This window comes from Lepeophtheirus salmonis, chromosome 8, assembly GCF_016086655.4.
Source record: "Lepeophtheirus salmonis chromosome 8, UVic_Lsal_1.4, whole genome shotgun sequence".
Classification (NCBI taxonomy): Eukaryota; Metazoa; Arthropoda; class Copepoda; order Siphonostomatoida; family Caligidae; genus Lepeophtheirus; species Lepeophtheirus salmonis.
Window position 1 is genome coordinate 11,198,364 of NC_052138.2, and position 288,358 is coordinate 11,486,721.

Below are 288,358 nucleotides of genomic sequence, written 5' to 3' on the forward strand. Positions count from 1 at the left end.
TTATGTTATTTAATCGCTTCTTATTTTTTTTTTTTTTTTTTTACAATAGGTACATTTTCGTGTCCAGATAAGTTTCAAAGGACTTGTACCTGTTCATGAAATTGTATTGTTCCTAATCATCTTCAATTTTAGTGGGCCCTGAAAATGTTGCCCTTCAAAGGGTACAATTGTAAACCACACAACTTATCATTTTTACTCCACAAATTTTGCATATAATAAGAGCCAAAGGATTATATATGTATTTATTTTTTTTTAAAATATTTCAAAAATCCATATTTTTTCACAGAAAATACAATTTTTTGAAAAAAAAATTTCAAAATTAAACTTTTGGAATAAAATTAGAAAAACGATTCTTCAAAATATTAATTTTTTTGGAAAAATTGTCAAAATTCCTCAGCTATTCACAAAAAAAAAAAAATCAGAAATACAGTATCAAAAATAACTATTTTCCAAAATGATTTAAAAAATCCAGAGCTTTTTACAAAAAGTATCAAACATTATTTTAAAGTATTGAATTTTTTGGAAAAAAATTCAAAAATCGATAGGTATTCATAAAAAAAAGAAAAATTGGAAAAAAAAAATCAATATTAAATTTTTTGCTCTTTTGCATAATTAGCCCGAATAACGAAAAAAATTATATTAAAGGGAGGGCTACAGAAAATAGTTTTTAAATGAATACAACAACACTGTCTTACTCGTTAAAGTATTGAAAATATCTTCATCCTTCTTCAAGATAAAATCTCAAAGATTAATGGTCCCTACAGGATAAACACTTCATCAACGAGGGAGTATTTATACATATTCAAACAATAAATACTCATCCGTACATCTGTTCATTGTTTTCTCAGTCTTGAAATAAGTTTTATGTTCAGGTAATATTATTAATTCGTTTTAGTTTATTTATAATACGCAATTTCAATATATTTATCAAGGACACAAGAAAAGCACTTGTCCGTCATTCATATAAAAAATCAAATTGTACAATAATTTAAATTATAATAACTCGATTGATTAGTTTGAAATGGATCAAACATTGTATTTGCTTTTGAGTTGAATTTGAAAATGCAAAATAGATTTGAAAATGTTTCTTTTTGAAATCGATTCATGTTTGTTCCAATCAGAAAATGGATGAAATTATTACAGAGGCTAATAACTATTAAAAGAATAAATCAAGAAAGTGTAAAAATATTGTATTTCACTGGAAAAAATTATTAACTTTAAATATTAAAAAAATATCCATTTCAAAAACACAGTCATTTAAAACAAAAGTGAGAAAGTAGAGTGAAACCAATCAAATTAAAGGAGATGCATGTAAACATGTAAGATACATACTGTTTGGGGCCCAAAGTGATTGGTTTCAGACTATGCTAGGACCAAGGAGGGATTAATAAATAAAGTTTTTTTTAATAATGGAATAAAATATTTTATAGATCTCCACTTCCCATGCGATTAAAGTGTCAATGAACAAAAGTTGTTATACTATATACTGTTATAAGGCCTTTATGCGCTTAACATAATGGTCTTTTTATAATAGACCACATTTTGCGTGCAAAGAATTTTCCCTCTTCATGAAATTGTATTAATCCTCATTAGGGTGGGCCCTTTTGAAACTGTAAAACCACTTTTTTGGAAATTGATAAATAAGAAGTGATAAAAAGTTGATACGTATTATTGAAAAACAGTGTGCAAAATGTCAGGTCTGAAAAATAATTTATTTTTGCTGACGACACTCGATTGAAATTTCCTATGTTTTAATTTTGCTTAAATGCTGACTTTTATTATATAAAGAAATATTTAATAAATAAAGATAAGTATTATTTTTATGGGTTATTGCTAATTATATTCATAAATAAATTCTTACAAAATAGCATTTATATGAGTAACGAATATAATCGATAAGAATAAAGATTTTAAGCCCAAATTTATCCAAAAATAAACATTTTTCAGACTTTATATAGTAATACCCATATATTTGTCTTCACGAATAGCATTTTTATTACTGAATGGAAGCTGCCAACTCTATTGGCAAAAAAATGATTGGTTAGCCTACAGAATTACATAGCTATGTTCTTGAAGAGGAATATGGAAAGATGAAACCTCTAGAAATGTTGACGTCAAAACAATCCTAAAACGGTAAATGAAAGGAGCAAAGACAAACTCAAAGTTTGTTAAACATTCAGATAATTTGCCCAGACTAATTTTTTTGAAGGGAAACAGTCAAGCACCAAGATCTAAAGTTGGACAATATGATTCCAAATATATTCGGACACCCGAAAATATTCAAGTTGATTTAGACAAAACAAAACACCCCCTTGATTTTCTAAAACCTTACAGACAAAATCTGCAACGAAATTGTTGAGGAGACTAAAAACATGATTATGATAAATAATGACAAGAATTATGCTTTTTCTGAAGATGTAAATATGATCAGGGCTAGTCATTCCTGCACTTATTCGAGTGGCTTTATGACTGCCTCTTAAAAATAAAATTAAAAGAGAGAGGACTTGGATAGGGTCCAGATGTGGCAATTGAAATGGTCGAGAAAACTTGATCTAAAATCAGGCCACAGGATAGTTTGCGATCATATTTTTACTTCGCTGGATCTAATAGATTAGTCAGGATCTAAAGGATTAGGGATAGTCGGAACATTGAGAAAAGCTAGGCTCAATAATCTGAATCTGCCAACTAAAATTGAATTAAATAAGATGACCAAAGGAGACATGAAATCCGTGTATATTGACAATTATTTATGTGTTAGTGATTGTTTGGATTCTGGATCTGTCCCATTTGGATCAAATTATTTGTATTCGTGGACCATTGGTTTAGCAAGCCATTACAAAAAAGAGCATTGAAAGGAGCTGTCACGCCATTTCCTAATTCCTTTATCGTTTACAATGAAAATATGGGCAGTGTTGACTTGCTCGATAACTCTGTTGTCAATTCTAGGATTCCCTTGAGAACTTGAGGTATTGGGCGTTTTACAATTGGATTCTAAACGTACAAATGGTACAGGCGTGGTGCTTTTCGAGACAAGTTAGAGAAGATAAGGAGTCGTGTCTCATTGTTGGAATTGCTTCATGGACATAAGAGCCCACGAAATTCCATAAATACATCTATGTATCATGATGCAGTAACTTCTTTAATTTATCAAGAATGAGGGCATTACGTTATTTACGTACCTAAAACAAAAAATATTGCAAAGAAATAGAAAATATGTAAAAAAGATCTTTTTTTCGATGGAAGAGGTTTGTTGTAAGACTTCAGGCTCAATGCTTTTTGGCATATCACACACAAAAAAAAAAATAATAGATGTAATTTATAAATTATCAATTGGAATATATTTAGTAATTCCCAGTTTATTACAATATTTGTAGAAGAATAAGAATATGTGGTTCATAAGAATGTATTTCCTTATAAAATAAAAAGTAATATTTTTGGCCTAATTTTGTTATTATTCCTTCGCGTACGATTTATTTCATGTTTGAATGAAAATCAAGAAAAATATACCATATTTATCTACAGTCCTTATTCCAGTGCATACTTTTAAGTACGCGGACAGTATGTTTACATCAGGGGATAAGGTTGAAATTTCCTTTTTATTATCCATATTTATATAAAAAATATAAATTATCAAAGTATTAACACTGAAATTCAAATGTAAGGGTTCGATGGAAGTAATGGGTTAAAAGTATTTTTTATTACTTGCAAAACAGTGTCCGGTAAAATGATTTTGGTAATAAGGTTGCACACAAATACGTTAGGGTAATATCCTTGTTTAAATTACCATTGTCAGACACAAACGTTGTGGGTAATATCATCGTGAAGCAATATCATCGTAAGTAATATTATTGTGAGTAATTTAATTCAAAGATAATATGATCATGTGCAATTTGTTGTAATTTATATTATATTCGGCAATAAAACTATTGAATGGCGAGGAAGTATGCAAGGTTAGAATCCCTCTCATTTGATATAATACACCCTTGCTCACGGGTGGTGTAGAGATTAACTGTTGGATCCCGAGGCAGGTTAAAGTTATCGGCCTCCTCTTCCTTGGACATCAAGGAACCCTTTTAACTTCCCAAAATATACCTAGGCCCTCAGGTTGTACAGGTGAAGTGCTGGACCCCAATGCAGGTTTCGGTCTTAATCCTTTTTTATACAGGCTCGGTTTTTGAAACAGGCACTTAAAGGCGACAAAGAGCGTCGCTACGAGGCTCGGTAGGGGGGTCAGGAAGATGGGGATTGATGATTTCTTTTAGTAAACACATACATAGTACACATGTTTTGTATAAAGGCCTTAGTATAGTAAAGTTTGGGGAATCCTGGCTTAAAAAATAATAATGTTGTCATTTATAGGGCATCGACAAGCTCAGTAGCAGACCTGAATCCATAATCTACTCAATCTCTTCCCTCTTTTATTTACAACGTATAGTGCCTAAAACCACTTTTCTAGGTCCATAAATGCCCTTAGCTGTTAGGAACTCAGATACAACTGTATCACCATGGCGGTTTAAAAAAAATGCAGCAATTACACAAAAAAAAACTCAGAAAATTGACTTATTGATTAAGCTATTTTATTTTTTTTATTATATACTGTATATCTTTATATATTCTATATAGGAACAAAAGCACAAGAATTGAGACCGATGACCAATATATTGCAGTCTCGCTTCGACTTTTTCGGTTCCGGTTCTAGTGTTCCAAGATCTGGAATCGATTGAAAAGCTAGACTGGTAAAGGCACAACATTGTTATTATTTTATTATTCTTGAAGAAAGACCGTAGTGAGTAGCAACGTGTGAGTTTGCTTATAATAAACGTAGGGTAACACCAACTATTTGTTGGATTATTCTCTTCTATATTAGTCCGGCTTTTATCTATAAATTTTGGTTATTTTGATAGAATAATTATGCAAAACTTTGTTATTAAAGGAAAATTTGTTGGTTCGTCGACACCTAATAAGCGCCAATGTCATGTATATCTATATTTAAGTACTTCCTATCATGGATCAACGATATTACTAATACGAAATAATATTATAATAATGACAAGTAACACATTATAGAGATGAGTTTGTATGTTTATTGCGTCTTTAACATTTCGATGACTAAAGTAACATTTTTACAGTTTTTATCAAAAAAAAAAAAAGTTTAAAAATACATTATTTATTTTATAAATTCCGTATCAGTGATAATCATATTGCGTAGTAATTTTTTTATCATTTCGCAATACGCGTAGTAAATCGAAAAAAAAAGAATAAAAACGTTCCTTCAGTGACTTTTTGATCTCGAATGAAGAAGAGCGTTAGAGTTAATATCCAAACAAGTGTATTCCTAACTGCGTACTTAAAATATATAATATATAACCTGCAAGTCAATTGAGTGGAGTTCACTAGTAATCATCTACTCGAAGAAATTCCATGGTCTAAGAAAAAATACTCATTGAGATTGAATACGTGGCTTTTCAAGTAATCTTTTAAAAGGAAATGAATCTAGCTTATTGATTGATATTTGTGTACTCATTAAAATTGTGTCACCTTTAGTTGATTATGGATCATATAACACGCACAATTGATGGAAAGAGGCCTTCAATTCTACAACTCCTCTGTATAAATTATGCAATTATCATTGGTATTGAACGATTTCATCATTAATAAGTGGATTAGGTTGTAGAATGTATTTTTTATTCTTCATTTGAGTTACTCAAGTTTTATTTTTTAAAAGGGAAATTGTGAACCTAGAATTTAAAAATATTGAGAGGTGAGAATATTTTTAATGCATTAATCAAATGAATATTGTTTTTGTTTTTTTTATATCTCCCATAACTCGAGTTTGAGATCGACTCCTTTGGAAGAACTTTAAACAAGGCGTGTAGAAATCAATACAGAAATCAAATATAATCCAACAAACGAAGTACAATTTTTCTGGAATAAAAATAAATGATCTTCAGGTGTGGAGAACTTGAAAAGATACTTCTAGAATCTGCTTAATATGTTTATACCTACCTGGAACTTACAATATTAACTAATAGAGTTGAAAAACTGTGTACAATGGACATGTTTAAAGAAAAGGAACCTAAAATCCCCCTGTTAATTTGAATAAAGTATTTGAGGAGATGAATAATAATACTCATGACTAATGATGAAAATCTGGTGAAGATTCGGCATGTTATAAAAAGTAATCGAAAATCAACATGGTGACCGTAATAATTTGAAGATTGTTTTGGAGAAGTGAAAGAATAATGCTCATGACGTCACAGTGGATCAGCTGGGAGGAAGAATAAAAGGCTATAAACAAGGACAGTTGCTAGAAGGACTCCAATGTGGATCCCCAATTCTAATTTGAGTCCAACAAGGAATTTCTATCAGGTTTTGTATATAATTGAATCTATTTAGGAAGGGATGTTGACTACTCAGAAATGAAGTAATAATGACAACTACTAAGGAAAAGAAAATTCATTCATCAGACTACCAATTCTAATAAAACGGGCCAGCTATAAAAATCAAGTATCTAATAAACTTATTTTAGGATTTTAAGTTCTAGGTTTTTAAGGAATGGTTGTAAATCATAAGCATTTTCGGTAGGTAAAAAAAGAAACCAAAAACTAACGTGGTCACCCTGATGATTTGAAGAATGTTTGAGTGGAGAGCAGATTTCTTTCATGACGTTTCATTAAATTGGCTGCAAGCAGCTATTTGACGATGGAAATAAACTCAAGTCCTACTCCGTATCAAGCAAGTACATGGGCAGACATTACCCCATTTGTGATCATCGATTCTACTCTGAGACCAACAGGGACTTGCACTTTTTATCTTTCCAACAAATCATCATTGTTACTCTCACGCATTTCTGAGCACAGACACTCGTGGTTACTCTTTATACTTTAGATATTTTTTACTCAAGAATGAAAAAATCATGATAATGGCTTATAGAATAAAATAAAACCCTTTTTAGGTTGTCAACAACAACAAAAAAGCTCGCACGCTAAAAATGCTTAGGATTTACAACTATAGGAATGGATTATGTACTTTTTATTTCTGTTTATTTATTAATTTGTAACTACTAAATTTTAAAAATTATAATAAATTACATTTTTAATTTTTCATGAAGTAGAATAAAAACATTACTATCCATAAGTTGTTTAGCTTGAACTTTAGAGCAATTTACAAGGGCTACCCCACATTGTGAGAATTCGAAATTACCATATTTAGACTAGCCTAAAGATTTAAACCAAGTAGAGAGACGCAAACCTTAGCTTGAAGAGATACAGTTGTTGTTATTTTTAATAGTTTTTCACAAGATGTTGTTTTTTCTATGACGTCACTCAGTGATTTATCTTACCTTTTCAACATTTGAACGATCAATCTGCTTTAAGCCTTTTCTAAAAAAAAATATTTTTCTAAATTTTTTTCAAAGAAAAAAATAATTTTACTCTCAAATATTATACTCTTCGAAAAAAAATAATAAAATTTTATAGTAAAAAGGCAAAATTCTTTAATTTAGGGGGCAAGGACTACAGACACTCCAGCCCATCTCCTGCGGACGCCTTTGATTTAGGCTAGCTTAAAACTTTAACCCAAATAGCGATTTATATTTCTATATTGATTCCTACACGCCTTGTATAAAGTTCTTCCAAATCCGATCTCAAACTCGAGTTATGGGAGATATGAAAAAAACAAAAAAATGACTATTTATTTGATTAATGCATTGGAAGTATTCTCACCTCTCAATAACTTTAAATTTTAGGTTCACAATTTCCCCGTTAAAAAATAAAACTTAAGTAACTAAAATGAAGAATAAAAAATACATTCTACAACCTAATCCACTTATTAATGGTGAAATCGTTCAATACCAATGATAATTACATAATTTATACAGAGGAGTAGTATAATTGAATACCTCTTTCCATCAATCGTGCGTGTTACATGATCCATAATCAACTAAAGGTAACACAATTTTAGAAATATGAGTACACAGATATCAATCAATAAGCAAGATTCATTTCCTTTTAAAAGATTACTTGAAAAGCCACGTATTCAATCTCAATGAGTATTTTTTCTTAGTAGATGATTACCTTTGAAGTCTACCACTCAATCGACTAACGGTTTATATATTATATATTCAAATCATATTATTATAGGACTTTTAAGACAAGACAGGTGGAGATCCCTTTTATGTTATATGAGAACTTTGTTGAAATACATTCGGTCTATTTAGTAATTCTACGTGGCGTGTTCCTTCATTTTTGACCCCGACGTGATTTTAAATCCGGGGATGGAATTTTCTATTTTTAAATTTAACTTTCTATAAATATCTATCAATTTTTGAAAAAAATTTCTAAAAAATTTAATTTTTCAAAAAAAATTCCAAAAAAACTATATATTTCAGAAGAAAAAATTAATTTTAAAAGTTTAAAAATATCAAATTTGAAGATTGCGCTCTTTCTGTAATTTTTACCGGAAAATAATTTTGAATTTACAAAAGCTGTCATCATTATCATTTTATTCTTAAAGAGAGAGAACAATATGTATAAAATAATCGCTAGTGCGTGAAAGACTAAGAGTAACAGAGGATTGGGGTGTCTTTATCTCATGGGTCCTTGCAGCTAACTTAATCAAACTTCATGACATCTAAGCTACTCTCCTTTCAAAAATTCTCAAAATTGTAAGGGTTACACCTAGACCTGTACAAATTTTAACTTTTTTTTCAAACCTTTTAATATTTAACATTTTCCCTTCCTTCAATGTCTATAGAAACTAAATATACAAGTCATTTAGATTTAGGACCGCCGTTATGCCTGCCGTATGGGCCTTAAAAATGTATTGTTGGTGACTCTAAAAAAAGGCGAGAAACCCGTTATTATTTGTATTCTTTTGACTATAGCTTCGTTCGTAATGGCTTATCGTAAAACATTAATATGGGTATCAAATCAAAACCAACTTATTTGACTTAATTTGAATCGCTCTAGTGACAACGTTATTTTTAGGTCGTATTTTTTTTTACATAGTGGTGTTTCATATTATTTGAATCTCTGGTTATTAACCTCTCCACTCTCAAAAACGGAGTCTGGTCCAAGGTGACTATATAAGGTGTGTCGATAAGATATTTTTTTGCTTTTGTTGTACTTTACTCTTATTCTTATCCTAGTTTTCACAAAAGAGACAATCAATTCCTTAGGCCAACTAGGATCAATTTCTACAAGATGATCAGACAGCCTTTTAAAAACGTCTGCTCTTTTGTCAATCCCGTCATTATGAATACTGTGAAACTCTTGGAATTCATATTCTAATCGTTGGCAAAATTTCATTGATTCCTCCAAAGGAATGGTAAGGCATCCCCGAGAAACAAGGATAGTCCAAAAACTATATGTTTGCTCGTAGGTTTCTGTTTCACTTGTTTTCTGTCAAAGATGTGGATATAAAGATTTGAATTTGTTTTGCAATATCCGGCAATATAGGCAAGACTCTGATCTGAGGAATCACTTTGAATTCTGGAAGCTTTAAAACATTATTGCTGGAGCATTTCATTTCTATTGACGTCTTTGTGAAAGCCAAAAGTCTCTGAATTTTCATAATGTTCCGAAACTTCCTAACATTCAATTCGATCTAATATTTCTTCATATGATTCATTAGGCTGATTAATTGCACACACAGAGAAGTTAGAGATTTTGTTACAATTTGGACATTATCTCTCAGAGCTGTTTTATCATTTCCCTTAGTTTCTTCCTCAGCTGCTAGGTTTCTCAGCATTAAGTTATGATTTTAAACAAACATGATAACTTTTAATTGTCTAAGTGTCTCAACCGGAGACAGGTGCTCATCACTTCCTCTGAGGGCACGAATTCGAGAGAAAATATTCTTAAGACAGTCTTTATTTTAATATTTCTTCCACCAAAACCTTTATTTTATTTCCTAAGTCGATCTCAATCAAATTTAATTTCAGCAGCAATGCATTTATTCCCTGGAATATTGGACGATGAGAATACACCCTTTTTCAATTTTTAGAGTTCTGCTTGGAGATTTCCTTTAAAACCCTCAGGAGAAAAGTGTCGTTCACAAATTCGTGCATTTTTTATATTGACTTTGTCCGACTTTTTACACTTAGAAGACATAAGTCCCTGGAATCTAAAATCTTGCATTGGGAAACAAAAATTGTGGACATCTCATGGATTTGCACAAATACAACCATTATCTCTAGAAGGAGACATAATTCTTGGAATAATATGAGTTAACACTGAACACTTGTCAGTAACACTGAACTTGCCTCCATTGTGACGTCAATAAAAAGTGTCAGCTAACGACAACCAGACTGCGTTGCAAGTTTCTTTTCGATAAACCTTATATATAATCACCTAGGTACGTCCGATCTGTAAACAAAAAACTAATAAGATGCTATAAAATTTATTAAAATCTTCATCCTAATATTGAAAGTATTTCTCATTTAAAAGGTTTTGTAGATAAGTTTTGTCTTATTTTGTTGCAATTTTTAGATCTAATCTTTTTTTTAATTCTGGAAAAATCATATTACTAAAAATATTCATATAATATCATAATTTGTAAAAATGAGAAAGTTTCATAAAAATATTATATTCATGTTCATTCATTAAAGCGGGTGTGATAGCACATCACTTTATTTCATATCCCTATTAGTTCTGAGTTCTCAGCAATGTCAACATTAGAGGTTTCAGATTGTCTTTTTAATTTGATTGATACTCACATTGCTAATTTGTTAAAGATCTTTTTTTTAAATTAAAAAAGTGGATATTTTTATTATACTATATATATATTATTTTTTTTTTTTTGAGGTTCTTCGTTCATTGATTTAACGATTAAATCTTTTATTATTGTCGATGGGTCATTATCATCGAATTTTTTATTAAAATGTATAATTTAATAAAATAATCCCCTTTAAAAATCAATGTAATGATTCACATGAATAACTATCGGCATTAACGACTTTTGAAGTAGTTCAATCATTTGTAACTTCTCAAATATATAAGTGTCATAAAATTATAAAGTTAGTTATTTCGTGACTAAGAATCACTGATAAGAGATAACTAACATTTTAGCATGTCGAGTCTACAGTCATCAAGTTTAAGAATACCTCCATGATGAATATACCTATATATTCGATTCCATTATATGGTTGACCGTAATTTTCATTATTAAGATATTTTAATATTTTTCAACAATGTCGTATTTTACAATGGGAACAAAATTTTACATCATCCAGATTCCGCATGGGTAGACCGAATTTTCCTGCTCATACAAGATGAAGAGGACTAATAAATTACTAGTAAAATAAATTACTGTTCGTTTTTTTATTTTTAGTCAGCTGTCGAGATGAAAAAATAGGATCACTCATCATGAAGTGTTTTCCTAATTAAAATTTTTATATATTCTTTAAACGGAAATAACTCCAGATTAAATTATGCTAGTGCTATAATTGGTATCACATGATCTTCCATTTTTTAATAATTTCAAATTATTCCAGTTAGTTTAGATCGGTAATTGGAACCATCTCTAAGACCATTTATGAAAGGTTACATCGATCGTAACCATTTTACTTCATAAATTAAAATAAATGGAAATATTGACATGTAAGAGTTGAAATACGGGTTCAAATTGTACAACACGGCCTAATACAGATGTAAAAATTTCCTTTGAAAAACTGTAGCACAGAGTTAGAATTTTTTTATTCTAAACTATACATATTAAAAAAAGATCTACTCTACTAATGATAAAACCATAATTTGACTGTAAATCAATCTCAGGTACCGTTTATGAAATATTAATATTATGAAGTAAAATGGTTACTCCGGGGGAGTTGTGAGGCCTATAGGGGTCATATTGAAAATTAATATGCTATTACAATCTATGCTATTAAATAAAACCAAAAAGTTCGTCATAATGCAATTGTTCGGGATCTGGAGGATGTCAAAATCACTCATTAAGTAATATATTAATTAAGTTATTTATGAGTCCACAAGCTTATATTTAGAGTCGTTAATTATTTATTTATCATTATAACACTACTATTTTATTTAATTAAACATTCATAATAATTATCCACGTGCAGAATTGATGCATTTGAAGTTGAAATTAATTCACCCAAATGCTACAAAATATTAAATGACATAAAGAAACTAAATGAAGACATATTTCAAGATTAAGTAGTTTCAGCTAAATTACTAAATAATTCTTTATATTTGACTATAATCGTGGTAAGTTAACACAAAAACAATCTTACACATCCTTCGAGAAAATTAGCAAAATCTCCAATTCTTTTTTTTTTACGGCTCATGTTTTCATAGGCATATTTCGATCGATTATAGTTATTATATTGAAATTTATGAGATGAGTTTAAAATATACAAGAGTTTAAGTATAGTTTAGAACCTTCATTTGATTATTGAGACTAATTATGTAAATTTTTGATACTTTAAATACAATTTGTGGCGTCTACAAACGGGTAATAAGAATTTTTTTATATAAATAGACGATAATTGCCGAAGAATACAACTGTGAACCAGAATCAATTTTTGAATAAAAATTATTCCCTCTTGCTTTTGTGTTGATTGGACACATGTTTCCATGATCGGGATCATTATAAGTATATAAATCAAATAAAGGTTCTAAACTATAGTTAAGATGCTTAGATATCTTAACTATGTGCAGCTGTCGCAGGCGCTCAGAGTTCTTTGTTAAACAAAGTACGCTACAATATAAAAGTTATAATTTATCAATGCACGATTATAATTTATAATTATAAATTACTAGCACTAACCCCGCTTTCTTAAAGATAGCCAATGAAAAAATTAATAAGATTTTATTTATATTTAGCTTATTTATGTTAAAATTCTAAATTATTTTCTGGTGCATTTTCGAATCGACAATCCATACCTCAAAAAAACTTTGAGACACTGAGTCGATCTTGTTTTATGAAAAAAAAATCAACTTATTAGCAAAAAATCAAACTTGCCCTCCAGACCCGGGAAAATAGTTTGATCAGAAATAAACATAGCCTTACAAACGTAACTCAAAGTTATAAACAACTTTTATTGTCTAAAGTCTGTCTCTGTTTTTGAAATAAATGCGTTTTTATGATTATTTTTCTAAGTGGGGCGTACATCACACCCACATAAATTATTTTAATACTATGTAGATAAATTATAATAGAGCAATTTACTAACATCAAAAATTTCATGATCATTCAAGGAGACGCCAATTTGGGAGCTCAAAGTTGATATTTTTAATACAAAAATGGAAAAATTTACCTTCAATAAAAATACTACTTGATGCAAATGATAAACTCTGATGTTTGAATTAAATCAAAATATTATGTAACCGAAAATTCATAAAAAATGACTAGATTTATTAACTATTTTTATCGAATAGGGACCAGAGAAGTAGGGAAATTAGAGAAAAATGTCATATGTTTTCCATTGTTATAGGCAATTTGTATCTGGAACACGGAAATAAGACTTTCGATGTAATAACATTTATATTAATCAAAAAAAGGTTTTTAATTGTTATAAAACTAGGTTTTTAGGGCCCCAAAATGAACATCATAAAAATTGTAAAGTCACATGAAAATGCTTTACAAGTTATAAGTTAATAATTAATAAATGAGAAAATAATATGCACGTTGATATACAGGTTTGGTGGTTATAATATAAAAGACATTCCGTGAAAATTTTACAATGCGTGTTTTGCTACTATATATATATATTAAATGACGTCACTTCCTCCTCACGCTACAAATAGTAACTAAACTGTGTAGCCATTTTCCTAATGAAATTGTATTTCTTTGATTATGATGAGAACAAACCTTGCTCGATTGATGGATGGGAGCAAAATTATCAAACTCAACAGGGCTGATCCAAGAATACATTTCATTTGATTTCCCATCCTAAAAAGATAAGATTTAATCAATTTATTATTATTTTTTTAGGTTCAAAACCCTACCCAATCTCCACTTTGTTCCTGACGACGAAGAGTCTTTTCTAAGGTATTTTGAGTTTTTTGTGTATTCACTATTTTAATATCTTAATTTGATGAAATTTGTAAATCCAACGCTGAATTAAGTTGATGTTAACTTATAAATCGAGCTTTTTGACACTGAAAATTTCATTATTTTATTCACAACTCAAACTTTTTTTCTCCAAATATTAATGTATGACTATTTTATTCGTAGATATTATGGATTTGCTTATCATCTCTCAATCTGGATCCCAAGTCTAAGAACTTAACCTATAGGAGGTGTGTATATTATTTCTTAATGGATTTGTTCAATTTTAAATATATCTGATGAGTGCATAGTTCATCTGAATAGATTTGTATCTACATATATTTGATGACAAAGCAATCCAAAATAGTCTTTCGCTCCTATCTGAATTATCTTTTCATTATTTTGATTTCAGATTTGTCAATTTTATAAACTAATTCTTGAATATTTTGTTTTTAGGCTTTAAAATTGAATTCAAAACATTCTAAATGGAATTTTCTGGTCTTGATTAGTGAGGTGAAGATAATAATTTACAATTTCCTTGGTGAGTTATAATCATACAAATGATGACAAAATTGGAATTACCATTTGATCTTTATTGAAAACAAACCCAAGGCTGCTTTTATTGAATATGTTTGCAACATGTTCACTATTCGTTGATACATTCACAGCTTGCTTCTCGCTATTGGTGAGTATTTTAATGTGTAAATAATTAAATCATATTATATGATGAGAAACAAATCTTTGCTTGATTTATGGATGAGAGCAAAATTGTCAAACTCAACAGGCCTGAAATTAATAACAACTTTATTAGTTTTCCCTTTTTTAATGATTTTTACTGATTAGGGTTATTAATTTGCTATTGCAGGTTTGACGAAAGGAAACTGACAAATAGAAGTTCTTATTTTTTCAATTATCTCATATCTATGCTACAACATAACCATTAGCACAACTAGATCATTTACTATTGGTAAGGATTTTTTAGCTAATATAGTTAAGATATTTTGTATGATGAGAAAAATCTTGCTTGATTTATGGATGAGAGCAAATTTGTCAAACTCAACAGGCCTGATATCTGCCATAAACCTTACAGAAGTTGTCTTATTAAGGATTTGTACTAATTAAGACTATTAATTTCTATTTCAGGCTAGATGATGGGAAACTCTACAAAAGAATTTCAAGATTTGGTACTTTTTATAGATATTATATTTTGAAATCAAAACGTTAAAAATTATTTTATAAATGAAATAAATAATATGAAATATAAATAAATTTTCTTTATTCTGCGTCTCATGATTGAATTAATATTTTATCGAAGAACTTATTTTTCTATTGCGCTTAAAGTCTTATGGTACAACTTACAACTTAGTTAACGGTGTTGAGGGATGCGAGTTTCACGGCGTCTTGTATTCTTTAAAAATGCTAATTCTGCAGTTACGAGTCGTTGTTGATCATTTCATTGGCTTGAACAATGGTAAAACTTTCCTTAACATCAAGGAATATATTGGAACCAATTCATGTCTAAATGGAACGCACAAACTGAAGGACTTTAACCCTACTGTCTTCGAAAACTTGATCCCTCCATTGCCTAGGTTAATTATTTATATGACTGTAAAGTGTATTTAAGATATATTATGTTGTCATCCAATCTTTCTTCCCTAATGGACATAAAAATTAACTCTTACAGTGGAAAGATTAAGATATTTATCTTCAACTATCCTAATTTTCTCGTTTCTAACAGATAAAAAAGAAAATCGTCTAATTTTAGCCATTTTTAGGAATTTTAAGTACATTTATGTATTTATTTCTCAATGGTTTGATTTAATTCAAATATCAATGTTCACAAATTATATCAAATCGTATTTGATACAAATGTAAGTCTTTTTTTATTCTATAAGCCCTTCGATGAAGTTTAAGAAAGATTTATTTGAAATTTGTTCATTTTCTATAGTAATAATATCAACTTTGAGCCAGTCTTCGAATAGGCTAAGGCACTGCTTGAGCCTCCAAAAATGATTTATGACGTCAGATAAAAGAGAAAAACATAACGAAAGCTCTAGGTTTCAGTTTCACTTTGATGTGTCCGTCTACCACTGCTCATGAGTCATGAGTAGTAGTTACTATATTTGGGTTATTAATTGTGTATAGAAGGATTTAAATAGGATTCAAAATATTGAAGATTGGCTATAATATCGGTGCGTTTAGCTATTGTGAGATTGTTGAAGTGTATCGAAATAAGAAGTGTATTATTTTTATGACGTAATTGTCAGTTGATTTTTGGAGGGAATTTCTTCATTACTAAATCAGCTAGGTAAGTGCCAGTGGCTGGGGATTTTTTCCTCATATTTTGAATGGTGGACCTAATTTAACAATTTTTTAAATGATTGAAATTCTAATTTGTTGTTTCGTCTTTATACTATTTTCTAATAATAATTATAATTTTATTGAATTAAATGTCTAATGGAATAATGTCAAGAAATTGAAACTAATGTTAATGTATAAAAGATGTCATGACAATGTGATTCTTGATTCTTCTGATATGATTTATTAATAGATCATATTCTTTCATTGATATATAATCTTCCGATAATCACTATGTATTCTATTCTTCTTGTTTTCCGTATTTAATGCTAACTTCATTGCTACTCTTTATGAATATTAATCATACTTAAATAATCGTGTTCTTCCTGTTCCTAAGGCTAAATTTAAAAAAAATATTTTTTTTTTGTTATAGATTAAACTTTTGGATTATTAAAATTTAAATAATAATAGATCAATAGGGATATAAATGGATGCATTTCTTAAAACTGGCAAGATAGGAGTATCCAAGGATACTTCTGCCCCAAAAGCATCCAAGGTCTCAAAAGGCCCAGCTCCATGGGTTGAAAAATACAGACCTAAAACAGTAGATGATGTTGCCTACCAGGATGAGGTTATATTAGTCCTTAAGAAGTCATTACAGGGAGCGGATCTTCCCAATCTTTTATTTTATGGACCCCCAGGTACCGGCAAAACATCAACCATACTAGCAGCTTGTCGTGAATTGTTCGGAGATGCATACAAGGATCGTATTCTAGAGTTAAATGCTTCCGATGAACGAGGAATATCAGTTGTCAGACATAAAATAAAGAATTTTGCTCGACTAACGGCCGGAGGAACTCTTCCAAATGGGAAGTCCTGTCCTCCTTTTAAAGTTATCATTCTGGACGAAGCGGATTCGATGACAAAGGATGCACAGTCTGCTCTTCGTAGAACTATGGAAAAGGAAGGAAAGTCCACAAAGTTTTGTCTTATTTGTAATTATGTTTCACGAATAATTGAGCCTCTAACATCTCGTTGTGCCAAATTCCGTTTTAAGCCCCTCGAAAAAAGCATTCTTGCTAAGCGTTTGAAGTTTATAGCTGAAAAGGAAATGCTTAATATTAAGGACACCAAGGCTATTGATGCATTTATACAGACTTCAGAGGGTGATCTTCGTCGCGCTATTACCTCCCTTCAATCATGCAGTCGATTTTCAGCTGGTAAACCCATCACAGAGGAAATTATATTGGAAACTGCGGGTGTTATACCCGATGAATGGATTTCATTACTTAAAAAGGCATGTGTTTCTAATTCATATGAAAAAATCGAATCATTTGTTGATGATCTCATAGCTGAAGGTTATTCTGCCTATCAATTATTCATTCAAATTCATGAATGGGTAATGTCCTCCGAAGATCATGACTTTAAGGATTTAGGAAAGGCTAAAATAGCTGAGGCACTTGCTGTGAATGAACATAGACTCTTGGAAGGATCGAATGAATATCTTCAAATAATGGATCTATGTTGTGTGATTATGAAAGAGATGAATAAGTGATGTTTTTATATTGATACGATTTGGTGTATGTAAAGCTCATGTCATGAGGCTTAACAACTCAATCCCATGGAAATTTTAAAGTATTAATGTAGCTTTAATTAAAAAATATATTATGTAGGTTCAACTATTGTTTTTTTTGTTTTTTAGTTAGGTATGTAGATCTTTCAAGGACCTATTATATTTATATATCATGTTATTTATTATCTTCGTCAATTGAAATGCATTTTAGATGGGAGATGCACGTTAGGGCGGGTTATTTTTTAACTTTTTTGAATTTATATGACGGAAGAGTTGTCATGCGGTAAGAAAAAACCTATGCAAATTTGTATTGTACTACGATGAAATCTTTAGATTTCATATCTTTGAGCAACAAAGGCGGAAATTATGTATTTTATCAATTAATATTAAAGTATAACATTGTTTGTTATTTTGCATAAAACAATTTTGATAGACATTTTTTAATCTATATATCACATATTAATGAAGTTATTTTCTAAAGTCACCATGTGGAGCTAAAAGAAATAATAGGGTAACGAAATTTAAAACATTTATTTTGATCCTGCCTATCCGAAAAAGGAAAAAAAAGTTATGCTTGCTATAAGAAGTTCATCCAGATTTATCTATCGATTTTCTCCAAAGGTGACTTCACAAAAAATAACTTTATAAATATTTGATTTTTTTCTTACCACATGACAACTCTTCCGCACTAGCTGTGATCGAAATTCAAAAGAAGTTGGAAGACAAACCACCCTAAATTTATATTCTAGTAAAAAGTAACATCAACAAATTAATGTAGGTGATGTTAATGAGTAACGCAGTATGTTTGCATAATATATCAAATCATATAGATCTTGTCTTAAATTGTAAATGGATGGAGTTGGTGAGATGTGACATCTCTTATTGGATTTGTTAAAAAAAGGAACAACCAAACACTTATACTTACAAATACTTATACATGATATGTAATAAATGCTTGATTACATTTCTAATGAGATTGTTGAAGTGTCTATCTCACTAGCATTATACACGCATGCATAAACTCCCTTCCGGGATAATTCAGTTCACTTGCAATTTAGTTATTTCGCAGACACTTTTTGCGATAAATAGGAGCTTGTAGTTCGTGGAGTGGTGAATATTATAAAACAACCCATATTCTCATTTAAGATAATGTGGTATATAAATTGCAAGTTGTATAAGCAGGTTGTACAAGTTAAAATCCATATGTAGAAGAAAACTGGGGACAGTTGCAACACTTTGTTTATGGCTCAATTATTCCGAGGTGGTTTGACTAAGACTCGACAAATTTAAACAAAGTATACTTAAATATGTTTGCTATTGTGATGGGAATCCATTTAACTGTTATACTAGTAAATAGTTTTCCCACAAATTGCATTTGAATACAAGACGTCAAATGTTGCAACTGTCCCAGTAGATAGGGACGGTTGCAAGAGTTAAAAAACATCGAATTTGAGCAAGGTTGTGCCTGCTTCATCTTCTGCAGTTTTATCGGTCCCAGTTCTTTAATTTCAACGGTCTCGGTTCAGCTTTATTGGTCTCGATTATTTGTTATACAGGCTGAGCTTGCTAACATTCTCTTAAAACAAGAGGATTTGCAAGAAAATTCGGTCCCAGGAATTGATATAAGATACAAATAGGGCCACAGCTACCTTAAACATATAGTGCCTCAAGTTACAGCAGGGGCCCCGAAAACTAAGGTTGCTTAAGAAAATGGTATTTTTCAAAAGGGGTGCAGGAAGATGGAGAAGTAAGTATTGATTTCAGTCTACACATACATGGTACACATTTTTGTATTAAGGGGACTCAGCTAAAAATGTATTAGTGTTGAGGGGGCCTTGGCATAGTAAAGTTTGGGAAAACCCTGGCTTAAGAAATATTATAATTATCATATTATAGGGCCCAGCAAGCTTAGTAGCGGACCTGGATCCATAATCTACCCACCACTTCCCTCTTTATTTACACCGTCTGCTTCCTAAAACCACTTTTCCAGACCCATAAGAAGCTCTTAACTATTTGGAACTCAGATACAACTGCATCACCCTGGCGACATAAAAACATCATTGGAAAATGCTACAATTGCACAAAAAACTCAGAACATTGAATTATTGTTTTAAGCTAATTTATTTTTTATTACATTTATTGTATTTTCTCTATATAGGATCAAAAGCGTAATAACCGAGACCGATAAGCAATATATTGCAGTCTCGGTTCGACTTTGTCGTTTACAGATATAGCAGTTTCAGAACCGAAAACACTAGACCGATATGGACACAATATTGAGTTTGAGTTAGAAATGAAAAAAAATAGACTAAATAATATTTATTGAGGAATCAGTATTTAGACTATTCATGATGTTGAATGATTAACTTTCAATATATATCGTTCTAGATTAAGATATAATAAGACTTATATTATAGATTGCTGATTGGTATTATGAATTGGATACATTTAATCACAAAAAACTCTGTCTGAAGAAATATTCTGGATGTGCAGTGTGATTGTATAAAATAATAAAGTAAAATAGCGGTACTTATTGCAGCTGTCCCTTTGTACTGAGTGTTAATAATACCTCAAATTTATCCTTACCAGGGGTGTCCGGAAATCAGAGATTTTGGGGGGCATGTTTTTTTTTTGTTTCTTTTAATTTCAAAAATTTATGGCTATTCATAAAAAATTTCAAATATTAAATTTATTCAAAAAAGAATTCAAAATTCACAGCTATGTGCAAAAAATTGAATTTCTTGCAAAAAAATTTCAAAATGAAATTCATATATTAAATTTTTACAAAAAAAAAAAATGTACAGCTATTCACAAAAAAAAATGGATAGCTATCGACAAAGAATTATTTTTTTGCTCTTTTGCATAATTTGCCCGAAGGAAAAAAAATTTGACCCCCAATTTCACGTAAATTTTTTTCATTCTTATCAAAAAAAAGTTCTAGTAGAAAGCAAAAGTTTCTTAATTGAGGGAGGTGGGGGTTACAGACATTCTAGCCCTCCCCTTGCAGACGCCTCCTGCTCACTGATTGCATTTTGAATTTTTATCAAACAAATCAACTGATAGCAAATGAAACAATATTTCAAATGATATCTGCTACAGGAAAAACAATTGCAAACTAATATTGTTACTCAAAATATTACTTGAACCCCTCAAAAACACTAAAATTACTGATTTATCATGTATTTTATATTTACAAGTAATATAATTAACATGAACATTTGAACTTTATAATGTACCATAGAATACTCATAATTAATTAATTAATCATTTTCATGGAAAAGTCCATCATCACAAGTTTGCTCACTTTTGGGCGTATGACCAAGCTTTTATATTATATGATATTGAGATTTTTTTTTTAAAGTTGCAACGTCCGAAATAAGGTGACACTCTTGGAATCAATTTTCAAAACATGCCTGCAGGATTATATTTTTTTTGGGGTAGGGCTTGGTTTTTTTTTTTTTAAATTCAATTACTCTCAAAAAATTAAATTTATTTCCAAAAAAATTAAAATAATAAGTTTTGTGGGAAAAAAATTCAAAAACCCATAGCAATTCTCAAAAATTATTTGGATTATTGAATTTTTTTTCCAAAAAAATTAATAGTTGAAGTTTAATATTAATTTTTCGAAAAAAAATTTCAAAAATCCCAAATTCAAAAATTTAAAATATTAAATTTTTTCGAAAAATAAATTCAAAAATCCACAGCTCTTCACCAAATATTAAGTTCTTGGAAAAAAATTTTAAAAATCCAAAGCTATTCTCAAAAAATTATTTTTTTTCATTGCTGTGGATTTTTGGATTTTTTTTTCGAAAAAATTTAATATTTTAAATTTTTGAATAGCTTGGGATTTTGGAAATTTTTTTCCAAAAAATTAATATTAAACTTCAACTTTTAATTTTTTGGAAAAAAAAATTCAATAATCCATAGCTGTTCGCAGAAAATTAAATTTTTAGAGAAAAAAAATTCAGAAGTCAAATTTTTCGGAGAAAAATTTCAAAAATCCATAGCTATTCACAGAAAATTAAATTTTTTTGAAAAATTAAATTTTCTTGTAAAAAAAATCCCTGCGGACGTCCCTGTAGTTAATGGTACTTTAGGACTATCAATTCCGAGGTTGGGAATTTTTTAGCCAACTTGCCACTTGGATTATTGCAACGTTTGACAACGGTCAAATATTGTTAGTATCCCCGGAGCCAAGGTACTTTAATGCACTTATTGCTATTAGATTTAATCGATGATTGACAGATTTATTTGTGTTGTGTTGAATTTTGGCTAGTCTATATCAAACCAGCTCTGGGCAGTTGAGTCCAAAAACAAAATGGGTAGCAACTCTTCTCGGTCTTCGTTAATTATAATCACCTTAATAATTAATACATGGTGGTATAAGATCATTATCAGCGTTTGCTCCTTCAATTCATTTATTCTATAATAATTATATGCAATGTTTTATTATAATATATTTCAAGGACCACCAAATACCCCAATTTTTTTTTAGTAGCATTATTTATCGGTCTATTAATGGGGAGTTATCCATTGTCACTCCAACCAGCCCCCACTTACAAACCCGTGATTACAGCACAGTTTTTGTCGATTCATCGGAGTGATTGGATAAAATATATATTATAGTTTATTTGGATCCGTATGTATGTAGTGAGTTAACACAAAAACAATATAGAAAAAAGATCCAGAAATGGAGAAAATATGTGTTATTAACTTTTTTATATCAAAACATATCCACACACCACCCCAATATTCATTTGACATATTTCGATTAATTAGAGTATTTTTAGTTCAAATTTCTGTGATGAGTAGAGATACTAAAGAAGAACGTTAACTATTTGTAGTTTAGAGCCTTTATTTGATTTATGAGATATAATTTGGCCCCTTCGAAAAAATATAATAACTATATATTGTGTGACGGTTCATTTTTACTACTTCAAGGGCTGGTTGCACCGTTTTTACTTAAATTGAATTTTTGAACCTATGACGTCACTAACTTTACATAGTCTTAAAACTAGTGATGGTCGGGACGATTAAAAAAAATATAATGCCGAGTCTAGTAAAATATTTGCTATTCTAATTATACAGCTGATTTTCACATTATTTATAACATTGCTAACCATCTTTAGACTATTTTACATCTTATCATGTTTTACTTACCTATAACAATTATTGGTTTAAGGATAATATATACATAGCCAACTTTACATTTACAAAACTTATTACACTCAAATAACAATTGCTGTATCGACAGCATGTGTTTAGAACACGTCTGTTCATGTTCTGTTTGTGTTCAATATGTTTTTTTTTCTCAGTTTTCGAGTATTTTTTTATCATCAAATCTTTATTATGATATTTTTTTAATTTATAAGAACGAAATCATAAATTCACATGACTGTTTTCTCTATCTTGACGAAAATACTAGATTGTAGTGTCTTAAAGGTGTAAGTGTATACTCCAAACTCTAAGTATTGCGCTTGGCTGGTTTATTCGTGAATTATCGTGCGTCGAGTATGGAGGTCTGGAAGGGAGAAATTCGACATATTTTACATTTTTATTACCTGAAAGGGGAAAATGCGTCGAAAGCGAGCAACAAAATTTCCAATGTATATGGGAACGATGCTCTTTCGGTTTGTGTTGCACGACAGTATTCGAGTAATTCCGTTCCCCTCGATTCTACTCTACTGTGAAGAAGTCGATCGTTTGAAGCTGGCGACAGAAACAGAGGACATCATCAAGATAACACCAGAGCGTAAAAATATTTGATGGCGCGCCAGAAGCTCTGGAAGCTCAGATGGGAAGTTCTTATTCATCCACTCTACAGTTTGGACCTGACACTAAGTCTCTACCACCTGTTCCTGCCTATGGTCAACGCGATTGAGGGTACAAATTTGGCTTCAATAGAAGACTGTTAAAATTAATTATTTTATTCTTTTTGCCTATAGGGACAAGGGCTTCTATGAAAAGGGCATTATGAAGTTGAATTCTCGTTGGAAACAAGTATTCGTGAAATTCGTGAAACAGAAAGGGGCATACTTAGCTTAAATCGGAGGATTGTAACACTTCTTATAGAGCATTGAATACGAAAAATACGAAATTACTTTTTCCCCAACCTATTACTATTTTTTAACTTTTTTTTCTTACATAACTAAGAAAATTAATAAATAATACCATATAAGAATCAGGATAGGAGAATCGGAAATGACACCTTATTTTTCGGATGGCGATTCTAGAAAAAGCACACGATTCCCAATTAATCATCCCATCACTATTTAAAACTAAGCTCGGCTTAAATTTAAGTCGAATTACCGGGGCTATTTTGCAACACCTCCAAAGAATTAATGATAATAATTTATTCATAGAAATTGACAATAATATAAATGTATTCCAGATTCAATTGTGGAAAAATCGTTCTAGTTTGCTTTTGTCTGTAGGAGATCCATTGTTGCTGTAATATCATCATTCTATTTTGGCCCTTTATGCATAAAGTAAGAAACCTGAGCTATATTTAGTTCAATTCTTTTTTAAAAGTATAAAAATCAGGAATTAATTAGAACAAGAATCCAGGTCTATAAGATTCACTCAATAAACCAAACAAATTTCTTTGTTAAGGGCAAATCTATTCCACCTATTAAATCGATTTTTTCCAATGCATAAAGTAAAGCACAAAAGGTCATTGTAGTTGAATTGCCTCGTAGGCTGAGATACTTCAATTGGATTACACATATTCATCTTGAAAGACTGTTGATTTTTTTTCGGGGGGGATCCCTGCGTGAATTGTTTCTATGGTATTTTCATACTATTATTTTATTTTAGTTATTTTAAAAAAGAAATATGTTCAACAACTGAGAACCTTGAACTTTAGCTATATTTTTACTACCCTTCTTTTTATTTTTTGACAATAATTGTATTATCAAATACTTAAGCGTCTATTTTTAGAAAGAAATGTATTTTATTATTTGATTATAGTTCTTTTGTATAGAGGAGTGGTTCTTAAACTTTTTACCTTCGCTAACCAGTTTCAGAATCTAAATAAAGTTAGTCTTTCCCAGATTTTTTTATCATAAATTTTGATGGTATTAGGTGGCGTTTTATTTGCCCTAAATTAAGAATCACTATTAAAGAGTGTTTATGTTACGTTAGGATTGTTGATGTTGGTCATTTTGGGTGTGCCAACTACCAACTTTTATTAGAATGAAAGCCATTTCTTCATTAAGATATAGGAAAATGGTAAATTACTACTACCCATGTATCTGGATGTCATAATGGGACAAAAAAAAAAAGAATTTAAACCTTTACGGTCTGTCCAAGATCTATATCTATAGTTTAATCATATAACGTGTGGAAACTTGAAACTTACACACTTTTGTTATAGTGATTTGAGAGGTTCTGTATGAGGAAATTAGAACTGTCTGTAATTGTATGGGTAGGCATGTATCTCAAGCTGCTCTTTTGATTTTTTTTAAACGGAGGATAAATGTCATTGCAGCGAGATTCAAGGCTTAGGGCATCAACTCTTATTCGTGAGGGCCACACTCTTCAGAGGTGGCCAGGCTGCCAGGAATGGCTCTTAAGACCATCTACAGTGTTAAGAAGAGGCTAGATCACAACGAAACCATAGAGAGGAAGAAGGGCTCCGGAAAAAGCCGATCATTGGCATCCAACGGCATTGTGCACCCCTGATCTTGTTCTGGAGTGTTACAAGCTAACTACAGCCATGTACATCTACGTTTTTAACGACAATCTGGGTCCAGACAAATTTCCCGACGGCAACGTCGTATTTCAGAAAGATGGGGGCCCCGCTCACACTGGGAAAATTACTCAGGCGTTTTTACCTAGAAGAGAATGTGGTGACCAAAAAGTCCGGATGTTAATTCCCTCGACTACTTTCCTAGCTGCACATATGGAGTAGGGCCTGTAGCATCCGTCACTCGAATGTTGAATCCATGTAGGACTCTGTTGACGAGGAGTGGGCAGCCATGGGCCCAAATGTCATTTGCAATACTATCAACTCTTTTCGCCAGAGACTTGTTGCCGCTATCTGTGAGCCCAATGGCGACCGAATAGACTTAATCAGTTTGACATTGGCTATGTATTAGAAAAAGATTACTAAATATTTTTGTTCAATGTATAATTTAAGAATGGTGGGTTATTTTCTTTTTTCTTTCCAAATGTGTAAGTTTTAAGTATCCACCCAGTGTAAGAATTTGATATATGTATAAAAAATATGTTATTCTCTTATTTACATAGAGTAGCCATTAAATTAACTATTACAATTGCAAGGATAACATATTTTTCGCAAATTACCCTACTTTTATCTTCCCTAATTTATACAAAACAAAATTAATGTTAGCAATATACACATATGATAGGGATTCCCAACAGAGTAGAGTGGGGTCTTACGGTTGTATTTATTTTTCGTATTATAACTCTTGACTTTCAAAAGTGATTAAATGTTCATTTACTCATTTAAATGTTGCCCATAGTATAAGTTTGATCAAATTGATTTTAAATATATAAAGGAAAAAATCAATCAAATTAAAGTTCCTGAAACTCAAAGAAAAAAATTAGGCAAAACTTTTAGTATTGACTCATTCAATACAGGATTTTTTTAATTTAAATTATGTGACCTAAAAAATCACTTTTTCTTATGGGGGTCAAACGTTGCTAATGTAGATAAAATAATTCATATTTAAAAATTGACAGTGGTCCTATATTCAAAAATGTACATAAAAGTTTAAATTTATGAATTTAAGTATTAAAATGATGGAAGGAGTCTTTAGACGATCGAAAAAAAAACTATATTTTTTTGAAAAGGTTATCAACTTTTTTAGTTCTGCACAAATAACAAGTGTGCTACACGCATTTGACAGTGAACATGACTTTTCTTTCATTGAAATTTTCAGTATTTAGTTTCATTAAAAAATAATGTTGTTTAGATAGAATTGATAGCTATAACCTGAAATGCGAACAATGATAGATTAAACGTTTAAGTTCACCTCATTTCTTGGAACAAGACTTTAAATGCAAAAATTACATCCGTGATACAGTTTGGAAATTTTAATGCGGATAGTGCTTTAGGGGGAGTTGATTTCATAAAAATGTTATTATAATAATTATCAATCTGTAAATTTCTTTGTTCATTTCACGGTACTAGAACAAATAATCTATTAATTTAAGGCAAATACAATATTAATATATATGAAAATGTAATTTTCAAACTTGAAATACGATAATACACATCTCAAAACGAATTTAGTCAGAATGAATTGGAACCACCTGTCCGTTCGGACAGCATTTACACTGCATTAACCTGTCCAACAGGACAATTTGTCTGCTCCAAACGGTCAAACAAGTGTTAGTGCAAAGACCTGTAATATAAAAAAAAGAGGTCTATCTTACTCACATAGAGTGTGCTCTAAAACAATTTTCAGCATGTGCCATTTTTTTTAAGCAACTATTTTAAACAACAAGCAACAGACTGTCACACCACCTTATGGATAATATATATTTTTTAGTTTGATTATGGCCTATTACCAACAATTATTGAACAAAAATGCCATAGTTGGGAAGAATTGGCCAAATACGAAGTGATTTTGGACCTTTTTTCCGTCTATTTTCCGGAGGAAAGGCACAATAAATCAAAGTACTTTGCATAATATGTTAGTCATTCTCTTAGAGTTTAAAGTAGGAATATTTTTTCCTTCTCAGCAAACAAAGTTTAAGGTCTGATTAAAAATTATATAATATTAATGACTGAACGTGAGATATCAATGTTACAAATTACAATGGATTTAACTTGGTATGTATGTATATGAGGATATAGGTATTGTTAAGTAATGGGATTTGACATTTAATGGATTCAATTGAATGTCTTGAATGGGGAATGATTTAAGAGAAGGTTTTGATAGTACGTACATATGTGTGGCCAATTTATATTTAAAATACTCGTTCATATATTTTATTGTCAATGGACAATGATTTGTATAATTATTATATAACAAGGTTTTTACTACTTTTAAAAGGAAATGTCAATTGTGTAAGTAAAAGATGCCTTTTTTATAGAAAGAATGAAAAAGTATTGAGGGGGGAGGATTGTTCCAAAGTGACGTCTTGAATTACCACCAAATGAAATTAAGCTTAAGATGATTTAACGTTTAGTGGATTTGAGGAACTACGGAAAGGAATCCCTCATTAGGACATTATATTATTATGTAGTACCCGGAAATAAGAGAACATTCGGATGTTTTGCTTTAAGCGTAACGAAACTTATCTATCACAGCGTTATCTCGCTTTGCTAATACTAATTTATATTGTATTTGTGATCTGCTGTCTATTTTTTGATTTATTAATTTCCTCTTTGTCTGTGTTCGGAACTTTGATTGGAAGAATTAGAATGAAATCTTGTTAAGTTGTGAACTATTCAAAGTGAATAATAAGTCAATAGTTAGGAAGAATTGTTTAATTATTTACTTCTTTTGGCCCTTACTTCTGTTTCTTTTGGGAGTAAAGGTTACAAGGGTCAAAAAGGTGACGCTGTAAATTGTGTAGCATTGAGATGTTTGTAATGAAAAAACGATCTTTAAAAATAAGAAAAGGAAAAGAGATTGTTGCGAGTGCTCTTTCTTCTTTTTCCTCCTTATTTATCTAATAGATGAAGATAGGATGTGTGTAAAGAAAAAAATAAGTATAGGGATAAGAAAAAGAAAAAACGGTTGAGCGTGTTTTTAAATAAGTCGCTGATGTGTTAACATCTCTCTCTAAAAGAAAAAAAAATATGACTTATCTTGGGTGTAAATTTGTTTTTCAAATGTATGATAAATTAAATATTTCTAAATTTAAATATAATTATAATATTTTCCCTGCACTAATGCTATTTTAAATGTAGAAGGTTCTCCGCTTTATAGCAGTAATTCGTTGTCTCCCTCAAATCATATTACATACAGGTGATATTAACAAGAGTCTTAATTGAGGTGTACCGTATGTCTGACTTTTGCCTTCTCCTCGCACTCTTAAACATGTCTCATCTCAACTAATAAGTCGTTATGGTGTTAACTTATTACTCTAAAGTAAGCATTCTTACCTATCTTTGGTGTAAATAGTTTTAAAAACGTATAATAGGATAAATATTTATTAATTTACTTATCAGTATAATAAGTACTTATAATAGCAAATATTATCAAGTGTCTTAATTCAGGTGCATCAAATATCTTGCTCCCACCTTCTCCTTGTGCTCATTTTTCTTACAAAAAATGTCAACTATATCCATATAAATATTTAAGTCATAGATTATACAAGAGAAGGATAGGAACAACATTAAGTATTTTGCTGCGTGCTATACATTAGTCGTCATAGCATTACCTTCTTTTTTTTAATAGTCTTAACATAATTTATACATCCTCTCTTGCATGTAATATGAATTGATGAGGTAAAATATTTTGTTTGTATGAGCTGTTTGATTTTCAAAATAAAAAAAGGATTTTTGTGAGGATACCAGATCGTTGTATTGCTACGGAATGTAAAACAAGCCATCCGAGTTATGGAAGAAATGTAGAAATTATTAGCTTCACATAAGTACCTATCGAATCTTAAAGATAAATGAATAAAGTTCTTAAAAAGTTAAGACGATTAGAATTCAAATAACAAAAAAACCTCTAATCCTAAATTCCTTAAAATTTGAAATTATTTGATTCTCCTACTACTCAGCAATGGAGGTGAAAGACTGAATAAATATTAGATCAAAGAAAAATGTAAAGTTGATCTTAGTTTGCGTAACAAAGCAAACATTATTGTATTTATAAATTTTTTTTAAAAGAAAGAAAAATCACGTTCGTCAAAGTAACAATCGAAAAAACTTTGATAAGAAAGGTTATACTATAGATCAAAATAACATATCAAAGTTGAATCGTACATATTAAATATTTCTTAATATTTGAAATATAAGTCTAATATTGTTGATTAAAATCTTTTGTACTAATGTTTTTTCCACCGCTTTTTTAATATCATTTCTATTGGTTTATTTGTTACAAATCATTATCGATCTCATTCCTCAAAAAGTGTTCTGACTATCGAAATTTCGAAAAAAGTTATGTGACTTATTTAGTGCACGTAGCTATATTTGTTACGACGACCAATGTGTTTTTTTATTTTTGCGGTTCCCTCCCTTATTAGTGTATCCCATAATTGAGATATACCAGGTGTAAATTGAATTTTGACAAAAAATTTTGATTGTTTTTTTAGAGGTATGATGAAACCCCATTCAAAAGTTCCTTAGCTGATAATAATTATTCTTTGGTTATTGTTCTATATTTACAAAAAAATATATTGATATGCTTCGTACCAATGAAAAAGTGTGCAAGACATTAATGGAATTCAACGTATACTAGTCAACTACCTACCAAATAAACCAACGTTATATCAGGGAAGAGGTCTTGGTAATGTCTGTATTGCTAAAATAACTCATAAATACATTAGATGAAAATGTTTTATATTGGCCAATGCCTCAATTCCCCTTGATTACAGCAGAGAAATGCCCAAAAATTGAGTTATAACATATTTAATCAGATTGGTTTGTCACTTCAAAGCTACTTAAAGTACGTTAATGAGGCCAATTGCCTTCATATTGAAGAAAATATTAGTTTAAGGTTCTTTGTACTATAATATCTCATAATATGGAAACGTCTATTCATAAATACTTAATATATTAGTACCCCAAATGTTTCGTTAATCAAAAGTGTGTCTGAATTAAATTGACACCCGGTAGATTAGTACGAATTGATTATAATAATTCAAAGTTCAATTGAACGAATTTATAATTACAAATTGCAAAAAATGTAACTGTTTAGGGAGCAACTCTCTACAACAGGTGGCAAATAAATTATATAGGTACCTTATTGATCTTATCTAACCCTCATAGAAGAGTAAGGGCTTTTATTTCTTGTAGGGGTTAAATATTAGGGATTGCATGAACTTCTATTCTTAAAAAAATAGTTCAGGCAAGGTAAAGACTTAGACTCATGCCGTATGACTCAAAATCGAGTTTTTGATTAGATGACTAGAGACTCAAGTTGAACTTTAATATCAGTGCCTTGAATCTTGAACTAAATTTGGTAAGACTTTTTTTGGAAAAGTAATTCAAGCTATACAATCTCTGTATCAAATATTTATGAAATTATTTTATTTTATTAGTTGCAAGTTTGTGAACTACTTACTCCAAAAATATTCAATCATAATATAGGTATTAATCATTACAAATTATTAAGCACCAATTGAGTATCAAGTAAGTATTTTTGACCAAGTATCCACACTATATTATCTTATATAGGAGAATTCTTTAATAAAAAGTCCACAAGTCATTTTAAATTCCTAAGATTTTTGGTTCAATTTTTAATCAACTATTTAATCCTTGTATTTAGAGTCCCGATGACGTCATCCGTAATGCTAGTAAATTTTTAGTGAGAATCGAAAATCTTTGATGACCAACATTGAATTTTCTACCATTATCCCTCATGACATATTTAACTTTTTCTTGGCCTTGCAGAATTTGAGGTAAATAAGGTGAATTAATGAAGGTTGTATTATTAGTAAAGCTGACATTTTTGTCAGGAAAAAAAGGGCGATGAGAAGACAAAAGTGAGACATATGGTACTATTCAATTAAGACTCTTTTTAAATATCAGCTGCCTGTTATATGATTTTGGAGGAAGAAAAGGAATTACATACTGCAATACAGAGGAGAGAACCTTCTACATTTGAAATATAATTTATGCCGGGAAAATATTATAGTTATATATAAATTAATTTTATTATGTATTTTTATAACAATTTACACCAAATTTATAACTTCAGAGTGATAAGTTAATGCCACAATGACCTATTAAGTAATGAACAAAAAGAAAAAAACTTCAAAAATCCGCTTTTGTTCACGAAAAGTTACATTTTTGGAAAAAAAATATATATTTTCAATTTAAAATTAAAAAAAAAAAAAATTAAAAAATTACATTTTTTAGAGATTTTTTTCAGAACTTATACAAATTCATACTTTATAACGGAAAGTCAGCCATTTTAATTCACTATCAACCTTTTTTTTATAGCAGACCTATCATAAGTTTGTATGACATATACTCTAAAAGAACTTTAAATATGAGTTGTTGATGCTTTAGGGATACCATTACCTTACTGCGTTTGAGTATTGGTGTTTATGAACCTCGAATATAGAAAATTGTTCAAAAAGGAGGTAATTGTTCAACATTGAGCTTCTTTATACCTATAATAATAATCTTCATTTCTATACAAAGGCCTTTTATTCTCATGGATGATTGACCTTTTTATATATAGATAATAAATATATTTGTGTTAAATAACATGGATTTGAACACATTATACTCATGATTACACGGTATTAGATCTTATATATTTGACACCAATAGAATCTTGAACAAAAATCAAGGATTTAAGATTTATATACAAATTAATTTTTTAGTATATATTTCATAGGAATACATCTGTCAAATATATGCTTATCAGTCAATTTTTTTAGGATGAGTTAAGTTATTCAATAATTTCAGCCTTAATTTAGACATTACTTTTGATTGATGATACTTAATTTCAGCCCAATATATTGGCTCTTTTCAAAATATAAACTATCAATTTTTATTTTTTCATTGTGACGATAGTTTTTTGTCATAATAAATGCAACTGATGGGACATCCAAGGGGTTAATCTGAATAATTAGTGGGTATATAATTATTCGTCAAGGAATACAAATGTAATCAATTCTCAATTTGGATAACATTAATTATATATTGTTTTATGTTGACGGGACAACTATGTAATATTATCGACTAATAGTGTTGCAATAGGGTATGACTTTTTTATGATATTAGTTTGTAAACAAATAAGCATAAAGTGGCGTTTCTTATAAAATATAGGCATATTACTCACATAGAGGGCCCTGTGAAAAATTCATCTTACGTTCCCAGTCTACAGACTACCATCCAAATAATATATTTTCCTAGTTTGTTAATTAGATATGTACAATTAATATTGCAAAGTTTGTCTGTCTGTATGAATATATGAAAAACAATCAGGGAGTGCACTACATATAGTGCACCCTGATGCATTTCATATACAGTTTTGATCTAAGCAATGTAGCCGTATTAATGCAATATTCCCAGCGTGTGCAGATAGTATAGAACACGTATGCAGGGTGTAATATATATAGTTCTCCCTGATGTAAATCATATAAATATTTTTGATATAAAAAATAATAATTTAGTCGTATTAGTGGAATATTGCAGGCGTGTGCATGTATACAAAGAGCACTGTTTCTGTATTGGTCTCTTATGTATAGCATAATTCATATGCATGAACAGAATATGTTAAGATTTGATTAAACTATAAACCCTCTTTGTTAAAATGAATTTTGTTTGTTTTTGTAAGTGAGTGCTCTAAAAACTAAAGTACTCATCTGTCATCCCCACATATTAAATTTGTTTTCTAAACCTCTTATTATTATTCTTTCATTCTTGAGGAGAGAACAAATATTAATTGATTTGAGTTTTGCGTAGTTACTTATCAGCGTCCTTATGAATAACGACGAGTAACACTTTCTTAGGGAGTTATCTTTTATGTTATTAAAGTAAAATTTGTACTGTGACGGACGACTAATTGCAATACCTAGTACTAACACTAAACGTATATATATAATTATTGACATTTTTGTTTCGATGCTACAAAAAAACCCATTCCGGATTACTTTTGTGGTGACGGTCCAAATATGTAATATTTGAGAGGTAAAGTTAGTTCTTAATGCCTATACATTGCCAATTGTTATTCATGAAGTCACTCTATTGTCTCTTCTGCTTTTATTTTTTTTTATATGCCACTTAGAAAAAGAATGAAAATATAATGCCAATTATATGATAAACATTAATTCTTTACTTTGTTATGTCGTCATGAAATATGAACATTAAGAATACAAAACAAAAGTCCAGAGAGCAGAAACGTCCTTTCCTTACTAACAAGTCGAAGAATCTTCATAATATTTTCATTTTTTTTTTTACATAATAACATAAGTATGTTGAAATCCGATGTATATATGTACTATTATGAAAATGAAAAGAAAAATGAAAGACATAGGAGTATGTAATCATTGCCCAATACCCAGTCAAGCCGCTGGCATTAATTTATCCTCATTTTAATGTACAAGTTTTACATATTAATGTAAGGATATAGATATTGTCTGAATTGTTGGTAGGAGCTAAGACTTTAAAACAAAGTGGCGAAACGCGCCTGTTAGCTTGGGTTGATTCCTGATCGTAATTTATTAATGTTTGATCCTTAATTATATGGTCCAGTCCATTCTCAGGAATGGTTCTATCAGTCCTTGGGATCGGTTCTTTGATATTTTTATGAAGAGTTTACTGATTTATTGACCCAAATCAGATATACTCGTATATCAATAACATTGCACAAGTCTGGAAAAAATATTCATTTTTTCATTATAATGCAATATAAAACGAACATATTATATTTTTACTTGATTTATATTATTTATTCTATTGTATACCAGAGTCAATGACGTCACAAGGGATAGATTTACCTTCTTTAACACCAACGAGTTGAACTGGACTGGACCACCGTCATATATAAGGACCGACTCAACACTACATTGTTATTAAAATAAGGGTAAATCGTAGGGCAAACACATCAGATTTATTAAGTAGCTCTTTCTTTTCATAGTGACGTCATTGGGGGTATTTGTTTATGTTAACTTAATACATTCAAAGTAAAAAGATATAGTGATTTAATTTTTTTTTTTCAATTGATTCCCTATTTATTAACGCAGTAATTAGGGGGTTTCAATTATTCTCCATGGTTATCTCCCGGTATATGGGGTACCAATGACGTCATCCGATATGCAAGAAAATTTTCAGTGAGAACTGAAAATCTTGGTAGACTAATCTATGTATAATATGATAGTATTTTCTGTCATTTTCCCTCATGGCGTATGCAACTTTTTCTTCACTTTGTAGAATTAAACTTGTTAACTCAGCTGAAAGGCATTTTTAAAACAGTTTACAACAAACATGTCCATACAATAATGCATTCTTACCAGAGAGAAGTGAACACCACGACGGCCGATTAAGTAATGAACAGAAAAGAAGAAAGAACATTAGCAACAGCCGTTTTTCTTTGTCCAATTTTTAAAGGTAGTTTTTTTCAATACAAACATACTGACTCAAATAATTATTAGTTATGAAGTAATATTTAAGTATATATGTTTTTATATCGAATATTTTTATTATAATTGAACATGTAAAATTAGTACGTAGTTAAATGAAAAGTTAGTTATTAGATTTTTAATTAATTATGTATTATCAAAGCCTAAGTGAGCACCGCTATAATTTTTAAAGATGGCAAGAATAGACGGTATGAGATAATCTAGAATCTTTTTTCAATGCTTTATCTGGGACTCTCGGTTGACAAGTTTGCTTCTCAAGTAGCTAACTACTTTAAAAAGACTCAGACAACAGTTTCCCTGGAGACACCACCATCTTCTTTTTTGTGGAGATACCGTTGTATGATAAATCTTTCGAATTCGAAATCTAAACGAATATTTCCAACTGAAATACGATTTTCTTATATTTTTATGTACTAAATTGACATATGATTTCAAAATTTTACGTAAGCAAGAGTTCAAAAACTTGAGAAACCTTTATACAAGCTCAAGCTAATTATCAGGCTGAAATAAATCGTAAATAAACGTCGCCTCACACAGTGGTTCCCAAACTTGTTGTTCCTTAGGCACACCAAAAGACAAATAAAATTTTTGTGACACAGCCTTTTTAATTAAACCAATCATTTGAATTATCATAGACTATTACAAATAATGTATGGTTGTCACAAATCGTATGGCACACTTGCACTTGCAATATATTTAATTTAATTGCATTTATAAAAAGTTGTCAGACACATCCAACTGAGCGAAATAATGAGCGCCCCTCATTTTTAATTGAGCGGGAACACGCTCAGAATTTCTTGTATGAACGAACGCTGATTGTATTATAAATAGTTTAACTCAAATTTTAAATATACAACATATATCTCTTATGGGATATTTTAGAAAGTGAGTCATATTATCTTTTAGGACAAGGTCTGTTCAGAAAAAGTAAAAACCACACTTGGGTTTAAGCTTTACTAGGAGCATGGGGTTGTAAATTGTAAAAAATTCAGTATATAATAAAAAAAGAAACCAAAAATTAAAAGAAAAGTATTTGAGAGTAGAGCAGCTTAGCTGTCAAATATTTCATTAGATTAGCAGCTAGTTTCTATGTGATAAAGAAAATAAACAAAAATATCACCCCAATCCAAGCAATTATACACTGAGTTATACGTATTTAGGCGGGTTTACAAGACGACGTGAGAGGGACAAGAGTTTAAGAATTTGCGCACGTAGACAAAGTGAAAACGGAACTCCTTTTTCTATTTATTTCCCGCAAACTTAAGGTTTTGGCTAACCTTTCAGCTGTTGTTACAAGACTTCTTGATGAGCTTGAAAATCTCCTTGGAGAAAGAAAATGACCAATCTAGAAGATAAAAATATTCATATCTAGTTATTTGTATTTATTCAAATATTCAATAGAATATTTGAATTAATATACCAATGTGAGAAGAAAGTTAAAACGATCCTTTGATATCCCAAGATACTGAAAATGAAGCTCCGGATCTGAAACTTTTATTTCTTCTAGAAAATAATGATTTTTTTTTTTTTTGCAAACAAGAAGATAGTAGTTTCAAGACACAAATTAATGTGACTATGGTTTTTACGCACGCTAATGAAACTGCTGACGATTGATGATGATTTACGACGCAGTGCCTCTTCTTGGGTCGTATTGTAAACCCACCTTAACTATCCAAAAAATCATCAGTGGTACTCTCCTTCATTCATCAGCACATAGACTCGTGGTTACTTTTTATACTTAGATATTTTCTCCTCAAGAAAGAAATAATAATGATAACAGGTTTATAAAATAAAATAAAACACTTTTTAGGTTGTTAACAACAAAATTCACACTCTAAAAATGCTTAGGATTTACATCCCAGTTAACTCATACTAAATATTCCTCATTATTTTGAAAATTCTAACGAATCAGTGAGGAAGAAGTACTAAAGAGCGATTTCACTGGTGTTATAGCAGGGGCGTCCGCAGGATTTATGTATATATTTTTGTAGGGGGGAGGGCTTAGTTTTGGGATTTTTTTTTAGAAAAAAATTCAATATCAAATATTAAATTTTCTAAATTTTTTCTAAAAATCCTTAGCTAGTTACAAAAGATTAAATAAAAAAAATCAATATTAAAATTTTTTTTTAAATCTTTAGCTATTCTCAAAAAATTAAATTTTTGAAAAAATTTCGAAAATTCAATTTCAAATATTAATTTTTTGTGGAAAAAAATTCAAAAATCCTTAGTTTTTACAAAAATAAAATTTTTGGCAAACAATTTCGAAAACTCATAGCTATTCACAAAAAAAAAAAAAAATCTGGGAAAAAAATCAAAAATTCACAGCTTTTAACAAAAAATTTCAAAAATTCCATTCAAGTATCAAACTTTTTGGAAATTTTTATCAAAAATCCACAGTTGTTTACAAATAAATTATTTTTTTAGGAAAGAATTTCAAATATTACATTTAAAAAAAAAAAAAAAAAAAAAAAATTTTTAAATATTATATTTTAAAAACAAAAAATTCAAATATTTGTAGATATTCACAAAGAAATTAAATTTGATGGTTGGTATTGTACTTATGTATCGGAATCGGACAATCGGCCTTTTTGAAGTATCTTAATCGGTTATTGTAATCGGCTGAATACTGCAGATTCCACCGATATTTATGCATAATTATTTATATGGATAATATGAATTATTTGAGCTCATTTTTGGAGATAAATTTACGTCTACACATCCATACAATAGCTAGACTAGAAGACGTCACTCAGAAAAAAAAAAAGAGTAGGTATGTCTAAGGTCTATGTATAAGGATGATACATATTTGTAGTTTTGTAGGTACAGTAAATTTACTTGAAAGTAACCATATAAAATAAACCCATTTTTAGTACTCCATACATTTTTAATGTATTAAAAGTATGAAACGGTAGGATTTGTTAAGACCAGTTTACTCTGAAACCATTAAGTAACTTTTTCACTAAATATTTCTTTTTTTGGTCGCGGAAAACTTCCTTGGATGGAAATTGCCAGTTAGGAGAATTGCCGTTATTTTGTTCAAACTTTATGATAAGTAATAACACATTATAAATTAGCTTAATGTTATTTATGACAAATGTATATACATATTGTCATAAATAATATTAAGCGAATTTATAATGTATTATTTTTCATCATGAAGTTTGACAAAATACATTTTTCCTAGTTCCTTCTTTTTGGTAGGTTTCTTGAATAATATTGTTTATAACAGAACTGAAGTCGAGTCCATATTTTCTTAGTCAAGTTAGAAGTATCAGTATTCGTCCCGGATTCATTGAAAAGGCACGAGTCCGGACTTGAGTACTGGTTTATATATATTTCAATTCGTAGGGCAAACATATAAAACTCAATTAGGAACTGGATACAGTTCAAGACCATTTGATCTCATGTAAGCCGAATCAGTAAAATAATAGAAAATAGTCTTTTTTTTTTTAAAGAAGTGAAGCAGTTGAATTTAGATAAGAGGCCAAGGGGGTGAGGAAACTTACTTTAAATATCGAACAAACTGCCTAATATATTATGGCCACCCAGAAATTAATTGACTCCTGAGCAAGAAGAGTAATTAATTTTTTTAAATCAAATTTTATGTATTTTTTCCCTGTCTGTAATTAATAAAATGGAAAAAAGTGGACAATTTTTTATTTGTTTATGAAGTGCCTTAATACATAATAAGAAATCGGTATCGGAACCAAAATTGGCTGAAAATTTGGTAGTGGTTCATTCCTACTTGATGCCAATGATAAACACTGATATTATCATTAAATTAAAGTAATAAGTACTAAAAATCTGTATCATATGCCTAGAATTGTACATTTTTTTTTCTTTTTAGATCGATTGGGACCTAGATAAGTAGGATAGTTAGAGTAAAATATTTTACTCTTTTCATTTTTAATTGATGCCTGCAATACGGAAATAATTGTGTATAACGATGTAATAATATCTGTAATTCATATTAGGGTCTGATATTTACTAAAACTAAGGAATAGAGTAATACATTTTTGATAGAAAGTAGGGTTTAAGTCCTATTATTTCTTGGTTCCCTTTTCAAATCAAATAGTTCATTACCATTATGGAAAAAGAGTATTTATTTTATAAAAAATGGCTTGTTTAGTGCTTAAAAATGGCGGACATTAGTGTTGGGATTCGGTCTAGATATCCTAAACCGGTCTGATACCGTTATATTTTTGTCAGACCGAATTAGTTAGGTCCAACAAAAAGCTCGGTCTGGACCGGTCAAAGGAAAAATTTGGTCAAGTTAATTCCCAAAAAAGATTGGTATAGACCGATTTCAAATATAAATTGTTTATAACATGACATCATATGTTTTTTTATTAATTTTGATCCCGCAGTCTTGTATATATATACAGTATGTGTTCTAGAACTTATCGTGTACTTCTGAGATAGAAAAGAAAAATGGTTTCTCATAATATTTGAGACCGAAAAAAATTGGTCCATGAATTGAAACCGAAAAAAATCGGTCCATAAAGTGAGTACGAATCAAAATCAGTTTCTACAAAGCTGACCGAAAAAAGAATTGGTCTAAAAAAATCACCTAAAAACGAACCGAAAAAAAAATGTTCGGTGCTGGACCGAGTCTCTACACTAACGGACATCAACAATGCTGACTTCACAAAAAAACACTCTTTAGTGATATTTGTTAGTAGATATGCCATCTCTCAATGTAACATATTTTTATATGACATTATCGCAGGCAATATTACACACACACACAATTTAGAAAATATTCAAGGCTCTAAATATTACGTATGTTGGTCAGATAATGATAAACATAAGCTCCAAAACCCATGAATAGAGTGAATTGATTTTTGAAATGTTTTTTTCTTTGGAACATTGTGTTGAACATAGGCTACCTTTTTCTACACTAAGTACCAATGCGTCCTAAAAGCGCCATTAAATAATTTTTTTTCTCAACTTTGCCACATTTGTAAAAAAACAATTTTAAAAAGCGTGGGAGAAGATAATTTTTGAAAATATTTTTTTTGGATACATTTTTTCGATTAACTTTTTTTTTTGGGAATAAATTTATTGATTATTGTAGCAATATTCAAATAATGCTTGAATATTGCTATTTTTCCTCCAATATTTTTATTGGTTTGAGCCACCTTTTGAGGAGGACAAAACAACAATAAATCATTCTCTTTAAAGTTGTATTCTAATATTCATTTTTTCAATTTTCCAATTGGTTTGCCAATTTTAAGAAAATACATTTTAAAGGCAATATTCTTAAAAAATATAACTTAGCTTAATTTTATTCATTTATTTATCAAAAAATAATAATTTAAACAATAGTCGACATATCTTTTGATAAATTTTGGGGTGTTTCAATCAAAACAAAAAAGTGTTGCAACTGTTCCCAATCTCTCCATTAATTATTAATTTAAAACTATTTTTCAAAATATTATTATAGATACAAAATTTTCATCGCTAAGTGAATTTAATCTATTGGCATAAAATCCATTATGAATTAATTGACCGTGGGGGAGGACAATAGAGGGCGTCCGCAGGATAATATTTGGGGTGTAGGAGGGATTAAAAAAAAAAATCCGAAAAATTAGAGGTTCATAAAAAAATTTCAAAAATTAAATTTGAAATATTAATTTTTTGGAAAAAAATCAAAAATCCCAAGGTATTCAAAAATTTCAGATTCTTACGAAAAAAAATTCAAAATCCACTGCAATTCATAATAAATTCCAAAAATTAAATTTCAAAGCCCCTCCAGCCTATCCCCGGCGGACGTTCCTTCAATAACTGCTCCTCTACCCTTTTGTCTCCTACGCTTATGCGTAAAAATATAAGTAAAATCAATTTTTGTGAAATTGTTTATGCATTTTTGTCAAAATTACCCATTTGTAAGTGCAAATCAATGACGACATGAATGGTGGACTAAGAGCTAGGTGGAATCCATGGCTTAATTGCCAATAATGATATTGTTTCCCATTAAAAAAAATCAACCAACGGATCATACGAAGAAAATGACGGCCTGTATTTATTCTATAGATAAATACATGCGTACTACCTCATATGTTGTAATCTTAAAAGCGTACGCTTTTTTTCCGTTTCATATGTATCGTGTTTCGTGTACATATAATTGTTTTTACTTGCTCGAGAGAATATTTTTTCATGATTGACGAAAAGGAATCAGTTGTGTTTGATTAGATATGAGGTGTAGTTGATGCCTTGAAATCGATTTTTTTTATGAAGATTTTAATTCTTTTAAATAATCATGTAGGCTGCTCCTGAGTGCTCCGTGTTGTGTACTCTTTCCCCCTTGGCAATCTTTCCAATTTCCGTCATGGATTGGATGTGCCAATGGATTAAATTCACTTATCAATTAAGAATTTTCTATATATCATAAACTTTTGAAAGGTAAGACATTTTGAAAAATTAGTTTAATTTAGTGGTGAGATGGGGACAGTTGCAACACTTTTTGTTTTGATTAAATTACCTAGAGTTATTTGATTCAGACACGCATTAGTTTATCACAACATACCCATATATATTTGCTATTGTTTAAATCTATTTAGAGACTATATCAAGCAGTAGTTCTTCCAGAAAAGACATATAAATACTACCTGTCAAATGTTGAAGCTGTCCTCATAGCCAAGGTTCGAATTTGAGGTAAGTTTTAATAAATTAGGCTAAATAATATTTTTTCATGAAGGTATAGTTATATAATTTAAATTTAAAATGTTGGATTAGTTATTAACTTTCAATATTTTTCTATAACATTTAAATAATTGGATCTGTATTATAGATCGGAAAAAGAATTCTCTCTCACTAGAGTTGTCCGGAAGATTATATATATATATATTTTTTTTTTTCTTGGGGGGGGCTGGACTTTTTTTTGAAAATAAATACTAGAAATAAATTTCTTAAAGGAAAAAATTGGAAAAATTAAATTTTTGAAAAAAAAAATCATCAAATATTATATTTATTTTGATATGAAATTTTTAGAGTAAAACTTCAAAATCCATAGCTATGAAAAAACTCAATACTTTGTTCACAAGCAATTCTATTTTTTGGAAAAAATTTCAACAATTCAACTTTAAAAACTTTTTGAATTTCTTGGAAAATAAATTCAAAAATCCATAGTTGTTCAGAAAAAATATAAAATATTACATTTTCGGAGAAAAATTTGAAAAATTCATAGCTATTCATAGAAAATTAAATTAAACTTTTTGGAAAAAAAAAAATCAAACATTAAATTTTCTATTAAAAAAGCCAAAAAACCTTATTTTGGAGGGGTCTACAATCCCTGCAGCTCACGTCCTTAGGACACCCCTGCTCACAAATCTCTGACTAACAAACATGTTCACTCTGAAGTGTAAATAAATATATGAAATAATAATAAAAATTCTCAATCGGTGAAAATTGCAATCCTTTTTGCAACTGATGGTTTCCAACTGAGTGTTGTAAATTACTTCTAATTTCTCCTCAATGAATGAGTGTGATTTTTGATAAAATTACCTCAACTCATACCAAAATTATCAATAAATTAAACAGAAAAAAAGTGAAAAACTGACTACGTTATTATAAAAATAGTGATCCTCAAATAATTAACTTTACAATTATTTACATTAACATATATTATATAATTGCAATATAAATTATGTTGCTCTAGTTTTTTGATGTTCAACAAAAGACTGTCCACATATATGAACTATGGCTACCTACAAATTTATTAAACTCTAACCATAAAGGGTGAAATATTCTTATTTACAGCAATTATTATGTTTCAATTTCTTCATACGACATCCAATGACGTAATGAACACTCATTAAATTTTATGTAATATTTTAATGTAATGTTTTTTCTGAAAGTAATATTTCACGTCATAAATTACTAATGAATGTTTTCACTATGATAAATAAAATAATCTCAAACGCAGATTATATAATTATTTAGTATCCTTAGAGTGACTTTGGCCATAGTACTGATTAGTAGTACCACTAATGAACGATGATATTTATAATAATTCATTACGTAGAGATCTTTAATGGAAGGGAAAAAAATCAAAATTAATAAGTGGCAAGTCACTGTTTGTGGCTCAAAAGGATCCTATTTTTTTGAGTTACTGACTACATACATTTGGAAAAGGGACTTTTTAAATATATATTGAGTACAAAGCTCTTGTACAGAGTTTCTTAAAGTGGATTCTGGGACACACTGGGTGCTCACTGACCGCGTCAGAGATGTTGCTAAAAAGTACATATTTTGACATCTAATTGAAAAGAAATTTAATATATCTGACGTTTCATATGGAAGTAAATTTGAATGAAGACATAAATCCTTTTAAAAAATATGAAAATATACAATTTAAAATTCACTTTAAATAAACAAATATGTAAAATGAAGAGTAAAAATCTGTCTCAAAAACACATTGTCAATAAAATTTCATGTTTACAGCCTGTTGAGGTCAGCGCGACTGCAGCGCCCAGCATATTGTAGTATTATTTAATGTCAAAATACATTTGATTCCACAAAGAGCAAGGAACAAGCCATAATCATCATGGATCGTTTTCTAAAAAGAAAAGTCCCACCTGAACTGAATATGATTGAATTTGAAATGGAGCTTCAGCCTATTTTACGCGAGGCTTTTGTCCACTTCCTCTGAGTCAGAACCAAAGGTCGCCAGGGTAGATACTAGTAAGCCTTAAAGAGAACATATAGTGAAAATTACTCTATACCCCCCCATTAGGTTAATATTAATGAGATGCATTTATTAAATCTTGAAAAAGAATATGTTATCATTAAGACATCCGTTCTTGTACGAGAATAAAAGTAAAATTATATAATGTTTTGTCTCTATTATATACATGCTATTTGCATTTAGGCTATGCAGTGTCATTTTTAATCATAATTACACTGGAGTGCCTTGATACACTTTTGAAAAGTGCCCTGAATGACAAAGTTTGATAAAAGCTGATCATCGATTTGAGATAATTTTTAAGTAAGAAATAAATCGTTGATCTAGATAAAAATAAATCTATTCTCACAACATTTTTATGTTTACTTTATAAATGGACTTATAAATGGTAATTGTTTGTTAAACAAAGGTTTGTGATACTAAGTTCTACTATTTATATGTTTTAAAATTAAGAATTTTAGAAAAATTACCTCCTGCTCCCCATACATTGTTTTCCATTTGGAAAATAGTAAAAAGATGGGCACCTTTTATCTATGTACGCTCATAAACTCTGAAAAAGATGGAGAGATGATGAAATCATTTATTATTTGAGTAGTCACCCTAGGCAAAATATTAAATCTACATACGAATGTCTTTGGTTGATAATCAACCTTTGCATTCATACATAGCCCTGTAAATAGTGAGGTAGATCTATTATACACAAAATGATGTCTGAATGATGATAATATACAGAAAGTATTCAGGGGCGTCCACAAGGGGTGAGCTGGAGGGGTTTACACCCCTTCCAGCCAAAATTAAGTAATTTTAGCTTTTTACTATAAAATTTAATTTAATTTTTCTATTTTTTTTCACAAAAAATTAATTTTCTGTGAAAAGTAATGATTTTTTGAAATTTTTTCTCCAAAAAAAAATTTAATGCTTTGTGAACAGCTGTGGATTTATGATTTTTTTTTCCAAAAAAATCAAATATTTTTTTATACAGCCGTTGTTTTTTCCCTAAAAATGGAGTTTTTTGTGTAAAGATATAGATTTTCGTAATTTTTCTTGAAAAAATTTAATACTTTGTGAACAACTATGGATTTATGATTTTTTTTTTCAAAAAATTAAGTATTTTTTTGAACAGCTGTTGTTTTTTGAATTTTTTTTACAATATTAAAATTTAAAAAAATATTAATTTTTCAATTTTTTTTCAAAAAAAATCCAAATCCTCCCTTCCCCCCACTAAAAAAATATATAAAATCTTTTCGACGCCCCTGGCTTACAAAAACCAGAATGCAGTAATGAAGATGTTAATTACTCTACTAATTAAACACTACCTTACAAAGTTTCTAACGGTATATAACATATTTAAGGATTCAACTATTAGAAAAATAAATTAATTATGTAAAAAAATAAATAATATTAAAACTTGCATACAGAAGATGTGTATTTATTCTATCTAGAATTAGAATTCTCCTTTAATTATGATTACTCACTTTCTTCTTATAGAATCATAACTACATAATTACTATTGTATATCTATATAATCATTAACAATGAAACTATGTACGTATATTTATATACATAATATTTCCCTTCATTGTGACAAATTATCAACAAAATAGTCATATTTAAACGTCACAACAGCTGCGAAATGAACCTCTTGAAAGTCCTATATGTGGATACATAAAAATGGTATTTGTATTTTGTTTTTTTGCCAGATTTAAAATACGTCGTTTACATTTTTGTATTAGCAACCTTTTCTCCAAAAAGAAACAGTGAAAAAACACAAAATCTGTTGGTATCTGAAACAAAATTATCAAGGGGCCGATGATCTCTTCACACTTATAGAGAATATTAAAAAATTGCAAGACTACGTTGTCATCAATACATGACGTCATTCAAAAACTACTCTCACTTTTGAATGATTGGTTTCGGCGTTCCACTGATGAGTGTGAGCGCAGGAAACATACAATTGATGATTACGTATGACGTAATTGTAAGAATTTCTCGCTGAAATTTATGGACAGATCATGAAGTCACAAAAACTATTTTTATAGCACGTTTTCATGTGATGTCACAAATTGGATGTCGTCCGTTTTGGGGCCTACACAACCTAGTTATTAATCTCTTAAAATCACTGATCTAATAATTTTTTGTCAAGGAAAATTCAATTTTTCAATAATACTAAAGAAAAAAGTGAACTATTGGATGTCAAAATGGGATCAAAAAATAGAAGGACTTAAACCTTACTGTCTATAAAAATATATACTTCATACGCCTTGCTTGATTATATCAACTGTAGAATTGATTCAAAATGTGTTATTACATCGTTACACAATCTTATTTCCATATTGTAGATAAAAATTTACTTTTAGAATAAGATATTTATTTAATCATCCTTCTCTTCTTGTACTAACTGATAAAAAAAAGTACAAATCTTGCAATTTTAAAAAATTAAGTTTTTTCGAATTTTTTTTTCAAAAAACAACAATTTTTAGGGATTTTTTAGAACATATCACTTTGATTTAATTCAAATATTAGTAGTTAACATTTCCCTCAAGTAGTATTTAATTCAATTCTAAAGCCATTTGATGGAGTTTTATCAAGGTTGATTGGAAGTTTATTCATTTTATGTAGTAAAAATATCAAATATGAGCCGCCGAGATGGAGTTATCTTTAATCATGATGCAATTTACGAGTTTAGTGAAAATACTCTATTATTAATTATTTTTTGTGGAGAAAAATTCAAAATGAAGATCCTGGGCTGACTCTTCCGTATAACAAAAAGTATGAGAGATTCAATATTTTGAAATAATGTGTAAAATAATAATTGAATTGGAACAAAGACGATAAAAAAATAGGAATCTGCTACAAATGATGGTCCCTTTTGCTAAAAATAAAACTCTTCAAGGACAGCGTCTGCCTTATCCATGGATCCAAAAGCAGACATTATTAAGTATAGTTCAAAATATATGTACATAATATACTATGTATAAATAAATATATATGCTTGTAGAAACCCGTTTCCAACCTTCGCAAAGTTTAACTCTGATTTTATATTATAGCATTCTATCTAGTTATGTATTTAAATATATGTATTGAAGGGAAAACGAAATAAAAATGGCGTATTTTTAAATTATATAAATTCTTTAGAGCATGGAATATCTTCGTACAAGGTACATAACTGCCCTGTCAACACAAAAGCAAAATAGATTGATTTTTCTCTGAATTGAGTATAACTAGCATTTATTGCATAATTATTCAAAGAATAATTATTGTCCATTTCTAGCGAAAAATGATTCTGATTCATCCCTTGAAGGCGTAGCAAATTGGATTTACAGATTCAAAAGTTCATTGTCACAATTGCAAAAATAGAAGTTGATAAAAATAATATCTGAAAGGGACAATTGATTCAAAATGTGTTATTATATCGTTACACAATCTTATTTCCATATAGTAGATAAAAATTTAATTTTAGAATAAGATATTTATTTTATCATCCTTCTCTTCTTGGACTAATTGATAAAAAAAGTACAAATCTAGCAATTTTAAAAAATTTAGTTTTTTTCGGAAAAAAACTTCAAAAAACAACAGCTGTTCAAAAAAATATTTTCAAGCAATTGCTTAGCTTGAACGGTATTTTTTCCCATCAGTAGTAAAATTACTACTGTGTAAGCAGTGTAAAATTAAAATACAAAATCGTTTTTGATCTATTGTTTTAAAAATAACAAAAGTGGCCTCACACTAAGCACAATAAATCACAAACTAATGAACAGATTGTCATGAAATTCTGTTGACTGTCTTTTGAAGGTTGGTACCAACTGAAAATGAGGTGAATTAAAAAAGTGAGGCCCCGGACTCTTCAGCTCATATGTTATAATGTGGACAACAAGTGTTTTTTAGGCTTCATATAGGCTATACCTCATTCAAATTCAGTATTTGAAAGTTTCATAACATATCAGAAACATCCACAATACCATGGATAATATCTGATTTAATTTATCTCATATTACCCCATTCAGACATTTCATATATTTTATTATCTTAGTAAAAAAGGGTTCATCATAGAATCTAATACTAAATACTACATAATTTTCCACGTTGTATTCTATGCTTCACAACAAATTTAATCCACTAATAGAGTGCAGTTAAAAAATGATAGAAAAAAAGGTAAAAATAGTCAATCTTCTTCACATAGGTGGTGCAATTAGCTTGAATGAAATAGGGCTGAAAGATGATGTCATTTACTCTCATATGTCAAAACAAAGTGAACCTAGAATGCATGTTAAAGTGTATATTAGGATGTTTCCTATTACCCATGGGCCATATTGCCCCTATACATATACCAAAACCAAAGTTGTATTAAAAAATATGTTATTACATTGTGTGGACAATAAAGTAACTTTTATATTTGCAAAGATATGTTTTTTCTCAATTTTTTTCGTCCTCAATCCATGTTGAATAAAATTAATTGCTCAAATCAAGGCATTTCCTAGCAATTTTCAGTATCTAAGTATTTGATTTCATTTAAATTTTTTGCCTTTCATTGGCATCAAGTACTATTCAATATAGATATTAATTACTTTTTATAACTATTTTATAAATTTTTCTCAATATTTATTGGAACATTCTTCATTATAATTAATATAAATATCGGCTATGAACATCAAAATGGTGGCACCTTCAATTATGATGTGATTTGTGACGTCAGTAAACACATATACATATATACATGATGTGTACAAGTGACGATTTTGTACAAGTTTAATCTTGTATAAGCAAATTGCTCAAGTTGCATAAATAAATGAGATATATGAAGGGTTATTAGTACTTGGGTTGAGGATTATACAATCATTGAATACTCCATGGATTATTGATATATCAATAGTTATTATATAACAGATTAATGCTGTGATGTTTAACTGTTTTAATACAAATTACTAAAGTAGAAGTATTCTGTGTTACATTATAAAGTTAAAATCCTTTCAGTTATAGTACTCACAAATACATAATAATCATGTAATTTTAATAGATCAAAATTAATGATAGTAAGAAATAGTCATTGTTAATTAGAATGACCAATGTTGCCATTAAATAATGCATTCTGAGACTAAGAAATTGCAACCTTTGCATACATCGCAACTTTTATTTAACATATTAGGTAGGGGAAAACGTAATTTCGTACACCCTTTTTTTACTAAGTATATCTTGTTCATTATTGGTCACAGCGGATCATATGATAAAGTGTTGTGAAGGTGTAAGTGTATGCTACAAATGTTTTTCAGAAATCACTGCGCTTGGCCAGTTTAGTCGTAAATTATCGAGCGTCAAGTAAGAAGGTCTCAAAGGAAGAAATTCGCCATTTCTACTATCTAATAGTAGTAATAGATGTAACTGTCGATGACAAATGGATCACTTACGTCAATGTCAAGTAACAGAGCTCGTTGTCTAAAGCCAAAAAAACCTCCCAGACAGTCGTCAGCCAGGATTGACAGGAAGGTATTGCTGTGTGTTTGGTGGGACTGTAAGGAAATAATCTAATATGTGCTGCTCCCCTAAGGCCAAATGCTCAATTCTGCCTTCTACTTTGAGCAACTTTACGGTTTGAAGCTGGAGAGTCGAACAGAAGCGGCCAACATTGATGACTAGGAGATAACAAGACAACTCGCACACATCTTTGATGACGTGTCATAAGCTCCGAGAGTTGGAGGTTCTTATATATTCATGAGAAGGGCATTATCAAGTTAAATTCTCGTTCGGAACAAGTTATTGAACTGAATAGGGGTATACTTGGCTTAAATCGGATGATTGGTGGCACTTCTTATGAAGCATTGAAATATAGCGAAAAATACGAAGTTATTTTTTCTCCAACCTAATATATGTACATATATGTATAAATATTTTATGAAAGTGAGCTACCCCTACAAGTACTTATTTGTTGTTTTAGATTAAACCAATAAGAAAACAAAGTAAGTTTGTACATATTTGGTAGTTTAATGCGTAGATCACTTGAACTACTTGTTTTTTCTTATTTTAATTGGCGTGGGTGCATCCACCCTACCTACTGTTTTCTCCTCACTCTCTCCTTCATTTTGAATAAATTGACAAGTTAGTTTACATATGTGAGTATATATTCCTTGGATTACGAGCAATACGTTAAGAGATAATAATTAATATTTAGGTATATAGAGAGATATTGGTGGCAATTGCAACACTTTTTGCGTTTGGCTCCTTTTCTTCGACATGTTTTGACTTACACTTAGACTGGACAATACTTAAATACGGGGTCCATCAATATAAAAACAATATTGGACAAAAATCAAGAAAAAGTGAAATTCCCAATTTATAATTTTACTTCATAAATATATGCATAGAGCCCAATATTTCATAGAGATGATATAGTCAATTATAGGATCTTTATTTAATATTTGTGAGGATTCTTAAAGATACTTAACAATTTTAGCTATAGCTTCAGGGTCCTCCGCAGGGGGTAGACTGGAGGAACCCCCCTCCCCAAATTAAGAAATTTTTTTCCAAAAATTTAAAAAATTGAAAGTTAAGTTAATTTTTCAAAAAGAAATTCAAAAAAATTTAATTTTTTCAATTTTTTTCCAAAGAATTTAATTTTTTTAATTTTTTTCCAAATAGTATAACTTTTTCTGAACAGCTGTGGAATTTTGAATTTTTTGAAAATATCTATGGATTTTTTGAAATTTTTTGTGAAAAAATTTTAATCTTGAAATTTTTTGTGAAAAAATTTTATATTTGAAATTTAATTTTTAAATTGAAAAAAAAAGTTTAATATTTTGTGAACAGCTGTGAGTTTTGCAATTTTTTTAAGAATAACTATAGATTTTTGAAATTTTTCCAAAAAATTAATTCTGTTTGAATAATTCTGGATTTTTGATTTTTTTTTTTTAAAAAATGTAATTTTTGGAGAATAACTATGGATTTTAAAAATTTTTTTCCAAAAATTTAATTCTTTGTGAATAAATTTGTATTTTGATATTAAAATAAGAAAATTCATTTTTCAAATTTAAAAAAAAAATTTAATTATTCAAATTGTTTTGCACAAAATTTCAAAAATTAAACCAAAATTTAATCCTACAGACGCCCCTGAGTTTATAACCTTTATTTGAGTTAAAAGGATTACATTGGCCTTAATATACCCTTTCAGCCATAAAATATGCCAATTTTTCATTGTTTTAATATGACAATCAATTTTACCTACCATAAGTGGAATTTGCGGTGCCTCCAAACGTTTAATAATAATTATTTGCAAATAAGAATCTACGATTATCCTTCAAAGAATACAATTGTAATCCACACTTATTTTTGAAAAAAAAATCATTCTAGCTTACTTTTGTGTTGACAAGCAACATATGCCTGCTATTGTGTCAATCCATTTAAATGTTATATGAGTTTTATAATAGTTTGTTCCATCTAAAACTACCGAGTTTGAGTTAGAAATTAAGAAAACTTCACTAACTAATATTTTTTAAATAACTAGGCCTTTCAATTATGATTAACTTTAATTTTATTATAATAGCGGATCGAGATTTATATAGATAAATTACCCTTGACAAACCTCTTCAGGGTCCTAGCCATAAAAATAGACAAGGTTATTTAGATTGACCATGTTTTTATTGCAAAAAAAGATGATATGTGTCTTGGTTTTGTTTCTTTTTTTTTTATTTAAATTCAATTTTCTTTTTTAGATTATGTTTTACACTGTTTTTAAAGCATAAAAAAAGGTCATTTCTTACATTTGTCTTCGGACAGCGTGTAAAAAGAGGAAATATGTCCGAGGATAAAATAACTGTTGGTCATTTTAAGGTGGGGGGAGGCAAAACTTGAAGTAAAGTTTAATTACAATTTTATCTCCGTTATTTCTAACAACGAGGTTTCATTACGCAACCAAACAACAGCTGAAATAAAAAAAATGAAGGAGTTTGGTTTTTATCCCAGATCTCTAATTGTAAAAATGTCGAAACAACAATAAAAAAAGGCAACATGCGTGTTATATATTCCGCACGCACCGGTGTCAGTGCCGATAAGGCTGCAAAGACTGTCGGCATCTCCATCTGGACTGTCTACAGTATCAAGATGTACATTACAGCTTATCCAGCCAAGAAAAAGAAAAATTGCTACAAGAATATGGGGGACTTCTGGTCTCCTCGATATGGTCCTCCTCTAGCCCTCACCTCCACCCCCTTGACTTTACAGTTCGGGATGTCTTAGAGAAGAATGTATTCCATACCTCTCATACAAATTATTATTATGCCATGGAGACATCCTTTTTTTTGTCAAAAGCAGTCAATCTGTTCGCTGGAGTGCCGAGGCTGTCATTGCTTGTGAAGGAGGAGATATTGAATAAAAAATATAGCTAAATATAGTATTTAAACATAACACGAATTGGTTATTGGTTGTCTTTTAATGAAAGTCACGTTTTTCGTAATTTAGTTACGACACTGTAAGTTTTGGGTTTTCACTCTGTATTTAAAAAAATGTGCGAACTTTGGATTGTTCGCTGAAATCTTTTCCTCCCCTAAAATATCACTCGTGGAGTATGCAATTTTTTCCCTATCTTAAAATTAACCTTGTTACTTCAATTAAAATGTGAATTTATGGAGGTGTTGTGGCTATTCATAGCATCTTCAGCACTCTTAGTCATCAAAAAGTATTTTCGTATTTGGGGAGAAAAAAATCACATGGTCATCGTTTATGAATTAAATTTTTCTACCTATAACAATTCATTAATAGGTTTGAATAAAAATTGAATTTTGTCAATTTTTTTAATTATAAGCTATGAAACAAGTGGAGGTCATTTTTTTGTACGTGCGATATTTCAGACTTGTCAGGCGTAGTTTGCTCACTCCTGATCTAATAGCTTTAGAAATGAGAAGTAGAAAGACTAAACACCCGTTGGGTTCTAGATTAAATTTGATATTAAATGAATATCTTGGCTGGAAAAGTGTATAGTTTGACAAAAGAAAGTTGATTGTTTAATATATATTTTACAATAATTATTGTCTGATATTTGTATTCGTGTGGCAATGAATTTTGTTAAGAAAAAAAAAAAAAAAAAAAACACACACACACATAAATTCTTCCTTACTCGTGGACATAAAAAAACCAATGTTTCATTCATTCATTTTTTTTCTATGTCGAAATAATGTGTATCTTCATATATTTATACTTATCCTAGGCAATTTAATGGATCTGATAACAAAGTAGATATGTGGTGAGTTAACACGGAAAACAATCTAGAACAAAAATAAAGAAAAAAGAAGAAAGGTTTTTATATCTGATACAGGGTGCAGTAAAATACAGTTGTAGTTCGAAAAGGCGTTAAAACAAGTTTTAAAAATAAGAAAAATGTTCGTTTTATTTCAATTTGTTATTGAACATTCAATGTTTTGTTTTATATACTTTTGAAAATCATATCAGATAGGTGAATTACCCAATTGTCCATGCACCCAAGTTCCGTATTTTAAAACACGGTGATTTTTTTTTTTATTTGTATTTCTCTTTCATTAAATTTTCGTTGAAAGGATTTAAAAGTACAATTTCTGTATCCGAAAGGATTTTTGGCAATATTTATTGTCGATGGGAAACGCACGTTCCTCGTGACTCCAAAGCCTGATAGTGACACACTGTATTTACAAGAAAACTTTAAAATATGTTCTATAGAAGGAAATCACGCTCACTCCGCACCTCCTTCTATCCCCTGAATTATGTTGCTGCACTCTGTATAAATACAATGGATCTAATATTTCCTATATATATTTCGGATATTTATAGGTTTTTTATTACAAATTTACGATTTGAGTTGAGATACTATCCGAGAAGAATATTCACGATAGTGTAGAAACTTTATTCGATGAATGAAACTTAATTTGGTACCGATTATAATTCACTTTTCAGTAGCAAGGCTAATCAGTTGTATTTATCAGCTCATCTTTTTTTTTTTTTTTTTTTTTTTTTTGAAGTTGGCAACCTGTAGAGCAAATTTTCTTTTCCTAAGTTCCTATCATTATAATATTATTCCTGAGGAGTGAATTTCCTTTTCTACTATGTACGTGATTTAAGATATCTCTGATGGATAAAAATCTGGATTGAACATTTGCATGTACACATAAATGTTCAGAGAGTCATCCTGAGCATTTGGTACTTAGTTATAATTCAAAGTCCTTGTTGGACTCAGAGTATAAATGAGGATTGACGTCGGAGTAATTATCGTATATGTTCTTTTTTATTTCCTTCTCCCCCTCGACACAGCTGTTATTAAAAAAAAAAAAAAACTATTTAATGAGATAAAATGGATCCCTTAGATATATATCATTGAAACATTGGCCTTTACATCGCTAATATAAGTAGTGATGTAAATCGCGTGTATCTTGTAGCTTACCCGGTTTTTGGAATTGGTTAGAATGAATTTTCTTTACCTTAGCTGTTGTCATTATTGTTTAACTCATTTAACACTTCAGTAGTCAACTTGGTTTCCTACTAAATTTGATTATATTCAAAACCTGATTGAACATGTGTGTGATCATACAAGACGGCGAGTAAAATTGAAAATTTGTTACAGAGTTATAATTGTAAATCCTGGTTGGACTCTGAGAAGAATTAAATAGCGATATCGGAGTAATTCTTGCCTACGTCCTTGTTTATTTTCTTCTCCCTCTCTTCTCTTACCATAGCTGATTGTAGCTGATCTCCTCCAAAACATTCCTTAAACTGTCAGGGTTGCCATGTTGATTTTTTGTTTCACTCGTGGTTATACTTTATTTAATTAAATGGTCTCTATTCAAGAATGAATGAATAATTAAAACAGTTTAGAAAAAAAAAAAAAAACATTGTTCAGGTTGCCAACAACAAAAAACTCGCACCGCCAAAAAATGCTAAGATTTACAACCCTAGGTATCAACCAAACATGTAATTATAGTTGTGTATTTATCACAAAGGACGAGTCTTACACGTCAAAGGGATACTTTATGTTATGATAAGTTTCATGGGTAAATTTAATTAATATTTTTTGAAAGGTCTTTAAACGTACTGGTTTTTTTTTATATATCTTTGAGCACTTTTAAGTGTTCTTTCTTTAATTTTCTTTTTTGATCAAAACAGAAGAAATACTCGTATGTAGGTACGACTCAAAATCCCTGGGATCAAGGATACTCATTTCCTTGCATAGTACACACATTATACTTTACAACCATATGTCCATAAATGGACATGTTTATGGTAGTTGTACATACTTACTTGAATAATAAAACTCTATATTTACCATTTTGGAAACCAATTGGGCTGTAACATAAATGGAGCATGTGAGTATCGATTAGGATTTGTTGGGTCTACTTAAATTCTCTGTGAACATTCATAAGTATACTTACTCGTAGAGTTTATATTATGTTATGTATGCCTCAATAGCTTTGTGTAATAAGCTCGTTCATACAAAATTGTAGGGTTGGAGGCTATAATACAGTCAAATCGCCAAGAAAGTAACTCATTCCAGAAAAATGTTATTCTTGTACAGGGGGTCTGGTATTAGCTATGCAAGATCCAATGCGAAACGGATTGCATGGGCCCGAATATCAATCTGCGTAGGGATAATATAAAAAAACGGAGGACAGGGCCGATTTTAGTGCGAGTGAAGTTTGAAGCAATGCATCATGGTTGGGACTTTTTTCTTTCTTTCCTTTTGAAAATTTGAAATTTTTTTTTAGACTGACATTTTCTCATTTTATTCGGATGCTTTACACCAGACCTTCATAGGACTAAATATTCCAAGAGTTTGGGAAAAATATGTAATTGCCGTGATGTGCTTCCATCAATTGATTTTAGCTTTGAAAATATCATCTTTGGTTTCGTTTTCTCAAAGTCTTGTCTTCGTTCCCAAGACTAAGACCAAAATAACTAATTTAAGCTATCCTTTTGTTATGAATAAAACAAGTTACTTTTCTCATGGTATTGATCCCTCAAAGTCTTTTTAATCAACGTCTTGGTATCGGATAAGATGTTCTTGATCCAGGATTTGTACCCATTCACACTTTTTCTGTTCATCCTTTCTTTCCTAGATTTTGGTGCTGTTTTGTTAATTTGTTCACTTTTTAAATAAAATAAGAATCACGTAATCTTTTTTTGGGTAAGTTTACTTGCCTATAAAAAACGTCAGGGGATACAATGTTTAATTTATCTATGTGTTAGTAGTACTTTAAAAAAGGAGTAAAAAGCGAATATGGACATTATTAAAACCTACGCGTTGTCCCATTTATACATGTAGTCAATTAATACCTCATAATTCAATTATTATTTTGGTATAGTTATCGATATTTTTGGAAATGGGGACATCTGGACACAATAATTGAAAGGGGATTATAGATCCTTCCATATCCAGGTGACAAAGACATGTAATTCGTGTACATAATTGGAAAATTACTAATATGGCATGTTTTTATTTCAAATCCAAATTAATTAACTGAGTACATAGAGTCCTTTTTTGCTTTTTGCAAGAGTTATATGTACATAATCATGACCCTGTTATCTGCCATGAGGAAAGAAGCCTTTTTCATGTGACTTGCTACACTTCTTAACTAGTGTGTGTAGGCAAATACATAAATTATAATGAGTCTAGGTATTTTATTACTACAATCTTTTTAATATTTGATGGAGTTTTTGACAAAAAATAATTACAATTATTTGATAAAAAGCTATTATTCCTATACAATTTTTTGGTTTTTGAATCTGACATTTCCAATGTACATTGTACATACATCAATACAACTTTTTTGTTGTTTTAGTTCAAAGGAATATTTTCTAGACCGATTTGGATTGATATTTCAACCAACATCACGGTCTTATACTGTGGATCAAAATTTAATCCTTTGAAATGTTGCACTGTTTTTTTTTTTTTTGTCCCCACTGTAGGGACCGATTTTCCCTCCAACGTTCCCAATTATACAAGTTGAACACTTATAAAGCACTTTAAAATTCATATGCTGTCATTTTGTTGTTGTTCACAATATGGAAACACACATTAAGTTATGAACAAAAGTTATACGCATATCAAACATTTTAAACTTAGTATGACCGATTCGGAAAATCGGTCATTGTAACCTTTTTTTTTAAAGTTTCCATTATGGAAACACACATTACGCTATCAAGAAATCATCTATAAAATCGATATGGACCAATTTTGTTTCCAGGACCGATCTAAACCAAGTTTTTATACAGACCGAACAGGTCAAACTTCTTTAATAACGGAATTAGTTCGGTACCAACAAAAGTTATAACGATCTCAGACTGACCTGTAATTTCCTTACCGAAATCCAAGACTGGAATGTATATAATCCAACAATACTTACCCAAATCTGGCTCTTCATAGGATAAAATATTACGATTTTTACCATATTTACGATTATTTTATCACAAGGAGTTAAAGGACTGTTTAGAAAAATTTAGTACTACTTATAGTATTAATACGTTTTGATTACTGTTTTTTTAAATTCAAATGATTGAGTTTGGTTTTTTTTAGTTTTTCTTTTATTTGAAGTTGAATGAAAATCGACTTGACCCAAAATAAACATATCATGAAAGTATAAAAAAAGTACCGTATGCTTCGGACTGGATGAAAAAAAGAGAACATATCCATGGAATATAGAAGAATAAGTCACCAGTGGTGACAGAACCATAGTGGTCGAGGGGCCATTGTCCCAACTTTTTTAGAGTAAATATAATAGTTATATAATTAAATTGCATGTTGTAAGACTCTGACATCACCATTATATAATTTGGCCCCTCCCGTCTGGAAATAAACTCCAGTGCCGTTATGTGCCACCCTATTACGGGTACTTACAAAGTATTGGTGTAGAGTTGTATAAAAATATGACGTGCCGGCATGTTAAAAAAAAATAAACCAAAAATTAACTTGGTAATTTGGACAATTTGAATAATTTTTTGAAGGAGAGCAGCTAAGCTGTCAAGAGGTTTCATTTGATTAGGAACGAGCAGCAGTAAGATGAAGGAAATAAACAAAATCCCACTCCGTATCTTGAATGAACATTGGCAGGAATTACCCCTTCTACGATCCTCAATTCTACTCTGATTCCAATAGGGACTTACATTTATTACTCCTCAATAAATCCTCAGAGTTACTCTCCGTCATTCATGAGGAAACACACTATGAATTACTTTATTCTTAGTTGTTCTCTCTTCAATAAAAAATCATAGTGATAATGGCTTTGTAAAATGATAAAAAAGGACTGTTCAGATTTGGACTATAAAAACTATATTAACTTTATATAGTTTTGTTTATATTGGTGCAAATCATATTGTGTAAAGCGGTGGTTCTCAAATGAGGGTACGCGTACCCCTTGGGGTACTTGGAGGCACTCATGGGGTAGTTGAGAATTTTGAAAGAATATTTTTAAAGAGGTACATAACTAAGGGGTGTCTGTAGGGGTGGGCCTGAGGGGCTGTAGCCCCCACCAAAAAAAAAATCTATGTTTTTTACCAGAATTTTTTTTTTCAAAGAATTTAATATTTGAAATTTAATTTAATTTTCTGTGAATACCTTTGGACATTTAAATTTTTAGGATAAAAATTTAATATTTGAAAGTTTTTAGGAGAAAAATTTAATATCTAAAGTTTTTAGGAGAAAAATTTAAAATTAAATTTTTTTGTGAACAGCTGTGATTTAGAATTGTTTTTGCAAAAAAACTTAATTTTTGAGAATAAATAAAAAATTTTGAATTTTTTTTGTTAACAGCTAAGAATTGTTGATTTTTTTTTTTGTTAACAGCTAAGGATTTTTGATTTTATTTTATAAAAATTAATATTTTGAATTGAGCTTTTTCCTAAAAATTTTAATTTTTGGATATCTTTAAAAAAAAATCCAAAACCAAGCCCCCTCCGAAATATTATCCTGCGGATACCCCTATCACTGAAGCTAAAAATGGTGTGTGCCTGTAAGGAGGTACTTGGGTTAAATGAATATTTTACAAGTGGTACATCACTAAAAAAAAATTGAGAATCCCTGGTATTAAGTACCATCTTCGAGGTTACTATTTTTTTAATTATCCTTTATGAAATATTATTTACTAATTGATGTAATTGTTTTTTTAGGAAATAGTAAATAACTATTTGCAAGTGAAATTAATTATGATACCTATGTTAAATATTCGTGAAATAAGGTTTTCCTGTGTGTATGGCGGTGAAAAAGATTAATAAAGTATGAACATGATTATAAGAAACATAATTGAGATTTAATTTTATGCAAATATTCATGTTTATTTGTATAATAAAAGTACTTACATTGTCATCCAGATAAAAAAATATTTGTATGGTAGATTTATGCATATAAATTGCAAATTAAAAGTATGTTCGCAATCCAGGATGATGCTTTAAAGTTTCAACAAACCAGGAAACAAAGTTAGGAAATGATAGTATTTTATTCTTTTCTTTACTTAATTTAATGAATGGCAACATTTAGTTACATAAATAATTTTAGATTTTTGGACATCGTACTGAACATTGGCTATATTTTTCCTAAACCAAGTGCTAGGGCATCTTTGTGGCTACCTAACCTTACGATTCATTACTCAACTTTGGCACTTTTGTAAAATCTTATTTAACACAAAATTGTTGACCAATATGTTTAGGCTCTTGCCTGAATTTGAGGTGTTTATCATTAGACTTTAATAAGTAATTTTTTAAGCTTTTTTGATAACGATTCAAAGCAGAATAGAGGAAAATAAAAGAGTTCTCTTGTAAAATAAAAGTACTAACATATATGTTGGGGATCTACATAGTAGTTTAATAGATAGGTTACAACAGGAGATTCAACAATAAGGACAAAGCTTTAATTCAAACCGAATATACCGAATATATAAAAAGGTGGGAAATATGATAAGTTGCAAAAACTCCCAGAGGGGAAAATGTACATTCAGTAACATATCCATAAATGGATTCCTCATTTGATTGATGTTAACAAAATTATAAACTATTAAATTTTCTATAAGCCTTGAACTGGACATTGTTTTTAACACCTTGTAGAAGAAATTCAAAACTTCTTCCCGTTCACCAATACAATATTTTTGCAATGATTATTGACATTTATTTTTTGATATTTTAACTATCCATAATACACTAGGTGTGTGATTCCATTGCCAGGTATGAGATTACTCCATAAAAAGTTGTTGTGAGTGGCCTCGAGACACAGTCGAAGAAATGCTTTGATCAAATACAATACATACAATGTCATGTGATTGATGCCTCCTCCCTGTGTGTCTGTATATAAAAGGGCAATTCTCAAATTTAAAAGAACCTAGAGCTATAAAAATATATCATTTTTGACTGCTCCAAGAAATAAGAGTAGCCAAGTAATTAATCGTCAAAAATTAAAACTGAAATAGTTTGTAAAACCTTGATAAAATTCCACGAAAAAAAGGAAAATTATTATTAATTAAATTTTGTCAAGCGTGGATGGATATGAAATTATGTACTGAATTACTTTGTATACATATTACACCAAATACCTATATCTACGTACCTATATATCACGTAATCCCTCATTTTTATTTTGAATCTATCAATTAACAATTGTTTTATGATTTTTACCGCGAATGTAAGCCACAATTTTTATACATATTATGACAACGTATTTTTTTATTTCTACTATTCATGTTCTTATAGGAATTAATTCACCGGAATAATAAAATAATTTAACTTAATAATATTATCTTTGCATTTCCACAAATAAATAAATTATATACTATAAAGTATAAAGATGTATCACGCTCTATATATTTTATATTACTCTACCTTGTTACTACATATGACGTCATCATCAATTGTTGCTCTCATTATTCATGGAATAAGTAGACTGACCCCAATTATATATAAGAATATAACATATAAATAGATTACACAAGAGAAAGATTTAAACAAGTGAACCTATTTTTTTGAAGGGCTATACATTAGTTTTGCTCTTTATATTGATTTAACATTTTTTAAACTTTTTCAAAATGCCAGATCATTTTATTACATGGGATTTAAAGTGAGTAATCTGGGTTATGAAAAACGGAGAATATGTTATGTTCTCATAAGTTCCCATCCAATGTAAAGGAGAGACACATTGATAAGACTCTCAAAAAATACCAAGACACCTGTAATGCTGAATTCCTTAAAATATGCTGTACAAGTCTACATCAGATATTATATATAGTTTTTTATATGTGTTAGCAATTTCTATGAAAAAAATTGGACAAGCGAAACCTCTGCAAATTATTTATAAATTATGAAAGCAATCAATCTTTATCTGATGCTGACACTACTCAGAGAATGGAGGTAGACGACTTATATGTTGAGTACAAGCTGCAACTTGTATAAGTAAATTGTACAAGTTTCAATTTCTTTGTCTCTAAGTCCAGTACTTAATTAGAAAATGGATCATTCTAATGACCAACTGGGTTAATTGATACTATCATTTCATTTTAATGTATTAAAATTACATGGTCATTATGAAATGACACCATTGATCTATCGATCATCTGTGGAACATTGAGTTAGTGCATTATCCTAATCCCAAGTACTGTAAATCCTTATATTTAAATTATTAATCTCATTTTTTGGTTGTAAGCTGTACAATTTATTTATATATGTATACATATGATATAAATAAAATGTTAATAGTGTCCCTAGCTTCTTCAACAAAGCAAAAATCATTGCTTGGAAAATCCTCTCTGTATTCAGTAAAAATTACAAAAAAGATTGATCATGTTTGTCAATGTAATAGGTGGAAAAATTTTGTTAAGAGAGATTGCACTACTGATCAAAGAAACATATCAAAACTGAATGGTAAATTATGAATATTTTTTTAGTACCGGGTGTATATCAGCAACTAGTTGTACTAGGGTATGTCAATAAAAAAATAACTATTATGAAGTCTTGGATATCGTAATCATCGAGTTAGCCCCTTTGGCAGTAATGATTACTTCTAGATGGGCACAGAAGGCTTTGCACCCATTGAAGATGAAGTCCTCAGACAAGCTATCCCGGTGTTGGTTGACAGTGTCCTTGGGGTTGTTGATATTTAGCTGACGTATGGTACAGGCCTTGGAATTAACATACACCCAATGGGTTGTCATGTGGTGAGTAGGGGGGGCACATTTTCTTTGGCCAGAAAGGCAAGTTGTCCTCCAACCACATCTGGGCCTTTGTGCACCTGTGTGCAGGTGCACCATCCTGCTGGAACACCACGTTCATATTCGAGTTCATTTGGAGATCCTCAACTGTTTGACAATCTCCGTTGATTTCTTGCCAGTGTCCAAAAGTGCGGGACCGAAATTTTTTGGGCATGTGCAGATAGCATTTTCTTGGCTTCTAAGACACTAAGGAAGATATAGTTGTTTTTTTAGTGTTTGACTTGAACAATTTTACTGCATTCACAAAAAATTTGATTTATGTAGCAAAAACGAAGTGTAAAGATTTTTCCGTCGCACCCGATATATTAAAGATAAGTCTAACATTATTTATGTAATAAAATCTTTTATTTATGTTTTTTCCCAGTTTTTTTAGTGATTTGTATTTGTTATAAATCATTCTTCACCTTAAAGTTATCCAAATTTATAAAATAAAATAAATATGTTTTATCCCTTAATTATGTATCTCATCACTATAAATCTACGAGTCACTTCAATACCATGTTGTATCTCGCAAGCAGAAACGGCTCAAAATAAGTTGGTAGTTACGCAATTATTCCCAACTATATGTTTTTCAATTTTTTTCTTTCCCTTTTGACAGTTGAGGTTGTAAGTGGATAAAAAAACTTGACGTAAGAACTTGAACAATATTTATCAATTTTTTATTTTGTTTATCTTTTTACAAAATACTTATAGAATTATATTTGTTACTTTGCAAGGTTTTTAGTGTTTTTTGTAATTTTATATAGCAAACATGTATTGGAATTATTCGCAACTCACTGATTTGTCCTTTTCACTACATAGAATCTATTTACTCCTCTCTATTATGAAAATTTAGAAAGGTTAAAAGTAATTTCTTTACCATTTTCTTATGAGTAATGTTGTTGTAGAACACATAATTAGCTGTTGATTCCTAAAAAAAATGCATTGGATACATTGTAAATTATCTTCCTCGAGCCCCCACTCTGAGACAATCCCGCGGAGGAGCACTGCGATCTTAACCCTCTTCTGGTACTCTGTGCTAATGGCAGCAACTAGGACAATATTTTGGTTAGCAATCGACAGCTAATTATGAGTTCGACAACATTACTCTTTGGAACATTGTAAAAAAAAATTACTCTTTACCTCTTCAAATTTGCATAAAGAGATGAGTAAATAATTAACAGTTGGCCCGTTATATAATATATATATATCCTTTAGGACTATACTTTTAAAAGGCGTTTCATTTTGCAGGAGAACCGCTGCCTTTTTAAAACGAAATTATGACAAATTTTCCTCCCATAAATCAAAATTCCCAATGATGTCTCATTTTATCAGCCTGACTTGATGTCATTTAGCACTTTGCTGACTAAAAGTTTGAAATGCATATATTATGTTTACCATGTTCCTTACTATATAATATAATATTTGGACCTTTTGTTATTTTTTAATTGATTAATGGCCCGTGATGACAAATGAATAGCAGATGTTGTTACTATGGATATCAAAATTCATTCTCATTATCACATTTGGCAAAGTCAACTCATAGCAAAAAAAAAAAAATATATCTTCCGTGTTCCTTTTGCTTTTAACTTATTATTTATTTTGGTTGTATTGACAGCTTGAGTACAAGTTGTAACTAGTATAGACAAATTGTAGGTACAAGCTCTTACACAAAATATGGGGGAAATAATTTTAAATTCTGAATATGAATATATATTACCAATTATAATGGTACAATGTACCTAAATAGCATCTTGACATTCGTAAATTTTGTTGATGAGTATTAGATTGAGTGATTTTGATCCTGCTTGTCTTTTGGTGTAGCCATATATGATAGATATTGACAATTATTCAATCTATTTGTTTTATGTTATTGTCTTGTTGAATACTGTATAAATGACAGTCATGTATAGAGTTTATATATCAAGTTCGACTATTGTTTGTACCTACAATATGCATACATACTTTCATGAGCTGTCATAAGTATATAGGATTGTTCTCTTTAAATCAAGAAGATGATCATTTTTTCAACTAATGAGTGAATAATCACTTTTAAGCTTTTGTTATTATTTTTCTTATTTTAAAGTTGCCTTAATCTATCTTCATTGTCAGAAAAAAAGGGGGATTATCTCAGTTGCATTTAATTATTACTCCTTGTTACGTAGATACAATACTTATGAGTATTGGGGATCTTTTAATAGCTTCAGAATTCATTAATTATCTCTTCTTAATTACAGATTAAAATCTATTGTTTTTTCAAGGATACAATGTTCTTTATAGTTGAGGTCTTCAATAGGGTTTATAGATAAATAAACAACAAAGAATACTAAATCAAGATAAGCTGCTCTTCTTAAAAAACATTCTTCAAAATATCAGACTTAACTCGTTAATTTTTTTTTTTTTTTTTTTTTTTTACATACTATTCAACTTTATACAAGGTAATATTTTATTTTCCCTCATTGAATGAATTTGAATAAAAACTAACGCGGAAGAACTTTACTGCACGTAAAGTGCTGTGTGCCTTTCTTCATTACTCCATTATTAGTATTGCCTCTTGTTAAAAGATGTAATAATTAATTAAGAATAAATAGGGCTACTATGTAAAGCTGTTTTCAAGTAAGAAACGAATAGGTACCTAAGCTGTACCTAAATAGGTACAGCTTTAAAAATTATCAGGGACGTCCGAAAAATTATATTGGGGGGTGCTTGGGTTTGGATTTTTTTTGTAAAAAAAAATCCAAAAAATTAAAATTTTCTTGCAAAAAATTGAAAAAATAAATCTTTGAAAAAAATTTCAAATATGAAATTAAAAAAAAAAAAAAATTGAAAAAATCCACAGATGAACTGAAAAAAATTAAATTTTTTGAAAAAAAAATCAAATAATAAATTTTTGAGATATAAATTTTAAAAAATTCATAGCTATTCACAAAAACTTAAATTTTTCGGAAACCTGAAAAATTAAATTAAATTTCAAATTTTTTGAAAAAAATTAAAATATTTAATTTTATGGAAAAAATTTCAAATATACAATTTTTTAGTAAACTTTATTTTTGTGGGGGAGAGGCACCCCAGATTATACATTATTGCTGAAGTTATGAACATATGTGACCCGTCAATACAAAAAATTTAGTAATTTTTACTTTTTACTAGAAGATTAAATTTATTGAAATTTTTTCAATAAATTAAATATTTCAATTTTTTTTTTTCAAAAAATTTATTCGATATTTAGTATAATTTTTCAAGTTTTTTTACCAAAAAATTTAATTTCCAAAACAAAAACAAGCAAGAAGGATTTTTCACAATGTGTTGTATTCCTCAACAAATAACTATCTTACATTATTTTGATGAAATTTTTGGAAACACAGTTCGTAAATTGCACTTAAAGTAACAAAAATTATTAATCATTAGAATGGAATAATTAGAAATGAATATATTTTATCAGTGCTGTGTCGGATGCAGGGTAGAGTTTGGGTGTATTTCCTATATCTCACAACTAATTGAATGAAACTTAATGACAGCTAAGCTCTTCTTCCCCACAAATATTCTTCAAACAGTTATAGTTACCATTCTAATTTTGTTGTTTTTTTACATACCCAAAATGCCTACTATTTACAATCCTACTATTGCACACCTATAGGTAGAAAATCCCCAACTTCGAATGATACTCTTAATCATTTTATGCGATTCACTGTAAGCATATTTTATCTCATTTCACCATCAAAATGGATTTAAAGGCCGTGTCATTGACGACCTTGAGACATCAACTAGGGTCATACGTGCGAAATTAATAATAGTACTATTATTTATGATCATTGCTGTCCGTGAGGGTACTTTAACATATTATGACCTCTAAGAGGTCATGTCAAGGTCATATTTTCCTATTATTATTTGTTTTTCAACTATATGTGTTCTTACATACTATTTACATATTATGTAGTTAGATAAATATATGGAACTCCTTTATTTTATATTTACTTAAATAGAAGGGCATAAACTCCTATGCCCACATAGGTTGGTAAGTCAATGCCTTTTTTTAGTGTTGTGTTGATTAATTTGGAAAGGATTGGGAAAAAGTGAATGATAAAGCAGCTATTTACTCACTGGCAATGTGAAAATATTTACTGGATACATTGTACAATGTATATAAAAGAGTTTTCACTGACGTAATAAATTGCGTCATAATTGAAAAAAGATGCCATTTTAGAAGCTCATAATTATTGATATTTTTATTACATAAAATGAATACATTCATTTCTTAATGAAACTTCATGAAAATTCCATATGAAATGTCTAAATTTGTACAACTTTTTTTGATCGATTAGGGACAAAAAAAATAAGATGGGCTGTGTCAGTCCTTATTTATTAGGTCCAGTCTAGTCTTGGGACCAGTCCTTAATACCGTTAGTCCTTCTAGTCGAACTAGAACTGCTTAAAAAAAGAAGAATTTAAGTTGATTAACGTCATCAAGAACCGAACTTATGGCTTTCAGAAAAAGGCCATAAAGTATTTTCTACAAAAAATTTGATATATCAATTTTTTTCCCAAAAAATTAAAAATTTTTTGTCAACGCTTTGTTTTTTGAAATTTTTAACAAATAACGTAATTTTTTGAGAATTTTTGACTTTTTTTTCCCCAAATAGTTTAATTTTTGAAAATAACTATGAATGAACTATTTTATTGGAAAAAACTTTAATATTTGAATTTTTTTTTTAAATAAAAAAAAGAGGAAAATAATTTTTTAAATTTTTTTACGAAAAGCTTTTATTTTTTATTAAAAAAAAAAATCAGAACCCCATTCCCCCTCCCCATAGTATAATCTAGTGGACGCCCCAGGCTAGTCTTACAAATATTTATGATACCTAAGCTACTATTTTCCAAAAATTCGTAAAATGGACAGTTTTACCATGTTGATTTTCAGTTTCTTTCATTTTACATACCAGTAGAGTCATATTTTCTATGACTCTACTAATACTTGATTCTTAAAATAAATAAAAAGGAAAATATTAACTATTTTAGTATTAAAAATCAGGCTTGACTTTAATATTAAAGGAATTATTATGGAGTTTGAAGCAAATATTTTAGGACTATACCTTATAATGAGTTAATAATAATAAGTGATGGGACGATAAATCAGAATCGGAGTATTGGGTGTTTTTTCTGAAATCGACATTGGCATGGGGAAAAATTTAATTGTTTGAGAATAGTCAATGGTTTTTATTTTTTTGTAAAAAGTTGTTGATTTTTGGAATATTTTTGAATATCAAATTGTATATAGAAATTTTTTTCAATCATTTTAATATTATGTAAAATTGATCTTGTAATTTTTTTTGAAAAAAATTTATATTGGCAATTTTATTTTTCCAAAAAAAGAAGTTAATTTTTTTATTTTTTTTCAAAAAATAAAAATATATATGAGAGCCAAAAAATGTATTTTTTAACTATTATTTAAAATATTAAAGTATCGGTATTGTGAATTTTTACTGTAATTGCATCGGAATTGGCATCGGGATTTTTTTGGAATAGTTTCATCATTTCTTTCATAAATATAACTTTAAAAAAACCCACTTATAAATCATTATTTATGTACTGGCTACGAAATTCATATTAGTTCATACTAGGGTTGCTATTGTGAATCATAAATCATTCTTTTTCAAAAGAAGGGAGGGTAATTTCCCCCCTAATGAGGGTACCTTGGTCAATCCCTTCCCCCTATCCATAATTATCCCTTCTCCCTATCCATAATTATCCCTTCCTTTCTCCTATATTACTATTATTATAAGAAGGTACTATAAGATATAGCGTGTCTCTTTACTTTTATAAATACCACAATTCATTTTAACAAACAATAATTTCAATTAATTTGAAACATGAGTTCATCCAACTTGTCTTACTGTTTTTTATTTTTTTGAAAAAAAAAAAAATCCCATTACTTAAAAGAGGTATGTCTCTAAACTTAATGACCGGATCTCTTTATTACATACACACACCGAACGGAACCATGTACATTTTAAAATCTTGGAATGAGTGAAGCAACTTCCGTAATATATTTTTCCTCCTTAATTTACTAAATTATAAGTTATAAACGTGACTTTTGATATCCGTCATATTTTATTGAGTATGGATGATGTAATACTGTAAAGTCTATTTACTTTCTGCTTGCTCCATTTATTATCCTTTTACCTGATACCTTTCCCTAAAGACAACTCATTTATATTTATTCATTAATAGTCGATTAGTCTCATGATCCTAAGATTGATGACGAAATGATGTATCTATTTTTCGAAATGGAACATATTGTTCCATTTCATTTGTGGGTGAGATCTGACCTGTGGAAGTGCAAGGATAATATTGCATGGAAATAAAACTATATATTCCCCCTTCTTTTTTTTTTTTTGACCAACAGAGGGCTAAAATACGGGAGGAGGTACCTGCATAACACAGTTTCAAACAGTGCGGATTTCGAATTATTCTGACTCACTCTATAGTGTTGTATATTCTACTAATATTGCGTTTTAAAAAAAAAATATAAATATTAAGTTAAAAAATAATTTTTGTAGTTGTTGTTGAATTTGTTCTCAATAGGCCTATATATTCATATAATAGAACTGTATAATGTGAATGGGACCTAGTGTCCCGGAAGTATTTGATTAGATAATTTATTCACTTAAAATACACATTATAAATTTAAATTAAAAGTAATGCTTAAATCATCCAACAATACGTCTACTAATATTGGATGGTGTATTGGAGCACAATTTAAAAAAAAACTATAAGGAAATAAAAAGAAAGTTCAATGCACAAATTTCAACACTCTACTTCTTGATGTATATATTCAAGCAGTTCCATATTCTCATTAAAAGTTATTTATTTCTTTTCCATCCCTTGAGGTAGTTCCTTTTTGTTGACTGTATTTTTAACATCGAGGCTTCTAATTCGAATTGTTCTGGGTGACTTAACGCCGTTGAAACAGGCCAATCACCCTTTGCGATTCTGCAGTTTCATTTCTTATATAATATCTCCTCTACTCTGTTAATTAATTGCCGCACGGACGGACATAAGAAGAAGAGGTGTTCTGAATTTTTGATTGCCTAGGGACAGAAAGTGGAGAATTTATTCCCCACTCCTGATTTATTAGTTAGACTAAAAACTTTTGGTTATTACTTATTATACAAACTTGCAATTAAAAACGTTGCTGAAATAAATATTGCTTAAGTACCAATGATTTAAATTTTACAGTGTTGAAATGACCGGATAAAAAATCAAATAAATGCCAGATCAATATTAAATTTTACAAGATTCTTATCTAATATAGATTTTTTGAAATAATTTATGATGAATAAAATGTTTTTCTTGTTCTAAACATTCTAAAAAGGAAACTTTAAAAAATAATTTCTTGTACTTTACGGCTTTTAGTGCTAAAAATGCCCCGTACAAAGCGAATTTCATATATCACGGATTTTTCTTGTTCCCAAAAGCCGCCAATAGTTGGTTAATGAATGTCTTAATCGATCATATGAGTATTCCATGGTTTAGGTCAAGGATGTAGTCAACTAGTAGACCGTCGGCTGCATTGCGGTCCACCTAATATATAGGTGCGCTTTGTAATTCTTAAAAGAATTATAATGGTTTCTGACCCCTCTAGGATATCCAGACTGAACCACAACACTACAAAGTAATGATAATATACATGTTAAAGAAGAGATTGCGTGACTTATGATAGAAAAGTGTTCAAAGTAGAAAGATTAATAGAAAAAACAAAACTATAAATTGTAATGGATAACCTTGAGGAGAAATTAATTAATTTTCTGTCAATTATTATATTTGTTTATGAAGAATTAAAAAAAAGCAAAAAAAAAAAAAAAACTAGGAGTGGGTCAGGCCCTATTCCTAGCCCCCTCTCAATAATAATCAATAATATAGTTTGTTTTTATAAAGTTTATGAGTGGTTGGATAAAAATAATAATAATATAATCGACTGACCTTTTCATGGTCCTGTGAAAAAAATATATATTCTAAAAAAAATGAAGGATTCCATTGATTGGCCAGATGGCCAAAAATGCCTTCACAATTTATTATACATACAAGGAAGGACAGGTGTGTGTTTGCAAGTCTTTGTTTTTTGCAAAAGAAACTTGTTTCCACTAATTTAAAAAAAAAGAACATGTATACCGTAGGTCTCGTTTATTGTTTTGCAACAATTCTAACCAATGAAATGTCAATAGTTCCTGATTCCAATGATGTTTTTTTTCTTCTTTTTCTTGTATATTACATAATGAAATGCGAAATTACTTTCACATGAAATAGTTTTTTCAATATTAGTTATTTTTTTGCAAATAATTGTGGAAGTGAATGCAAATTGCATCATGAAAGATTCCTCTTTACTGCAGATACCTATGACGCATACCATGGCATTCATGGAGTCTAAAAAATGCAACAATTTATTTGTTTAGAGCAGTGGTTTTCAAACTTTTTGCGTAGAAAATATCCTTGTACCCCCTAAAGAGACTCGAATATTGAATATTTTAAAAGTGTAAAAAAAATATAAGTGCGCTTTGTTCATCTTTTGACTCGTATCATTTCTAAGTATGGGATTTGTGTAGAGAAAACTAACAGTTGTATTCTCCTTGTGTTCTACATAATAATTTTATTGTGTAATGACCATCAGCACTTTGTTACCACAATAATATCGTTATATCGAATAACATTATATTAGGGTATGATTTTTAATTAAATTAGACCTTAGAATGATATAATTTTTGTATGTGATCTAGCTCCTTTTATTATCCTGCCCAAATATTTAGTGGGAATCAAAAAAAGAGTTTCATTCTAAGGTTCTAAAAATTTGTTTGCTGTGGCTTCCAAGATTTTACCAACATTAACAATTCCGACGTCATATGAAAACGTTATATATATATATATATAAACTCTACACGGTCATAGAGATTCAAACCAATATATAGAGATTTACTACGCAGTTGTTGCTATCTTTCCATTAACTTCCATTTTTCCTTAATTAAAAGTGTAGAACTTTCAATCTAAAAATAATATTATGCTTGATGTATATATAGATATATAAAATTAAAACGTAGTTTGATATACATCTTGTATAAAAAAAGTTAAGAGAGCAGAAAGATTTGAAACATTTATACGTTAGTACTATGTTGTATATAATAAGGAAATAAGACAAAAATAAGTGGATATTTAAATTGTCATAAATGTACAATATATATAAAATAGGAATTCGGGGAAATTGTGTTAGTTCATTATAAAATCACGGATCCGTAACTGAGTTTTCTTCATGAAAATAACGGAATTGTCTACAAATTAATATTTTGTAGATATGTAAAAAGCCTTTTCTTTCTCAAGAATATCTCTAGATAATCAACTTCACTTTTACGTCGTTACCTTTATTGTATCTCGCAACCTCTTTTCTGAAAATAAATAGGGGGAAATGGCTCGAATTCAGATGTTTAGTTAGTAGTATTTGTTGGATATACTGGCTCTGCAGTGGTGCCAGGATACTGACACTTTAAGTACTGTACTATACTACATTTGTATATGAACTGGTACTTATAGAGCCATAAGGTTATACAAATATTGGTTTGCCAATGACGTAATCCCCTCTCCTCAAACACAATTCTCCGACATAAAAAAGGGTAGGAATGAAATTGTTGGTTCTAGGAAGATTTCACGCATGAATTTTTCCCTTCGGAATATTGTCATCCAAAAATTGTCATTTACAGAATGTTGCCCGTAGTTAAACTTAATATGTAGTGATTCATTTACCAATTTGTCCCATTTACAGATGAGACTGACCCATTTAAGGATCCTTAGATATTATTCCCATATGAAAAAAAACCATTGACCAATGAACATAGAAGCTACTATTATAAAAAAAGAAAGTGTAGGCATATTGGAAGGCCCCTTTATGGTTCTTGAATCGGCGGTGGTGGTTTTTAATCTGCTTTGAGGCCCTATGTTTATACTGCACGATGCCTGGTAATTTTGCTTTAAACTATTTTCCCTCAGGACATTTAAATAAAAATATGCCATATTTATTACTATTAAATGCATTAAATGTTTCTTTTTACTGTTGGAATCATGATAGAATTATGCTTGTTCGTCAATCCATAAGTCCTTTCTAGTATTAATAGTCCATCATGTCTAATGATAATTACTAACAGTGAAGTGATTAGAAACTCGTCTATTCGAATCTTTGCCGTGTTCATTTATTTTTGTTTTTCTTATTATACTAAATTTATTAACTATTTTGTCTCTGGTTCGAATTCATTAAATATTGACATTTGTTTGAGGCATTTATTGAAATTTTGGGGGATGATTCTATCATTTTTTCAACAGAAAACAACAATTTAGTGCGTTTTGTAGTAATACACATTACATATTTTGATTAAAAAAATGACATGTAAATCTCATTCATTTATATATCAAGGCGACGACTCCTTGAGGCAAATGACTTTAAGGTAAAATGTCCTAAAGCGAAATGGATTAAGCAAAATGTTCTTAGACAAAATTAACTAGCTCCATGCTGCGCAACCCGTTGACTTGGAGAATAAACGGTTCGTTAGTGGGCTATTAAAAGTAATGTTGGTAGATTTTAATCTGTATTGATGTACCACGGTTAATTTGCAAAACGACTGGGAAAACCAAACTGGGAAATTAGACTGGTTATTTTATTTTGTAATTTTTTTTTTAATTAAGGCTCGTAAACACTTATATTATATAATATAAAATATGTAGGTAGACGAATTGAGTTATAAGTAACATAAATAAACATTTTAGTTTAAAATTATTCCCCTCCCGAAGAACCCTTCAGTATGTGCTAATACATAGCATTAAAAAAATTCGGACAATTAATAAAACATTGTCAATTAAAAATAAAATATTACGAGTAAAATGAGCATAAATAATAAAACATTGAAAAAAAAAAAAAAGAAGAAGGAAAAAAATCGAGTCAGGATTCTAAGATTCACATTCAAAATAATTGCTTCCCAAAAGTTTCATATGATTTAATATTTCCCTACAAGGTGTTGTAATATTTTGCTGACATTTTCGGGTAGTATCGTACCAAATCTGCTCCATATTGCCATCCATAACTCGACACATTTGGAATTCTCAAAGAGAAGGCCGAGTATCGCGCAGCAGCAGATACAATAATTATTCGGAATTCAGCCTCCAGTGTTTGATAGATGAATTTAACTATTAATGGAAACTTAGATGAGTCTGACCCTTCTGTAGATTGGACAAATTGGTACAAAAATCACTATAAATATACAATAATTGCAGGCCATTATTAAACATTTTCCAGAAGGTTCCAGAATTTTCCTACTGATAGCAAGTTACATATTTCCTTTACTACAAATAAAAATATGTAGATGAACAGATCGGTGGATAATTACAGGCAATTTTCTGTAGATGGCAGATTTCAGAAGGCCATTTTTACAAAGTTCAATACTCTGTGCACAGAAGTTGCCATAGAATAGGTTGGGTGAAAAGTATTTCGTATTTTCGCTTTATTTCATTGCTATATAAGAAGTGTTAGATCATCCAAATTAAGCCAAGTATGTCCCATTCTGTTCGATAGATTTTTCCCAACGAGAATCCAACTTCATAATGCCATTCTCGTAGAAGCCCTTGTCTCTATTGGCAAAAAACTTGCAGAACATATTTTCATTGACCTCTATTGATGGCAAATTTGTAGCCATAGACAAGAACAGGTGGTATTCACTTGGTACCAGGTCCAAGCAGTAGGGTGGATGTATAAGAACTTCCCATCCGAGCTCCCGTAGCTTCTGGAGTATCGTCAAAGATTTGTCCGGCCTGGCGTCGTCTTGATGATATCTTGTTGTCTCCTATTCACCATTACTGACCCCTTCTCTCCGATTGCCATCTTCAAACGTTCGAGTTGTTCACAATAGAAGACATACTTGAGCAAAAAGAAAAATCGCTCGAACCACTGTTGTACAACACCAACCCAAAAGGTATCGGCCCCGTATACATTCCATTACAATCTTCAAAATGTCAAATTGTTCACAGTAGAGAGCATAATTAAGCGTTTGACCAATTGTAATCAGCTCGTATTAGATTATTCCCTGCCAATCCTACCAAACACAGAGCAACACCTTCTTGGCAATCAATCCTGGCTTAGTCACGGCCTGGGGTGCTTAGCTGGCTTTTTACTAAGATCTAAGTTACTTGACATTGAAAAAGTTAGCCATTTCTCATAAATTTTTTTCGTTTGAGACCTTCATACTTGACACACGATAATTCTGAATGACTGAATTGACCAAGCCCAATGCTATACAAAAAACATTTGTAGTATACACTCACACCTTTACCACACTTTATTTTATGATCCAATGTAACCAATAATGAACAACATATACTTAGTTAGAAGAAGGGCGGGAAATACGAAATTACTTTTCTCCTAACGTAGTATATAAACATTCTGAGTTAACCATAACTCCCCACGCCTAATAAAACACAGAGCATGTATCACATTTTAGGTATCTTATAGTTTCATTAGAAAAATTATCGAAATACTGATCCATTTTGACACCGGAAGGGTTAAAATAATACTGATATAGTGACAACACAAGTTTTTGGTCAATTATTCCCAACTATAATGGAATTAATATTCAAAAACTTTTTCAAAGTGTTCACAGCTTAACACGAGCTAATTTGAATTCAATCAATCAACGTTCTATGGAAAAGAAGTAGATAAATCTACAGCTAACGTATTTTGTTGTAATTACAGCTTTCATGTTATCCTCATTTGTCGATATTTTAATTAACAAGTCTTTTCTATCTGGGTCTTGTATGAATTAACTTTATTTATTTAAATCTTGTTTTGGACCTTCACGAATAAATAATCATTTTATTTTTCTTATTTTGGTATAAACCTGACTTGTATCACATTTCATTTCTTCAAGACATGAAAAGTAAAATATACTATAATAAAGAAAAAAAAAAACCCATTCACGCCCGAAAACACTTCACCCTTGAAGTTGAGTAGAAACTCAATGCAGAATTATCCTATATATATAGTACATACATTAAACCATCCGTGACTAAAACCTTGAAACCGACGCCCAAAATTGTACAATGTACATATTATGTATATACATATAAGTTATGTCCATGGAGAAACATTTGATAGATTTTTTTTCTAAATGAACATTGTTTCTGACACATTTGACTTTGATTTAAGGCATGGTTTTTTCTTTGTGTGTGAAAGCGTATACATCAAAGTAGAGATTAGATTCATTGTCTGCGAGTTGGGCTTCTATCTATATCATCGGGTGAATTTGAGTAGGTCTTCAGGGCATGATCGGGCAATCAGATCTCGATGGTTATTAAAATTAGCCACTAGCCAACAGGGTAAGTCATTTTTTTTTATTAGACGTGTGAAAAATTGACTAGTCCAGAATACCACAGAATATAAACTACCTATGTACTTGCTATAAATACAGAGATATTTGATTGGATTTGATTCAAAGGGAACCCCCTATACAATAACGTTTTTTCCAATCAGAAAGAAGGACAAAAAACCATTTACGGAATATGATCATTTGATCGGTTGATTCTGGAATTGAAATTGGGTTCCCGTCTTAGAAATGTTAGTTCTTTTTTGAAAAAAAACATTCCGAAATACACAGGAAACGAAATCTTAAGACATTTCTCTTTAAAAAAAAGTGTTTATGTAGAAATCACACTGAATATTTGTTTTTATAGGATATTCTACGTATAAGACGTTGACATTATACCCGCCTCATGATTTGAATCCTACAGGCTGGAGTGTCTATCGAGCCTTGGTTATATATTTTTTTCAAATATAAGCTGATGTACGTAACGAATATAAAGGTTGTAGACTTGTTCACAATTCTGTTTTATTAATCCAAGTTAAGTTTGGGGTATTTCAACTAAATTCTAAATTGATTAGTGGGTCTGTCTACTTGGAGTTGTTTAATGATCTATTTAAGTCCTAATATAATTGTAATCCCCAGCTCTGATTATCCCATCATCGATAATATTTATACAACAATATCATTTTATTAAGATGGCGCTATTTGAAATAAGTACAATTATATATTTAGTATGCGTGTGAGTCACAAGCTGTCTCAAGCCGAGTTGTTCAATTCAAAATCGTTTCACTTAAAGACTACAGTTTCATTTTAAAGAGACTTATGTGCGAATCGAGTCCGAGTCGAATGTACGCGTCCCAACTATAACTAGAATTAAATCAATCTCAAGGAGCTTATTTGTCATAGTACACATTTAAAGATGCATCAGTTTGTGTAGCAATGGTCTTGAGTAAGGTTAGGGCTTAAGGATTTCTAACTCATATTCGTGCTTGATATTTTGAAACCGATCCAAACTCTCTATATCAAAATATAAAGTAGAGTTATATCGCTTATCATCTAGGATCGTGCTTTAGTTCAGTTTAGTCTAGTCCTACATTAAATTCCTTAAAAAAAGAAGTACAGTCGATCACTCATTATGCCATTCAGAGTGTTTTTTCCCTTTTTAATCACCTTCAGTATTGTTTTTACTAATATTTATTAGAATAAATAATATAATGTTTAATGTATTATAATGAAAACATATAAATATTTTTTGCAAAACAAATGCAAAGTTCTTAATTCATAATAAATTATATATATTCTTTGCCTTAATCCGCCCTAATGCTCCATCTATAGACATATTGGGAACAATTTAAAGACCGAAAGTTGTAACTATGGACAGGGTGCCACTTCACATACACAAAAATATACGTTGTACTTTTTGTCAGCGGTTAATTTTTCATCTCATTTTCTCTTTATTAGTGTTTTGAACGTAGATTATTGAATTTGAATTAGCTCAAGTCTTTAGCTGTGATAAATAACCAATAATTATACAATAGTAATTACATAGTTGGGAAGAATTGGCCAACTACCAACTGATTTTGAGCCTTTTTGTACCCTGTTTCCTGTAGGAAGAGGGGTTGCGAGATAAAATAAAGACAACTTCGTGAAGACTGTGCCTAAAACTCGGCTAGACTAAATAAATTTGGAAGGACCAATCTCTACATGTAGAGTACATTGTTTTTTATGCATCTTGTGGCACTTAGCACACCATTACGAAGGCTGGGGAATGCTAATTATGTAAATAATTTGCATTCACATAATTTGTGCTAATTACCTTGTTTTTTTCTTGTTCTTTTTTTTTTTTAAATACCTTTTGTTCTTCATTTTCTATTTTTTTAAAGCTAACATTTTTTTTAAACATAAATTCGTGATTACTTATCCAACATAATAAATTATGAGACGTCTTGTTACAAAAAAAAAAGAAAAAAAAAAAATAAGGAACACCTTCCCTCGGATCCTAAGAAACAAAAAAGTGAAAACGTGAAATAATTCTATAAATATAATTCAAATGTATTCACGAATTTTTAATTATGTTTTCATTCAAATCAAGGACTTTACTTTGGAAATCATGGTTTTGATGATGAGGTAGGATATAGGTATGTAGAAGAGTGGAGCCTTGAAATATATTAATGTAGATATTTTCAAAGGAAAATTAAAGATATAACCCTTCATAATACAAATAAATTAAAAAATAACGATGTGAGGATAGAGAAACAATAACATTGTCAAAACCAATAAATATTTGTACAACTTACAAGGTTCTGATGGATTCAACAAGCATGAACTAGTGATGAGGGTCGATTGATTTTTTTCTGTTTCAGTATTAAGTGATTTTTTCTAAACCGATTTGGACCGATATTTCGGTCCAGACCCCGATTTCATACGATAGATCGAAGTTTAATCGTTTTCAAATAGTATACGGATTTTTCTCAGTCTTTATATGTAGAACTATTTGTTTCAGTCTCAATCTACAGAGTGATGACTCAAAGTTTGCAGTAGCTTGACTAAATTATGGAAAATGTGATTTTTATGGAATCCAGAAAAGAGAACTCAAAACCAATTTGTGATATGTTTGGATACTATATATAGCTATATTTTTTATTCAATAAGATTGATAGCAATAACAGCCTCGACACGGCGGCAAATCTACTTTCAAATGGGCGGAACGTCCGTTCACACTGGCAAAATTATTTTGGTATTTTTAGCATTTTTGACCCAAATGTTGCAAGGCTTCCTTTTTCAACAACATAACTAATGTTAAATGTATTAATAAAAATACATGGCAGTATATTATTTTTTTCTCTAATTGCATTTAAATTTTGCAACTGTCCCCGTACTCAGAAACGGTTGCAACATTCAATAAATTGTGTTTGAGTTAGAAATTATATTTAAATAATATTTTTTAAATGAATAAATAACTAGACCTTTCAAAGTGTTGAGTTATTAATAGCCAATCCTAATTAACTAGCAGATTAAGATTTATATTATAGATCATTGATAAGTAATATGAATTGGTGAGATTCACTCGAACAGAACATTTCAGGAACCTGCCCTACCTAATAAGCTTGCTTGATGCAGAGTGTAATTATATAAAATAATAAAGAAGAATCAAAAGTACGATAAAAACTATTTGGTACCAAGTGTTACAAATTACAATCTCAAACATATCTTCAATTGAGTAAATTTTAATAAAATGATGTCAACTGATTGCAAGATAATAAATCATTTAAGGTACAGCAAAAACAATAAAAATAAAAATATTGGTCCTCCAAAAAAATTATTTTAAGTCTCAAAAACAGTTACTAGTAAATATCTAGAATAAAAAATGGATAAAAATTATTTAATTTATTTTACAATAATCTGCAATATATTATACAATTGTAAAATCAATTTTGTGGCTATAGCTTTGTTGATATTGAGGGATTAAAAATTTAAAAAAATACAAATCTGTTCGAATCAAAAAAATTATGAAAAAAAAAATTTAAATATTAAACATTTTGGAGAAAATTTATCAAAAATTCATAGCTATTAAGAGAAAATTACATTTTTTGAAAAATTAAATTTCAATTTATAATTTTTTTGAAAAAAATTCAAATATATAATTTTTTGGAAAAAAATTTCAAATATTAATTTTTTTAAAAATCCATAGCTATTCAACAGAAATTTAAATTTTTTGGAAACAAAATTTGAAAAATTAAATTAAATTTCAAAAATTAAATTAAATAGAAAAAAGCCAAAATTCCTTTATTTTTTTTTAGGGGGGGGGGGGCTTTTTTCCACATCAAAATGACTTTTTTTTAATGACTATTTAAAAAAAAAAGCAAATTAATTCTTAAATTGTTTTTTTGGGGGAGTCTAATTTTTTTTCCATAGTAGTGATTTTTTAAATTTCTCCATTTTAATGGACACAGGGGCACAACCTCCCCCCCTGTGGAAACCCCGGACATATTTATGCATTTGTGTATATATTTCAAGGATTAATATACATACTAATTGGTGATTAGTAAGTGGAATGTACATTCAAGCTAATGTATTATATTGCCTTGAATTAAACACACAAGAATATGAACAATGTTGTAGAATTATAAATAAAACAAGTCGTTCAATCATAGTGATCCATTAGACTGATGAATTATGGATAATCGATATATTATTTCGTTGTTGTTTCAATGAACATCCATATGGAGCAAAATGATTTTGACATTACTTACTACATACTTCCTTCTTCAGTATTCTACATACATGCATAAGGTTGAAAATAATATGACCTACCGGTTTGTTAAAAGAATATACCGAAAATTAACCTAGTCACACTGACAATTTGAAGAATATTTGGGTGGAGAGTAGCTTAGCTGTCATAATTTTTTATTAAATAAGCTGCGAGCAGCTATGAAATAAAAGAAATAAACGCAAATCAGGCGCGTGCGGAGGATTGTTGTTTTTTTTTCAAAAAAACTATCCAAAAATAAAGAAAAATATTTACAATATAAAATTTTTTTGAAAAAAATTTGATAGATAAAATTTTTTTTGAAAAAATTTCAAAAAACAAATTTAATATATTAATTTTTTTTCAAAAATTCATATCTATTTGAAAAAAATTTCAAAAATTAAGTCTCTAACAATAATTATTTTGTAAAGAATTTCCAAAATTCACATTTATTCGCAAAAAATAAATTTTTCTGAAAAAAATTTCAAATATTAAATTTTTCGGGAAAAAATTTCAAAAATTAAATTTCAAATATTACATATTTTGAAAAAAAAAATATGAAATAGTAAACTTTTTATTAAAAAGCAAAAAATACTTAATTTTGGGAGGCTTATAGTCCACCCTGCCCCTGCAAGTCCCACTCCGTAATAATCCATAAAGTAGACAGGAATTGCTTTGTGGTTGATCTTTAATTCTACTCCGAGTACAACAAGGACTTACTCTTTTAACTCCGCAACAAACCCTCAGCTTTGCACTCTATTATTCATGAGCACACCCAGTAATAATCACTTGGTACTTGGATGTTCTCTATTCAAAAATCATATATTCGAATCAATAGGATATGGTCATCAATTACTACATCCTTCTCCAGCATCTTAGGCTGGTAAATTTTTAGGGTATGTGTTTGTTGTTGTTGTTGGCAATCTTAACAGTGATTTTTTTTCTTCAATTTTTAAAGCTGTTATCCTCATGTTTTCATTCTTCAGGAGAGAACATTTAAGTATAGAGTGGAACTACGAGCTACATTCCTCATTGTTACACTGAGGAGGTGAAACTCCTTGATGGACTCTAAGTAGAATACATAATCGACAAGGGAGCAATTCCTTGCTTGATACGGAAGGGGAATTGTGTTTATTTCTTTCATCTCACAACTGGTCCCAGCTAATGTTATGAAACGTCATGACAGCTAAGCTGCTATCCTCCCAAACATTGTTCAAATTGTCAGCGTTAACATGTTAATTTTCGGATTTTTCTTTTTTACACACCAAAAATTCTCACGATTTTCAACACCATACAATCTTATATATACATTGTGGTATTTTAATTTCGCTCATTGAATGAATTTGAACAAAAACGAACCCGGAAGAACTTTACTCTACTGACATTGCTTTGTGCCTTTCCTCATTACTCCATTATTAGTATTTCTTCTTCTTGTTAAAAGATGTAATAATTAATTATTAATAAATTGGCCTACCATGTAAAGCTGTTTTCAAGTTAGAAACGAAAATGGAGAATTACTCTTGTATATTGAATATATAAATAGGTACATACTTCAATAATTATAAAGAATGGTTGGAGTTTTGTACATATGTGACCTGTTAACACAAAAGCAAGCATTAAAAACTTTTCCAAAGGTGTTGTATTCCTTAATAATTAACTATCCTCACTTATTTTTATGATTTCTCTGGAGGTGCCGTCTTAAATTGCACTTAAAGTAGCAAAAATTCATTGCCACAATGAAAGAATTATAAACTGATATATTTATGTATTTGAAAAGGGCTATATTTGATTTTCATAAATCAAATGGAGGTTCTTAACAATAGTTAACATCTTTGGGTATCTCAACTTATCCAAGAAATTGGAATACAAAACCTATAATTGGGCGAAATATGTTTAATAAATATTAGGTTGTATTAATATGCGTATAATGAAGAATTTTTTTATTTTTAAATTATTGATTTCTATAATTTAAGATGTAGTAAAAAGGTAGCCATTTTTTTCTACATTAATCTTTTTCTCTTTGGCAATCAATACTGTGCTTACATGACGGTTGGACTTGACGATTTCCATTATTTAGTCCAAATTTTTGACAATTGGCATTCCAGACCGTGGTGAATCTTTGACATCAAAATTATCGGAACAGAATCTACGAAACCAAAATACCTTGTAATTGTCTGTTACAGTATGAGAAACATAAACAATATTTACACTTTTAGCTGCCTGGCTTGCGTTTTACCCCTTATAAAAGAAAAACTGTAAAAAAATGGGTGTTTGTGATGTAAAGATACCTGTCGCTCTGGAAGGCCAATCATCGAAAATGTGGATAAAATAACGGAATTAATCGAGCCCGACTGTTATAAATAAACATTGTAGTTAAAGTTATACACTTTTGGAATATACCTTTTACATTTGACGTATCAACTTTCTTTAAGCAATATTTTAATAAGTGCATTATTTCAAGAAAAATAAACTATCACTAAGACTTTGACTGATGATCACCGTTCGTCTTAATAGACTTTGGCAATGTCCTTCAAATGATTTTTGATGAACTGAATGGATCCGTTTGGCCAGTATTTTTTTTATCTTGATTTTTGTTCAATATGTTTTTTTTTTTGTTAACGCACGTCATATTTATATAGTTCGGTGTTGGAATTTAAAATGATTATCAAGGTTATTGGATTATATTTCGACTATGTTTGTATATTCGAATAGAATTTGCGATAAATCCGTTGATTCTTAAAGGTATTTTGTTAAATACATATGATTAATCCATTTCTTCTCAGGATCTCTAAAAAACATGCGGAAACTCCTTTGTGCAACGTGTGACAAAATTGTTTTTTGTTTGTTAAAGTGGCGTATTGAGTCATAAAATATATTGTATTTTGGGATTACATGAACGAGTTTTAGATGTGATATTAATGTGCTGTCATGTGCATAAGCGTAGGATATGGGAATTTTTGAGAGGGACAACATCAATTTTGTCTGAACATTAGTTACTAATTTAATTCAAAATTTGGAACTATGATTTTTTTAATTTTAAAATTTATTAACTTAATGTTTTTTTTTATTATGTAAAAGCTATTTCTTTGGAAAAACTTTTTTTAAATTACGTTTCTGTAATTTTTTTATTTGAATATATTCATTTCATTTTTAATTTTGAAAATATAAATAAATATTCGATTGCCGAATATTTTTTGGTTTGCCTTTTTGAATTTAAGTCCATGGTAGGATCCCGGGTGAATTAGGAATCAAGTTCATTAATTATTAATTGAAACCCAAGGACCATGTTTTAGTCAATGTATCCCCCCCTCTAGGTTGTGGCGGAAGTTGCTGCAGACGATTTGAATGTACTCAGCACTCATGGAGGACAAGACCTTGTTGAAGGAGGTCTTCAGGGCGCGGGTGCTGCTGTGGCGTCTCCTGTAGGTTTTGAACTCCATGTGCATCTAGATGGAATAGTCGATAATTATTTTTTTTTTTTTTTTTTTGTGTATAATATATAAACCAAATAAAGAATTATACAAAAAAAATAATAACCAAAATTTTATAGTATCAAAATATGTCATATACGTACCACATCGAGGGTAAAAACATACTGAACCACGGTACAATTTCGTACCGTACCAGCCAACCGTAGTGCCAATGTACTGGAGGACCACGGACTAATTAATGAAATATCCGTGTGTTTTTTTTTTCAAACTCGGTTTTAATTCATATTAAACATATATTTCTTATTAATATTTTATCAACATAGAGCTGTTGTACTCAAGTCTGGGCTCGATCTCCGAACAAGGTGGACTTGAATACAGCTCTCTCAATTATTGAGTGTTTAGTCAGTTTGACAATTTTCTATAAAGTATAGTAAAATGCTCCTTAACGAAAGATAAATACATGAGTACCTTAGTGGATTTTCTATTCTGTTATATTCCATATGGACTCCGTGATAAGTTGAATAGGTGTAACATATGTCGTGGATACATACATATGTATATTCCCAAAAAAATCCCAAAAGGTCACAAAAGAAATTTACATTATTCCAACAGAAAATAAGAAAGTTGATTAAATCCCCATTCATCTCAACGTTTTCAAAAGAGCCTTAAATATCATGTACATGAAAACATGTGCACAAAGAGTCCAAAAAGGTCTCAAAAATCCTTTTATGTACTTTTTTATACACATCATGGGTGATTAATGAGTTACAAATCTTCATCCTTTTAAATGTACATAAATGATTTTTTATATCACACAAAAGATTTTCGTAATGATGTTCAAACTCTTGGCTACAGAATGCTTGATTACCTCATCGACTGTTTTTATAGGATATTATGTTCTTAAATTAATGTCCTATGGAAATACCATGTTATACTCTTCATAAACCCTTCATCAAATAATATGTTGGTATATGTTATGTAAAGTTGCGACTTGTATAAACAAATTATTCAATTTGCAAACAAAAAATGAGACGAATAATTTTAAATAAAGGATTTACAGTACTTGGGATGAAGATAATACAATAATTGAAACTTCCATGGATGAACAATATATTAATGGTGTAATTTTTGGCAATTTTATAACAAATTAACTGATCCCTCCTCATATACTATAATTAGTGCTGGATCGTTCTAAAAAAACTGGATTCTTCTGAGCCTGGTCATTATAAAATTTGTCAGTCAAAAGTCTTATCGGTATTTTATGACAACTACACTATCCAAAACGACTTAATTGCAGACTACATCACTTTAGATGGGGAAGTTTCTTCATAACCCCTTTCAAAGAGACAAGATACCTGAAGTTTAAAGTAGTGAGTGTTTGGCTCGAACTCATTATTATACATTCTAGCTATAATTCACTATTTTCTATGGTTTTATATAATCTTCAATCCTAGTTCAGTGGGAAGTAAATAAAAAGATAGCTGTTACTGAAGGACCAACTAATCGGTCCTTCGGACCGGTGAAAAGGATCGAACCGATAAAAATAATAATGAAAGGGGGGAGTCAAAGGACCGATTCAACACAAATAGTAATTAATATAATTGTGATGCTATTGTTTATCTCATATAATTTTATCTCTTATTCCTAATTTTGAATTACGCCCGGTTAAAACTCAATTTTCTGTTTGAATACCCTTTTGACTTAGTCCTTGAAATAATACATAGTCGACATCGTCTTTTTATTACTTAATTAGTATGATACTTTAGAGATAAAGAGCAGTTGTTGTGATTGACTTACTACCATATGGTTTTGAGTCCTTTTTATCCTTCTCTCGATGAAGAATGGTTCCTGGATAGAATACAATTAAGGACGTGCTAACATCAAAAATATTCGTAAATGGGTAAAAATCATTATCAAGGACCATTCCTAAACAAAATTATATATATATTGTCTTACACGACATAATAATAATTTAGTGTGAAAGTAAGGGTCCAGATGTCATGTTGCATGTACAAAAGAGGTGTCAGATGGCTCTGATAAAGTATACCTTAAGTAGCCTACTCCAATAATAATGACTGAAAAAGAAGGAGATGATTTAAATAGAATAGAGTGGTCGTACATTTTATTTAATCAAATACTTGTTATTTAGCTACTGATGGAAGGATGAAGTTTCTCTCTTTGATAAAATGTCAGCATGGTTGGTTATATTGGTCGTCTTGGGAACCTAAACAACCATATTTTTTAGGCATAAAACCCTTTATGCATCCAGGTGAAGGAAAATGGTGAATTACTACTATTTTATATCTTTGGAATTCAAAATGGATTGATAAATAAAAGGACATAAAGTTTACTTCTATCAAATAAGATTCTCTCATATGCCTAGTTTTGTTATATATCAAAGGAGAATTGTATATGTTTTAAAAATATGTAATAATACATTACATTCTCATTAACCTGGCGTTGATCAGTGACTCCGAACTACAACTCCACTAGGTCATCAAGAAATGTCTTTTTTAAAAGAAAAATTATAAAGAAATGTTACATATACTAAATCCTATTTCCAAATATTCAGGCAAAATTAGTTGCACCCCCATTAAAAAAATATATATGCCTAGGAGCTCTGTAGTAATAAAAGGTTGTGAAACACTAGGGTACACAATAAAGTGAATAATATATTTGCAAGAAAAATAAATTTTTCTCTAATTGTCCTACTACTTTTTGCTACCTAGATACTTGATTTAATTCTCATGCACAGTTTTTTTTTTTTTTTTTTATCAAAGAGTTTTTTAAATCATGTTTTTATGGGTTTTTTTAAATCTTGAAAGTCATTTGAAGATTTTTCTTTAATATTAATTTGAAAATTTTCTCATTTTATTGAATAAATATATTAAGTCTAGGCCCCAAGATGACATCATTTCAGCTTATGATGTAATCTATGACACAAGTAAAAACGCATAAGATTGCAGTTTTATTCTTCAATGAGTATTCGTACATTTTTGTTGGATAAGAAGTACACAAATCCATTAAATTAGGTACAATAATTGGTGACAAATAGTTTAGTATGAGCGTAGTAATGTTACATATATTATGGGTAATAAAATAATGATGAATATACTACAAATGATGAGTAAGCGCCGATGGGCAAATATGAGTTTTTATCTGATGGAACTTATCATCAATTACGTCATGGTACTTATTTCATTAAGTAAATCGGAGCATTTATGTTTCACCGTATTATATAAGAAATGAGAAAAACTAAAATAAATAACAGACACTGCGGGAAGGCCCGCAGTGTCTGTAATTCAAACACCAAGGTTCTCAAAGCTACTATAATCCAGCACTGGGACTCCATGACAGAGGACTACATCCACAGCGGGAGCCTAGCCTTCCACCAACGCCTGGAACACATCATTGCTGCTAAGGGTGGCTACATTAATGATTAAGAGAGTTCTATCACACATCTATTTATAATATTCATTTTGTTGAAATTATATTTGTTAATTAATAAATTACTTGTTGAATTTTAATATTCAAAGTGTTCAAATATTAAAGGACCACCCAGTCAATGGGATCTGCGTTTGGGACTATAGGAAACATTTTATAGTATAATATTTTGTCAAAAACAGCTTACTTTACGAGCAATAATTGTCAAATTGTAATAAAATTATAAATTATTTAGAGGACTTTTAAGAATTCTTATTTTTTACAACATCCTACCTATATGTATAAAATATGTTATAAGTTATACGCATTCATGTATGCCTATTTAAAATATGCACATGGTCGGTCATAGTAATTAAAACCTGCATACCTCTACCTATGCAGTCTAGCTCATTAGTTAATTCAATATTATAGATTTTAAAAGGAGCTCCTACATATGTACACATTAAGTCCTGACTTTTTTGAAACTAATTTAGAAGACATTATACCGGGTGTTACATTATTAGTATCTTCCGATTTAGGCCTTATGAAGGCTAGTCACAGGATTGTTGTGAAAGATGCTGTAAAATATTTATAACATTAACTATGATATCAATTTTGATCTTATGAATAATATATTTCCGTCAATATCCGGGTCACTATTCAATCATCATTGGCATGCATGATTTGGAATTAATAAGGCCCCTTGCATATTTTGAATGATCTGTAGATTCATGGATGTACAATTGATTGGTTTGTTTGTGAACTTTTTTGATTTTGGATTACGGGTGGTGTGGAAAAGTTGCCTTGGCGTATGAAAATAATCATTATAAAATTTCATTGTTCTACGATTTCATTTACAGATCTGGTACATTCTGTTCAAAGTTTTTAAAATTGGTATTTTTTTCCTTATTTTTTGATATACCCACATACCGGAATTATAAAAACAAAACAGCTAATAGATAATAATAAAGTCTACAAATAATATTTTATTGATTTTTTCCTTAATACCAAGCACCTGTTTTAATGCATTCCAATGAATAATTTAAGGGCTAATACATTCAAAAGTTGATTTCATCAAATTGATGCGTGAAATTCCAATAGCATGAAAGAAAAATATATTATTTTGATAAATATCTTGTAAATGACTTGCACTTAATATTTACTAAATTTCATATATCGATAAGTTTTTATCCTTGCACATGCCTTTTTGACAGAATTTTTAAGATAGCTGAAGCTGCTTAGGTACTTTTGGCATGTCTCGTAATCCACGTACACCTAGATAAAAATGCTCAATGTATTACATAAGATATTTTCTCATTGAAAGTTATAATTATTTTGTCTATAAGCTAGACTTTCTAAGCTTTGTTGGTCATCTCCAACTTTCAGGCCTTGGACACAGTCAGTGACCAGGGGCGTCCGCAGGCAGTGGGATTGTTGGGCTGAAGCTCCCAAAATTAAGGAATTTTTGCTCTTTACTGGATTTTTTTCGTCGTTTGAGTAAATTATGCAGCCGAGCAAACAATGTAATGTTTGAAATTTTCTTGGAAAAATTTTTATATTGAAATTTTTTTTATAAAATTTATTATTTTCATATAATTTTAATTTTCTGTGAATAGTTACAAATTTGGAATTTTTTTCCTTCAATTTAATATTTCAAGTGTAACTTTTTATTTTTTTTTCCGAAAATTAAAATTTTTGGATTTAAAGAAGAAAAAAATCCAAAAACCAAGCCCCTCCCCCCCAAATATAATCCTGCGGACCCCTTTGGTGGCTGAGTGAAACTTTGCGACCTATAAAAATGCATTACAAAGAGGGAGGAAGGACCCCTTGTCGACCCTTGCTTAATGGACTTAATTTTTCGAGGAAGTAGGAATCGCTCAGAAATCTTCTTTTAGATGCAGTACTGGCTAGAGGTGAGCATCAATTTCAATTCTTTTTTCGTAATGCTAAAAACATGTCTTAATAAAATCAAATAGCTTTGAGTGTGTACAGTTCTACTAGTTTGTCTTTGTAAATATTTAAAAAGTATACGAGAAACAGCTTACAATTTAATGACAAATAATGATGAGAATATATGTATGCAACGCCCAATATACCTATGACATGAAATCTTTGTATACTTTATGAACATAGATATGTCAGTCCTTATGGGGCTAGGCACATGCATACAGACATAAGTGTAGTACGTAAAAGGAGTTTAACATAGACAAGTATCTACATAAAGGCCTATTCATCTCATCAGAGATAAGAGTGTGTTTTTTACTATTTATTTTAACTCTTCCTTATTCGGTCAAAATTAACTATGTGTCATATATCAAACATACTTAGTTCTTTTATTCCTCTTTAGCTTTTATTACAACAACTTGTAGCCACAAGATGAAAAAAATAAAGATCTATCCTTTTTTGATCTTAGAACAACAGGATATCAGAATCATTTTGACCACTTAATACAATCTCCTTTTTGGGTTACTAGCAAAAGCCTCGAAATAAAATATTCTTAATTTTATAATTACTGAGACTCAGTCCGAGATCGTGTTTTCTTTTCGGTTCGGTTTTGGGTATACTGCCAGTTTGGTCGAAATCTGAGACTGTGGACCAAAATTTAAACCTTTTTCCAATCCTGCATTACATGTGTGAGTTGTACAGTTGCGAATCATCTTGTGTAAAATGGATAAATTTGCCCATGCGTCGTACTTTTTCGCTCTATCTCGAAATTGGAGGAGAAGTTATGAATTCCTCTCTTGTGGATAATTCAGGGGTAGAGGGCCTCGGAGTCGATCCGTAGACTTAAAGATATGGTCTGATGAGGTCATATCAAATCGTTGAAAAAGTCTAAGTTTCTTACATAGTGATGAGATCTTCTCTGGCCTGATCCTTCAGTACACAGATCGACTCCAAGTACTTCCCCTCTAACTCCAATAATATATTTTTCACGTTGCATCAATGAATCTTCTATTACTTTATTATTAAAAGGTTGGGATCATTGAATTTCAACTTTCCGAAAAAGCTGTCTCCAATTTTGAGACAGAAAGAGAAAGTATGACACTTATACTGCGAACCCAACACTTTCAGCTTTATATGACGTCATTGTGCAGGTTTTCACAGCTTGGGAACATACAAGATGTCGAGTACAATTCATCTATAAAAAATTGGTGTGACTTAATTTTTCTATGAGACCGGTTCAGACCAAACTTTTTAAATAACCAAATTAGTTAAAAACCAAGACTAGTAGTAAGGTAATATCCATACCTCTAAGAACACCTAATTTGGGATCAAAATTGACCAAGACTTAGTAAGAAATGATCCTTTTATTTTTTTACAATAGGGAATTTTAAATTCAGTTGCTTTAATCTTGCAGTCTTGACAACGACTTTAACGGGCCAAGAACCAAGATTGATCTCTATAAATATGCACATTGCATACCACTAATGATTACGAGCCAGTATCCCTTCATAATTGTAATCCCATACATTAAGTGTTCATTAGCTAATAAAAAAAACATATTATTTTTATCTCCTTGCACGCAATACCTATTTTCTTAGTTCATACTTAGCTGGAAATAATCTGCAAATTACCTTCAAAGTATACATAATACATCATAAATTATTTGACCTTAAGCAGGGGTATACCTATGCACAATATACATACTCGTAGCATAAGATCAGAGGATGAGTCATTTGACTAGCATTAAAATTTTATAGTTAAGTTGACTTTTTGATTGCATTCGTATCAATACATGTGTATAAGTACTTCAAATATTATGTGGTGGACATACAAACTCGTGGTTACACTTTATACTTATTTGTTCTCTCTTCGAAAATGAAAGAATTATGATAACAGTTTTAGAAAATGTATATGAAAAAAAACCGATGTTCAGGTTGACAACAACAAACAAACCTGCAGGCTACAAAATCCTTAGCATTTTCCGCCCTAAATCTCTTTGTATGAGAGAATAAATGCCATGCAGAGGATAAAGTTTCGTAGTTCATCGAAAGATTATAAATTGTAAATTGATTGAAAAAAATGGCCCCTACTCTATCTTTTTTTGCTTGCATATTTCGAAACCAAGTGTATTTTTGTGAGATGTCAGCTTGTTTACATCCCTATAAATGTTTATTATAATAGATTCGATAAAATAAGACTTATGTCAATATATAGATAAGAAATATTCACTCACCAAAACCTATTTAGATACCTATTCTGGTCAAAACCATGCTTGATGTGATTTGTAAATATATGAAAAGAATATAGAAGAATAAATAATGCAAGGAAATTTAAAACACCTGTTGCAACTGTCGCCTTTCTACTAAGCTTTACAATAATATATCTAATTTCTCCTCCTAGGTTGAGGATTGAATTTCGATAAAATTATATCAACGGATCGCCAAATAATTACTAATTCAAACAATATAATTTACAGCAAATTAATAAAACACTCACATAATTGTTACATAAATATTGTTTCCCCAAATTTCTATTATCTTTTAGAAATACTTCACATTTTATTATGCTATTGTAATGTAAATTTTGTGGCCATCACTTTTTTGTTGTTCGAGAAAAAGGCCTGTTGTAGCCGTCCAATTATTATAACTGACAGTACATATATAAAACTCTGCCCCCCACCCTAACTTAACCAATTTTTTGTTCTCAATCTATGAACTGATTTAATCCTCTATCCTAATTTATAAGTTACAGAAATATAATTTATGTACCACATTCAACTTCGTAATACGTTTATGTATAGATGTTCACAATTTTGAACTATACATGAGGCCATTAACAATTCGTCTATAATATTGTTAATGACTAACTTTTATATGAGAGCGATTCACAGCAAAAAAATTTAAAGGACTGAATGTGTTCGGTCCACTAAAAATCAAAACGGTCTAGGATTTGTGGACTGAAAAACAACACTATTGATTTTTTTAAGATACAGCCTAGACAATATTACATTGACCATGGGCAGTCCTTTATAAGAATTGACTATATTCATATCCCCCAAAAAATTAATTCAGCTCTACCTAATATTAAGACATAAATAGGATGTCTTAAAACATATCTTAACATATGTTTATATAATAAAGACAATCCTTTTTAAATTGAGCGCTATGACCTATCGACCTCTACCTTAAAGCCCTTGGTAAATAGATGAAAAAATATTTTTTATTCTTTTCCAAAACACAGGCATTGTTTTCAAGGCTAGTTATAACATCTTTTTTTCTTTCTTATTTTTTGTTGAGGCAATCATCATCATCTTCAAGATATTTATTACTTGATTTTTATGTTTGTACCTAAGCTGCATTAAAAGCAAGCAGCCTTGCAAAAATGAGGATTAGAAAGATGAAGAAGATGAAAATGATAAAGAATTTTTCTTTATTTATGCCTCTCACGAAAGGAACATAATTTTGGGGCAAAAAAGAATAAATAATTAAATGATGTACTTCTTATCAAAAAGCACGCCTCCTTTACTTGATCTTCTACATAATACAAACCTTTTTGGGTATATAAAGCAAAATTTTGTCCTATTTAGGTTGTTGGGTTATTGTGAAATAAGTATAATTTTCGTGTGTCAACAACACACAAGCAATCTTGAACAAAAATCAAAATATAAACACCTCATGCGCATATTTTGGTTAATGACAGACTTTATGCTCCATTTTCTGAGATGAATGGATAATATATATCCAGGGTTGTTAATTATTGTGTAATATAAGACTACTCAACAGTTAGATATAATGTTTTGACGAGGGATAAGCAAAATGTACAGAAAAATGAAAGTTTATCTTTTAGAAAAGGAAAAAAATATTGATGCTATTGTGTTGTTGTTTTTTTCCTGTACCTGCCTTCTCCTTGTACTCTTCGAAATGCTCATTTCTACCTATGGTTGACTCCACGGAACGTTTATGAAAGTGGAGCGCAAAAAAACTCCTTTCTGTTGCTCTATGATAACCTTAAACTATCAGCAAGTGGAGGTGCTATGCCCCTGTTGTGTAAATCCTGTATGCGCAACGATGCAGTTAGACATTGTTCAAATGTATGCATAAGTTAGGACTAGCTGCTCTAGGGTCCACTTTAGATTGATTAACTTTTTGTATCAAGAACATGTTTTTTATGGCGGACCTAATTTCTACTACGCATTTACTGTCTATTATATCTCAAGCCGATTCTAATTATCAAAGTCTACATTTGATTTGTGAGACTAAATTTGCCTCCATCAAATGGCTTTAAAAATATAGAAATTCTTAACACCTGTATTGAAAACTACTTGATTCCAATAAGAAAATCAGTAATATTTAAATTAAATCAAATGTTTAGTTACTAAAAACCCCTTTTAAATGCTTAGATTGTTATAACTAATTTTCTTGTGGATGGATTAGGGATGAGGAAAGGAGGATATTTGAAGAAATTTATCATAATCTTGCATAATTATAATAGTTACACATTATTAGACAATAATGTGTAACTATAAAATGACAAATTTTTAATATATCTGATATAATTCTACCTCTAAAAACGCAAGACGTTTGAGAGATAAACTTTTCATGGACAGTAAATTTGTACGTCCAATTATGACATCCCAATACACGGCAGTGGTGGACCATTTTCCTTCATATGAATGAATATCAGTACTAAAAACCTATCAAGTTTTGTCCTCGATGCCGTCAATCAAAACCTTATTTCTCCTTATTATATCAGTTCTAGTACTGAGTGTGTGAAATACCGACAGTCTAAGGACCGTTCCTTAGACTTGACTGGTTCGAATAAATAAGGACTGGCACAGCACTAATTGTGGTTAATAAATATCATATTTTCTCATTTTGAACTTGCCAAATTAACAAATTATAATTAATATTTTTTGAATTAATTTATATTTTGTTCAATCAACCATGTGCAATACATACATTATGTTGGAGTTATTGAGGCCTAATGGCCCTGAGAATGAATTAAACATATGGATCAAATGTATGTTTCTTCATTTTGTAATGCATAATTTACTATAATTGATGAATGATTGTGAAATGTACACATATTGTGTGTATAATTAGGCTTTTTGGTTAGAGGAGCAATAAGAAAAAGATATGCATAAATGGTTGTTTAGAAGGCATTAAAATCGTGCTTTTGCATAATAAGAGCCCATTAGCGTAACGTGGAAAGTACGAGTACTTAGAATCAAAATGAAGGAATTTCCTCTCTTAATTTTTTAATATTGAAACCTCATTATGCTATCACAACAACGACGACGAAAAGGAGTTATTTTTGTGATGACACATCCTCAAAGTAAAGGGTTATTAATCAATAATTCCCAGTAATTTATCAATCACTAACGAACTGACTCCAAGACTCCTTCAACGTCTACGAGTCAACCTTTTAAGACGCTTGTTTAGAGTACATGTTAGTACTTTGCAAATCAACAAGTACCAAGCATCTAGTGGCAGGGGTAGCTGGAGTGACAGCTCACAAATGTAGGCATGGGTGTTCATTGAATATTTTTTTGGAAGGGTGCTAACATGCTGTTGATTTTTTTGATGACTTTAAAGTTTATCTGTATATATGTTTGAATGATAAACTGTCACTTTATATAATTCTTCCTCATGTACATATATCATATACACCTTTTGGATCTAATAAATGACAATGTAATCATATTTATGAAATATCGCAGGCGTTTTGCATGTAGCATCAATCGTGTGTTGGGCTCTAGATACTAAAGTACTCCTTGGCTCATTAGTCATATTACTTTCTTCTTCTCAAGCTATAATCCTTATTATTTTAGTCTTGAAGAGAGAACATCCATGTATTGAGTAACTATGCTTGAGTGTACTGAAGAAAACTGTGTGTTTTGGAGAAGTAAGGATTTCTTTGGTAGTTTTATTCTATATTTTTAGGCAAAGTTTGTCTGTTCGAGAACGCCTAATAACTCCGGGCAATCCCAGGTACTTCCGCTAGTATATATATATAGGCATACATTTTGGCAGCTGCTGTCTTTTATTACAATTTTTGCTGACATTGCATCAAATTTTCCGATGATATCCCATCAAATATATTTTTATTAGCATTTCCTTGGGTACGGGTGAACCCCTCAGACCTTTCTGTTGAAACGTTCCTAAGTGTAGTCAAAGAAAGATGGAGAGACAGGTTGAACGAAAGACCCGGGAATGAAGACGAAACACTATTAGTAGGGTAGCGACTTTTGTTGAGGAAAATGAGCACACCCGCAATTTCTATCTGATTCTTCTGTTTTATTAAACTTCAATAAATTTCTATCATTTTAAGAAATTATTAAATTTTTTGGAAAAACGTTTCAAAAATCCTTATCTACTAACAAAACATTAACTTTTTGGAAAGAAATTGAAAAATCCACTGCTGTTCACAAAAATATTAATATTATTTTTTTAAATTGACAGCTATTCAAAAAAATTTCTACGTTAATAATTTCAAATATTAAAATTTTTGCTCCGCACCATAGTTTGCTCGAATGACCTTAAAAAATTTTAATCAACTTTCGTGATTTTTTTTTTCATCCTGATCCTGTAAAAACAAAAATTCCTTAATTGGGGGAGGGGGGTTGCTTACAGCTCCTCCAGCCCACCTCCTGTTGACGCCTCTCTATTAAATGACTACCTTCAAGGCAATTCTTATAATGGACCGATAATTATTTTCATTTGTTCGTATATTCTTATGGCTTAAAAAGGAAATACGATTATTTTTTTATTTTTAAATCCTATTATTTAGAGACATCCAAGAAGGTGCTAATAAGATTTAATGAAATAATATGTAGTAATTTATTTCTTCAAATACAATGAAGGCTTACATATAACGACTTTTCAAATTTTTATTTCCATTTATGAGCAAGATACGTATTTTTAATCGGTTCTTGACGTAATTACAGATTCTTTCAACACAAGATAATCAAGTACATAATATATTTATATATAGGTTACCTAGAACAAAATCATTAATGCATCATAATAAAAATAATGACCCATTGCAGTTGTGTGTTTAAAGATGAAGCGAAGGGTGTTTGCAGGGGGTGAGATGGAGGGGTTGCAGCACCCTACCCCCAAAAAAGGAATTCTTCATTTTTACTATATAATTAAATGATTGAGTTTTTTTTTCAGGAAATTAATATTTTAAATTTAATTTTTCTCTAAAAATTTAATATTTGAAATTTTTTATTCTAAAAATTGCATATTTGAAATTTATTTGTTTTGCAAAAAACTTAATATTTTGTGAATAGCTGTGAATTTTGGAAGATTATTAAACAAAAAAATTGAATTTTTGAGAGTAACTTTTGAATTTTTTTTCCAAAAAATTTAATAATTTAATTTGAATTTTTTGAAATTACTATTTGAGTTTGAATTTTGGAAATTAATGGTTGAATTTTTAAAGTTAATATTTAAATTTAAACTTTTGAAATATTTTGAAAACAAATTCTCCAAAAAGAAATATAATATAGGTTCGAAATCTGATGGTAGTCAATTAATCCACCCAACTATGTATTCATTATTTGATACTAATTTTGGAATTGTACACAAGATTTAATTTGTGTTGAACCAATCAACGTTAAAAAAACTAGTAATGTGAAAAGATGAAGATTTTTGTTGTTGGGCTTATTTTTTGACAAAATATTTTAAAGTTTTCGATAGAATGTTAAAAATAATTGAATCCCCTTTTTTTTATTATAATTATGGAAACAAAAATGAACCTTAGTATAGTCTGTGGAAAATTAAGTTCTACTCGATCTGATTTTTGGACCAGGAAATAAGGGAAAAGGAAGAAAATACTATTTTACTAATGTTTATCTCTTTATGTTCTTGGGATCTAAGCTAGTCATGTTATACCTGATAATCCTATCAACTTGAAAAAAAAAAAAAAAAAAAAAATTCAAGTTCCTCCTTTCCCACAATATAAATTACTCCTTTAAATTAGTCCATTTACAAAGGAGTGAAGAAAAAAATATGATTCGGTTCGTGAGACAGAAAATGTGTTATTCAATCTTCTACGAGGGAGCTTTATACAAAGATAAAAGCGCAAATCACCTTAATTACTCAGCAACTAGCCATTATAACTCTATCATATATAGAAGAAATTTTTACTGACGTCACAACATGAAAACCGTCATGTATGTAGCTATAAGCTAAGTGGCAAATAGCCCTTATCAGTTGGACTAGATTCCTTGTCAACGTGAAATCGCATTTCCTTTCTCCTCAAGATGTCGATTTTTATTATACCACTACAAATGGCCTTACTTTGTCGTTTTCCCTCGTCATGTATGCATTGTTTTCTTTTAATTGCAGAATTAATTTTTATTTTATTTATTAATTGCAGAATTAATTAAATATTTTTAAATGTTCCCTTAATTAGTTAGATGGAGTTGCACCAATTAAGTATAAGTAAACAATATAATATTACATTTACTCGATTTGACCTAGGAATCTTCTTTGATGTCCAAACATATAATGTATATTTCATTCTCAAGGAGTGACCGTGAATCGAAACTACCTATTTGAGCACTTGTTAATTCAATGAAAGAGTGGATTCATAGAGGTTGAGTAATTAGTTATATTCAGCACCTATAGCGGAAAAAACAGTCGTCATGCAGCCAACTATATCTGGACTAATATTGATCATACAGTCTTTGTTTTTGCTACTTGATTTATAGGCTTGGCTAAGACTATATTAAAATCTATGTTTTCTTATACAAATTTATATTAACAAAGCAAAGTTTGTCTGTATGTAGATATGAATTTCTAAATGTATGTCAAACAGTCACATGATGTTATATCATATGTATACCAATACACTTAATAAAATCTTGCAGGCGTTTAGTTCAACTCACATTCAAAAAGAAAAAAAAGAAAGTACTTTATATAAAGTAAAAAAATAATAATATGACTTTAAATGAGGTTTAGTAATGAGCTTAAGTACTACTCTCTAGGTCATCAAACCGTATTAATTTTTTTTTCTCAAGCTGTTATTATTACGTCTTAGTATTAGATGAGTATATACGTGTGAGTTTGCTCATAAAAAACAGAAAGAACGCTAAGGATTTGTTCGGGAATTATCTTCTATATTATTAAAGCAAAATTTGCATGTTTGTCGAGGCATAATAACTCCGGACAATGCTACCATTGGAATAGAATCAGTATCTCAATTTTCCCAGTATCTATCATATAATATATAATCCCTGAATTTCCTGTGATCCTGAAATTTAAAAATTGATTTCCTGGGATTTGGCTGAAGGACAACAATTTTCTGGGCAATGAGAATAAATCCTACTCTTACTTCCAACGTCAACTTTTAATGACATCTACATACTATATAAATTATGTACAAACTTTCTCCTGTAGATACCTAATTGATCTTATTTTATTTTTGATTGAAATTCAATTTGTTGATGTCTCTGTAATATGATTACATATACAACTGACAGACTAATTTATTTTTACTTGTAGATATCTCATTATATTATCAAGAATGGATGTTTGATATTGATGATTAAATATATATATTAAGGGAATGGTCTTATATTTTTGATTTATCAAGGATGATCATATGTATACAGATACTTTTGGTACATGTATAGCAATAACAGAATGACGAAGTAGTTAAAATTCCTATTATTTATATAGATTTAAGAAGTTATATTCTCCACTAATCATTATATTTATGAAATGCCTTTTTATTTTATTCTAAAATTGTATTATATATTCTTACTATAGTATAATTTCCCTTCAACGACTTTGATTGAAATATCTCTTCACATAAACTACCTATTGATTGGAGTAGGATTTTGCTCTTGAAATTCTAGAACAATCTATAATTTACTAGTTCTGTCTGGACCAGTCTTGTAGTAAAATTCGATCTACACACAAAAAAAAAAAATATATATATATGTATACCCTGTCCACACGACATGATTTTCTAATCGATACTGTATTTCTTTTATTCGGATTTAAAATGTTTGTGCTACATATAAGGAAGTAATTTGCTTCATCCCACCCGGTAAAGAAAATTGATGAATGATGTATCTAATGGAAATTTTATTGTTTGAGAAGGAAAAATGAGCGCATTCGGCGTGTACAAATTAACTTCCCTTAATTTGTTCAAATTGTTTATATTGTACAAGTTATAACTTGTAAAAGTGGTGCCCGGTACTTTTGGATTAAAATATTTGGCCTGAGGATATTCTTTTTTAAAATTGATTTTGCCTTTAAGGGGTTTCGCTTTAAAATATAAATAAATGAGGTTAATAACTTCGTGATTGTTTAATTTTGATAAAATATTGTTTTGGGGGCAACATGGCACCAGTTTCGTGGATATTTTGTCTTTTCCTCAAAAAACTTTTCACACAACGATACCTTTATTTTATCACGCAAACTTATTACGAAAAGAAACAAAAAAAAAGCCAAAAATCAGTTGGTAGTTGGCCAATTATTCCTAACTATGAAATTATTATTCAATCATTGTTGAGAAGTGTTCACAGATTAACAAGAGATCATTATAATTAGACAAATCAACGTTCAGAACATTGATTAAGGGGGAAAATAGAAGTATTCGACTGCTGACAAAAAAATACACCGTATATTTTTGTGTTAGTGAAGTAACGCTGGGTTCATTGTTGAAAGTCTTAATCGGTCTATCAGTTTTTTTTATGAAGACAAAAAAATATTATGTATGAGCAATTTTTTTTGAGAGAAGTAACTTCATCCTTATTTTACTCAGTCCACAGTTCTAGACCATTGTCTGTACCATGTTTCCGTCCAGATTGGTCTAGACCGATTAAGATCGACTTGGAAAAACATTCATTCTAACCCTAACATTAATCTACATTCATATTATGATGATTGTATTTGAAGTTTACTAAGTTATTAGAAAGTACTTGAAATTTATATTAAATATATCTTACAAGATAATGAAATTTCTGACCTAATTGAGCTCATCTGCTCACCATTGGATTTTCAGAAACGAACAAATCCAAATTCGTACAAAAAATCTTTGCAAGAGATCCAAGAATCTCACAAAATTATCGTATTTAATTGATATCAGCATTGATGAATTAGGGGTGAGATCGTTTTTTTTTATTCGGTTTTAATGGACTTTTTCTAGACTTTTCTCCCTTATTCAATTATTATACAAGTTAAACTAATATGAAACCCTTTTAAGTTCATATGATAACATTGTACCAAAGTTCACAATTTGGAAACACACTTCCGATCTCTAATGAATTTCTTTAAATAACTGAATTAGTTGGATCGAAAAAAAGTTATTATAGCCTCAGATCAGTCTATGATTTCCGGACCGAACCTCAACACTAGTTGGTAAATCCGAATATATAAGAACATTAATTAAACGGCCTTATGCTCTTACTTCCTTCATACTTTGTTATTTTATTCTCACCGAAATGAAAAAAGTTCGGAGTTCGGTATTGCAGGATATTTTCTATTTTACATCTATTAATTTTAACAAGAAAAGAACCTTCAATAAAATCTCCTTCATGGACCAATTTGAATTCGAAAATCTTGTTAATATAAAAACAAATGATTTTTCCATGTTTTCCCTTATAAATTATCGAGTTGCCTCGGATTTTTATCAAATTAAGTATGGTAGATGAGATATACATCTATTAACAATATTATAACAACATTCCTCTAATTTGTTTTAAACGATGAGTATTTTAGTCTTAAAGATGTACCAAGTAAATACATAAATATAATCATTTCGTACTGCATATTATACGTATACATTTTTATTAGTTTCTTTATTTTTAATGCTCAAATATCGTTTTTTGATACCAAGTTTCCAATATATTATTATTAATATATAAAAAGCCTCTATCTTGATTTAAAAATTTCAAATCAAAAAACCTCCATAAAGTACCTTTTTTTTTGGACATTGAAGGATATTTTCTTGTTTAGATAAATAAAAGGCAAAAAAAAAAAAAAAAATCTTGCAATACCCAATTCTGAACTTTTGTCATTTCGGTACAGTCTAATATATATATATATATTTAGAGATACCTAATTTACTTAATAATTACTAACTGTAAAATTATAATTGTTAATAGTCTAATTATATTACTGTATTTTATATATATATATATAAAAGCAGAAGCGAGAAGTCCGGAGTCCTCAACCTTCTTCATTGTTTATATATATATAAATTGAGTTTCAAAATTATATATATAATACGTATATGCCATTCTTATCTAATTTAATTGTGCTTTAAATACAATTGGAAGAAGTTTCTTCCTAATGAGGGATTACAACCCATATGCTATCATATAACTTTTAAATAGCACAACTAAAATAACTACCTATTTTAATAGTCTCATTGCATGCAGCATATTAAAGAGATATATCTCTCATACACTTTCCTTCGTTTCCTGAATCATGTGTAGCTTAAACGAATCATCCCATGCTCCATTACGGATTTTCCCATTCTCAAAAGAATAGAATCTATCTACTTGTATTGGAGTTGTGTCAATATTTTGTGTTTGGTGGAGTTCAAGTTTTTGAAAAATTATATATGATACATCATGGAGTTATTTTTCCTCTTTAATATAATAATAAATTAGGATGTTGCTGTCCCAAAATGTTGAATTCCAGTTTGGTCGCGTCCAAATTGAACTTAAAAGTTGATCGCACATAACAATCTTTGCTAAAGGGCGTCTTTATCTTTCAATTTTCACTTTTTTTTAAAGAATTTATAAATACTTTGCTAGGTCTAAATAAAGAATTATAGCAAACTACATATTACCTTACAAGTAAAATATTATTAGTAATACAAAAAATAATTCAATATGGCAAAAGCAAACTAAAAAAAATAAATCTATATAGTGGCATAACAGTATGTAGCTTGTTACTTAAACTAATTGCTTTAAAACAGCGTCCTCTATGTGAGTAATATAAACAAATATTTTATATTAGGTAATATTATCATTCAGGGAGTTGTATTATTTTGCTGCAAGAGGGCAACACTGACTGTTGTTTTGTTACTAATAAAAGTAAACAACGCTCATACTCCATTGGTAAACTGAGTTACTTTACTATAATATCAGTGAAAATGATGCATTGTAGAGGGCGCTTTAAAATTTGGGCTTTTTCAAGGACCAATAGGAAGAAAGGGACTGAACTGGAGAGGACCGTTATGTAGGTCCCATACAACCCTAAACTTTACTCTTCTTTTAACTGGAAAGGAGTGTATCTAGTTTTTACGAGGGCTGTGGAGTCGGAGGTTTTATTTGGGACTCCGAATACGACTCCGGCTCAATTTATTCGAATTATTCGACTCTGACTCCAACTATTTGATTTCGATTTGAACTCCAACTTTCGGGAAATATCTGACTCCGATTCCAACTCCGACTTTTTTGAAATTAATTGACTCCAATTCCAACTCCGACTTTTTGAAAATATCTGACTCCGAAATAAATTTTATTTAACTAAGAGGCTATAAATGATTTAGAATATGCAATTTTCCTTATGTGTGTACAAAGTGTATATGACATCTAAAATGGTGAATAAAATCTGTTTTTTTCTTTTTGAAACTTTCTTTCGCCCTTCAACCTCCAACTATTTAGAATTATGCAACTCCACTGTGATTCCAAATATGTAAAATTCTACGACTTCGACTCCATTCAACTCTGACTCAGAGCAAAAATATGCTACTCCAACTCCATTTGACTCTGACTCATGGTATAAATTTGCGACTCTAACGAACCGACTCCACATCCCTAGTTTTTACTGTCCCTTTGAGTGATAATAGTATAAATTTGACGAATTGCCATTACTGTAATGTTTCCATTTGTTTTGATTATATAGTAGGAAAAAATAATTTGTGGAAGTTCGAGGGATTTTTGGTTTTATGAACAGTTTTTTTGAGTTCGAGTAATACTACAATCCAACACAAATATCTACCATTCAATCCGGAAGTTGCTCTTGAATAATATATATATGTACATTATATTACGAGTACATCTTTCTAAAGGGTTATTAAATAATAGTATATAACTTATTTGTAATGGTTAGGCTATGATAGATATGATATTATTATAGGCTTAGTATCTCTCTTGTTCCTTTTTCAAAACCATGGATAGCATGCTCACTATCCATTTTTGTTAAATGATTATAATTAAGAAACGGCTACAAGGATTTCATAAATAATTTGATGATAGTATGTTTGTATAGGTACATAGTCGCCGCCTATCAGTAAAGCAACTCTAGTGGTTAACATTTATATCTTTGCTGACTTTGTTTTTACTCGTCGCTAGAAAAGTGATGTGTCAACTCGAACACTTAGTCACTCGAATAGAATTGACTCAAATGATGAGACAATTTTCAAGTTCAAATAAAACCGAGTCGATTTCATATTTTTATTGAGTGAACTTGATTTTTATCATTAAATCTCATCAAATGATGTTTTGAGTTTCTGGAGTTATCTTTAAATGATTTTTATTCCATCCTAATTGAACATATATTTATTGGCTCAAATGAGATGTTATAGATGTGTCTCAAGGAGTTATGACATCTTGAATGTAGGAGGAGGGCCATATGGAGGTGGGTCAGAACAGAGCCATATTGTTGCTACAGAAGTTTAGGTTTTTCTGGTTTCTAGGTTTTTTACACGTGTTGCCTTTTTTGCTGTTGCTCCGACATCTTTACACTTAAAGACATGGGATAAAACAATTGTTCATTTTGATTTCAGCTGTCGTTTTTTATGTAATAAAATACGGTAATTAAAAATAAAGGGGAAAAAATATAATTAGCTGCTACAGCAATTTTTGGATCCCCGGACTATATTCGAATTTATTTAAAGAAAAAAGGATGTCTTTCTCTAAAAATGGGTCATTTATTTTCTAAAAAAGGGAATAATGAAAATATTTTTAAAAAGGCAAAACTATTCATCAAAATTGGAATAAATCCCCTCTGCAATTAGAAAAATAAGTCAAAATGGAGCCAAGAAATAAGGGAACTTAAGTCTTACTGCCTATCAAAAGTATACCCCTCTTTTCCCTATTTTTATTATATTTCTATATTTTAGATAAAAAATAATAATTACAATGAAATAATAAAATATTTTTCTCTAATTATCCTACTTTTATCGTCTCTTTTGGATTAAAAAAGTTGCACAAATTTAGACAATTCATAAGGATTTTCAGAACATACTACCCTGATGTAATCCAAAAAGCACTGTTTATCATTGAAATTGAGTAATATTTAATGTAAGTTTCAAGTCTTTTTTTTTGATATTTTATTCATAAAACCATTTGATGGAATTTCATCCAGACTTTTTGGAAATTTTACATTTTATGTAATAAAAATATCAACTATAAGCCCCCAAGATAGCGTTTACTTCAATTATGATGCTATTTATGCTATGAGTGAAAAAGCTCTATATGAGATCTAGAAATTGTAACCTGTACACAAGTTACATATATTATGATATTATTATTGATGAATTAATTATTTTTAAAAATTTATGTGATATTTATTCTAGCTATTAAGTACTTTAATTCAGTATTGTTCATCGATTCGATTTTATCGGCCTTCATTTACAAACTATTTCATATTAATGATCATTTTATATACTTTACAATCCCTTTTTCTATAACTATCTTTTTATTCTTTGTTGTAGGTAAGAGATTAAGTCTTTATATGTGTGTAGTGTCCGAATCTACCCAATGGATATCAACATGTTTCCTGAACTCCCATTAAAAAGATCCCTCTTTTGTAGTTCTGATTACAATCGAATAAGAAAATAATATTTTCTATTGGATAGGCCTTGACTTTCAATCTATTTATTGCGAACATTTGCAAAACATAACATGGAATGAAGTTCAGATAAAGAGTATTATTTAATTGATGCACGATTGAATTCATGGTGTTAATTTTTTTTGCATTTTCGTTTATACTACATTTATTTGCGTATATATCTAACTACATGAAATATTAATGAGAAATCTACCTATGCAATATTTTACAAAAGAGGTTAACATAGATGACACCCTCTCCAAGGGCAAAGGGGGGATAAGGAGTGTATTTTTTTAGAGATCCAAATCTTAATTTACTTCACGAATCTTCATTAGAATATGGTAAACATCAATTATGTTTCGTATACGTTGCATATAAGTAAACTAAGAATGGATTATATCTGATCATTCATAACAACTTCTTTGGATTTATTTGATGTAATCAATGATGTCAACAAAGGTCAAATATGATGTCAATACCTTGATTAATGCTACACTTACGTTCTTACTTACATATGTTATCATTTAGTTAGTCCAATTTACTTCCTTCTCTTCAAGATAATTACATACTATGATTATTTTCGTGAAAAATGAAAGGATATATATCTTATTTTGAAATAAAAAATTGCTTAATATTAGATTCGGGAAAAATGAGAAGTTAGTCGGAAAATTTGGAACAAATAGTCATATCTCCGCAATAAGAAAAATATTAGGACTGGCCCTGACCCTGTATTTCAAATCCGGAATAAGTTAAAACCTCAATATCTTGCCAACACTGAATTCTATGTTTATAACTCTGTGCTTATCAGATTCAGTTGACAAAACTGTTTCTGAAAGAATACAAAATCCTTGATATATCTTCCGAATACAAACACTGTGCAGCCATTTTTGTGTGCCTCCGTGCTGGGCATACTCCCAAACACGCAAATAACTCTATAGATAATGATGCCAGAAAACAATAATTGATGTTAACCATATTGGTGTCATGATAAAATTTTCTATTTTGCGGGTTGTCCAAATCACGTGGTTGAATTCGGATTTATTATCGAAAAACCCACATTTTTAAAATCTTTACGTTTTGGGCTATGGAAATGTGGCCTCTTAGCTCACCGAATCCAAATACTGTGTACTACATACACTGTGTGTGATGTCTAGGAGAGAAAGTCCAACATACGTGCACATAATACCTTGTAGGCTTCCATTCTCGAGCCAATGGGCAAAACAGACAAGGAGTTCGTCATCGAGGCATGTGTCAGGTTTAGGGCCAGGTTGGAGGCTGTGGTTGAAGCTGGAGGGGGTTGGTTAAGTGATTGACTTCACTCTGGACTCCTACATGTTAGAGTAAAAGATTTGTACATTTTTGATTTATTTTTGGGAAACAAATTGTAAGATACATTATCCGCAAATTTTCCGGATTTAAAATCCCCACCCTGAACAAGGTGGGGCAGTAAAACGTGGACTGTTCATTAATGTTAATTTTCTCATAAATATAGTAAGATTTAATAATTATTTTTGACATTCTGCTTCAGTTATTCTCTGCACATAAACAAATTATAATTAATATTTCGTCATCTCGTCATCATGAGTAAGCAAAAGCCAAAAGGCAACGTATCCTAGACGTTAAATTTGAGGTGGCGAAGATTGTGGAAATTGTCAAGTGCTCAAGGAGCCTGGTTTTCAAGTTGGGCAAGATGAAGAATGATTTAGAAGACCTCTCCAGGAGAGCAGTAAATTTATACAGGGATCCAGAATTACTTTCTAGCATGTAGAAGAAGAAATGAGGACCTCACCAAATCGATGAATCGTCTCGACAATAACTTCTCTGTGGCAGCTAGGACCAACAAGAGACCTGTGAAGAGACAACTTGGAATTTTTCTCATTCCCAAGGACCCCACACCACCTTATGAGAGAGGTCATGAAGGCCAAGGGGCTTGAGAGTCCACGTTTTGCTAATCAACACTGTATATTTGAATAAGTGGGTTTTGTTTTTTTCATTATTAGCTTACATACTCGCTTAGAATTTCCATCATTAAATTTCAAAAGGAAATTACATAAATATCTAAATAAATTACGACATAATATTATGTACATTGAATTTGTAAATATTTATTGTATTTGTATTAACAAAGCAGTTCCATAAATTAACAGTATAACACGTGTATGTGTGTGTCAATCACGATTTCTAATGACTTCCTAAAGGTTATTAGGGCACGGAAAATAAAGTAGTTGTAAATAATATGTTAAATATGTTTAATTTGACAGCTCTTAGTTGTTTTTAAAATATATCTACATCTGTAAATATATGCTTTAAAGTACATACTAAGTATTTCAGACCTCTGTGGCTTAAGTATCAACAAATCTTCTAAGCTAAACAGCCAAATTATGTAAGAGGGAGAGGAGGTACATGATACGTGGGCAAGTTAACACACTCTAATTTTCTAAGGAATTTCGACTAATTTGGCTACAACATTTTCGTGGAATAACAGGTTATTAGTTTTACTTTAACTTCGGTTTTTGAGGGTAGCGAGTCCGAGTACATCCAATACTCATCTGTGACTAATTTTCTGAATTTACAATCTCGGAGTAATAATAGGTGTACTAAAAAGAGATTCATTTATTTTTTCATTAATGTTAATCTCTTTGGCACTCAAAAAAGTGTTTATATGACGGTCAGACTCAACGATTTAGATTATTTTATCCACGACAATTGGCCTTGCAGCTTTGACATCAAAATAACCTGAACGGAATCGACGAAACCAACATAACATGTGATTGGATCTTACAATATCAGGAGCATGATCACTATTCAGATTTTCAGTCTCTCAGCTAGCGTATTTTCTCTTTGCTGGTGTCCATCTTTGAGGAGCGCTCAAACAGTACTGAGTCAAGCAATCACAAAACTGTCTAAAAAGTTTTTTAGTACGCATTTTCTTGTTTCTAACACTATCCAGCGTAAACTGATTACACTCATATAACGCGAGATACACATAAAAAAATCTATGTATTAGTAAAATAATTGATTTCAGTTTACAATACCTAATATTTTTGATGTTCATTAATTTTCTTTTTCTGAAACTAAAGTTTTAAAGGATCCTGTACTTTTTTATTTCTATGAGATAGGAATATTAGTGGTTCATTTCAGAATTGAATGGTATAAATATTAGGGTTTTAAGTCATTGAGTAGCCAAGGTCCAAGTTAACACGTTGCCAGTGGAGTAATCTATATAGCAGGATCCGTTGCAACACTTTTTGCTTATGTCTCAATTACTTGGAGCTTGTTCGACTAAGACACTCTAAAATTTGAAACAAAATATTTAAATCTATTTAGAGATTAAAGCATTAAGGAATTTTTTTCAAACATTGCATCAGGATGTCCATTTTCAAATGATGAAATTGTCCTAGTAACGTCGGACGGCATCAGCAGACAAACAGAAATAATTTTACTTATAAATTTTATCTAAATAGTAAATACCTAGACCTTTGAAGCTGTTGAATTATTTGTATTCAATCTATAATAAAACCAATTGCTTAGAATCGATAAATTAACTATTGAATACCTCCTTAAGGATCTGTTTTTAGCAAAAAACGTGTTTGATCTGAAGGGTAAATATATAAAATAATTTACATTTATTATGCAATGATAATCCTCATTTTGTGGGTATAGCTATTTCAATGTATATATAAATGGATTTGTTGCAACTGTTTCCGGCCTCCCCTACGAAAAATTCTTTAGATTATTAGCAAATTACTTGTATTGTGCAGATAAATTATATATTTTACCACAACATCCTGTTGATTACATATGTCCTTCAGGACTTAAATTTTTCCTCCTTCTATGATTTCAATTTGAAATGACCTCCTAACTTAAATGTTCTATTTAAATAACTGACTCCTCGTGGATGAACAACTGTCGAAATGATTTATGTACATAATATGTGTATGACGGTTTATATGTAGGTATAAAAGATATATTATTAACTTTAGGTAACTGTTACACCCACGATGGTTTTAAGACGTATAACCTTCAATACATGAACAATTTCTCTAATGTTTGAATCATGTCATTCAAATTCCAAAAATAGAAATGCATCTAATCAAGAGATGAAAGTTATATTTATACATCAATCAATGTGCTTAAAGGTGAACATATATGGATGTCAATTACAGCCAAGAAGAAACAAATCTTCTACAGCAATTATATAGCTGACTTCTGCCCTACCTTCATTTGGGCTTACTCCAGGCCTGACCTCAACTCCCTTGACTTCGCAGTTTGGGTTAACTTGGTAGAAGATTGTCTACTACAACTCTCATATAAATATTGATTCACACCAACCTGCCATAATGACAGGGTGGTACGCCATGGACATGGCCTTCATCGTCAAGATCTGCAAATCGGGTTGCCAGTGTATTGTGGCTGATTTGGATTGTAAAGGAGAACAATATTGATTAAAAAATATAGCTAAATATAGTATTTAAACATATTATAAAGTGGGTTTGATTTGTCTTTTCTGGATTCCATAAAATTCATGTTTCTTGTAATCTAGCCAGGCTATTCCAAATTTAGGTTCCACACTCTGTATGCGATTTTTTATGGCTCTTTTGTAGTGCTGGTGGTGGTTTTTAACCTGTTTCGAGGTTCCAGGGTTATCCTACAAAAAATTCAGAGTACTTCAGATGCAATCTGGGAAACTAGGAGTGTAATTTTATTGCCCCTCTGCAGACGGGAGAACTATCAACGGATCCTTAAATGGGTAAGTCCTATTTGTAGATGAACCACTCCCTTTAAAGTATAATTGCTGGTTTCTGCTGATGGCAATATTCCTACTTGAATCTTTTTTTTAGACAAGATATTTCAAGTTCACAATTTTGCTTCACTAATGATGTCCAATCACCCTAATAATTTTAATTATGCAAAAGGCATTCCTAATAAAATGATTTTTTTCTATTTGGCTAATTTTTATATTGTTTAAATTAACTTTGCATTCGTTGTTTCTGTACTTTTTATTTCATGGCCATGCATGAGGAGTGGAAATGGATACTTTTGTATTAAATAATTACGATGATTAAGCAGAAATCAATGACCTTAATTATGTATAAAAATACGTTTTTTTAAACGTACATTTACATGTTTCCATGTAATTTTATAAAATATTGAAAAAATGTATAAGCTGATATTTTTTACATGAAAAAAAAAGTCTTGTTAATTTAATGATTTAACCTTGTGAAGGACTATATTTATGTTTTATTAGAGGGTATCATGAACACAAAGCTGTCTCAAAAGTTGCCTTTTAGAAAAATAAGACTTATAAGAGAGTAGACTTGTCTGAAACTTCCTGCTTAACTCTCCGTGTTTGGCCGGCATGTTTTCCATATAAAGTAATTTTTTTAAGTGTTAAAAGGGGGTTTAATTATCGCTAATGCACCTTTAAGATCAACGACCTCAATTCTAAAGTGCAATAAGATTCGATCCTCTGAAAATTTGCTAACAAAACTGATTATGAGTTAAAAATCAAATTAAGAAAAAGAATAATTTTAATTAATATTAGTGCTTAAGTCATATTAATCCCTAAGATTGAGGTGGAATAAGTATGGATGTGATTTTTGTAGAGAAAACAACATATTTTACATTTTAAAAAAATGACGGTTTGTGCATGAATTTTTTTTAGTTTCTTAATAGACCGCCGTGATGATAATTTCTCCCTCTGAAGTAAGCATTTTTGCCTATCTTTAGTGTAAATTGTTTTAAAATTGAACAATAAAATAAAAATATATATATGGTATTTAGTGTGGGGAAAAAGTAATTTCGTATTTCTGCTCTTTTCTTAACTAAGTATATTTTGTTCATTATTCGTCACATCTTATCATACAACAATGTGTTGTAAAGATGTGAGTGTCTACTACAAACGCTGAAAACGACAGTATTGCGCTTGACCGTTTTTGTAGTAAACTATCGTGCGTTAATTGTGTAGGCCTCAAAAGAAGAAATTCGTCATATTTTACATTTTTACTACCTGAAGGGAAAAACGTGTCGAAAGTGACAAAGAAAATTTACAATACTCTTACAGTTAGTCTTGTACAGCAGTGGTTGGAGCGATTTCGTTCTGGTGTAGTGGAGGTGCATGATGTGCCACGCAATGGGAGGCTGTCGCCGCAAATTTCGATAAAATGATTGAATATATCGACACAAATTGTGATGTTAGCAGTCGTAGCATCAGCCAGGAGCGGATTATTGATCATAAAACCGTTTGGAACCACTTACAGAAGAATACAAAAAGAAATTCGATATTTGAGTGTCACAGGAGCTGATACAAAAAAAATAATTATACAACGAATTTCCACCTGCAAATCAATGCTGAATCGAAACAAAGTCTATCCATTTCTGAAGAAGATTGTCAATACGTAAATGCCAAGCGACAGAAATCGTAGTTGAAAGCCAACAAAGTGGGTCAGACCTTGTCCAATCCAGGATTGACTTCCTGTATTATGTTGCTGTGTGTTTGGTAGAATTAGCAGGGAATAATCTACTATGAGCTGCTCCCCTTTTCCCTGTCCATTCTGCCTGCTACTGTGTACAACTCGACCGTTTGAAGATAGTCCTTGGATTTTTTCCTAAATATGTCGCTGGTTTATTATGGCCAATATACCAAATATACTTTAAGGTCATTGAAGATATCTTACAAAAAATATTTATATTTTAATTATAATTCAATATAATACGTACAGATTTTATTTTTACTTAGAAAATCACCCTCAATGACGTCATAAGGAATCGATTTACCTACGTTAAGGACTGACAAGTGTGACTAGACTGAATGGGACAAGGCCAGTATAGACTTGACCGTGGTCCTTGGCCCTATATAAAGACCAAATTAACACTATCCTGCACAATAGCTATTTTAAATGTAAAAGGTTCGGGTAGCCTGTACAAGTTTGCCCGCACATCATACTTGCTCTTTCAAAATTAGAGACACAAACAGTGGAACCCTCTTATTAAATTATCCCAACCTTTCAATAAATAACAAATGCCTGCGGTAGGTCAAGCGTAGAGAAACAAAGAAAATATTGACAGAGGAAAAGGGGAAGGATCTCAACTTTTTCGAGTTATTCGGTGAATTAGCACTTTGAAGGTCACGAAAGTAGATGAAAGATCTCATTGTGTAGAATAAATTGTAAGTTTGGCTCTTATGGAGTATTCAGAGGAGGGAGTGAGTTCTCTTGGAGTCCATCCATTCACTGAGGGATGAAAAGTCTTAATTTAGTAGTTCCATAAATCTATCTCCTCTCTTTCTCTACAAAAATTTCAACCCTAATCCTTTTCAGTAGGTGTTGTTTATAAATGTTTTGCTAAACAATGGATTGTTGATTTTTCCCTCAAAGATTAGTTTGTTTTTTTGACATGAATGTCAAATTGTCTTTTGTAAATTAAATGTACTTTTTTAATTGGGTAAAAAAGTTTTACATCATTCAGCAAAATCAACAGGGATAAATAAGGGGTCCCGTTTTTTAAAAAGCAAATTCTGAGACCCATGATTTCTCGAAATTTTATTTTCATAATACAACTTAATATATATATTTAGTCATACAAAGGTATTGTGTTTTAACTAATAGTTTTATTTTTATTATATTATGACTTGTACCTATAATTAATTTTTTCAAACTGATGTTTTTTTAATTAATATTTTTTCCTTTCAATTATTATATTTTAATTCATTTTGAAAGTTCAAATGGAGGATCAAGATGTAGCCTTCGGGAGTGTGCATACTATACATTTATTGACGTCACAGATTGCATGATACACCGAAGCAACGCCATATTGGTTGCAGGGATTTAATTGTTTATTAAATAACCTTTTAACAAAAAAGCCTAACAATGTATAGTTTTGATGCGAATAAAATAAAGTTATATTTGAATTAAATCAACTGAAAATCCCTATGAAATGTCTAGATTGTTGCTTTTTTTATTTGTTTTTTATAAGTAAAAGTTTAACTGAACTAAAGCGAATAGAACCGATTTTAACTTCCATATTTAGCACAGAATTGTTGAACAGGTATGGCACAAATTGCTGACCAATAATGATCGGATCCACTATTAAAATAAAAATATTTAGGCATTAGAGACATGATAAATCCTTCACTTCAACTTCTAACCTTAAATAATACAAGAAATAACCTTCAATATTTGTACTTTTGCCTAATACTACCTGAAATAATATCTGATCTTTTAAAAAGGACTTTGTGATTAACTTTACACTGATAACATTGACTGATATTCTAGTTATAGCTCATTAGATTAAAATCCTTTTCTGAACCAATCATATTTGTAGATTCATTTCAAATACAGTACTAATACCAAATGAGTAATCAGTATCTCTATTTTGCTGACTGATTTATGTATGTGAAGATTATTATATCCATATTTAATTAGATCATTTGAAGGTGTATTGCCTGATCTTAGAGGGGTTCATTTGTACATTTTTGTTTGTTAGAATTAAAAAAGAAAAAAAGAATTAGAAGCTACCATAAAGGAGGAGGTTGTGTAATTATTTAATTAGAAATTCCACAACCGGCCTTCAGATAATTATAATAATATCTTATTTACTATTTTCTTATAAGGTAAGATATAGAAAAAAAGGGGCTTCACGTGTAATTATATACATAAGATGTACACTGTACAATGCATGAATATATTTGTAGATATATATATTTTAATTATATTAAATATAATATGTTAATTTTAATCTTCCAATTAAGAGTTAATTCTTTTTTCTCCTTTTAAATAACCACTTTATTTTTTATTATGGAGTGAAAATGAGATATATTAAAGAAGAAAAACAAGTTTATGTCATGAACAAAGTTATGGTTGAGGCTATAACTTATAACCTTGGGCTAACTTCATCAATAATTAATGAAAACAGATTATGTTCCTAAAAGTTCCACTAATCCAAAAAGCCATTTCAAACCAAGGAATACTCTATAAATAGAATCCGCACTCTTTTTACCTTTTTTTTTTGACCAACCTAAGGCTATTTTTTAAATTTTTAGTATTAAGCGTTTGCAATTTTCTCTGGTTTCATCCCATCCCTCTACAAACTGGTTTTAATAGTAACACACACCAATTGTGTGTTAGTCCGCTAGGAATGTCACTCTACCACGTAAGTTGCTCATTATTCTTCCTCACGACATCAGGAACAAAAACGTTGTGCACTTTTTTGTATTTTGTGCAATTTAAATGGTAAAATGGACAAGGTGTTTTTGGCTAAAGCGGCCAGTTGCGCTACTCAATTCATCAAAAAATTCAGAAAGCGAGTCGAGCAGGATTGTGAGAAATCCCTGATGATGATTTCCCGGAAGCATTGTGACCCGGAAGCGGTCAAAATTGTCCAAAGTTCTACTTTGTTGAGAAAAATAAACAAAAATATTGTGTATAATCGTGGCCAATGGATGAACACGGTCACTGAGAGCATCGAAGTCTCCAAGAAATCTTAAGTGTTACTCTTTGTTTTTAATTAGCACACTCAAACATAACTACTCAGTAATTATGCTAATTTTTCTCTCATCAAGAATGAAAGAATTAGAATAGTTTGAGAAAACAAAACTAATATGATGGGATAATTAATTAGACTTCTGTCTCTTAATTACTCACTAACAAAATTTCTACATGAACAGTCATCAAATATATTCATAAAATATACATTCGACAACGTGTCTGTTCGGCAAAATTACATTCGGCAAAGTGTCCTAGAACTGCTTTACTGAAGTAATATAAAAAATATTGGCATAAATTGTAAAAACAATGTACCTTGTAAAAAATTGTTCATATATTTGTTTTGTAAAGAATTCACTCCTGGTTGGGTAAATAATATTAATACACACTTCCTCAACAACTTGTTTTGAAGCTTTAATCCGTCCCATTGTTATGTTGATGGATAGCTGTTGTTGAATACATTATGAGTTACATTGCGCCTTGCCTCCATGGACAAGCTTTTAATCAAACTCTGTTCCTCAAATCCATTTTTGTAATCTTATAATATTATTTTCTTTATGTGTGTGCCAGCCTAAATATGTTTGTATGTTGAGACTCCTTGGATATGTCTAATGGTCCTTATCCATGAAGATCCTTGAAAAAAGTTTAAAAATACCTACTTGTATTTGTTTGAACACATAATATGTTTTTCTACATCGAATGATGTAAATATTTATTTTCCCTTGTTACCACAATCATCCCTCTTGCCATGAGACGGCCCATCAAGATCATGCTTATCACGATTTGTGTTCCTATAGTTTCAAGAATGTAATGTTGTAGGAAGGATACTGCAACCAGTTAAATTAATCACCACTCTGGTTTACAAGTGAGTAGAGATGTTTCAATATCACCAAAAAATGAAAACGAATCATTATTGAATAATAATAACACTATGCATCCAAATTCAGTTATTGGAACACCAAATTAAAGGTCCTAATAAAAAATAAGAATATTCCAGTAGTCGAAAGATAAAATATTTATTAAGTTATCAACAAAACAGCTCCTACAAAAACCAAGCAAAATGAAGGGTCTTATTTGTAAGCAAATATTTTTTACTAGTTGTTATATTATCTTCAACTCTCCTCTACGTTTATAGTAATTTCATTTCAAAATATGGCTCGGAATCAGAATTATAGCCAAAAAAAGTGATTTTAAACAAAGGCTTTAAAGGCCAACCCTACAACAAATGAAAATTTGAATGGTCATTTCCGTGTTTTATAATTTAAATAACAATAGTAAATCTGGATTAAGCCGGCGGGTGAAAATGTTGTTGTATATTGTAATTAGTCTATTCAAATAATTTTACAAAGTAGTTAAACTTGCGACTTAGAATCAACCAATAAAATGCACCTTTACTAATTTGGAGTACGATCACATTTAGGACATTTAGCCTTCCTCTTGCTATCTTTGTACAAAAGAACATGGTGCCAAACATTTGATCTCATGCCTCCTTGTGATTTGTCTCATTGATCTATGTCTAAACTATCTACTATTAAATCTCTACACCATACCTATAATCACTGTTCGATGGTCATTAAAATTAGGCACTGGACTAGTCAACTTTTTTTTGCTAGCCCTGTGAAAAATTTACTACCCAGAATACCATCAAAAATAAAGTACATATGTACTTGCTGCATATGCGAAGATATTTGATTAGTTTAAGGGAAACTGTTTTGTTCATGATCAGAAACAAGGTCATAAAGCATCTTACGGAATATGTTAAATATATTGGTTGGTTCTGGAATTGAAATTGTCTTCTACGCTTAGAAATGTCAGCTTCGGTAAATAAAATAAAAAAAACATTTCCAAAAAACTCAGGAAGTGAAATAGCGCAAAATTTGTCTTTTGAAAATATATTTTACTTAAAAATCATAATATTTGTTTACAATGCCTATTCGACGTATGAGACTTTAAAATAAGGTAATACTCATGATTTGAACCCAAAATAGTTTGTGTTTATACGGTATTTAAGGCACGGTATGTTGAGCCAAATAGGCTATATACAGGGCGCCCTTCAGTAGCAATCTGGTTTATACTACCCACGGGCCTGGGGGGTCTGCAGGATTCTATACATAGAATTATTTTTTTTGGCTTGGTTTTTGAAATTTTTTTGGAAAAAAAAATCCAAAACTTACAACTTTTTGGAAAAAAATTTCAAATATTAAATTTTGTTCCAAACAATAAATTCAAATGATTAAATCTTATTCCAAAAAATGAATTCAAATTTCTCAAATTTTTTCAAAAAAAATTCCAAAAATCTACAACTATTCACAAAACTTCAACTTTTTGGAAAACAAAATCAAAATCTATAGCTATTCTTAAGAAATTAAATTTTTTGTAAAAAAAATTAAAAAATTCAAAGCTTTTCGCACTCAAGTAAATTTTTGGAAATTCTTTTAAAAATCCACAGCTGTTCACAAAAATTTAATTTATTGAAAAAGTTTCCAAATCCACATTTGTTTACAAAAACTAGCATTTTTTGGAAAAAAAACTTCAAAAATCCCCAACAGATCTCAAAAGTTAATTTTTTTTTTAAAGAAATTTCAATAATTACATTTTGAATATAAAATTTTGGAAAAAAAAATTCTCCATATTGTTTAATTAGGATTTTTTTTAATCCATAGTTATTCACAGAAAATTAAATTGGTTGGGGAAAAAAATGAAAAATAAAGTTATATATCAAATATTAAATTTTCTATAAGAAGGCAAAATTTCTTGATTTGGGGATGGTGCTACAGCCATCCAGCCTAACCCCTGCATGTTTTTTCAAGCTTTGTCTATGATGCACATGAAAGAATAACCGTTATTGATACAGAACATAAGATAATCTAAATGTATTGTATTACTTGTCTGTTTACGTACAAATGACCTCATCACAAGCAACAAAAAGATTGTAAATAAAATAGATGTGGATGTCTTATAAATTTTATAAGACTTATCTGTACAAAACCAAAGTAAGATTATTACTTTTACTATTTCACTCAATCTTATATTCTAGATTATACGAAATATTAAATTCTATATACGTGGATTGAATAAATTAAATTTTAAAAGACCAAACTTTGACTATTTTTTATACGTTTAATATATTATCTAAATGCACCCACTAAAATGAATCACCACTTTTTATAAGGAAGATCAAAATAAATATACAGTTGAATACTGCCTAATGGATTTGAATGCAAATTAATTCCTTATGCTTATATGTAGATATTCAATTTATGACAATAATTGAACATTGTATGAAGAATAAATGTCTAATGGGATGGATATTCATTCATTGCCATGTATTTTTGCGTCGGCTGTCCATCTTCCTAATTTAGCTACCTTTCCTTTTTATGATGTTTGATCTCATGAAATTTATGTAGCCTGCACTGAACATTCCTATATAGTACTTACTTTAATTAAGAATAAACTCTTTTTGACAAATTGTTTTTCATATTAGAACCTATGTATACGCACATAAATAAGTATATAAAACACTCTATTACTAAACTTAAACCTTTTGTATACTACAGTACGAATAAAAATCTTGAACAAATCCACCTAGCTTCCTTCTTTTAGGATTCAATCACTTCAGCCTACTGAAAGCAGTTTGATAATGTACTTCTTCACATCTAATACTAATTACTTAGTGGGAAGTTGAAGAGAAAAGGCTTGAAACTGGATTTGAATATCATATATTTATCCTCAAAGATGTAAAGATATCCACAAAAACCAGTCAGAAATTTAGTCAAAACTTTAAAAAAGGCCCAAAATCAGTTAGAAGTTAGTCAATTCTTCCCAACTTGTGAATTAAGTATTGGAAATTCTTCACAGCTTCTTAACAACGGTTTTTTTTAAAGTCATGCAATAAAATTTTAGAACACAGATAAGAAGGGGATGTAGAAAAATTAACACCTGACAAGTAAATATAGTATAAATTTGATAATTATAATTAATCAATGTCCTGCTATGCAATAATAATTTCATTATAATATTATATTTAAAAATCTTGCCCAGATACCTACGAGCAGCACAGTGGTAGGTGGTCGAGCAAATATTTGTTACAACACTCCGAAGAATTGTTTGTTAGAAAAAATGGGATATTAGTCGGAAAATTTGATGAAATGTAAACAAAATATACTATATTTTGTGGAAAAAAATAGTCAAAAATTATTTTATAAAAAAGTCATTCAAAAATATTTCTTCCATTAAAAGGGTCAAGAAGTTTGTTATTACTTTTCTTTCAATTTGTATTAGGGCCATGAGAGCCCACGCCTTCATGCTTTCAATGTTCATCTGACGGATGCTACAGCTCTTGATGTCAAGCCAGAAAAACAAGTCGAGGAGATTGACATCCGGACAATAAACAATGGTCAACCACTTTTTTTCCATCAACAACATGGCGTAATCTCGCAATCATCACTTTGAATTTTCTTGACATACATCTGTTGAATTTTTGTTTCTTTTCCCCGTATCAGTGTTCTGAAATTTGATTGGTTGAATTTGAATACGCTCTTCTTAAGATGTTGTGAACAATTCCGAACGATGAATGATTGAATAATGATTCCATTGATGAAAATAATTATTTAAGTAATAATCGATTTGCACCTGTTTTTCTGTTTAATTTTAAATGAAAGGTTGAGAGATACAAATAAATGTATAAACATGATAAATCATTAAAATACAAAACTGGATAGATATTATTTTCTCCTTCAGAATCATGGGTTGATTGTTATTTTATCTGCCTGACCACCGTGGAAAAACGTCATGAATTGAAAATGCACATATTATTATTATTATTATGAAGAAAGAGTTTTTGACAGGACCTCCATGTTGGTTGATTTGTTTGTTTGTTTTTTCAATGTTTTATCTCAATGTACGCATCATATTGTATTCTTGATTGTTATTGATCCTTGTTACGTTTCTAGTTTGTACGTAGCACGTCTCATATTTCATCTAACCGTCGATAAAGAAGTAAGATGTTAAGGTTATAGACAGACCTATACAATATACACATTGTGCATGGGCAATGTGTGAAGATTGAATTACAAAGCAAGTGCATGACGTCAAATCCTTGAGGATTAAAGTAAGGGATCATTATTATGTATAGAGAAAATGAATGATTATTATCACGTAATTTAAGAATTGAAGCTCTATTATACATACTTCATTTAAGCACAGTCCTATGTAAAAGAAAAACCAAAAACATATCAACTATAAAAAATTGTTTTTTTACTCCTCTAAATCAGTTTTTATCCCACATCTCTAAGAAAAGTTGACAAAAATTATTCAATTTTTGTGACAATAATCTGCATTATATTATACAATTGTAATGTAAATTTTGCAGGCTTATAGATTGAGTAGAGAATGAATACCATTAATGTTTTCCGTTTATTTTTGAGCTCCTGAACGGAAAACATCTTTGAACTTCATTAATTTAGTCGTTTAATTTATCTCTATGATGGATTTTTTCCCAAATATATCCTTTATCCTAGCAGCAAAGCTAATACCAAATGGCGAAATTTTCAATTTGTCTTTCATAAAAAAAAGTTTATTTGCTCAAATTCCCTTCCAAAAAAATATTATTCCTAAAATTTGCGTCTCTTATAAAAAAAGTTATTTTTCAAATTTGGCATGCACAAACATAAAAAAAAATCCATCAAAATTTACTAAAAAAGCCCGAAGAAAAATCCAAGGCTTTGCTGGCACAAATTTTTGTAATTTTAATTAAGAAGTTTCATAACTCAAACAAACGACAGCAGAAACCAAAACAAACAAGTTTTATTTGCATCCCATGTCTCAGATAAGTGTAAAAATATCCGAGCAACAACAAGAACGCAACCCGTGTGCGATCTTCTCTGCTCCGATGTAATTGCCGAGAATTGCAAAGGCCTCTTGACATCTCGATCCGGACTTCTTACGACATCTAGAAGTCCATTACAGCCAAGAAGAATCAAAACTTCTGTAGGAACAATATAGCTGGCTTCCACCTTCCCTCCATGCCCCATCTCATGCACTGGCCTCAACCTCTTTGCAGTTTGAGGCTTCTTAGAGAAGAATGTGATTTAAAAAAAAAATAGAATTTCCTTCTATTCCTTTTAGATCAAACTTCTAATACCCAATATCCTTTATTAGTGAGGATAGGTGAAGGACCTCTCGTCCAAATTTGGAGCTTCGAGCTGCCATAATAACAGCATGCCCCACTATGGACACGACCTTCATCGTTAAGAGCTGTCAATCTCTTCATTTGCGTATCTAGGCTGTATTTGCTTGTGAAATAGGATATATTGATTCAAATATATAGCTAAAGATAGTATTTAAACATATTCCAAATTGTTTTGAGTAAATCTTTTCTTTGTTATATAAAAATCCCATTTTTCATTTTGTAGTCATGATACTGCAAGTTTTGAGTCCACATTCTGTACTAATTATTAATATCTTACACTTAATTGACTGATCATGAGAAGGTGAAGCTTACCTTGAGTTCCTTTAATGTCTTCCTATTGTCACCATCTTTAAAGTTACTTACCCATAAATTATAATTTTATTACCTAATAACAATGGTTATTAATTATTATTATTTTAACTCATGTGCATAGTCATTAAAAGAATGAATTCAAGGGTGAGATTCGTCATCATCAATCATTTGAAAAAGATAAACACTGTCTTTAAAAAAAACAAAAAAAAACCCACTGCATTGAAAAGAGACAAACGTTTTTGTTATCTTCATATTCTTGTAGAACCAACATAGGTAGAGAATTAATTCTAAATACTAATTGTAAATTTACACAACGATGCAGACTTTTTAATAATCAAAATAATAGTTTGTGCATTGAATCAAGTCGTAATTAGAAAGAAATTGCTTAATTCAATCATTTATTATTATTGAAACACTTTGAGGGGTATACATTTTGCTAACTGAATCCAGTTTAATATGAATTTGAATGTTAAAACTGACACCGTGAAAAGTGTTTACATTGACGTCACATATTACATCATAAACCAAAATGACATCATTTTGAAGGTATAGAGTTTATATATTATTATATAGAGTATTTTCGAGCTTATACAAAACTACTCGAGGATTTAAGAGCTATTGTACTCATTACTCTCTTAAATAATCTCTATTCTCTGGAATAATCGTTACTCGCTTGTATACTCGTTACCCGTTTGATTACTCGTTTGAATACTTGTTACTCGTTTGAATGCTCATTACTCTCGTGGGTATGGAATTCATAATTTTTGCCTGACTGATAATTTTGGGGTAATAAAGACAAAAAATCATTGATTTAAAGGGACGACAGTCCCTCCAGTCTACCCCCTGCATACGTCCCTGACACTACCTAACACTTTTTGTACGCTAACAAATTCTTCAGTCAAAAAATCATATTTTATATAGGATTATTGAAAATTTGTCACTTAAAAATTATTTTTCCTTGCTCTAATGAGTAATAATGAGATTCAAATTCATAACCGGCTCGAATGAAGAAGTTTTTTTCATGTTGTGGACACGAGACTTTTTGAATCTGAATAAACAAATAGGTTTTGAGGAATTATATACTTTAATAATCTCAAAAAATAAAAAGCGGAGAACATTATGTTTGACGAGTTACGAGTAAATTCTCGCATTTTAGACACAAAAGCCCAGTTTTTCCTGTCTTTTTTTGTTTACCTCATAAAGCTCGAGTAGCAATTCAAGAGTTTTGCTCGTGATACATCACTATTTATTATGTAAAATGAACAGATTTCCAATTCTAGAATATACTTTATCAAATGACATTAAAAGTAATAAAAAATGACATCTACATTGATTACTACATGGTCCTAAAGAAAAACTTTGGCATTTGAATTAAATCAAATATCTAACAAATACTAAAAATCCCCATGAAATGGTTAGATTGTTACTATGATCATGTCTATGATGGATTGGAGTTCATGCCAAGTAGAATAATTGGAGGTAAATATCTTGCAAATGTACTAGTAATTAAATCCGATTCCAATTACTGTATTTGAACAAATTGTATCTATTTAGAATTCTTGCATCACATCCAATCTCATAGCACCAATTTTAGCTCTTAATAATTTTTTTTGTGTCTGAAAAACTTACAAATCTGCTCAAGTTTTTGTATTTGACCATTTGTAAATGTTTCAGAGTTACATGGACTCTACTGACGCACGAGTTGACTTTTAGCCAACAGACTGGTCTATGTATTTCACAATTATATCTTATTTTAAGTTTTTTCGGCAGAACTATGTTGAAAAAGCGTTTTTAATATTATGTAAATAAAAATGTATAATCTGAGGCTTCCCCACGGGGTGTGTTGTAGGTATGACACTCCATATGGCGTATTTGAGTAGGAAAAGATCGGATTTCGCTCAGAATTTTTTGTTTAACTAGGTAGTGTTTTCAAAAATTTAAAATGAGGGCCCTTTGAATAAATACAATTTTTCCAGTAATAGGACTTTTTTAGAAGCAGATAGATGTATAACTTTTCTAAAAATCAGTCATCGTACTAAATATTGACAAAGCCAGTCAAAAGGGAACCCAAAATTGAACAATACCTTATGAAAAATCGTCATTCTATTCAAAATTAACTAAATTATATATCCATTTCTTTTGGAAAAATTGAAAGGGTCTAATCATATTTTTTTATAAATGTCACCCCATATCAAAGTCGGGAAAAAAAGAAATCTCTGTCGGAAAATAGTCCACCTTAAAAAAAAAGAAAGGCAAATTCTAGCACCTACCCTGTGTATAATGATATAATCACATTTTTTAATACCTATTAGGGTCAGATATATGTATAATTAGTGATGAAATCGTGTGTATTTTGGGTATGTTCAAAATCAACAGGGTAACCCTGGCAATTAATAACTTTTTGGAGGAGAGAAACTACAATCAGCTGTGGCAAGGGAGGAGGGGAGAAGGAAATAAATAAGGACATTGGCAATAATTATTCTAAACCTGATCATCTGATCAACTCTGAGTCCAACATGTACTTGCAGTTATAACTCTGCAACAGATCATCAAGATTACTCAACGACTTTTATGAGCAGGCACGAGTTTTGAAAATAATTGAATGTAGTAGGAAAGAAAGTTCAATAATAATGACAACAGCTAAGGAAAAGAAAATTCGTTATTCAAATTACGAATTCGAAAACAACTGGACAACTAAAAGTACAGACAATTTTCATCACTATTCATTTCCTTTTCCGTGGATTAAAATATGTATTTAATGAGAAAACACGAATTTTGAATGTCAGGTTTTGAAAATAATAGAAAAGGAAGTTCACTACTAAAGAATTAAAAAATAATGACAAATGCTTCAGATTACTAAAACACCGAATCAAATGGAAAAATATAGACGATTTACATCAGCATGCATTATACAACTAGATGTTTTAGAGATATATTTTTGGTAGACAGTAAAGGTTTAAGTCCTATTATAGGTCAGTCTCATTTTGACACACAAATACACGACAATAGTTTACAATTTTCTTTAATCTTAATTTTTTTTTTAATGTTAAAGTTGTTTATTTCGTCACTTTGGTGGTTGCATTTTTGTGTTGTTTTTCTTTTTTTTGCAATCTGCATCAAACATTAAATGTTGGAATTTTATCTTGTGAAATTATCATAATTTTATGTATAATGTGTGTGTATTTCTTTTTTTATTGTTAATAATTGAGGGGGGGAGGAAGCCCAGTTAATATATATGTAAAGTTTCGTTGTTTAGGCCCCCAAGATGGCTGACATCAATAATGCTGACATAAAAAGGAAACGCTTTACATGTAAAGAGAATATATTTATGTAATAATATGTTTTTAGTAGTCTTGACCTATTTGTCTATTTTATTTAACTAATATTTCCTTAAAAGTGAAGTTATTTCCATTTCCAAAATAATGGAGACATGACTCAATCAGTGTCATTTTTAAGTGAAAATGGATTAATATTTTGAAATTAAATAATCTTTCAATCTTTTTTGGTCTTTCTCCAAGTTTACTAATAAATTTTAAAAGTCAATCTTTAAATTGAAAAAAAAAGTGAATGTACGCCTCCGGAAAATCCCGGGTTAAAAATGATCATGAGTCTTTCTGTTTTTATTTCGTATTTTACGTGCTGAAAATGATTTAAATATACTATAGTTAAAAAAATAAATAATGGAAAGGTTGTGTGAGCCAATGGTATAAAATGTTCCGTAAAGTATGTAAGTTTGTTGGTTCAAATTAAATAATTGATATATATGTCTCATTGATTACGAAAGGGTGGATATGCTATCAAGTAACCGATTTCCACTTATGTATCTATAATAAGAAACTATTTGGAATACATACAATATATATTATGTGCGTATAAACTGAAACTGCTGTTGTTTTTTGGTTATTGATCCCTTTCTGAGTACTTTAAAGATAATGATTTGTGTAGTTAATTATATATTACTTAACATTTGGATAGTCACTAGATACCCAACCTCGTTAATATAGCCTTGCAAATGAATAATAAATAATTATTCCATTAAATAACAATTGTTAAAGAGAAGAATTAATTTTAGTTAAAAAGTGACGAATCATGGACGTGCATACAATGACTTATTGCACTGTTCATTGAAGACCCTCATTTTTTATTTATGTAGTTAATCATAGAGCTGTGGAAAAACGAAAGATTTCGTAGGAAAATTTCATTGTTTGGTGGTAAAACTTGAAAGAGTGCTCAAAAGCACTTATCAATTGTAATTCAATTTGGTCAAAAATTTTATATAATATAATTTCCTTCTATTCCTTTCAGATCTAACTCCTAATCTCATTTCTCATTTTTTGAGGAAGTATCCATATCATAGTTACTGTACTATCAGTTACTTCGTAGTTAATCATATTTTGCTTGTATTGGAGAAGAACGTTTCTTGATTAATCTTTTTTAGTGATAGATTCCTTTAAGTTAAGTAATTCGTGTTTCAACAAAACGATAAAAAGATAAAGTAGATATAATAGAGAGATTGGGTTATTTTAAAAGTGAAAAGCTTATTCAGATTCTAAGTAATCCATGGACCATGAGTTAATATACTGTATAAAAATTTGTATATGTAATTATTTTTCGTTAAAAAGGGTTGGTAACACTTATATAAATATTTATATCTATGTATTTATTTAATATTAATATTATATAAACAGTATTGTTCAATGATAAGTAATCAATGTACCGAAATGAAGAGGAAAAGATCAAATACGTGAACATTAACGTATGGTCGTGTTTCTATATAATGTAGAAAAATGATGATAAAGGCAATCAAATCAAAAGAAGGCTTTTGTGCATGATTAAATATATCAGAAAAAATAAATTGTTGTAACCAAAATATATTGATATTTGATTAATAACATTCTGTTATTCTAGAAGAGCAGGTATACTTGTTTGGAACAATGCTACTTTTCAAACAAAAAGAAACAAACAAATGCCAAGAAACAGTGAGTAGTTATCCTATTCATCTCAACTATTGTTAAAAATTGTTCACAGCTTAATAAGAGCTAATTCTAATTAAAACAATTAATGTTCAGAACACTGATGAAACGAAAAAAGAAAAAAAGGAAAAAAAAATCAACAGATGACAACAAAATACAATGTAAATTTTGGTGTTAGTTAGGTAACATTGTAAAAGAAGTGAAGGTAATATAGATGTCGCTTTTATTTAAAGAATTGTGGTTTGTGCTGTCATCTGACGAATAAGTCTTGAACTATTTACTATTCCACAGAGCAAATTAAAAACGTTTAATCGGTCAATATTCTACCTACTCACAATGCAGTATTTGAAGTTTGACCGATTAAATGCCTCATAAATTGTGCATTTTATTAATAGAGATTAATCTTACTATTTTATTATTTTATATAGAACTGCATTCTGCAGTTGTATATTTAATGTCTGACAAGAGATTTCGTAGGAGGTGGTTCTTAGAGGATGATTGTTTGAGACGAATAAATATTTGCTGCATATTAATTCATCTATATCTGTAAATTATAATTAAAAAAAGAATGGATTTCTACATGGAACCTTGATAAAATGAATTTCCCCAACTTTTTACTTGCATTCATTATTCCCTTTCAATAAGATGAACCATCTACCAGTGCTACATTAAAATCTGAATACTTTGAATTTTAAACTTCAACAACATGTAATTCCAACCAAATTAATATTATAAATAGAAGTGTTGTTAGAGCTCTCTTAATCATTAATGTACCTTCCCTTAGCGATAATGATGGCTTTCAGGTGGGGGTGGAAGGGCTTGCAACCACAGGAGATGTAGTCCTCTATCATGGCGTCCGAGTGTGGGCTGACAGTGACTTTCAGGATCTCGGTGATTGGATGACGGTCAACGAAGGCCTTCCCCTCGACATGCACCCAAAAGGTGTAGTCTAGGAATCAGGGCTGTAGGGGGCAAAAGTATCAAAAATAGTTCAAAAGAACTCCAAAGGCTAATTCAAAACAGTCTTGCTACGGAGGAGATGGGTTTCTTTCATTCCTGGTGTCAAAAGTGGCCTCCCCACCCTCGCAAGGCTCTTTCCATTCACTTTTTTGATAGCTCTCTGAAGAGTCTGGATTGAAACTCCGAGATATCTTGAATGGGTCCACATGGACTTGAAGGATTGGTCTGGGCGGCTCTTTTCTTTAACTCCTATGGGTCCAGTTTGTCCTTTTTGACAGAGCCCTTCTTCCTTTTCAACGTTTTGGACTTGCTGACGTCGTAGACGGTGGTCCTGGAGACGCCCAACTGCTTGAAGTGCGCGAATGTAAATTCGTGTATTTAATATTCTCAAATTATGACTCAAATTGGTACATTGAACATTTTTTTACACAGTATCTACATATTTAATGTCTGTAAGTTTAATATATTTTTAAGAGATGGCATCATCGTTATTGATACCTTTAAATATGCTAAGAAAACTGGTTTTTACATATGTGGAGATTTTATGTGGTTGAAAAGACCATGTAACAATATTATTAATATAGTACATATTATGTATTGGCATTCGTCTTTTTATATTTATTTGGACACCAAAGTTAAATGCAATGGATGAATTAATTTCAGATCCATTATTCTTTGTTTTGACAAAATTTAAAAGGAATTAATTAATCATTTAATGTGAGAAAATTCTTTGATTAATACATAATCGCATGGTTCCATGAGATTCCTTGTTTAGGCATGAATAATTAAAGTTCAATTATAGAACATCGAACAAACCTCCGTTCTACGAATTGTTTTTCAAACAAAATACTTATATGGAACCTATGTGTAAACATATACTCTCCACGTGTGACACTACAAAATAGGTTGCCTGTACATAAGTTGAGAGCCCTTGTCACTTCAGCACTATATATTATTTATTTGAGTCCTCATGACAGCCTGATTTGCACTGTATTATACGACAACTCTCTACCGTTAATCCACGTTATAAAAGTGTTCGCTAGACGAGTTATCTATGTAACTGAGTAAGAATATAATTAAATATTATTCTACAAAATACATGGATATGTAAAGGTAAATATCTCTACCAAGAGCCTGAGGCCCTCTTTGAACTTTTTATACATATGATATATATAAAAATAATGTATATGAGCAAGGTTGCGTGATTCACTTTAAAATGTTCCTATTAATAGTATTACTTTTTCTTTTTATGTTGGTACTTCATTTTCAAGAATACAACATGTATTGTGTTGAATGGATCAAGTTTTATTTCAAGTTTTAAGACGCACTATTGTAGAGGGTTAGGTGTTAAGGCCATTACATAATGGACTCACAGTTTACCGTTAGCTGTGTTTTTAAAGCATTATTGGATATGATATTACTGCTATACTATTCGATTTCTGGTTGATTATTCATAAATAGAATTGTGTACACATTATGTAGGCCTCCAACACAAAAACAATCTTATACACAAATCAAGAAAATGAGAAATCCCCATTTCATTGACTTTTACAGTATACATATAAGAGTATTAATATTCAATTGACTTTTTTCACTCAAATATGGGCGTTATATTTTAACTTCTAGAATGGATTAAGATACACAGGAGTATTAAGTATACTCCAAAGCCATCATTTAATATATGGCACTTTATTTAGCTCCGATATGACACCTTCCAGATATAATATATCATATCTTTTTTCTATGACTGCCTAGATGATTTTTAGTAATTAATCTGCAACTTGCAGAACTCCTGATGGATTATTTCAAAATAATTTAATAATAGAAATATAAGTTAATTTTTTTACGTATACAAATATAGTCCAGAGTCATTGTTGAGAAAAAACCTGCCAGATTGTTTTTATGTTGACGGGCATTATATACTATATATGTTTCATTCAAGTTTTGTAATTTTATAAGTTAAACTGCGTAGCAGGAAGTATTCTACCTCTAGCTTTTTTTCATTAATTATAATTAATAAATATCAATAAATGTTTTTACAGTTTTATAATTGATTAAATAACTTTCCCCCTTTTTCATATCTTTGCGATTTTAACATATTAATAAGTGTCTTCAGTTGGATTTTGAAAGATCCCATGGCAAAAGGAACACAAATTGGTCTCTTTAAAAAGGTGCGATATATATTTTTAGCAAGTCTAAATGTCAAATACACTATTTAAGTATACTCCTGAGAAATGTGCAGTCTACGTCATTCATACTTGATTCAAGTCTACATAAACTTGGAAAATATTAAAAATAACGAGATTTTATTGAAAATATGCATATACTTAAAATAGTGACTCTTGGGACAAGAGATGTTAAATTATTCGGAAAAAATTGAATATTGCTAAAGCTCTGTCAAAAGGTAATCGAGTAATAATCAGTCTACATCAAGTAATTTAACATAGTAGGTAAATTTTAGTTAAAATCAAGCAAGAAAAGGATCTTCCACAAATTTGAAGTATGATCACATTCATGAAACTTAGTCTTCCTCGTATTTTTGTACCGAAGTACATATTGCCAAACATTAAGTCTCTTGCCTCATTGTAATTCATCTCATTGATCCATCTCTTAGTACTAATGTTTGAAAACATCTAATGAGAAATTTCTTTACACTATAATGCATTTGAAAGACTAAACTGATTTAAAGCAGAACGTCAAAGAATTTAGAAGTATCGTAGTACTTTCCTGTTGACATACAAATGACATCATTACACTTAAAAGAACGATTGTAAATAACAAACAAGATTGTCTGTTAATTTTATGAGTCGTATCTGTAGGAAATCACCATGAAACTATTATTTTCTTCTTTTACACAACCTTTTATTCGAAGTATCAGATTCTATATCCCCGGATCAAATAAAATAGATTTAGAAAGACCCTTATTCGAGTGTGTATTCTGTTCGCTTAAAATCTCCGCATTGGGACGGTTCAATATGAAAGTCATATTTTTTACTAACAACAGACTTGGTTTATTATAGTTTTGATTGATGTTTAAATTGTAATTTCTCTAATTAGTTGATGGATTTTGGACTATCTGCTTCATCATGAAATTTAAAAAAAATAATAACTCAAGAACTACCGCTCTCAATAGTTTTTCCATTTTAGATAATAATATATTATAGTCGGAAGTTTTACAATTTGTCAAGTAGTTATAAAGGTGGCCTATTTTCTGTCTATATGTTAAAAAAAAAAATTTAAACTAAATTCATCCATTTTGTTTGATAACTAAGTGTACATATATATATATATTATATGAATAACGTTGTTTCTAACATGACGTCACTTTTGATGTATTATGCAATTTGTAACGTTAGTGAAAACCCTTTGACAACTATGATATAGAGTTTTGACTGAATGAATTGATATTATGTTGATTGATACTTAATGGGTATATACTTTCAATTTATGATCGAGCATACGGATGGGTCTCGGCTATTATTTTTTTCCAACACGAGTAGACATAGTTAATTGACTAAGGTAGAATCTGGCATTTTAATACTTACAAGTAATTTGTAGCCATATAGCGTCCATGGCAAAGAACCTTCAGAAGTATAGAAATTTGCACTTATACAACGGTGTAAGACATCCAAGTCACTGATGAGTGAGAACATAGGAGAAACAAACTATCTATAATTATATGTGACGTAATCGTAAGCATGATTTATTCGTGATTTTTGAAGGCAGATTAATTGTCACAAAAAACTTTGTTTGTTTAGTCATTCATCACTTGCACATAATAACTCATAGAAACAGGGAAAGACTCGTAATCACCCGTTAATAGTGATAGACAGGATAAAAACGACAGATACTCTTCAATAAATAAGGGTTCAAACACTTTTTATAAAATTGTACCTGTTGACGAGTAATTATCCCCAGGGTAAAGGAGAATGAGTGGGTATTTCTTTATATTTATATTCGTACTACGAATATCTTACAGAGTACATTCAAAGTTCTTGAAAAACTTCTGTATGAGGTAGAGTTGAGTAGTTTGTAATTGACAAAACTGCCTTTGGAAATTAGAAAAGGAAAAACGGTTGTTGCGTGTCCTCTTTTTTTTTTTTTTTCATTATTTAATCGGTCGTCGTGGTGCTAACTTCTCCCTCTGAAGTATGCATTATTGTCTATCGTCGGTGTAAATTGTTTTAATAATGCATAATAAAATAAATATAATTACAATACCTTCCCTGCACTTATGCTATTTTAGATGTTGAAAGAGCTCCTTTTTATAAAATTCTATAATTTTATAAGAATATAAATTCATTTTCTCCCCCTCCCCAAATCATATAATAGGCAGCTGCTATTAACAAAGATTTTAATTCAGGTGTACCATATGTATCGCTCTCGTCTTTTCCTCGCGCTCTCTTTTACATTACAAATTACTCCATTCTACTTATAGGTGCCCCCTTCATATTATGTATGAACTTGTAGGTGCTCTCAAACGGGTTGGATCATATACTTTCAAGGATACAATATGTATGATGCAACAAAGTGGAGAAATACTTGTAGTAGACCAATGAACGAAACCAAGGTTTTGTTTTTTGAATTGCTTTTAGAATCCAAATATATTTATGAGATTAAATTTTTTTAATGTTAGTTCTACACTTTTAAAATGTGAATAAAAGAGTAGACTTGATTGGTAAGTTTTTATTTTGTATTTAGTTGAATATCCTTGTCTTGTCCTTGAAAAAGATTGGGAAAAATATTATCAAAAGTAAATAGAACGTGACCAGTTTATTTTTTCTTGTTGTTATTGTTTTTAGCGAGGTTGTTGATGTCAAGAATACGCCCAGTTAGTTATGTTAATACTAATGTTTATCTACAAGGAAAAAACATCATTGGAAAGAATTCATTCATTCAGTATCTTTTTTTTTTGTTAAATATTCAACTTAAAAAATGTTATTTAAAGTCTAGAAGAAAAAAAGATGAGTTAACCAAAATGGTTGTGAGTTTAGGGCCATATTTGTTCATTTGTATGCACCTCATGCCTTGATACAATTTCTTCAATCTCCTTTTGTGGATTTTCATGCATTTAATGATACAATAATTGCATACGTAAAAGGTATTTAGTATACACAATAGGCATGTAAATAATATTATATTAAAATGGAAATAAGGCACGCAACCTATGGTGTATTTCTTTACACATATTTTTAAAGATTTTTTCCATTTAAAAAAATGTATTATATTTTTTCAAATTAACCTACTTTTATTAATTAATAACAATCATCGTCCCGCAATTATAACAATGACATATAAAAGTCATAAAGGTCTTGACTAAAGGCATAAATATATTAAAGGTAAACCATTCCACAAAATCAATCTTGACGTATGAGTAGAAAATCACAACTTTTAATAAATAATTATTAAAAGAAGCAAAAATATAAGTTATAAGTAAGTGTTGTCCGTTTTCTCTAGAAGGGCCTAAAATATCCAGTTCCTTTTATACGAATTTTTCCATATGTATTGTAATTGGAACCAGATGGCATCGAAGTAAATTATTTCTTCAATATTCCTGAAAATTGCCTCCATTTTATAGGCATTTGGAGAATCGGGAATGGGACCTATGACCTTGGCTGTCAAGTTTTCCTCTATTTTTAAACTGGAGAATTTTATTACTGCCGTTACTTTAGGGCAGCGATCCTGTAAGTGTGCTGAAATTTCAATGTTATTTTGGCAGAATGAACAAGTTTAGCTCCTTCCTTTAGTGCAAGACTTATTCGACAGCGTAGTCACTTCTGCTTTGCTGAAGTATACGGATTTCTAAAAAAATGTTCGTCTTTACCTTTCTTCTTCATTTTAAGAGAAAAACATGGATATGGATTGTATATCCAACCAGTTGACACTTTCAAATTTTCTTTGATTCTACTTTGAGGATTGTGATCAAAGTTGTGATAGGGAACTTTAAAAGTCTTGGGGTTACGTCCCAAAATCAATTTAGATTGTATTGGATGGGACACCGTTCTGCATCCACTCAAAACCTTGATTTACATAAATTAACATAAATTCAAAATTATATGTAATACTCTTTTTTAGTTCATAAAAATAGTATATCGAGTTAGCTCATTTTAATCATATAATAATCAACTGATGGAAACAGATGAAATGAGAATACATTCTGTCTTTATTTATTCCAAAAAGTGAGTTGTGTTTCATTTCTATGTGTGTATCTTAAAAAACTTTGATATTTATTAGTTCAAATTAAGATGTATTTCAATAGATTTTTGAATGACTTATACTATATGTACATATGACCTGCCAAAGTGAAAAATAAAATCAACTTTTTTTCCCTTCGTCATTTCTTAAATAAATTACCTTCGATTCATGACTGTTTTAACGATATTTCTAGGTATAAGTCTTGGACATGCGATGTTTTTGAATTGATTTGGGAAAAAATAAAATATGTACGCTCTGTTGTTGAAAGAGAAATTTTTAATCATTAATAGGGCACCTACCTTTTTTATTATTATTGTTTTACCTGTTGTCTTTGTCAACTGGATTATAGAGGACATTGATTGTGTGTAACACATCTATTGAAACCCCTCCAAATGGACTCATTCACACTTTTCCCATTCATTCCGTTTTTAAAACAATACATCAAACACGGATCAATATTTGTCTGCATTTGAAATACCGGAACAGGTGACGTCATTTTTAACTCTTTGTGGAAGTCAAAGGACCAACATTAGATTAATAATTGCTCATGTCCTTGTTTATTTCCTTCTCTCCCTCGTCCTTGCCTGCAGCTGATCTAATGAAATTTTATGACAGCTAAGCTGCTCTCCTTCGAAATAATCTTCAAATTGTCAGCGTTACCAAGTCGTCGTCTCCCTAAAATGCTCACAATTGGCACCCCTGTCTATGGCATTATTAGCGTATCTAGTTCGCCCTGTAGACAAATATCTGTATAAGTATTAATCAAGTCGAAGTTGTTTCGGCACTCGATTTTAGCTTGGGTCCTGTGTTAAAAGATGACTTGAGAGAACAATACAAGAGGAGCGAAGAAATGAACGCTGCACAAATGTGTAAAATTAGATAAAACTCGGCCAAAAGTATTTATCCTTTTTTTTGTGTCTAAAGGATGACAAATAAAAAGTAACAATATTTTTATATAAATTAATATTATATTGAATTATAAATAACTAATAGAATATAATAATTATTTTTTATGAAATAATATATATTTAAAACAATGAAAAAGTAAATATTTAATCATCAAGTATTTTAGTATTCATTTTGGAAATAAACATTTCAAATTAAATTTAATTATGTATTTTAAATATATTTTGTTAGATATCATATCTGGTCATTGGCATGACTATAGGCGGAGTTTGAAATTTGTTTTAGAGGGAGGGCTAATTATATTTATTTACATCCTTAATATACCTTTTTACATAATAAATATTAAGATTCATGAGGGTTGGCCCTCCCGTGAACTTTGTCTATCTCTATGACCTAATATACATAATTTGGAACAATTGAAATTCATGCTATTCAAGATAGTACTAAGGGGGGATATTTTAAGAGTCAATTCCGGTTAAACATGAAAACTTGCAAATAATTAAGACTAAATTGGATTTTCAAGATATCCTGAAGTTTTCAAAAAGTATAGATGAGTAGAACATATTAACAATAATTAATTCCCCCAGAAGTAGAAAAATAAAGTATCGTATTTTTACAAAGTCAAACTATTAGTTTAAAAAGTATATTGAGTTGTACAAACCAATAGAATGAGTCTTCAAATACTGAACATATTTTGACTCTTGATATCCATGAGCTGTGATGAATTGCAATGATGAAGAGTCTACAGAATGATGAGACTGTTTAACTACTTGCTATGGAATGTGATTATATTTCTGTGGAATACATATTGACAAAGTTCATTTGTGGGTACGTGTGTAGAGATTTTACTCCTCTGTGCGCCGTTCAATGATTGTTTTCGTTAATCGTTCAACTTTTTATGATTCATGCGCTCAAAACTTAGTATGAACTATGTTCATTTTCCAGTCATTTTCCAAGCCTGCCAAAATCACATTTTTATAAAGGAAACCAAAATCAATTTTGTAATCAATTTTATTCCTTTGCAAATACCATAAAAACAAACATTACACAACTCATCAACTTAAAATGTACGTAAGCAAATTATACCTCGCCAGTTAGAGCTCCATATAGTCATTATTAAGTGCAATAGATGTTTGATTATGAAAAAGAAATTGTTTCAAAATTTATCAGCTTTCATACAGTGTACTATTGGTTAGAATACGACGTCATCAAACAACTACAATTGAAGCGAAAAATCAACAGAGTGCAGATTTTCTCAATCCCCATTAAAGGAGATGATGAAAGTTGTTGTGAAGCCCTAAATGGATGTCAACTATTTTGAAGGGGATTACTGTTGGCAACAGGATTTAACACATTGCCATAAGGCCATAACAGTTCAAGCTTAGTACAAGGAAAACCTCACTGATTTCTGGTCTTTAAACTTGTGGCCACCTCATTACCAGACTGTTCTGCACTGGAACGGGGAATATTGGGCTTTGTGGAGTCCAAGGCTTGCAATGTCCCTTGCTGCAATATTGATTTCCTGAATACCTCTGTTGAGAAGGAGGGACTGATACGTCCAAAGACTACGTGATCAAGGTAATCAAGGCCTTACTGGAAGCCATGGCTTGCAGAGAAAAAGGGCATTTTGATGAATGATTGTTGATGTTTTAAGGTATAATTATACTATAAAAATACTTCTGATTAGTATACTATGTGTATCTTGTTTTTAATGAAGGTGATTTAAATCTTAGTATCAAACAGAGTATGATTTCCGTATGCATACCGTACACATAATAAATATTGACTTTCTACCATGGGGAAGCAATCATTATCATGACACGAATTGATGTACTTTTCTAATGATGAGCGTGTCAAAATTGGACAGGTTTAATTTATTTTCTATTATCCAAGGATGGACATTGGATAATAGAATAAGATGTATATAAAAATTCATATTTAATAAAGATTTCTACATATGTTTGAGGGCATATAGATGAGGTGGGGAGCCTCCGGGCGTTATACATGTTTGCTATCAAGTATAAATATACATATAAAATAATAAAAAAGTATAAGTAATTCATGGAAAATAAACAAAAATTGTTTTAATTTCGTACTGTGCGTAACAATTTCTCAAACATTTCTTCAATAAGTTAGTTTTAAGCTTTGATAAAGTTATATCCACTGATTGCAATTATATGTACGTAGGAGCAAATAAAATCCAAAATGGATCAATTTATTACCAAAATATTTATCCTCCAAAAAAAAACTCTTGAAAATTAGTTTTTTCCCATATCTTAAAAAAAAGTTGACAAAAATAATTGATTTTTTTTTACAATAATTCGTATTATATTAGACAACTGCAAAGTGAATTTAGTGCTTATTGTATTTTATATTTAAGGAAAAGAGCATTTTGCAACTGTTTCCAGTGTTTTCAATTTATTTACATTATACGTATCATAATGAATTATGTTTAGTATCAATAAATAGTTGCTTATTGAAACGGCTGTTGTTATATGTAGTTAAAATAATGTTATAGAACGTACGAATTGTAACTTGTATATATTTATAGACAGTGCTGTAATTACAGGAAGCTTTAAAATACCGTGTTTACTCCATAAGCGTTGCTTTTGACTCCCTAACAAACTGAAATATAAATATGAATTAAATTTTAGAATTGTGACCACATTCAGGATTCTTGTACATAAAAATAGTTTATTTTTAGATGTGTCTCTTTCAGACCTGTGAATCTAACATAATTGTCAAATAAATTGTCTTTTCTATAATAAAATAAAGTCCTAAAAGTAATTAATGTACTTTTTTTGGGAGATTATATAAAAAATAAGGTAATTTATAATTTCAAGAATTAATGAATATTATATAATATCAAGATAGTCAACCTCCGAAAAAGTCACTTTAGTTTAGGTCTGAGTGTAACCATTTTTAGGGGAGTGTAACTTCAATAATAGTGATTGAAAACCCCTGGTATAATGAGAGTATCTGACTTGGTTACACTGAAGATGTTTGACCGCACGTCATACTTTCTATTTCTATCTCGAAATTGAAGACCACCTTATTAATTATTACAACCTTTAAATAATAAGGATATAACTGGAACAGATTGTGAGTTTATCTCTTATGGGGTATTAAGGGTGAGGGTATCGGAGTCGATCCGTTGACTGAGGTATGAGACCCAGATACAAAAGTGGTAGCGCCTAACATAATTAAATTTGATCTCCTCCAGCCTCATCCCTCAGTCCCCGCATCGACTCCAAGTCCTTCACCTCCCTCCTAATACTCCGTAAGAGACAAATTCAAAACTTCATCCACATAATGAGACCTTCCAAATATTTTTATGACCCTTCAAGTTGCCAAATATCTCGAAGAAGCCGAGATCCTTCTCCTCCTGGTTCAATAATATATTAATTGCTTCGTATTGTGTAGCTTCGCTTCACTTAGCAAAGTTATTTTCTTATTATTCAAGGGTTGCAATAATAGAATATCGACTTTCCGCTGTCGTGGTCTCCAATTTTGAGATAGAAAAAGAAAGTATGACTTGTGGCCACACTTATACAGTGTAGCCTCTGATTCTATTAATTGGATATTACAATTTAAATATGTCTGAAATATGTGAAACCATCTTTCACTTATTATAGAAATAAATTAAATCGAATTTTGTCAAATATTTTGAGTCTTTTCTCTCTTAAATATGTACCATTGAAGAATAATCTTTATTAGAAGGGGTAAATACATATATGGGGACTCAGTTACTGCGTAGGACTAACATAACAGTCGTAATTGCTCTTTCCTTTTGTTTCTGTGTAAAGGCTTTTTTTATTTTTGAAAAATAATAAGTATTTTTTTATTTTAATGACTCAGTCATAATATTTTAATGTTTTTACTACCCACCATTTATTTTTGAAAAAAATACAAAAAAGAGTTCCTATTTCTCTCTGTTTCCTTGTTATTATTTCATTTTTGAGTTTTGGTGATAAAATTACCATTATTATCATTATATATAAATATATATACGGCGTGGACCTACTCACTAAATATTCAGTACAAATTTATAATTTACAGTCATTTTTTTTATATTCAATGTAATTGTAGTATATTGAATCGTTAATTGTATTCATTTTTTGACAAATAATGGCACCGTCTGTGAATAAATTATACAGTCTAGTAATGTATATAATATTCGTACATATATTAATTCTTAAGCCTTCATTAGTGAACTGGGATTTTCGGTACCCCTAATGTTAACAATTTTCTTCAAATCTGTTTAAATAAATTTGAATGTTTGAACTTTTAGTCTGCTCCTGAAACATCCTTCAAAATTAATGCAACTTTTGTTGTTGTAGAAATGTATTTTCTTGGAATGATTTGTAAATTTTGCAATTTTGATACAGGTTTGATGAATTTGTCCATTTTTAAGTGGCTCTTTTCATTTTTTTTTTCAATTTAGGTTTAACACCTTATGTAATATTAGCTGTAATTTTATACATTAATATACATTTCATAAAATGCTAATCCAAAATAGAATTATTAATCAGCATAATAATATCAAATTTGAACTGTTATTATAGTTTAATTTAAGATTTAGAATTGATATTTACAAGTGCAAAATGAATGGAATATTTATTTAATTTTACAAGCTTTATACTGTTAAGTTTTAAGGTCTTTCTCGATTACGTTCGGGCAAAAAGATTCTTTTAATATTTTGGGTAGCGTTATAGCCCAATTCAAAAACTTCGTATAAAAATATGTTCACTAACAGAGGGTTAAGAAAGAGTTTTCAGATTATGTCATCCTTTGCTGATATCGGCCATTTTGGAGTTCAAAATAACTTTATAGTAATAAATATCCTATTTTCCTTCATATAAAGAAAATAGTGAGTCATTGGACGTCAAAATGGGACCAACGAATAAAAGGACTTAACTGCCTTTATTACCTGTCAAAAAATGTTTTCTTTAGTTTAGTTTTAATAGATACCGGGTGAAAAACTTGAAGCTTACTCACTTGCAAAAAAAAAAAAAAAAAAAAATAGTCGTCCATTCTTTATTATATGTAAATTTAACAAAAATCTTTATTAATTTTTTTCTCATACATAGTCAATGTCAAATTGATTAATTATTCATTGGTCTCACAGATAGCCACATCAGGCTATAAAATATATTTATATAATTGAACCCAATCTTCAACACGCAAAAAAAACCTTTGAACCTTAGAATTGCAAAAAAAAAAAAAAATGTCTGGCCTTTTTCTGAAGGTCACTAGGTTAAGGGAGAAAAAATAGGATGATATTTGGAATCAAGGGATCAAACTCTACCAAGTTGAGTATATACTGTTCTTGTGCTTTAAAATTTTAATTTTGTTGGATAGCTTAGACATGATAAAATCATTCTGGAAGTATTTTTTTTCAATAAACAGAATAGCGTCACTTGCATTTTAGTATGTAATGTCTGACTTGAAAAGACTCTATATAATTTCTATAAAGAAAATACAATTTTTGACTCTTTTAATTAATTTTTCATTATACGAGTGTTGGATCGATTTTTGTTTGAAGTGAAGTATTCTCTTCTTCTAATGAAATTATCTTTATGAAAGGATCGAAAGTTTTATACTATTTCAAGACGACCAATTCCTTTAAGTTTTTTCTTCTTTCGGAATATATAATTATGTTTAAATTAGATATATCATTCGACACAGTAAGGAAAAAATGAACGATTTTACCAACTACATTTAATTAAACGTTTAATGGTTAGGATTTTTGTTTAAAAGATCAGTCAATGTAACATTAATACGGGGGTACATGCGAATTGTATAGCATATCTGAGATCTAAATATTGAAAATATTTTCATAGAATGAATATTTCATGTTTCTTTGTTTGGAGCTTATCATTGGCAAACTTTGCACCAATAGGCATCCTCACACTTCTTTTCACATTTGTCAAAAACCATGTTGGAGCACTTGTCCACGGTGACGTTCTTGCATGAAGTATTTGGAACATTGATGCAAACCTCACGTGGTACTTGCTTGCAGGATTTGGAGGCTACTCTCTGAGGCACTTGCTCGCACTTCTGACGAGGAACGTTTTGACAGGATTGAGAGGGAATATTGTTGCATTCTTGCCGAGGAACGTTCTTACATTCATTTCTTGGAACTTGCTTGGCCACACTGTTGCACTTCTTTTCGGGGACTTGAGAACAGGATTGTTTTGGAACGGTACTACATACTTCACGTGGAACATCTCTGCAGGATTGTTTAGGGACCTTACGAGTAAGGGGATTGCAAATCTTTTTGGACACAGGCTTGCAGACCTTTTCACTGACTTGTTTTGCAATAACACGAGGAACTTGTTTAGGAAGATTACGACAATTATTCTTGGGGACTTTGCTGCACTTTTGAGTGGCCACCTTTTTATTAACATTTCTAAGGATGGGCTGGCATTTGGCAACAGAGACATCATTGCAGATCTCTTTGGGGATTTTACGAAACACTTCATTGCAAATTTCAGTTGGTACTTGTTTGCAAACTTGTTTTGAAGCTTTAACAGGAACTTTCTTCGAAACAACAGAGCATTGCCTTTTAGGAACTTTGCTGCATTTTGTAGTTGGAACATCTGAGCACTTTTCTTTAGAGACTTGCTTACAGACAGGTGATGATGGAATACCATAAGTTGTGTCCAAGGCGTTGTACCCAGTGTTTCCTTCAGTGGGATTCGAGCAGACTGTTTCATACACGTCCTTACATTGTTTTTCGTAGACGTTTTCACATTTATCCTCGTAGACATTTGTGCATTGTTGTTCATCAACGTTTTTGTAAGATACCTCAAATTGTTCTGTACATTTGTTTTCTTGAGTAGTTGAACACTTTTTGTCGATGACCTTTTCCCAGATGGTTTTGCATTTATTTTCCTTGACAATACTGCACTCTTGGTCAGGGACTTTTTCGACTTTGTTTTCAATGACGGTTCTACATTCGTTTTCATAGGATGTCTCACACTTTGTTTCAAATTGGGTCTCATAAACAGTTTCATCTACAGACTGAGAGATGGTGGCACACTCTTGGTCTTGGATTTCTTGGCAGTTTTCTGTGGTCTCTGTGTCTAAAACGGTTGTGCAATCCTTTTCTGTGATGGTTTTGCAATGTTGTTCGTCAACGGTTTCACATTTTTGAGTCGTAACTGTGTTGCAAACATCCTCATTGACCTAAATACGTATGTTTGTAATGTGTTAATTCGACATTGATTTAGGCTGATAGAAAAACAACAGAAGGACTTACAGTGTCGTAAATAACTTGACATTTCTCTTCATTGAGAGTGTTGCATTCTTGATTGAAGACAGTCTTACATTTCTGTTCTTGAACTGTGTGACATTGTTCTTTTAGTTCGTCTCTGTAGCTATTTCTGCACTTTTCCTCATTGATGGTCTTGCAAGACTTTTCCTCTTTTGTTTCACACTTGTTTTCCTGGACGGGCTCACACACTTGCTTGGTTGCTTTGGTGCATTCGTCCTTGCATTCTGGCTCATTGAAGCAGAGGGGACCCGAAGGAGACTTAGATCTTACTAGAGTACATTTTTGATCACCAGTCTTGCTTTTTGAGGAAAAATCTGGATTTGGATAAGCAAATGTTTGAGCAGAGAAAAGGATGATGAGGGTCAGGGAATGCTGTAAATGAAGATGAAATGAAGTACCTATGTCTGAATAAATGATGTATATACCTTGAACTTCATATTTGGATGATGATCTTGGGCTGACTGTTGATTCCACTTGGTCTTCCCTTCATTTATATACCTTAGGTCGTATTATGTATCTATGTAGCTGAGAAACAAAGTATATATTTTTTCAGGTCAGATTTCGTTATTATGATTTTTAAAGGTTGTTTATTTGTCCTGAATGTAAGTATTGTGTGATTAGAAACGCACTCTCTCTGCAATTTAAGGGGTTGTTCCTGTTGAATGTTGCTATGCAATCCTCTATCTTTTTGATACATAACTTTCACAACAAATATAATTTGGGGTTCTTTGTGTGTCAGTAGGATTTACGGATATGTAATTTTTACTTTCCGTTGCTCTGCCAGATGCCTTAAATTGGCATAAACAAATTGTGTAGGATATTACTACAAGCTATTTTTGAGTGGTTTTAAATCTGCAGATCTATTGAACAGAGCACTAGTAAAGAGCCAAAATTACAACCCTCAGTAATCTTAGCAAAGGTTGAGAGAGTGAGTAAAGGGTTATGAATGGTCATCAAATTTAAACAATTTAATGATTCTATAGAATTAGAACGTGCAGAAGAAAGTAGAGTGTTGAGTTCGATGCATGCTTCACAAGACTATAATTGTGATGAATAAAAAAAATAAAAGCAGAAGAATAAAAGTTAGAAACGAAAAATAAAATACAAATTGGAATCATTGAGGCTGTAATATCCTCGGAGTAGTAAAAGTCTAATAAGAATATGCCCTTTAATTAATACTATCGGTAGTTCACAGCATTGCCCGGAGTAATTTGGTGTCGACTAAAAAACAAATTTTGCTTGAGCAATACAGAATATAATTCTCAAATAAATATTCAGTGTTACTCTACGTTTTTCATGTGCACACTGGCACGTAGCTAGTCCATTCCTAAATCAATTCAATTGTTGTAATGAAAATCAGCGTATATTTTTGGCATGTTTAAAAAACTGAAAGTCAACATGGAAACCCTGACCATTTGAAGAATGTTTTGGGGGAATGCAACTTAACCCTCATGACGTTTCATTAGATTAGCTACAAGCAGCTGTGACGAGGGGGGAAGGAGAAAAGGAAATAAATAAGGACATGAGTAAGAATTACTACGTTTTTTATGTTCAATTCTACAATAATTTCTAAGATCTAATATTTTTCTTTAATTATCCTACTTTTTTCGCCCTTAATCAATCTTAGACATAAGTAAATTGTAACAACTTTACCATTTAGCTGTGTCTTGAGTGCCTATTTATTAAATTATATTCAAAGATCACTTTTCAACACTGACATCAAGTAGCATTCAATCCAGATGTAATTTTTTTTTTTACTTCTTAAAGCCATTTGATGAAGTTTCATCAAGATTGATTGGATTTTCTTCCATTTTATATAATAAAAATATCAACTATGAGTTTGTGAAATAAAAGCAACATCAATGATGATGCAATTTTAGAGTTCAGTAAAATCTTTCTATAATTGATCAAGTAAGGGGTTTATTCAATTTTGCAAACTATTAAAAAAATCAAAAATAAAGGCTAAAAATGAGTTGGGAGTTAGTCCATTTTGCTTCCGAAACATTGGGACTAATAGTCAATTTCTGTTTGGAATTTTTCGCTGCTCAACAAGAACAAACTATTTTTAATTCATCCATTCAACGTTCAGAACTCTGATAAGGGGGGAAAATAGAAAAATCGACAGCTAACAACAAAATATAGTGTAAATTTGTATGTGTATGATGTTAAAATAGAACTTTTACATTCCCCTCACAGATTGTATCATGAACCGAATCGACGCCATCTTTAGGACCTACAATTTCTATATTTATTAGATAAAATTAACAAATTTTAATTTAATATTCGTGCTAATAACTCTCTTACCCCAAATTTTCACTCACGAATATATATTAATATTTTTCGCCTTTTTTTACTATTGTTATTTGTATAAAATACCAAATTCATTTTGGGTAAGTTAATAAACCATCTAAACTATAAGTATAATGGTTCCTAATAAAAATAATTCAATATTTTTTAAAGTAAAATATTTGAAAAGAAAGGAAAAACATTCGTTGAGTTATTTTTAATTTATATCCAAAGTTGGTACCTACCTTTTTTTCTTTATATATATATATATATATATACAGTCCAAGCTTCACGAACGAACAGTTTATTTATTAAGTCGTTGTCATTCATGATACATTTTCACGATGATGTGTACAAGTTTTAACTTGTATAAGAAAAAAGATGAGATGAATTATTTGGAATGAAAAATTAACAATAAACTTATGATGAGAGGCTAATTGAACATTCCAGTGATGGTCAACACTGACTATTTTGATAATAATTACATACTTATTTAATAAGTATTATGTGGGATATTATCAAGTTCAAATGCCCAAACTTAATAATATGCCTCATAATACAATTTAAACAAATTATTTTAATAGATAAGAATATAATGATAGTATCAATTAATATTTGGTAATCAAACAAGGTATTTTTAGACGTGAAGAAAGTGCATCTTGGACAATCTGAGAGTACAAGCTAACATTAGTATAAAATCGCAATTTGTACACAACAGATATATAAACAGTATAATAAAATCATGAAAAAACATCAAGAAAAAGAGAAAATATATTTATTTTTTTTCCTCCTATGTAGATACCGAGTGGTCCATTCAAATCTGAACTCTTTGAATTTTAAAATTCGAAAAGATATAATTCATTAATTAACAATATAAATTCCAAAAAATTAACATTGTAAAGGGATGTGAGTATAAGCTCTCTTAATCGTTAATATAGCCGTCCTTAGCGGCAATGATGGCTTCCCCAGGCTGCGGCAGAAATCCTGGCACCCACTGCTGATGTAGTTCTCCGTCATGGCGCCCGAGTGCTGACTGACAGTGGCTTTGAATGCCTCAGTGTTTAGATGACGGACACTGCAGATCTTTCCTTCGACATACAAGGAAAAGTTGTAGCCAAGGGGTTGGGTGTAGGGGAGCCAAAAGTATTCAAAAGGCTCATTCAAAAGAGTCTCGGAACTGAGGAGACGGGGGTTTCTTACATTGCTGGTGTCAAAAGTGGACTTTACACGCTCACATGGAACATTTCACCCACTTTTTTGATAAGTCTCTGTACAGTCTGGTGTAAAACGCCAAGATCTCTTGCATGGGCCCACGTGGAACTGAGGAAATTGTCCTGAGCTGTTTTCTTTAACTTCTCCGGGTTCAGTTTGGCCTTTCTGACAGAGCCCTTCTTCCTCTCTAACGATTGGTATTGCTGATAGCGGAACAGTTGTCCTGGAGCCGTCCAACTACATGGAGTGCGCGAATAAAAATTCGTGGATCATGTTCAAGTGTCATTTTCTCGACTTGTACGTGTGTTAAAAAGCTAAGGTTCTTTTATTTTTGGTTTTGCAACTAATTGTTTATGCTTCAATATATCGAAATATGAATTAATTTCAATCACTCAACCTCAGTTAATTATTGAATTAGTAAGTGTTTAGACTTCAATGGACCATCCGGTATAGGCCAATTTTTCATGGACAGTTTTGAGTAAATTGTAGGCTTTCTTTCCAAACTATTGGTATGATTTAAGATACCCAATAATTTTATTGATAGTTTAAAATCTTTATTTGAATTAGGATACTTATATTGACCCCGATATGTTCTTTCAAATAAAATATGCCAATTCATCATAATTTTATATTTTTGTGCTACTTTAAGTGACATTTGCAGCACACACAACGGGATAATAAGAATAGTTTGTTGATAGAAATTGACGATAATTTGTCGAAGAATACAAATGTAATTCACACCCAATTTTGAATAAAATCATTTTTATAAAATCTTCCTTTAATTGTCTAGATGAAGTTGCACTGTTTACGTATAGGTAAACATTATATTATCACAATTACTCCATCTGGTCTGGGACCTGTTTTTCAAGTCCATGTATATTTCCTTCTATGGAATTGACCGAGATTTGAACCTATATTCATTGAGGTCATTAAAATATTTCTCCTGAGCGCGTTTTCCAATAAAATACGTCTTTCCAGCTTGGTTTTGTACAAACAGGCCACATTTAAAATTGAGTTGAATGTGAGGAGAAGGGGATTAGTCGTAAGATCCGGGGTTTACTGTTTTTTCGTCTTTTTAATGGGGGATTTTTTTTTTTTTTTTATTCGAAAATGAGCCAAAAGCATTTTGTAAATGCAAAGATTGTTTTCTACAATAGATCTTTGTGTAATATCCTAAAGCTAAATAGTGAGAAGATACATTTTTTCGTCATTCTACACGGAAATTGAAATATTTTTTGTTATTTTGCATTTTACTTTTTGTCTCTTGATAACTGATGTATCATTTAAGACTGAAACGATATCCTTTAGTCTGTGGTGGTATTTTTTTGTAACATCTTCAAAAAGGGAGACAAATGTGGCCCGTCAACACAAAAACAAGCTATAAGGACTTTTCGTAAAATTGATTGTGAATTCCATTCGAATTCTATGAAAAATTCTTGTCAATTTATATAAACAAAACATTCTTTGTAAACCTTTGGGTGTGCCAAAAATTGCACTTAAAGTAGCCAAAATTGATAATCACAATTAAGTCATGAGAATTTTATAAATTTTTGTTGAATTAGTTTTAGAGAAAAAAAATTTCCTTAAGAGTTGTAGATAATTTCGTTGGCTAAATATTATATTTTATAAGTGAAGACATTCAAGCCTTTTCTAATTATATAGAGGCCTTTTCGTGAAGGTCTAAAAATAAAATCATTTTTGAGAGGGCAATTGAGGTCAATATAACAAAATATTAAAAATTCCAGAGGCAAACTAAGTAAAACTCAATATTTTAGCAAAATTTAACTTTATTCATCAACATATTCTCCTTCAAGCATGATACAATTTTTTTTTTTTCAATAAAAAGTTTCGTCCATTGTGACATACCGACGCAAAAACTCCGTTTTATTGCGGCGAAACAGCTCCAAACAAAGCTCTGAGCCCTCAAGACGTTGGAGTTTTTGGTTGACTTTGAGCAAATGCGGCACCCACTTTGAGAATACATTTTTCAAGCAAAACAGTAGACCCACTGCCATTTTGTGGATCTTTTTTCATATGTCATTGTGGAATAAGTTTTCAGCAGAATTTGAGCAACCAGAGCGTTTAGCATCATCGGTGTCCGTACGGTCACATTTAAACTCTGTAGAACACTGTCCAATAATCCACAGTCTCTTCCGATGGAACAGAATTCGGAAAATACTTATCAAGCCAAACTTTTGCCTTTACGGTATTTTTTACCATCAAGAACCAGAGATACATCAAAACACAAAATTGGTTTGAATTCATTTTATTACAAACATCGGAAGTAGCGTCAATTCAAGCCCTGTAACTTGTAAACAAATATTGCGATTATCATAAAAAATTGATATGTTTCTTTTGAAGGCTGGCACTATGTTAAAAAATTATAGATTTGGCAATAGTTGGCGCACCACAAATAAAGAAACGAATACAAAATAAATATTTTGACTTACAATTCATGACCTTGCAATTTGAATTTTTAAATAACTTTTATTACAAATCATTCTTCTTCTCCTTTAAATAGTTTATTAATAGATATATTAACTTTCCATGTACAAAACTCTATTTAATTTTTCATTATTTGAAGGCTTATTTTACATAAAGCCCGGAATATTCTTTGCGTGGAAGGCATACACTCGCATGCCCTTCCTTTTCTTTGACCAACTATGGCTACTTTTCTGTTAGTAGAATAGTTATAATATGAAAGAGGTAATTCAATTAATACAATCATGGAATGAATGATTTAAATAATTTAATAACTTTTTTTTAATGTTCCTTTACTTGGTAAGATGGAGTTTCACTGTTTAAGTATAAATCAACATTATAGTATTACATTTACTCCATATAAACTAAGAATCTCTTGGTCAAATCTATATACATAAAGTATATTTCCTTCCCGTAAAACGACTGGGTTGTGAACCTACGAACACTGAGTTGAAGAAAATAATTTCTCTCGATCATGTTGTAATTAAATAATTTTATTATTATTTATTACTCGACTGGGGCCTTCTATTTTGGTTCGCCAATTTAGATAACTTATAAATAGCTTTTAGAATACTCTTTCAAGTTTCAACACCAAAAAATGAAATTTTCCGACAAATCTTTCGTCTTTCACGACTCCATGATTAACTAATTAAATCACAAAGGAGGTTTTCCAATGAACCATGAGATAAATCTCTGTCTGCGTATTCATGATTTATCACTTTTTGACAAAAATTAGTTTTTCTCTTTTACAATTTTCATTTAATGCAAGAATTATGTATTCACAAGACTCTATTAATGAGGATGCGTGTCTAGTGTATATCCAGATGCTAAGTAATCTATGCATTAAATAAGAAATCTTTTAGTTATTTAAGACAATCATTACAATATCATTGTTTTAATTCAATATCTTCTTTCATTTCACAACTAAAAAAACTCTAAATAATTGGCTTTAGTTGGAGTCATAAAAGGATGAAAATGATTCCGTTTTATTCCTTGTATGAAGTAACATTTCATGATTTAAGAGTGTCTTGAAGGTGTCATTTTAACTCATGCTGTATGTGTATGATAGCTTTAAGGCAATATTCTAAGCCTGCTTCATGTGGCCTTGAACAGCTTCAACGACAAAAAAATACCTAAAGAGTGGATACTTACTTATTTGTAAGTAAGTAGTGTGTAAGACACAGATAGATAGACAAAGAAAGTTTTTTATACGACTTCATAACAACTCAGTAAGGGGTCGGAGAAAAATAAGAAAGAAAAAACCATTTGAGTTATGATTTTTGGGGAGTTCTTTTATAAATACTTATAGTATGATCTACGTGGTATCAAAGTTCGGTGACTCGTATAAATTAATTTCTCTCTCTCTCGATGTAAATCTAAAATTTATAACTTTTTTATAATTATATACGGGGTGGACCTCAATTACTGTAAAATAAATAATCGCATATTACTGTTTTATTTATATAATTAGTAACCTAAAATTTTGCGTGAATACTACTAAATATCTTAGTAATCTTTTAGTCACTTTTTGCAGAAATTACAGCCTTGAGTACATTAAGGAAGACATCACAGTAGGCACGGGCCATTTCCTTGGGAATTAGGTCCATTCCCTAATTATGGAGGCTTTCAGTACCTCCAAATTAGGACAGGGCTTCTTGCAGAACGTCTCTTCCAAAATGGACCAGATTTCAAAATTCCATTAGATTCAAATTTAGACTAGATAAGCTAAAAGTTGTTGCTCTAAAAACCAAGGAAATGAGTTTTATGATACTTTTGCATCATATTACAGGGGCGTCTGAATGGGGAGGGCTAGAAGGTATGTAGCACACTCCAAAATGTGATACTTTTTTTTTTACTATAAAATTTAATATTTGAAATGAGTAAATACTTGTGGATTTTTGAATTTTTTGGAAAAAAATTCAATATTTTAAATTTAATTTGTGAATTTTTTTTCTAAAAAATTTGATTTTTTTAAACAACTGTGGGTTATTGAAATTTTTTTCCAAAAAGTTTAATTTTTTTACTGAACAGCTATGAATTTTTGCTTTTTTCCAAAAGTTTTAGTATTTGAAATTCAATTTGCAAATTTTTTTGACAAAGATTAATTTTTTTATAAACAGCTGTGATTTTTTAAAATTTGTTTCCAAAAACAAAATTTTTTGAAATTAAATTTGTCTATTTTTTGTCCAAAACTTAAAATATTTTTGGATTTTTTCAAAAAAAATAGAAAAAAAAGTATCCTCACATAAACAATGTTAGTCCCAAAATTTAACAAACAGATATTTTTATTGCATACATTTACTTTCTTTTCTCGTATTTGAAAAATGACCAATTAATTTTTAAGCAAATTTCGTGTGACAATTAATCAATAATTTATTAAGAAACTTTGTAGAATGATATTTCTAAATTTCGATGAGTTTTATAAGTTTAATTTGACGTTAATTTTTTACAGTATTTAGTTTGCACCCTGTATATATTTTCCCATTTATTTCTCTGGTGTTTTAGATATGATTTAACTTATTAAATGTGACATTGAGACGCTCATATTGTGTGGCCTGCTTCAGTGTTAAACCATCTTATGAAATCTTGAAGCTATAAATATATTTTCTCTTCATTTTGATATTCATATTATGCGTATGAGTTTATTTTCACCCTTATTTGTTTGATCATTACAAAGGTAAACATTCATGCGGTCGATTATAGCATTAAACACACTCTAACACGAAACTTTTCGATAATTTATTTCTTCTGTTGTTATTACCTCTACAAAAAAGTTGAACAAATGTTATGTTTGTACCTCTGTTCGTTTCTTATTCACCAGAATTATGGCAAAAGTTACATATGAATTTTGATCAAACTTGTTACGAAGATTATGTATCGTCACAGAAAGAGGTGATTACATTTTGAGAGGTCAAAGTTAAACACAAAACGTAAAAAAATGCATAATCGACCATAGATTTGGAACAAATTAAGATATATCTCTGAATTTGATTTTTGGTGGAAATTTTGTGTTCCAAGTTCCCATTCTAATTCTAAATAATGTTTTAGCTAAAAATTGGCCTGTTTTGGTATATTATTCATGATGTGACTTGCGACGACGTTATAGCAGTTCACAAAACACCTATACTTTTGGAGGAGAAATTAAAGATATTTTGATGCTCAGTAGAAAGGCCGAGTTGTTGCTATTTTCTTCTCCTTGTTTATAATTTTTACACTTAACATCAAGCATGTTTGTTAGTCAGGGACTAGGCCTATAGAGGGTTTTGGGAGTTCATTTTATCTGATCTATACCGATACAGTGAAAAAATCACTTCACTTTGTTTTTGCTACATAGATCAAGATTTTTGCGAATGGGTTAAAAATTGTTACGGTCAAATACTAAAAAAAAAACTAGATCTTCCTTTGTGTGAGTCTTAGAAGCCGAGAAAATGCCATCTGAACTTGAACAAAGAGTTTCAGTCCGCGCACTTCTGGAGAAACCAACGTAGATTGCTAAACAGTTGGGGATCCCCAACATGAACGTGGTATTCCACCAGGATGGTGCGCCTGCACACACGTCCAAAAAGGCCCAGAAGTGGTTGGATGACAACTTGCCTTTCTGGCCAAAGATAATGTGACCCCCTACTCACCAGATACCAACCCATTGGACTTTTCGGGTGTATGTTGAGTCCAATGCCTGCACCACGTGGAAGCCATCATTGCTGCCAAGGGTGGCGCCATCGATGATTAGTGTAGCCAAGACATCATATTTTTTTTATTGACATACACTATTACAACTGTTTTGTGAAATACATCTTGATAAAGTTATAGATTTAAAGTGTAAAGAATTTTTCGCCGCATCCGGTAATACAGATCAGTGATCCAAAATATAAATCATAGTATATCTTAGTTTGTTATTTTCCTACAAAGTTAATAATTCAACATATTGAAAAGTTTAATTATTTATTCTTTCAAGATATTATTCATTTTAATTTTCTTTCTTTTTAAATTTGATTTTTGAAACTGATACAATCATCTGTAGCTACGAGGACAGTAACAGCAATTGAGATGACTGCATTAAAATACAATTTGTGCAAAAATGAATTATTTCTATAACCTTTCCTATGATGTCGTGTCAAATTCCAGCGCATCTGAATCACACCAGCAAAAAGTGTTGTAAATCTCCCTGGTCTACCCTATCATTATAAACTTCTTATGTATTTTTGAAACCCATTACATTTATAAGTGGGTATTACTGTTAAGCATACGCATAATTTTTTACGCCAAAAACTAGTTCGAACTAGTTTTGAATTTAAGTATTACTCAAACCCCCAAAAAAATGATTAATTCATACAAAATATTTTCTTTTGAAAATACGACTCCACCTCAATTTGAATTATAATCAAAGTTGAAAACATTTGAGTAATAATGATCAGTCTATTTTTTTAGTCCATTCACTTAAAAGGAACGTAAAAACTGTAATGCCAAACTTTTCTTATTAAAACATGAGTTGATGTATTAAAAAAAAGAGATAACTCATGACATAATATTGGGAAATTTGACCGAATTGTATAATTTTGACTAGAATCCAAGACTAAATTACAAAGATGAGTTGTATTTGCTTATGGTTGTAAGTAAAAAAATTACACCTTTAAGTTGTAAATAGAGTTTAGTGTCTACATAAATTAAAACAGGTTATTCATAAGATTGGTTCTTTTTTAAATGCAAAATTATAAATAAACTTTTGTTTGACGGATGGGACAAATGCAAACAAGTGGATTGTCTAATTCTCTCTGCATTGTTGGCTTACATACAATATATTCGTACACACTCGAGCCATAGATCTTCCATCAGTTATTTTGTAGATAGCATTTAAAAAATTACTTGTGAATCTTACCTAATAAAATTTGAGTACATTTATCCAAAGGAATAAATTAATCAATATACACGCAATCTCTTAAAAATTATATTAGATATACATATATTGGGCACACAAAAAGTACACATATCTATTTTTTAAAATAAGTTGCATGTAAGGGACTGGGTATCGATTTTGAAACTTAGTGGGTGCGGGTACAAATACTACAGGGCTCCGCAAATAAATTGGGAATTTATTTTTGGCAAATTATATTATTTATAGCTGGATCATTCAATGATCAAAACCAATAAAAAATTTATGATTTTCTTATAAGGGATCTTGTATTTTGATTCATTTGACGTGACCTCCTCAGCTTCAAAAAACTTTGTGATCCTTGAGATTTCCTATATTTGTCGATCAATGATAAAAATTCAAAATCGAGCAAAATTTAATTTATAGAAAATGTTAATGAGACGAGTACTTCTATAATTAAAAATCCTATTCCCTAGTTAAATAAGAAATTATAAAATTGTAATTGATGAGCACTGATTTTAAGTGTAAAAACCTGTTTGAGATATTAAGTGTTTATTTTTTATGAAGTCAAATGATACAGTTTGAAATCAAGCTTTTACAAACGAACCAAAGAGGAAAACAGTGAGTAGGACAATAAAATTGAATAGGCATTTGTCTGACGCTGTGGCGTAAGAACCTTTGTGGCCATTGACCCTTACTTTTTAAGAATGAAGGGGGTTACCACATCTATCATGTGTGTACAAATATAAGTAAATAGACAATTTATCTATATTAGCTAGGCCTATTATAATCTTCCAACCTCAACAACTCTTCCTTTCAAAATCAAGATATTTTGTGATTTAAAATGTGTCTTGTTTGTAAGAGTAAATGTATCATGATAAATTAAAATTTGGGAGCACAAAAATTAGAAACATGGTATTTTCTTTCCCCCAAACAGCAAACATTCTTACTCACAGACCCCTTCATTTTGAAAGGGATAATTGGCGAAGTTTGAAGACTTTAATATGCAAAGTTCTTTGAAATAAAATGCTTGTAAACACATGATAAATGTGACAACTGGTAACCCACCTTAAGTGATATATTTCTTTGATAAATCTGTAAGAGTGCGTGACTATAACACAACCATGATATAATTTGCCCCCCCCTGCAAGTACATTCCGGCGTCACTGGTGCGACAGATTGAGAACGGATTAATCCGTTTTCAGTAATTTCATCAAATGAGGAAAATTGATTCGGAACTCGACTACAGCGATTCTCGACGCTCCTTCTGGAACGAGTTAGCGGTGAGTAAAGAGGTTCTACAGTATTTCAAATGAGAATAACCAGTTACCAGAGGCGGGGAAAAGTCTGCAATTCCAAGACGAGCCTCAAGTGTTAGCACACAGCTCCAAGTCTTTTAATTATGTATTTCCTAGAGGATTTTTATCAAGTCCAATTTGAGTGCTCAGATTTCTTTTGAGTTTATTTCAAGTCCATGATTATAATAAAGAGTCGTTCATGCTAAGGGGTTTCTTGAGTTTGGTATACCGAGTCTACGTTGAGTTGCAAGTCACCAGTCCTATTACCCATATCTTCCAATTGCATACTCTAAAAAAATCATTGAAAGATACATTGTGAACTCAGGGTTTTTTTTTAAAATTAAATAATTGCAATACGTTACGAATATAAATCTATCAGAACTGCAATTTAATTGCAATGCCAAATCAAGTTTTCAATAGACCAAATATGTATGACTACATTTTTCAAATTATTTTTGGTATTATATAAATAAGCAAATATGATAAACAAGAAACGAAATGTTGTTTGAAACAGATTGCTTCAAGGCGAATAAAAGGAGAAAAAAATATATCAAAAAAATGACTAAGGTCTTTGTGGGCATGAATTGATGGCCTAGAAATGAATTCATTTATCATTAGTATATGTGTATATTTAATAATAATTATAGATATTAATACATACAAGAGTTAACGTTTATCAATCACCTTGTTCGTTAAATGACGTAATGTATCAAAAAAAAAAAATATCTCTGGACCTTACAAAATTTAACATCTACAAAATATATATAAATGTATTATCCAACAATAATTATATTATTAAGATATTATTTAATAATATATATAAAGACATAGGTCAAGGTTTAACTGTGTATTTATGTATAGGATTTATGAAATCCTTTAATAGATTTTGAAATCCTTTGTTGAAAAAATACATAAAACAAACATGGAATTTAAATACCTATATGTACTTACATACATGGGACATAAATCCTAATACTCGTCAATTTTTTGTGAATAAAAGTGTTCTATGATTATTTTTTTAAATAGCATAATTTATTGTCATTGTCTTCATGTGTTAGAAATCTAGAAATAGGATGTACTTTCCATACTCGTCAATATCTTTACAATGCACATATATTTGTTTTTTTAAATGAAGTTTCCCCTTTTTTTACGCCCTTATAAAATTTGTGGGACTTTTTTTATGTTGCGCAAGTTCACTAATATGATTAAAAGTTGCAAACTATCTACAAAATCATATATCTGGTCCGTCATCGGAAAATTCAGCTGGAATGACTTTTTCTCTGCCGAGTGGGGAACCAAAACTTACAGTCGTATTTGAGTACAATTTTATTCCCAATTGTATTTTGTTACAAGGTTTTATTACACAACTAAATCATAGCTGAAACAAAGAAAGTAAGTTTTGTTTTCAACCAATGTCTCTAAGTGTCGATGCAGCAAAAAAAAAAAAAAAAAGCGTATGCCACCTCTGTCCGGACTGGCTACAACATTAAAAATTCCATTACAGCCCCATACAGCCAAGAAGAACCCATACTTCCAGAGGAACAATATGGCGTACTTCTTACCTGCCTCCATGTGGCCCTGATCTCAACCCCCTGAACTTTGCAGTTTGAGATTTCTTTGAGAAGAATATCTGCCGCACCTCTCATTCAAATTTGCATTAACTCCGAGCCACTATCATGAGAGCGTATTAGGCCCTAGACACATATTTTATCGTCAATGCTAGCCAATCTGTTAGCGAGGGTGTCAAGACTGTTATTCCTTGTGAAGGATGACATATTGAATACAAAATATAGCTAAATATTTTAGTTAAACATACCACAAATTAGTTTTGAGTTTCCATTCCATAAAAATCACGTTTTTCGTAATTGATTAATTCTACTACAAGTTTTGGGTCCACACTCTTTAAATTAAATCTGAATTACATAATATTTTGTATTTTGAAATGAAATACTATCGTCAATTTCTTTCAACAAATTATTTTGATTAATCATTTCGACAAATTGTACGTAAAATAACAAAAGCAAAAAACAAAATCATCGTCACAATGAAAGAATTATGTATTCATAGATTTTATGATTGAAAAGGGCCATATAATTGAAGTTAAATTAGGTCTCATAAATCCAATTAAAGTTTGAATATGTCTTTGAAATATTGGGTTGTAGGTATGACTCGGTATATGAAGTTAAAAAAAAATGTTGAATATTCACCCTGTATTTTACGTTGATAATACTATTTTTTTAAATTCATCCTTTACTGTCCATATTGAACTACTACTAAAATTATCTATTATTATTATTCTATTAAATACTTTTCAATACTTTAATTGAGACTATCCTCAATCTTATCAGATTTTTCAACGGTAAATTCCTTTATTAATTAAGGGATATTTATAAAAATAGTTATTGTACTTTGTAGTAGGATACTCCATTCATTATCCTTGTTAAAAGAAGCAATTAAATATACTTATAATTTATTGGCCTTCGCCTTGAGGAACCAATTTACTAACAAAATTATGCAATAAGATGAAGAAGGAATAATTAATGTTATTAGAATTTTGTTAAAAAATTTGAACATCCTCTTAAAATATATTATTTACTCTACAAATCCGCCTTTAACAGTTGTATTTATATTTTTTGCGAACTCACGAGTACTACACGTTATGATGATATTTAAATAGTCAACACAAAATCAGTCTTGAACAGAAATCAGCATGCACCACCTTCACAGAGCCCAATATTTCATAGAAATATTTCGACCAATATAGTTAAAGGCCTTATATTCAAATTTTTTTGAATGAGTTGAGATACTATCTAAAAAGAATGTTAACTGTAGTTTAGAGCCCCTTTCATTTGATTTATAAAACTTAAGTTGGCTAATTGTTTCATTGTATCGACTAATTTTTGCTTCTTAAAGTGCAATTTGCAGTATTTACAAGGGGTTAACTAGAATAATTCGTCAAAAAATAGACACCAACGTAATGCAGGATCCATTTTTGAGAAAAATGTTCTAGCTTGCTTTTGTGTTGACAGTCACTTATATAATTAATTATTATATAAGACAGGAATCAATAATCCAACAAACCTTTCGACCATCCACGTCTTTACTATATAAATAAAACACTATTCCTCTTTACGCACGCAAAAAAAAAAAAATAAGCGCACTGTTTCAACCCTTTTTGCATGATATGAAACACAAGGCCGGACCACCATGTTGAAATTGCATTCATTCTCCTACTACAATTAAAACGGGATTTTCCCTCCTTTAAAAAAAAAAAAGAAAGGAAGAAGAAAAAAGTAAAAAAAAAAAAAAAAAAATACATAAATGCATTAACAAATTTTTATTGAAATTTTCGTAAATTTATGAACTTTATTATGTATTCTCATACGTGGATTGAGTCAGGTTTTAATTGTATTGAGATGTACATACATTTAAGTAAAAATCTACCTACCTACATGTTGTACTATTTAGGAGAGAACGGAGTAGTTGCAACGTGCACTTTTTCTCGAGCATCAAAAAGCTAAGAGATACAAAAATTTACATTACAGTAATTGTATTTTATAATACAAATTATTGGGGTAAAAAATCCATCCTTTTTGTTCACTTTTCTGTGAAATATTGGAGAAAATGGATTTAAAGGACTTAAAATAATTTTTTGAACTGTCTAATATTTTTCGTAAAATAGTTTGACAGTTTTTCATGGTTTTTACTTTAATTTTCATTTTTTTGAGTTATTGTGGATTTTATCATTGGATTAAAAAAATTCACAAATCACTTATTGGGGAGAAATTTAAAATATTCAATAACTCAGTACAAAGAGTTCAGTTGCAACAAGTTTTGCAATGTTCCTCGTATTGTCTATTCTAATCAATTATTTATATATTTACAAGAATCTTCTTACGAGGCTTGTTAACGTGAATTTCTACGATCTGTAATTCTAATCTTTCGATCTCAGGGGCGTTCGCAGGCTCACATTGTTTTTTTGGATTATTTTTTCTGAAAAAAAAAAAAAAAAATAATATTTTTTGAAATAAGTTCAAGAATTAAATTTCAAATATTAAATTTTGTAGAAAATTATTTCAAAAATCCATAGCAATTCACATAGAATTATATTTTTTGGATTTTTTTCCCCCAAAATCCATAGATATTCAGAGAAAAGTAATTTTTTTTTCAAAAATCTAAAGCTATTTACAGGAAATTATTTTTTTGGAAAAAAATTTCAAAAATGAAATTTAAAATTTTTAGAAAAAAATTTATAAAATTCACATCTGTTTGCACAAATTACAAATATAATTTTTTTAAATTTCTAGTAATAAACAAAACTTCCTTAATTTTCGGGGCCGGGCTACAACCTACACCTTGCTGTCGCCCCTGGATATATAATATAGATCCGATTACAGATTATATGTTAATCTGCTATAATACATTAAAACATTTAATAACATCTTAGAAGATCTACTTCATTATTATACAAAAATATTATGCAGGCTAATTTTCTTTATACCTCAAACCCCATTTTTTGATCCCTTGCAGCAATCCCGGACAATAGGGAGGTTTGCTACTTTCGACAAGTTGATTCTAAATGCAATATGTGGAAAAACTACTGACTTGTACAAATATTTAAATTGTAGCAGACATTTGTAGGCATCTTCTTTCAAAATTTTGACAAGCTCTGAGTAATTGTGCATCAATACTGCATATGCCCATAGTTTTTCTGGGTTTTATAATTACAGTGAAAAGTAAACGTCGAACATATTATTATTATCTACAGGGTGTCGTCCAATGTGTATTGTTTGATTTTTACATATTTCCTTGTATTAGTTATTATTCGATAAATACATATTGTCTATATTTAATTTCTAGGTGAGCAAAAAACCAGAAGAACCAACAAGAGTTAATAAAGAAAGAAACCAGTAAACAAAACCACCTTCACCACATCTCTGGGGGGATCTGCCAGGAAACATTCCTTACAATCCCCTGCCCCTCCCCCCTCTTGTCCAAGCAGCAGCAGCAGACAACAACAAACACCACTGTGTCCAGGAACGGGTAAGAAAATATTTTATTATATCTGAAGGTAATAATACAACAACTACTGTAGAGTAGTTGAACGACTATTTTTACAAAGTGCGCGCTCGCCAAACGCCGGCTTTGATTTGTATTATTATAATAATATTTTTTTTCTTTTCGTACTTATTTTTACAGGTCCCAAGTTAGTAGAGTCAGTGATTCTTTGACCCTTCTCCTGTGTGTGCAAAGTGTTGTGTAGTTCATCTTGTTGTTGCTGATTTGTTAATCAAGTGTGAGACAGACAGAAAGCTGTTCTTACTTTTGTTGCGGAATCCTCACCAAAATTTTGAAATTTCGTTACGTCACTAAACCCGGCGGCGGCGGTAGTTGTAGTGGAAATAATCTTAGTCTAGACGAAAAAAGACTTCTCCATACTCCCCACACCTCATCCACTCATTCGTCCTCTGAAGATAACAATAATAACAACATATCGTATTACTCCTCTGCTTCGTCGTCCGTCGGGGATTCAAGTCCTCTCTCATCCTCCTCTTCTACATCCTCCTCCACTGATTCTTCTGCCGTTACAGTTGCAGCAGGAACTATGGAGTCTATTCTCTCACATGTCAATCTCCTTCTTCAAGGGAAACCCTACGAAGAAATGTATGAATTCTGTGACTTCTCTCTCAACGATCAAAACAATGCAGCCACTGCAAAAGGAGTCACACCAACGGCACCAAAGGAATTCAAACCCGTTATTAAGAAGACTGTTACCTATGTGGTTGCAGCCGTGCTCATCAATGATCGAGATGAAGTTCTCATGATGCAGGTAAACAATACTAATATTATTCAGTATAATCATATATGAAATAACGAGTTATTAATAGTACCGTTGCCCCCTTGTACTATGTATGTATAGACAATGTTACATAATATATGAAATATCAGTCTATGGGTAATTTCAAATCCAATTAATTGTCATAATGATGAAATCATTACTCAGGAATGTCCACACATCCATTAGCTACTTTTAAATATGTCCAGAAGTACTATGTAAGAAAGGTATTTCCTCCGCATAACATTCATTTGTCAAAGTGCATTATGAAAGTGTGTCATGATCTCATAGTGTAACATATTTAATTTCAAGGAAGTTCAGTCTCTTTCAAACTTGAAATGAATCTCAAGTTTACTGTCTATAAGTTTTAACTTACGTCACAAATTGCATCATAATTGAAAAGGACCATGAGTTGACATTTATACTCAATATTAATGAACAAATATACAATATATTTTGGTCTAATTCCATCAAATGGTTTTAAAAATAAATACTAAATTAATGTCTGTATTGAATACTATATTATACAGTAGAAAAATAGTGACATTTGAAAATAATGAAATACCTATATATGATCCTAAAATCATATGCAATTGCTAAATTTTTCCAGTTAATTTAGTTTCAAGTCGATTAAGGAAGGGGAAAAAAGGATAATTAGGGCGTCCCCAGGAGTATATATCTATTATTATTATTTTTTTTTGGGGGGGGGCTTGGATTTTGGATATTTTTTGGAAAAAGAAATTGAAAAATTACAATTTTCTGGAAAAAAATTGAAAAATTAAATTTTTATCAAAAAAATGAAAAAATCCAAAGCTATTAAAAAAAAATTTTATTTTTTGGGAAAAAATCTAAAGCTATTCAAATAAAATTAATTTTTTGGGAAAAAATTCTTAAAATTAATTTTCAAGTATTAATGTTTTTAAAATAAATTTTTAAAATTCAATTTCAAATATAAAAGTTTTTGGAAATAAATTCTTAAACTTAAATTTCAAATATAAAAGTTGTAGGAAAAATTTCAAATATTATATTTTTTGGAGAAAATTTCAAAAATCCATGGCTATTTTCAAAAAATTACATCTTTTTGAAAAAAATTTCAAAAATACAGAGTTGTTCAGAAAAACTGAAATTTTTTTGGGAAAAAATTTCTAAAATTAAATCTCAAAAATAAAATTTTGAAAAAATATTCGAATATTAATCTTTTATTAGAAAAATTTCAAAAATTCATAGCTCTTCATAGAGAATTGGAAAAAAAATGAAAAATTAAATTAAATATTAAATTTTCCATTAAGAACAAAAAAATTCCTAATTTTTTTTTTTTTTTTAGGGGGGGGGGCGAGGGGAGGATTGGAGACAAATGTAAAATCCTTGCAAACGAATTACTCTCCAAACTTTGAAATTTAGAATCTATAACGATCTAATTAGAAAATATTTAATACATATTAGGATATGATAGATAATAAAACTATGTAGACGTTCTAGAGATATATTAAAAATAGTCACTAAATGTTCTTGTCCTTTACTTGTGAGTCCCATTTTGACATTCAAATACATGATAGTATTAAATTTTTTATAATACAGTTAGATTGTTTATGCTTCCCCAAAGATGGCTGAGATATCAACATGAAAAGACTTTATATGGAGTTTCATAAACAATAATATTAATCATTAGTATAAGTCAAGGAAATAAAATTATGAATGTCATTTTCTCAGCTCGTTTTGCCAAATAAATGTTTGAAAAGTACACACTATACAGACTTCTTTTTTTGCAAAGTAACCCTTATAAAAATAAAAATGGCGACAGGAGACGCAACCTGTGTGCAGTACCTTTTTTTTCATTCAAGGTAAAAATGATGCTTTGCACATAACATCATCATCACCCACCCTCCAGCACCAACCAATAATTTATACATGGGTAATATTAACATTTAACAGACGTACAAGTTCAAAATGATATTTTATTGATCTGTCCCGTCAACACAAAAGCAAGATAGAATAATTTTTCTCAAAATTGAGTCTGGATTACTGATATTTATATTCTTTTACGATTTAATTATCTTAAATGCATCATCGTAATGGAAGAAGTAGAAATTTAAAAGTTATATCTGAAAGGGACCATATAATTGGAGAGGAATTAAGTTTCATAAGTCAAATGGAGGCTATAAACTGTAATTAACCTTCTTCGTGGGGTTCATCACAGAAATTTGAATATAAATCTATCTAAGAACCTAAGCCAATGGGTAATTGAGTCAATATAAGGCTTTGTATTCAAATTTAAGAGATGAGTTAATATACCCAAGAATTTTAGCTATAGTTTATAACCCTTATTTGATATAAGAGACTGATATTGAGCCCGATATGGCATTTGAAAGAAAATATATTTAGTGATCCTACTTTCAAGGTAAGGATGGATTTTTGTTACATTAATTGAAATTTGCGGCGCAGCCAATGGGTTGATAAGAATAATTTGTTAATGGAAATTGAAGATCATTCGTTGAAGTAGGTATACAAATGTAATTCCCACTTAATTTTGATATATAAATAGTTCTAGCTTGTTTTTGTATTGATTGGGCACATATGTACGAAATGTTATTTTATATCTCTTTTGAAATGTTGCTCTTCTTTGTATATATTTATGCACAGGCTTACACATGTGCCTATGTTAATGGACAGGTTTTCTCATGGACTTATCTACATAAATATTCAATCATACTTGCGGTTCTTTTAATAGAACAGCAACTTATATCCACGTATTCATTTTGAAAAATAATTTATTGAAAAGACCGGAAAGGCGTTGATAGTTTACGTCAGGTTTCTGCTCTGGTTTACCAATGAGTAACCATATGGAAACTGAAGAAAATATACATAGTTATTCATAATGAATATAAACATAAAACAATTAATTTCCCGTTAAAAAGAGCTAAATAATATGATTCCTATTTATGATTAAATATAATTACGATGTCATCAATGGTAAAAGAAGGAGTCTTAATCCTCTGTAATTCCCTTGGGGTATTTATCTACCCCAATATTAAAATGTTGAACAACTTGAATACTTTTTTATCAATAGATTTTGTACCTGTGAATTCATAGTCTAAAATAGTATTTGGAGAAAAGAGTATTAAATTTAGGAGACTGTAAATGATTGTTTTTTAATTAATACGTTATAGGACAGTATCGGTCCTTTATATGAGGCTTCAAATCGGTCCTGTCCCAAACTTACAAGAACCCTTTACATTACATCATTTTTATTAATATTACAGTAAAGTAACTCAGTTTACCAATTTAATTTGTTTAGGAACATTTTTAATATCTTTCAAGTACGACAATAGTTTACCAATATACTTATATAGGCTCACCATTTATGTATTTATTACACTTATAAAAAATGCTGGAGATGAATTGATGATTACTAGATTTGACATGTTTGTAACGAAAAAACAACGTTTAGAAATTAGAGAAGGAAAAACGGTTGCAGCGTGTCCTCTTTCTTATTTTGGGTTCATTATTTAATTGTTCCTTGTGATATTAACTTCTCCTTCAATAGTATGCATTATTCTCTATATTTGAAATAAATTCTTTTGAAAATGCACGATCAAATAAATAAATTTGAATTTAAATATAATTACAATATTATTCCTTGCACCAATATTATTTTAAATTAAGAAGGTTCTCCTTTGTATCGCAGTAATTCATTTTATCCCTCAAAATCATATAAAGACATGCTAATAGTAGCAAGCATGGAGATTGAATACAACAAGTGAAGATTCTGAGCAATAGCATAGGAAATCTTTTGCTCTTGCAACAACAGACGAGAAAAAAAGATGGTTGACCAAAATAATCCAAAACATTGTATTTCCTGCTATAAGCTTCAACAATTTTTTGGTAGTAGTATAGTTGTTTTAAAAAATATCGGTTCTGAGAAAAATAACTGGGTTTTTCAATCTATTAATGATCATGTTTGTGATTCACCAACCGAAAACATTCATATATTCACAATAATTAAATCTATTTCAAAATGTTATGTAGGCATAAAATTATATCATTTGGAAAAACGTGAAACTGAGAGGATTTCTAAAAAAATAGATACAGGAAGTATAAAATAAATTAAGGAGTTTATAAAAAGTTGAGCAAAAATATGATACACACAAGTTTTATATGAATACTCCGGTCTCTTGGGGTGTCTTAAACATCCCAGGGAGGTAAAAGACAGTTTGTTAAGTCATTACATATTCATAACGTTTTTAAAGTAAAAAAAAATCCTTTGTTTATGAATTAGCAAATCGTAGTGAAGAGAGAGAAATTGGTGGGTTCTAGTTATAAATATGATTGGATTAAGAAGTTTTCAGAACCTAATTATTTTTACTATTAATTAGAACTAAATTATTTGAGGATGGGAGTATGAGATCCCAATGACCCTTACAAATATTGAAAAATGGCATGGTGTTCTAGTGGATCTAAGTTTGTTTAAAATGCTCTGCACTTTTTTGGTAATGAAATTATTTCTTTTTCATTAGAAACAATATATTATAAATATGTAAAATCTTTTGTATTTAATAATATTTTAAAATTCAATTAAAAACACACCTTAAGTCATACCAAAGATTTGCTTTATATACATACAAAACGTTGGTTCGTTAAACTCAAAATAACAATTCCCTATTATTGAAGAGTAGTCCCACATTTGAGAGGAATATTTGACCAATAACAACTGATTTTTGACCTACTTTTTTGTTCTACTCTTATGTTGGAAAGTTTGGGAGAGTCAATACAGATCCCATGGTATTATATTTATAATCATAGCTCTTTTTTTTTGCTTTTTTTGTATGTGGATTGAGATTGTATCTAAAAATCTACCTAGAACGATACAAGAATAGAACCTTCCTATGAAATTCCTTATGAATGTCAAATATTTATGTACTTAATATGTTTTCTTAACATATGTATAACAATAAGCACCCAAGTCCAATATATTAGGACAGGTAGAAATGTATTACGTAATGGTATGAGACAAAAAAAATTGTGACCCATGTCATATAATGGATAATACCATGATTTGTGATGTGATGTTGAATGATGATGTGAATAATGAATTACAGATATCTAACTACTTTTTTTAAAAAAAGTAAGGGAAATGGAAAATATACATAGGTATGTTGATAAAAATCATATATTTTCTCGTTAAGAAATGTTTACCTTTGAACAAATATTTATGTATGTAGTTCCTATATATTTTGAAAAGCTTCCATTTATCATGATGAGGAAGACTGACCATAAATAATAATCAAAATTCTTTATTCATGAGAATAGGGAGGAGGAGGAAAGATCTCAGAAAAATACGTCATAACATTTCCCTTGGTTATAGACAATGATAAAAATCCAGTGTAGAAAGGGCATGTTTAAAAAAAAAAAAGAAACCAAAAATCAGAGGTTTCATTAGATCAGCCCAATCCACTGTGACAAGAGAAGAAGTAGAAAAGGATATAAACAAGGGTATTTGCTAGCATTACTCAAATGTCGATCCTCAGTTCTAGTCTGAGTCCAACAAGGACCTAGAATTATAACTCCGCAACAAATCCTCTGTGTTACACTCAGTCTATTATAAGCACAAACGAATGTTCAATCAGGTTGTGAATATAATTGAATCCATTTAGGAAAGAATGTTCAATACTAAAGAATGAAATATTAATGGCAATTGCTAAGGAAAAGAAAATTCTTTCTCTATACTACCAATTACAAGTCATTGGGCCAGCTAAAAAACACACCAGATTTACATCATTGCTTATAGAAATATCTATGTTGATATGTAGGGCGTTAAGATCAAATCGGTGCTTGCTTCCGCAGGCGATTTTATTATCATGCAGCTGTCTGATGGCATCTCTTTTGTGCCTGTTAAACGTTGTTGTATCAACCAGTTTTAGTAAAATTTTGAGCATCATGGTGCCAACTGCTCCAGATATAAGAATATTGAATTCATAGAGGAAGAACGGCGTGACAAAGATTTTTATTAACTACAAAAAGTAAATTTCGAATCGGGAGGTCTCAAATGTGACTTGCGTCCCAATCCAGAGCGTGAAAAAGATTTGGTAGGCTCTTCTAGAGACTGATGATCTCAGTTCTATCGTCAGCTGTAAAAAAGTAGACCAGGAAAGTTGAAGAAACTCAGGGCAAGGGAATTCATCCAAAAATTTCAGACTACGATCGATGATTGTCCATCCAAAAGCTTCAGCTGAGGAGTAAGGGGCCAGCAAAGTGACGGTGAGAGCCTGCGTGTTGGAGTACCGGAAATGCAAGTGCTACAAGATGCAAACTGCTCAGTTTCTCAGTGATAAAGTCAAGGAGTGGAGACTGCTGAAGGCAGTATGTATTATTTTGTCTGTGGCAACATTAAATCTAAAACAAATCGAGCATATCATGCCATAAAGGACTCTCTGATTTCCTCCAATAAGGAGACAATTACCAACATGCTAAGGAATTCATGCCTCAACGCCATCGTGATTGATGCTAGAGGTGGATACATCAAATGAGCTCTTTTTCAACATTCATATGTACAATTCAAGTGAACTTTTAAGTAAATCCGCTGAAAAATGTGCTCTCAGTGATATTTTGATTTTTTTTTTATTTCCACATTTTTTGATCTAAACATCCTATACTGTATGGGATTGATGATATACCAATTCATTTGTAGGTTTTTGTAAGATACGTAAGATACTTTATACATATATTTAAAGTGAGAGTGAGATTATCCTTGGATTGTTCCTTCCCTGTTTCTCTATAAATTGAATCCTTTCCACTCCTTGAACAATGATAATGCATTATACATCTTTTAAGGATATTTATGCTCCATGGAGCTATTCAAAGACAATGTACATTATATATTCTTAAATGATGACGATTCTCTGTTTTCCAATTGAGTAAGCCTGAAGAATTCCTTTCAAGCAAATATGTACGTACGTATGTGCTTCACAAATCAACTTAGGTATGGTTGTACATAAGAAATATTGTACACCGAGTCCCTTTGGATTCACGTGTCATGATGTCATAGTCATTCTCATCGCTGTGGTTTTATATATACTTTGTATTTCCCAATGTCATGCAACCTTAGAATATAATGCCAATTCAAAATTATATCATTTGTCTACAGTTTACGTCATCCTTTTATAGGTGTATGTTTGGAAGAAATTTAGATCTGTTATAAAAGAGGCGGGTACAAGGGTTTGTGGTAGCAAATTGAAGGAGGGGTCTACCATCAACCCCTTGTTCCAACGTTCTTTTCGATACTCTGTTAATATATACCTAGATTTGAGCAATTTTCACTTCGGGTGACGTCATTTCTCCACTTATTACGCTTCATTCCAACAAACCAATTAAAAAACTGCAATCTGTATTCCTTAGGATTAAAAAAAAAAAAAAAAAACCTTCACTACAGTACGTACATATATATTTCAACGTCATATAAAGTTTTAATACATTTTACTCTTCATTTTATAAAAATATATACACCTTTGTACATACATAGATAGTTAATACAAATCTCTTAAACCTGTTCAAGGTTTCCCACCCAATTTCATTAGCTTTGTTGTCGTACCTACAATGTTACAAGTACGCACAACAACTATACTACTCCCCTAGCTGTGTAAGATATAATTTAACCTTCGATAATAATAATAATGAGATAAGCCTTCTTTTTTTTCCTTGACCACATCTTGTTGGATATAGAACATAGGGGAGGAGAAGAGATGATTGTAAAACACCCAGAGAATTATTTATGTGATCACAATAAGCTATTACCTATATTAGGATATCCTTGTTGAACCGATTCCCTCCTCATAAATTATGTATATTGGCTCTTAAAAAGTATCTGTCCTTCAACTCCTTTCAACAACCATTTTTTGTGCTCCTATTAACGTTCTATATGTGACCCTTATTAACGTATAACATGCCGTTACATCTATTGTATCACGCAATCTTTCATCTAAAAAAAAAAAAACATAAAAAGCCACAAATCATCTGGTAGTTAGCCAAATAAATAAATTAATCGTGTGTAATTCGGGAATTGGTATTCTGAAGAATGAATTTTCTTCTCTTTAGCTGTTGTCATTATTGTTTAACTCCTGAGTAGTGAACTTCCTAATCTACTATATTCAATTGTATTCAAAATATGGTTGAATATTCGGTGCTAATATATAATGTGCTCATAAAGGACGAACCTTGAGGATTTGCTACGGAGATGTAATTGTAAGTTTTTGTTTGACTTAGAGTAAAATTGAAGATCGATAACGGAGCAATTCTTGGGTAACCCTTCGCACTCTGCCGATGTGTGAGTAAATAAAAATTTGACCTTCATCCTATAAAATATAAAGGGTAAATACTGATCCTTATCCCAGCCAATAATATAATTCAAGAAATTCCCCAAGAATTAAACCTCCATTCTAAGGGGTGTAAATGACTAATAATGCCACCCCTAACCTATTTACTGAAGAAACTCAATAAATATGTATTGTAATTCACAAAGTTGAACCTCCCGATCTCTTTTACAAAGATTTAAATTGCATCTGAAAAGTGTTACAAAACCCCTAAAAATGATACCTTGTAGGGCCTTTTACGAGCCTCAGAGTACCCAATAATTTTACGCTCGAATAAAGTGACAAAAGCCACATTTACTAAAACGAGACTTCTAATTATTAAGAACCTACAAAGTTTCAATAACAATGCATAATATGCTTATTCACCCTCAACTAATTTTAACCGACTAGCAAAATCATCTAGCCTTACTATTTTAATTAAAATTGGTATAAATCTTTATGATTATTTTGTTCTCAGGGCGTCCGTAGTCCAATTAAATATTTTTGAAAAATAATGGAAGAAAACAATTTCAAGAGAAAACATTGAAAAATAATTTTTCTAAGGATTTATTTGATTAAGAAATGGTCATTAGCTCAAATCATACTAATTTAAATTAAAAAAAAAAATAAATCTTAAACTAAGCTAATTAATCATGCAGACACCCCTTTTTTTGATTTAATAAACGTCATGAGAGCTCCTCTCCTCCAATACATTAATCTAATTGTTAGTGTGTTACCATGTTGATTTTTGGGTTTTTTCTAAGATCCCCAAATAACATCGGATTTTTATCACTATATACATTTAAATTTCATAATATTAAAATCCTACAAAGTATTTGATTCGATACAGTATTATAATACTGCTAAGTAATATTTCTATTAAAAGCGTAGCTTTAAATTTTTATTTGTATATGATAGACAAATGTTCTTTATATAAATAATAAGATTACCAATATATACACATCAATACTAGCAAAGGTATAACCATCGTTACTCGGGTAAAGGAGGGAGCGGGAAATTGTATTGACAATGGTAAATGTTATTTTTACTTAATATTTAGACTTCTTTAGTGCGGGGAGCCTATATATTATTTACATTTTTTACTTTTAATAAATTTTAAATAGCATTTTGTCAACTTTTGTCTAGATGAGAAGTCTATCTTTTATTTTTCTCAAAAAATTTGTAAAACGAAATTTGCACAGAAAATTGCAAAAAAAAAAAAAACTTTTTTCACCAATTTTGTAAAAAAAAAAATAATAATAACATTTCTTTGTATTGTATAGAGAAACACAAACATACCAAGATTTTTTCCTACTTGCAAAATTAAAAAAAGTTATGGAAAATAATGCCACCGATAAAATAACCCACAATAACTGGTTCATTTTTGCAAATATTGTAAAAATTGTAGAATAAAATGTACCAGAAATTATTTTATTTGCAAAAATGCATTGTTTTGTGGCATTTCTTCTTAAAAATTGACATTTGATAAAATAAAAAAAGAGAAAAAATGGGAAAAATTATTGAGAAAATGACAGATATTTTTATATCAACATAAATTTTTATGTGCAAACGAATTTGCAGACAAATTTCACCAAAGTTTAATTCATCTTTGAATCCAACATTTCCTTGAAAATCCATATTTTTGCACAAGAAAAAAAATAAAACTACAATTTTCACCAATCTAAAACTAAAGTCAACATTATTTTCGTGTATTATCTCAACTCATCCCATTAATTTGAATATATGTAAGCCCTAAAATTATTAACTGAAATATGTCGATGAAATATTGCATATATGATACAAATAAATTAATTTCACATTTTTATGATTTTGTTCAAGCTTTTTTATGTGATAATTCACCATATATTCACCGCTTACAAGTGATTTAACAGTGGACATTTATATAATTCAATATGGAACGGAATGCTTATCAATTATGTAGTATTTTCTATTAAAAATGTCAAAAACGACACAATTGACCGTCCATGGAACATTCACGATTTATATTAATACAGACCATCAGTATTTTAAATTTTTAATTTAAAGCTGTTCATCTCATTTCATGGTTGGAGCTAATACAATCTGCTACTACAAGTTATAACTAGTACAAAATTGCAACATGTATAGATCATATATTTATAATTCATCAACTGTCGTCTTACTTTTATGCTTTAGGATGAATCTATTGACGACTTGAAGCTCTTACAAATGAGATATTATAGACACACATCCTATAGGGGTTATACTTACCTTTCTTTTTATTTCAAAGTATGATAAGTGTACGAGAACCTAAGGGGACTGAGTTGATTAAGAATCATCCGTAAAAGGGAAATCATTTATCGAGTGGCTCTATTTTTAATCTCCTTTAATGGTAGTTGCCTTCAGGAAGATATGTCTACTTTTCTTCAAAATATATTATATATTAGATAGACTTGAATTAAGGTCAGCATATTCAATAATGTAACCCCATATATGTACTTCTATTTTTCTCCATATGTGGTGCGTTAACATAAAAACAATCTTGAACAAAAATTAAATAATGGAGAAATGTCCTTTTTATTTTTGTATTTCATATACCTTTACATAATATATCACCGATTTTAAGGTTTGTATTCATATTTCTAGGATGAGGTTGGATATTATGCGACAGTAGGTTTGGGCTTTAAAGACTTTTTTAGTTTTTAAATACGTTTTTAGAGTATAATTTCGATTCCAAGCCATATTTCAAAGTGAAATATCTATTTATATATATTAAATCCGAATGTTTCTGTTTGTGTGTAGAAGAGTCCTGGAATCTCGGCCAAACCAATAAATGGATTTTCTTTAAAAAAAATGTAGGTTGTTTAAGGCTCAAGAAATGATTTTGGTAACATTTTTTTAAGCCTTAAAATAGTATTTTTCTTAAAAATAATTTTTTGACTTACAATAGACAATTTCATATGAAACAAAAAATAAAGCCAGTAAAATTTTAAGAATGATTCTTGCTGCATGTCGGTATGTATTTTAGCACGTATTCTTTAAAAGGAGATTATAAGATTTAGTGTAGAGAAAAAAGAAGAGTGAATAAGACAAAGGATTTTTGACAATAATATGAAAAATGAGCGAACGATAGTTTAACTTGAATATTTTTTTATCTCTAAACCTGAAATTGTCCTTTAAAAATAGCAGAAGAATTCATAATTAATTTTAATTTCTTAAAATACCGAACGATGCCGGCCAAACCTACTCTATTATCTCCTTATTAATAAAGGGTGCAAAGATACGAACCAACAACAACTTTCAGCAAGAATAATTCTGAAAATTTACGTCCTTATTTTAATTTTATATTAAGGAGAAGAATTCTTAATTAATTTTAATTTCTAATGTCTCGGGAAACGTCCAGCCAAACCTCCTTTAGAATAGATGAAAGTTAAAAGTAATAACAATTGACAACAAACATTCCATCACCCAAAGGTTAATTATTTATTACAGCTGTCTTGTATCCAGTTCTTTTTATTTATTCTAAAACTAAAGAATACACCTCATATCACAACTTCAAAAGATTGGCTGTCAAAAAAAAAAAAAAGTGTTATTTTTGATTGATTTTTCTAGTTTAACTTTTAATTTTCTTATAGAATATTGAATAAATAAGCAGTGTAAAATTGCGTGAAAATGTTTCCAAATTAAATATTGTGAAGTCGATGTTTTGACAAATTGTAATAAGTAAGTAATGTTATAGAGGCAGGAAAATTAACCCAAATTATAATATGCATTATATTCACTGTATTTTTTTATTGATTAGTATGTATTGATTTGATTTAAGTAAACTAATTCAATTATTTATATTTAATTTCGGAAGTTTTTCTTTATTTACGTGATTTTCGTAGGATTTACTTCAACAGAGTATAACAGATCTTGAATTCAAAATTAATATCTTTTATTCTGAATTACTATTAGATTAGTTATTATCAATAAGGGTATTGTCAAGTAGCTTCTTAAAGGTATTAGGATTTACAGACTTTTGTATAAGGCTTCTTCTTTCATAAGTAGGTTTATATTGAGAAGTTTGTTCCAGATGTCTTGTCAATATTGTATATATATATAACATCCCCTCTTTATGTATAATATATACATAGTATAATTTATATAACTACTTTTATACAGTATTGGAATATAGTAGTCGCGAGTTATTTTTGTTAAATTGCATTTTCATGCAAACCTTCTAATGTTGGAACTATTCTATTAGTCGGCGACTGTTGCAACAGTTCGAGGCTGTGTTAGAAGTGAAGAAAATTGCACTAACGAATATTTTTGAGGAATAAACAACTCGACTTTTTAAGTTTCAATTATTAACTTTCAATATATTAGCATTTGTCCGACCTTCCGGGAGAGGCAAATCGTTCTGTCGGACAGGTTAATGCAATGTATAATCTGTTCGAACGTATAAGTGGTCCCAATTTATCTAAATAAGTTGTTTTTGACATGTTACAGCGTTAATCTATCATTGAATTCTGCTTTATTTTAACAAATTTACATCGACAGCTATTATTTCTTGCTTATAAATAAAGAAGGGATGAGTGTAAAGAAAAAAGTAAGTATGACGATTTGAAAGGAATAACAGATTATGCGTGTGCTCTTTCTTCTTTTTTTTTCATTATTTAATAAATTGTGGTGTGTTAACATCTCCTATTAAAAAAATAACTCTCGGATATATTTTCTGTAAATTGATTTAAAAATGCATTTTATGAATTTAAATATAATTCCCATATTTTCCCTGCCTAATGCTACTTTAAATGTAGAAAGTTCTCCTCTTGATTCAGTAATTCATTTTATACCTCCAAAACCATATAAGAGGGAGCTGATATTAAAAAGAGTCTTAATTAAGGGGTACCATATGCCATTAACGTGGTAACCCTGGCAATTTGAAGAATATTTTTGAGGAAACAAAGAATAATGTTCATGACATTTCATTAGATCATCTGCAATCAGCTGTAAGAAGGGAAGAAAGTGAAAAGGATAGAAACAAGGACATTTGCTATAATTACCTCGATGTCGACCCCAATTCTACTCAGAGTCCAACAAGGACTTACAATTATAACTCTGCAATCAATCTTCAGGGTAACATTCAGTCTTTTATGAGCACACAATAATGTTTAATCAGGTTTTGAATATATGTAATTGAATCTATATAGGAAAGGATGTTCACTACTCAGGAATTAAATTATAATAACAACTGCTAAGAAAAAGAAAATTCATTCCTTCAAATACTAATTCCAAAAAATTGACATGCTAAAAAATACACTGGGTTTTCATCACTGCTTATAACTCTCGTGCATGTGTAAAAGATAACTTTTCAAGCTGTAGGACATATAAAAAATTAATGTCTTATTGCAGATTCGAAGAAAATTGGACCACATGTTGTTGCTATTGTCTCCTTTGTACTGAGCATTATAATATTTTAAATTTCTTGTCAATAACTAAGTTCTAACATATGTATATTAAAAAATCGATGACTATTCAAATGGTATAAGTTACGGGAAAAAGAAGGAAAACTAACTGCAATAATGCAAAAAAATTGTTTCGGCAAATAATTACTTTTACTCTTCTAAGTCAGTGGACAAAAAAATTGATTTTTTTCACAATAATCTGAATTATATTAAATAATTGTAAAGCAAGTTTTGTGATTGTAGCTTTTTTAATTTTCGGTAGGAATGCTGTGTTGCAACTGTCCCCGTTCTCCCCTTCTATAAAAAAATAAGGAATCGAAATAAATGAAAAAAATAGGAGAAGCTTTTTCAAGGAGTGATTTGCATTTTACATAATATGAATATTACAGCAGAATCTATATACATTGTACATCATTGAGATACAACAAAGTTTATCTCTGAATACATAATATATCATAGACTTTCATCATAAATATGTGTTTCTTGAAGTATTTTCAAAAGAACATTATATAGTCATAAATACATTTTAAACAAATATAAAGGATATTTGGTTTCCTTTACATGGAAGAACAGTTTCTCCTTCATAAGGATACAAATATGTACTTTAAAGGATATAATTTATTTATTCCCTATACATTATATATAGTTATTATGCATCGATTTTTTTTGAAAAAAAAAAAATTAAAATTTATCGGAGAATAATTTCAAAAATCCATAGCTTTTCACAGAAAATTTAATGTTGTTGAAAAAAAGTTGAAAACTAAATTTTTTGTAAAAGAATTTGAAAGATTATATTAAAAATTTTTGACTAAAAAAAATCAAATATTAAATTTTCTAATAAAAAACAAACATTCCTTTTTTGGGGTGAGCTACATCCCCTCCAGGCCCCACTTTGCCGACGTCCCTGTCTACAGACAGACAGACAAACTGTGCTTTAATAATATAGATTGTCTTTTGATCCATTAAATCCAACATAGCTATTTGGGTTGAATTGGTCTTTCATATGGGACTTTAAATTGGTTTCTTCCCACGTCCTGTTTAGTCCCGACTCGTCCCTATTAGGGACTTTTCAAAAAGTCCCTAATTTTAGAACACCTTATTGAAGGTATAGTAATATTTAAGTAAAGTATCTCAGATAACCAATAGTTCATGAGCAAGCTAAAAATTATATATTATCCGCCAGGTGGTGTCAGAGTCTGTTGCTTGTTATTTAAAAAATGAAGAATTCTGAGAAGAATTATTGACTGCGCCCTGTATGTGAGAAACAGCGGTACATATTATTTTTTATATAATAATGTAATCATTCAGGGAGTTGTATTATTTTCCAAAACACGGCCCCACTTTAGTGCCCTTTCTGGACAAACGAACATAAATAAACAAAGTTCATGCCCTACTGATTTACTTTCGAGAAACTTCAAACATCTTTCATGCACGAAAATAATTTGATACAATTCTGTATTTAGACTATGGGATGGTTTTTTCTAACATTTGGATGCCATTTTTAATATTTATGACCGAACAGACCGTCACAATTTGGTAATCCCTATATTAACATGTGGTCAGATTGAACTTTTTTTTAAGTAAAAATCCTGATTGGCGCTCAATTTTTTTTTTTTTTTTGAAAAGTAATCAAAATGGAAGATTTTAAATTTTTTTCAAGTTGAGATTTTTGAATTTCTATGATGAAAAAAAAAATTAAAAATGTAAATTCAAAGTAATTGTGATATTATTAATTTTTGATGAGGCAATATTTTTGCAATAGTGGGATGTCTAAAGTAAGTCATTTGTAGTTTTTTCTTCTGCTAAATGACCCATTGATAATACATTTGCTATTGCATTCCATGAGCACCTTTGAGCACAACAGTAGTCAAACGGCTCAAATCAATGATTCCAAAATTCATGTATCTAACATAACATGTATATTGAAGTAATTTTGCGTCGGTTCGTATTTAGCACTGTAGACCGGTTCAGTCTGGATACGGTCTAGCTCAGTATATACATTCATATTAATAAGCATCCGTGCCCCTAAAAATATATGGTTTACAACCCAACTATATTGAATGATTGATCTGTTGATTATAAAATCTGTTGGATTACACTTATGACTACGATTCAAATAAACTATGCTATTTTTTAAGTTACTCTGTGGTACATAAATTAGGGGGATAAAATTTAAATAATAGGTTTATAAATATTCTCTTTAAAATATCATTTTTTGACTGATGAGTTTGTTAGCGAGCAAAAAGTGTCAGGGCGAGTAACGAGTATAGGTGGTGATGTAAATCGTTTGTATTTTTTAGAAGACCCATTTCTTTGGAATTCGTAATTTGAAAAATTGAAGTTTTCTTTCCTTCAGCTGTTGTCATTATTGTTTAATTCCTGAGTAGTGAGCTTCCTTTCTTAAATAGATTCAATTATATGCAAAACCTGATTAAACGTTTGTGTGTGCAATCATAGAAAGACATAGCGTAACTCTGAGGATTGATTGCAGTTATAATTGTAAGTCCTTATTAGACTCAAATGAGAATTGAGAATCGATATCAGATTAATTCTAGTATGTGTCCTTTTCTCCTTCCTTCCTTATCACAGCTGATTGTAGCTGAGCTAATGAAACGTCATGAACATTATTGTTTCTTTCCTCCAAAAAATTATTCAATTGTCAGGGTTACCATATTGATTTTCGATTTCTTTTTTTTAACATGCCCAGTCTACAATAGATTTTCATTTTTGTTCTTATGATTTTTAGCACTATGCTCGTTGTTCCTTGAGTTTTTTTTGAAATTCGAAAATACTCGTGAAGTAAAATTCGTCTCTTGGTACATCACTAGTAATTGCTACGATTTCTTCTCATTTAATCCTTGATCAATGGTACTAAAAACATATTTGCAATACTCATTTCATTGGAAGATAAAAAAAAGAAGATATTGGAGACCATTGATGGAAGACTAAGTCAAGTGATCGCACATAAATATACATACTCTATTATTAAATTGCTCTTACTACTACTAATGATATAATCTTGGCACGATCCATGTACACACACAAAAGTGATTTATGTAGTATGTTTATAAGAACGACAAGGAAGTTTATCCTTAATAAACTATTTATAAAAAAGTAGGATGGGGCATATGTACGTTTCTTAAAAAGTGACTTTGCTCCTCTTATCTCAATACTTATTTAGGATCCTTTACGAATAATATACTATTACTATCAGAGTAGCCCTTGAATGAAGTTATGCATAAATTTATATTTATTCAAAAGACGTGAAATTCTTTATATTGGCTCTCCAATAGTGTATGTCCTTCAATCTTTTCAACAACTATTTTAGTCCTCTTATTGATGTTCTATATGTGATCCTTATTAACGCATTGGGTTGTTCCGAAATGATTGAGACTGCCCCGAATAAGACAAGAAATTACAATCAAAAGTTTAAAAAAGTAACATTAACATAAAATTACACAAAAGCGGTCAAGTATTTCCATTTGGCAGGAAATGCCTACTTTTTAAATCTTGTCTGAGGCATCTTTAGACTGTTTGATAATCAATAAAATGCCCAGTTTTCTCTCCTACAAAAAACAACAACACTTGATTAAAATAAACCAAAATTGAATTTTATTTAATCGTGCAATATGCTAGTTTAAAAATATTAACATCTTCTTAAACATTGTCCCCTCTTTTGAATAACAAAATATGGTCAACCTAGTCAGAAGAATTGGGACATTTTGTGAATGGAAGAACTTCACATCATTAAGTTTTGTGTAAGGCGAAGCTCAAGCTAAAACCAGCCTTGATCTAGACTGGAGTAATGTTTTTATAAGCTTGGGCTTGATTCAAACTGAATTCAGAGAAGTAAAATTGGGGACTCGAATATGTAAAGATTTGTCATATGATTCCAAGTCTGTATATGTTTGGCAAAAAGAAATCCATTATTTAAAATTGATTTTTTAAACTATTTCTTTTCCCATTAATGATTATCTTCATGGCATCCAAACAGTGCTTACAATGACGGTCGGGCTCAAAGACTTCCAATATTTTATCCACACTTTCGGCAATCGCCCTTCTAGAACGTCATTCATCTTTGACATTAAAATTACCGGAGCGGAATCTACAAAATCAAAATTGCGCATAATTGGCTGTTACAGTATCATGACAATAAACAATATGTATATTTTTAACCACCCGGCTTGCATTTTACCATTTATCGAAGAAAAACAGTAAATATTGCGTATTATTCTTTGCTGGTGTCCATCTTTGAAGCTTGCTTAAATAATACTTGGTGAAACAATCATGCAATTGTTCATGAAGTTTTTTTGGGACGAAATATTGTCTTTCTAACGTCATCAAGTCTAAACTAATCGCACTTTTACAACGCAACATACACATTAATAAAGTCATCTACCGGAAAAATAATACATTTATTTTTACTACACCTATTACATAGTTTCAAGTCAAGTTTAAATCCATAAAAATTACCCAAGTTCAACCCCTGACTTTATACTAGAAACAGGGTGGTGTTTAGGGTGAGCGTGTCAATAGCAAATATAACTATCCGGAGCACTTATTTTGAAAAGGATTTTAAACTTAGTCGGGTTTTTTTAGAAAATAAAAGTCAAATTATTAAAGAAAATATTTCACGTGAAGTCACTTCCTATAATATTAAAGTATGATGCTTAGAGTAAATCCCTCCAATGCTCCTTTTAAAACGGCTGGTACTACAGGTTTAGTTTTATTTATGCCTACCTAAGTATGCATGTAACTCTCTCTCTAAGAATACATAGGTGTTCCATGACCTGGAAATTATATAGGCTCATAAAGAAGGCCTAATACATACTTATAAATAATCACTCTCATCCATCTTGATTGTTTATTTTTTATATGTAAGTATATTATGTTACTATACATAGTATAAATAGAGTATTGATTTTTCTAAAGAGGTCACTGCTTTGTAATTAATCTTCTTTAAAGTTCCTTTGTTTGGCTCAAGAGTAAATTAAATGGAGAACTACAAACTATTTATTTCTATCTAAAAAGTACTTAGATATTAATTAACATAATATCATTATCCAAAATACTCGTTGATTGCAATGTTATGACTATTGTTTCTTCGTATATATTTTTCTCCATATATGGAAAGAGCGGGGCTAGTTGGCACATCTTTCACTTTTTGGAGTAGTATTCACCCTATAAAAGGGATATTAATATATGAATATTTTTGCAAAGTTAAAAAAAAATTGAAACTTTTACTATTCCATTTCATTCCATACTAATTCGTAGTTTAGATATCTTATTTTTTTTAATGATGACAGTTTTGAACTAACTTGTTCCTTCAAAACGACATGGTTATGTTGTATTTATGGATAATAAATGCAAATTTGAACTTTATAAAGTGTCACAGTATATATTAAAAAAAAATTTATTAAATAATCAAAAATTATAATACTAGTACATCATTCATTGCAGCTTGTACAAAATGACAAATTGTACGCAATATATATATGCCAATGGTGTCCGCTGGATTATTATTATTTTTTTTTTTTTTTTTTGGGGGGAGAGGCCTTGGTATTGGATATCTATGGAAAAAAATCCAATAACCACATATTTAGGGGGGAAAATTCAATAATCCACAGTTGTTCACAAAAAATTAAATTTTTTGGAAAAAATTTCAAATATTAAATTTTTGGAAAAAAATTTCAAAAAGCTATTCTTAAATATTGATTTTTTTCGAAAAAAATTTAAAACTCCACGGTTATTTAAAAAGAATGAAATTTTTCGGAAAAAAAATGAAAAAATCCATAGCTATTCACAAAAAAATAATTTTTTAATATATTAAAAATTAAATACTAAATATTGAAAAAAAAATCCAAAATCCATAGTTATTCATAGAAAATAAAATTTGATGAAAAAAAAATTAAGAATTTAATTTTTGAAAATTTGGATTTTTGTCCGGGAGGGGGGCTACAGTCCCTCCAGCCCACCTCCTTTGGACGCCTCTGTTTACTTACTCATATATAGGTGGGAAAATATATTAAATTTAATATAATTCATATGTTATCAAAACTTTCTATATGTAAGATTACAGGAATTTTTAATTTTTCTTTGAAGACTTTTTGGATTTTACTCTGATTATCTGTTGCACGAACTAGTATAAACAAATAATCCGACCCCTCCTTAATTACTATATGGAAGAAAGTGGGGCTAGAGGGCGCACAAGGAAAGTTGGAACACTTCAATTTCTGACAATATTTCACGAGCTGTTCATGGAATAGCCAATTGTTTAAATTCTCGTAAGCATACACTTTTTTAAAAAGTATATGATGGTAACCTCCAAGATATTGTTGATTTTATTAATTATGTCTACTTATTTTGAAAGTTCAAACATCATTGAGCAAGGATCACTATATTTCATATATAGCTGTCTCTCATGTAGTCTATCAAACTTACCAAATATTATCATCTTCTTAATTTAGACTCACAAGGATTTGAACAGTTTTCAACCCTCTATACATGCTCACATCCTGAGCTCTGACTCATTTTCTAAACTTAACATCTCGGAGAAGTAATTTTGTTTATGTTCATTCAATTTATTCTTCTGAAACTCAAGCATTAGCTTGAATTCTTAAAGTTTTTGTATTTTATGAAATATTATTCATTATTTGTGTTTATTCTAAGAGTTAAATTGTGTTGATCAGTTAAGTATTCAGTCAGATATTATAAACTTGTCTTTAGTTTGAATATAAAATTATTCACAATTTCATTCAAGGGATATTCTACTAGTCAAATGCAATCCTTATTTAATTCCCTTACTCAGAAAAAAAAATAACTTCTTTGAGCGTGATTATAGTCCAATTCACTCAATTATAAATGGATTTTGTCAAGGTCAAACGACCTTTCTAAAGATATACATACTAAATATAAATAAGTATGATGAAACTTTGACTGAAAGGATTTTTTATTTATTATGTCAGAAAAAGGGGCTTATATTTTTGTGAACATCGTAGGAGGTATTATATTTGGTATTTTTTTTAAATAAAGGATTTCATCTCCAATACGTTCATAGTTACATCTACACACATATACTTTCATACCATTATGATTAAATATACCTACATACATCGGCATATTCACATAATTGTGTTATGTAATCAATTCTTTGATGAGACAAACCTTATATTTGCATACATGGGGTACATATGAAGGGTATATACGTATATTTGGGGTTTATTTTGGTAGGATATACAAGACACATACATAGTTATTGTTTTAAAAGTTTAGTAAAAATATATCCATTATTTTCCCAAAAGATGGCTTTAGTATATCTAGCATTCTATTAGTGCGATCGGCTATCTGGTGTTAGAAAAATAAGATTTCACCAATTGTAGAAAATATATATACCTTATATATATTGTGTACAAGTTGCGATTTTGTAAAATATGTAACTTCTATAATTATTTAAATTAGTTGGGCCAACCATTTCTTTTCTTTTTTTTGGACTTTTCATCTGTTTTCATTATTTCCGTAGTGTCTGGGGACTTTTTTTTATAAACTCATGATATGTTTGGCTTTTTGGTAGTTACGTTGATTTTCATTCCACTTAAAAAAATAGTCAAATTTAAATTAGAAATTATTTTTTTAAACAACAAGAATCAAAGTTAATTAATATTTATTAAATTGTATTAACACCAGTAAATGAGTCCCTTGAAGAACTTACAATAATCACTGAGGATAAAAGGACGTCTGTTGCATTATATTAACGTGGAAGGTTGGGTCTTGACTATCATGTTTTTTTTTTTTTTTTTGTCATTTGACCAGAAACTTATAGTATTATAATTGAAAAGACTAATAGCGAAGAAATTTTTTTACAAAAATAAAAAATATGACCATTATGATAAAAAATTATGGGAAGGAATTGGAGTGGCTGTGGACGCCCCTGGGATAATACAATAGTAGAATATATCTTGTAAAATCATTTATTTTTTTAAATTAATAAGTATTTTGTGACACATTGTAAAGCTCAAATACCCAAAGTGATATTACACTTAAATAAATAAGTAATTTCAATAAATCAAAATGAAATGATGGCAACAATAAAAGAGCTAGTAATTAAACTGACTGATGTTGTAATTAAAAAAGCAAAAATAATCTAGGACGAAGAAATAGCAGCTTGTACAATCTGCTTGTCCAAGTTGCATCTTGTACAAGACACATATTTACGTGGGTACTACTAATGTATATTTAAATATGATTGAAATTTGCTGAGAGAGACTTGTTAAAATATTTGAATGTTCCGTTATATTAATATGTGCTTATTTGGGCTTTTTATAAATATATTTTGCTATTGTAAGATTTGCCTATGAGAGGTGAGTTTTTGACAGGGATAAAATGTTACTTAATATACGAGTAGGTATATTAAGCAAGTCATATTTTATAACCTTCCTAGTAATTTAATTGATAAATGTATTTCCATGAAATTTATATAAGAAAAAGTTTCTTTCTCTTAGAGGGTAATAAACTTAATATACTCCTCCAAGTATTGTGTTGTACTTACATAAATACCAATCCCACACTCTCATATCTATAATGTATATACGTATTATGAAGAGGTACAAAAATTTCTAATTGTTGAGAATGAATAATGATAGTTTATGTTTGCATTAATGTGTATATTAATTTGTTATCTTTCTTTATGAATCTTTGTTAGGAAGCCAAGAGTTCATGCGCTGGACAATGGTATTTACCAGCAGGTCGTATGGAGCCTGGTGAAGACATTGAAGAGGCTGCAACACGAGAAGTTCTGGAAGAAACTGGTTTGAATATAGAGATTGAAACCGTTTTACTAGTGGAGTCTGCAGGTAAATGTATATCTTATCTACATATATTTAGAAAGGTGTCAACATTACTGGAATCCCCGTGGGCGTAAGATAAAGAGATATTGTCATAAATAGAGATGAGAGAAAATGTTGAGATCGTGTTGAGTTTAACGGGTTTTATTTGGGGAGGTCCCCCCCCATTAAGGAAATTTTTCCTTTTCCTAGAACTTTTTTAGATCAGGATGAAAACTTTTTACACTAAAATTGGGCAATTTTTATTTTTTAAGATTTATTTTCTTTAAAAATAGGTCATTCCGGCAAAATATACAGTAGAGCAAAAAATTTAATATATAAAATTTGTTTACCAAAGAATTTAGTATCTGAAATTTTTTGAAAAAAAAATGAATTTTTTTAGGCATAGCTGTGGATTTTTGAAATTTAAAAAGATTAAAAATATAATCTTTGAAATTTCATTTTCTGTGAATAGCCTCTGACTTTTGGATTTTTTTACAAAAATTTTATATTTGAAAGGAAATTTTTTTTTTTGGGTGAATAGCTATGGATTTGGAATTTCTTTCCCAAAAAATGTAATTTTCTATTAAAAGCCACTAATTTTGAAAATTAAAAAAAAAGTATAATATTTAAAATGAAGTTTTTGAAAAAAATTTTACAAATTTTTTTTTTTTGTGAATAGCTATTAATTTTGGTTTTTATCCCAAAAATTAAATATTTGTTAATTTTAGATATGGATTTTTAATTTTTTTTTGAAAAATTATAATTTTAGGATATAAAAAAAATTCAACTGGGGTCCCCCAAAAAAAAAATATATATATACAATCCCGCAGCCACCCTGTTATATTTTAAAGATATTTTGGTGTTCAAACCAAATTCAGTATTTCTTATCAGTTATTTAGTATGTCAATAACAAGCAGCTGATGAAATTAAACAGAGGAACAACATTACAATTGCCTCACCTCAACAAGTCTCACATCCTTAGTCTGAAAGTTTATTTGAACTTTAGAATAAGACGCATCTGTTGACAGATTTTTTTTTTTTTTTTGTTAGCAGTGGACATTTCAATCTTTTTATATAATGAAAAATAATTATTTTGAAGCTTACATTTTCTTTAAACAAACGCTCGCTGGGATTCCAACAATTTTCACATATACCTGCAATTACACTTAAATTTTATGTGCTTACTCAGTGGCGGCCAGGTTAATATTTTTAATTTTTTTTTAAATTTATAACTGATGAAAATTAATCTTGTTTCTTATACAAGCCTGAATTTTCGTTAAGCATTTTATTTCTCTGTTTTTAGCCTACAAATTTATCAGTTCGTTTCCTCCTAAAAAAATTGCCCGGCCCATTTGGCCACCTACCATACCGCCACTGTACCTACAACTACTTTAAAAATATTGTAATAGTATCATCGTTTTACCAATATTTTCGAAGCAGTTCGATACTTTTTCTCATTAAGATACTTGAAAAACGTTGTTAAGGCATGCACTTAAAGGAGTGTACTGGAGGGGGAGAGAGAAGCTAGCACCAAAAATTTGGTAGGTTCCTTTATATATTTTTAAAACGTTATTGCAAATCAAGTACTAATAACAATTTAATATAGTGCTGTTTTAAATATGGCGTCCGTACTTTCGAATATTTTTTGTACCGATCACCCAAACAATTATACATGTTGATATACTCAATTTAGGATGTACCGTAATGACAAAAGTTGGTAATGTGATATCGCTATATAAATATATATTTGCATTTTATTCCTCTAAACCAGAAAATAACCGTTAACTATACAAAAAATGATCCTTCATGAACGTGTTTTGATTTTAAAAGCTGTAAAACGTCCAAAAAAAATGAAATTTCATTGTTGTTTCTTTAAAATTATGGATTTACATCCAGTTACAGGATTTTTATTTTATTAAATATTATAGATGGAACATATATTTTGCAACAATATTTCAACAACATTTCTCTAACTTGCCTCATGGTATGATTATTTTAGTACATGCTGCTAATAGATACATAGTATTGTTTTTACTGCGTATAACCCGCATTTATTTTTACACTTCTCTTAATTTTTACTATTCATATCTCGTTTTTTGATACCAAGTGTCAAGTATATTATTATCAAATATACTTTTGTTGTTCATTTATGCCAAATGAAACACCCTATTTTACCAATTTTTAATTTTGCACTACGAAAACTGTCTATTGAACTCTTAAACATTTATTATTCCTTAATTTCTAGCTTTGGTACGTTTTTATATAAGCATTTTTTTAATATTCTATAAGTGGGATATTTTTTGTTTATTATGAATATTATATTCCCAACCCTTAGTCATTACTGTGCAGTCCAAGACCCATGCTTCAATTCATGAATGGAGTTTTTTATAGCTTGTATTTAGAAAAAAATAGAAATAGATAAATTGTTTTAAGAAGTTGCATTTTATATTATTATTTATTATGGGTGTGCTCTGTAGTAATGAGTGTTCCTTCGCAGCTTAATTTTAATCTTTACATATCATATGTACAATTATTCTGCATAGGGGGGGAGTCCTATTGAAGTGATTTTTGATTTATACTCATTTTTCAATTATAGGTGAATCCTGGTATCGTTTTGTTGTAACTGGAAACGTGACGGGTGGGATTCTCAAAACCCCAGCTCAAGCAGACTCTGAATCCCTTCAAGCAAAATGGATAGGGGATTTAAATCAACTAAGTCTTCGATCCAAAGATGTATTCGCTCTTGTTGAAAAGGGTCAGCAATACATGCGGAGCAAGCGAGGCGGATCAGAGCCTTGGCATCTTCCTCAAGTAAGGCTTATATTCATTTATTTTAGCGTGAGGAATGGAGTTGTTCTTCAAATTATTTCTTTTGAAAATTTGATTTTCTATGAATAGCTTTGAATTTTTTTCCTAAAAATTTAATATTTGAATTTTTTTTCCTCAAAACTTTTTTTTCCTGTAAATAGCTTTGGATTTTTGATTTTTTTTTTCCAAAAAATTTAATAATTGAAAGTTTTTTCCAAAAAATTATTATTTGGCGAACAGCTGTTGATTTAAAATAAAAGTCCACAGTATTTTATATTCTGTGAACAGCTGTGGATTTTTGTAATTTTTGCAAATATCTATGGTTTTGAGATAAAAATTTAAAAAAAAAAAAAGATATATATATAATCCTACGGATGCCCTGTAATTTATATTTAAAATATAGTGTTGGGATTCGGTCTTTACAAAATTTGGTCTTGATTGGTCCCATAAGATAATTTATTTTATAAAAGAAAATATTGTTCACCGAATTAAACTTTGGACCGAGTCTTAACACTAATAAAATCCATCACACATCTACAATAAATTATATACCTTACAGCTAACTGCAATTCGTCCACACAAACGCTTACTCGTTCGTCTGGTCGTGTCAATTCGTAAAAAAGCCAATAACCGTCTCTTCGTCCTCGTATCCGAGAAAACTGCAGCACATCTCCCCGTTTGTGAACTCAATCCTCTCCGCTCCGTACATTTCACAATCAAGAAATATATGACCGAGATTTTTGGAATCAACACCCCTCCTCATCGTCCACATGGACTCCTCAGTGTGGAGCACTCTGGTAAACCCGTTAATTCCAACGATGGGATCTGTCTCTCTGTCCTTGTCTCTGTACGCGTCCCTCTGGAAAGTATTCCTGCTATTGATAAATACACTTGGTTGGATATCAACGATCGGGATTTAACTGAGGAGCTCTTGAATCGAATGGGACGGAATATGACGGTTCTTTTAGCTCGATAATCCGGCCTCATCCCGTTTGAAAAGTCGTATAGTCATTTCATGTTACAAAAATTATTTTTGCCTATAAATATATTTGTTTTGGCGCGTCCCAGAGTCTGAATAGACGGCAACAGTTTGGTTGCTTTATTATCCTTTTTGGCATACATATGCATGTATAAGCTTCCCCCTCCCGCCCCCCTTCCTTGCCTCGTTGTATGATTTATATATAAATGTCTATTATTATACAAATCTTTATATTCGAATCAAAAGATATTATTTTTTCTATTATTATTTCCATGTTTTCTTATTCTATTTTCCTATATCAATGATTGTATCTTTTAACTTGATACTATTATTATTATGTATTCTTAAATTCATATATTCTATCTTTTGTTTCCTTGAAATACAAAAAACAAAAACAAAATTCAAACCCCTTTTTGACATTCTTTAATTTAATATCATTTGTATTATTTCTCCTGGGGTTTGCATGATTAATCTTATATACAATATAAAATTCAATATGTGCGGGTGTCTTTTGTTAGTGTCCGGGGTGGACACTCATAAAAGACACTTTTTGGGCTTAGGATGCGTGGGTATCTCTTTTGAGCTTGGTTAATTCTATACCCAAAAATTGTTTTTTGGAGCTCAAGGAGACTAGATAGGGGGTTGAATTATAGATGAAATAGTGACAGGCGTCTCAAAAACCAAGTATCAAATAAGGAATAAATTTCCTTATTATATATTAAAAAAGTTATGAGCAAAATAAGAAATGGGTGAAAAGTGCTCTTTCGTTTTCGTTATTCTTTATAACTTTTTTGGTTTTGCAAGTCTTACAAAATATATATACAATATACAGGTGCTATATTACAATGTCTGTAAGAATACTCTAACGCTCGCCCAAACAACGCTGGGTATGCCTTTGCTAGTATAATATTAATGGAGGCACTGAAATAGTGTTGTTTCGACTCAAATATTGAGTCAATTTTAACATTTGAAAATAAAAACTGTAGTGCACTTCATATTTTTATTGAGTGGTCCTTACTTTTATCATTAAACCTCATCAAATGTTTTGAATTTTATGACGCTGATTATCTTTAAGTAATTTTCTAATCAAACCCAATTTAACCTATTTATTGGGGCAAATTAGATTTTATACATGTTTTCAGGATTTAATGCATTTTCAAGGATTACATCTTATAAACGTAGTACTATGAGATGTTTTTAAAAGTTGTTACTCGAGATAGATTCTTTATTAGAAATAAATAATTACTTAGCAGACATAAGTAATACTACTTAATTTTTTCTCTTCCTAATTTATTTCTGTTGAATCGACTCAAACCTTGATACATATATGCCTTAGTTTTCTATTTTTTTATAAGGTTTTAAGGGATTAGCAAGCTGTAGCTGTCAAATACACCTATTAAAAGATAATGTTCTAATAATTATTTTTCAAGCATGTGATGGGTGTCAGAAAAAAAAAATTAGAGTACAAGATTTTTACCTTGAGTTTAATACTTTGTATTATCCGTCTATCATCCATTAATAAGAGGGATTCTGAGGACGATTGGATCTTTGTATATTTTTGTCTCAATAAAAAGGAGTTGCCATGACTCAGAAAAACCAAAATTTAGCACAGCGTATCTTTGCTATTGTTTGAATATTTTTAATACGTTGGTGTTTTTTCTCCATAAATAGTATTTGAATATAACTCATTTGATGTTGCAACTAATCCCATAGCCAAGGACGGTAACAACAGTTAAAATAGTCTATTTTGAGTAAGAAATTAAGAAAACTAAACTGAATAAAATATTTGAAGTATGAATAACTATTTAGACAATTTAAGGTGATAAATTATTAACATTCAATGTACTATAAATATTACACATAATTTTAAAAAAATGTATATAATTTGCAAATGCTAATGTACTTTGAATAAATTCATAATACCTACCATATATTCTAAGTATAATAACATATTTTAGTACACTGATAAATAACCTTTAATACTAAACATTTAAGAATATATTATTAAAATTAGATAAATATTAATCAAACAAAATGTGTCTCTCTGTTTGATTTTTTGAAGATGTGGATGAAGCATTCTGGTGGTATACTCAATATTTTATAGCTTCTAAGTATAGTGGTAAGGTTATGGTAAAGGTCAAAGCTTACAATAAAGGTCAATTTTGAGTATTAGTTTATTCTATCAAACATTTGTGAATGTTGCTAATCCTCAGGAAGATTCTATAAAATAAACGTGTAACAATACATGTCTCTGCTAAATAAATTTAAAAAGAATCGACTCTTTCAAATGACAATACAAGCAAAACTTTATTTTGAGAGAAACGATCAAATATCACCGCACAATGTTAAACACCTATGTTTAGTTTTTTTCAAATTCATAATATGGACTGCATAATCATTTTTTTCCCCACAACTTCTTATCCTAGCAAATGTAATATTTAATTTAATGGCTTCAAGCCCTAAATAAGAATTTATAACGATTTAATAACATCTACCACATCATTAGTCCAGTCCAGAAATACTGATAACGCTTCTGCTTGTTTTCAATGCAATTGGCGCACTCTTGCTCAATTAAAAATCAGCGGCGCACATTTTTTCACTCGTACAGATGTATTTGAATTTGACAACTCTGCAATAATTGTTATTAAATTCAATATATTGCAAGTTCAAGTGTGTCATAGAATTTGTGACAACCATACATTTCTTGCAATAGCTTATAATAATCCAAATGATTGGTTTAATCAAAATCGGTGTATAAAGAAATTTGTATTCGTATTTTTGTATGCAATGGGCACAAAAAAGTTTCGGAACCCCTGTCTCAGAGGACATATATTTATGAGGTTTCGTGCACTATTATCCAGTAAGCCTGATAATTAGCTTGAGCTTCGCCAAATTTTTGAACTTATGCTTGCGGGAGATTTTATGTAAATTTACTATATCAAAATATAATAAATACTTATATCAGTTGGGAAAATTCGTTTACATAAAATAAAGATTTATCTTCCCACGGTATCTCCACAAAAAAAGCTACATGAGAGGGAACTCGCCAACCGAAAACAGTAGAGAAGCAAAGTTACAGAATGGAAAAAAACAGTCTAGCTTATCTTGAAATATAATTTGTAATAATTAAAATCATTCTTTGTCTTTCAAATTTTTTGATGTTATCTCATTAGAGGTAGAAACAGAAAAAATAATACAATGCTATATAAATTAGCGAAAATTCAAACGATTTTATCACTCTTCTAAAATGATGAGCCTGCTCCCGCTCTTGTTCGTTATTTAAAACAATGAGTGCACTCGTGCTTTCGTTCAAGTTTTTTGAGCGCTCCTCACGAGACTTTAATTAAATTTTAGCTTTTTGATGGAAAGTAAAGGGTTGAGTTCTGTAATTTGTCAGTCCTACTTTGGTATTCAAATATATGGGAGTAGTTTAACATTTTTCATTATGGAGATCCCCCCAATACGACCGAAACCAAGAGTTCTGACGTCAAATAGAAAGACTCTACCCATTAGATGTAACAGGAAACCAATGACTAGAAATATAGAAATAAAGAACTCTCCCCTTATTAGCAACAGTTATTGACTCTATATTTAAAACAAAAAGTAAAATGATTGCTGATAAATGAATTCATCATTATTACGGAACAGCTAAATTGATTAAAAACTTTGGCAATGGCAAGGACCGGTTTTAAACGTGAGATTCCTCTAGTTTGCAGGCAGCTCTTTCTTGTTAAAAATTGAATTTAGCTTTTTAACAAATACATTTCGATTCTTTTTATTTAAAAGTAATTTTGAATTACTGGGTGTTGTTAGAAAAAATCCAGGCCCATTTTATTATTATCGAGGTGGCATTCATGTTTTGTAAATTCATTATTTAAATTACACAAAATATTTCTTTTCTAAATTTTCATTTCGATTTTTTATTTATTCTTCTGGTTCTTTTTATTCTTGTTTTTAAAATAACGCATTATTATTATTATTATCATTTTTTTTTTCATGGGAAATTTTACCCTCTAAGGTTTTTATAATCAACGAAGTATAACGAAGGATCGAAAATTTACCCCCAATGTCCTACTAACACCGGTTTTGGAAATGTTTTTAAAATAGATATTGTTTTTTGCACTTTTATTTATATCTCACGATTAGTACATTGCATAAAAAAAGCTTAAATTATGCTTAAAGGTTAAGCATACACTTAAGAGAAGTTTATTTAGAGTTTTGTATTTGGTGAAGCCAGTTGTTTGTTACAGAATTCCAAATGCTTCATTATCACTACAACTAAATAGAAAAGGCGGAACGGTATTAAAAAAATTGTGCTCAATACAGTATCAAATGCAACAACCAATCAGTGTTTCCAACGATTATGTTCTGGTAATATGGATATCAAAAATGTAGATAAAATAATGGACTTGTCGAGTTGTACAGGCATGTTAGCACTTATTTCATGGCCCAGGAGCTGAAGATTAACCAGTTTGGAAGCATCTAAATCGTTAATTTTATTGTCAAAATAAAGGGAACGCTCAGAAATTCTTACTTCCCCTATTATCAAAGTTGTTCCTGGCTCAGGTTGAGCGGTTCTATCGCCCCCAGTTCTTTCATTTAAACGGTTTTGGTTCAGCTTAGTTTTATTTACATAAAATTTTGTTAATGGAATATTAAAAGGTCATAAATACCTATATCAAAAATATAAAAAACGGAAATAAACACAAGAACCGAAACCGATACGCAATATGTTGCAGCCTCAGTTCTGGTCTGGATTCGATTTTGTCGGTTCCGATTCTAGCGGTTCAAGAACTGTAACCGCTTTAACTGCTAGAACCGCTAGACCTTGCCTATTCATTTAAAAGATTTTCTTGCTAAAAAATAAAAATGTACTTCATTTTTCTTTTCTTTTTGAATATGACTCGCTGGGCAAGGATTTTTGAAGATAAAAAACTTAGCTTAGAAATTAGAAAAAAAACAACAACAGTTGTTGGATGTTCTATCTCTTCATTTTCGTTCATTATTGCATAGGTCGTCGTGGTGTTAGCATCTCCCTTTGAAAGAAGAATTTTTGCCTACATTTGGTTTAAATTGACTTAAAAATCCATAATAAAATAAATATATATTTGAATTTAAATCTACAATAATATAATATTATAGTTGAATATTTATTTGTGCCCTGATAAAAAAACATAGGTGATTTGTTTCAAAAACTGAGACAGATACAGACTTTAGAAATTGAAATATCAATGGTTCAGAATATGGAGTTACGTACCTAGGGCTACGTTTAATTCTGATCACACTATCTGGGCTAAGGAGGACTAGTTTGTTTTTTTCGCTAATAACTTTATTTTTTTAATAAAACAAGATCGATTCCCATTGTCCAAAAGTTTTTTTTTAAGGTATAGGTAGTTGATTTGAAAATCCAAAAAACGAAATATTGTACTTATGGAAAAAGGGAGAAAGTTCATTGAATACAAGTTAAGAAGGGAGTAACGGAGAGGAATAGCAAGTTAGTCTTATTATGTATCTTCATTATGGTTGAAGGAGGAACATAGTTCCAATTATTATGTTGTCTATCGACAAGTTTTACTAAATTATGGAGCTATTTAAAGCATTAACAAAATAATTCGAAATAAAATATATATAGGGTAAAATATGCGATATGTTTGGCACATTTCAAAAAATTTACAAAACAATGTTTAAAATCTTTAATAATTTATTAGATCCAAAAATTCAAAAACTATTTAAAAGGTGTGGCTTTTGGCGTCGAATTATATTCAAAGTAGGCACCCTCAGTGGCGATGACTTTCCCCAGAATGGACCTGAACCTGTTGCTGGCACGCTCAACCTGGTCCCTAGGCAACTTGTTGAAAATCTTGATGATGTGCCTCTTTTAACGCAAGAGTCTCGATTGGTGTCCTGTTCAGCTGCACCCCAATAGTAGAAGTCACAGGGATTTCAGTTGGGCTGTTGGGTAGACCTCGAAGTTCTTTGACAGTCACACATGGGACTTGTAGGCTTTAAAAAAAATGGCAAATATCCCTGAGGGTCTTCACTGCGTTCATCCCCATGGAGGCACCCTTCATGATGTCACAGTCCTTAAAACTGGCGCGAATCATCATAAACGTAGTGATTCTTTTACAATGGTAAAATAGTTGGATTCCATTGTTGTTAACAGCACGTGTTTTGAACTACTGTCCAAATATTTTGGAAAAATGCTACAGTAGTTTACTGCAACCTAACTGTTATTAAGTGTAATAATATTGAGTGTCAAAATATTGCGTCTATCTTGTGTAATACAGGTACGTCCTAGTATAATATAATATTTTCTTTGTAATAATGTTACTTTAAATGTGGAAGGTTGACCTCTTAATAGCAGTAATTCATTTTCTACCCCTCCCCATAAAATCATATAAAAGGCAGCTGATGTTAACAAGGGTTTTAAATCAGTAGTACCATAAGTTTAGCTCCCACTTTCCCCTTACACTCCCAGTATTCATATGCCTAGTTATAGCCACACACATAGGTTGTCAAAAAATGAGTCCTCCTCAGACAATTAAAAAACAAACGGACATTCTTTGCATTGTTAATATAGAGGATATATAAATATATTTTTTGGAAATTTATTTGCTCTGTAGAAAAAGTTGATTTTAAGACTACTAAAAACAAATTTGCTCCCACTATATAAATATAATTTATGTTATATTATATCTAAAGCTCAAAGCGATGTGTTTAACTTTATCACATCTAAAGCTTATAAAAATACTAGTTCTTAATGGTCTGATATTATATTTGTAATCATATATATTTTCCAATTATGTTATAAATAAAAATATTTTTTGACATAATTTATTTTTTGATTTAAAAAAAGTTTTTTGGTTATGGATGTATTACTTTTATGGGTGTTTAACACTAAAAATATTTTTTTACACTGATTAAATATTACACAATAACTTGCTATGCGTTGTATTCTCAACTCAAAATGGTTTGAAACACACCAAAAAAATAATTAAAATAATTTCAATAATAGATTTGATTATTTATTTTAGTTATTTCGTTTTTTCTTTTTTTAAATCATAGTTTATATGTATATTTATTTGTAACGTAACAAATGTCGTTTGCACCCTAAAAGTACATTAATAAATACATACAATTATATTTTAAATAAAATGTCCATCAACAATGAGTCTATAATAATTTAATAAATTTCCAAGAAAATGATCTTTTTCAAGCCCTATGATGGGTTCTTTTTCTTCAAAATTTTTCGAGTGACATATTATTTTTTTTAAAGACACTATAAAAAAAAATCAGATGAGTCCTTTTCCATTTCTTCTCAAAAATAATAAAAACCCTCTATGATAAATAATTTGGTACATATTATATCGTGTATTTTAAAAAGTAATGTTTTTATACCCTTTTTGGTCCTCTTTCCAGAATTTGTCGATATTTTTTTCCATTACAAAAGTGATATTTTCAAAAAAAGTTGTTGGGTTTTTATTTTTTAAAAGGCCCTCATTTCATTTTTTTTAAGTCACTACATAAATATTCAAAGATTTAGAGTGAAATCATTTTTTCCCTATTCAGATATTGTAAGGGAGGTGAACTCCACCACCCCCTGTCACAATGGCCTTGAATCCATACAATGACAGCCTGCCTCAACTTTGGCCCCTTAAACTTTTTTAATATTATAGAATCTTAATAATATTACAAATAATAATAGCTTGGAGAAAAAGTAATTTCTTATTAGTATGAAATTTATGGATACGAGACTATTTAATTTTAGCTTAAATTTTCTAATGACCACATATCTTGGTAGAATTTTAATTAAAAAAAATTAAAATCACCTGCCAACCAATTTGATTTATAAGAAAACAAATTTTTGAGATGGAGTTTGGGGTGGATGACTGGAAATTCAAAATTATTTTTGCTAGTGAGCTTAAAATATATTCTTGCATTCTAAAGTTAGAACTAATATATAATTTGGTTTTTACACCAATAGTTTATATAGTAATTGTAAATTTAAAGTTAGCATATATTTAAATACAAAAATAGTTATTTGTTTGTTAATGAATTATGCATTTCTAATTTCAAAAATACACGCTGTTTTATGGGATATTTTTTTAAATGGGTCATTTTCATCCTTAAGACAACGGGTGTGCATAAAAACTAATGATCATTGTTGCATCAGTCTTTATTTATTTAGTCCAATCCAGTCTTAGGTGTGGTCCTCTCATTCCTTGGGACAGGTCCTTATGATTGTCAGTCCTTCGGATGTTCAGTAATATAACTGATTTAAAAAAAAGTTGAGTGACGTTATTAAGGACCGAAATTTATCAATTTTAGCACTGATATGCAGGACTGAACTGGATCGGACCGATACTGAACCCGTAGTCATAAATAAGGATCAACACAACACTAGCAAATACCACACAAGAGTGAAATAAAAGTACAAAATTCTTGTTATTTATTCATCTCCGAGAAATTTTTAACTTTCGACTCCCTAGAGTGGCCCACTCCTGAAATATTAGTCACAAACAGATAGGAGTAGTATTTGACCAGCAGTAATTACAGCGTACAATATTACAATGAAGAGTCTTGATGAAATGGTCAGAAGTAAATAAATAAAGAGGTGTCTTTTAACTCCGAATTTCTAAAGATTATTGGAATTGATCTTATGCAACTATTACGTATTAAGATATGATTATTTACGTATCACTTTCCTCTAGGTCTGATTTTATTTTTTGTTTGTTTGTAGGTGAGGATTTGTTAAATTCATATAGTGCCTTGATCTATGGACAAGCAGGTAGAAGAAACGACATAGAACAACGGTAGAAAGTCACTTCATAGGGAGAGGGCATCAGAAGAAGCCTTCTAAGATCAAATGGCTTTACCCACAACAAGGAGAGAGTGAAACTGTATGACAACATGTATTTAGATATAGATTTACTAACCAACGAATTACGTGTACCTTACTTATATCTTATCTTTTTATAGACATTATATTTTGTTGTTTATTAATACAATTTGTACTCGATACACTAGTAATGGCAAGTCTCAAGATGGACGAAGATGATTATTTGGGGGATATCGGCTGTCTTTGTCCCACGCTCATACAAGCCTGTGAAAAAATCCTTTATAAAAAGTGAGACTCAGACTCAACGGAATAATAATAGTACAGATTTAACACTTTTCTACTAGTTTTAGATTAATTGGAATCCTCAACGTTCGTCCGTCCATTGAAGAAGCACAATCCTGGGGTCAAGACATGAAAAATCTACTCCAATCACCATGTAAAATATAATATTTGTATTGTATATATTCTGCAGTCATACTTAATTAGTGATAGGGTTCTTTTCAGGGGCTTCCGCAGGATAATATGTATATATTTTTTTTTTTTTTTTGGGGGGGGGAGCAAATTTTTTGTAAGAAATTAAATTTAAAATATTAAATTTTTTGGAAAAAAAATTAAGAAATTCATAGATATTCTCAAAAAAAAACATTTTTAGAAAAAAACTTGAAAATTAAATGGTTTGGAAAAAAAATTTGAAAAATTAAATCAAATTTCAATATTAAATTTTTTGTACGAAGGAAAGGTGAGTTAATTTAGGGGATACATCCCCTCCAGCATAGCCCCCTGTCGACGCCCATGTTTTTGTCCACATTTATGACTGAAGACTGAAGTCCTGTCCAGTTCAGTACTAGATATCAGTTCTAAAAATGATGGAGTTTGGTCCTTGACGTAACTTTATTTCTTTTTTGTAATAATTTATAATACTGACAGTTCAAAGGACTACTCCTAATACTGGACCGTACCGAATAGATAAGAACAGGACACATCACTAGTGATTGTAAAAATACTAGGGTTTCTCATTTCCCTGGGCATTGTCCTTATACAAGATCCTGGGAGCCTCATTTTTATATTTCGTAATCCCAAGACATTGGGCGAGGAAATAGTAAATTTGAATACTATGAAATTTACGTAATTTATGTTGTATTTAAGAAGCATAGCATTATTTTCAGCAAGTTGAGAAAGATCTACAGTTAATTAATATTTCTTAGACGATAGAAAATAATGTCATACCAACTAATTGTTGGTTTGTTCGATATGATTTGTTCAGCATCATTATTTGACAATGCATATCAATTACACTGTAGTATAAATCGTTATAAACTTTCTCTCAAATGTATCTAAAATATTTTACATTCAACTTTTCATTGAATGAATTACAGAAAAGGGATAAATTTAATGAAGTAATTAAAATACGAGATTATATATATATGTATATCTATGAAAAACACTTAGCCAACCTTTCTTTAATAGACGGAGCAGCCCTTTTTCGAGCCTTTCTTCAACAAGAGTACGCCGAGGAGAATTTGGACTTTATTGTAAAAGTGGATGAGTATCGGAACACAGAGTCTTCTCCCAAGGGACGACAACGCCTTGCATGGCGTCTCTATTCCAATTATATAGCCATTGGTTCTCCCAATGAAATCAATTTGGATGTCCTCTCACGTCGAGTCACAGATTTAGCCATGATTACACCTCATTTGTCCACATTTGATGCTGCACAACGTCGGATATTTAGTCTATTACAAAATGACGCATACAAACGGTTTCTGAGGTGGGAAGTGTATACGAACTTGCTTGTCGCGCCAAATTCATTGTCTCGGAGTAGAGGAGAGCATAACGGAACGCAGTGTAGTAGTTTATCGAGTAGTGGAAGTCGTAATTGTGGTGAAGAAAAGGAACTGCCACTTCATGGGGGATCCAAGCCAAGCAAGGAGACGGACCTGAATAGAAGTTTAAATGACTTCAAGATGGATATCTTGTTTAAGGACTAGGATACATTATTTGTAAATTTCGGGTTGTGATCATGTCTATACAAGTGTCTATTTCGAAATATGTTGTAATTTCTTATGTCGCCGTTCTATTGTACATATTTTTCCAGTTTATACATATTTTTATAATATTTTTCCCCCTCCCTGTTGACCAACTACAGGATATTTTTTTAATTAATGGAAACTAATTAATTAATTATAAAATGAAGGAGGGATTGGAATTAAAATAATGTTTAAATAACTTTATTGGCATTATTATTCAGATTACATGAAACAAATAGATTAACCCCATAAAAAATATTTGAGTTTATAGGAGACATTCATTATTACACGATTGTATTAATTCAATTCCCTGGTTTATTTTATAATTATTCTACTCTATATTTAAAAATAGCCCTTAATTGGTCAAAAAGGCAAAGAAAAAAAGACTGCTTGCTATATGTATTGAGTATTCCATGGTTTATCCACATTCAAATTTTAGATGGACTATTGGTTGTAGGGAAAAATCAGGGGTGTTCGCAGGAGGTGGACAGGAGGGGATATACCCCCCCCCCATCGAAAAAAAAGGAACTTTAGCTTTTCACTAGAAAATGTTTCGGTCAGGATGAAAAAAAATTACTCAAAAGTAGGTGTAAATTTTTTTTTTGAAATTTTTTTTTTTTTTTTTGTGAACAGTTGTTGATTTTTGATATTTCTTTTCAAGATATTTAATATTTACTACTTAATTTTTCAAGTTCTTTCTAAAAAATTAAGTTTTTGTGAAATGGTGGGAATTTTTGATTTTTTTTCTAAGAAATTAAATATTTGAATTTTTTTTTTTAATTTTTTTCAAAAAAAAAAATTTTTCTGTACGTTGCTTCAAACTTTTGGATATTTTTTTCAAAAAATTTAATAATTATTAAATTTTTATCCAGAAAAATAATTTTCCGTTAAAAGATTTGCAATAACAAAATTAATTTAAAAAAAAAAATTCAAAATCAAAGCCCCCTCCGCCACCCAAAAAAAAAAACATATATATAAAATCCTGTGGACACCTCTGAAAAGTACAAATGTTTATATAGGGATCTAATGTAATTTGTCTTGCTATAAGTACTTAAGATTAGTGGTGTGCCGGTAATTATTTAGGACCGAAGCCGGCTGTCCCGTACAGTTTAGTCCTGCATTTCTACTCTATAACTTATAAAACATGCTTCTGCTTGACATCAATCCACTTTATTTCTTTTTTGTTAAATCAGTTCTAATAATAGCAATCCAAAGGAATTGAACTGGACTCTACCGAACAAATAAGAACTGACCCATCACTATTTAAGATATTATAGTTTGAAAGCTATGCAGCTATAGCGGTGGAAAGAAGTCACTCTATGTACTTAGTACTCATGTGATTGGTATTAGTATGTTAGAGATCATATTATCAATGTAATAAAATTATTTTTAACCATATCTAGTCCGAATTTAATTATAAAATTTAAACAAAAAAGAAGTTTTAAATTGTCTTTCCTTACAAAATAAGTTATATGTCATTTTTTTCGTTTAATTATTTAAAAAATATACATATATTTGTTAAATTTGGCATTATGTACGAATTGTCAAAAATTATCCCCCTTCCCCCCAAAAAAACACTCTAGTACTGGACCTCTTCCCAGCAGAAATATACAAATCAACATAATTTAAATGCAGAATTGCCAAAATTTATGCGCTTAAAAATCGTTTATTTCAAAATGAATCCATCATACCTTTGATTACAGTAATAATAACTCTTCTGAAAAAGATTAAAATCAATAAAAAAAAATGTAATTTACAAATTTTATTTAAAAAAAAAAAAAAAAAATCACCCCCTCCCCCCAAAAAAAAAAAAATCCTCTTCACAACCTTTCAACCTCCCCCCCCTTTAATTTGCAATGACCTCCTTGAATATAGGTCTGGTTTTGGTAATGATGATATTAATCATAAGAATTTTGAAACTATTTTTTCAAAGTAATAAACTTTCATAACAATTGGATGATTAAATTTCATAAAATTAATAGTCCTTTAAAAAAAGTATCCATTAAAAGTAACTTGAACAAAATTAATCAACTTGTGAGACGGAGTCACATTGAATTACTTTTTTGTCTATATTTTTATATATATGATATATAATATTATAATGCTAATCTGCTCCACTTTTCATGTAATTCTATCGACAAATCCAATGTTCATATCAAAAAGCGGTGCATTCACAGATAATCAATTTTAAAAGTATAAACAAGAATTACTATTTTATTCTTTTACATAAACGCTTCAATATTTAAATTATTTCAGGGAAAGAGTCGGATGCTCAAAAATATTAACTATAATTTAAAGCCTTTGTTTAAATAAGATTTGACCTTTCCAATAGAATTCATCTATAAAAAAAAGTTTGATTACTGTTCAGGAAAATTCTACGACCTTTCGCAGCACCTCCAAAGAATTTATCAGTAGAAACTTAATATCATTTAATTGGGATTAAAAGAGTAATTCAGACACATGTTTGAAAAACATCATTTGAGCTTATTTTTGTGTTGACAGGCCATGAATACATGCGCATTTTTCCTTTACTGTTGTTCATTGTAATTTAATATTTTACTTGTATACATATTAGTAATATTAAAAAGCCCAAAAAATATGGCTGTATTCAGCGGTTAAGTAATCACTTTTTAGAAGGTATTTGTATGGGTTTGATGTCATTCTGTTCTGATGGATTAAATGCATACAAATGGCTTAATTGACGTCACAGTAATGTAATCAATAATAGTGATGTAATCAGCTTGTCTTTTTTTTTTCTTGTAAAGTTTGTGAACTTTATATTCTACTACATTCAAAACCTGATTTAATATTCATGTGTGCTCATAAAAGACCTTGAAGAGTTATAATTGTAGGCTCTTGTTGGACTCCGGGAAGAATTGGGGATCACCATCAGAGTCATTCTTGTCAATGTCTTTGTTTATATCTTCCCTCCCCCCTCCTCTCTTGTCACAGCTGATTGTTCCTGATATAAGTTGCTGCCCTTGACAATATTCTTTAAATTTTTAGGGTTACCATATTGATGTTCGTTTAATTTATTTTGAACATGGCAAAAATACAAGTTATTTTCATCACTATGGATACTTGGTGGTTCATTGAAATATGAACACGTACTATTCACTAATTAATGTTAAAGGTTAAGCATTGAAATTAATTCATATTTAGATTTATTAAAGTATAAAGAATCAGTTACAAAACAAAACAAACATGAGCTCGCTAGCTGACGTACAAATCGATAAAAGTGACATCTGAGCCAGTCCGAAACGTTGGAGAGGAAGAAAAAAAAAGCTAAACTGTACCCGGTTAAAGAAAATAGCCCAGGCCAATCCCCTCAAGTCCATCGGGACCTATACAAAAGATCTCAGCGTTTCATACCAGACTCTTCAGAGAGCTATCAAAAAAGTGAATGGAAGGACCTTGTGAGGGTGGAGATGTCACTTTTGACACCAGCAATGAAAGAAACTCATTTCCTTCATTGCAAGACTCTTTTGAATGAGTAAATGAGTTCTTTTGAACTCTTTTTTGACACTTTTGGCACCCATACTGGCCCTGGTGCCAAGCCCTTTGACTAAACCTTTTGGGTGTATTTCGAGGAGAAAGCCTGCTGTGTCTGTTATCCAAATACCGAGGCTCTCAAAGACACCATCATCAAGCACTGGGAGTCCATGATAGAGGACTACATTTGCAGCAGGTACCAGGCCTTTTATCTCCCCTGGAAGCCAATCATTGGAACTAAAGGCGGTTACATTAATGATTAAGAGTGCCCAGGCACACATCTAGTATATATATTATTAATTTTGTTGAAATTCTATTGTGAATTACAAATTATATCCTGTTGAAGTTTAATATTCAAAGATTTCATACTTTAATGCAACACAATGGAATATTGATACTTTCAAAAATAGGAAGTTTTCACTGATCTCACAGATAGCTTCATATCCTGAAGCAATGCCATTTACTATTGACAAATTTCCAAAGAATCTTTTTTACTAAACTCCTTAAAATAAGAAAAGACATAACAAAAGTCGTATAAATGAATGAGTTCTGCCCCACATATTGAACTGTACTTTTGAGAGGTTTAAAGAGTGAGAATCATAAAATTACACCCATTAATGAAAAGGTGTTGTGATATCAAATGAAATATTTCAAACAAATTTATTTTACTGCAGGACAAAGATGAAAACAAAAGGGTTGGAGATTGCAACTTTTATCCATGTGTGCCTTGACATCATTTCTAGGGATGTTATTTTTGTAAACCAAAAAAAACCTTTTCAAAGTAACAAAAAGGAATAATTTTTCTTCTTTTTCGTTTATTATTTAAGAGGTCGTCATGGTTTTAACTTCTCCCTCTGAAATAAGCCTTCTTGTGCTATTATTGCTGTACATTATTTTTTAAAGGAAAAATAAAATATAAATGAATTTAAATATAATTTTGATAGTTTACTGCGCCAATGCTATTTTTAAATGCAGAAGGTTTTCTTCTTTAGAACAAAAATTCATATTAAAAAAACCCTAATATTAGCAAGGATCTTAATTCAATTATAGAATAATTCTTACTCCCTCTTTTCATCATGGGAATACGAAAATAACACCGCTACTCATATCCAGTTATTTTAAGGACTTAAATCTATGAAAAATAATTACAACTATGAATTAATAATTATTAATTTACAATTTAATTTTTCCTTTTTTCCTTGTAGAAAAAACATCACTCGATGGCGTTCATATATCAAGTAATTAAGAAGACTCCTAGAATGCTCAATACGGATTTTTTGATGCTATTGAGCGTAAAAGTAAGCTCTCTTTAAATTTCTTTGACTTCCAACCAGAAGCAGTTGACACGGTACATCAGTATAGGGACTTTTTTTTTGCGAATTCGGCCATAAACATGGGCGGGTTAGTCTGAAAAGAGTATTTGGCAGCTTTGAGGATTAACTAGACTTCCCTACTTCTTCGAGGACAACACTTTGATGCCAGAGCATATTTCAAGCGCTTCGAAACGTGGCACATTTGAGTAATAATATGTCATGGCAGATACGGATAAAAGTTACTATCTCCAACCATAAACGTATAGGAGCTTGGGCATTAGGGACGTCACAACCTCTTTTAAGCCCGACAATAAATATACCGGGTGATAAAAAAAACCAATTTTTAATCACCCTGTATATGTGTTGAAATTTCAAAAAGAAAAATATGAATCAGTTTTATTGTTGATAAAATCAAAAATAAAAACGTCTTTTACACATTTTTCATGTAACACTAAATTATGCAACCAACAGAAATCAAGAATTATTAAGAAGCAAATGCTCTTCCTTTTTTCCCCTCTTTTTTTTCCTTCTTCTTTTTTGCTTTTCCCTTCCCCTTTTTCCCCTTTTGAAAATGAGACTGACGCCAGGGCGTCACGTAAAGGTCCCTGACGTCCCTTTACAAATACTTGTAATATAATTTTTTTTTTTCCACAAATACTTGCAATATAATTTTTTTTTTTTTTTCAAAAAAAATAATTTTTTGAGAACAGCTGTGGACTTTTGAATTTTTTTATTTGATTATTGCTATGGATTTTTGAGATTTTCTTGATTCCATCCTTATGATTTGGAGATGGATCAAAAGATTTTTTCCATTTTGAAAAAAAAGTACCAAGTATTTTTATGTATTATAAGATTGGAGAAAATCCCTTTATGATGTTAGAAAAGGAATTACATTATATATTGAAGATTTGTATAAGTAGGGGGGTATCTACAACATGGATGTACTTTAGGAGATCCTTACTGTATAATATTTGTAATTTATAGAAACACTAAACAAATTAAATTACAGAACATCTCTTCTTGTATAAAAGAATGGTTAAGGTTTGAAAATTATGTATAATATGAAGAGTTCTTTGAAATTAGTTATCTATTCCAAAAACATTATGACGTTTACAAGTCCGATAATTGTGGAAACTTACCTTTACTATGACCTCATACAAACTATTTTTTCTTTTATTCTGTTTTTAAAATATACGAAATAAAAAAACGACTGATTATTCGATCTTTATGGTTTAAATTACTCAAATATTTCATTAGCCATTATAATAATAGTTTAAACTTATTTCAAGATTCTACAAAGATGATTTTATGGATTTAAGACCACGATTCTTCATTTTATTGCCTCAATAAACTCTAGAAACATAAATAAATGATTTTTATCTACCGAATTTTATCATTTTATAAAGGTATGTATTAGGGTTGTGAAGGTATGTTATACCCACGGGTTGGTATGCACTGCGGTAGACCCTTCACGGTACGTGGTTAGGTTTGGTGCGGTATAATAATAAAATGTTATTTCTTAATAGAATTAAAGTAGTATTACAAGTTTCGATAATAATATAATTTATTTTCTGTAAAAATCTATCATTCCTAAGTATACTTACTTCTCTGAAAAACAAAAGGTTGATATAAAATATACACAGGTTATATGATAGTATGATTTAGGAATTTATATGTATTCTTTTCGTAAAAAAATGAGCATGTCTACATTTTTCGGTAATAAATGAGACCGATTAGCAGTCATAATATTGCCAGCTGATACAGATGTACTTGTAGTTTCGAGGAATAGTGAAGCTAACTTAGAAAAATTGGGAAATTTATTTAAACTATCTCTCCACCATAACACTGGGTTTTTCTCAACTGGGATTTATTTTATTATTGTATAAGTCATTATCTCATTTTTGTATGAACAAATACAGAAATGATTTCTTATATAAAAGGATTCTTATGGATTAAAATCTTACCCCATTATTTAAATTTATTATTTTTTTTTTAAAGGTTAATCAAAATTTCATAATATCAAAATATTTAATATGTCATAATAAATATACATACCGCACAAAGGGTAAAAACGTTCTGAACCGCGTAACCTGTACCGTACCAGTCTTAATATGTATGAGTTATACTAAATCTAAAATGAAATCAAGGTGAATTTGATGATTACATATTTCACGTTTTATGCTCGCCTTTGAATGTGCCTAATGATTATAATTATTCTCTTTGCATATCATGTACTACTGATGTGCGGGTTTCGATCATTATCAATAAATTCACCTCAAGCACTTGAGCAGACAAGTTCATAGGTGGAGTTTGAATTATATTCTAGAGAAGCGATTTCCAACCTTTTCATCACTGAGGAGTCCATTCAGAGCTATTGTGCTGTGAAGAAACCCGGTTGGGAATCTCTGTTCAAGGGAAGCAAGAGTTTGAAATTTGTACAAAATTTTTTTTGGGTTCTTTCATTTTCCCAAAAATGGTACTTTTCCAATAGCCCGGAAAACCAATTTTTTAATGTCAGGATCCTGATATATCCCAAAATGTGATAGAAAATAAACAATATGTAAAAATTAGGTAATTTACTATAAATTTTGAGAATAAACAATAAACTAAGTTGCAATTTGACACATTTTATTTAAATATCTATTATCTAAAAGGTGTTTTTTGGTAGTTTGTATATGAACAACAAAAAAAAATTAAAGATTAAGTTATATAAATGATATATTCATATGTAGGGACGTGATAAATAGGGACTGGATTTGTGTAAAGAAAAAACACAATTTACATATTAGAAAAGGAAAAACGGTTGTTGTGTGTCCTCTTTTTTATCTTTTTGTTCATTTTTAATAGATAGTTGTGGTTTTAACATCTCTCCTGGAAAAAAATAGGTACTTATCTTTGGTGTATCTTAAATGTAAAAGATTATTATTTTGGAGCAGTAATTCATTTCTTCGCCAAAAATCATATAACAGCAGCTGATATTAACAAAGGCCTATACTCAGTAATACCATAACAGGGGCGTCCACAGGATTTTTTTTTTGAAGGGGGATGGTTTGAATTTTCTTGGAAAAAAAATCCAAAAAATAAATTTTATGAAAAAAAGTCAAAAATCCATAGTTATTTACAAAAAAAAAATAATTATAGAGAAAAAAAAGAATTGAAATTTTTTTTTCAAAATCCATAACTATTTACAAAAAAAATATTTAAAAAAAAAAAAAACTTAAAATATTAAATTTTATGAAAAAAAAATTCAAGAATCCGTAGCTCTTACAGAAAATTAATTTTTTGGAAAAAAATAATTTTTTGTTCTGCTGCATAATTTGCCTCAATGACGAAAAAAATTTCCAGAAAAAAGTAAAAAATCCTTAATTTTCTTTTTTTTTTTAGGGGGAGGGGAGCTACAACCCATCCCTTTTGGACACCCCTGTATGAGTGCCTCTCCTGTCTTCTCTCTGGGCTCTACAAAAAAACTATCCCTAATTGTATGCACTTCGTATTTGGATATCATTATTTGTCGATGCCCATCATTTTCACAGTAGTATAAATTGTTAAAAATATATATAATGGGAATCTTAAACAATATGTATTTAACTTTTCAGCTTAAATCAGGCAATAATAAAATGCAAAATTTCCCTGGATATATATTTTTTGTCTAGAAATTCCTCCAATGGTCGGGCCATATATTAATTAATTTTTACAATTACAATTCAAACAAAAATATGATTATTTCTCATTTAGTAGTTATTTATTTTAATACTTAAAATCCTGTACTAAGTCTCACGTAATGGTGTAGACACTCACGCAGATCTACCTTTTCTCCAATAACTAGAAGACCTGAATTTGAAATCATATTTTTTTACAATATTTGAAAAATAATATTTAATTTAAATTGTCAACTTTGTTTTTTTAGTAAAAGTAACATTCAATGTGATTTTAAAATGTTTTCTAAATGTTTCAAAATCTCACGCTGAACTAATTTCAACACTTCAGATATTAACCTTTTATTATTTGGATCAACTTATGGGTTCGAGTAACATTCGTGAAAAATCTCTCTCATTATCACCCACAACAGTTACTTAAAATTATTGATAGCTTTTGGCTGGCTCTATCCAGTTCGACAGATTAACTACAGGTACGCGATCGACCATTATTTTTTCGGTTAGGTCCTTCAGCATTTTTGCATCCCAATGTAGAGTTAAAGAAGATTTAGTACCAAAATTGACTGAACATTTTTTGACATAGTCGGTTTTAAAGCACCAAACTATTATCACATAGACGGCTAATGTCTTAATGCTGATTTTCAGCCCTATTAAATACTCATTTGGAATTCAATTTCACTCTTTGAAAAAGATTGTGAAATGTATTCTGCATCTGTTTTTGTGGTTTAAAATGATGTAAAAATGTTACATAAAGGATTTTTTTTTTTTTAGATTTTTTCAAGGACATGAATTTTAATTATTCAAAAAATAAGAATATGAATACTTTTAAAAAACCAAAAGTCACGCCAATATTTTGGTCATAGTATACCTAGGAATGAGCAATTGAATTATAATTATTATCATATGTCTAAGGTGTGGGACGGATGTACTTAATTATGCAGTATATTATTTATATATCTTTAACTCATTTCGGTATTAAATTCATTATAGCTGCAATATGAGTGGGCTGGACTTAACTCTATTAGTACCAAAGTATTTACTGGGGAATTAAAAAAATTAAATTTATCATCAATATGCGTCATTTAATATATAAATGGGAGAAAATTAAAAAACAAAACAAATTAATTCACTTTTAATTGAAATGCAATATATGTGTATGCAATGTGTGAATAGATGATAAAACAGTGCCTCTAAATGGCACATATTGTATGATCAATTAGTAGCTCAGACTAAAAAGGTGAAATGCAGGGGCGTCCACGGAGTTGGGTTGGAGGGGCTGCACCCCCATAATTTAAGAAATGTTTGCTTTTTATTAAAAAATTTAATATTTAAAACTTTTTTTCACAAAAGTAATAAAATTGAAATTTTATATAATTTTTCAATTTTTTTTTTCCAAAACATTGAATTTTCTGTGAATTGCTATGGATTATTTTTGATTATTTCTTTCAAAAAATTAAATCTTTGAAATTTATTTTTTTATAAGAAGCTGTGGATTTTGTAAACATTTTTCCAAAGAATTTCATATGTTTAAAATTATTTTCCAAATTTTTAATTATTATTGAATACCTATGTATTGTGGAATTTTTTTCTTGTCCATAGCTTCCTATACGTGAAATAAATACATAAATTAGTGGAGTAAGATACATCTTAACTCTTTCGCCATTCCTTGCAATGTAAACAATGATGAAAGACGCTATGTAGACCGGGTTTTTTTTATTTAAATGATTGAGGTAGGGATAACATATGGAAAACAATGCCACTACTCCTGTTGTAAAATATTCGTTCAAAAAGTTATTTCTGCTTAGATCCACATTTGTTTAAAAGGGAAAATATATGTTCCAATGGTCCTTTTAGAGTTAAAGATAAAGAGGGAGCGTGGGGACAGTTGCAACTGGCCCGTTATCTCGAACAGCTACAAAATTCACATTACAATCGTATAATAAGGTATAGTAAAATGGAATTCCTTATTTTAAATTGACAGTCTGAAGAAGCGGTCCCAAGGACTAATATGACCAGTTTTAAGATTCATAACTTTGACATCAAAAACACCAGAACGAAATCAATGAAAACACAATTGCGCGTAATTTGCTGTTTCGGTGTTTATCTCCTTGGCAATTAAAACAGTGTTGACATATGGAGTTGAATAAGTCCTTATTCAGGAGTGAAGACTGCAGTCACGTCCAGTTCTGGCTCGCATATCCGTTCTAAAACTTATGAAGTTCGCTCTTTGATGGGGTCACACAACTTTTGTTATTTTTTATCAGCTGTTGTTCTGACAGTCTGAAGGAGCGGTCCCAAGGAGGGATAGGACCTGTCTTAAAACTGGATTAAATCAGGACTGAAAAAAACAACTACTCACATAACGGTTGGACTCGAGGATTTCCATTATTTTTATACGTATTTTTGAAAAATTCGAGAAATAACTTTGATACCAATATCACTGGAACGGAATCAATGAAACCAAAATTGCATGTAATTGGCAGTTTCATTATTAGGGCCATCAATACTATTAATATTTTCAGCCGTTTGGCTTGCGTTTTTGCCTTGTTCGAAGGAAAAATGTAAAATATCTCCATCTTTGACCTGAGTAAAACAATCATAAAACTGTTTCAAAAGAAAAATAAAGCTATCAATTGGGGGGGGGGGAAATAGATTTATTTTTATTACAGCTATATTTTTGTAGATACTTTAGAATGGGAATAAACAATAACTTTTAACGATTATCCTTCTAGTTAATGGATAAAAACTGATTTTGAGGCTTAAAATTAATTTTTGTAATAATATAATCATTTTTTCATTGTTTTTGTTGCTACTGATATCATTACAACTATAGAAGTTGTTTTCTTTGTTGTTTTTTTTTTTTTTGACAGCTAATATAATTTTACTAAAATTCAAAACTAAGTCATTGGGGATAGATCTGAGATATTGTAACGCGCTCATTACAAAGAGGAGTTCTTATTTTTTTAATTTTATTTTTTATTAAGTTTTCTTAGCATACATACATGATTGTTAACGAGAATAGTATCCTCAAGATGAATCTTTACGATCATTAGTACCATTGAGTACACTAATACGGTATGAAACAGAAAAAATAAACAAATATATGGAGCTTCTGCAAGATCATATATATATTATTATTTTTTTTTTTTTTGGGGGTGGGGGTGGGGAATGCTTGGTTTTTGGAATTTTTTTGTAAAATGTCAAATATAAAATTTTTGAAATTTATTTTTTAAAAATTCACAGCTATTGTAACAAAGTTAAATTTTTTGTCAAAAAATTTCAGAAATTAAATATTACATTTTTTGGAAAAAAATTCAAAAATCCATAACTATTCTCAAAAATTACATTTTTTTAAATTAAAATTCAAAGATTTACAGCTTTTCACAAAAAAATTCAAATATTAAATTTTTTGGAAAAAAATTTCATAAATCTATAGCTGTTTACAAAAAAAAAAAAAATTTTTGGAAACAAATTTCAAAAATTACGTCTCAAATATTTTGTTTTTTTGATGAAAAAAAAATTAAACATTACATTTTCTTGTTCAAAGCAAAAATTCCTTAATTTCGGGGTTAGACTACAGCCCCTGCGTACGCCCCTGACTAAAATAGTCCTCATAACAAATATAGCTACACTCACTTAATAAATTATATAAATTTGTCATATTTTGGAAACTTTTCGGGAAATGAGATCAATAATAAGATCGATAATCATTTAAAAAAATAGAAATGACTGACTGAAACTGAGAAAATAATATGAATATAAATAATTTTATTAACCCTCCGTTACTGTGCAAGGATATTATACACTAGAGTGCACACTATATTCAAAAGGAAATAGTAAGAAGTTACGCATTTAAAGGGTGAATTTGGCATACCTAAAGGTGAGAAAATTGTTTTTGGTTTCCCTTTAATTATTTCCAAAACTCGCCACGGTTATTTTATTTTATTTTGTTGCAAATGCCGGTGTTTTAAGGGTATGGTCATGTTTGAAGACATCGATTTTGTTAATTGTATCTGTAAAAAAGATCAAAAGATTTCATATCCAGTGTCTTTATTTGGATATATTAATGTAGAGTTGGGAAAAAGACATCACTATTTCCTCGGAAATTAATCGAAAATGCAAACAAAAGAAAGTTGTTCCATGAAACTAACCGTCAAAAAATATTTAGATATTTACAGTCCTATGATGATACTGAATTGAATTGGACTCCAAATATTGATAAGAATGCAATTCAATTGATTAACATTTAAGATGGGGGAAATTATAATGAAACGTATCAGAAACTTTGTAATAAAAGAAATAGGTATGACTTTAATGAGTCAATGGAAATAAGCTAGAGATTCGATTTGAGCTATGGAACAACAGCAGCCGTGATTAACTCTACCATAAATGACTTATGCAAAATAATTGGGTTTGATAACCCTGAAAATTACCATGTTAGTATAGGAAAAGTTGATAATTCCAGAAGAAAAAATATGGGGATAAATTAATAAATGAACATGAAGACTCTTCAGAAAATGTTGAATGTTTTGGCTTTGATGGAAAGAAGAGTCAGTGGAAAGGTATTCATTCTGATAAAAAAAAACTGGACAAATACAAAATAGTAAAGTATCCCAGAACCATTTTACGTCGACAATTTTGTGCCTACGAATAGAAAGGGAATTTCAATTGCAAACGAATCTCTGAGTGTAGTTAAAAAGTTAAATCTAAAAAACATTAAATACAATATTAGCTGATGGATGGGGAGTGAAAACTTGTCCTGAGAAAGGGACTATTAGATTTGTCGAATTAGAATTGTAACGAGGACTACATGTCCTCATTTATTTATTACCCGAAAATGAGTTTTCCTTCAGGCACTTGTTTGAAGAAATTGATGGTAAAGCTGAAGGACCAGAAAATTATACAGTACTCATTGGAAAAATAAGTTCTCCAAAAGATAGACTCAAGTAACTGTTACGCATTTATTGTTCCAAAGCTCACAGATAATAGCGTGATTGGCGGAAGAAATGTAAGGACTATCTTGATATCAGGTGTCGATAGATACGCTAATTTATCCCTGAGGATTTCCAACCTGAAAACCACCTGAAGAATGCAAAATGTTTGAAGCTGTTGATGGGAAAGCATCAATGATTGATTATGAGATAAAAAATAATGACTTAGAGTACTCTGTTTTATCTGCCATTTGTTCTAGAATGGGGCAATTAATGGAAATTTATCCATTTTGACTCGTAAACCTGAGAAACTGAGCTTAGCTCGTTGGAAAACTAAAGCAACAAATATTCTTAGGCCTTATTGTCAATCTAAACCACCAAACGAGGAATATAGTGAAAGACCTACTAGTAATTAGTATTTCAATTTTGAAACTTCTCGTAAAAATTGTATTAAATCTATATGCACCTATGTGTTTTTCTATTCAAAAAGACATAATATTGAGAGTGGTTCCATGATTTTGTTTGAGCAGCTATCGCTTGAAAGAGACATGTTTCAAGAATTGCCATCACAAATGTAGACCTTCAAAAAGCTCTTTGAAATTAATCCATACTTTTCTCATTCTGAGGAAATTTTGTTGACTGTCATGTATGGTTCTAACTTAGAAATAAGAAAAAAAAGCTTTAAAATACATATTGGGAAACGGAAAATGCAGTCAAAGACAAAAAATACTAGAAAATTCAAAGTACTAATTGGGACTTAAACCCAGAGAAATTTTGTCACCTCTCCTTCTAAGAAAATATTCAACTGAAGAACTAATACTTACAGCTCAAGGAAAAGGAAGATTTAGAATTAAATCAAATCCCTAATCATTCTCAAAGCGTGGAAAGTCTAGTTGTCCTGACTTCAAGGGTTTCAAAACATGAAATTGGACAGAACAAAAGGCATTAAAGTATTCTGAATAAGGTGAAATCGTTCAATAAACTTTCATATAAATTCAGAAAATGTAATTTTGATGACAAATGTACAAAGAAATAGTCGATTATCAATAAAGTATTTTGTATAAATATGATTTTAATTAAATACTACTTGATTAATAATCTTTGGCAGGGATGTTGTACTAAGATAATTTCTTCGGGGCATATCAAAAAGTATTTATCATCGCAACCTCAAACTAATATTAGACCAAATCTTTAATATGACCTTGGCGATATGCCAAATTTACCCTTTAAATGTCCAATTTCATACTATGTATTTCATTTTAAAAATAGTGGGGACTCTATTATACACCCAAAGATTTAAAAAAAAAATGCTTCTTATTCCTTTAAATCTACATTTTATTGCAAATGCACCATTCAATCTTGATATTTTTCTTGGTTCAGTATGCTTCTGAAACATTAAATCCGATTAAATACAATTCTGTATTTATCTTGATAATGACTTTAGCAGAATTTATTGGAATATTTCACTATTTTTAATCGAGGTTTAGTTAATTTAATGAACTGTTTTGCTTATAAGTCGTTCTATTGTTTTTCATTTTATTTTAATGGATTCATTTTTTTATTGAAAACTGAGGCGTACAAGGGTAGCAAAAAAAAAATTAATTGTGGTTAATAAAACATACAACCTCATGAACGCTTATGGGTACTCAGTTTATTCCCAAAATTTGCAAATAATGAATATAAAATTATAATTTTTATCGAAAATAAAAATAAAATGTTTTTATTAGGGATATACCCTACCCTCAATTTTGTTAAGATTAGTTTAAAATAAGGACTAATTTTTTCTCGATGCCTTGCAGTCATAAATACATTTTGGTATTTTAATTGATATTTTCGAGTACAAAATTGATGGAAAAGTTTACGAAAATCATACTAGTTTAATTGATGTAATTATTATAACTGTTTTAAGTGTTTATGATATGATAATGGTATTTTTAAATAATGTATTTTCTCTTGTGTAATCCATATGTTGTACTGATCAGTGTTTTTTTTAAATGTTATCTAATTGAAGATACTCAGCCGTTGTCCAGGATTTTATATATAAAATAACACATGATTAAGTTAAAATTCACATAGGCCTTGTGCAGGATTTCATATATAAAATAAAATATGATGAAGTTAAAAATCCCAGAACAAAATAGTTATTCAATAAATAATGAAAATTATTACAAAGTATATAAATATATTTTTTAAATTTTTTATATAACTTACTGGAGTGGAATAAATCAAGGAAAACATCATTTTTTTTTCAATGCCGTATCCTCATTTATTCGGCCCAGTCCAGTCCTAGAGCTGGTTATATCAGTTCCCGGGACAGGTCCTTAAAACTGTCGGTACTTGAGACTGTTTATATTATAACTGATTAATAAATAAGAAATACACGTGAGTGACGTCGTCAAGGAACAAACTTTATCATTTTTAGGACAGAATTGACAGGACCGAGACTATTTTGGAGATGACTGCAGTTTTTAGTCGAAAATTAGAACCGAAACAATACTAATTTATGACATATAAAAAAAAAAAAATTCAAAATGCTAACTAGGATCATTTGAAGAATGTTTTGGAAGACAGGTGCAGCTTAGCTAACATGATGTTTTACTAGACTGAATACACTTAGCCATGGATGGAGGGAAATAAATACAAATCCTACAACGGAATTTACCTAGCAAAGTCATAGTTAAGAATGACTTCGTTTTTGATCCTCAATTTTGTATAATAAAAAAATATCCAACAAGGATCCTTATAAATATAGATTCTTAGGTATAATTTTAAATGCTAGTATATTAAAAAACAACAAAAAAAAATTAACGTGGTCACGCAAACAATTTGAAGAATGTTTGGGAGCAGAGGAGCTTAGCTATCATGACATTTAATTAAATTAGCTGCGATAAGCTATAAAACGAAGGAAATAAACACAAAGGAATTATAAAGTTGTCGATCCTCAATTCTACTCTTTGTCTCACATTTATACCTCCACAACAAATCTCCAGAGTTACTCTTCGTCTTTCACGGACTATTGATTATTTTATACTTATTCTCGACGAGAATAAGTATAAAATAATGATGAAAACTTGGTAAATAAATAAATTATGTTCAGGAAGCAATTACGAAAAGTGCGCAATCTTAAAATTTCATATTTTTTTAACCTCTACTTATAACTGTCCAACAGTTCCTTTGTGTAATTCTCTGCCATTTGTTATGCAAATCCGATGTATTTTTTAGCCCGCCCGATTTTTTGGAATTGGTTATATGAAGAATTATTTTTTCTTTACCTTCGCAGTTGTCATTATTATTTAATTTCTGAGTAGTGAATTTCTTATTCTGCAACATTGAATTATTCTTCTAAATCTGATTGAACATTCGTTTGTGATCATAAAAGACTTTGAGTAACCTTGAGGATTTGTTGTATAATTATAAGACTTAGAGTTAAGGTTTGATATCATAGTAGTTATTGCCAATATCTAGGTATGTTACAACAAAAAAAAAAATTCAAATTCCATTATATTCCTTTTGAACCTGTGTTATCTGATAGATAATGGTAAAAAAGACAATTGATACCGAAATCATGTCACTAGCTTCAATATTAAGGCAGTTATGACCAGTTGATAATCAAAATTTCACAACTTTTTTCGTACTATTTATGTTACAACCTACACCAATATCTGTGATCTAATAAAATATGATATTCCAATAAATCAACACAACTTTCTTAAACATCAAGAGAATTGAATGAAATTTCCAGGAATTACAGAATATAGTATTGTGTAAAAGGTGATACTTTTAAATACTTGCAGTTGAATTGTATAATATAAAATTTGAGTATATAAATATCTTTTCAAGCTCTCCAGACAATAAATGAAAATTATTGAAAAAGAAAACAAGAGTAGACAAAGTACTTTTATATTTTGCAGTAATAAAGATTGAAGGTGCTAATGTCGGATGAAAATTTTTGTAATTTACACTAACAAATTTATTGTAAACTTTACAAAATATTAGTAAAACAAAAGTTTTACCGTCCATTGTACCTTTTATTTGATCCATTACATCTTATTAGGATTTATAAAGCTATCTTGAAATGACTTATTTGCCAGTAAATAGTGCGATTAAATAAAGCAACGCATTGAAAGTTTTTTAACCTTTTTAAAGATTAAGAAATAATCTACATTAAATATAACTGATGGGAAATTGATTTTCTCCATTTAAGTAATGAAAAACCAGCATACCTATGGAGATTCCCAAAACACTTCTAGTCTTCTGCTCACGCTTTCTTCAAGTTTTTGTCTCTCCGTAAATCAGCATTTTGTAACATACCTACAATATTTATGTTTATTTCCTTCTATCTCTTCTCCCTCGCTACAGCTGTGTTACGGTTAAGTTGCACTCCTTCAAAACATTCTACAAATTGTCAGTGTTTATTTTCAGTTAATTTTTTTTCATGCCCAAAATAAACGCGATTTTCATCACTAATTATATATTTTCTTTTCAATAATGAGGGAATAACAGCTTTGAAAATGTTAAATACTGTTTACAGGGGCGTCTGCAGGATTATAAATGTATATATATAGATTATTTTTTTGGGGGGATGGGGGCTTGGATTTTTTTTTTAAATTGGAAAATTAAATTTATTTGAAAAAAATTGAAAAATTAAATATTTTTGAAAAAAATTTCAATTAATAATTTTTGGGATAACAATTTTAAAAATACAAAGCTATTCACAGACAATAAAATTTTTCGGAAATAAACTTCAATTATTAAATTTTTTGGATAAAAGTTTTAAAAATCCATAGCTATTCACAGACGATGAGATTTTTTGAAAAAAAATTAAAAAATTCCTAGTTATTCTCAAAAAAAAATTCAAAAATCTAAAGCTCTTTAGAAAAAACTGGAATTTTTAGGAAATAAAGTTTCTAAAATAATATTTCAAATATAAAAATTTTTGAAAAAAAAATCAAATATTAAATTTTTCCGAGAAAAATTTTAAAAATCGATAGTTATTCACAGACAATTACATTTTTTCAAACAAAAATTTGCTAAATTTAATTTAATTTCTCGTAAGAATCAAAAATTCCTTAATTTGGGGAAGGCTATAGCCCCTCCAGACCTCCCCCTGCGGACACCCCTGGTTTAGGTAACCAACGACAACAATACATGTATGCTAAAAAAATCCTTTGGATATACAACCTTATGAAAAAGTATTCAATGTATTTTCCAAGGCTGAAACTTTATTATTTGTTATTATTAAGTACAAAAATATGGTATTATGTAATTGAAACTCAAATGGACCTAAACTATTGTGTTTGGCCTTGAGGTAATTAATGAGATGCTTTGAAGATGGCTCGAGGGGATTTTTTCTTTGTGGTAGTTGTGGAGCTAATAGACGTAGCCGCACTGGATGAACTACTCGTGCTCATTCGGATTGACTTTTTTTTGTTGAGTTTTAGTAGTTCCTGGATTGCAAGATCCACTTCTTTGCTTACTCCTGTCAACCTGAATGAGAATCAAGTATGTTTTCATTATCCATGAATGTTTATTAACAATTCAAATAAAAAGTTTTTTAACAAAGAAAATGTTGATGACCTTTTATGTTCATCATCATTTGAAGTTATATAAAAGAATGCAGACTTTTATGCAATAAATACCCTTTGTGCAAAAATAACAATAATAAAAAAAAAGGTATAAATGTAGCAAAATTGGAATAATAAATTCAATTAGATCTATATGTAAATTTTATGGAATACTGTAAAAGTCAATTTATAGCAACTTCATATCTAAGTTTTAAGAACCCCTTGGGAAAACATTCGAAACTGTAGGGATCTTTCATTCTAGACTTTTCCCAGTTGTCGGTTTTTAAAGTCCCAAATTTTTAAAAACATTTTAATATTAACGTAAAGTACTTTATTTTATCCATCGAATTGGTTAACAGGACGTCCGGGAGACTTTGTTTTGAAAAAAATATTAAAAAAATAAATTATTTTTGGAAGAAAATTTGGAAAAATTAAATTTTTAGGGAAATATTCACAAAAAAAATAATATATTAGGAAAAAAATTTTGCAAAATCCAAAGCTACCCACAAAAAATTTAATTTTTTAGAAAAAAGTTTCAAAAATTAAATTTCAAATAGTGCATCATTTTTTTGGACCACTTTTCAAAAGAAATTAAATTTTTGGAAAAAAATTTCAATTATTAAATTTTTTGGATAAATTTTTTTAAATCTATAGTTATTTCCAAAAAATAAATTTTTTGGAAAAAAAATTTGAAAATTAAAAGATATTAAATAAATAAAATTATATATTAAATTTTCTACTAAAAAGCAAAGATTCCTTAATTTGGGGGTGACAGCTGCTCCTGCCCAGCCCCTGCAGTCGCCCCTTGTTAAGTAAAACTTTGGGTATATTTTTTGTACCATAATAATTTGGTACTCTTTGTAATTTAAACAGTTTTAATTTTTTATAATTCCTATAACCCAACTAACAAAATAATTATTGTGTATTTTGTTGCCTTCTGTCAATTTATCAGCTTATTTCCCCATAATTATTTTTCTGAATGTTGAATGATTGAATTTGAATTAGCTTTTGTCAGAGTGTTAACAAATTAAGTGTTAAGAATTTGCCAACTACTAACTGATTTTGGAAGAAAGATTGCAAGATGGATGATTGAACAAGACGTCAAATATTTTGGGAGTGCTAAATCCTTACATAATATATAACATACCTCAAGTCCAATTTATTAATTGTCAATGAGGATTTGACTCCTTCTAGAAGAATCATCCCACCTTCATTTCCTAGACTATTACATGCAAGGTTCAACTCTTTAATGCTCGAAGATAACTTAAGCATATCCCTAAAAGAACTACAACATTCCAATCCTAGGCGATTAGAGGATATATTCAAATAGCATAATTCCTTACTTAAACTCACAGCCTGTAAAAAAAAAACACAAATAAAAGCAATACAGTCCATAATAATTAAGACCCATGAAATAATTACAAAACTACCTTTGAAAGGAGTGCACATCCGTGATCTTTAATGACATTTAGGGATAAATTAATTTTGTACAAACGAGATTTCCCACAAGTTAGAAATAAAGCCAGGGTTTTAGCACCTTCGCAACCAATTTTGTTATTTGTTAAATCCAGTTCTCGAACTGGAGTTAGAGACATTACTTTGACGAGTGTATCAATGCTATCATCTGTTAGATGTTGTTGGGTAAATTGAGGACGGATAAGTTGTGTAAGATGCGGATTCCGTCATAGATTTCGTACATCATTTCATCATCTAGCTAAATAACGAATGTATTCTAGGATTTAATACAATTGAAACATTTAAACGAAGATAGAGTTTTATCACTAAAGACATTATGAATATAATATCCCTCAAGCTAAAAATTAATTATCTCACATTGCTGTTCTTTATTGTTAGCGAATGTAACTTCTTCAAGGATCGGAGTCCATTTGCTAGATTGCTTGAGTCTCTCATTGTGATACGAAACAGTTCCCATCTGAAATTAAACGGTTTGTCTTTCTAAAAAGTCTAGATTTACAAATAAAATCCAAACCACATATTATTACGTATTGAGTTAACACAAAAACAATCTTGAACAAAAAATCAAGAAAAGGAGGAACGATCAATTTATTATTTTACATCTTATGTACATACAGAACAATATTCGTGGACATATTTTGATAAATTATAGTCTTTGTATTCTGGGACAAGTTAAGATACCCAAGTTTGTAAAATATAAATTAAAATCTTTTTTAGTTTAAGAGACTGAATTCCCCCCCAATTTTTTTTATCACTCGATAATTTAATATTTGAACTTTCTTTCAAAAAAATCAATATTCAACATTATTTTTTTTTTTCCAAATTATTTAATTTTTCAAATTATTTCCAACAAATATAATTTTTTGTGAAGAGCGTGGATTTTTGAATTTTATCTCCGAAAAATTTAATGTTTGAATTTTGTTTTGAACAGTTGTAGATTTTTGAAATTTTGGAGCGAAAAATTTAATATTTTAGATTTAATTTTTGAATTTTCTTTTGAACATCTGTGGATTTTTGAAATTTTTTTCCCATAAGCTTAATATTTGAAATTTAATATATGACATTTTTTTGAACAGCTGTGGATTCTTGAAATTTTGTTCAAAATATTTAATTTTTTTGAGAAAACCTATGAACTATCGAAAAATTTTATGAATAGCTGTGGGTTTTCGCAAATTTTCACCAAAAATGTAATAATTGAATGTTTTTTTCCAAAAATTTAGTTTTTGTATTTTTTTTTAAACCAAGCCTTCCCCCCCCCAAAAAAACAACAACAACATTTATACATATAATCCTGTGGACGTTCTCGTATACCTACCTAAAATCTGTTCCAATCTTTTTAACTCTATAGCAAACGGAAAAGTCTTGGATCTCTTTCAAAAGAGGAAGAATGGTTGAAAAGTCAAATCGTTCCCAATTATCAGTTTCGTCATTCTTTTCCGTTTCTGGATCCTCTATAGTTGTTCCAAGACTACCAATTGCAATCTCATTGCTTTTGAAGATTTCAATGGACTTAACTCCTCTCTATTAATAGAATTGGTTGTTGGCTCAATAAAAAGACAGAATCTTATTAGTTTAAATGACTTACGTCCAGTGGTCGGGGAAGAAGCTCTTCTATATGCAAACGTTTTGTGTAGGGCTCGAATATACAAACTGATTTTTTCAATTCGTTTATGTCACTTTGTGTTGGAACGAATCTTTCTACAAGATTTTGAATGTAGCTTTCACAGTAAAGTCTCTTCCACGAGTTTCCATGCTCTGAGACGTTACAATGCGTGATCCCTAAATTGCTCAAACAACATCGTTTCCAATAAATCTCATCCTACATAAGAGGACAAATGTGAAATTCTGTTTTTGATAACATATAAACATTACTTGAATCCTTTCAACTGTTAATTTAATAGACTCAGTGGTTGAGAGAAGATGGAGAAACAAGGCTCGATCCTTTCCATGTAGATGTACTGCTCCTAGGGGCTTGACAGAAAAAAATTTGGCAAGACATCGAACACATTTCTCTGAGAGTCTAGGAATAGAGAGCTTTTCCCAAAATGGATTTTCAGCATTGATACGAGTCCCCTCTTCTGGAGGAAGAGGAGGATCTGGGAAATAGGCACGATACACTTCGGTTGGGATATTTTCAAGAAAGTTGTACATGCTTCGTTACTGTTTTGTTTGTAGATTGTTTTATTGATTAGACAAGGAATAAGGGGAAGAAGGATGAGTTTCCGTATCCTTATTATTTTAAATCCCATATATTTTTTCGATAAAGATCACATCACTCAAAATGGTTTTATTAATAATATGTAAAAGATTATCGTTTTTAGAATCATAATTATTTATTCAGAAATATGGAATTGAGAAGATCGAATTATTTACATATGTCATAGACAATAGTCAACATCAATGTAGGCTGGAATTTCCCCCCTCAAAATCGACTCTAGACAGGGCAGATTTTACCGTGAGCTGGGTCTGGGGAAAAGCTAAATGTGGAAATTAATTTTCTTATTTTTTTAATTTGAGTTTTTCAATCAAAGAATTTCTTTATTTTTGGAAATATACGTATAATGCGAGATCCTTTAATTTCTCAAATGAACTTTTTTGAAATAAAGAATATTTTCAAATCGCCTTTTTTTAATAATATATTTGAATATTTCAATGAATGACGTTTTAAAAAAAAAATAATATAACATTTAGCGAAGATTTTTACTTATTGTTTATTATGCTGTTTAGAAGTTGCGATTTTATACAAATTGTAACTTGTATAAGCAAATCGTACAAGTTGCAATCAAAAAATGAGGTAAATAATTTTAAATTAAGGTTTTACAGTAATTGGGATGAGGATAATGTAATAATGGAGTATTTTATGGGTAGTCAATAAATTAGTGGTCCAATTTTTGGTTATTTTTAATAGATCAAAACGAAAGTATACTATGAAGTACTAGTTTGAGGCATCATCACAAATTGCACTTAAAGTACCAAAAGTTTATTGACGCAATAAAAGAAGTAAACTATTACTAAATTTTAATTGATAGGGGTTGAGTTGAAAATTTGAAAAAGTCAAAACTACCGAGATTTTATTAAGATAACGTCAGGATATATGAATGAATTTATTTCAGAGGGATGTAAATCTATTTATTTTCATATGACTTATTAATTAATATTTTTATAGCAAATATCATTGTGCCTATAATCCCATAAGAAGCTGAATAGTTTTTGCATTGTGGTCCCAGTCTTACGAAAAATGAAAAACCGTTTTCGAAGTTTTTTCTTGCTTTTTTCCGACTCCCTCAGGTTGCCCTCGTCGATTGTTTCCAGAAGGGTAGCTTGAGGGACTCAGAACAACAGAAGAAATAGAGTGGAAAATTTTAGGGACATGAAAAACGAAAATAAACTATCAGAGCGGTTTTATGCTTTATGAACTTTATTTATTTTTTAATGTTGTTGATATGATTATCACCAAATTAAGGTCATAAATCAAATGTAGGCTTTAAAATATAGTTATCATTCTACTTGGGTATCTCAACTCACCTCATAAATTTAAATACAAAGCCCATAACTTTCCAAATTATGTCAAACAAATTGTGGGTTGAATGTAGTGTTGAATCTGTCCCTAAAAAAATTAAAAGTCCTATTTGTCCGGTCCTAATAAAATTTGTGAGTCTTAAAACCGATCTTATCGGTCTTTCATGGTCAATACAACATTTTATATTATTGAATCTTACCTATGAGTGAAGAAAATAAAAAAGATCGTACATAAAAAGACTGAAAAAGATTAAGGGAGACTGATTAGGAAATCCAGCTGTATATAGGTATGATATAAAAAATGAGGGTGGATAGAAAGCAAATTATTTCTGAAAACTTTGCAATTATAAACTCAAAACTATCTGTATCAAAATGAAAAACAGGGACCCAGCCCACTTGTCAGTCTTTAAGAAAGTAAAATAGATCCCTTGCAACGTTATTGAGAGTGTTACTCCTTTTTTAATTATTCAACTATATACTATAATAAATTACATAATTAAGTAAAAATATAATTATATTGCACTGTATTGAAAACAGGGACATTTTTTACAAGATATGTGCAATACTCTTAATATATATCTAATATGTCTTATATGGCATTTCCAGGGCAAGTCCCAAGCACTTGTTTGTTCAAATCGGGTAATTGGAACTGGATTTAAGACCTAGGACAATCATTCTTATCATAAATAAGCACAAACCATTTTCCAAACTCCTATGAGGAAACTTGAAAATAAAATCCTCGGAATAATATAAAATACGAGTTTATAAAAATATCACAAAACCTTTCCTAATAATTTTAAATCATTTATTGCGATAGATATATAATAGGTAAATTGTATATAATTGTTAATTATATAGATAAATATATAGATTTTTATTGGAAAATAACAATTCTAAAATTTCATAAATATACTAATTTTTGTTACATTATTGTGTTCTTTCTTCCACACTTAATATAGTATATAAGTAGATGGGCTGAGCAACGAAGACTGACGAACTAAATAGAGATAAACTATTATTGAAAGTAGTACACAGCTTATTCAGCAGCAAAGGAGTTGTTACTAGATCTATGGATGCGTTCTGTGCATGAAGATGTAACAGATCCTTGTTGTTTTTTATTGGTTACATTGATAGAAATTAAATAATATGTAATAGGGTGGAAATCCTTTGAGAGAAAAAAAGTATTTTTTTAAATTTTCTGTATGAATTATACATTACTCTTACTGTTTCTTTTATTTGACAAAAATGAATAATAATTATCGTAACTTTTCTTGATGAGGGATGGGGGGAGGGTAAATCTCACTCTATTATATAAAGCCTTTTCAAAGAGAAAATATTATCTTTAAATATATCGCATGCAAAAAATGTTAATTCCTAATATTTTTTGTGAGATCATTTATTATTAAATATAGTTATGTAATATTTTTGAACTGATGTATGTTGTAGCAAAGGAAATCTATAAATAAACGCCTATCATTAGCTGAATAAATAAATGACAACATGAAGTTAAAAGCAGATTAAAGCAGCAAAAATTTATTGGATTATGGCACTTGTTCAAATACGGTTTTTGATTTTTCTTTAAAAGAAATTTACTGTCTTATTCGTAGTACATAAGTGTTTTCAGGGTTCTTCAAGGAGCCGCAGAGGAGGCTCCGTTACAATTGTTGCTACTATTTTCTTGGCAGATAATTATGGATGTATTCGAATCACTACTGAGACTAGATTCAACGTCAATTTGATGTTGGGTATTATTACTAATATTTAAAATATTATTTGTGTTAGATTGATTAATATCAAAAGTGTTGTCGGAGTCACTACTCCTTCGAAGACCATTACACCCCTCATCTCCACTGCTCGAGGAGTTCACAGTTGAAGAAACATTACCACTTAATCCCCCACTTCCATCCTGCGAAGAGGCTGAAATGGGAAGAATGATGGCGTTATCTGTTGGCACATTTACAGTAACCATATTATAATTTGGAGGACTCTCATTCATAAAAAGAGAATCATAGGTTGGAGGTGGTTCCATAACTTTAGGAGTTGTTTCATGGTTGTTTGTCCCAGCAGGTCTATACATGACCATGATAGAAACAGTTCCTCCATTTGCTGAGCCTGCTGCTGCAGCAACTGCACGATTGACAACTTCTTGATCATTGAATTCCTGAGTGTGGTGATGATGATGCAGGGCAGAGGATGCTTCCACGAAGGGAGTTCGAAGTGCTTTATGCCATCGAAGTAGAAAGAGTGTGACGCATACGAGGATTGAGACGATAGAGAGCCAAATGACCATGAGAAAAGTCATAGTGGATATGTTCCATGGATTGACGCTGTTATAGGAGCAAAATCGTTCATCGTAATTTACATTGAACCCACAATTGGGGTGACCGTCACATCCTAATTTCTTCCAAATGCAATGAGGTCTTCGGCTGTGAATACTCCCATCCACAGCGTAGCAAGCTAATTCGTCGTCTTGGCAAACATCTAAGGGTGTTTTCTCATTAATTATTGCTATGTGTTCAATCCCGATTTGAGGAATTGGAGGGTGCCGATAGCCTGTCACGACAATGGAAAATGATTTTTGAGACTGTGAATTCATGGCATATCTCCGTGATACTTCCAGATCTGCATCCAATGCCAAGTTGATAAACAAATTCCTGGATTCACAGGAATGCCCATTTTCTACATCATAGCAGTAGCCAATGAGCTTTTGTCTCTTGCCCTCAGAAGAAAATCGTTCGTTTCCACGAACGTTCCACTTTCCGCAAAGCTTGTTCTTCACTTTTGAATTCTCTGTATATACTTGAAGATAGTCTATACAGACAGAGGATCCCCAATGGCCTCCTGGAGATCGCACGTCATCTTCATGTTCACGTAAATCCATATGCTCAATTACAGCACTAATGCCATCGAGACTTTTACCCGCTTGGATTTGAAGAGAACAATTGAAGGGGGAGTAATGAAAATGTGTATCCTCGAGTTGAACTATCACAGCGCTCCGGGAACCGGCTTCCAATGTAATTATAGTACCGTTTCCCGCACAAATCGATGGAATTATTTCAGGATCAGACTCTTCAGATGGAAGTAAATCGATGATTTCGTAGTTATGAGAGTTGTGACTTGCTCTAAGTCGTCTTCTTGTGGCTGCAGGGGGAGCATTGAGTCCCAAAGGTTGAAACAAGACACAAAAGAACCATGCAAGGAGTATATAACCAGGGACGAGCCATGCCAACTTTTTTCGATTTTCTTCACTATCGCAAATCGACATCTTTATTATTATTATTAATACTATTATTATTGTAAGTTCTTGTAAATGTGCTGATAAAACCACTCCTTCATCTGTTCACACTGTTTGTCACCATTTCAAGTCACCCCTCTCAGCTCAAAAAATAATTAAATACATTTCTTATTTTTCGCTTTCAAAATCAGCAGTTTTACTTCTCTTCTCTTCTTTTTTTCTCCTTTTTTTTTTTCCTCTTCTCTTCCTTATTCCCTAATAATAAATATTAAAAAACTCTCTCGATCACTCTGCGCGTAGCACTCTGTTATATACAGAGTTATTTGCTCTCAAGTGAAAGGCGATCAATATTGTCAACAGCACTGTAAAAAAAAAGTAAGAAGGTGAAAGCAGCCTTCATTTAAAACTTTTAGTGTTGTGTGGACTCGAATAATTATCCACTCGATAAATAAGAAATTATGTTTTTGCTTGAATAAAAGACAATTTTCGAATTCAAAAACCTACCAGTCAACTTTATACTATATTGTAAAGTCGACATAGTTTTTGTCACTAAACCTCGGTTATTTGAGTTTCAGAGAATTCTGACCCTAGTGAGGGGTTTTCCTGTCAATCATAATATCTAATGAGTTTCTCCTAATAATCTCTGAGGGTTTACCTAAAGCATTGGTGCGCTCAAGAAATCTTGAACGCCCTCCTGCTCCCGCACAATTACTAATCTCATGAGCGCGCTTCCGCACGTTTTTTAATCCAATGATTGCGCTCTCCCTCTTGCTCTACTAAAAATGGGCGGCGCTCATATTTTCGATGGTATAGATGTATTTGAATGTGACAACTCTTTATGATTGCAATTAAATTAAATATATTGCAAGTTTAAGTGTTCCATACGAGCTGTGTCAACCATACATTACTTGCAATAACTTATAATAATCAAACTTATTGGTTTAATTAAAGTAGGTGTGTCAATAAATTTTTATTTGTTCTTTTTTGTGCACAAAAAGTTTGGGAACCACTGTCTTAGGGGTCAAATATGTAAAAGGTTTCGTACAATATCATCTCATTAACCCGTATAATTAACTTGAGCTTGTATAAAGGTTTTTCAAGTTTTTTTGAGCTTATGCTTACCTGGGATTTTGAGGTTATTAAATTTGTCAATTTATAAGATAAACGGAAATGGGCTTACAAAAAATAAAAATTTATTGTCCAACTATATCTCCTCAAACAAAAGAGCTGGCGGTGTCTCTGGGAGAACTGATAGCTGAGTCAAAAAGAAGGTAAAAACATAAAAAATAATAAAAACTGAAAATTCAAAAATTTGCTCTTCTGTTTGCTACTGTTCTCGCTCGTTATTTACAACAATGAGTACGCTGCCGCTCAAGAATTTTGAATGGTGCTCACTAATGGTTTAAGTATTCCACGATTTTATAACAAATTGCACGATCTCAAAGTTGAGTAAATAAAAAATATTAGCTCATAAGCGTCATAAAGGGAAAAAAATTCCCAGAATAGTACCACATTAAAAGTAGTGAAGCACTGCAGAAAGTATGTTATTGAATATAAATTAATAATTTGGTGGCATGAGTAACTTCTAAATTTCTCTTAATTTTCTATTTCAACGAGTCATTCCTTAACTACTTTATTGATTCAGTTTGACGAAAATCGACTACAAGTCCACAACAACACTATAAAATATTACAACAACTTAGAACAACGTATGGTTTCCAAACATTTTTTTCAATACAATCATACATAACTTGAGTAAATCAATTATTCAAGTATTTTCCGAGTTTTGTTAAGGCATGACTTTGAAGCTCTTTGATGGACAAGGATTATTGTAAATATATATAAATACACACCATTTATTTACAGTGAAGAATTACTCCCAAGAGCTTGACTGATAAAGAGAAAAAAATGTGTATCTATACATTAGAAAGCTACTGTAGAAAATAATATATCTTAGTGCCTAAAGGCACACCGACATTATAATATTTCTACTTATTCTATATAAATACTTGCTGGGCACATTATTCGTTCTTGTTATTTTGAAAATACTTAAGCATTTTCTGTACTTTTGATAAATAATTTTGTCTTCAGGACGTTCGGAGGAAGGGGTTATGAATAGATAATGGAGAATGAGATAAAAAATCCGTACAAGTCAACACAAAATCAAGTTAGAATGATTTTTTTTTTTTTTTGAAAAGAAAAGAATTAAAGAGTTGACTTTTATAACAATTTGGTAATATCTTTAATTTTATATAAGGCTACATCAAGTCCGCACTGAAAAAGCTATTTTAGAAGATGACATATGGCTGATTTTTTTTTTTTTTTTTTTTTTTTTTTTAAGAATTATATCAAAGCCATATAGGTGGTGGAGTAACCCAACTATCACGTATTGTACTGAAAATTTACTCCAAAATGTTTGTGGAAATGACAACAAATCCAGCAGTAGAATGGAGAAGAAGTATAGCGAACCGAGAACTGTACATTTGGCTTATGATGGGGACTAATCTGACCAACAAAATTAGATCTTTGGGGCTCTGCCTAGAGAATAATTTGGATGCTCACCCTTGCATTTAGAAATGACACAACCATTGATATAATTCGCAAAATTTTAATAAAAAGTTATTTTTTAGAAATTTAAAGGACCCTTCAATTTTAGAAGAACGCACAATCACACGAGATATTTTAACTGTTCATAATTTAAATTCGGAAGAATTGCTCAACGATGGTAGAATAAGATTTCCACTTGTTAATTCTTTACAATATTATTTCATGCCCTACCCGTGGCACGTTAAGATGGTCCTCCTTAATTTTGATGCAGCTGTGAATGGACTTTGGGAGCTGCATAGTAAGCCTTTAGGCCTCCCTATGGGTTGGAAAAGAAAAATAGTGTCTTCTCTGAGGGGAATAAATGATGATGAAAAGTTTACCGTACAGTTACAAATCTCCACAGATTGTATTAAATATACTAGGCCCTGCAAGGACTGTGGAAAACTAAATAATAACACACTTCATGCGTTTGTGGACTGCCCTGCCATCTATATCCTAAAATATTTTTTATCTATAATTCTAAAAGGGGTGACGAATGGGGAAGGAAAATATGTTAAAGGTCTTGTTCTTTTTGGAATTTCCAAGAAGAAGGGGGGAACTTCTGAGGTAAGAAGGGCACTGGACTTTGCAATTCTTAATTGGCCCTCATTGCCAGGCGACTAACTAACTATTGACCTATTCGGGAGGATGAGTTGAGCGGTATCATCAAATTCTACCCCGGAGTATAAAGTATAAACTATAATGTTTATTGTTGTACTTTTTTACGCAATTACTCCGGTTTATTTATATATGTATGTTCTATATAATATTTATACCAAATAAAGAATGTTAAAAAAAAAAGAATTAAAATATTAATTGTTATAATATTTTTAAAATGAATATTTGAAGATTTGTTTGATTCAGGAATTTGACAAAAAAATATTTTTTTAAGGAAACCAAATTTTGAATGAAGAAAATTCCAAATTCAACATTTCACAATGGTAACAAAAGAAATTATTGACAAAAAATGATTTCTTTTCAACAAATTTGGCATCGGGAAAATAATATTTCATTTGCAATTGTGATTCTTATTTATTTATTATTTTATAACTATTATTGAAGATATTAAAGGATAATATTAAGCATCAGATTTTTTTTCTTTTTAAATCGTCCTGTACCTACTTAATGTCTTAGAACTGATCAAAGAAATAATAACGAACTTGTGTATATAAAATGTATGGTCAGTTGGATACTAAAGAGTTGATAGTAAAAATAAGTGGTGGGACGATTAATCGAAATTGGAGAATCAAGTGCCCTTTCTCGAATAGGCAGTGGAAAAATAATTTGTAATTCCCAATTCTTTTATTTTGATTCTTATTGACATTTAACTATTTATTACTTTTCTCATTTTTCAATATCAAAATTATGATATATAGTTCGTCAAGATACCGAACATTTCTATACATACATGATCACGGTTCGTTACAAGCTTACCCGTTAGACTTGTTAGTAGTATTTTAACATGGGTCGACCTACAAGTGCACAAGTGTACAAATTACGCTCTAACCAGTGATTGTTTTAGGTAAGTAAAAATAGGATAGATGTAACATATTTTAAAGACTAATAACTAATGTTGAAATTGGAAGTAGACATGGAAACAGGATTGAGATTTTTGTTTGGAATTGACCCAATATTAATATTAAGCACGTATTCAAAAATGAATACAAACAAATATAAAATTTTTGCTTTATTAACATACAAGGGCCACAAAAATTATATTAAATGTTGATTAAAATACTAATGATATAACTAATTACAAAAGTAGTATATAATTATAGACATAAGTCGACACAAGTTCCAAAAAATGAGAACTAACTTTCAGTCGAAATAGTCACCCTTAGCCTTGACCACAGCCCGAAGTCTCTCTGGAAAGGACTTGCGTACTGCATGCACCATGTCCACGGAGATCGAGAGCCCGACAGCCAGCAATTTGGTCTTCAGGTAGTCCAAATTCTTGCTGGGGGTAACACAGGCTCTGTTCTCAAGAAGGACCAAATTGAGTAATCCATGACGCTTAGGTAGGGGCTGGAGGGGCCAGACTATCTTGTCTTTGAAGACACTCAAATTGCCCTCGCACCACCGTTGCGTCTCTCTGGATGTTGAGAGGAGGCACCAACCATCCTGTTGGAAAGTTTATGGCTCATTATGGAAGTGTTATTGGGCCCATGGAACAGAATCTTTCTCCAGGATAGTGTTGATGTACTCCTTGGTATTGATCTTCGCCAACAAACACCAAGAAGGGAGACTTCCTTGTTTGAGTCGCAGCCACCCAAACCATCACAGACTGTGGCTTATGCCCTTTGTTGACTCCATGGTCACCCAGCTCATCATTTTGGGGGTTAAAAGACTATTCCACAGAGAAAATCTTCTTGTCACAAATGAATACAATATTGAGAGTCGTGCCAGCTTCTGAAGAATGCTTCTCTTAAGTCTTTTAGTCTTGATCTTGCTTTACAGGTGATGTTGCAACTTCAATTTGTAGGGATACATCACAAGGTCATCTCGGATAAGGGCTCTTTTTGTTATTGCACCCATGTTGAAATCCTTGGCCCTCTTGAGGAGGTTCCTCATGGGTTTTCTTGTAATCCTTGCATAGACAACTCCAGACGTCCTTTTTGACCTTGGTATTACTGATTTGGGTCTGTGTTTGATCGATTGAGTCTCCTCGTACCTCTCAATGCTTCCTTTGATGAGTATGGGATTAACCTCCAGGCTCTTTAGGATCCTCAAGATGGAATCACAAAACTGCTTAATTTTCAATTTGATGTACTGTACCGACTGATGGGCAATTCAGACAGATTTTGTCATCATAGATTATAACATTAACAGTCAAGGAATGTGATATATAGCTAGTCTTTGACGTCACCATTAAAAAACGTAGTGGAAGCCAAACATCAGTCGGAAAAGCGGTATAATATAACCTTATATTTCTATTAACATTGGGGTGGTAAACAGAAACCAGTTTTTTTCGAATAAATGTTGTTAGTAATGTGTATCTCGCGTTTTATATGTACAATCGCTTTACACCAGATGACGTTAGAAAGATAAGATTAAACAGTTTTGTGATTGTTTGACTCAACATTGCTTGAGCCTCTGTCAAACATGGACACCAATACAGTTTTTCTTCGATAAAAGGTAAACAAAAGACAGGGGATGAAAATGCGAATAGTGTTGTTGGTCCTCATAATGTAACCGCTAATCAGGTGCTATTTTGGTATCGTCAATTACGTTCCTGTAATTTTGATGTAAAAGATATACCAAAAGTCCAATTTTCAAAAATGTGGATAAAAGAATTGAAATGGTCGAGACAGATCGATATTTCACGACTGTTTTGATTGCCAAGGGCAACCTCCATTAAAAATAACGATTACTTTTTAATATACCTTTTATAATAGGTTGGGAATAAAGTAATTTTGTTTTTTTCTCTGTATTCTGGTTCATAAGAAGTGTTACAATCATCCGATTTAAGCCAAGTATCCCCTGTTACGTTCGATAACTTATTGCCAACGATAATCCAACGTCATTTACTATGAGCTGATCAACTATGACCAAACACTCAATTCTGCCGCCCTCTACTATAAACAAATCGACCGTTTGAAGCTGGTGATCAAACAAAAGCGGCCAGCATGCTTGGATAAAACATCATAAGACATAATCAAGACAACGTCAGAGCACAGACATCTTTAATGACGTACCAGAGTCTCCAAGAGCTCGGATGGGAAGTTCTTATGAATCCACCCTACAGTCCGAACTTGGCACGAAGTGTCTACCACATGTTCTTGTCTATGTACAAATTTGGCCTCAATATAGGGCTGTGAAAATTGTTTGTACGAGTTGGCAACAAGTTATCAAACAGAACAAGGTATACTTGGTTTAAATTTGATGATTGTAACTCTTCTTATAAAGCATAGAAATAAGCAAAAAATACGAAATTACTTAATCTACTATAACGGCAGTGGGCTCCATTTTTTTTTTTTTTCTTTTTTTCCTTTCTTATTTATCAATTCGAATTAATCGACTCAAGTCGACACAACACTACATTACATAACTCAAGGGTCCACAGTTTCATCATTGAATAATAAACATCTACATAATAAATATTTGAAAAAGGAAAATCACATGATATCATCAATTTAATTTTATGGAAAAAGTGTACATATATTGGATAATCATAAAATTAAAATAACGGATCTGTTGCATATAACGAAATACCTACATAAAATGTTATGAAATATAGGAATTAGAACGCGTGCATAGCATTTGAATATCACAATGGTATCTATAACACTCTATTACTGTCCTGGGGTCTATGGAAAGGAAACCCTAGTTTTAAAATAATAATAAAAGTGTATTTGTTTTTCTTTACACACGTATTTTGCTTCTTCTTCAATAGAAATTCCTTCCTTTTGTTTTTGTTCATTCTTAATAAATATTTTATTATTAATTGTATTGATTCTTTTCAATCGAGGTTTTGTGGGGGGGGGGGACTATACGGAGTATTACATTATAAACTTGGATGTTGAATCCTCAAAAGAGTGATAGAAGAAGTATAAAGAGTTATCATATGACGTCAACATTGTTGATCTCGGCCATTAGTGGGGGGGCGGGGTCTTGCTAAATAACCAAGTTTTATACCATAAAAGCCCGCATTTTCATTAATATTAAAGACAATAGTGAACTATAAGATGTCAAAAAGTGACTCATAAATAAAAGGACATAAACCTTGCTGTCTATCAAAAATCTATGTCTCTACATGGGCGTCCACAAGGGGTGGGCTGGAGGGGCTGTAGTCCCTAAAATTAAGAAATTTTTGGCTTCTTCCTACAAATTTAATACAATTTATCAAATTATTTTTTTAAATTTTTTTATCAAAAAAGTTAAGTTTCTGCGAATAGCTATGGATTTTTGAATTTTTTCTCCAAAAATTCCAATATTTGAAGAAAAAAAATTAAAAAATCGAATATTTGAAATCAAATTCAAAAAATATTACATTTTAACTTTAATTTTTGAAATTTTAAATGTATTTTTTTGTGAACAGTTATATATTTTTCTAATTTTTGGCAAAAAATGAATAATTTTTTGAGAATAGATATAGCTTTTAGAAATATATTTTCCAAAAATGAAATATTTAAAAATTTTTTCAAAAAATTTAATTTTATGTGAACAGCAGTGAATTTTTAAAGTTTTTTGGAAATTTTTTTATCCATTTCTCAATATTTGTGGATTTGTGAATTTTTTTCTCCAAAAAATTTTAATATTTTAAAATATAATTTTTTCAAAAAAATTTTAGTTTGGGATTTTCTTTCAATAAAAATCTGAGTCTTCTTCAATTATTATCCAATTTATATTGTTTAAAACACTCAATTGAGTGACCCACACTCAGTTTGAGTAAAGAATGAGCACTGTTGTACCGAGTACTAGTTTCCGAGGATTTTACAAAATAAATGTCTTCACAAAACCTCTCAATTAAATATTAAAATGTGTAGATAAGTTCAACTCTTAATTAATGTATACCATTAAAAGTTATTAGAGAGTCTTATAAATCAAGCATATCCAAGCACATTTGAACACATGTAGACAGTTATTCACTGCTATTAACAGTGCAATATGCTTCTGTGTTGATTTGCACATGAATAACACGGGATATCACAGATAGAGATGGCATTTAAATAGTGTTATGAAACGTTATTTCTACATAATTATGTGTACAAAAATCCCTCCTCCCTTGCCACAGCTGATTATAGTTGATATAGTAAAATATCATGGCAGCTATGCCTGTTCTCCTCCAAAAAACATTCTTCAAATTCCCATGTGAATTTTTGTTTTTTTAACAAATCCCAAATACCCACTTTTTCATCATAAGATATTAATGTCCACTCTTTTCCTAAAGCTGTTTAAGTCTCAGGTAAAAAAATGTTGACTCAAATTACTGGACCACAAATTAGTCAAAACTCACTGAAGAAGTTTCGAAGCCAGCACAATCATAGTGACATTGATCAATATAAATGTGTTCTATATAAATACTTACTATTCCACGTGATTACGCCATGTTGGTAATATTAATGGTAATGTGTTTTCTATTTTTCGTTCTTGTTTTTACATGAATAAATCATTTGAACATCACATGTGACCTTTGATATACCAAAATATATAGTACATTTATGAAATAATCAATAACATAATAAATTTGATGTGTCTGGTTTGTCAACACAAAAGCAATCTATTTTTTTTTAAACTAAAAGATAAACTATTCTAAATAATTCATTATTTATTTCAATAGAAAAATTTAACTTGACTACACACAATTATTATCATGTTTTGGGTATATTTAATTAAAGTAAGGATTCATACATATATGACGTCCAGAAAAAGTACAATTTTTGATCCCCCCCCCCTCTGATTGGACATCCTTAATTTTTAGATGATCCCCTTGCTTGTATATATTTGTAAATAAAAGATTATTGGTTATTTTAAAGACCTCTGATCAGGCGTTCACAGGATTATATGTATATATTATTATTTTAACCCCTTTTTTCTCCTAAAAAAATTATACCAACCGATTTTTTTTCCCTTGTATAAAAAAATAATCCTCTGTTTGGGAGATGCAGCAGCCTCTCCAGCCCCCCCTGCAGACACTGCTGCTGATATACTACATATTGTAAAGGTGTTGTTGATCAGTGAAACAGTGATGATCGGTTCTCAATGTACTAAATAAAAGAAGAACCAGCAAATCTAGAGATCTGGTAAGTAAAACAGATGCAAGGTTAGTAGAAATACAAGGTTAGACCATCATGTAATCAGGCTGGCTAGATTTTGACAAAACATGCGACCACTCATAGTCTATGAAGTCACTATTGCTAGAATTTTCAATTTGATGTATCGTACAGACTGCTGCACAAGAAAAACAGATTTTGACAAAACACACAAGCACTCATAGTCTATGACGTCAATATTAAAAAGTGTGGTTGAAGTCAAACATCAGTTGTACAAGCGTTAAGGTATGACATTGTATTTCTATTCACCTTGATCAGATGAAGAAGAAAGGATCTTTTTGTTTTCTTTTAAATATTTAAACAAATAAATGCCGCGGAGTCCAGTCAAACAGTTCACTAATGCCAGAATGGATTGAGGAGGAAATGCGTGCACTCGTTAACTTGTCACACTATTCACGAATATTTTCAGTCTGTTTTTTTTTTTGTATTATTATCATTCAATGTGTGTTCCTTTTTTTTTTCTTTTGTTAATAATTGATCTGTTTATTTGGGCCAAGAGAAACGAAAAGAAGATGAATAAAATGAATGAAACTTCTATAATAATATCATAAATTTTCATAATTTTGTGTACTCGTTTAGAAACTTCTCTTATGAAAATATGAATGAATTTGTAAAAATTCCTTTTATTATAACTCCATTCCTATGTGTAAATGTGTATTTTATTATTTATTTAGACTTTTTTTTTTTTTTTTTTTTTTTTGAGAGTAATTATATTCGCCTGTTTTGGTTGAGAATAAATATATATTTATAAATAGAAGATCTCGAGCCAGTACTGACAAATATTTGTTGGTAAACATTCTATATTTTGTATTTCTACAAAACAGATCCGGCCATATCCTGATATTTTTTTTTTTTTTGGCATAAAGAATTAGAAACCTCATTTTATCTATTCTACGCATCCTTTAAAACTACACCGGTCCATAGGATAGTAGAGACATAGATCTAGATAAACTTACTTTGATGTAAGTTCATAAATAATATCATTGAAGCGGCCAACGATCTCTGCAGCCTTCTCCTGACTGAAACGCGGTGGAGGTCGCATACGTTTTGCTTTTTTGGTTTTTGCTCCAAAAATATCCCTGAAGCCGATTCCAATTCTTTAATATTTGAAATAATAGTAAAAAAATACCACTTTGCTATCAGGGACGTACACAGGATTTTGTTATAGGGGCTTGACAACTTCATATATATTTTTTTTCAAAAATCCACACCTTTTCACAAAAAATTAAATTTTTTGTAATAAAATTTCAAAAAGCAATGATTAATCTCAAAGAATAATTTTTTTAGAAAAATTTTCATAAGTCTATAGATGATTACAAAAATTTTAATTTTTTTGGAGAAATTTTTTCAAATATATTGAGTATTCGGACAGTTATTTTCTAAATAGTTATAAATTATAGGTATTACGTACAATAACTTTATGAAACTTATTAAGTTGAATAATTTATAAGTTTACTTCACAAATTTCAAACGTATTCTATAGTTTATACAATCACAATTCCCAGACACTTCTAAAGTGTTACTTATTATATTGGGTAGAGTATAACCACTAGCCGTGCTCGTTTTTTTATTAGACTTTTAAATAGTCAATGTCATTATAGAAAATTATAATATTGTAGTGATATGTTGTGTGTATTGTCGTACATTAATTATTTTCCCAAACTTATGAATGTATCAGTAATAGATAGATTTTGATCCATTTCATTTCTTGTTCATCTAGTTAAATATCATACATTCCAAATATTTTCTGTATACATAGGACAATTATTAACTACATATGCCTAATAACTACCTATAGCTACAAATTAGATCTATATTTATAGTCTCTAATTACTCAATAGTACTTAAAGAGGCTGTAAAATATATTATTAATAAATAAAATGCTGCTGAGGAGTCGAAGTCGACCATTTATGTACGGATTCCACAGCCCTGGTTTAGAGGGATAATATAGATTGAGAGCCCCTGATTTATTCAATGGAATGGTGAGGTCATTTTTGTACCATTAGAGAAATATTTAAAACTTTACATATTTCTCTGTTTTAGTAAATACATACATAACAAACTTAAAATATTTATGTGTGACCTTCTATTTTAAGACAAATTATTTGAAGTATGTAAAAGCTTTGCTTTGTTTATATATATATATTTTTTTTTTTTTGCATAAACAATTTACACAATTACAGCTTGTTAACACAAAAGCAAGTTAGAATTATTTTTATAGAAATTAAGTATGGATTTGCGTATCGGGTCCAATAAAAGTCTATTAAATGAAAGAAAGACTCTAAACTACATGCAGCATAAATTATTGAGTATTCATGCTCATTCCACAAATTTGAGTACAAAGTGTGCCCTATAGTTAATACAGTCAATTTTCTCATACATGTCTATAAAATATGAAGTTGTATCAGGGGAGTCTGAAGAATTATATATATATACATATATTCTTTTGTTTAAAGGGGGGGGGCGCTTCTTGGTTTTTGGATGTTTTTTGAAAAATAATAATCCAAAAATAGCATATTATAGAAAAAAAAATTAAAAATTAAATCTGTAGTTATACAAAAAAATTCAATTTTTTTTTTTGAGAAAAATTTCAAAAATTAATAGCTATTGACAAGAAACTAATGTTCTTTTAATTTGAAAAATTCAATTAAATTTCAATTATTAAATTAAAAAACAAATTGAAAAATTTAATTAAATTTCAGATATTAAATTTTTGGGGAAAAAAAAAATTTAAATATCCTAGTAAAATGCAAAAATTCCTTAATTTGGGTTGGGTGTCCTCCATTCTACCCTCTGTGGACACCCTTGTGTATGTATATAAAGTAAAAAAAAAGGATTTAATTTTTTTTTTTTTTTTGTACAAGATTGTTTTTATGTTAATGCACCACATTTGTTCATATTTATAAAAATGACCACAGTGAATATATAGACTCACAAAGGTTTCCTAGGTCGCTGTTGTCGTATAAGTTCACGGCAACTGTTGATGTATGGATTTATGCATTGCTTATTATATATTAATCTGTGTACAAGTTGAAATTTCTTCATCTTAAAATGCATTATTTAATCACAGCATTATTCATTCTAATTACCAATTATTAATCGATACTATTATCAATTATAATGTATTAAAATTTCATAGTTATTATACATTTATGATTAGTTTAACTGTTGGCATTTGAACATTATAATGTGCAATAGAATATTTATATTTTAGACTTTTGTGTTAAAATAATCAAAATTATACCATCAATATATCCACAAGGTTAATAGAAATAATATGTTAGACCGTAATGTGTCAGGACTTTCTAGAATTTTCAATTTAATGTATTGTACCGACTGCTTGGTAAGAAAAACAGATTTTGACAAAACACACAACCACTCATAGTCTATGACGTCAATATTAAAAATCGTAGTGGAAGTCAAACATCAGTCGAACGTTCGCGTTATAGTATAACCTCTCGTATTTCTATTAACTTTGTATATCAATTGAGTTATCCTCATCCCAAGTACTTAAAATCCTTCATTTAAAATTATTCATCTCAATAGCAACTATACAATTTGCTAAGATATATGTACATCATAAAGTGAGGGGGGGGGCAACAGTTGATGTGAACTTATGCAAATCAACGCTCTGAAGCCATTTATAATTGACTATGTTATATACAAGCAACAAATTGAATTCCATTATATGGAAAATATATATAATTTATTTATTTTTCCAAATGAAGTTTTTTACGAATAGCAATAATAGAAATACAAACTCTTTCTTCCAAGACAAATATATATAAAGTTACAATATTACGCATTTATTTAAGACACGAACGTCTTCATGTATAAATACAAACAATATTGTTATGGTCAAAAAGTATAATGTGTATTATTCTGATGGATGGCCTAAATGTGCCATTTTAAGTCTTCTTCAATGGAGTTTCTACGTAATTATATGTACATATCAATATGTATTTAATAGTAAAAAGCAATTATTATAATTTATATTGTCTATAATATGTCAAAGAGAGAAAGAAAAAAGGGAATTGATTTATATCCTTTCGTGAACTTTACTATATCTCCCAACCTTTCCTTCAAAAATAAACAAACAAAAGAAAAGGCACAAATTCAGTTGACCAACACAATGACAAATTCAACAATTTTTGGGAATTGGACATTAGTACTGTTTACTTTTATTATTTCACAATTTATCTTGGTAATGCCTTGTTAAGGACTTATTAATATGTTCATCAATGTTTAATCGAGGTTTAGTGATTTTTTTTTTTTTTTTTAAGTCGTTCCTTTTTTTTTCCTTTTGATTTCTTTTTTTTTTTCACTTTGAGGAAAGAGCATAGAGATTAAATACGTAGAGTGATGATTAGACTTAAAACTTGCAAAATTAGCAAAAAGATTGCTAAAATTTTGAAAAATGAACCCCCAAAATGTCAAAAGTGAGCAATTTGTTTTTAAAGAAAAATAAAGTTGTATAAGAATAATTTAAAGTAATTAGTGTTGTTTTATATTTATCATAATTCATTCATAAATTTTGCTATAGTTTATCGACAAATCCATATTTTAGAAAGATTTTCTTCCATTCATTTTTGTCTTCAATCAATTTTGGTAGTTTAAAACATACTAAAAAAATCCACAAAAGAAGTTAAAGGAAATTTGAAGTTGGCAAGATCTTGGGGAGATTATTCAATAGTCAATTTTGCATCGAATTTATCCTTCCTCTTAATGGTTGTTGTCGGAATCTGGCTCCTACACATATCCGATCATGCAATCATAATCCTGATTTCATAATATACATTCATATTTTACCTCCAAGAAGATAGCCTAATGAAGGAGAGTATTCGCAGGTAAGTAGATTTTCCCTCGAAAAATATCCTCAAATAAACATCAGAAGCTATTTTTTAATCTAACAAGAACCAAGACTTTCTATATTTATTTCATTCCAGTCTAGAAAAAGGAGCAATTTTCGCACAAAAAAGTGAAAAATGACCTGTTTTTCAAAAAAAAAAAAGTCAAAATGAGCCATTTTTGAGCAATTGCTCACAAATCCCAAGTGTAGTGATAATACTGAGCAATATCAAGATAAATTATTTGACGTTGCGACAGCAGACGAAAGAATAAATATAGTGCACCAAAACACACAGAATTTTCTGCTATAAGCTCCAACAATTTTATGGTATTAGTATTGTAGAAAATATCCGTTTTAAGAAAAATAATTAGGCCTTTCAATCTATTAATGATCATATTTTTGATTTACTCTTGAATTAAACCATATATTCACAATAATTAATCCATTTCAAAATGTTATGCAGGTATAAAATTATATCTTTTGGACAAACGTAAAAGTGAGATGATTCAAGGAACCAAACTTTGGAGCATACCCACGAATCTTATTCAATTTAAGAATCAATAATTATTTATTCTTAAATTAATTATAGTCAGAATAATCTTCTAAATCCATCATTCTGAAAAATTATATTTCAATTTAAAAATTGGAATAAATATATACTCAATAAAATCAGACTTGATGATCGGAGTTTTTTCTGATCTGCGATCAATTGTAATATGGCGATATTATATCGCTGATTGTAGTATTGCAATCGGTCCTGATCTTTATATTGCAATAGAAATAGCAAAAAAAAAAAAAAAAAAAAAAAAAAAAATGGCAATCCGATCAATTTGTACAATTTTTCTCAATACTTTTTGTCTGGTTTTGGTCTCGTCTCGGTATCAACACATCAAAGTATTTGTTTTAGTATTGAGTCTAATGTACTCGGTCTTAGTTTCGAACTAAAAATACTGGTCTTGGTCTTGATTTTCGTCTCAAACTTTATAAAATTGGTCTTCACTTGGTATCAATTCTTATATATGTCGTGGGATCTGATTTCAGCCGATTTTTATAAATAAGATTTTTTAACACCGCATTTACTGAGGAGTCATTTCTTTATCAAACGTACTAAAAAGATGGATACGGCCAAGCTGGAAGGGGAGTGATACCTGGCGGATAACTCTGTAAGTCTGGAAATGATATTGGTCTACCGGAGACCAAAAAGTATTTCAAAGATAAAATGTCGTGCTTCCAAGTAGTGCCGGCAGCGACCGTTTGTTCTCCTAGGCCAAACAGAGGCTTTCGAGAACTAGACAGAGACCGAGAGACGTCAACTTTGAGATGCAGCTCCTGTAAATGTCAAATAAAGAGTAGAAGAAAAATAATTTATTTAGATACTTAATTATTCGCCGACCGACTATATTTTAGTTTTTCTTATCTACACATATTTTATTATTTGCTATATTTGAATTTTTTTGGATATATGTTATTATTCGCACTATTTAGTTCTCTTTAGATATTTTATAATTATTATAAAATGTTGTAAATAAATACATTTGAATAACGTGTATAAATCGATAATTTAAATTAAAAAGGTATAAATATATAGGTTCAAAAAAATTTTATATTTCAATTTGATTGTCCTTAAATTGATCGGATCGCTGATCTCAAATCTCCCTGATTGTTATATCACTATATCGATGTAAATTTTGGATCGCAATTTTGGATCAGATTGCAGTTTTTTTGTTTTTTTATCTTTTACAAGCCTGAATAAAATAATATGTTTCAAAAACTTTATTGACGTCTCTAAATTCCTATAATTATGCTAATAAATTATGATAATACAATAAACATTTATAAAAATAAAATTATTTTAAGCTCCATATGTGGTTTTCAAATAGTTAACTATTACAATTCAAATGTTTTGGGTCAACCGTGACTTGTTTTTTGACGTTTTTTCCCACCATCACCATCTGAATTTATCTATATGGTATAACAGAGGCGTACAAGGATAGCTTTAAAATGATAATATTGTAACTATTATTTAATAGCATAAAGCCAAATTCATCAAAAACTGATGATTACTAATTTGATTCCCAAAATTTTACTTTAATTAATTAATAGTACGTTATATAAATCGTTATAGTACTCCTTGATTATATATACGACGAGTGATCAACGAGAAATTTTATTCCGGTCCTTTTGGAAGCGGAGCATAAGTACAGAATAACTTATTACTTTGTTTATGTATGAAAAATCCATGACGTATCAAGTGAGTGAGGGAATCGACAGGTGACAACAAAAAACATAGAGTATATTTGTGCTAGCGAGGTAACGCCGTGAGAAGTATAAAAATCGACAGTTTAAAGAAAATAGATTGTACACTTGTATGTTAGCGGAATAACCCCGTGAATAGAATGCGGCCCATACTAGGTAAAAGTGTATTCATTCTTGAATTATGTAATGATATGAATATGGTCCTATTCAAAGGGGAGAATGATAGAACACTAGTGGATCTCTTCACCTAATTGAGAGATTCCTTTGTGATTAAAGCTACAAGACTCCGTAATAAATAATATTTATAACGTTATAAGATATTGTATCTTAAAACAAGTTTATTTTATTAAGAAGATGACGATAACAATACACATACTTGATCAAATAATCCAGCCTCAGGTGAAATTAAATTAAATTTGTTGTTTTATTTTTGCTACAGGCTGATCAGTTGAATGAAAACTCACTATATACCCGTCATAATATGTATACTTTTCATACTCGACTTATCTGTACTTAGTATTTGTGTGCAAGTGGACTAAAAGAAATAAGAATTGAGAAGGAAATTATGTTGTCATCCCCCCCCCCCTTCCAATTTGTACTGCCCATTACGTCAGTAAAAGTACCTCATTATAAAAATATGAGCTTGTACATTTGCTTTTGATTAAAATGGACATATACGGCTATTTTATATATTTGATTTATGTACACGACTATAAACTTGATAACATATTATAATTTAGTACACATTTTGTCCCTTTCCTACGCAATTACTTAATTATTTATTCAAGAGCATGAACCTTAAATTACGAGTAATTATGTATTTAGCTTTATAAAAAACTCCGTGCTTATAACTTATTCTATACCTAATATTGTCATGCTTAAATATTATGTACACTTTTCTATGGTTCCAAATGCGTCCATTATTTAGTGGCTAACAATTTATGAATTTATCATTACGAAATTCAGTTTATAATAAATTAAAAATTATAGATTGATTTCAATATAGTTTATAATGTATTTCCTAAGTATTATTTAGATAAGATGTTGTATAATTTCTTCATTAATTGATATAGAATATTATGTTTATTTTTGCTCCCGTTCTTTAGTTTGGAATGTATTTTTAAACAAAAGCTTTATTTGTATTTCATAATATGTTTTTCATCAAAAAATATTTACTAAATTTGGACCAAGTTGTGCATTATTTTCTGAGACAACTTTATACCTACTTAATAAATATTAATAATTTGTACATAATTGCGATGGATTTTGTTAATCTTTTTGTGTTACAACGACATAGACTTCTCTTTAACCGTCAATTCATCATAAGCAAGCTTGTGAACAGAACGCAAAATTGAACGGCTTTCCATGGAACGTGCATTCAATAAACGGAACACAGAATGGAAAGGATTTTTTTAACAATGAACGCTAAAAATGAGATTTTAGCATTCTGTTCCAGTACTTACAAAAAATTAAAAAAGTTAATGTTAATACTTTTTTTTTTACTTTTTTTAAATATGATTTAAAGGACTGATAAACTAAAGACAAGCACTTGGGATACCTATTTTGTAGCAGTGTCAGAGAGAGAGAAAACAGTGAGGGGCAGCTTTTGAAGGCTCTTATGGATCATGAAAGTTTCTAGTACTTTAACTTAACTCGAACATATGAGCTTGACCAGTTCAATAATTCTGAATCATGGGGCCGAGGCTCATCATTTGACTGTGAATGTAAGCAAATTGCCACTAAAAGTTATAAATTCTGCTCTCGTGTGCTTCAAGGGGTAAATTATAGTGTCCACTAATTCATGTTTATAATAGCATTTCACAGTAAGTTATTTCCATCTAAGAGAGCTGAATAACTGTAGTGATTGAGAAATAAGATTTGTTCCTGTCCCATGAAAGAGGTTTGTGACTCTTTCGAGGTGGGATGAGGCTAAGATAAATCGTGCTTCCAGAAGTCGCCATTGCTGGGTGGTACTAGCCTTGTGCCCGTGGGCAGAGTCCTGCTTGAACACATAATTTCCCCCTGTATTTGGACTTCTCCCAGGGCAAGACCATCTCCTTGAGGTCGACCTAAAACTCATTAACCCCGATTTTCAGGCTTTTCGGGAACCAATACGGGGGCATCCTCTTCCTGTCTGATACCGATTACCAGCATCATCACAGAAGCTGTGAACTTAGTCTGATTAACTGGGGGAATCTGATCGACCACATAGGGAAGGTAGTGGTCTTTTTTTTGGAGTTTCTCGACTAATCCACGGTCCAGTTTTTTTGTCTTGTTGAGGGGCTAAGTGTGAATCAAATCGGGTATCCTTTACCTTTTGTCCTTTATCTCGACAATGAATGAACCGATTTTAGTCAATTGTAGCTCATTTGAACCCAATATTCACAGGATTATTGAGTTAAAAAATCTTGAAACCAAGATCCCAAATGAGATCTCCCTGACATTATCAAAGTGGAAGTTGTAATTTGCTGTCGTACAGTGTAATATGTTACTACCTTATGATTAGAACGCGGAACAGAACGGAAATTTTGGCAGAAAGTTGAACCAAAAAATATAAATTGAACGGAACACCAAAATAGCCCAACACTTACAAGTTTGATCATAAGTATTGCTCACATAGTTGATCCGTAAATTCCCTTTTTCATTAGCATTATTGGGTGAGCATGAAAAGTTGAATGATTTAAGTAAGGTTGGATTTATTTCTTGTAAACTCTTCTTCTACTCTATTCCTATTTAGTGAAAGTTTTCGACTTTTATTTTCTTCTTATAATCGAAAATAGTTAGAACTGCATCGTGTGTCAATAACCATCATCCTTCTGAAGGTTGACGACGAAACATATTATCTTCAAAGTGAGCCTGGAACAAGTATTTTTGTTATTCACGTAAATATTTAATTTAACAGGAATCCTTACATTGTAATATCTTGAATGATCTGTAGGAGTACACTTAAGAAGTCTAGCAGCAATAATTCACAACTTTCAACGAATTTTGCCCTTCGCAAAGGAAACCATTCTACGAGGAGTAGAACCTGAAGTTAATTTGTAGGTTTCATATTCATTCGTGTAATTAAAGGCTAAATAAATAGCCATTATAATAAAATTAATTGAATTAATTTTTAATGGTTATTAAAAGAGACGTGATAACAATGAGCTGCGTAAGAGATGAAAATAGCATATATACAGAATTTTAGAAGAATCAAAATTAGAGATAAGAAAAGCATTTTTGATTGATATATATGACTCATCTTTCCCTTATAATCTCTCTAGTGACATCTATCTAGCATCTGTTCACCAAAACTTACAAAAGCTTTGTCATTTTGTATACGTAATTGTTATGGAACAGTTGTTTAATTCAGTTGATGTAAGTGTTTTTTGTGAAAATTGAGAAAATCGACTTTCCCTCTCTTAACACACATGAGGTGCAATAAGACCGAGTCTTGGCGCCGATTAATTACTATAGATAAAACTTGGATTCACCATTATACGCCCAAAACAAAAATACTGTCCAAACAGTAGACCACAAAGATTTTCGTTAAATGCAGAGACAATTAATTAATTTGGTGAAAAAATTATTTTGCTGAAAAAAATGTCGAGTACTATTTGGACGGATCGCAGAGATGGGAGCATCGCTGGGGGAAGTTTGTTAAGTTATAAGGATCCTTTGTTCAAAAATACATTAAAAAATTCAGTAAAATTATCTTATATCTTTTTTTTAATCGGAAACTTTTCAGACCACCTTCGTAGGCAAGGTTATGGTTTTATCGATCTAGCATTTCAGAAAATTAGAAACTTGAATTTAGGGGTGTTAATGATTTGACATTCCTAATGTAATCTTCTTCCTTTGTCTTTAAGAAAAGCTTTCTTACCAGTATAGCCCATTTCCGAAGAATCACTGAAACATTTATTTTGATTTCTGATGGAGTAATGCGATGTTAGAACTTCTAAAATAACATAGTAGGTGTTCGTAATACTAATAGAATAAGTTTTTCATTCAATATCAGAAAGATGTTTAATATATCAACAACAAAAAATCAAAAAACAAGGGAAAATGGTTTAGGAAATCTTTAGATACATTGAATAACAAAATCAGCTAAAAATTGACATTTATTTTGAATTTGATTATTTTTTTTAATTTTGAAAAAAAAATATTTATTACAAAAAATCAAATCACGATTTAAAATACAAGTCAAATCATGGCATTTTGAGTATAATTACGATGAATCCCTGGTTTTAGATTAAGCAAATTTATTAATGAAATAGATTGGTAAACTAGGAACATTTATTTACTTTAAAACCACTCAACCTCTTCTATTTATATTGTCTTTATATCATTATTGAGGTTTAATCAAATCCTCGTATTTTCTCTAATTGACGTGTAATTTTCAAAGTTAATAAGATCAACATTATATGCATTGCATTACTTTATTGCATTTGAGCAATTAAAATTATAAAACACATCATTTAACCAATGACAAGGATGTATGAAAAATATGTAATTACAAATCAATTACGTTTTAAGCTTTTCAGTTTTCAGTAGTACAAAATTAATGCTTCAAAATAAAAAATACTAGACATTTACATTATTATTATATAATTAACATGGGTAATGTGTATTTACAAATGAGTGTTATATGTATATATATATATTCCTTGAAATTATAATAATTAATATCCCCGTCGGAGTCTCCCACCATAAAATATGCCTAAAATAAATGTATACACGGTATTTAGTTGTCGTAATTTCTAGTTCTATTTCTCTTATATTAAGTTTTTTTATATCTGTTTAGGCTCAGCTATGGAAATCTAGAATAACTGGAACGCTCACACGTTGAAAAAAAGAAAATAAATTATTATATTAAATCGTTATGAGGCTATTGTTTTTCCCTCGTGTAAGGACATCATGACCTCTCCTTACATCCTCTCCGGAGCGTCTTGGGGATTTTTTTAAAAATTCTTAAACTTTACGGGTTTTTATGAGTTAAATCAATTTTCAGGTTTTAAAAAGAGAACATGTCTGTGCAAAAGAGGTTCCTTAATTTAGTATGCAATAGTGATTTTCTGTAAAAAATAACATAAAAGTCAATTTAAAAATACAGATAGATCAAAATCAAATTTTTTATCTTAAAAAAATCTAAGAAAATAAATAAGAATTAAAATTTAACACTAAATTTTACTAATTTCAAAATATATGAGTTGATGACTCATATTTAACAGTTAGAGTATGTAGATGTAAAGCTTTAAACCAAGTAGCGAAACGAGGACCCACGTGATCAATAGCTGAAAAATGTATTGGTGCCCATAAACTTTTTATCTTCGCTAGAGGTCCTATTTAGTTATTCTTTGGAGATAAAATTAAGAGTTATGATGTTATCTAATAAATTTTACTTTTCAAAAGATTCGAAGTTCAGAAGACGGACTTACCTTAAGTAGAGAGGATTTTTATTATATAGAGTTTTGTTAAATTACTATTTTGTTTATTCCAGTTCAAAGATTATGTTAATTCTGCAATAATTTTTTCATAAATAATTAATGTAAAAATAAATATATTATATTAAACTTTGGAGTCCGAGTTCCCACTTCTGACCTTAATTGACCATTGTATCTCAAATTATACATTTATTATTATACTAACAATCAATAAATCATAAATTTATAATTGAAAACTACGGCCTCTTCTCTTTAGTGGGAAATTCAAAAAAGGAAAAATCAATGAATAAAATAGTTTATTCTGTACCTATAGCAATTTTAGAGTGTGAGCTTCATCAATGAATCTTTATTACATCCCATACTACGTCAGTAGTAAGAAAAATGCCGGAGTGACGTCATATGAAATGCGACATCTTGCAAAAAAAGGTTCAAACGCTTCACCATAGTATCTTCTCAGGCTAACCGTCGCGTTTCCCTACTTGGTTTAAAGCTTTATGTCGATAAAGCTTGGTAAGGCAGCATTCTCGAAACTAAAGTACTCCTTGGCTCATGAAGTTATTTATTTTTATTTTCTTCAAGCTATCATTATTATTATTATTCTTTTATTCCTGAGGTGAGGACATCCAAATATTGAATAATTCCGTGTGAGTGTGCTCATGAAAAATGAAAAGTAACAATCAAGATTTTTTGTGGAATAATTTTTTATTATTAAAGCAGTGTATTTCTATTAATCGACGCCTAATAACTCTGAGCAATGCCGTGTAGTACAGCTAGTATTATATATATTAAAATTATGAATATAACTTGGGATGACATTTAACGACGAGCATGCACCTAAAGCTGTAAGTGTCATACTAAAAAAAAAAAAAAAATGGAGAACATATATTTAGAAATCTAAATCCCAAGCATTTTTAGCGTCCGATTTGTTCTGTTGTTAGCAACCTAAACAATATTTTTTATTTTCTGAAGCTGTTATCATTATTATTTCATTCTTGAGAAGCGAATATCTAAATATTGAGTAATTACGTGTGAGTGAGTTAAGGAACAACATAGAGTAAGCCTGATTTTTTCTTAAAGTATAATTTTCCATATTAATAAAGCAAATCTATATTATGAAAACAAAATTTGACTGTTCTTCGACGCCTAATAACTCATAACAATGCAACTCCTTAATCTTAATGAAAAAAGGTATTATATTATTAAAAAATATGAATGTTTAGGCCCTTAAGATGACCAATATCAACAACTTGATGACGTCAAAGGAAAACGGTAAAAAGATATTTATTGTTAGTATGAAAATGTGATTTGTACGAGTATAGTTCAGTGACCTTAATTACTTTGTTTTTCCTTGTATACAGGTAACCATCATCTATAAATTCTTATAGTTATAGGCCTATGATTATATTAAAATAAAAAGAAGATACTTAAATACTGTGGCACTCCCTTTAATGGAATGAAATAACTTATAAACGCAATATTTAGAAGTATTGTTTGTTGAGAAATGAGCTCTATAAATTAAAACACAGCCTCTTTCCCCAAAACAAAAATGTATTGTTGTACTTATTATTGCTTTTTATATTCAAGTACTTTCGCCAATTGTCAAGGAGTCATTCCTAATCCAATATTAGGTAAAATGTATGATAATGTTTTTCGGTATACCGGTACTATAGTAGAAACGAGGTACTGGTTAATTTAAAACCTTACAATACAAAATTTATATTTGAACCTGTTCTTGCATCGCCATTACGTCATAAAAAAGTTCTCATATTGATGACGAAACTTCCTCAATTTCTGAGAAAAATAATGGTACTTTATAAAACAAAGACAATGCCTTTTTTAAGAAAAAAGCCTTTAATAGTGTTTTTTTGTAAATTGCACTGAATTAATATCGACAATCCAGAGCCCTATGTTATATATAATCAACCACGGAGCCTTGACAAGTGCCACTTAAACATTGGCCATGAACAAATCAAGAGTGTAAATGATTTATTATGATGTATTCAAATTTCTGAGATAATAAATCAAATGGCGAAATGAAAACCACTGATCAACATTAGTTCAAATATTCTTGGCTACGCAATAACTATTTGTCACAAAGGATGTCGAGTATACTACATAAATTAGGTTAACTGTGAAATTATTCCGGGATATTAAAAGGGTTCCTTGATGCACATCATATATGGAAGCGGGAGCGGATAAATTAAAATGTATCGGGCTCAGCAATTCTCATACACAACCCCATGGGTCAAGGTGTATTATAACCAAAGGTGAAAATCCGGTGTGGAATGGGCATGTTAAAAAAACAACAATCGAAAATCAAAACGGTAATCCTCACAATTTGAAGATTGTTTTGTAAGAGAGAAAGAATAATGCTCATGACGATGTCAAAAAACTTTAAAGATTATATTAAACTAAAGTAGTTATATATTCAAATGTGACTGTATCATCTAGAAAAATACACATTAAAATTCGTATTAGAAGAGCCTATAAGTCACTTGTTATGGTTCTCATAACTTGGCTTGATACATTGGAAGTATGAATTCACAATCCTAGATAAACAACTTCGAGAATTCAAGTCCTTTAGGTTACTACGTAATGCAGCCTGTTTTGTTCACTTTGGACAAGTAAGGAGGTTTATGAATTGAAGAAAACCATCGTTCTATTGTAATTTCAGATTGGTCCAACTCTAGTGAGATTTACAATTTTCTTCGCTCTCTCCAACGACTCGACCTTTGAGTACCTTCCCGAATCCTCTCAGTGGTTTTTCATGCCACAGCCAACTGCCTCTTCTGACACATCCTAGATCATAACGAAGCCTTGTATTACGCATATGCTTGTTCGTCAATCCAAGAGTTGTGTCGAATATGAATAATCCATGATATTTAATTATATTATAATTCAGGGATTGGCAACTGGCGGCTCGGGGGCCGCAAACGGCCCGTCCTCACTCAGTGCGGCCCACATATAGATGAATAATAATTTATAATAATTAAAAAAACAAAAGAAAAAAAATGGTCATGTGGCCCTCCAATGATAGTGCTGAAATTTTTTTGCCCTCTTTATGATGGAAGTTGCCCATTTCAGTTATAATTGATAAGAGAGAATTAAGTGATTCGCACTTCATCCATTGAACCACTGTCGAGTTTGTTTATTCTTCTTTTATCGTAATATTAAATATATATTATATTGGTCATAGTTATAATATCAGTAAAAAAAGATCTTCCCATTTTTCCCACTTACACACTTTTTCTTTTTTATTCTACCATTTTGTTCTTTTCATTTTTTCCTAAAATCGCTAAGGAAATTAGAATTCGTTCTATATACTACCAATTACAAATTAATTGGACAGCTAAAAAATACACCGGATTTATATCATCGATTACAACATATTGGAAAATGTCATTGATGCTTGTAAAATTTCAGAAATTCATAGACATTCACAAAAAATTAAATTTTTTGGAAAAAAAATTTAAGAATAAAAATTAAAAAAAAAAAGATTTCCAAAATTTAATTTTTTGTAAAAAGACTTCAAATTAAATTTCAAAGATTAAATTTTTTGGAAATAAATTTCAAATATTAAATTTTTGGAAATAAATTTCAAATATTAAATTTTTTGGAAATAAATTTTAAATATTATATTTTTTGGAAAGAAAAAAATAGTAATCCATAGTTATTTACAAAAAAATAATTTATAGAAAAAAGTTCAAAAATCTATAGCAATTTACAAAATTAATAATTTGCCCGAATGACGAAAATAATTTCTGGTAAAAAGAAAAAATATTCCTTGGTTTTTCTAAAAAGCAACATTTTGCCTGAAAAATAAAGATATTAATATAGGACATGGAATCTTTATAAGCTACCAATCCCGTTTCGCCACTTTGCTTGGTTCCCTAATCTAGCCCCAAACAAAAACCATGTGGACTTTTTCGTACGAATACGTGAATTGCCCGTTAAGGACATTTTAGTTCTATATTTTAGTCAAATATGTATCAAAATACAGTGACCAATTTTGTTACGGGAGCAGGTACAAAATTATCAATAATGTCAAAACAGAAACATATAATGCTGTAAAACTGGTGAATATGTTGTTGTTTTTTTAGACACAATGAGGAAACAAAGTGGTTACATGATCACAATATTATGATCCTTTGAAACAATTTAATGTATATTTTAAAGGTATTTTGTACGAAGTATTTATAAAAAACCAAACAATATACATCATTATACATGCTTAGTTGGGTCTTCATGAAGCTAAGTTTTGATATAAACGAAATAAATTAAAATCTAAGGTAGATGGATATTGCTGAAAAATAAAATAAGACTATTGTTTTTTTTTTTTAATGCACCAACATGCTATCTATATTGAAAATAAATGATAATTAATCACTGCACCTCTTAAATAGTATAATAATTACTTATTTTTCAAGAATGAGTAACGATCCTCACATGAAAATCTGACAAGACAATGATTCAAAACAATACATACTATAATATAATAAGCTCAGTTAATTAAAATTAAAAAAATAATAATTCATTTACAAGTACTTTGACTCAATACAAAAATTTGTTTCAAGTACAACATAATATGTGCATATCATACACAATAATGCCTGTGCAGGCCTACAGCCAATTTAACGAGATCACTTATGATATCCTTCATCAAAATAAAAAGCGCAAAGAAAAATCTAAATAATTGAATTCAATTGACTGATAACATAATGTTATATATCATCAATTACTTGCAATAACCTGGATTTGTACAAGTATGTTTGGATCAAAGAACCTTGATTCTGTACAAGACATGGTTCCCTTATTATTCGGATCAATCCAACCATTCCACAGTGCCATGACAGTGTAAAAATTACGCTCAATATTTCTTAAATGAATTCGAGCCTCAAGGATATTAGACCAATTGCTTCCAGCTTCAGTCAGAAGACTCTCAATGTTTTCAAGGACAGATATGGTTTGTTGCTCAATATCACCGTATCTACAATCCCCCCAGATCAATAAGAAATAAAAAGTAAGAAATGATTAGGCGCTAAAATATGTATACAAAATCCATTTCGATTACCCAGATTGAATAGCCGATAGGTAGACAATCCCCTTATGAATGACAATGCTTGAATAATTCGGATCTTGTGATGTATATAGACGATGAATAGGAGGTTTTTTACATTTAAAAAAGTGTTTGTATAAACACAGACCTCCTAAGGAAGCAACGGCGCCTGCAATGCCAAAGGATAGATATTTGAGCATCTTGTGGTTCAAAAAAATGATGGTATATATATTCTTAAAGACTAAATCCGTCCTATGGTAGTGTGCGACAATTGTTAGTATGACAGTGTTCGACTCGCATCCCTACAACGATATAGGTACGAGCCTTGGACGTTGAAATATTTCGTATGACGTCATTAAAAAGCTACAAACGATGATGCAATATCTTCTCGAATTTATAACTCTCTTTCTATATGATAATTAATATAAATTATAATATATATTTATATTATCTAGGGTTGCTCTCCAAAGTATATATGTAATTTATTCGACTAACCTCAATATCTATTTATAAATTTCTAGGCTAATCTGATTAATTGTCATTAAATCATTATTTTTGTAATTTCCTTTTATGCATAATATTATAGATTATACATAATTTTCAGAAAGAAGAAGGTCGTAGTTTTATATAAATTATAAATTCCTGAACATTGAACACTATTTGCTGTATCGTATCAGTTATCACTCAATTATCCAACAAAATAAAACATATTGCAACAAAACTGATTCAAATATGTTGTTAAATAAGAGAGGTTTTGTAAATCACACTCAAGTTGTTCCGAAGATTTCAATAATGATTATTGTTGATTTAAAATATGAATTACAGGAACCTGTTAAAAATGCATTGTAATACAAATATACTTATATATATATATTCAATCTACATAGTACAGGCACCAACAATGCGAAGTAGGCATAAGGCATACATGAATGCGTGCTGTTGCACTAACACGTTCATTTATTCAAATTAATTTCTTTATCCTTCAAAATATAATGAAAAACGACATATAAAAAAGAATCAATGTTATTCCATGATTGAGTTTCATAAATCATACAATAGTCCACTGCATCCTACATACATGAATGTCATTTGTTAACTTACACAATATACAAATAAATGTATTTATGAGCAATGATTTTTTTCAGTTGTATCAAATGAATATTTTTATTGAATAGTTTCACTTTATTCAAATAATTCCATATTATGAGTATATTATAAAGTGTTTTCATAATGCATCATGTACCGAAGTGATGTCATCTTCGACGTCATGTATGGAGAGTTGACATTTTATTTATGTACAAATTTATAAAAAAAAATCTTGAAGAAACTACAACAAATTCCTTATCAAAAGAACAATGATATTTGAATAAAATCAAATATATAGGTACTGAAAATCGCTATGACATGGGAAATTTTTGACCATTAACTTTGTTTTTAAGTTTATGACGACGAGAAAAGTAGTATAATTGGTAATAAGTATCTCATACTGGGAAATGCATGTAATAGTTAATTTATTATTTACACTAATTAAATTAGTAAGTATAATTATCAAATTACTTATTCTTAATATATAATAACATTAGATGGATGAATAATTTTCACTGACGTTATAAATTGCATCATAATGAAAAGAAATGCATTTTGAGGACTCAAAAAGTTGATATTTTTACTACATAAATTGACAAATTTTCTATAAATATTAATTAAACTTCATCAAATAGTTTTAAGATTAAAAAATATTTAAAATTTGGATAGTTCTTGATGTCAATGATCATCACTGATATTTAAATTAGATTTAGGTAATATGTACTAAAAATGGCTAAATTTGTACTAATAATTTTTTTGATGGATTAAAGACGACAAAAGGAGGATAAATAGAGCAAGACATCTTATTTTTTCAATGTTTATTGCTAATTTTTATATACATAATGGAAATAAGAATGTATAACGATGTTATAACTAATAACACATCTTAATGTCAGATCATATAATTAAACTAAGTAATAGAGGGAATAGAGGGATAGATATTAAGGGGTAAGTCTGTTTATTTGTTGGTCCCATTTGGACATCCAATTTTGTCCAAGTACTTGATGATGGAGGCATTCAAAGAGTCTATGCCGTTGTGGGAATTAGCAGATATTTTCCTCTCTAACTCCTACCAAAAGAGCTAATCTATGGGATTCATCAAGTTTTGGGTCTTGCAGATCCTGTGAGAGAGAACCGAGTCTGGTTGAAACAGGAACTTGACATTATTGGCCTCAAATCATTCAGCAATTTTCTTACAGAGGGAGCCAGGGTGCCCTTCATTTTGTCTATAAGGATATGTCTTTTTGGAGTGGTATGACTTCATCCTCAGCTTAGTGTTTATGGGGGTGGAGACTGTTGCAGGGTTTACTTGGTGCTTTTTGGCAAGAATGTTCATTGGAATCCCAGCAGATGCATTCACGGACCATTTCAGGCTTACAAGGAATCTGAGATTGTGCTTCTCATTACTCCCGGAATTTGGGGCTTTTCTCTTATATGCCCTCTCCTACTTCCAGCGATTGTAGACGTCGTTGACGGTGTTCCTGGAATACACTAGCATCTTCTTGATGTACTCTGGGATATGCCCCGCGCAAGCCAATTCGATGGTGGTGTTCCTTTGAGTCTCTTCTATCATAAATATTTGTTTTGAATTAAAAAATGCATAACTTAGCTAACGCTCAATCTCTCACTTTAAAATTGAAATAACCGAGTAAAATGCTTTCGTTATTCTTCACCTTGAAGTTAAAGATAGTCCAGATTTACTTGAACGACCCTGTATACAAATTCCCAATCTAGGGGCCAAATTTCAAGCTGCATTATTATTAAGGGGGGAGTAAGTAAAGGATTATAAATAAATATCGGGTTAGAAGTTGACTCATTCATAGACTTAGGATTTTTGAGTGATTTTTTTGACCAAAATGAGCAGAAGAAAGAGCGCTAAATATTTAAAAATGAGGGCCCAAAATATCAAAATTGAGCCGATTAAATTAAAAGAATATACAGTTTATAATAATAAGAGTTGTTTCATATTTTGCAAAATTTATTATAAATTTTACTATATTACCATGAACCGACAAATGAAGATATTAGAAAGATTTTCTTCCGTTAATTTTTGCCTTTGATCAGTATTGGTAGTTTTAAACATACTAAAAGACGTCCATATTAGAAGTTGAAGGAAATTTGAAGTTGGCAAGATCTTCAGGTGTATTGTTAGATGGAGACTCGCATCATCACCACCACTGATATTATAATTTTTGTATACAAGTTGTAGCTTATACAACATTGCAACTTGTACACAGCATATACAGGGTAGGGTAGCAATACGTGGACTCGAGAGATGGATTCATAAATACATGAATAATTTTATATTTTCAATAATATACAAAAAAATAATGTTAACAAGGCAAGTTTTTTCTGAAACTTTTTTTACTCAATATTAAACCTTCGTTATTCTGCACAGTCTTTACTACGTCGCCGCCTGAAGGCCATACAGGAGTTGACGGAAATATCCTATGACAAGTTGTCACATGCAGCCACTATGGAGAGCTTCAGTGAGTCCACATTTGAGATTGGGGTCCTTTTGGTTTCCCTATCCAAAGTGTTCCATATAGAAAAGTCCAGTGGGTTCAAATATGGCGAGGAACCCAGCGATCGTTCCGGCGGTTGGGGATTCACCAACTGTGAAAATCTGCTTTCGGAACGACAATATCCGGAAAGGAACAATTATAAACACCACTCTTCGAAGAACTACGAAGAAAGTGAGCCCAACGGGTGGTAGTCTACGGGGAGGGGGGAGAGTGCTGTCTTCTATTATCTGGAATATAATATCACCATCAATGATCTCTGAGTCAAGTTCGAGAACACTAAAGTAAGGGTTGTCGACTATGCAGATGATGCACTCCTCATCGTTGTTGGAGTTGATATTCTAAGTATGGTTCAAACTTTGAATCAAGCTCTACTGATTGTTAATCAATGGGGATTGCCAAGATTATAACTTCTAACCCTTCCAAGACAGTGGCCACAGTCTTCACACGTATAATGAAAAATTCCCTTTCACCATGGCCAAGCCTTTCTATGGGAGGCCAACAAATACAATACTCTCAAGAGATGAAATATCTCAGGGTTATATTGGACTAAAAACTTAGATTCCACACTCAAAGCGAAATCGTCGAAAGCCAAGAAGCTCCTCCGAACAATGAAGAGACTTATTGGACAAAACCGGGACCTTTGCCCATACCAAGAACTCTGGGCTTACCTTAGTATGGTAAAACCTACTTTAATGTATGGAGCTCTGATTCGAGTACACAATATTAAGTTAGAGCAGCAAACTATTCTTGACAAAATCTAGAGACAAGGATTACTTGGTCTCTATCAAGCAATACGTTCGATGCCCACACAGGTATTGGAGGTATTCTTTGAAATTATCCCCCTTTTCTTATAGGCACAGCGTGTTTTAACGATGCACATCGTCAACAGCTTAGATGAGAGCATTAATAAATGGCGTTATCTCAAAACGAAGAGTGGTCCATCTAGTTTTGATCAGGACACAATTATCTAAAATCTGTTTTTTAACCTCATAAATTCATAAGAAAACCCGGTTACATTTACATTTACAAAAAGTCGATAGATAGGAGATATCTGGTGGAAAGGGAACGGTTGGTCACCCTAGTACCTATATAATTATTAAATTCTAAAAATATAATATGAGTAGGATGGAAATTGTCACAAATAGATTTATATTGTAGAAAGGAGATTCTTTTTTTTTTTTTTTTGTACAAATTTATGCAATTCCATTTATGGAGTTTTTAAGGTAATGTCACATATTCAAATTGTATACATACCAATACGGAGATATAGGATCATCATTTATGAATACAATTATCAATTAATATTCGAATGTTGGAGAGTTTTGCATTGAGTGGGAGTTCTATTTCAACTTTTAATACGTATGTAGATTGTAGACATTAACTGTTATCAAAGATATTGAGTAGGGTACATCAAATCCCACAATTATGCTGAATGGATATGTGGCTTTGCTATATTGTTTTGTAGTAGTAATGTTTTGTAGTTTGTATGCCAAATTTAAAGCAATTTTATCAATGATAAGTGCTACGCACGCATTAGGTTTGAAATTTGGTAGAAAATAGAGTTTTTAACAAAAAAAAAAAGTACACGCAACAACTGGTTTTTTTTTTAACTTCCTTTTTGACTACATTCAGTTATATTCAAAAGCTGACTAAAAATTCTTGTATGTTCATAAACACGGAGAGAAACCCTTAGAGTTTGTTGGGGAGTTATTATTGTAAGTTTTTGTTGGACTCAGAGTACAACTGAGAGTCGACATCGCAGTAATTCTTGCCAATGTCCTTTATTATTTCCTTCTTCTACTCCTCCGTCGCTACAGCTGCTTGTAGCTGATCTAATTAAACATCCTGACAGCTACGCTGCTTTCCTACGAAACATTCTTCTAATTGATAGTGTTAATATGATGGTTTTCTGTTTTTTCTTTTTTAACATACCCAAAATAAATACGATTTGCAAAACTACCTATAAATTTTTATAAGGGATAAGGATAGTTTTAATAGTAATAAAATCAGAGCTTTTTAAAAAATTTGTGGAATAGTAAGCAATTGTGTCTGAAGATGATTTGCATTTAACTGTTTTTTTATTACCTACTGTGAAAATGGTACTAATACCATCGAAATATTTGAGCGCAGATAAAGTTAGTGTACAAAAATGATCTGTGAGCAAATCAAACATTACTCCATAGGTATCTTGCAGGAATAAAACCTGAGTGTTCACATTACTAGTTCTAAAAAATAACATGTAAAGAGAATGGAATAAGATATTCGATTCCGAAAATTGCCTACAAGACAACGTGGAGCTAAGGAAGTAGAAAATCAATAGATGTTTTTGTATTAGCCCAGGGACGTCCGAAGGGGCTGTAATCCGCCCTCCCCCAGAAAAGAAAAAAATACATCTATAAAGGTTTTTTTGTTCTTTACTAGAAAATGGAATATTTAAAATTAAATTTTTGAAATTTTTTTCCAAGAGTTTAATATTTTGAAACTTTTTTTCAAAACATTACTTTTTCAAACTATTTTCCAAAAATTTAATTTTTTAATTTCTATCCAAAAAAATCAAAAACCAAGCCCCCTCCCAAAAAAATTATATATATATATATAATCCTGCGGACGGATTCTATGGCCGGAGGATATTTCGCAACAGAGAATAAGAATGTACTAATATCAATTATGGGAGATAGAGAATCTTCTATTGGAGTATTATATGTCAAACAATTGAAAGAGAAACAAATATCAAAATTTTGAAAGAGTTTCGAAGAAGAGAAAAACACAGAACAAAAAATTCAGGGAGCAATGAAGATTTTATGTGTTGGTCATCCTTCGACAAAATGCCCATGATAGTTAAATAGTTACTCTTGGGAATAGTCAAGATCATCATTGTAAAGTACAATGTTGCAGGGAGAGGCTGTGTGTTGTGTTTTTTCTCGGTGACGAGTGCAGAAATGATGTTCAGAAACTTATGAATGTGCTAGCAATATGTATAAATAAGTCATATATAGGTGGGTTACCAAATGTATTCATGATCTATTGTACGTGTAAGTGTCCAAGTATATATATACATAAATATATTGTAGTAAAGTTTCCCTGTAGAAAATTGTCACTCTGAAAATTTCCCGTCATTTTATAAAAAAAAGTGTTAATACCTTGGCCCAAAATGTGTTTAGTGCAATAGCAATACCAAGAAGTTTAGAAACAACCACGCTTCACAATGCTTTTAAGTACCTTCCAAATATTTCAAAATGAACCACAAGCCCATCGGTTGTTTAAGCCTAAGGTAGGTACACCTTGGAGTTTAAATACTGGCTCTGCTACTTCAAGAAGCATATATATCCTTACCAAAGCTCCAAATTAAATCCAAGGTCCATAGGTTGATTAAGACTACGACATGGATACCATGAAAAATTAAAAACCACCGTCGCCACTTCACAAAGTATTTAACCCCCCTCCAAATACTTCAAAATTAATCCCAAGCCCATGAGTTGTTTAAGACTACGACAGCAACGACATGTATGGTTAACCCCACTGCCACCAATTCACAAAGCATTTAGACCCTCTCCAAATACTTTAAAATGAATCTTAAGCACATTGGTTATTTAAGACTGAACGGGACCCCATGACACTTAAAAACTAACGCCAACACTTCACAATGCATTTAATCCCTCTCTAAATGCTTTAAAATAAGTCTTAAGCTCATGGATTGTTTAAGACTACGACAGGGACCCCATGCAGGTGAAAAACTAACGTCAACACTTCACAATGAATTTAACCCCTTTTCAAATACTTCAAAATTAACCCCAAGCCCATGGATTGTTTAACACTACGACTGGGACACCATGCAGGTTAAAAACTAACGCCAACACTTCAAAAAGTATTTAGGGACCTTCCAAATACTTCAATATTAGTGACTTTTGATGTGTGGAGTGGGGTTCCATTTTAAACCCAGGTGCAATTCCAACCCCAATAGGAGGTATTGAGAAAAGAAAACCTATTGTTGGCCAAAACACTTATGCATTGGATGCTATGCATTTTGTACTGGTCCCAAATGTTTTTTAAGAACATTACCTGTACCTTCCCATTTACATCTAACTCAATGAGGCTCATCTTTTAGATTTCTAGAAATTGGGTGAATAAAACATACCCAAATGTTTTATCGTTATTAAAGGAAAGAATACAGAAGTGATTGATGCTTCAAAAAGTGTACCAAGGAAACATATTCTAGATATATGTAATCAATACTCAATATTGAGAGAAAACATTATAGGTTGCGTTTGTGTTGACGGGCCACATGACGTAGTCTATAACAAGGGAGTTATAAGAAAGGGACTTATTTTACCATTTTGATTTAATATTAGAACATAATACGTTCATATGTATTGCATAAATTTACGTAGAATTAGTTAGAAATTTGATAGTCCTGTTACCTAGAACGCCTACTCTGGAGAATGAAATGAAAAACTCTTTATTAATTATTAGCTGTTTGGAATATTCTTTCACATATACATAGGTAATATACATATACAGAAGCGGGATTATATATATATATATTGGGGAGGGGGGAGTTTAAGTAATTTAAAAAAAAAAAAATCCAATAATTCATATTTTTTGAAAAAATTTCAAAAATACATAACTATTCACAAAAAATTAATTTTTTTGGAAAAAAAAAAATGAAAATAATAATTTTAAATATTCAATTTTTTTGAAAAAAATTTTAAAAATGTAAAAAAAAATTAAAAATACTAATATAAAAGTCTTAGGGAAAAAAACTACAAATATTAAATTTATGATACAAAATTACAAAAATTCAGTTTTTTGAACTTTTGAACTCATGGCTCAGTGTGCATTAGGAAACTTAAGCTATTTTTATATACATACATATTAATTCAAGCTGTGGACCAAAGTTAAAATCGTAGAATTTCCTTTTCATAAAGGAATTTCCTGGCAATTTTTTTTTCTCTTTAGTTATATAAAAATCAAAACTGGACTTTTCTTTAAGCCGAAGTTAGACCGAATTATAACGGTCTAAGATTTCTAGACTTAAAAACAACACTAATAAATTATGTATTACTCTGGTTAGACGGGGTCACACACTCATTCAAAAAGTCCTTTGTCTCGAACCAATGGATATTTCTAACTACGTAATTCAGGATTATATATGTATACATTAGAGCAAGGATTCTCAAACTTTTTTTAGTGATGTACCACTTGGGTAAAATATTTTATTTTGCCCAAGTTCCCCCTCGCCAGCACAAAGTATTTTTAGGTTCAGTGACAGGGGTGTCCGCAGGATTCTATTATTATTAGTTTTTGTTTTTCTTTTGCTTGGTTTTTGGAATTTTTTTCGAAAAATAATCCAAAAAAAATTTCAAAAATCCACAGCTATTTACAAAAAAAAAAATTATTATTTTTTTTTCCAGAAATGTTGGGGGAACATAGTCTTAAAGTTATGAAGTTTCTAAATTTTTATAATTTCAATAAAAAATTGCTTATTTAACCTAAAAATATTGAATATAAACCCTAAGAGATTATTTTTTAGTTAATAAATATTTAAGATTAATAAACAATTTTTCAACAGTTTAATTTTTCACAAAAATGCATATTTTCTAAGATAAATGATAAATATAGAAGGGCGTTAAAAAGTATATCAATCACTTTTTTTGTGTTTTTTATGCATAAAATAAGATCGTAACTTTTGCGTTTTTGAAAGTGAAAATTTGGATATTTTTTTACTTAAATTATATAGTGATTTGATTTTTTTATTTTTTCCACAAAAATAATCACTTAAGTATACCAAGTGGCCCATTAAAATCCAAAATCATTGAATTTTAAAATTCAACAAGATATAATTTATTGAATAACGATGGAATATCAACAAAGTTAATATTATAAATAGATGTGTGTCTGAGCTCCCTTCATAATTAATGTAGGGGTCCTTAGTGGGTATAATGGTTTCCAGCCGGTGGCGGAAGTCCTGGTACCCGCAGTAGATGTAGTCATCTGTCATGGCGTCTCATTGCTGGCTAACAGTGGCTTTGATAGCCTCAGTGTTGGAATGAAGGACACTGCATGCCTTCCCTTGATATGCACCCAAAAGATGTAGTCGAGGGGTTGGCATCAAGGCTTTAGGGAGCCAAAAGTGTCAAAAAAAGAGTACAAAAGAACTCAAAAGGCTCATTGAAAAGATTCTAACAACGGAAGAGATTGGGTTCTTTAATTGCTGGTATCAAAATTTGCCTTTCTAACCTCAGAAGGCTCTTTTCACCCACTCCGAGATCTCTTGCATGGGCCCTCCTGGACTGGAGCAGATTGTCATAGGCTGTTTTCTTTAACCCTGCCACGTGCAGTCGGTCTTTTTGAGAGAGCCATTCTTCCTCTCCAACTTTCGGACTTGCTGACGGCTTAGACTGTGGTCTTGGAGACGCTCAACTTGTACGTATGCAAGAGAGCTCAGGATTATTTTTTTTACTAATTGTTTATTCTGTGATATATCGAAATATGAATTATTTTTAATTACTCAACCTCTACTACTGAACTACTCAGATTTTAATAGACCTCCCGGTATAACTACAAATTAAACCTTTTGTATAATATAATTTAAGGACCACTCTAATAATCATAAATATTATAGTTCTTCTTCGTAATATATTAGTTATTAATCACTGAAACTGTTAAATTTGAACCGCATATTGATTTTATAATTATCTTGGTGCAATAGTCTATATTAGTAAAACAATGGTTGTCTGTTTGTTTGATTGTATAAGGAAGATTCTTGTTTATAAATGAATGATTGTGGCTATTATTGAGTGTGTCAACTCAAATAAAGAAAAGTGGAGTACATTTTCGTAAATTAAAAATGTTTCATTCTTGGTTATTTATACAAACATTGACTATTGCTTCATAAATCTAAAAATAAGTTTTGTTATGGAAATTAGAGCAGTTCATTATGTGATCATGAATTACAATTTGAGTATTCAGTGAGTGGGTACAATTTCACTCAACAGAGTTATTTCCCAAAAAATCTTACTCTTTGACAGAAAAAAGTCTTAATAAAAAATAACATTGACTTAAATTAAGAGACAACTAGCGAGTCAAAAATGCTAGATCAGTCAATTTTGATCTAAGAAATACAAATGTAGACATATAATATGGCTTATATATTTTGACCAGGGGGGTTTGAGCTAGAAGGGATGTACCCTCCCCCCCCCAATTAAGGAATTTTCGCTTTTTACTAGGAAATTGAATTTAAGAAATTTTATTTGAACATTTGGGAATTTTTGAAATTTTGTGTGAATATCTATTAATTTTTCTAATTTTTTTTCTAATAAAAATTAAGTTTTCTAATTTTTTCAAGCAAAAAATTAAGCTTTCTAATTAAAAAAAAAAAAATCCTAAAACAAAGCCATATTAATGAAATCTTCCAAATATTTTCCATGTAGCATCGAGCAAACTCTTCATATTAAATCATTCGAGAAACATTTTATTAAAGAAAATAAGGAATGCCACTTCAGATTAAGCAACAAGCGTGTTTAATTAAGGCTCAGCTGGGTTGCAATCTAGAGACGAATGTACCCGCTGCTCATTGTGTCATATAAACAAAAATATTACCAAGTTCTAATTATTATTTAATTCTTGAGGAGAGAACATGTAATCATTAAGTAGCTACAGGGGAGTCTGCAGGGGTTTTTAGGCCCCTCAAAATTAAAGATTTTTTTTTTACTAGAAAATTTAGTTTTTGAAATTTTTTCAAAAAAATTTAATATTTAAAAATTTTAAATTCTAAACTTTTGCTTAAAATAAATTTAATTTTATCTGTATGATTTTTTTTTTCCAAAAAGTTTAATAATTGAATCTTTTTTCCAAAAAAATTTAATTTTCAGTGAAAAGTTGTGATTTTTGAATTTTTTTTCTAAAAACTCTAATATTTGAAATTTAATTTTTGAACAGATTTCCAAAAAAATTTAACTAATTTTGAATATCTGTCTTTTTTTTTTTTTTTAAATTCCACAAAATTTATATATTTTTTTGGAAAAAATTTAATTAATGAAGTTCTACATTGAAATTTTTCTGAATTTATTTAAAATTTTTATTCAAAAAAATTCAAAAAGTCAAGCTCCCCCTCGAAAGTAACACTAAGAATTTTTGGTAAGTTATTTTCCATATTATTAAAGCAAAGTTTGTCTTTTCGTGGATATCTAATAACTCCGGCCAATACCTGTTATTACTGCTAGTATTATATATAATAAAAAATAAGGAATGTGACTTTAGATGATATTTAGCAACGAGTGTGTGTAGCTAAAGCTCAGCACGTCATATTAAAAAAAAAAAAAAAAGGAGTACATACATTGAGGATTGTTAATCCTAAGCATTTTTAAGCATGCGGGTTTTGTTGTTGTTGTTGTTGGCTAATTGAACAATGTTCTTGAAATTTTATCAAGCTATTATCAATCATAATTGTTTCATTCTTGAGGAAAGAACATCTTAGTATTGAGAAACTTAGTGTGTGTTTGTGTGTACTTATGAAAAACAGAAAGTAACACTGAGGATTTGTTGACTACCTCTAACAAATAGTAAAATATTTAATGCTTATTTGCATACAATTCATTCACATATTACTCGCCTGGATCATTATAAGTTTTTTTATTAAATTGATTTCTATTTTTTTTTACTTATTTACATTAAATTGATCTTATAATAGAACATATTAATTAATCAATTCATTTGATTAGTTTGTAATTTTTAGTAGGCCGTTGAATTTAATACACTTTTTATCCAAAGGTCAAATGTTGTAAGACTAACATGTTTGTGTTTAATAAGTATTTTTGAAAGAGCCAAAGTTGAGAAATATATATTAAACTAACTGGTTATATGTATTATTTTATTTGATGCATAAGTTTTCGAATCCATTTTGAGAATTTTTTGGCTAAAAACTTGATGCATCCATCAATATAATTTATCCCTTCTAATCGTCCAGTGTTGCAAAAAGTGTTAAAATCCAGGCTTTTCTAAATATTACAAGTTTAATTTTACATGTCTTGTTATATTGAGAAAATCATTCGTTTTGCAGAACAGTTAGTCAGTCGAGTAAAATTTATTTCTTACTAGAAACTCAAAAAATCAGAGAATTCAGATTAAAGATTCCCTGGCGCAGAAAAAAACAATCTTTATCCACAATGTACTGTCTAAAGACTGAGATGCGAAAAACCATCCATCCATTTAGAAGTCTTTAGGTGAAGGTAAATCCAGAGCACTTTAACTACATCCTGAACAATAAAGAAACTCTTCAACTTGATTATTTTTATTTTAAAGTGAGAGGTGAGTGTTAGCTTTAGGTTAGTTTTTCAACTTTTAATTCAAAACAAGTACTTACGATTAAGGAGGTCTGGAGGAACGCCATCATCGAAATGGCTTGTGCGGGACACAGCCCAGCGTGTATCAAAAATATGTCTGGGTATCCACTTGAAGGAGAAAATAAAGCCCTCAAGTCCCGCAGTGGTAAAAAAATACACTCACAGATTCCTCGTTGGCCTGAAAGGGTCTGTGAAGGCATATCTTGGGAATCCGATTAACGTTCTTGCCAAAAGCACAAAGTAAGCATTTAACAGTCTCTAGGGCCATAAACAACAAACACAGGATGAAGTCATATCGTTGTACAAAAGACATATCCTTAGGGACAAATTGAAGGCCAACCTATCTGCCTCTGTAAGAAAATTGCTGAATAATTTGTGGTTCCATGGTAAGCAAATCATCTTTTATTCGGATGAGAATCGATGGACTCTTGACATATCCTCCAACATCAAGAACGACAGATGATTGGCCACAGAGAGAACAAATATCCCCCACGTCTTTAAAAACAAGTTTCCTGCCATCATCTTGACCGTTGGGATCATTCCGAGCAATCTTCTTTGAGCGAAGAGAGAGCGTAGGTGCCGACAGAACGTGGCATACTTGCCTTAAATTAGATGATTGTAACAATTCTTATAAAGTATTGATTTATAGCGAATACGAAATTAATTTTCACCCAACCTATTTGATAAGTAGGGAGGGGTATTAAATCAAATTTTAGTTATTATCCTTGGATACAAGAGTATATTCTAAGCTTTCTAGAAATGATAATCGGAATTTCCAGCGATCTCCAAATCCTCCACCACGAAAATTACTTTTTATTATAAATGCACATTTCATCAAATTGGTTGGTGGTTGATTTTAATTTTATTTCCAATAAAACTCTACCAAGATATGTGGTCATTAGAAAAGTTAAGATTAAATAAAATTTGCTCAATTTCATAAATGAGCAACCATCCTGAATATAATATTATTGATGAACTAGGTAAATAAGCAGTCATGCTTAAGATCAATTCGTTATTGAGAACGAATACTCTCGTTCATTTTTTCTGTAGGTTTAAATACTTACGTTCTACGTAAAAACCATGATTAAAATACGTGATGTGGGAAGGTTCTCTTTCAATGGGAATTATCTACTTATGTTCGAGCTTAAAATACCTTTTAGGGAGAAAGAAGAATAGGGGGGAGGGGGTTGAAGTGAGAAAGATAAGTACGTGGACTTTTCGAGTGAAGAATGTACTACAATTATAATTTCTTCATCTTTTGCTTCATATCGTGTAAGGCAGGTATTACATTTGTGCTCTTTAGTGCCATCATTAACTAAGATATATAATTAATATTTGTTACATGAAATGAAATAAGACATTTTGATTTGGAAATGACTCTGAAGTATCGATGTAATAAAATGGGTATTACCACCAAAAATGATTACAGGGGCGTCCGTAAGGCCTGGGATAACAGGGTCTGTAGCCCCACCCCGAGTTAAGGATTTTTTTCTTTTATCCAGAAAATATTTTGGGTCAAGATGAAAAACTTTTACAGGAATTTTTTTTTTTCTTAGAAAAAAAGGTCATTGGGGAAAATTATGCAGCAGAGAAATTTTTTTTCCAAGAAGTTAAATATTTGAAATTTTTTTTCGAATAGCCATGGATATTCATTGTTTTTTACTTAAATTTGTCACTCTTGACTGATAATTTCAAGTATTTCCCTTTTAGTGTGAGTATTCATACGTACAAATGATCATTAGTGAATGATGACTCATCGCCAGGGACGGTAGAACCATTTAGAAAGTGGTAATAAGAGATGTAGGCAGTTTCATAAGCTTGACGTCATATTTTGAAGACAATATAATCATGAATAGGGTTATAAATCGTAAAGATTTTCGGTATCTAAAAAAACCAAAAAAACCCAGAAAATTAAGATGGTTACCCTCACAATTTAAAGAAAACTTCAGTATCCTTCATACAAACCCAGATACCCTCAAAGCCACTGTAAGCCAGCACTGGGATAACATTACAGATGACTACATTGGCAGCGGGTGCCAGGCCTTCCACCGCCAAGAAACTATCATTGCTACTAAAAGAGGCTACATTAGTGATTAAGGGAGCAAACACGCTTATCTATTCATAGTAAATTATGTCTTTTTGAAGTTTAAGATTCAAAATATTCAGATTTTTAGGGACCACACGGTATACCTAACTCCCCAAAAAATAATCAATGTTACTCTATGTCTTTCATGAACACACACTTCATACTTACATGTTATGTCCTCAAGAATGAAAGGATAATGATAACAGTATAACAGTTTTAGAAAATAATAGCACTTTTAAAGTTGCCAACAACAACCAAAACTTGAATGCTTAAAATGCTTAAGATTTAACCTTACTCATGCAACTTTTCGTTGTTACCCTCTTCCTAAACGTAGGACTCCTTGACCCTCGGTTTCAACGCCTATACTCATCATTTATCCGTAACTTGTGTGCATTACTTAGTTGCATTAATAAAATTATTCATGACTTCCAAAGGTTATCTGTAATTAAGGCATTAAAACTACGAGTTACTCTTTCATATTGAAATAATCTGTTCTACATAAGCCCAAGTACTTGATTAGAGAAAAAGTACTCAGACCCATCCCTTCTTTTATTACTATGTCCTATAAAAGGAAAAATAAGGTATATGTAATGATGAACATCCAGTGTAGAATGGGCTTGTTAAAAAAAAAACCGAAAATCAACATGGTAACCCGGATAATTTGAAGAATGTATTGGAGGAGATAATGATCTTGACGTTCCATTAGATCCTCTACAATCAGCTGTGACAAGAGAAGAAAGAAAAAAGGATATAAACAAGGACTCATGAACGGACAATCAAGTTTTGAATATAATTGAATCTATTTAGGAAAGGATGTTCACTACTCAAGAATTAAATAATGGTGACAACTGCTAAGGAAATGAATATTGAATATTCATTCTTCAGTGATAACCATTTCAATCTTACTTCGTTCCATCATCAGGATTTGGAAATAATGTCTCTGATGTTACAGTTCCTTTCAAATGATGATAAATGAGGAACTCCAACTTAGAACTGAGTAAAATTCCAACTCCTTAATGCCATATTAAATATGTTATTTATTTATAAGATTACTCAATACTCATGGAATAAAACTTTGTTCAATATTTTTTTGGATCAAGCAAAACTATATTTAACTGATTGGAAATCAAAACGGGGCACACAAAATTTTCTATAAAAGTCTAGATATTATTTAGAGATTTATTTTTGGGAATATGGGTTCAATAAGTAAACCATTTCCTCGTTTGTGACAACAAATCCGAAAGCTGTAAAAACAACCTTCTACAATTTGTTCACGTTACCTTGATTGCATATCGCAACCTTTCATTAAAAAAGAAAACATTCTAAAAATTGACAAAAGATAAGAAAATACACTGGAATTTTTATGTAAAACGTATATTTTTGTTATATGTGACACTTGAGAGCGTATTCTATAAGTCTTTGTTCACACAACTTGAGTATTCCAACAGTCACTTATGGTTATGAATCATTCCTAGCAACCATAATTAAATAATAATTTCATGGTTGGGAAGATGAATTGACCAACTAGGTCAACTGTTTTCAGGCCTTTTTCTATTTTTTTTTTTTTTTTTGAAAGAAAAGATTAAGTGATACAGCGCACATTTTATACAAACTTGTTAATAGTTAATAAACTCACCATCTTTACTTATCGCAGAGTTACTCCCCGCCATATTATAGTTCTGAACCTTGCTCTGATCAATTACAAAAATTTGTTAAATAATACTTTTAGTGTTAACAAGTTGAATTGGCCAACTGCTAATTGATTTTGTACCATTTTTCTGGGGAGGTTTTAGGGGCAAAGTTGTGATATACAATTGAGGTGTTACATTAATGGATTAATTCGGCCTATGACGTCAAATGAATAAATTCTGGAGTATTACGTCGTTACTTTTATTGTATGACGCAACCTTTCACACTTAAATGAATAGAAATAAGACATAAAATCGGCTGGTAGTAAGCCAATTCTTCCCAACTTAACAATTATTATCTAACAAAGGCTGAAAATTGTTCCCGGGTGCTAACTCTAATTGAACCAACCAACGTTCAGAACACAGATTAGGGTGGGGGGAGCAGAAATAAAGACATCTGACAACAAAGTACAGTGTATATTTTTGTTTTAGTGAGGTAACGTGATGAGTAATCTATATTAATAAAACAAAGTTTAACTGTGTGCACGTACGTTTTATTGTATTAATAATAAAATCAACTCTTGCTTCCTTCAATTTAAAAGGACGTTCCATTAAGGACATTAGGGGATTTTATAATTTAATCTTGAGATACAATTTGAGTATTCAGTGAGTTTATACAATTTGATTGAATCGTGTTCTTTTGTAAAAGAAAAAAAAATCTTGTTATTTGTTGTGAAGAATTCTTTAAAAAGTAACATTGATTCAAATTAAGAACCATCTAGTAAGTTTAAAGTAAGATGGATGTGCGAGTTCGAGGAAAGGGCAGGAGAAAGACATATTGATTAAAGTTTATTTTTAAAAATCAGCTGCCTGTGATGTTATAGTTTTGTAAGATAGAAAAAACTTCCATATTTCTATAATATAGATCTATTAACAATGAAATCCCATACATTTTTCCCCCAAAGGTCGGTAATATGATATTTTATACAATGAGTAATCAAAAACTAATGACTAACACTTTAGCCGTAGCATTTGATTAAGAGTACATTGATAAGTAAAAGTATTATACATAAATTTGTGATATTAAGTTAAATAAGTATGGGTAAAATAAACAAACAAAAAAAAAACACACACATCTGAAAAAAGGATTAAATCTTACAAAAACTATTTTAATAGAAGTTATAAACAGAAAATCAAACGAATTAATGATGAAAAATGATACGATATAGAAATTATAAATATTATATATTACTAATGGATTCAACAAATTATTAGCTACAAATGTAAATTATATGTATACAAAAACTAAGTTTTTATCCAATGATACTTCAAATTCTATTTAAAATCCTCATTCTTCGTCTTGTAAGTAATTTGTAAAGCTAAGAAAGAAAAGTAGATTTATGTGTTCAAAAAAAAGACTTATTGGTTGTGGAAAAACTACCGAGACCTACCTCTAAGTAATCATTAAAATCCACATAATTAATCAGGATGATGTTGTACATAGAAAACTTTATTTTATAATATTTTTTACTATAATAATGCACATTAATTATGAGTCTGAAAAACCATCAGCCTCAATGACAGCCTCCCACAGCCTCTGGAACCCCTTGCACACATTGGCAACGTAGTCCTTTTTCATGATCCTCCACTGCTGGTAAACGGAAGTCTTCAGAGCATCAATATTCGGGTGACGGACTTTGCAGGCCTTCTTCTCAATTTGCCACCAAATGAAGTAATCCGGATTCAGATATTGGGTCTTAGGGGTACAAAGGTTCTTGGACCAGAAGTTTATGTTTCAAACTATCCACTCTTGTACAATATTAGCAGTATGGGCTGAAGTCATGTCCTGCTGAATTACGTACGTGCCCTTCTTGGACTTCTTCACGGTCTTGGTGATCTATGGGATCACATTTTCCTTCAATACTATCAAGTAGTCGGCTGCAAGTAACCGGTATCCAACTGGAAACTAAATTGTAAATATTTTTTCACCAGTAGATGCCACAACCCCCAACGGAGGCCGAATGTTGGGTCTTGTTGACTTTTCTGATGTTGTTGTCAGCCTTGTCACATCATACCACCCGATAATTTTTCTTGTTGTTTACGGGGTCAACAAAAGAGATCTTTTCATCAGAGAAAAAAATTCCCCGATTTGCCGTTGTTGTTCATATCATTCAAGAGTTGTTGACATCACTGAAGACGGAGTTCTTTTTGACGTTGGGACAGGAGTTACCTCTCAATTTTCTCTAAGCAACTTTTCTCCAGCCTTTTGGATGACCTTGCCCAAAGTAGACCGATCCTACTTCTTCTTCTTGGCATACTATGACATCTTCATCGTTGGGTTGACCTTAAAGGCCTCCATGATGTCTTCAGTGACCACTTTGGTGGGTTTTTTACTTTTGGGTTTGTCCTTAAAGTTGTCCTTATCAGCTAACCTTTAAGGCCTTCACGATGTCTGAGGGGGTCCTACCGGCGCAGATTAAACTGCCTATTATGGATCTTCTTCGCTCCATCACTACATATACATAATTTTTATTCTGTAATATGTACATCAATCAAAGGTTTATAATCTAAACTATTCAAAAATAATTGTAACATTAAGATTTAATCAACAACACATTTTCAAACCTGTATTTTTAGAAGGTCTATTTACTTTTTCTACACTCGGTAATGGGGTTAATCTTTACCCAAAAAACAAAAATTATTTTTTTGAGCTCAAAGAGACTATATAGGGGGGTTGAGTTATAAATCATAAAAGTGACCTGTGTCTCAAAAAAAAACTTTACCAATAACTAAAACAAAAAATCTGTGAAAATTGAAAACTTTGTTTTTTCAGGTGCAAAAAAATGAATTTTCCAATAAAATATTGGATTCGTAATAAAATAAAGTTTATCGAAATTTGTTTGGTGATTTGTTTGCATATAAATTTAATCACATAAAAAGTAATGTTTAACTGAAATATCTGTCATTTTCTGAATAGTTTTGCAATTATTTTCATATTTTTTTCTCTTATTTTTTTTTTTGTACTTCCTTTTTCAATTTTTCGGAAGAAATTCCATAAAAAAATGCATTTTTTACTTGGAATTTTAGACTCTAATGATTTGTAAAGTATTTTGAATTTTCAGAACATTTCATTCCATAATTTTTACAATATTTGTAGAAATGAACCAGTTATCGAGAATTATTTTTTTGACTAGATTATTCTCCATAATTTTTTGTTCTTGCAAGTACGAAAAGACCATTTATAGTTTTTTGTTTCCCTTTACAATGCCAATAAATGCAATTTTATATATTTTTTTCAAAATTAGAGGAAAATTTTTTTTATCAATTTCTGTTAGAATTTCGATTTTGCAATTTTTTGTCAGCAGACAAAAAATTCACATTTTGTCTAAACAATTTTTTTATGTATATATGTTGGTAAGCTATTTGAAGTTTATAAAACTTTTTTTTTTTTGAAATTCATAATAATACATATATTTTAATGCATGCCTACACCAAAGGTGTAGGCATTTATTCTGTCGTTCTCCCTGTCTGAAATTTTCTCCACTTCAAATTGAACGATCAAGAAAAAAATACAAATTCAACTTACTACTAAAATGGAAGTCAAAGACAACTAAAATTTTAGATTTTTAAGCTTATATCTAATTTTAAATATGTAAAATATCGGAAATACTATAAAAACGACATTTTCTACGACACTGAGAAAATATTATTTTTATCAATTTGATGCGGAATGACCCAGTTCATAAGTTTAATAAAAAAGATAGTGTCGACACAGTATTGAACTAAATCATCGGAGAACTAACGGTTACTTAAAGACAGTTTTTTACTATTTCAACTTAGAACAACAAAATAAATTTAACTTTAAGTAATTAACTAAATCAAAGTTAAGTTAAAATTAAAATAGTGCAGTTTCAAAAATTAACAAATTAAGTTAAAAGTTAATTTTGATAAATTAAAAATGAACTTGTTAAGTCGAAGTTAAAATAACAATGTTTAGATAATTAACTAGTTAAGGGAAAAGTTAATTAACTTAACTTATCAACTTATCTAAGTTAAGTTAAGTTGCATTAACTTGCCCAACTCCGCCAAACATAGGCGAGAATTCTTCCTTAAAAGGGAGATGCTTACAACCCCACGACAAATTAAAAGATAAACAAAAAGAAGAAAGAGCACAGGCAGCAACTGTTTTTCCTTTTCTAATCGGTAAATTTAGTTTTTATCATCCAGATCCCTCTTCAAATCAAGGATGTATCTACTATATGGATGGCGGACTTCAAAATGTGCAACTCAGAGTGAGGCCTACCCTGCATTCAATAGTATAAACTCTAGTTCTTCTTTTACCTGATTTAAACTGTGAAATAAGTTATAATAAACATCAATAACAAGGATAAATTTATTTAATATGAACTATTAGAATAAGGGATTCTTCAATTAGACAATAAGTAAGAATTCAAAAATAAAAATCATACAAAACTGCATAGTAAATATAAGTCACTATGTTGAATTAAATTGCTGCTTCGCAATCTTTCGCACCTTGATTTCGGTTTTTTTTTCGTAATAGATACTCTCTTTCGGCTCTCTTGTCTTATTCCATCATTGAGTTCAATAACAAAGTTCTTGCCCATAACATTGAAAAAGATTTGCAAAATTTTGTCAAGAATGCTTCTACATTTGTGGCCCTGTTCACATTCTTAGCCAAGAATGACTTCAATTGTTATTTCAGAGCTCTCCTGTATTTTTCCACAGAATTTAGCAACAAAGGAAGTTGGTTCTTGGATTTGGTGTTCTGATTAAGCAGTCCTTTTCTTCTTGTATACTTGTAATGTAAGTAAATAGATAATGATCGTAGAGACAAGGGATGAACAGCATGTCTGATGGAGTTGATAACCCTCCTCTACCTAATCCTAGTGTCAAGTGGAGAGTCATCAAAAGACAGAAATGATCTGCACGATACACATTTTACTTTATCCTTGAGAGAAAAGGCAATTTATCCTGCAACAAAATACACTTGTAGTGGGCACTGTCTTCTGATATGAAGTCTCCCAATCAGTGAGGATGATTTCAACCTTTTCAATGTCAACGTCTGCCAACACGTCTATAATCTCTCAGATGTTCATGTCGTTGAATATAACAAGTGACATTATTCTGATCTTCTTTTCTGCCTCCAGGATTTGCCTGACACTGATGTAGTAGTTGGCTGCACTGAGTTGTCTGCACCAACCAAATCTGTTTTCAATTTTGTCCGACTAGAATTTAAACTAGACGAATTTTGTCATCTGCTCCAGTCAGTAAGTACTCAGCAAGATCAACTACAGCAAGACAAGTATCTCTGTTTAGTTGGCACTTATTGCCTTATTGCTTGCCGACCAACTTGGTGATGAAGTCATCCTCTCTGAAATGGAGGCTACAGATTCTTAGTTATTGTCTAAATTGTCTCTTGGCTTTTTTGTTAACTTTTGACCTTGGAATGGCTCTTTCCAACTCTAATTGGAGCTTTTGATTACGGGGCACATTGATTGGTAATCTGTGAAAACTGATGCCAGGGTTCTTGGGAGTTCCGGAATATCCCTGCTGGTATCCAGAGGCTCAGCATTTCCACCCCATCTTCTTCGAAGTAACGATGATTCGATCACCACGTCAAGATAACAAAGTCTTGTAGTTCGCACTTTTTATCAATACTAAAGGAAACGAGCTAAATATCTAGGCCACCTTCTGATACCAGTGTGCATTTCCTATACTAAGAGAGAAGTCCAAATGAATTATGGTGTCCTTCCTTTAAATATAATGAATGTATAGAATTGTATAAACAGTGTATGTTTGTAAAAAAAGATGTCATCCCGCAGGCGATTAGGAGAACTCATGTCTTATAAATTACACAACTCTATAATGAATGTTACTTTAGATGAGGTTTAGCAACGAACGTGTGTAGATAATGCTATGCCAAAGAGTTTTCTAGAGACTAAAGTAAGTCCTATCTTATCATATCCTATCAACAAAATTTATGAATCTGTTATTACTATTCCTTTATTTTTCAAGAGATAACATCCAAGTATTGACTAGCTACGTGTAACTCTGCTCATGAAAGACAAAGAGTAACACTAAGGAGCTCCTGGGGAGTTTTCTTGGATATTATTTGTAGCAAAGTTGATCTTTTCACAGACGTTTAATAACTCCAGCCATGCCCGGTACTCCTACTTGAAACTAATTGTGACGAAACAATTTTTGATAGCTCTGAGATAAGTGGTTCATATCAAACTTCCTTCATTAAACTTATTTTTATTATAGGCTTAATGATTTTTTCTATTTGTTCAAAAAGAAAACACTCGTACGTTTTATAATAAAAGATAATTAATATGTAATTAAATATTTGCTCAATGAATAAGAAGCGCAACTTTGTACTATTTGATGATATTTTATTAAATACATAGATTAAGTATGTACATGTAAGTTGAAGTGGTCATTTATTCAAGATAATTTTACCAGTTTAAACATGTTCTTATGTAATACTAAAGGTTGTATTGTATAGGTAAAAATAATGCACTATTTTTATATGAAATAGGAATGTGTTCTGCTATACATACATACATACATATGTCTATTTATATCTTGGAATATATTCTGTATGTAATTGTATTTTGACGAATTTATATTTTCTTTAATGTACATACATAAGTAACAATATTTGAAGTTGATGTATGTAATTTTACTTATGTTCAAAACTTACTCATTAGGTATGAATCTAAGATTATATAGCGATTAATACAAGAAGGTAAGTAGCAAAAAGTGCTACAAATTGTTTTCTATTACACATTGTTTTTATATATTTACGCATCATCACAAAGCAAGTCCGTTCCGAGGAAAATGCCAGTTGGAAATTATTTTTATGAAAAGTTATTTATCTTAGACACAAACTATATTTTCAGGGGTGTCTGCATGGTTATATTTGGGGGGGGGCTTTTTGTTTTTAAAAATTACATTTTTTGTAAAAAAAATTACAAATATCCACTGTTTTTCACAAAATAATTAATTATTTGGAATGTAATTAATAAATTTTCTAGTAAAAAGCCAAAATTCCTTAATTGAGAGGGGTTTACAGCCCCATTAGCCCACTCCCTATAGACTCCCTTGGTTTGTTACTCAGGGCAAAGACTACTATGAGTGAATTTTCTCCGATTTGTACTATTAATCAGTGATCTATAGCTTAAATTATATTTTATCTTAATTTAATAATTCGACACCTGAAAAGGTCAATGTAGTTTTGTATTCCTTCAAAAATATTATTTACTCTAATTTTTCTTTTTTTTCATTAGAAATATGTTTTTTTTTTTTAATAAACTAATTCCGACATATAGAAAATAAATATTAAATTAAACTTATTAAAACTGAATATAATTAATGCCCTTACTTTAGGACAATCTAATTTTCTTATCTTCAAACTAAAATCACATTTATTAACTGTTGCAGTCTTACACGGCTACAGCAGACTTTGCAACATTTTGCATGTCGTATTCAAATACAATTTGTGGAGGAATTTTACTATGCAAAAAAATTTCATGCCTTGGAATGCCTGCGGCCTAAAACCAATATTTATAGTTATTTAAGCCATAGAAAACGAAAATTATCTTTAAAGTTTGAAATAGCAGTAAGTTTGTCCTTTAATAGCTTTTCTTTAAAAATTATGTTTTTCAAGTATAATTTCGATTCAGAGTCATTTTTTAAAAATAAATATGTATATAAGTGAAAATCAAGGGACATAACAATTAATAAAAAAAATTCCAGCATTCGAAAGATAAAATGTTGATTAAGTTATCTTGAATACTGTTCCTACAAAATGGGTCCAATCATACAAAAGTCAAGTAAAATATAGGGTCTTATTTGAACAAATACTTTTTGGTCATATTTTTTTAAATTACATTATATTATAGCTAAAACTAAATAATAAACCTTGTATTACAACTTAAAAAGATTTGCACCAAAAAAAAGTTCGATTCTGATTGATGTATTCTTAGTTTCAGCTTAGATATAAAGCTATCGAAAATAATATGTACAAAAATTATTAGCTTCCATTTATGATCCTTCATTTTATGATTAGACACATTTTGTCAGAACTGTGTTCAAGATCACTTAATAAATAACTCATCTTTTAAAACCGGAAATCTTTTTTATCAATTGTTATTGCCTAAATTATGCACTTTGTATATAGTTATTATAGACCCCATGTTCTACTCAAACAAGTTTACGGTCTCGGTGATGACGTCGAAAGTCATCAGGTCCAACGGAATGATGATACCGCCGATCTCCTTTACAAAAACGGGGATGAAAGCCAACGATGGGGGAAACGAGCTCACCTTCCAACAGGACTCAGCCCTTGTTCACAAGACCAAGAAGAACTTCGACTTGCTCAAGGACGAAAACATCGACTTCTGGTCCCTAAATACTTGACCCTCTAACTCTCCCGATTTGACCCCTATGGACTACTTCTTTTGAGGGGAGTTAGAGAAGCAAGTCTGCTCGAGGGCCCACAACAGTTTTGCCAACCTCCAGAAATCTATCATGGGCCAAGATAAATCCCACACTCGTCGCCTCGGCCTGCTCCTCCTTCCAGATCCCCTCAACAAGGTCATCGCCGCCAATGGTGGACACATGGAATAGTCCATTTCTCCATCGACGAATGAACCACTTTTGTACAAAAAAGTCTCTTTAAAATTAAAACTTCAGGAGTTATAGCCTATTAAAAAAAGTCAGTCCCAATTTACCTGCCCATCTCTGTAATAAACTTATTTATATAGGTAATATTATACGCTGTTGATAATCTTTGTGACCATACCCCCCCCAAATAATGTTTAAGTTAGAAAAGTGCTATTGACTGGTATATACTATAAGTACTTAGATTTAAGAAATAAAAAACATGTATTGGTATGTTGGTCAAACTTTAGACAAACTGGGTGTTAAGCTAGCTCTGAATAATTGAGCTAAAAATAAAAAGTGTTACAAACTGTCCTAGTCTTCCCTACTTAATCGTGCTCATTACTTAAATGGAAATACTTAGATCTCCTCATAATATATTTAGTAATACATATTATGTACGTACACGCAGAATAATATATATTTTTACATATATGGAAAGATAGAGCCGGCAATCAGGAAGGAATCATCGTGAAGGACACACGTCAAAAATAAGTGGTGGAATTCACACGTAAAAATAGAAAGAAGGAATGAGAAAAAACTCACAAGGAGTAGAGCAGAGTGAAATCCCTCCATGGAATTTTTTAAGAAAGAATAATACTATACAATATCGATCTACCTCACTGAAGGTAATCTATCTCCCCCTCCCCATTTTTCAGGTTAAAAACATAACTATTACTATGAGCAGGGAGTCCCCAAATCCATCTGGGAAAGTCCAACAACGCTGAGAGGTTTTTCGTATGAAAACATTAAAATATATTTACTGTCATTGATTTTTTTGTGATAGGTGACAGCACTGGCGTAGCCAGTGCTGAGTAGTCTGACCGGTAAACACTGAGTTATGAATATACACAGTATTTTGATGTACGCTGTCTATTTTTTTTTATTTTTTTCTATTCTCCATATCAATGTTCTGAACATTGATTAATTGATTTTGAATGAGGTCCTGTTAAACTGCGAACAATATACTAAAATTATTGAATACCAATGCCATAGTTGTGAAGAATTGGTTAACTACTATCTGAATTAATGTTCCTACCTAATTCGTCCTTACATTTATTCTCAACCTTTCATACAAATCATAAAAAAAAGATCCCAAATCAGTTGGCAGTAGGTGGTCTATTTATCTTCCTAATATGGAATTTAGATTCAATGGGTACTGTTTGATGTACAAGAACAGGCACTAGTAAGGGCTTCAGAAGGAATATATATATATATATATTTTTATTATTATTTTTTTTTTTTTTTTGGGGGAGTCGGAGGTTGATTCTTGCATTATCTTTTTGTAAGAAAATCTGAAAATTAAATTTTTCTGAAAAATTCAAAAATACATAGCCATTATTATTAAAACGAAATTTTTTTGGAGTTAATTACAGAAATCCACAGCTTTTTACAAAAAAATTTATATTTTGGAAAAAAAATTTAAAAAGTTAAATTTGAAATATTAATTTTTTCTAAGAAAATTTGAAATATTACATTTTTTGGAAAGAAAATTATAAATCCACAGCTGTTTATAATAAATTAAATCTTTGAAATTTTTTTATAAAAATCCCTAGCTATTCTCAAAAAATTTGAAAATTATAATTCAAATATTAAATTTTTTGGAGAAAAATTTCAAAAATGTATAGCTTTTCACGGAAAATGAAATTGCTTGAAAAAAAATTGAAAAATTTAAATTAGATTTTCTTGCAATAAGCAACAAATCCTTAATTATTATTTTTTTTGGGGGGTGGGGCTACAACCCCTCCAACCTAACCCCAGCAGACGCCACTAACTGGGGCAATTTCTATCCACTCAATACATGAAATAATCTTACATTTTAAACACTAAGAGGAAATCGATTTTTTATTGAAAAATTCAAATCACTCTGTAGCGTCATTTCCTTTTGGGATTTTGGATTTTACACAATTTTCTGTTAGAATCCTACTGAGTTATACTGCAATACTAGTGCCCTGCACCGGCAGATAATTCGTGCGGACGATAGATAGCCCTTAAAGTTAATATCCAAGAGCTAGTTCCAATCAACTTTTAAAACACTGATAAGGGGGAACCGAAAAAACAGATAGCTGACAGTAATAAATAGTGTAAGTTTTGTTTATTGATGTAACGCCGTTCAACTAACAAACAAAGCATTAATAGCTGCAAGATGGCACAGTGAATTTGGCTCCGTCTAATCTTTGGACCGGCCCTTAAGACTGTTGGTACGTTGGACTGTCAGTACTTGAACTAATCAAAAAAAAAAGAACTAAAGTTGAGTGGAGACTTCAAGGACTCCACTTTATCAGTTTTTGGACTAAACTAGACCGGACCGAGACCGAACTAAAGAGTCCTAAATAAGAATCGACACAACACTAATTTTACATACAAATATCACCTTTGAGTTGTTGTATGTATATAAAAAGAGAAACTAAACCTTTGGGTCATTCTTTCATGGGAATTTTTGATTGAAAATATATATGTAGCATGTATAGTAGATGCTTGTTTGAATTATTAATTATAAAAAATATTTTGTCGTACAAAATCCTAGGTATTTAATATTTCTATTAGATAGTTCAGTATTTATTTTAAAGAATTCAGACATATTTATAAGGCGGGCACAACCCTTGCTTAAGTCGATAGTGTGAATTAAGCCCAAATGTCAAATTATCCACAAAAGTTTATGATTGAAAGTGTCATTATACCAAAGGGTTGATATAACATCCTCTTATTGAAGCTTAATAATTAAATAAGGGTACAATTTATTTCAAAACAAAAAAAATCATTGTTTGAGATGTGAAAGTTGATAAAATCTCGATTGAGTTTTTTTTTTTTAAGGATAAGTTGTAAGCCTGCAGTCGGATCTAACACCCAAATTATGCCACCAATAGAGAGTAATACTCATAATATCAGAGCTGCATCACTCAAGTCCAAATTTACGTCATTACGCCCATGACCTTGGACTTTATTGAAACTCGAACCTCAATGAACTCAGAATTGCAGTCATTTAGCCTTTGGTCTAAGGGTGGTTTTTGAACAGCTCTCATTTTAACCAAGATATTAAATGAGAAATTGACAGGCACCTGGATTCCAGTATTCCAGATTTGTTACATACGTACAAGATATAATGTATTTATTCAAAGGGAGTAACTTTTTGCTCAGGCGACTGCTTACCTAATATCTGTATATTTTGAACTCGTGTCAATTGGAATAAAATATCTAATAAGTTGAACACAAATATGATTTATTGTATACAAATCAATAGCTGACAATCAAAGTAAATAGGATTTGCTGATGGTTTGGGGAAATAATTGTTAATAGTCGGACAAACAGTTAACCCCGAAAGATGATTATATATGTACATCAGTGGTGAGACTCTGAGTAATTTTGCAGACCAATTTGGACTTATATTTCAGTCCGAACCGTTGAGTAAAAAGTAATCGTTTTCAAATTGTGGATCGATTTTTTCGGTCTGAATATGTTTACTTTTTTTCCGGCTCTCTGTGTACCGATATTCTTTCCATCTCTAATTTACGATTTGTAGACATATTAACCCATTAAACAGTATATGTCGTCATGGGCCAATGTTCACTATTTGGAAATACTTATGACATAATCAACTATTCTTCTAATAAATCAGTTAATACCAAATATTAAATAAGACTAATCAATACCCACTTTTTGGGGCACCTATCAGGAAGGAAATTTTTATTTGAGATCTGTTCATACCGAACTTCTATAAGGGACCGAATGAGTTCAGTACAACAAAAATTATAAAGACTTCAGATTGGTCTGGAATTTCCAGTCCAAAATCTCAACATTAATATCATATCTACATATATATTTATATTTAGGATGGGTTTCACGGGTATTATTATTTTTATTTTTTTGCTTTCTTTAACCAAGTAGACACGAGTAATTTAGCGTTGCCATTCGCTTCTGACTTTTTGCAAAACAATTAGATAAAAAGTTGTGTGATCATATTGGCATCAATATCATTTTTATATAACTGCCCCACTTTTAGAATGGGTTTCGGGGACCTTGTTCATGAGTGAGATCGTGAGAAGCAAGCAATTAATAATTAAGTGATGTATCGTAAGTATTTCAGGGTGAGCTTTAAGACAAATAATGACGTCATAAAAACTATGAAATACTGCGTTGGCTTATTCAGTAATTGAAGGTTGTTCATATGAAAAGCGTCAACATAAAAACAATTTAAGAAAAAAAAACGACAAGATAAGGAAAAAATTCCGATTTATTATTTTACTTCATATATATCCATTCGCGCACTCCAAGCAGTTATGAACGAAAAATACGTATTTTCTTTGTTACGCCCGGGACTTTTCAGGATGAATGTTATTTAAATTGATATTCCGGGTAAGAGTCCATCTCTAATAAACATATATATATGTAAAGCTGGCTACACCACTGACTGATGGAGTAGTGGGTGGCATGACTTTACTTCTCTAATGTAGGATCCACCTATGTATTAATTACATTGATGACTAATATGTCCATGTAATTGATACGTGTGTAATCTATGAAGAAAATCATAATTAAAAAAGATAAATCCTTAGTCAACATTCTGATGTACTTGAACGCATTTGCTTTGATTCTGCACTTTAGTCATTTTCATTCTACCTTTTATGCATTGTCAGTTTTTTATAAGACAGAAGAAATATTCATATTGCATTTCCATTGTAGGAATATCAATGAGTTGTCAGTAAATGTAGGGGAGACCAGGGACGATTGCAAAAAACATTTTCGTCTCGAGCATCAAGGAGGCAATAGCCACAAAAATTTAAAGGAGAGTTTGACAATAAACTGTGGCGTAAAATATTCGTAATTATAATTTCCCTTTCTTTAAGATATTAGATAAGAACTAATTTTGAAGAGTAAAAATAATTGTTTTAGATCATTAAAATCATTTTGTTGTTAGTTCATATCAGATTATTAAGGCACATCATTTACTCATTGACAATACATTTGAGATAACATTGTAATGCTCTGTAAAAAAAAAGGGGGTTTGTTGTAATAAGTGCTGCAATTTTCCTAGAGTTATTTATTTATCTTAATTATTTTATGAAAAATCAAAATGCTGTAATGAACTGCTTGATGCTGTAGGCAGTTCTAAGGAACATGTTAACGGCCTCTGCATTCTTTTCAGATATATAAAACATCAGTAAATTAATTTGAATTTAAAAAAAAAAATCAGTTTCTGACAAAGTGTTTAAAAATCTTCGATTTTGACTGATTTAAAAAAAAAAACACACACAACATTTTTCCTTAAAAATAGACAAATTCTGACAACCTATTAATGTAATGGACGTTTTATGATTAAAAGGTCTAGTGTTTTGTTCCTCAAAAAATATTATTTTATCTATTTTTCCCTTGGGGGCCTGTGCTCAAGACTGTTGGTCCTTCGGACAGTCAGTAAAAGAACTTGCTTTAAATAGAAAAAATAAAGTTCAGTGACGTCATCAATGACCGAACTTTATAAGTTTTTAGGACTGATATAAGCCCCTCCGTGTAAAATGCGTACCTTGGCCCTGTTTGTTATATTTCGGTGTTTAACCATAATAAATCATAGTAAACAATTGTCTTAAAAATTATAAAGAAAAATAAGGATAGTAAATTGAAAAATAAGAGCGTCATAACCAAAAAGACGGAGCAACGCTGAGCTGCAATACTGGAAAATCCCCATCAGATATAATTACAGTGCTAGACTATAACCGCTCTACTGTGTACAAAGTGACCGTGAGAGGCACAACCAAAGCTTCCACAAGGTCTAAATTAAGGCCAAAGAGACCAAAAGTATTGGTAGAGGTAGTTAAAGGCAGAATAGTCAAGGTGACTTTCGAAGGCCTTACTCGTGGATTTTATACCAGCCAGACCACCATGCGCCGCTTGGTGAAGCAAGGCAAAACCTTTAAACCTTAATGCCTACAAGAGAACTCTTTGTTAGTATTTTGAAGACTCTGGATCGAGTAAAGCGGTTGAACAGCTAAAAAGTCCTCCTAAACAAGCTTGAAAAGCATGAATCTTGTCCTCCTCACAGCCGAGACTCCCTTGGACTATGCTATGGTTAGGCACGTCAAAAGGAAAGACCACGTACATATTTCAGCAGGACGGGGCTCCGGCCCATACTGCTAATATTGTACAAGAGTGCATGGGAAGCAAAATGACCGTTTGGTCCAAGAACCTTTAGGCCCTCATACCCTAGATCTAAATCCACTAGATTATTTCACTTGGTGGCAAATTGAGAACAAGGCCTGCAATGTCCGCCATCCGAATATTGATGCCCTGAAGACCTCTGTTAACAAGAAGTGGAGGATCATGTAAAAGACTACGTTGCCAATGTGTGCAAGGGGTTCCAGAGGATGTGGGAGGCTGTCATTGAGGCTGATGGTTGCCAGATTCATAATTAATGTTCATTGTTATACTAAAAAATATTATAAAATAAAACTTTCTATGAATAACATCATCCTGATGAATAATGAGTATTTTAATGATTACTTAGAGGTAGGGCTCAGTACTATTTCTACACCAAAGTATAACATTTTTTGTCATTTTCAATAAGTGTTGCATTTTAGACGGAGGAGCCTATATGCAGGACTGGACCGGACGGCGACTGAACTAGACCGCACTGAGACTGAACTAGACAGGACTGAAGTATTTGAACCCAAATAAGGACTGACACAACACTAGCTAAATCCGTTCCTTTTTGGCCAGGGATTAATGTGACCCGTCAAATCAGTTGAAGCATTTTAATACTGTTTTTATAAAAAATATTTCTAAATATAATCTGTCATTATACCTTAAAATTGCAGACATGTGAAGGTATGTTGTAATAAGTTTTGTCCTATCTAAATCAGACCAACTCCGAGCAATTTAGCCGAAAAAAAAATTATGTTCCTGGTCTTCCCTACATATAAAATAAACGATGGCCTCATACTGTGTTGTCCTTGATGACGAATATATAGCCCGAGTATATATAATATACATATAACTTATTAAACCCTTATCGAAGGTCATGTTTGATTGCCGAGATAAAAAATACATTATTGTTATTTTATCAATGTAAGCCATAGAATTGATTTGTACATATTTTTGTTTCAAAAATAGGAGGTAAGTCACGTGTCAGTAGGTTTATTACCATTTATGTTCAACAGATGCGGGATACAAAGCTAAGAATTATCAAATAAGTACCACGTACAATGTAGTATTATTATTGACCTTTTTTATTCTATGGAAGATACGTCAACACAAAAGCAATCTTAAACATAAATAAAAAATGAGAAATCCTAGTCAAACCTATTGACTTTTACATCATACATGTTCATATAAGCATCTTTATTTGATTAGCTTTTCTGAACGGTTAAATATGGTTTAATTTCTAGGATGGATTGATATACAATAGAATATTGCCTATAGGAGAAAGCTTCCATTTAGTATATGATACTTTGTTGAGCTCCAATATTAGCTTTTTTAAGCATAACTTTTCTATAACTGTTCAGAGGAAGTATAACGACCTGTATTTGCATTAGGGACGAACAACACAAACAAAATATAGTGTCCATAAGAAGGTTTGATAGAATATAGACTACAGTGTTGGAATTTTAGACCTCGATAATTTGGCAACCCTTGGATCTATATTTATGACAGTGAGCTCATCAGATCCACCTGACCAAATTGTAGAAGATAGAAATTTAAAATCCTTGAGATTTCCTCTGAATATTATCGACGTTGTAGGTTATTGAGTTTACAAAGCTGCCAGATCAACTATGTACGATGTTGTCCATGCTTTCAAGGAGTCTAACAGGACGGGAACACCGGGAATTAAGACTCATGATCGTCTTGAGAGCAAAAACGCACTCTAGACTTGTTTTGGGTAAAGCAAATGTGGCATCCTAGTTCACCGCATCTGAACTTCTTGGACTCCAATGTTCCGGTGCAATGTACCTGCACAAAACACTGTTGAATCCTTTCAGGCTTCCGTTATGCCGTTGTTGAATCTGAAGGTGGTTGGATTGAGGGATTGGCTTCACTATGGAGCCTGTTATGTAAAAGCAACATATTTGTGAAGACTCAACATACATCAATTGAAAAGGTTAATAATGAGGCTTTTTAATTTATTTTCATTGAGTGAATTTAGGAAACAGGTTAATTAACTAATAGTTGAATCCCCCAAAAAAAACATGTTTTAGTCAATGTATCCACCCACAGAATTGATAGTGAGCTCCATGTTGTGGGTGAAGTTGCAGCAGACCCTCTGAATGTACTCAGCGCTAATGAAGGCTCTGGCCTTGTTGACAGAGTTCTTCAGGACACTGGTACTGTTGTGGCGTCTCCTGCACGTCTTGGCCTGCATGTTCGCCTAGATTGAATTGGGGGTTATGTCTGGGCTTTGCGGCAGCCAGAAGTCCTTTTCCCAGAATTGCATGTTGGCAGTGAGCCACTCTTGGGTTTTCTTTTCGGTGTAGGCTCTTTAGGACACAGGATGAAGGCTGATGAGTCCCAGAGACATTCCTTTTGCCTTGTTTAAAGACCTGGACACCGCTAGTGGGGACCAGTTCATCTTCCTGGCGATGACAGCAATTGAGAATTTCGGGGTTTTATTGAATGCCGACTTCAGGGGGTTGACGTACTCGGAGGCTTTCCTGCCTGCTCCTGGAGAGTGTCTGAGGTCCTTTCCACCTTTAACCGCATAAAGAAATTGTAAACCGTCTTCCTCAAGGCCAAGTCAGCTCCCAGATGGGCCTCTGGGACAATCCCACAAGAATGAGCGCTGTGATCTTAATCCTCTTCTCGTACTGTGTGCTCATGTTGGCCACTAGGACAGTGTTTTTCTTAGCAATCAACAGCTAATCATGCGTTCTAGAACATTGCTCATCTGAACATTTAAAAAAAGTAACATTTATCTCCTCAAAATTTACATAATAAAGATGAGTAAATAATAACAGTTGGTCCAGTAATATGAGTAAACAAAGCTAATGCTCGATTTGCGCCACCTTTGAAGGACTAATCAAAATAATGTATCAATATAAATAAAAGATTATTATTTTATTGAGATTACAAATGTAATCTAGACTCATTATTAAGATTTATTTTGTGTTGGTGGGCACTAATGAATGTGTATAAAATGAACAATATTGAATAAGTACGGATTTAATTCCTGGAGATTTCACAAATCAAATCATTGTATTTATGTGCGGAGGAGAAGTGTTTATTCCATGATGCAATAATGTAATTCTACGAGTATAATCATATATATGATTATACTCGTATTATAATCTCTATAATTCAATTAAGGCAGTAAAAAGGGATTTATTATCTATAATTTTCCTTCCCATATATAAGTATAAATACAATGTCCAATTATGTTATATCGATGACTCAGAGGACAATTTTTTATTAGAAATTTCGAACAGTGTTTGAACTCTTTTGTTGTATTGTTTGAGTACTAATTTATTCGGTTCAATCCAGTCTTAGGACCTGTCCTATCAATCATTGGGACTGAAGGCCCCAAGGGACAAACAGAACCCGAACTGATAAAAAAGGAAAAAGTTCAGTGACGTCATCAAGGACCAGACTTTACAAGTTGAAGACTGACATGCAGGACTGAACTGTAGTCTTCAGTCCTAAATATGGACCCACACAACACTACTCTTTAGGAAGGACTCAAATTATTATAGTGTTCAAAATTTTAGAGTTTTTTTTACAAAATACTACACTGCATTACAAGGGATGGGCAAAACGTAAAGAGACAAATATGAGTTTTAATATTAGAAAAGGAAAGTGTTGTTGAGTGCGGTATTTTTTCTTTTTTGTTAATTATTTAAAACAGTGACAGAATTGTAAATAATAATAACTATAAAAACATAAGCTTACAAGTGCGTAATAATTGCATACACATTGCATAGGGGAATTATATCCAGCTTACCCTGTTCTAAAAAGGAACTCTAGAGTGGGAGTTTAGATCTGGTGCCATGCAGTTTGTTTGACAAGAAGAAGAGTTTTCTCCAAGGACCATTTTTCTATAAATCGAATTTCATAATATGTAACTTTTTGGATGCACCCCTGAAACAGTCAGGGAATACCTCAATATATCACAGTACCCACTTTGAGAAATGATGATGCAGGTTTACTTCTTTATAGTAGTAATACATGCGAGCATGTCTCAACTTACATACAAAATCACACTGTATTTTGATGTCAGCTATCGATTTTTTTACTTCTTTCCCACTTATTGGTGTTCTGAACATTGTTGATTGATTGAATGCGAATGTTCTCTTATTAAGGATATCTGTAAACATTGTGCCTGTATATCCGATGAATATTTAAAAAAAATTGTATTTATTTATCAGCTGTGAATTATTTTTTACTTTTGTTGAACTCCTTATTAGATTGGTTAATCTAGAATTATTGATTAATAATCATTTTAACCATTTTCTTATTATAAATTGAATTGAGAGGGGTTTAATAATTGATATAACGAATTTCTGATTTAAATAAGTTTTTAAAACACGTTTGCGTGACGTTGGTATATTCTTATTTCACAATTAATAATTGTTGGGAACAATTGTCTAAGAGGGCATAAGTTTAATTATATCAGTTTGTAAGCAAAGCGACGGAGACTTTAGACGCCTTTCGGCAAAATATAACAACTCCTTAAATGATAATATTATTTAATATAAAATATAGTTATGTACTCACATAGAGGGCCTCGTGGATTTTGATAAAATTGAAAATTAAGAAGGAGTAGTCTTAGTAATTTATTTATGTTGCACACCCTAGCTAAATTTGTACCACCATCTATATTTTTAGCTTGATCTTGCTCTATTAACAAATGATTTTTAGCGGTATTTTCTTTCTCTTTTCCAAAGACAGTTTGAAGAATAAAATACAAACAAGGCTCTCAATAAAAATCACTCCATTTTTCTTCCCTCAAAATCAGCTCACATTACATCATCAGGGGCTTTTTTTGTTAGGAAAAAATGAATAAAAGCCATAGCTATTTATATAAATTAAAATTTTGGAAAAAAAGTTGAAAAATTAATTTTATAACAAAAAACATTTTAGAAACTTAATTAAATTTCAAATCTTAAATTTTTTAGTAAAAAGAAAACATTTCTTGATTTGGGAGGGGGCTACAGCCCCTCCAGTCCTCCCCAGTAGACGATCTGATCATAAATCTGCTATTTTATGGATTGGGATAGTGGATGCAGATCCATATATCAATCTAAATTATCAAAAAAAAACAGAACTACCGAGCAACTCAATTAAAACTCTTCTCTCCCGACATCACGTATTTTTACACTAGAAAATTGGTCGGGGATCAGGGGTGTCCGAAGTTGCTGTAGCCCTCCCAGAATTAAAGAATTTTTGCTTTTTACTAGAAAATTTAATTTTGAAACTTTTTTCCCAAGAATTCAATATTTGAAAATTTAGTATTGGAGCTTGTTTTTTCAAAAAATGAATTTTTTTGTGAACTATTTCGGATTTTTGAAACTATTTGGGAAAAAAAAGTATCTTTTGGTAATTTTTTCCTAAAAAATTTTTTTTTCTTTTATGGAACAGCTGAAGATTTTTATAATATTTACCCAAAAATCAAATATTTAAAACTTTAATTTTTTTTTTTTTTTTTTTTTTTTTAATTAAATGTTTGTTGACAACTTTATTTTGAATTTTTTTTCCTAAAAATTTAATATTTGAGATTTATTTCCAGAAAGTTCAATAAATAATTTTTTTTTTTGAATAATTAGATTTTTGAAAAGAAAATTCAAAAAATTTAATTTTCATATTATTTGAAAACAAATTTACAAAAAATATTATACAACTTAAGCCACTCCCCCCAGCCCCCCTATCCTCTCCACCAAAAAAAAATAAAAAAAATTCATATATAATCCTGCGAACGCCCTTGGGGATTCACATTCTATGTTACATATATAATATTGTTTAAAATAAAATTACTTTTAGAAAAAGACTATTATAGGTAACACTATTCCTCCAAGTGGCAACAATGAAAACATATCACAATTTATACAAAAAGTAATATTTAATAAGCTTATCAAGTGTACAGATCCACATGTCACCTATGTTTTTTTCTCCTTGATTTCTCCTTATCAATGTACTGAACGTTTGAATTTGAATTGAATAAATACTAGCTCCATAGTTGAGAAGATTTACCAGCTGATTTTGGGCCTTTTTTCTGCTTCTTTTTTGGATGAAAGGTTGTGTGAGATACAGTAGAATTAATAGAGGATCAAATGATTTTGTAAAGATCCAATTGAACAATGTTATAATATTTGCAAATCATTTACATTTTTTTTTCTGTTAAGAATCCTGTACTCTATTCCATTTTTAATTAATTTACTGTAACATAATACATTCTTCTTAAGGCCTAGGCACATTTGTACATAACAATGTTTGGTGATGCTAAATATTGTAAAAATAAACTTTGTTATTACGTGGCAAGTCACAAAATATATATATACTCCTATCTTTCAATGCCTTGCACAACATTGCATTTACATAATATTTTTGTATTTTATGTTCATAGAAGGAATTTGATCTTCACTTCACTTCTCCACTTATATTATGGGAGGGACCCAAAACATCATCATTTCCATACAATCCCTTTTGAAAAATCAGAAATACATTTTGTAAGTAATAAATGTGTGGGTCAATATAAAAACATTGAAAAAAAGGAGAAATGTTAATAGATATTTTTATTACATATGGTTACACACAGTTCAATATTTCATCTTTGCGGTAGTTAGGAGGTTATTATACCCACTCAATTGAAATATAAATATTATAAATTTTATTTGAATAAAACTTTAGCCTTGCGACCACATTCCAAATTCTTGTGCTCAATAATTATTTATTTCTAAATGTGACCACTGACGAATAAGGAATGTAATAATATCATAACTGTTCAAATTAATTATCTTTTCCAAAATCAAAGAAATAATAACTCTATATTTGGGTACTTAAAAAAAAGGCCTATAATTTTTTAAAGAATTCAACAATATGATATTAAACTTTTTGAAAAATAATTTCAAAAATACATAGCTACTCACAGAACACTAAATTTTTTGGAATTTTTTTCAAAAATCCACAGCTATTCATAAAAAATTAAACTTTTTGGAGAAAAAATT

The 288,358-nt window shown here is 30.4% G+C and overlaps 6 protein-coding genes, 2 long non-coding RNA genes and 1 other non-coding gene across 15 annotated transcripts; 5 read left to right on the forward strand and 4 right to left on the reverse strand.

The window, feature by feature from the left end:
• Positions 1-4,904: 4,904 nt before the first annotated feature.
• Positions 4,905-7,131, forward strand: LOC121122903 (uncharacterized). The gene is made up of 2 exons (XR_005865867.2): positions 4,905-5,469; positions 5,545-7,131. It is a non-coding gene; the product is annotated as an uncharacterized lncRNA (long non-coding RNA).
• Positions 7,132-14,297: 7,166 nt separating this feature from the next.
• On the forward strand, positions 14,298-14,403 carry LOC121123820 (small nucleolar RNA snR60/Z15/Z230/Z193/J17). The gene has a single exon (XR_005866141.1). It is a non-coding gene; the product is annotated as a small nucleolar RNA snR60/Z15/Z230/Z193/J17 (small nucleolar RNA).
• Positions 14,404-16,031: 1,628 nt separating this feature from the next.
• LOC121123096 (replication factor C subunit 4) lies at positions 16,032-18,852 on the forward strand. 6 transcript variants are annotated; one of them, XR_011781631.1, is made up of 4 exons: positions 16,039-16,318; positions 16,742-17,943; positions 18,011-18,164; positions 18,574-18,852. XR_011781631.1 is itself a non-coding variant. In XM_040718182.2 (2 exons), the coding sequence occupies exon 2, from the start codon at positions 16,796-16,798 to the stop codon at positions 17,861-17,863; it is 1,068 nt and encodes a 355-aa protein (XP_040574116.1). In that variant the 5' UTR covers positions 16,032-16,318; positions 16,742-16,795; the 3' UTR covers positions 17,864-17,987. The 6 variants fall into 6 exon arrangements, 1 of the variants encoding a protein (XP_040574116.1); XR_011781632.1 differs by having other exon boundaries at positions 18,011-18,115; XR_011781633.1 differs by having other exon boundaries at positions 18,015-18,115.
• Positions 18,853-41,298: 22,446 nt separating this feature from the next.
• Positions 41,299-185,276, forward strand: LOC121122805 (8-oxo-dGDP phosphatase NUDT18). 2 transcript variants are annotated; one of them, XM_040717853.2, is made up of 6 exons: positions 41,299-41,530; positions 157,518-157,700; positions 157,857-158,487; positions 180,960-181,110; positions 183,680-183,894; positions 184,451-185,276. In XM_040717853.2, the coding sequence occupies exons 3-6, from the start codon at positions 158,263-158,265 to the stop codon at positions 184,865-184,867; spliced, it is 1,008 nt and encodes a 335-aa protein (XP_040573787.1). In that variant the 5' UTR covers positions 41,299-41,530; positions 157,518-157,700; positions 157,857-158,262; the 3' UTR covers positions 184,868-185,276. The 2 variants fall into 2 exon arrangements, with proteins under 2 accessions (XP_040573787.1, XP_071746907.1); XM_071890806.1 differs by lacking the exons at positions 41,299-41,530; positions 157,518-157,700 and having other exon boundaries at positions 157,839-158,487.
• LOC121123633 (uncharacterized) lies at positions 138,948-140,961 on the reverse strand. Its single transcript, XM_040718767.1, has 3 exons — positions 140,936-140,961; positions 140,496-140,882; positions 138,948-140,422 (listed from the first exon to the last, which is right to left on the reverse strand). Exons 1-3 carry the CDS (start codon positions 140,945-140,947, stop codon positions 139,109-139,111), a joined length of 1,713 nt encoding a protein of 570 aa, XP_040574701.1. The 5' UTR covers positions 140,948-140,961; the 3' UTR covers positions 138,948-139,108.
• An 8,494-nt stretch (positions 185,277-193,770) lies between the features above and the next one.
• On the forward strand, positions 193,771-197,134 carry LOC121123022 (regulator of G-protein signaling 8). Its single transcript, XM_040718099.2, has 3 exons — positions 193,771-193,997; positions 194,054-194,145; positions 195,177-197,134. Exons 1-3 carry the CDS (start codon positions 193,900-193,902, stop codon positions 195,695-195,697), a joined length of 711 nt encoding a protein of 236 aa, XP_040574033.2. The 5' UTR covers positions 193,771-193,899; the 3' UTR covers positions 195,698-197,134.
• Positions 197,135-216,123: 18,989 nt separating this feature from the next.
• On the reverse strand, positions 216,124-219,228 carry LOC121123288 (dynein regulatory complex subunit 5-like). The gene is made up of 5 exons (XM_040718415.2): positions 218,041-219,228; positions 217,754-217,987; positions 217,484-217,689; positions 216,526-216,625; positions 216,124-216,406 (listed from the first exon to the last, which is right to left on the reverse strand). Exons 1-5 carry the CDS (start codon positions 218,317-218,319, stop codon positions 216,320-216,322), a joined length of 906 nt encoding a protein of 301 aa, XP_040574349.1. The 5' UTR covers positions 218,320-219,228; the 3' UTR covers positions 216,124-216,319.
• A 1,250-nt stretch (positions 219,229-220,478) lies between these two features.
• Positions 220,479-224,932, reverse strand: LOC121122674 (uncharacterized). The gene is made up of 2 exons (XM_040717706.2): positions 224,776-224,932; positions 220,479-223,284 (listed from the first exon to the last, which is right to left on the reverse strand). Exon 2 carries the CDS (start codon positions 222,950-222,952, stop codon positions 221,318-221,320), a length of 1,635 nt encoding a protein of 544 aa, XP_040573640.1. The 5' UTR covers positions 222,953-223,284; positions 224,776-224,932; the 3' UTR covers positions 220,479-221,317.
• Positions 224,933-249,207: 24,275 nt separating this feature from the next.
• On the reverse strand, positions 249,208-250,177 carry LOC121123290 (uncharacterized). The gene is made up of 2 exons (XR_011781451.1): positions 249,884-250,177; positions 249,208-249,799 (listed from the first exon to the last, which is right to left on the reverse strand). It is a non-coding gene; the product is annotated as an uncharacterized lncRNA (long non-coding RNA).
• Positions 250,178-288,358: the final 38,181 nt, after the last annotated feature.

Excerpts from the sequence above, each read along its gene's own strand:
- LOC121123096 (XM_040718182.2), top strand. The coding sequence starts at position 16,796 with ATGGATGCATTTCTTAAAACTGGCAAGATAGGAGTATCCAAGGATACT.
- LOC121123633 (XM_040718767.1), bottom strand. Across the intron at positions 140,423-140,495 it reads GTCAAGTTATTTACGACACT|GTCAATGAGGATGTTTGCAA; the intron begins GTAAGTCCTTCT and ends ATACGTATTTAG.
- LOC121122805 (XM_040717853.2), top strand. The coding sequence starts at position 158,263 with ATGGAGTCTATTCTCTCACATGTCAATCTCCTTCTTCAAGGGAAACCC. Across the intron at positions 181,111-183,679 it reads TTTACTAGTGGAGTCTGCAG|GTGAATCCTGGTATCGTTTT; the intron begins GTAAATGTATAT and ends TTTCAATTATAG. Across the intron at positions 183,895-184,450 it reads AGCCTTGGCATCTTCCTCAA|CTAACTGCAATTCGTCCACA; the intron begins GTAAGGCTTATA and ends TATACCTTACAG.
- LOC121123022 (XM_040718099.2), top strand. The coding sequence starts at position 193,900 with ATGGCAAGTCTCAAGATGGACGAAGATGATTATTTGGGGGATATCGGC. Across the intron at positions 193,998-194,053 it reads GAAAAAATCCTTTATAAAAA|TTTTAGATTAATTGGAATCC; the intron begins GTGAGACTCAGA and ends CTTTTCTACTAG. Across the intron at positions 194,146-195,176 it reads AAATCTACTCCAATCACCAT|ACGGAGCAGCCCTTTTTCGA; the intron begins GTAAAATATAAT and ends TTTCTTTAATAG.
- LOC121123288 (XM_040718415.2), bottom strand. The coding sequence starts at position 218,319 with ATGTACAACTTTCTTGAAAATATCCCAACCGAAGTGTATCGTGCCTAT. Across the intron at positions 217,690-217,753 it reads TTCTTCCCCGACCACTGGAC|AGAGGAGTTAAGTCCATTGA; the intron begins GTAAGTCATTTA and ends TTCTATTAATAG. Across the intron at positions 216,626-217,483 it reads AAGATTGGAACAGATTTTAG|ATGGGAACTGTTTCGTATCA; the intron begins GTAGGTATACGA and ends GTTTAATTTCAG.
- LOC121122674 (XM_040717706.2), bottom strand. The coding sequence starts at position 222,952 with ATGTCGATTTGCGATAGTGAAGAAAATCGAAAAAAGTTGGCATGGCTC.